Below are 288,358 nucleotides of genomic sequence, written 5' to 3' on the forward strand. Positions count from 1 at the left end.
TAGCACTGATATTCTTCCAGAACCTTCTTTTCCTTAGGAAAAAGAGTCTGGTTTCTTCCACTGACCCCTATATAATATGGATTCAACCCACTTTTCCTGGTTACTCTTCTCTGGAAACTCTCCAGCTCACCAATATCTTTCTTCAGCTTTGACACCCAGAACTGAACACTGCCCTCCAGATGTATTCTAACCAAGGCAGAATACAGTGGGACCGTTGCCTCTTTATTCTTGGAACTGATATCTCTATTAGTGTAATTCACGTCACATTCGATTTTTTGGTTGCCATATTGCACCACTGACACATTGAGTTTCCATTCCATTCCCCTTCTCCACCCAACCCCCTCAGCCCTAATAGAATATAAACTCCTTGAGGGCAAGGATGTAGTCATTCTTGTTTTTGTATTCCCTAGCACCTAGTATTTGGAACATCATAGGCACTTAATAAATGTTTGTGAAGTGAATGAATGAATGAATAACTGTTGAGTACCATGAATTAAAATGCTTTTAGACTATCCAAAATGGTCACCCTTCCCTTTTTATGTCACCTGGATGCTCTTTTTATGCCATCACTTCATAGATGTCTCCAGGGAGAAAAAAAGCATACACATGCACACTAAATGATGGGAAGGGGGAGTGGCACAGTCTCTATCTTCTGAGGATGTTACATAGTCCTCCATCTCTTCATCTTGGGTCACTTATCTCAATCTGTATCAGCAAAAAAAAAAAAACAGATTAAAGACTCACAGTTTTCTGCCATGCTCAAATTACAGAAAGATTGAGTCACATTACCCTTGATGGACTAGTGCGTGGTTAGGAAGTGGTGACAGACATAACGGTTGGTTGTTCACCTCTGTCATTTCTGGGAACTTTTCTCTTTATCTTTGTCCTAGCCCTATTCGTCATGGTCAGGTCAGAGATTAATGCTTGCTAGGGTGGGAGTGAGTGATAGTGGCTATTCAGACAGGCAAGAGAGACCAAGGGAGATACAAAGGGAGACAAAGACAGGTCAACAGGCTCATGGTCATTTAGATTGGTAGGTAGGCATACTGATGGATGAAGGCAAACATATAGGCAAGTGGGAAGACAGGAAGATAAACAACCGCATAGGTTAGCAGGGAAGCAGGAAGACAAAAAACATTCATCTGCTGCCCCGAGTGGGATTTGAATTCGAATGCAGGACAATGTGTTGTCACAAATAAACAAAACTTACATTTTAGGTAGTGTTAGGATGCTGGGGTTGGGTGGATCAGTACTGTGGTGTATTCTTGGAATTGCTTACCTTCACCCCAAACCAGCCCCTGCCCTAGTCCTAGGTAGCTAGGAGTCTGGGGCCCCAGAAAAGGCTGAATTTAGATGATAAATGGAGAGGACATTTCTTCGAGAGCACCTGGGAGAAAAGTTTTTTCTTTTTGATGAATTTTAGAAGTGAACATTTTCCTCATCTAAAATGAGGACAAAACTTGTATTTCCTCTTTCAGGGGTTTGTTGGGAGATCAAATGAGATCATGCACATTTAAAGAACTGCCCTAAGATTGATTTCAGAAAAACCTTGAAAGACTTATATGAACTGATGCACAATGAAGTGAGCAGAACCAGTAGAACATTTTACCCAACAGCAATACTGCACAGTGATTAACTGTGAATGACTTAGCTATTCTAAGTAACACAATGATACAAGACAGTTCCAGAGGACTCATGATGAAGAATGCTATCCTTCTTCTGAGAAAGAACTGATGGACCTCAAATGCAGATCGGAGCACACTCTTTTTCACTTTCCTTTGGGTCTGTGTCTTCTTTCACAACATGACTAATATGGTAATATAGTTTACATGACTGAACATGTGTAACTTATATAAAATTGATTACCATCTCAGGGAGGGGAGAGGTAAGTGAGGGAGAAAATTTGGAACTCAAAATTAAAAAAAAAGAATGTTAAAAATTGTCTTTGCATGTAATTGGGGAAAAATAAAAGATTTTTTAAAAAAAGAACTGACCTAAAAATCCATTTCTTGGAGTATGTGCAGATAGTCCTAGGAAGCTTTGCAGGGCTACTTCAGGCATGTGGTAACCCACTGCTGGATGTTTTAATATCATGTGACAGACCCTGAGTGGTTTCTTAGTCATCTGCTTGCCCCATGGGTAGGCAGGTATGCTTAATTTATTAAAAGAAAAGACAGTTTCTGGCTGGCATACTCAGTAACGTGGCTCTCTAGTAAGTAAGATGTGACTTGGTTAAGGGGTGGAGTTCAGGGCTCTTCTCTATTCTAATGTCATGATAATCCTCTCCATATGGCGGCTCATGCTGGAGGATTTCCATCAGGTGAACTTATACTAACGGGCCTTGCTTCCCTTTGTCTCCCTTTGTTTGGTTCTTCCCTGAGTCAGTGACCTTGTGAGTTCTAGAGGTCTGTGGGTTTAATGGCATGGCAGTGGTAGCAGCAATATCATTGATCGGAGTAGTCTGTTGGAATTGCAGAATTGGCAGGAGTGGACATGAGCTAGTTTCTGACCTGACCATGGCAGCTAGAACTGGGACAAAGATGAGAGAATTCAGTATCAATTTATAAATAGTCTCAACTACTCCAGGTCTCTTGGGGAGCGCATCCAGTACCAGAAAAGGGGATGCATCTGGCCTGTTTTACTGGCAGAATTGATTCCAGAGGTGGGGAACCTGTGGCTTTGAGGCCACATGTGGCCTTGAGGCTGCTGTGTTTTGACAAGACCTAAGCATCAGCCCACAAGTCTGTTGTAATTATGCTTAATAAATTAAGTTACTGAATTCTATTCTAATCACTCCACAATGTTGAGAGCACTTTTTTCCAAGTTTAATGTTTCTTTCTATGTACCTGATTCATATTTCATATTGAATACTTCTTTTATTTCCCAATTTTTGTGGAAAGCTTACACTTAACAGAATCGAGTGTGAGGAACCTAACCCCCCTAATTAGAGGTCAATGGCTGGCTGCAGGACAGGAAGCCATACAGAGCTCCAGCAGTGAAAGGCTAGATATGTAAAGCTCTTGGTAAACCATAAATCCCTATATAAATGGCAGCTATAGTGTTAACTCTAGTCTAGGGGAAGAAGTGAAGTGCTGACATATGAAAATTGTCACAATTGTCTGGTTCTGTCCCTTTCTCATTCCTTCTGCCCACAGATTTTCCTGCAAGGAATATGGAGAAAGATGAGGCTTCTTTCTATGCACAAGTCAAGCTACAAGCAAGGTTCTAGTATCTGGTGGTACTATGCAGACCCCCCAATCCCCATCAAGTACCAGATGCTGAGACCATTGCTTTGTGCCTTTTGACTTGGTTCTGGGTTATCTAAGAGCTCCATTAATCCAAATCAGAGGGAGACCTGTAAGCATGGGATTTGTCATTTTTATCTTATATGATTCTGGCATCACATGGTGATGCTTTGACTTGTATATGAATTGGATTTAAGTGAGGCAGAGTTGTACAGTCATCAGCCTCACTCTGTCTTCCAGAGTCATCAAAGTCCAGGGGCAAGACAAAAGTCAAGACAACTGGTGATGGCCCAGGATGTAGTGGATGACGTTGGTGTCTTCAATGTCTGGCCAAGCTCTAGGCACTCCACAGTGACTGCTTCAGCTACCTTCATGGCCATTGGAACAAATTGTTCTTATGTGCCCCTTCCAACAGAAGTCTTCACTTGTTTGAGGTAGACATCCTCCTAACACACACATATGTATATGTATGTATATATGTATCTACCTATATATATACACACATATATATGTAGTGTGTGTGTTTGTGTGTATTTGTTGTTAATTGTTTCAGTCGTTTCTGACAATTTGTGACCCCGTTTGGAGTTTTCTTGCCAAAGATACTGGAGTGGCTTGCCATTTTCTTCTCCAGCTCATTTTACAGATGAGTACACTGAGTCAAATAAGGGTAAGTGACTTTCCTAGGGTCTCACAGCTAATGAGAGTCTGAGGTCAGATTTGAACTCATGAAGAGGCATCTTCTTGACTTCAGGCTCAGTTCTCTATCCACTGTACTATGTAGCTGCCCATGAAGAAGAGTGATGTGAACTAAATCTAGAAAAATTGTCCAAAGGCAGATTATAAAGGCCTCTCAATTCCAATCTGAAGAGTTTATATATTATCTTAATAAAGGAGACGAGGCAGAAACACATGAGAAGTTAAATAACACTTAAAAAAGGACTTAAATAAATTCTTTGTCACAAAAGGTTGTATAAGCCCAGAGAGGGCATTCCCATTCCCATAGCAGGATCTCAGACTGCCCTCTGCCCACCTTCTTTAGGAATCATTCTGGGTTCGTGAGAATTTTGCTGAGTCATTGAAAGAAGAAGCCTTTTTGTGGGCAACATTTATGATGATGTAGTCATGTGGGTGCCCACCATAGCAATCAGCATGCTTCCTGATTGGCAGAAAGAACGCCTGGGATTGGAGAACCTGGCAATGAACTTATCTAGTGTGCTCAGCAGGGCAAATCTGCAGATAATCTTGGACATGGTCAGATTCCATTCTCCCCTTAGGGTCATGAAGAAATGAATGAAAATCATGATGGGCTAAGCCAGTTCTATGAGAGCTAGGTAGAATTGATCAGGACGTTTAAGGGCTACTTACTACCGATCAATCGTTCAACCCCCCCAAAAATTATGAAATGCTTACTATATATGAAGTGTTGTTAAGTACCGGGGCTATAAAGACAGAAATGACAGTCTCTGCATTCAAAGAGCTTGTATTCAAAAGTGGGAGACAAAATATATAACATATGTATGGAGATATACACATACATATATGCATATGTATTTGTGTATGCAAAAACCAATACAATATAATTTAGGAGCAGGCATTAGCAGTGCTAGTTACACTATTGCTTGTGTGACCTTGGGCAAAATCTATGGGCCTTGGTTTTTTGATCTATATGGAAAGTATTGACCCCTTCACATGTGGACACTTTGCTTGCTGAAAGAGGCAGAAAAGAGTATTAAAATTTTTTTCAGCCTTTTAAAAATTTAATAGTGTTTTATTTTTTCTAATTAAATGTAAGGGAAATTTTCAACATTTGTGTTTTTGGGAAAGATTTTAAGTTCCAAATTTTTCTCCCTCTCTCCCTTCTCCCCCCTCCCCAAAGATGGCAAGCAATCTGATATAAGTTATACATGTGAAATCATGTAAAACATATTTCCACATTAGTCATGTGAAAGAAACAGAACAAAGGGAAAAAACCCATAAAAACCCTGAAAAAGTGAAAATAGTATGCTTCAATTTGCACTTGAAGTCCATCAGTTCTTTCTCTGGAGATGGATAGCATTTTTCATCATGAGTCCTTTGGAATAGTCTTGAATCATTGTATTGCTGAAAATAGCTAAGTCATTCATAGTTAATTGTTGTACAGTATTGCTATTGTGTACAATCTTCTCTTGGTTCTGCTCACTTCACTCAGCATCAGTTCATGTAAGTGTTTCCAGGTTAGAAAAAGAATATTTTTGAGGGGAATACTGACAAAAAACAGTTTGAGGAGAAATATTGCCTCTCAAATAAAATGTTGTAGAGAGATGTAGACTGTTCGGAGGACCAGAGAGAAAACTGTCCTTAGGATCAATGTGCTGAGGGAATCTGTTTGAAGACAGAGTACTTACTGAATTTAGACAGTTCTAAGTAGTGTTGTCCCTCAGATCATTTGTGTATGATTGTTTCCAGTATTTTAAAGATAATAATTGAGATATTTTCCTTTATTTATTTATTTATTTATTTTTTAAGAAAAAAACAAACATAATTTATTTGTATAAAATTAACAAAAACCAGCTGGGCTGCATATAGAAAAAAACAAACATAATTTATTTGTATAAAATTAACAAAAACCAGCTGGGCTGCATATTACTTATTTTCCTGAATGGACATCTGGGCAACAGCCTTCTGTGCTTCATCTGCAGTGTCAGGGGAGGCGGGTGGATACCATCTGATGATACATTCAAGCAGTTCTTTTGCTCTAATTCTACAGTGGTTGCTTCTGAAAACTTGCACCTCTGCTTTTTCGGGCTTTTCACCGTCTTCCTCTTGGTTGAATAGATCTATTTTAATCTGAGCGCTGGAAAGGGTCTCCATGCTCTAATCCTCGATCCTTTCATCCCTATGAGGGCCCCCATGAGCTGAACCTCTACCAGGAACAGCAGAGGGCGCTTTTCTTGAGGCTTGGGTCTCGGTCTCCGAGGACGGGACTGGTTATAGTCTTCTCGAACAAGCTGGTTGCTCATGGTGGCCTCGGGACACAGGTGAAGCAAGCCAAGAGTGGAGGGAAGACTGCAATAGAGACATTTTAAGCCAAATAAGTGAGGACTATGAGAAGATTATGTAAGAACTAATAGACTCATGTCTGAGAAAGGCGGAATTTTTGAATTGTGTATCATAAGTTAGAGGTGGTTGCTTTACTGCTTTATGAGGGGGTCTTGATTTGAGGCATTTAGAAGAGAGAAGAAAGGTAGAAGCTGACTAGATGAAGATAGAAACTGGAGAGGAAGCTGAGGATAGGAGCAGTCAGGGATAGAAGGAATAGGAAATGGTAAAGGAACTGCTTACAGAAGGCAGAAGACAGGAGCTGATCAATGCTCACAGGTAGTATCTGCAACTATTTTTCTGGGAGTGGTACTGATTGGAAGAGAGGCATCACATTGCTAAGAGCTGATTGAATGAAAAGGGCAGGTTTGTCTTGTAAAGTCATCTATAGCCTGAGACAAGGGCAACCTGCCCGTATTGCTATTTACTGCTCTCTATGGCTTGTGAAAGAGAAACAGAATGGGAAAGACAAGCTTTTTTATCTGTTAGCTGTATTAATTAGAAAAGAGATATGACTTAATTAGGACCTGTGTGAAAAAAAAACCCACAGAATCCCTTGAAATTTGAGGTGTTGATTGGGGAAAGGTTGTGTGGTTCTACCACTATTTAGAGTTTAAGAGAAAAGAAATTCTTCAGAGCTCTAGAGCAGATCTGATGAGCTTGGCAGATCTTCAGCTAAAGGGAGCTTCTTATCACTGAAAAAGTGTAACCTTTTTTTTTCAAAGTACTTGCAAAACTTGTCTTTATCCTTCTGCTTTTCACTTTGAAACCAGAGATTTTGTGCAAATGGGAAACACATTGGAAGGAGCTGAAAAAATAGAGACATCACCTTGCCAACAAAGGTCCACATAGTCAAAGCCTATGGTGCAGGTAAGAATGGTGGTGACGGCAACAGCTAGTTGCTAGGAGATAGGACTCTGGGATTCTTCTTGAGTGGCAGTATGAAGTAGTGGAGAGAACGTTAAACCTGGAGTCATTAGGTCTGTAACCTCTTCTGATATTTATCAATAGTTATTTAACAGCTAAACAGTGCAGTGGATAGAGTGCCAGCCCTAGAGTTAGGAAGACTTGAGTTCAAAACCAGCCTCAGACACTTACTAATTGTGTGACCCTGGGCAAGTCACTTAACCCTGTTTGCCTCAGTTTCCTCATCTGTAAAAATGAGCTGGAAAAGAAATGGCAAATCCAATCTAGTATCTTTGCCAAGAAAACCCTAAATGGGTCCATGAAGAGTTGGTGTGACTAATCTATTAAACAACAACAACACTTAACCTGAGCTTCATCTGTGATATGAGTATATATAATATTGCCTATTGTATCAACCATTTTGCAGGCTTGCTGTTAGGATCAAATGAGGTAATGCATGGAAAGATCATTGCACACCTAAAAGTCCTGCAGAAATGTCAGCTATTATTATGGTTGTTGTCTCATTCCCGTATTTTTTCATCATAATTATTATTTATTAACTTGCTTTCATTTTTATGGAGTTTGGATATGTAGACAGAATAATTGCTTTTTATAGTGGAATAAAAGTAGAAGGATATAAGCTCCTTCTCTGTAGGTTCACTGCAAGCATGCTTGGTACAATTCCATTAGCAGATGGGATGACGGGGATGATAATTACCTCATCTAGTCACCATTATTACTCTTCATTTTAACTTCATTCTCATTTTTTTTTTGGTGTTCAGATAGAAACAGTCCTGAGACAAGTCATTACATCATGACTGCTATGATTAATATTATTAGAGGAGGTGATTACAAGGCTAAGACCTAGCCCAAAGCATAGAATCCCACGGACTGGGGATGGTCACTGAAGCTGTTTAAGATTCCAAGAAGAAAACTGGATGCCTGGGTTCTCCTTATTCAGAGAGAGCCCAGGTTGGCATCACTGGGGGCAAAGATGCCAATGTGAAAGAATTTATATGGTAGGTCAGCCTGAGGAAGTACTAGGGTTATTTCCTGAAGCACATCATGGTCACTCTTTCATCCACTACCAGTGAGTACTGACTGCTGGCCACTGCTTTGAAAGGTGAGTCACTTCCAGCTCACTCAGTTCAGTGGCCATGAATGAACTTGATGGTAGAAGGGAAGGGTAGTGGAGAAAGACACTGGCCTGGAGAGTCAGGACCCCCAGGTTTTGGATCCAAACTCTGTCACTAATTCGCTTTGGCCAAGTGCAAAGCTACAGAGGCGAGGAATGAAGGTTCATCTGTGAGGAACAGAGAGGGCAGTTTGTCTTGGCAGCAGTGTGCAAGAGAGATGAATTGGGGCAAGGTTGTAAAGGTCTTTAAAAGCTGGATAGAGGGGATTATACTTGATCCTAGGATTAACAGGAATATGGAGCTACTGGAATTTATTGAGTAAGGGAATGAAATCATCAGTCCTGTGGTTAAACAAAGTCACTTTGGTAACAATACAGATTATGGCCTGGAATGAGGAGACATTTGAGGCAGGGAGACCAGTTAGGAGGCTGTTTCAATGATCTGGGCAAGAGATGAAGAAAGCCTGAGTGAGGATGGTAGCTATGTGAGTGAAGAGCAAGGGCTGGATGAGAGAGCTGGAATCCTTAGTCCAGAAGGCCAGGTATCTGAGTTCCTCACATTTTCCCTAGGGTTCTGGGCCATAATTCACAATGGAGAATCCAACCCAAGACCTTGGGCCTCAATGAACTAGTCAGCTTTGGCAACAGGGTAAGGGGTTTTGCTTCGGATTGAGAGTTTTCATTTTTTACACCTTTCTAAGCCTTCTCTGTTCACTGAGTACTGACATAAGGCACCAAGTTGGGAAGAAGAACCAGGCTTTCTTGCTGTCCTTTTTTAATCTCAATTATGAGACTTTACATTTATCCTCTTTAAATTTCATCATATTAGATTTATCCCAATGTTCCAGCCTGTCAAGACCTTTTTGGAGCCTGTCCATCCACTGTGTTTATTGGGTTTGTGTGATGTGTTTCTCCTGGATCTCCTCCTATCTGTCTGACTACTCTTTCTCATTTACCCTTGCTGATTCTTGATCCTTGTCATGCCCATCAACCATGTATGTTCCCCAAAACATCATCCTTGGCTTTTTTCTTTTCCATCTCTAGGATCTCACTTGGTGAGCTCATCAACCCTTTGGGTTCAATGATCATCTCTATGCAGCTGATTCCTAGTTGTGTATCTAACCATAGTTTCTCTCCTGAGTCACCAACTGGTGGCACAGTGCATAGAGCACTGGGCTTAGAATCAAGAAGACTCATCTTCCTGAGTTCAGATCTGCCCTTCGACACTTACTAGGTGTGTGACCCTGGGTAGGTCACTTATCCCTGTTTGCTTCAGTCTCCTCAACTGTAAAATGAGCTGGAGAAGGAAAGGGCAAATTACTCCAGTATCTTTGCCAGGAAAACCCCAAATGGGGTCATAAAGAGTTGGACCCAACTGAAATGACTCAACAAAAACTGCTTTTTGGACACCTTGAACTTGATATCCTGTAGGCATTTCCAACTTTAAACATTCAAGATAGAACTCATTTCATTTTCTCCCAAACCCTGACCTCTTTTGAACTTCCTTATCACTGTTGAGGATTCTACCACCTTTCTAGTAACCGAAGCTCTCAATCTCTTAATTAGTCTGAATGTCTCACTCTCACTCGCCCCACATCTCCAATCCCTTGCCAAATCTGGTCATTTCTTTTTTTCACAGCCTTTCTTAGAATTCCCTCTTGTCTTTCTATTCACACCTAGTTTAGGCTCTCTTTACCCTACACCTGAACTATTGCAATTGCCTTTTAAAAATAATTTATTTTTAGTTTTCAACATTCACTTCCATAAGATTTTGAGTTTTAAATTTTCTCCCCTTCCCTCTCTCCCCCCCAAGATGGCATGCAATCTGATATAGGCTCTACTTATACATTCGTATTAAACACATTTTCACATTAGTCATAATAAAATGGGAGGAACCATGAGAATGAAGCAATAAAACAAAACAATAAAGGAAAACGAGAGCAAATAGTATGCTTCCGTCTTGCAATTGCCTTCTGATTGGTTTCTCTGCCTCTCCCTTTTCTAATACATCCTCTTCTTGGCTTCCAAGATGATTTTTCCTGAAGCATAAGCCTAACTATGCCCCCTGCTCGATTCAGTGACTATTTTTTCTAGTAGCTCCATAGTACTTCCAGAATCAGGCATGGCATCCTCTGCTTGCCATTTAAAACTCTTCAAGGGGCAGGTAGGTGGCACAATGGATAGAGCACCAGCCCTGGAGTCAAGAGGACCTGAGTTTAAATCTGGCCTCAGACCAAACACTTGACACTTACTAGCAGTGTGACCCTGAGCAAGTCACTTAACCCTAATTGCCTAAGGGAAAAAAGCTCTTCATAATGTTCTTGTTTCCTATCTTTCTAGTCTTCTAACATGTCTTCTTAACTCCCTTTCATGTTCTCTACGCTCTGGCTGTCTGGCTCACTTGCTGTTCCTTGCACAAGACGTTAAATCTCCTGTCTTTGGGTCTTTGTACTGTCTGTCCTCCAGGGCCTAGAACTCTCTCCCTCTTCACTTCCATCTCTTGGATCCCCTGGCTTCCTTCGGTACTCAGCTCACATGGCATCTTCTGCATTCAGGGGGCCTTCTCTAAAAGTTGCCAATGCTTTCCTCTCAAAAGTTGCTTTATATATGTGTGTATATATGTTTCATTGACAGAGGGCACAATACACATATATTTATATATGCATATATGATTGATGAAGGATATATTAGATATATATTTATATGTGTGATTGACAGAGGGTACAATATGTTTATATATATGTCTGATAGAGGGTGCAATGTATATATACATATATATATATATGTTTGATTGAAAGGGTGCAATATATAGATATATTTATGTGTGTGTGTGTGTGTGTGTGTGTGTATGTTTGATTGATGGAAACCTCAAAGGTTCCTTTTAGCTTCTTAGATGTGATGTTCTCTCTACTTGCATCTGCTAGAGGGCGAACAGATTCCATTGCAAAATTCACTCATTGTCCTTTGCTGAGAAACCCCTGGATTTAGACAAGTTTTCTATCTTCCTGGGCCACAAGACTCAGATGACTCTGCCATAAAACTGAAGAGATAGCAGAATGGATTAAAAACCATAATCCTACAATACATTGTTTACAGGAAACACATTTGAAATAGAGGGATGCACACAGGGTAAAGGTAAAAGGCTGGAGTAGAATATGTTATGCATCAGCTGAAGTAAAAAAAAAAAGCAGAGGTAGCAATCCTGATCTCAGAAAATGCAAAAGCAAAAATAGATATTATTAAAAGATCTAAGAAAGCAAACTACATCCTGCTGAAAGGCACCATAGACAATGAAGTAATATCATTACTAAGCATATATGCACCATATGATACAGCGTCCAAATTCTTAGAGGAGAAGTTCAGGGAGTTACAGGAAGAAATAGACAGGAAAGCTATACTAGTGGGGGACCTCAACCTGCCCCTCTCTGAACTAGATAAATCTAACCACAAAGTAAACAAGAAAGAAGTTAAGGAGGTGAATAGAATTTTAGAAAAGTTAGATATTGTAGACCTCTGGAGAAAATTGAATGAAGATAGAAAGGAATATACTTTTTTTTGGCAGTACATGGCACATACACAAAAACTGACCATGTACTAGGGCAGAAATCCAATCCAGAAAGGCAGAAATATTAAATGTATCCTTTTCAGATCATGACGCAATAAAAATTGTATGTAATAGAAGGCCATGGAATGATACACTGAAAACTAATTGGAAACTAAATAATCTAATCCTAAAGAATGAATGGGTCAAACAACAAATCATAGAAACAATCAATAATTTCATTCAAGAGAATGACAATAATGAGGCAACATACCAAAACTTATAGGATGCAGTGAAAGCAGTTCTCAGAGGAAGTTTTATAACTCTAAATGCTTACATGAATAAAATAGAGAAAGAAGAGATTAATAAATTGGGCATACAACTAAAAAAACTAGAAAAGAACAAATTAAAAATCCCCAATTAAATACCAAATTAGAAATACTGAAAACCAAAGGAGAGATTAATAAAATTGAAATTAAGAAAACTATTGAACTAATAAATAAAACTAAGAACTAGTTTTATGAAAAAAACCAACAAAATAGATAAACCTTTGGTTAATTTAATTAAAAAAAGAACAAAGGAAAACAAATTACCAGTAACAAAAACGAAAAGGGTGAATTCACCACTAATGAAGAGGAAATTAAAACAATAATTAGGAACTATTTTGCCCAATTGTATGCCAAAAAATTTCACAAGACTCAGATGAACCTTTCCTGGACCACTCCCATGACCTGGACATTCTTTATCTGCTCCAGTAATGCATTGGTCCCAATAGGTAGGAGGGATTCACCCAAGACACAAAGATGAGAATAAAGACAAAAAAAAAACCCCAACAAAAAAGACAAAGTAAACCAAGACACAAAGATGTTCTTCAGTAGGTGTGACCTTGTATGACAATTAGAGAGATAATGTTTATTCACACTCATCCTAGCATGCTATCATGAATACGTGCCATTTTCTTTTCCTTTGTGAATAATCCTTGGAAAAACCACAGCTGTATCTGAAACGTATGGGAACAATAGTACTTTATATAGTGCCTGCTATGTACCAAGTACTGTGCTAAGTACTTTACAAATATAACCTGATTTTATCCTTACTGTAACCATGGGAGGCAGATGCTATTATTAATCTTCATTTTACCATTGGGGAAACTGAGGCAACAGAGGTTAAGTGACTTGCCCAGGGTTACATAGCTAGTAAATATCAAAGGCTAGATTTGAGTTCAGGTCTTCCTGACTCCAGGGCAGCTAGGTGGCACAGTGGATAGAGTGCTGGGCCTGGAAGACTTATCTTCCAGACTTCAAATCTGGCCTCAGACACTTATTAGCTGTGTGACCCTGGGGCAAATCACTTAACGCTTTTTGCCTCAATTTCCTCATTTATAAAATGAGCTGGAGAAGGAAATGGCAAACCACTCCAGTATCTTTGCCAAGAAAGCCCCAAATAGGGTCACAAAGAGTCGGACATGACTGAAATGACCAAGCAAATAGCAACAGCAACCTTCCTGACTCCAGGCCCAGTGCTGTACCCATTGTGCCACCTAGCTGCCTACAATGAGGCAGAGGATAGAGTGGAAAGAGGGAAGTCATAAAACCACAGAATGTGAGAGTTGAAACAGACTCTGGCAATCATCAAGTCCAAACCACTCCCGAAAATATATCACCACGATCTAACAGCCCCGGAAGTGCTCATGCCAGCTGCTCTTGAAGACTTTCAAGGAAGGCAGACCTGCAAGCTCTCCTGGAATTAACTGTAAGAGAAGTTTTTATGGAATTATATAACAAGTAGCTGGGTTACACACTGTGTCCACAGACTCTGAGGTTAAGTGACCTGTAGTAGTGGTTGCTTGCTAAACTCCTGAACTCAAGCTACTGTAGCTTCATGCTGTACCTTGCCTATGAGTAGTCCCAGCATTAGAAAGCTAGTTTAGCACCTTTGCCTGGGAGAAACACCCCATCATTCTCTCTTAACTTCTTTTAGATCTCCCTTCTCCTGTCATGCAGCGGGATGGAGATGTGGCTGTGCCTCTGTTCCCAGGGAAGTGTCCCTCTAGCTCCTTAACACACTCACTCCATCCTTAAGGAGTCAGGGTCTCCTATATCTATCCCAGGGTATAAAAAATTAGATTTGCCTGTTAGTACCAGTAATCTTCATAGCACTTCAAGGGTTACAAAGCACTTTTCCCACAATAACCTTGTAAGGTCAGTTTTAGAGGTTAGGTCTACACGCACGGTTTAATAATTTTGGAGGCATAGTTTCAAATTGCTTTCTAGAATGGTTGGACCATGTCACAGCTCCATCAATAGTACATTCGCATGACTGTCCTTCCACTGCCCCTCCAACAAGAGCTTTAGGTAGCTAGCCTTGGCTTTGGAGTCGGGAATACCTGCGTTCATATCTAAGGGAATTGAGGGGATTGGAGCAGGAAGTGGTTAATTATGGGCATTAAGTAAACCACATTGACTCCATCTTGTGACTCAATTCTGGAGCTAGCTCAGTTCCCTTTCTATTCAATTATGGGTCTAGTCCAATTTCTATCTTGTGAGAAAACTATTCAATTGTGGAAATTGGGAGAAAACCTTACGGTATTGTTTGAACCTAGCCCTGTGTGGCTAGGGGATCACCTTCCCTGCTGCTTCGGTCCTTAACTAAGGACCTAGCTTATGCTGATCAGAAACTCATTCAGATCTGAAGAATAATGCAAGGAGTTTTCTCACAATTGTAAGTCTCAAGTAACCCATATGTCTTATCTGAAAATTGGCCCCATACTGATCAATCAGTTATTGTTTCCATGTTCCTTTGATTGCTTACAGACACTTGGGGAAGGGTGGGGAACACCCCCTTTCCTGATTTCAGGGAATTGCGTCTGTTCACTCTCTCCTTCCCAACTTGGAAAATCCCTAATCTTTCCTCCAATTAGAAATCAGATTACCTAATTTTGCATACTAGTTAATTTTTTTCTTTTAATTAATTGGTCTTATTTGATTGTTTTTTAATGTATATGAAGTCTGTCCCCCCCCCTCCCATATTTAGGGTCCAGTGCTAAAGCTGAGGGGGCCTGCTCATGGTTGGTTGAACAATTGACATACATTGCTTAATAAATTGTTATGCTTAGAAGCTCAAACTTTTGTTTTCTCAGTCCTTTCATCTTTCACCTACCACCTATCGGGGACACTGTGACCCTGGGCAAGTCACTTAACCTCTGTTTATCTTGTTTTCTTATCTGTAAAATGGGGACTGGTTCCTGGTACATAGTAAGCACTATACAAATGTTAGCTATGACTATTAAAATTATATAAAATTGGGCTTCATTTTCATATTCTTGTCATTTATATTACTGTAGTCATTGTTTATGTTGTTTTCTTGGTTTTGCTAGGTTTGTTCTACATAGGTCATATAATTCTCAAGTTGCTCTGAATTCCTTATTTTTTTATTTCTTAGGGTGCAATAATACTCCTTTGCATTCATATATATCACAGTTTGTTCACCTATTCCTAATATATGGGCAAGCATTTTGTTTCTAGTTTTCTTTGCTACCACAAAAATGCTGCTATAATTTTTTTTTAGTACATACGGGACTTTTTTTTGTTGTCGCTGTTGTTGACTTCAACCAGCAATGACCTGTCTTTGGTCAAAGGGTATGAACACTTTGTTGCCTTTTTACGCACAATTCCAAATTATTTTTCAGAATGATTGGAGCAATTTGAAGCTCAATCAATGGTGTATTGGTTAGCCTGTCATCTTGCCACCCCTCCAACATTGATTATCTCTATGTTTTTAACTTATTTTTTTTTCCAATTTGCTTGGTGTGAAGTATAAACTCAATTATTTTAATGTGCGTTTCTCTCATAATTAGTGATTTGGGGCAATCTTTCATATGATTGCTCATAATTTTCAATTCTTTTGATAATTGCTTGTCCTTTGACCACAGTCTTGAAGAACATTCCACATGCCTGTTGCCTGTATTATAATTTTGAATTACTTTCCTCGAATGTGCTGGAGCAAGTGAATCTTCCTGTTCTACAAGACCAGGTTCACTCTTAACTGATCAGGGAGGTTGTCATTTACATAGCAAGTTTGGGTTCATCTTGATCACATTCCTACCTAATCATTGGATTCTTAACTTTTCTTCTGGCCCACCCTAAGAGAGATAAGGAACTGAAAAAAGTGGTAAAGACAATGTTTTTGGTGCCTCAAAAATTAGGATCATTTAGCTTGACACACAGGTTATCATTAAAGTCACAAAAAGAAGCTTTTTCCTTTTAGCCTGAGGTCACTGTGTAGGCCCCTTCTGAACCGGCTTTCCACTGTCTCCTTTCCCCTCCCCCCAGGGCCCTTATGTCTGAACTGCTATCTGGTCATACCTCCCCCATCTTATACTGGATCTCTCCCAGCTTCCTGTCAACTGCAAATCTGATGATTAAGCCATCTATGTTTTCATCCAAATCAGTGATAATTTTTAAAGATAAGATGACTGTTGACATAAGGGAGGGGCTGTCTTGTTGTCAGCCTGGCATCTTTTTTGCAGCAGCTCGGACATTCCCCCCCTCCAGCCGACTTTCTCTCAGTGGGTTCTCTAGATATTGAGGGAGAGGCAATGGGAAGGTTGGAAGTTCCCCTCTCCACTTGGCTCATCATCAGCCCACAGATCCTTCAATCCAGTACCAGGTCTTAGGCAATAGAAGGGCCCTGACAGTTTATCTAGTTCCACTCCCTCATTTTACAGAAAGAATTCAATCCTGGAGAGGTTAAATGTTTTGCCATAGGGCACAAAGGCAGTAATTAACAGAGTTGGGCTTGGGCTCAGGTTTTTTGACTTAACATTTAATGCTATAACTGATATCCATTTTGTGCCCATTACTTTCTTCCTCTGCCTCCCCCCACTGCCCTTATTATTTGCCCCACAGCCCTAGGACCATAGTAGTTTGGGAACAGAAAGAGGAATAATAGAGAATTTGTAGTGAAGTCCATGTTTCTTCTCCCTTCACCAATGGGATTGTGTTAGCTAGGTGCTCAAAACAAGATGAGGTAACAGTATCATTTGGGAAAAAAATATAACTCATTGGGCCATTAGCCACTTAGGTCCCCTTGCCAGGCAGTTGGTCCAAATGTTCACCGAAGGCCTACCTACATTCTTTGGCCCCTGCCCGCCACTTCCGCCCTGTTGTCTCTCTCCAACTTTCCTTCCCTGTTCCTTTCTAGAGAGATCCTAAAAATTCTGTAGCTGAAAATTCTGCCTTCTAGTCCTGATCCAAACACAATCCTCTCTTCTCATGCTTAGAGAAATATAACTCCTGACTCCTTGCCAGGTCCCCTTGCCAGGCAGTCAGTCCAAACCTTGCAGGGAGTTGGTTAATGCTTAAAAAACAAAGAAACAAACAAACAAAAATCTATAGGAGGTAGAATCCTGGATTGGAAGCCAAGCTTTTCTTTCCTTCCCTGTTTTTTGCCTTTGAGATCCAAACTTCTCCTGCATAACCATCCAGGGAAATAAGTGACTTAGCAGCTACAGGTGTGGGCTCCTACTATTACTACAGCCTGTCCCAGAGTCTTGGGGCTTTTCCTCTAACCCAAGTTACCTCATGCAGCCTCTAACTCTATGTTCAAAGTTGAGCTGCCTTGGCATTCCCAGAGACTCTTCTGGGGACCAGAGAGTTTATGTGTCTCCTCAGAACTTCACATCTCCCTCTCTTCTGGAACTCAGCCTCTATCTGGGGCTACAGAAGAGCCAGATGCAGCAGCCTTACTGGCAGACACGATGGCTTGAATTTTCTTCTCAGTCGCAGGGATTTTCCTGTTTCTTGACCGTGTAATTGGGCATTCCTTTCTTAAAGGACTTCTCTCTACTGGACCAGGAGCTGCCATGGTAAATGGGGTGACAGATGACCAGACAGACAGAAAGACAGGCAGATAGGCAGGGAAGGTAATAAGAGAAAAGGCATTTCAAAGCACCTACTATGTGCTATGCACTCTGGTAAGAACTTTGCAGATAATATCTCATTTGATCTTTACAACAACACTGGGAGGCAGGTGCTATTATCATCCTCATTTTACAATGGAAGAAACTGAGGCAGACTGTGGTTAAGCGACTTGCCTAGAGTCGTGTGGCTAGTAAGTGTCTGGGGCTTACAGATAGACAGACAGTCAGAGAGGGGCAGATAGGCTGAAAGATTGACGGACAGATAGACTGGTAACAAGCTTGGAAGACAAAAAGCAGCCACTTATCAGTAGACAGGTAGAGGGATGTTCAGAGAGAGAGAGAAGCAGGAAGAAAGATAGGATAGAAGGCACACAGATACATAACCAGGAAGGCAGAAAGACAAGCTTTTAGGCAGGGAAGACATTAGGCAGAGAACGAGCATTTTTAAGTACCTACAATGTGTTAGGCACTGTGCTGAGCACTCTAAGAGAATATCTCATTTGATCCTCACAACAAACTTGGGAGCTAAGTGCTATTATCATCTTCATTTTACAATAAAGGAAACTAAGGCAATAAGTGACTTACCTAGGTAGGAAGACAGATGGAAAGCCTGGCAAACAGGTTGACAGAGAGATGCAGCAGGCAGATTGTTAGGTAGGCAAAGAGGAAGGCCGAGGCAGAGAGAAATCCAGGAAGACAGAGTTGGCAAACTGACTGCTAGGCAGGCAGGCAGATGGGTTACTAGGCAAGCAAACAGGTGGGCAAATTAAAAGGTGATATCTCAGCAGACAAGCAGGCGTACAAATAGGCAGACAGGCAAATTGGAAGACAGGTAGAGAAACTGAAAGGCAGATAACAGTCAGAGAGGGGATGACCACACCAGCTATTCATAGATGGGCAGGCAGGAAGGCAGAAGGATAGGGTGAGAGACACAGACAGGCAGACAAACTGTGGTAGGCAGACAGGCATTAGCCAGACAAATTGACTGGCAGACAATTAGACAGAAGGTAAACAGGTACTCAATCTAGAAGGCAGAGATGGATGCAGTGGGCTTGTACATACAGAAAAAGGGTGATAGGCAGTGAGCCAGGCATGGAGGCAGGTAGACCACCAGGCACTTAAATAGACAGACAGGCAAATAGACAGGCAGGCAGGCAAGCCGGCAGAGACCAATGTATATAGAAAAGCAGAGAGAAACAGGAGGCAAGCAGACAGGTAGGAAGCCAAATGGGAATTTCCATCAGGCATACATATACACAGACTACATCAAGGCAGTCTGGCCAATTGGCAATAGGCCTGACAGATAGGAAGATAAGCAAAAAGATAGGACAAGATGGGCAGGAAGGCAGACAGAGAGACAGGTTGACAAATAGACCTACAGGCAGGAAGATAGGGAGGTGTACACTTAAAAGATAGGCAGATGGATAGAAAGAATCGAAAAGATAGGTAGGCATATGCAGCTAACTGGATAACTGAAGCTGCCCCCTAGGGCAAAACCTGATTTAGGAATAGTGGAGAATTAAGATGTCCCTGTTTACAATGCCCTGTTAGTGAGATTGAGTAGGTTGTCCTATTGTCACGTTCATGGAGACATTCCCATTCTGAGGACATTAATGAGAGCTCTGTCTGATGTATAATGTCAGAATAGCATATTTTTGAGCCCCCAATAATCCACACAAGGGGAGGGTGAAGTGGTGGCAGTGGTACAGGAGATGCATTGCCAGAACATCAGAATGTGAATGTCATACATGGACAAGTGATAAGAAGACAGACAGGTAGTCAAGAAGGTAGACACATGAATGGTTGGGGGTCTGCTGCCTGTCCTAGGGTATTTTAGATGTGAACAGGAAACTATGCTTTTTCCAAAAGAATGAATCTTTCATTCAAATGGTGCAAATTACAGTGCTGTGGATTCCATTTTGAATGGGAAGTGGGCATTGTGATATCTTCCTATTGCTGGACACCTCACCCCTAAGAAGAGGTGTTTTCTATTTGTAAAGCTTTGTCTGAAGAACGTCCCTCTTCCCCAACCTCTGGGAAGCTTCAAAGCATCAGTGGGTCCAGTGAGAGTTGGATGGAATGTACCTATCCTTAAAGAGAGTACTTACTCAGCAGAGTCATAACATGAGGGAAGTTTGTATTTTGTAAAATTCTAGGATGACCAATTTCCCCATTTGTAAAATGGGCATAGTAATATCTTTACCACCTCCTTCATGGAGCTGTTGGGAGAGTCAAAAGAGATCATGTATTGAAAGTGCTTTGTAAGCTGTATTATACAATTATTAGCTATTACATTTTCTTCAGAGGCTTCATGTATCCTCTTTGATGAGAGTACTCTCTCCAAAGGTGCACATCACAGTCCACCTCTCATCCTCTAAAGTTTGTTTTCATGTGTCCCTGTAAACCTTCAATTGAGGCTCTAACCTACGCTCTGGGAGCCTTCCTCTAGTTTAAGTAACGATTTAGACTTGGCACTTTTGCTGTCCATCTGTTAATCTCTTGTTCTTACTGTATGATTGACCCACATCCTTTCCCAACTATGTTTCTCAGATGGTATCTCTTAGGCTACTTCCTAAAAACAAGTCTTTATTGATAATATGCTGCAGCCTTTATTCAGTGCTGACTGGGTGCCCCTCCATTGCCCAATTCTGATTGTTTGGGTGTTGCTCTTCTGGGATTTGCAGTCATGTAGCATCACCAGAAGACTCATGGTATGGAAAAGATGGGTTTTTGTGCCATCAAGTAGCTTGGGATCTGTGAAAATTCTGTCCACCTTCCCAAATGCAATCCAGCCCTCTATCTTCTTTCTGTTCATTTCTGGGCTCACTTGAGTAGTCAGCTTGGAATAGAAGCTTGGAATTGGTGGGTCCCTCAACAAGAAGAAGTTGGGATGAAGGGTAGGTGCAAGGGGGAAAGATAACAAGTTCAATTTGGGGCATATTGAATTTGAGATGTCTATAGGACATTCAGGTAGAGATGTGAGCTTGGGAGAGATAGTGGGTTGATTATATATATGTATTTGTGGATGATCTGCCTAGAGATGATCATTGAACCCATAGGAACTGAAAAGATCAACAAGAAAAAAAAAGCAAAGAAGGAAGCAAAGGGGTCTTGGGATAGAGAACTTAACCCATCTTCAGAGAATGGACATGAATGGAGATAGAGTGAAGGACCTAGTAGTCAGAAGTTTGAATCCCACCTCAGATACTTCATTGTTGTATAATGCTGGGCAAGTCACTTAAGCTCTGTCAGCTTCATTTTTCTCATCTGGAAAATGAGGATAACTAAAGCACCAACTTCATGTGTGAGATTCAAAGGAGAAAATATATGAAAGTGTCTATGTTAATGTCACCTACGAGTATTATTCTGCAAAGGAACCTGAGAAGCAGTGGTCAGACAGGTAGAAGGAGAAGCTGGAGAGATCAGTGTTATGAAAACTCAAGGAAGAGAGAGTAATCAGAGGGAGAGAGGGGTCAACAAGTCTAAAGCTGCAGTGATAAAGAAGGATTTCAGTTCAACAAAAGTGATTGGATTTAATCATCAGAACACTGGTAACTTTGGAGAGAGCGGTTTCTGTGGAATGGCCAGATCAGAAGCCAATTTGTAAGGGGCTGTTAAGAGTGGGAAATGCAGAGACAATAAGGGTAGGACTTTTTTTTCCCTTCCTTTTTCTATGAGTGAAACTATGGCAGGAAAAATGGTATAGGATGATAATTTGAGTGAATGGTGAGGGCAAGTGAAAGATTTTGAAGGCTGAGGGAGACTTGGAGGTGTTCATAGGTAGCGAAGGAGAGACTAGAAATCTCATTTATTCATTCATTCGTTCACTAACCTCATCAACAATGCCTTTGATTTTACACGAATGGGAAAGTAGGCATATATATTGCTAACTGAGAATATTTTCTTATGGCCATTTCGAGGGGGTCATAAAAAGAGAAAAGCAGCTAGGTTGCTCAGCGGATGGAGCTCTGAGCCTGGAGTCAGGAAGTTCTAAATTTGAATCTGGCCTCAGACACTTGCTAGCTGTGTGACCCTGGGTAAGTCATGTAACCTCTGTTTGCCTTAATCTATTAGGGAAGGAAATGGCAAACCACTCCAACATCTTTGCTAAGAAAACTATATATGGGATCACAAAGAGTCAGGCACAACTGAACAACAGAAAAAGAAAGGGAGAAGGAGAGAATAAGAGCAGAAGTAGAAGTGATCAGCTTTGATAACTCTTAGAAGCTGGGCAAAGGAGGAGATACTGGGGGAATAACAGAGATAACGAGAGGGTTTTGAGGTTTAAACTGTAGAAAAGAGGAAGTTACTAAGTATCTTCTCGGTAAAGTAAGTGTATCTTCTGAGGATAGTAAGGTGGGTGGAATAAGGAGGCTCATAGAAAATTGAATCACTCCTCTGAGGAGTTTTTTTTTCTCTTCCTGGGCTGATACAGTGACCTAATCTCACACTAGCTGCTCAGGAATATTTTCTGGGAGTGAGGAGGTGGGAAAGGGATGGTTATCACTATAGCCATGTGGCTACAATTAAAACTTCCCATCAAGATCCTAATGATAACCCTGATATGGGGGGGGATATGCTCCTACTACTCTAAATTATTTAATCTCCTGAGCTCTCATTAGTGTGCTTCTCATTTAGACAAATTCAATTACCATAACATTATTGATTTATATTAAATAATTACTAAATGATGAGGCAAAGACAAGAATATTCATAATATTTGCTTATTAGAAGGCAAAACAGAAATAATCATAACATTTATGCAGTAGAAGACGAAAGAAGGAAAACTCAAAATATAACAGCTCACTTGGGCAGGTAGGTGGCACAGTGGATGCAGACCTGGACCTGGAGTGAGGAAGACCTGAGTTCAAACCCAGCTTCAGACACTTATGTGACTCTGGGCAAGTCATTTAACCATGTTTGCCTCAGTTTTCTCATCTGTAAAATAATTTAGAAAAGGAAATGGCAAACCACTCCAGTATCTTTGCCAAGAAAATCCCCAATGGGGTCACAAAGAGTGGACATGACTGTGAATGACTGAACAACAACAGTTCACTCATAAATCTGGGTAACACTCTTCCATCACTTCACTCAGTGTCTATGGGGCATGTGTTTACAGAAACACAGCAAGACACATGAATAGGGAAACCCATGCGCCTAGGGCAACTCATGACTCTGGATGGCAGGCCTTAATGTCCTGGGTCTCTTTAGAGCACAGTTTGTATCACATGTTATGACTGGGCCAAGCCATTTCTCGGCTCTCTGGACTTTTCTGTTCCTGATAACTCCCTTCCTGGCCAAAGCTGCTACTCCCCTACCCTAGGGCTGATGAAGCAGTGATAATTTTTTTTTTTTTAAAGCACACAATCACTGTTGGCTGGGTGCTGAGAGAATGTTATTTTTTCAAATGAGAAGCAATTTAGTTAAGTCAGAGAACTGCCAAGCTCCTCAGATCTTCTCTGGGGCTCTGAGAAGCTGCTTCTTCTCAAATTATAGTTAGTGATAGAGCCATGAAGCCTTTCCCCAGCCAGATTTTCAAATACCATGGGATTCTGCTTTGTTCAGTCAGCTCTTGTGTGCTTTTTTCTCCTAGTTCTGTTCACTTCATTGTGTATTAATTCATGTAAGTCTTCAAGGAATTTGAATTTGTCCCTTTCCTCATTTCTTGTGCTACAATAATACTCCTTCACATTCACATAGCATAACTTATTTAGCATTTTCTCAATTAATGAGTACCCACTTTGATTCTGTTAGTGATTTCAAACATTAAAAAAAATCATGGCTGTTAGTAGCTTATATTTTTTTCTTTTGAAAATTACCTGTTCATATTATATGATCACTTATTTAATGGGCTATGGTTCATATTCTTCATAAAATTATTTTTTATGATTACTGCTTATGGTTTAAATACTTCATTCTTTTTTTTTTTTAAAAGGAGACTAGTTTATTTATCAGTTGAATGGGATATTTTCAAGCTTTCAATTTTGGTAATCTCTTCTTGATCTCAGAATTTTTATTTTTGTGTTTATTGTTTTTTTTTCTTTTGTGGCTTTTCTAATGTTTTGAATTGTATACCCAATTCACTGACACATTCAATCTCAATTTGTTTATGTAAGTGTCCAGAGATATAAAATTTCCCCTAATGACTGCTCTAGCTACGTCCAAAATACTTTGCTATGTTATAATGACATTTTAATTGTCTTTGATTAATTTATCTATGCTTCCTATGATTTATTCTTGACCCACCAAATCTTTAGGATTAAATTAGTCCCCACTTAAATGTGAGACCCTTTATTCAAGGCCTTTAACTGGTTATAATTTTTATTGCATTGTGGTCAGTAAAGGATATATTTAATATTTCTGTTTTTCTGCACTTGTTTATGAACATTCTGTCAAACTGCATTGGCTGTCTGGGCAGAAGTGACACCACATTAGTACCATAACATTGCAGGCACAGAATATTTCTCTAGAAAGCAGAAATCATGCCGGAGAAAATTAAGATGGTGAAAAAAGTTGGACTAGATCAAGTACATAATGGAGGTCTGTGGTGGAAGAAACTCAGTTTTGAGGCCAATTAGAAACTGATTCTCTAGGTATCTGAAGGAGATAAGGATAACAAGAGAATGGGAAATGAAAATGCATTTATTAAATACTCTGGAGTAAGCGCTGTACTAAGTGGTGGAGATACAAATAGAAAAGCAAAACAGCCCTTGTTCTCAAGAAGCAGGCAATAATTTGCAGGGAACAGGCAGACTTCGGAAGTGATATTCCATGGCTGTACACATCTTTACATGATCCCACTCTTCTTATTGTTTGTTGGCCATGAACAAAACCCATTCCATTTGGTAGGACACCATGACACCTGATTGGCTCTTTTCCAATAAGGTTTCTCTAGTGAAAAATCTTTATATGAGATTGCTTAAAGTATTTAACCAAAGATATCTTTGGTCACCCATTCTTTGATTATTAATAACAATTGGGACATAAATTGAGTTTTGTGCTTCAGCACATCATGGAGTAGATCCAGTGCAGAGACCAAGTCATCTATAGAGGGTGAGGTCTTCGAGATGCTGCAGATGCAGAAGGCATTGTGCTGATTGCTTCCAGTCCAGGACCACTGCAAAGGCCCCTAAAATGATTCAGAGTCATTATAAAGAGTTTGGCCTACTCATCCATTCAGGGCAAAATACATGCAAAAAAGTGGATCAAGAATGCCTTTTGTCCAGAGGGCATGATGTGCAGCTGGATGGACAGCCTTCAGAACTGATCTAGGACCCTTACTGAAAGTGGACTTACTGAAAGAATCTGAGAATTGAAAAGGAGACTAGGCTGGATGGCCTTTTGGGGTAGTGCAAATGACTTTGAATTATCCACCATCTTTCCCCAAAACAAAAACTCATCTTTTTAGTATTGTGTTGTTTAGGCACTATGGTATGAGTAGGAGTCATGAAACACCAGTGTCTGGAGAACTGAAGCTGAGATTCATCTATAGGGCAATGGAGAGGAAGGTGATGGGTGTAAGGAATGTCACTAAAGAAATGTATGGACTGGAAAAGGAGGTAGCTTGGCCATATGGTGACAGCAAGGAATAGCTGTTGGACAGACCCTGTGCTCCATTGGTTTCCTCTCACTGTCAAGAGGAAGCAAGGCAGCTTCTCAGTCAGTTGGAGAGACCCCTTGTAGTGAAGTCGTAAGAAGACATGGATAAGAACTGTCCAGTATAGGCAGGTGTGGATGGGCTGAAATGCATTGTTGGAGGACTAGCCACATGGATGAGATTCTAGATCAGGAGTGGGGAACCTGTGGCCTTGAGGCCATATGTGGCTCTCTAGGTCCTCAAGTGTGACCCTTTGAGTGAATCCAAACTTCACAGAAGAAATGCTTTTATTGTAATCCAGATCCTTCTGGAGTATTGCAGTGGTGAGAGTCCCCATTAGTCCACTGTAGAAATAAGAATAGTTTCTGAAAGGCAGAGAGTAAGTATGTATGGTGGACCTTGGGAGAAGGTCCTGGCTGGTGTTTTCTGGTGGGCAAATCCACAAATTCACGTGGAATTTGACTGAGTCCATTCTGTCTTTGGGATCAAGAAGGAGCAGATGAGAATCATGATGTGGCAAGGCAGGCTTGGAAGAGCTACATAGAAATGGCCAGAAAATTTAAGAACTACTTACCCTGTATGTGACCTTGGGCAAGTTATTTAACTTGACTTGGGCAAGGTCTCTGGACTTCATTTTTCTGATCCCTAATTGGAATTAGACTAGAAAGTCTCTGTGATCCACTCCAACTTTTATGTCTTTGATCTTAAGATCTTATTTGTCCATTCAATGTAAATTAAATATTTGGTATGGGAAGAGCAGTGAACTGGATATTGGGGGCTATTTAATTAAAGTTTAGACATTCAGGTTCTTAGAGTTTACAGTTTAGGAGAAGGAAAAGACAGAAATACAGATAATTAATACTACACAAAGTTACATGATAAAGTTTTTCAGAGGGTTCAAGGAAAGGGCTATGCTTCTGAGGGGAAAATGATTCCCTAACCCTGTTTGGGGTTAGAGTTCTCACAGACCTCTGATTTCCAGGATACCTAGAAATGGGGAGAGGTTAAAAGGATTAGATGGAGATAGAGGAGAAGAGGATGGGAGTATAGACATTTGACAAGTCATCAGCCAGACTTCTCAGCACACTTCCCACTTTATTTCCTCCACCTCTTTCACCACCCCCCTCCACTTTTGAGAAGGGGGCTGGGTTGCTACCATCCTGCCTCCCTCTCCTACTTCCCGTCCTTGGAGAATAAGTAGAGGGCTAACTCATGGGGAGGACACAACACAGGAATTTGGACACGGTAAGAATCCTAATCCCTACAACAACCTGATATCCAAAGCCAGGGCTCCCAGCCCCACACAGCAGAGGTGCTTTAACCCAGACTGTGGCATGCAGGGCTGCTCTTTGCTCGCTTCAGTCTGCTTCTCTCTCTCTTCCTCCAGATGTTATGCCTGCTCTTCCTGACCTTTCCCCTCCTGGGGAGTTCAATGCCTCTGATTCAAGGTGACTCTGCCTGCCTGATCTTCAAGTACTTAGCCTTGTGCTGCTCATATGAGGAGTGATATCTGGGAAGCATATGAGAATGCTTCAACTCTTACTCTGGGATGGAATGTGAGGTTCTTGAGGCAGTGGTAATTTCTGGGAAACAGGATGCCTGAGAACCCCCTGGTTAGCAGCATTTTATAGTGGAAGGAGGGCTAGAAATAGAATCAGAAATGCCCCCAGGTACCATTCCCAGCACTGACACTCATTAGCTGAGTGGCTCTGGGTACTCATCCTCTCCTTCTGTGTCAACTTCCATATTTGTCAAATTATAATTCCTTTAGTACCCATCTCCCAGGGCTGTTGATGAGATCAAATGAGACCCTATACGCAAAATGCATTGCAAAACTCACAGCGTTGTATGTTTCAGGTCCTTAACAAATTTTAGTTGATAATATCATTATCTTTATTATTATTGTTATAGTTATTGTTTTGGGAAGGAATAGGATCCCTCATCTGAGACCTAGCCCATGGCATATAATCTTGGAAGCAGAGGATTGTCATGGCAGATGTGTGAAGCCTACTTTTCTTTCTACTTAGACAGGGGGAAAGTTGGCATTGTTGGAGGCCAGGAGGCTCCGAAGGGGGAGTGGCTCTGGCAGGCCAGACTCAAGGTTCATGCCAAAGGATACTGGATGCACAAATGTGGTGGCTCCCTCATCCACCCCCAGTGGGTACTGACTGCTGCCCACTGCATTGGCATGTAAGTCTTCTCCTCCCCACTCAGCTGGATGGACATGAATGAACCTGGCATAGGGAGAGGAACAGAGTGGAGACAGGCCCAGGGACGGGAGTGAGGAAACCTGGATTTGATCTAGACTCTGTCATTGACTCACTATGTAGCTTTGGACAAGCTGTTTACCTATTTCTTTAGGCCAAAGTTTCTTCCTTTGTACAATAGGGAGAAGAGTCCCTGTCCTGGTTTCCTCAAAAATGAAAGTTGGAGGCTATGCATTTTTTACACCAAAGAGCATCATCTACATAGGTGGTAGCATCACTTTATTTCAATAGTAAACCCAGGAGAGCAAAGGCAAGGTGATAGGCAATGAGCTGGAGATTCTTACCATGTAGGAAGGTTGGGGGCAGCTAGGTGGCATGGTAGATAGAGCACTGGCCCTGGATTCAGGAGGACCTGAGTTCAAATCTGGCCTCAGACAAATAGCACTCACTAGCTATGTGCCTCTGGGGAAGTCACTTACTCCAATTGCCTCACACGAAAACAAACAAACAAGCAAAAAAAAAACCAAACCAAAAATACCCCCAAACAAACAAAACAAAACAACAAACCCAAATCAAAACAAAACAAAACAGTGTAGGAAGGTTGTGGGAGGCCAGGCCATGCTCAGTCTCCAAGTGTGCAGGAGTGAACTTCAGGTGATGGAGGAAGAGGATTGAGTCTTGGGGTTGTTGAACTCAACTGTGAACCTCCAACTCAGACCCAGGTGCCTTGAAGGAACGTTTCTTTCCCTCTTCTACCAGTCATCCGGTGGAGCCTTCATTTTTCAGGATCCAATTGAGACAACAGTACTTGTACTATGAGGAGAAGCTCTTGCCACTGACAAAGATTATTGTTTTTCCCAAGTACACTTCTGCTGAAAGTGGTGGGGATGTTGCTCTGCTGAAACTGAAGAGCCCTGTGGAGCTGTCCAGTCATATCAAGCTCATTAGCCTCCCAAATGCCACGGAGATCTTTCCCTTGGATTCAGAGTGCTGGGTGACTGGCTGGGGGGATCTTAGTTCTGGAGGTGAGCATTGAGAAGGAAATGGAGCATCATGGATCTTCTCAGATTCCCCAACACTGCAGCCAGGACCAGGGTCACAGCTAGGCATGCTAATACCTGGGGGGAGAAAGGGAGAAGAAGTTAGGGAACACACGTTTTCTCCCTTCTTTTAGCCATTCAAATTACTTAATAGGAATGCTGGGCCCTTAGCCCCATGAGCATAGATGTCTCAGTTCTTTGCTTCCACCCCAGATTCCTCACTGTCTGTGTCTAATAGCACCAGGCTGAATGGAGAGGGCATTGGATTTGTAGTCAAAAGCGCCTGAGTTCAAAACCCAACTCTGCTACTTTTTAGCCATATGAACTGTTGCTTCTCTTTTCTGAGACTCATTACCTTTCTTTGTAAAGTGAGGGTATTGAATGAGTGAATGCAAGAATGAGAAAGCATTTATTCAGCACTTACCAGGTGTTAGGCACTGTGCTAAGTTTTGGGGGTAAAATAAAGAAAGGGGAGACAGTTCCTGTCCTCAAGGAGATGACATTCTAATAGAAGGAAACAACACATTATTATCCTAGCATTTATATATCACTTTAAGCTTTGCAAAATGCTTCACAAATATTTTATTTTATACTCACAATGGAGGTAAGGGATATTATTATCTTCATTGTACAGATGAGGAAACTGAGTCAGAAGCTAAATAACTTGCTTAGGTTAAAGAGCTAGTGAATGTCTTAGGTGAGCTTTGGACTCAAGCCTTTCTAACTTTAGATCCCATTCACTGTCTTCTATCTACTGTGCCTCCAGGTATGTCTAGGCACAGATAGGGTCATGGTGGCTGGGGAAGGGAGCTGGGAGAGTTGCAGGGATAGTAAGCTGATCAATAGGATAGTTAATTGACTACTCTGTGGCTTCCTATGTGAACCGGACCATCAAACAGATCTGGTGATCTCTTGACCCAATTTCTCATTCCCCTCTTTCCAGAAGTCAGGGCAGTATTGATTCCTTTGCCTAGCTTCAAATGCTTTATTGCAGACCGTGGCATCTGGGTGCCAGTTCCCTCAGAGCAGAGACATTGTCCCATAAATATTGGCTCTGCCCAAGTCCCTATTGTGTAGGTCCCTACACCAGCTGCAAAAAGAAGATGGGCCTCAGGTTTGGGCTCCATCTCTGGTCTTGCTTGCCTGGTGCCTAGCACCCAAGGTGAGATGCTCCTAATGCCTGTGGCCTCTGATCCTTCCCAGGGCTTTGTGGGAGTCCCAGGACACCCCCTCTGTTTCCCTGGGCCAATGGCAATGCTCCTCTTCTCTTTCTTCTACAGAGCCCTTGCCCCCACCCTATACCCTGAGGCAGGTACAAGTCCCTCTGTGGGATACACGAAAATGTGATCAAAAGTATCGTGAGGCAGCATATACCAGCTCATCTGTGAAGATAATTACTGATGACATGCTATGTGCTGGCAAACACAATGTAGACTCCTGTGAGGTGAGAGCCCCCGGGTGACTCCTCCTCCTCCCCCAGCCTCTTCCTTCCCTTTCTCCCCCCACTCCTGACCCCATTGACCCTAGAGTCCACCTCTCCTGGAAACTCTGACCTTTAGATCAAGCTAACAGACTCTGTCCTGCCTTTTAGGGTGACTCCGGGGACCCCTGGTCTGCAAAGTTGGGAACTCCTGGAAGCAGGCCGGCATTGTGAGTTGGGGAATAGGCTGTGGCATTGACCACAGGCCTGGCATCTATACATGTGTCACGAGCTATGTGGATTGGATCAACAAGCATATTTCTCCAGGCTTCTCTGCAAACTCAGTTAATGCCTAAGCCTTCTGTGTCTACTAGAAAGTCCATCAAACCATCCCACTTCCTCTACTTGTCCATCTTTCTGTGTTTCTCTGAGCTCAGCCTTTTCCTCTCACAACCTCCTTCTTGGAATCATCCCCTCCTTTTTGGCTGCCCCAGAGACTGTCTAGTCATGGACTTAGTGTCCAGACACCTGGCTTCTAGTTTCCCACTCTTTCATTGATTCCCTCTGTCCCTTTTTGTGCCTTCAATTTCATCCTCTGCATGACCACTCTTCTGGCCCTGGAGTTCCATGCTCCTGCAAGTCTGTTCTGTGAGTTGTTTGCAAAGGCTGCTGGATGGGAAAGAAAGAAAAGGGAAATGGACTCATTTACATGGTATTGCTTATGTCTAGTTAAACTGTCTGCAAACTCACCTTGTTCTGGAAGCAGTGCTTTCTTTGGGCTGGCTCACCCTGTAGAGACTGTTTTTCCACTGTTATGGAGTCTCTCAAAGGAACTTAAGGCATATCAAGAAAGACGTTCCACAATAAAAAAAAATCTCATTACCTAAAAAAATAAAATACACAATTTGAAAGATCAATCTTTCCATCACATGCTGTTGTTAAGTCCTTTCATTCATGTGTGACTCTTATTGACCCCATTTGGGATTTTCTTGGCAAAAATGTTGGAGTGGTTTGCCAATGTAAAATGATCCAGCTCATTTTACAAATGAGGAAACTGAGGCAAAGAGGGTCAAATGACTTGCTTCTGGTCACACAGTTAGCAAGCTTCTGAAGTGAGATTTGAACTCAGAAAGAAGAGTCTTTGTGACTCTAGGCCAGGCACTCTAGCCACTGCATCACGTAGGTGCTTATGATTTAAATACTTCATTAGTCTTTTTTTAAAAGGAAACTAATTTTATTTATCAATTCAATTAAACTGTCAATTTTGTTAAACTCTCATTTTAGGAACTTTTATTTTTGTGTTGATTGTTTTTTTCTTTTGTAGCTTTTCTAATTTTTTGAGTTGTATGCCCCAGTCATTGACACATTCTATCTCTATTTGTTTATATAAGTGTCCAGAGATATAAAATTTCCCCTAATGACTGTTCTAGCTATTTCCAAAATGTTTTGTCATTTTATAATGCCATTTTAATTGACTTTGATTAATTTATTTATGCTTTCTATGATTTGTTCTTTGACCCACCAAATCTTTAGGATTAAATTAGTCCCCATTTAAGTTAAATATTGAGACCCTTTCTTCAAGGGCCTTTAATTGGTTATAATTTATATTGCATTGTGATCAGTAAAGGATATAGTTTAGATTTTTGACTCCTTAAATGGTCAGGAGAAAATATTCTCAGCTAGCAATACATATGACTACTTTCTGATTTGTATAACATCAAGGGCCTCCTTGATGTGGTTAATGAATGAAGAATGAAAATGCATTTATTACATGCTTACTCTGCACTAAACACTGTGCTAAGTGGTAGAGATACAAATAGAAAAGCAAGACAGTCCCTGTTCTCAAGAAGCTGGCAAAAATTTTCAGGGAACAAGCAGACTTTGGCAAGTGATATTCCATGGTAGTCCACATCTTTATATGATCTTACTGTGGTTATTGTTTGTTTGCCATGAACAAAACCCATTCCGTTGGGTAGGACACCATGACACCTGATTGGCTCTTTTCCAATAAATTTTGTTTGGTGAGAAATATTTTTTTTGGCGAGGCAATTTGAGTTAAGCGACTTGCCCAGAGTCATACATCTAGTTAAGTGTCAAGTGTCTGCTCTGAGACCAGATTCGGACTCAGGTACTTGTGATTCCAGGGGCTGTGTTCTATCCACTGCACTACCAAGCTGTCCCACTGGTGGGAAATCTTTATATGAGATTGCTTAAAGTATTTAACCAAAGACATTTTTGGTCACCCATTCTTTGATTATTAATAACAATTGGGACATAATTGAGTTTTGTGCTTCAGCACATCATGGAGTAGATCCAGTGCAGAGACCAAGTCATCTATAGAGGGTGAGGTCTTCGAGATGCTGCAGATGCAGAAGGCATTGTGCTGATTGCTTCCAGTCCAGGACCACTACAAAGGCCCCTAAAATGATTCAGAGTCATTATAAAGAGTTTGGCCTACTCATCCATTCAGGGCAAAATACATGCAAAAAAGTGGATCAAGAATGCCTTTTGTCCAGAGGGCATGATGTGCAGCTGGATGGACAGCCTTCAGAACTGATCTAGGACCCTTACTGAAAGTGGACTTACTGAAAGAATCTGAGAATTGAAAAGGAGACTAGGCTGGATGGCCTTTTGGGGTAGTGCAAATGACTTTGAATTATCCACCATCTTTCCCCAAAACAAAAACTCATCTTTTTAGTATTGTGTTGTTTAGGCACTATGGTATGAGTAGGAGTCATGAAACACCAGTGTCTGGAGAACTGAAGCTGAGATTCATCTATAGGGCAATGGAGAGGAAGGTGATGGGTGTAAGGAATGTCACTAAAGAAATGTATGGACTGGAAAAGGAGGTAGCTTGGCCATATGGTGACAGCAAGAATAGCTGTTGGACAGACCCTGTGCTCCATTGGTTTCCTCTCACTGTTCAAGAGGAAGCAAGGCAGCTTCTCAGTCAGTTGGAGAGACCCCTTGTAGTGAAGTCGTAAGGAGACATGGATAAGAACTGTCCAGTATAGGCAGGTGTGGATGGGCTGAAATGCATTGTTGGAGGACTAGCCACATGGATGAGATTCTAGATCAGGAGTGGGGAACCTGTGGCCTTGAGGCCATATGTGGCTCTCTAGGTCCTCAAGTGTGACCCTTTGAGTGAATCCAAACTTCACAGAAGAAATGCTTTTATTGTAATCCAGATCCTTCTGGAGTATTGCAGTGGTGAGAGTCCCCATTAGTCCACTGTAGAAATAAGAATAGTTTCTGAAAGGCAGAGAGTAAGTATGTATGGTGGACCTTGGGAGAAGGTCCTGGCTGGTGTTTTCTGGTGGGCAAATCCACAAATTCACGTGGAATTTGACTGAGTCCATTCTGTCTTTGGGATCAAGAAGGAGCAGATGAGAATCATGATGTGGCAAGGCAGGCTTGGAAGAGCTACATAGAAATGTCCAGAATTTTTTGTTTTTGTTTTTTGCTATTCTTTTTATTCTCAGCACTTAACATAGTGCTTGACACATACAATGCGCTTATTAACTCCTTGTTGATTGAGTTATTGATTATAATTAATATTCTTTCAGATTATTTGTTGTTAACATTAACTGCTGCTTTTAGTGTGCTTTGAGATTTAGAGTTTCTCCTTTATGTACATTCCTTTTTCTTTTTTTCAAATTTTTATCAATTTATTTTGATTTATCAATAATCACTTCCATATGCTTTTGAGTTTAAAATTTTTCTTCCCCTTCCTCCCTACCACCTTCCCCAAGATGGCTCACAGTCTGATACAGGCTATACATTTACATTCCCATTAAGCACGTTTTCACATTAGTGGTGTTATAAGTAAAAATTAAAACCAATAGGAGGAACCATCAGAAAGAGGAAACTAAACTCAACAGAGGAGAAAAAAATAACAATTCAACTTTCATAGCTCTTACTTTGGATGTGGATAGCATTTTCCATCATGAGGCCTCTGGACATGTCTTAGATCCTTGTATTGCTGGGAAGGGTTAAGTTTATCAATATTAGTCATCGAACAACGTGGCTGTTATTGCATACCATGTTCTCTTGGTTCTGCTCATTTCACTCAGCATCAGACCATACAAGTCTTTCCAGGTTTTTCTGAAGTCAGACTTTTCATCATTTCTTATAGCACAATAGTATTCCATTACATTCATATACCACAATTTGCTCAGCCATTCCCCAATTGATGCACATCCTCTCAATTTCCAATTCTTTGATGCCACAAAAAGAGATACTATAAATATTTTTGTACATGTGGGTCCTTTTCCCTTTTGTATGATCTCTTTGGGATACAGCCCTAGAAGTGCTATTGCTGGGACAAAGGGTATGCACATTTTTATAGCCCATTGGGCATAGTTCCAAATTGTTCTCCAAAATCATTTAGCAACTCCACCAACAATGCATTAATGTTCCAATTTTCCCACATCTTCTCTAACATTTATCATTTTCCTGTTTTGTCATGTTGGCCAGTCTGATAGGTGTGATGTTTTGATTCATTTCTCTAATTAATAATGATTTAGAGCATTTTTTCATATGACTATAGATGGCTTTAATTTCTTCATCTGAGAACTGTCTGTTCATATCCTTTGACAATTTACCAATTGGGGAATGGCTTGTATTCTTATAAATTTGACTGAATTCTCTATTATATTTTAGAAATGAGGCCCTTATTGGAGAGATTGGTTGTAAAAATTCTTTCCCAATTTTCTACCTTCCTTCTAATTTAAGGTGCATTGGTTTTGTTTGTGCAAAAACTTTTCAATTTAATGTAATCAAAATTATCCATTTTGCTTTTCCTAACCTTCTCTATCTCTTGTTTGGTCATGAATTCTTCTGTTCTCCATAGATCTGTTAGGTGTACTATTCCTTGCTCTCCCAGTTTGCTTATAGTGTCAGCCTTTATATCTAAATCATGAACTCATTTTGACTTTATTTTGATATATGGTGTGAGATTTTGGTCTATGCCTAGTTTTTGCCATACTCTTTTACAGTTTTCCCAGCAGTTTTTTTCAAAGAGTGGGTTCTTATCCCAGAAGCTGAGGTCTTTGGGTTTATCAAATAATAGATTACTATAGTCATTGACTACTGTGTCTTGCGTATTTAACCTATTGCAATGATCCATCACTGTATTTCTTAGCCAGTACCAAGCAGTTTTGATGATTGCTGCTTTATAATACAATTTAAGATCTGGAATTGCTAGGCCACCTTCCCCTGCATTTCTTTTCATTAGTTCCCTTGATATTCAGCCAGAAAATTTAAGAACTACTTACCGTCTATGAGACCTTGAGAAAGTTATTTAACTTGACTTGGGCAAGGTCTCTGGGCTTTGGTTTTCTGATCCCTAAATTGGATTGGACTAGAAATCTCTGAGGACCATTCCAACTTTCACATCTTTGATCTTAAGATCTTATTTATCCACTCAATGTAAATTAAATATTTGGTATGGGAAAAGCAGTGAACTGGGTACTGGGGGCTATTTAATTAAAGCTTAGACATTCAGATTCTTAGAGTTTACAGTCTAGAGGAGGAAAAGACAGAAATACTGATAATTAATACTACACAAAGTTACATGATAAATGTTTTTTAGAGGGTTCAAGGAAAGTGCTATGCTTCTGAGGGGAGAATACATGATTCCCTAACCCTGCTTGGGGTTAGAGTTCTCATAGGCCTCTGACTTCCAGGCCACCTGGAAATGGGGAGAGGTTAAGAGGATTAGAATTAAGGTGGAGATTGAGGAGAAGAGGATGGGAGCATAGGCATCTGACAGGTCATCAGCCAGAGTTCTCAGCACACTTCCCGCTTTATTTCCTCCACCTCCTTCACCACCCCCCTCCACTTTTGAGAAGAAGTCTGGGTTGGCCCCATCCTCCCTCCCTCCTCTACTTCCTGTCCTTGGAGGATAAGTAGAGGGCTAACTCATGGGGAGGACACAACACAGGAATTTGGACACGGTAAGAATCCTAATCCCCTACAACAACCTGATATCCAAAGCCAGGGCTCCCAGCCCCACACAGCAGAGGTGCTTTAACCCAGACTGTGGCATGCAGAGCTGCTCTTTGCTGGCTTCAGTCTGCTTCTCTCTCTTTTCCTCCAGATGTTATGCCTACTGTTCCTGACCTTTCCCCTCCTGGGGAGTTCAATGCCTCTGATTCAAGGTGACTCTGCCTGCCTGATCTTCAAGTACTTAGCCTTGTGCTGCTCATATGAGGAGTGATATCTGGGAGGCATATGAGAATGCTTCAACTCTTACTCTGGGATGGAATGTGAGGTTCTTGAGGCAGTGGTAATTTCTGGGAAACAGGATGCCTGAGTTCCCCCTGGTTAGCAGCATTTTATAGTGGAAGGAGGGCTAGAAATGGAATTAGAAAGGCACGGTGGGTGTATCCATGTCCCAAGGCTGTTGGTTGGATCAAATGAGACCATATAGGTAAGGTGCATTGTAAAGCTCACTTATTTCTACAAGCATCTGGTCCTTAATAAATTTTGGTCAATAATATCATTATCTTTATTGTTGTTGGTATAGTTATCATTATGGAAAGGAATGTCATCCCTCAGCTGAGACCCAGCTCATGGCATATAATCTTGGAAGCAGAGGATGGTCACTGCAGCTGTGTGAAGCCCTCAGAGGACAGCCTGATATCTGAATATATCCTGACAATCACTTCTCTCTCTACTTAGGTAGGGACCAAGTTGGAATTGTTGGAGGCCAGGAGGCTTGGAAGGAGGAGTGGCTCTGGCAGGTCAGCCTCAGGGTTCCTGCCAGAGGATACTGGAGGCACATATGTGGTGCCTCCCTCATCCACCCCCAATGGGTACTGACTGCTGCCCACTGCATTGGCATGTAAGTCTTCTCCTCCCCACTCAGCTGGATGGACATGAATGAACGTGGCATAGGGAGAGGAACTGAGTGAACATAGGCCCAGGGCTGGGAGTCAGGAAACCTGGATTTGATCTAGACTCTGTCATCGAGTCACTATGTAGCTTTGAAGTAGCTGTTTACTGATTTCTTTAGGCCTAAGTTTCTTCCTTTGTACAACAGGAATAACAGTTCCTGTCCTGCTTTTTCCAACGATGAAAGTTGGGGTCTATGCATTCTTAAACCAAAAAGTGTCCTATGCATGTGGGGTACCATCATCATTATTTAATTGGGAAACCCAGGAGAGAGAAGGCAAGGTGATAGGCAGTGAGCTGGAGATCCTTACAGTGTAGGAAGGTTGTGGGGGGCTCAGAGAGGCTCAGTCCCCAAGTCTGCAGGGGTAGAGTCCTGAGGACGTTAAACTCCACTGTGGTCTCCCAACCCAGACCCAGGTGCTTTGAATGAACATTTTTTTCCTTCTTACCCCAGTCTTCGACAGAATCCTTCATCATACATGATCCAACTGAGGGAACAGCACCTGTATTATGAGGACCAGCTCCTGCCACTGGCGAAGATTATTGTTTTTCCCAAGTACACTTCTGCTGAAAGTGGTGGGGATGTTGCTCTGCTGAAACTGAAGAGCCCTGTGGAGCTGTCCAGTCATATCAAGCTCATTAGCCTCCCAAATGCCACGGAGATCTTTCCCTTGGATTCAGAGTGCTGGGTGACTGGCTGGGGGGATCTTAGTTCTGGAGGTGAGCATTGAGAAGAAATGGAGCATCATGGATCTTCTCAGATTCCCCAACACTGCAGCCAGGACCAGGGTCACAGCTAGGCATGCTAATACCTGGGGGGAGAAAGGGAGAAGAAGTTAGGGAACACACGTTTTCTCCCTTCTTTTAGCCATTCAAATTACTTAATAGGAATGCTGGGCCCTTAGCCCCATGAGCATAGATGTCTCAGTTCTTTGCTTCCACCCCAGATTCCTCACTGTCTGTGTCTAATAGCACCAGGCTGAATGGAGAAGGCATTGGATTTGTAGTCAAAAGCGCCTGAGTTCAAAACCCAACTCTGCTACTTTTTAGCCATATGAACTGTTGCTTCTCTTTTCTGAGACTCATTACCTTTCTTTGTAAAGTGAGGGTATTGAATGAGTGAATGCAAGAATGAGAAAGCATTTATTCAGCACTTACCAGGTGTTAGGCACTGTGCTAAGTTTTGGGGGTAAAATAAAGAAAGGGGAGACAGTTCCTGTCCTCAAGGAGATGACATTCTAATAGAAGGAAACAACACATTATTATCCTAGCATTTATATATCACTTTAAGCTTTGCAAAATGCTTCACAAATATTTTATTTTATACTCACAATGGAGGTAAGGGATATTATTATCTTCATTGTACAGATGAGGAAACTGAGTCAGAAGCTAAATAACTTGCTTAGGTTAAAGAGCTAGTGAATGTCTTAGGTGAGCTTTGGACTCAAGCCTTTCTAACTTTAGATCCCATTCACTGTCTTCTATCTACTGTGCCTCCAGGTGTGTCTAGGCACAGATAGGGTCATGGTGGCTGGGGAAGGGAGCTGGGAGAGTTGCAAGGATAGTAAGCTGATCAATAGGATAGTTAATTGACTACTCTGTGGCTTCCTATGTGAACCGGACCATCAAACAGATCTGATGATCTCTTGACCCAATTTCTCATTCCCCTCTTTCCAGAAGTCAGGGCAGTATTGATTCCTTTGCCTAGCTTCAAATGCTTTATTGCAGACCGTGGCATCTGGGTGCCAGTTCCCTCAGAGCAGAGACATTGTCCCATAAATATTGGTTCTGCCCAAGTCCCTATTGTGTAGGTCCCTACACCAGCTGCAAGAAGAAGATGGGCCTCAGGTTTGGGCTCCATCTCTGGTCTTGCTTGCCTGGTGCCTAGCACCCAAGGTGAGATGCTCCTAATGCCTGTGGCCTCTGATCCTTCCCAGGGCTTTGTGGGAGTCCCAGGACACCCCCTCTGTTTCCCTGGGCCAATGGCAATGCTCCTCTTCTCTTTCTTCTACAGAGCCCTTGCCCCCACCCTATACCCTGAGGCAGGTACAAGTCCCTTTGTTGGATACACGAAGATGTGATCAAGAGTATCATGAGGGAGCATATACCAGCTCATCTGTGAAGATAATTACCGATGACATGCTATGTGCTGGCAAACACAATGTAGATTCCTGTCAGGTGAAAGCCCATGGGTGACTCCTCCTCCTCCCCCCAGCTTCTCCCCTCCCTTTCTCCCCCCACTCCTGACCCCATTGCACCCTAGAGTCAACCTCTCCTGAAAACTGTTACCTTTGGATCAGGCTAACAGACTCTGTCCTGCCTTTTAGGGTGACTCCGGGGGACCCCTGGTCTGCAAAGTTGGGAACTCCTGGAAGCAGGCCGGCATTGTGAGTTGGGGAATAGGCTGTGGCATTGACCTCAGGCCTGGTGTCTATACACGTGTCACGAGCTATGTGGATTGGATCAACAAGCATACATCCCCACGCTCTTCTACAAACTCAGTTAATGTCTAAGCCTTCTGTGTCTACTAGAAAGTCCATCAAACCATCCCACTTCCTCTACTTGTCCATCTTCCTGACCCTGTGTTTCTCTGAGCTCAGCTTTTTCCTCTCACAACCTCCTTCTTGGAATCATTCCCTCCTTTTTGGCTGCCCCAGAGACTGCCTAGTCGTGGGCTTAGAGTCCAGACACCTGGGTTCTAGTTTCCTGATCTTTCACTGAGTCCCTCTGCGACCTTGGACAAGTCCCTTCTTGTGCCTTCAATTTCATCCTCTGCATGACCACTCTTCTGGCCCTGGGGTTCCATGCTTCTGCAAGTCTGTCCTGTGAGTTGTTTTGCAAAGGGTGCTGGATGGACAAGAAAGAAAAGGGAAATGGGCTCATTTTCATGGTATTGCTTATGTCTCATTAAAGTCTCTGCAAACTCACCTTGTTCTGGAAGCAGTGCTTTCTTTGGGCTGGCTCACCCTGTACAGCCTGTTTTTCCACTGTTATGGGGTCTCTCAAAGGAGCTTAAGGGATATCAAGAAAGACATCCCACAATCAAAAATTATTTAATCACCTAAAAATACATTATAACACCATTTGAAAGATAAATCATTCCATCACATGCTGTTTTAAGTCTTTTCATTCATGTGTGACTCTTAGTGACCCCATTTGGGATTTTCTTGGCAAAGATCTTGGAGCGTTTTGTCATTTCCTTCTCTTGTTCATTTTACAGATGAGGAAACTGAGGCAAATAGGATTAAATGACTTGCCTAGGGTCACACAGCTAGTAAGTGTCTGAGGCCACATTTGAACTCAGAAAGAAGACTCTGATTCCAGGCCCAACACTGTATCCATTGTATCACCTAGCCATCTTCCTTACATGGTTATCCCAAATAACCCAAAGCCCAGGAAAATGCAATAGAGAGCCATTACAAAAAACAGAGCTTAGCCATAATAATTCAAAATATATTGATTATAGCCACTACCTTTTATCAGACTTACTAAAAGGTTCAAGCCTGCTAAGATGCCATTACCTAGGCACCTATTCCCTATCCCTACTCCTTGTAGCTCTGGCCTCTGACTATAAATTGAACTGTAGGTAAGCCCTGTAGCTAAAGCCTCAACTACCCTTAAATCTGGCTGAATCAGAAAAAAAATCTCCCAGATATAATACCTGCTGCCCCTAAACCCTGATGGTGACAGGTACAGCGACTAAACTCTTATTCTGATCAGAGATTCCACTAGTCTCTCCTCTTCAAAGTTCAAGTAGGACCAGGGCCAGAGTCAGGTCCAGAATCCTTACCCTGAAAAGCACTTCCTGTGTGGACTGCTGACTTATTTAGGAAGGAGTCCAAAATGTCAAGCTTCCCCATGAAACTCTTTTAAATCAAACTGTTTTTTAAAAACATACATTACTACACCTTCCATATTCTTCACCTTCCCCTTTAAAATTTTTTTAAAAAAATTTATTTTTAATTTATGGAATAAGACAAGCATCAGCATAATGCAATAAAAAGATGATCATACATGAAAATGCAAATCTACTATGCACAACTTACTATTCCTTTCAATTATACAACAAAATTGTCTTGTCAATTTTTAAATTCTTTTTCTTCCCTCCCCTACCCCTCCCTAGAGATGGCTACCATTAGACGCAAATAGGTAGATATATGTAAAATTATTCTATACAAACTTCTTTTTATCCCCTTTTTGTGCAAACCCTCCTCTTAATCTGTTCTCACTACAGTCTCTGAAAAACTCCAAATTCCCAGGTCCTTCTTTACATTCTTTAGGTCTGCTGAATAGAGGGTTGGAGGAGGGATAGTGGGTTGGGAGGACCATTTGGCCCGAGTTGGGGAGCACTGCATCAAAATCTCCCCAGTAGTGATCAGCTTGACAAGATATTTGAAATTCCATCCATTTTGAGAGAGCTTACTAATAACAATAGCTAACATTTATATAGCACCAGGCACTGTGCTAAGTGCTTCACAATTATTATTTCATTTGATACTCATTACAACCATAAGTGGCAGGTGTTATTATTATTTTCTAGATGAGGAAACTGAGGTTAAATGACTTGGCCAGGCTCATGCAGGTAATAAGTATATGAAGCCAGATTTGTACTCAGGTCTATCCTGACTTCAGGCCCAGTTATCTCAGTTATTCAGTTTAGGTATACCTCAGACTTAACTTAGCTTTTGACTCTCCCAAGGCTTAGAGCAGCCAGCTTACCATGTGGTCCCCTAAAGAAAGGTCTAACAATCACATGTAATGAATGTCTGCCTCTTTATCTACACCCCAGAATAACAAATCTCTGAAAGTACACAAGTATAGACCTGTCCATTGCAGAGTCACACAGTCCAGCCCTTAAGTCTAGTCTTCTTGCAATAGGAACTTGGAAAGAGGATAGCTGCACATAGGTCATAATACTCTTAGAAAGCTGCTTGGAGGAATAACTTTTGGAAGGCAAGTGGGTTTTAGGAAAATAGAAGACCTTCATTCTGGGAGAGGGCAGAATGCTTAATTAAAATGAGTTTAGATCAGATGACCTCTAAGGCCTTTTCAAGTGCTACTGTGACAGTGTTCTGGACTCACTCTCCCTGAGTGTCTCCTTGGACATTACCTTGGGTCCCCCACCTGCCCACCCAGAGTTCTAGGGGAACACCTGAGGGGTTGAGCTTGTCTTTGTCCAATGCTATCAGGCAAAGCTTCTGTTCCTGTGTTCCCTCACTGTTAACTTACAGTGATTGGTACCCTGCTTTCATTTTAACCAATTAACATAAATTAGCTTTCACAAAGGGATACTACTAGGTGTTGGGGATAGAAAAACACAAAGGAAGCAGTCCTTGCCCTCAAGAAGCTTACATTCTACCAGGAGATAAAACGTATACACTGAGAAGCAAATACAAGATAATTTGAGGAGGGAAGCAATGCTAAGAAGTAGAGAAATCAGGTGAAGTTTCCCTTAGGAGAGGGCACCTGAGATAAATCTGGAAGGAATCTAAGGATTGAACAAAGGACTTCCGACTAGATGATTTTGAAGGTCTCTTGCAGCGCCAGTCTGGCCAATTCTGGCTCTATGCTCAGGCGGTGAGCTGGAGAGATGGTGGTATCTACCTTTACTGCCTTGGAGTCTACAAGTGTACTTTGGCCAGGTTGGAATGGTGCTCCCTGGCTGCCTCCTTCTATTTCTCCTTCTCTTCCTCCTGATCACCAAATATTTCCAGGAGATTATCCTAAGTTCACCTGGGCTTTGAGAGATTCTTCTTCTTCTCCAGCAGGAGAGCCATCTAGGTGGTAATGGTAGATAGAGTGCTAGGCCTGGAGTCAGGAACAACTGAGTTCAACTAGCTATGTGGCCTGGGCAAGTCACTTAACCTCTGTCTGCCTCAATCTCCTCAACTGTAAAACAGGATTATTCCTAGGATCTATCCCAAAGGGTTGTTGTGAGAATCAAATGAGATATTTGTATATTGCTTAGTACAATATTTGGCACAGTAGGTGTTTTATAAATATTTGTTCATCCCTTTCCCTTTTCTGCTGTTCACTGTTTCCTAGAGGGGTCCATTCTCCCCCCTGAACATTCTGTTTTCCTGACCCCTGTTTCCAGGCAGGGTTTGGAGGGTGAGGCTGAAGGAGAGGGGGAAGGTAAGAGTGGGGAATTAAAAGGACCTTGTAGCTTCCTAGGACCCAAAGGAAGAAGAGAAGAGGGTTGGTATTATCCAAGAAGGAATCCAGTGCTGCTTTGGGGCTAGGGTCATTGAAAACCTAATATAAGCCATCCCTAGATTGGTGATAGGTCTTTCTCTGGTTCATTTGTAAGAGGTATTGATTAGTCACATATACTGAACAATCATGCTTGTCTTTTGTCCAGTTCAACCCAATCCAACCCAGTCTAAACATTTAAGCTCAGTAAATATTTGTTAAGGGCCAACTGTGGGCAAGGAGAGAGATGAGATGAGATACAGTTCTTACCTTACAGAAAACTTATTTAAAGGAACTTAAAGTCTGGTACAAAGGACACAAGAATCAGCATGATGTAGTGAGAAACCCTGGAGTTGGAGACATAGTTGGAGAGATTACAGATTTGGAAAAGAACTTAGAGACCACCTAGTCCAACCCTCTCATTTTACAGATAAGGAAACTGAGGCCCAGAGAGGTTAAGTGACTTGACCAAGGTCTCACATGTAATAAATAATAGTGGAATTTGAATCTGGATCCTCCCTGATTCCACAGTGCTCACTCTTCAGCATCATGCTGTCTCTCTGGACTAATTTGACTTTCATTCCAGCCCTAGCTCTGTTTCTTACTAGCTGTATGACCATGAGCAAGTCATTTCTCCATTGATCTAACAATATGGGCTTATAGGTGGAAGACTGATTGTTAAGAACTGGACTGTGTTTGAAGGTCTAGACCCATCCTTATTGATGCCTAAATAAGGTCAAAGATTTGGTCAATTATTGTTACTAAATGTTTCAACAATTTGATATTAAATGATGGTCTGATAATGTGGCTCTAAGAGATAAGAATCTCATGCAAGCATGCTGAAGGCTGGTAGAACTGACTCATATCCTGTTTCAAATAATTAGGGACTTATCTAACTTTCTTTTAGACCACCTAACCTACCCCTAGGAAGGTTATGGCATTATTAATGAAGATGTCTTGTCTTCTCTATTTGATATATGCCCCAGTAACCCCATAATTGTCATGAAGCTGTTCCATCCCATCCTATCAAGTCTATAACTAAGAAAAGGGCTGGGTCGCTCAATTTTAGTTTCTATTTCAAGCAATCTCTTGCGGAACAGATGCAGAGACATGGGTTGGAGTATTGTATGTGCAAGTAGATAGAAGAATTAATTTCTAAACAGGCCAAATGCCCATACTCAAAGAGTAGTTATTAATTGTTCTATGTCAGCTTGGAAGATCTCTAGTAAAGAGTCCTAGGGATCTGTGCTTCGCCCTGTGCCAGTCAGTAACTCAACAAGCATTTGTTAAGTACCTGCCACTGGGTGAAGTGCTAGAGATTCAAAGAAAGGCAAAACAGTTCCTGCCATCTGAGAGCTTACAATTCCAAAGGGTGAGAAAATAGGCAAACAGCTATAGGGAGTATATAGAAGTAGTCTGAGAAGTGAAGGCATTGGTGGTGGTGAGGGGGAGACAGTCAGTACAAGGCAAAGAGCTGGGAGAGGTAATGGTGTGCTTGAATAACTACAATTAGGCCAAGTTAGTTGGGTTGTAGAGCACATAGACGGGAGCAAAGTGTCAGAATATTGAAATGGCAGGAAGGGGCCAGGTTATGAAGAGTTTTGATTCCTACAGAAGAGAGGCTTATATTTGATTGTGGAGGTAATGGGGAGCCCCTGTGGCTCACTGAGCAGGGTTTCATGGTTCATGGTTCAACCTAGGGTTTAGGGAAGCAGCTGAGCGGAGGATGGATTGGAGTGGGGAGATGACTAGTTAGGAGGCTATTGCAATGATCCCAGCAAGAGCTGATGTGGGCCTGAAACTGGATGATGGCTGTGTGAGTGGCCAGAAGGGAATGTGTACAAGAGATGGTGTAAGGATAGAAACAACAGGTTGGATATGCGGGAGGAGTACCTTTCCCCTGAGACTGTCTCCAATTTATCTTGTATAGATCAAGTTTGTACACAGTTGTTTGCATGTTGTCTCCCTTATTAGACTATGAGCTCTTTGAGGACAGGGGCTGTTTTTGCCTTTCTTTGTAAAGCCAGTGCTTAGTACGTACCCATCACATAATAGGTGCTTAATAAATGTGTGTTGACTTGTTGAGTGAGTGAGGAGTTGAGAATGACATTGAAGTTGTGAGCTTGAGTGACTAGGAAGACAATAATGACCTTGACAGGAATAGGGAAGGTTTGTGGGGAAAGATAATGAGTTCTGTTTGGGACGTGTTGAATTTGAGATACTTATGGAACATCCAGTCTGAGGTGTCCAAAAGGGGGTGACTAAGGCTGTATATATACAACAGAGATTATAATTAAAACCATGGGAGTTGAAGCGAACACCAAGGGAGAGAATATAGAGGGAAAGGAAAAGAGGTCCCAGGACAGAGCCTTGGGAAACAGCCATGGTTAGTGGGCATGACTTGGGTGAAAGACCAGCAACGAAGACTGAGAAAGAGCAGTTAGATAGATAGGAGGAGAAGCAGCGCCACAAAGCTCAGAACGAAAGAGTAGCTATTAATGAATTAATTAAAATGTCAGAAAGCCTAGGAAGGAGAAAATATCCAGGAGGAGGACAGCAGTGTCAAATGCTATAGAGAGATCCAGAAGATCAGGACTGAGAAGATGCCTTAGATTAAGTGATCATTGGTGAATTAGGAAGCTAGAATTCAGACTGTTTAGAAGAGAAGCGTAGAGAAGTTGAGGCACCTAGTTGTAAATGGCATTTTCAAGTATTTGAAAATTTAGTCCCGAAGAGAAGAGATGTAGGATGATAGCTACCAGAGAGGTAGGAACAAGTGAGGAATTTTTTAAGGACTGGGAAGTCATGAGCATGTTTGTAGGTAACAGAGAAGTCAATAGAGAGGGAGAAACTGAAGATTAGAGAGAGACAGAATTACAGCAGGGACAATCTGGCAGAGAAGCAAGGAGGGGATGGCTACAAAGGTGCATATAAGAGGACTTGGCTGTGGTAAGGACAAGGGCCACTTTTTTCATCTGGGATGGGAATAAAGGAGTGGATAAAAGGAGGTGGTATCTGAATGATATGAGATAAAGAGAAGGGGAGAAAGGAGACTTCTCCATGAACAGTCCATGAAGGTCTCCATGAAGGGACCTTTGAAGCCATCCAGTCCAATCCCTTCATTTTACAGATGTGAAAAATGGGCCAGGATCACACAGATGAATAGCAGTCAGGATTGGAACCCAGATCCTCCGAGTGGGGACTGAAGATGCTACTATCACATCTCATAGACGGAATAAAATTCTTCCACAGTGCCATGTTTCCCAAATCCTGTTCCCAACATGTTTCTGGTCATTTGATCCAAAGGCCACAACTTCACTGATCTTTCTGGAACCCAAGCAGTGTGTGCATGTGTGTGTGTGTGTGTGTGTGTTGTGTGTGTGTGTGTGTGTGATAGTATGGTGATTCTATAGGAGAAAGGCTCTTCACTAAAACCTCTCCCTGGATGTATAGACTTAATGAGATGATTGAAATTCCACGATTAACATAACTCTTTTGAGGTAAGGGTATGCTGGTGCCATAGTACACAGAGCCCTGAGCCTGGAGTCAGGAAGACCCATCTTCCTGAGTTCATATCTGGCCTTGCATACTTATTAGCTGTGTGACCCTGGGCAAGTCACTTAATGTAATGGAAGGCAGCAGAGATACAGTAGGTATCAACATACCTTTAATGTATACCTCCAGAACAGCCCATGAGTGGGGTGGGGTACAACCAGTGATGATGCAGCCCTAGAATGGACTCTATTTGGAGAAGCTTGATGCAGCTAGGTAGTGCAATGGATACAGCACTGGGCTTGGAGTCAGGAAGACTCATCTTTCTGAGTTCAAATCTGACCTCAGACACTTACTAGCTGTGTAACCTTGGGTAAGTCACCTGACCCTGTTTGCCTCAGTTTCCTCATCCATAAAATGAACTGTAGAAGGAAATGGCAAACCACTCCAGTATCTTTGTCAAGAAAACCCCAAATGGGGTCACAAAGAGTTGGATAGGACTAACTCTGAAAAGTAAGACGTTATTCTCTGCTTAATGCCATTAGAAACTGGAAGCTGTTATGTCAATCATTCCAGGGTAGTTTAACTTCTGACTTGAGTGTGGGGTTTGGAGATAGAATCAAGATGAGAGAGAAGCTCTAAAAGATAAATGTTTTCCTGTCCCTAGTACTGTTACAGCTTCTTTGTCATAGGGTGGAGGGAAGAGACATGTTTGTAAGCAGCACAGAAGTCAGTAGATAGGAAAAAAATGGAAGTGGGGGGGAGTGGAGAGGAGGATGTGCTGATGATTTCCTTTGGGTCAGGAGCTAGAAGATGACTCAGCTTTTCTTTGGTTTGAGCAAATGGTGTTGAAGGGTCTCTAATCCATCTTCTCTAAACTGTTGAAGAGATAAGGAACTATGTGACAACACTTAAGATGGAATCTGAGAGATTAGGCCCAGAATTCTGCTTGGGAAGCTCTGGTGCCCAGGGGGATCCTTTTACCCTTCACGGACCTCAATCAGAAAAAGCGGCAATTTTCTAGGGAATAACTTTGAGGGAAGTTCCAGCAATGTTCTTTGGTCCATCCACTTGACATTTTGCCCATTTGCCAGCTTGTCCACCTGTATGTCTGCCCATTTGTCAACTGCCTGTTTCTCCACTGGCCAATGTTACCTTCTGACTGCAGGGAGGTCCAGAAGGATCAGGGCTGAGAAAATGCCTAAGATTTAGCAATTAAAAGATCATTGGAATTTGGGGAAGCCACTTTCTGTTGAGTGATGAGTTAGGAAGGCAGAATTCATAGTGTTTAGAAAAAAAAAATCAGAGGAGAGAAATTAGAGGCACTTGGTGTCTCAGTCTGTATGAAGAATCAGAAAATTATGAGTCTCCCACCCAGCATTGTCAGGGTCCTCAGAAATCACATAGTCCAATCCATTCCTGGAATAAAAGTCTGTCTGCAACATTTCCAACAAGTGGTCAACAGGAATACTGTAACTTCAATACAAGCAGATTATGAGAATGTTAAGATAGAGAAATATTGATTGCTGGGGAGACTCAGAGGGATGCTCCCCCTTTTGAATTAGTACTATTTTAAGCCTGTGGGCTTAAATGAAATGAAATGAATGAAAATAATTAAAAGAATGAAAAGAAATCATTTCTTCTCTCCATGTTTTCCTTCCATTTAGCAGTGAGTGCTATTCTAAATGAATGATTTTTATGCAAATCAGTGTCTACACTGAGAAAGGTTAAAGGGAGCTCATAACAAAACTTATGTTTGCTGAATGATCTTCTTTATAGGCAACTAAGGCATTAGGAGGCCTGGAGATGCAAATTTTGAGGTTCATGTGATGAGGCAGCTATCTGAGCTGTGAAGTATAGTACTAGCACAGCCTAGGGGATATTGAGCAAGCAAGCATCAATCAAAGATCATTTATGAAGCACCTACTGTGTGGTTGGTGCTGGGATGTAAGCAACCAACATGGTTTCCCAATTTTCCTTTTTTATATAGAAAAAGTCTTATCCCTGATGTAGGGTAGCTAGGTGGCACAGTGGATAGAGTGGTGGACTCGGAATAAAAAAGGCCTGACTTCAAATCCTGACTCAGATATTTACTAGCTGGGTGACTTAGGGCAAATCATTTAAGCTTTTTTTTTTTTTTGGCCTCAGTTAAATGGGGATATTATTAACACCTGGGGTTGTTGTAAGGATAAAATTAGATAATATTTGTAAAATGCTTTGCATATCTTAAAGCACTATATAAATACTAAGTATTGTTATTGTTGTCATTCAATTATTTTTAGTCAAGTCTGACTCTTCATGACCCTTTGTGGGATTTTCTTGACAAAGATACTGGAGTGGTTTGCCATTTCCTCCCCCAGTTCATTTTATAGATGAGAAAACTGAGGCCAACAGGGTTAAGTGACTTGCCTAGGGTCACACAGCTAGTAGGTGTCTTAGGCCAGATTTGAATGTAAGGAGATGAGTCTTCCTGACTTCAGGCCCTGCACTCTATTCACTGAGCCACCTAGCTGCAAATATAAACCTATACAAAATCCATAAATTAAAAAACAAACCCAGAAACTTAAAACCCGTGAATTGAGCCATACATCTTCCTTCTGCTTTGTTGTTATTGTTATTGTCATTGCCATTGTTTTTCTGTTCCAGCCTTCTGATTTCATCAGTGTGGAGAACTGCTAGTGAACCAACTCTCTCCATGAGTGCTGACTCATTTAGAACACAATCTGAGAGAGTTCCGTGGGGCCCTGAGAAAATAGATGATTTGCTCATGTTTGCGTAGCTGGTGCATGGCAGAGGTCAGGCTTGAATCCCTGTTTTCTTGACTCCAAGACTGTCTCTGTACTCACTACGCCACACATATCTACTCAAATGAATGCTTCTGACTCCCCTTCAAGTTCTCTCTTTAAATCTTTTTTCATGTACCTTGGCTACATGTGTCCTTACATGTGTTCCCCTCATCCCTGCCCCCCCTCCCCCCAGCCATTCATATTATCCAAGTGGGAGAGTAGGAGGCAGTACTTGTATTCTTGGGAGGAGTGTTCTACTGGTACTTTTCTTTTTCTTTCTTTCTTTTTTTTAACATTAGTTTTTTTCTCTTTCTTTTTTATTTATTCAGTATTTTGTTTTTCCACCAGTTACATATAAAAATAATTTAACATTCATTTTTAAAACTTTGAGTTCCAAATTCTCTCCCTTCCTCCCCCCCCACCACATTGAGAAGGCAAGCAATTTAAAGAGGTTGTACTTGTTTAGTTAAACAAAACAATTCCATAATAATTGTGTTGTGAAAGACTAACTGTATTTCCCTCTAGCCTATTCCCCACCCCCCGTTTATTCTATTCTCTCTCTCCTTTCACCCTGTTTCTCCTCAAAAGTGTTTTGCTTCTGACTACTCCCTCTCCCAATCTGCCCTTCCTTCGATCACCCCCCCCTTCTCTTATCCCCTTCCCTACTTTCCTGTAGGGTAAGATAGATTACTATATCCAATTGAGTGTGTATGTTATTCCGTCTTGGAGACAATTCTGACCAGAGTAAGGTTCATTCACTCCCCTCACCTCCCCACTCTTCCCCTTAATTGTAAAAGCTTTTTCTTGTCTCTATTATGAGAGATAATTTACCCCATTCTACCTCTTCTTTTCTTTTTCTCCCAGTACATTCCTCTCTCATCTCTTAATTCTATCTTTTAGATATCATCCCTTCATATTCAACTCACAGTTGTCCCCTCTGTCTATATATACTCTTTCTAACTACCCTAATAATGAGAAAGGTCTTATGAGTTACATATATTTTCCATGTAGGAATGTAAACAGCTTAACTTTAGTAAATCCCTTATGATTTCTCTTTCCTGTTTACCTTTTCATGCTTCTCTTGAGTCTTGTATTTGTAAGTCAAATTTTCTTTTTAGCTCTGGTCTTTTCTGAAGAATGCTTGAAATTCCTTATCTTGTTAAATATCCATTCCCCCCCACCCCCATTGATTATACTCAGTTTTGCTGGGTAGGTGATTCTTGGTTGTTATCCTAGGTCCTTTGTCCTAGGTCCTTTAATGTACAAGTTGCTAAATCTTGTGTTATCCTGATTGTGGCTCCATGATACCTGAATTATTTCTTTCTGGCTGCTTGTAATATTTTCTCCTTGACTCCCATGGGAACTCTAGAATTTGACTATAATATTCCTTGTTGGGATGTTGAGAAAATGTTTTCCTTATATATGTGATGAACAGTTTTCTTAAGCCAGAGAATTGCAATGTTGACAAGTCCAAACAACGCTTCACTCAACAAGGTTTTGGTTTGTCTAATTAGCTCCAAACTTCTTCTCATAGCAAACATTCAAGGCCTGTCTTTTCCCCTCTGTTTCTCCCTCTCAAATTAAAGAGGGCTATAGAGAACAATGCAGAACCACTGAGAGGTTTCCCCTCAAATTATAAACAGTGCTAGAGGGCAATAAGCTCAAATATCAGAAAGATTCCCCTCTTTTCCAATGAGCTTCCCAGCAATTATTACAGCTTTTTTTTTTAAAGCCAATCCACACACACACAAATATGCTTCTCTTCTGATCATCAAGCTCCCAGCACAGCAGTTGAATGTTTTCTGTCAGCCACCTGTTCTACTGTCTTCTTCACTTTTAGCTCCTTCACAGCTGGCTTTAAAAAATACTGCCAATCCTCAAATCAGAGCCTGCTGGCTGTCAATTACTTACCTTTCCCTCATGAGGCAAAACTCACAAAATCTACCTTTTTGTCAGGCACAACCCCAGCAGTCCTTATTCCATCTCCTGGTAGTCTCCAACGGGTATTTGTTGCACAATCTTATCAGTTATAATTTTACAAATTCTCAAACCAACACATGCAAATGAAGTGAGGGACCACAATGCCACGCAGATATTATTAATTACCTCAATCATTTCTCTTTCCTCAAACAGTGCATTCTTCTGAGGATAAGTTTTCTATGCAGTCTTTCTAACAGTCTGGGTAGCTTTTCTAAGGGTCTCCTGGTTGAGAAGGGAATGCCTTAACTGCTACACAATATAGAAAGCAATATTAAGATCAGGAAAATATATTAACAGAAAACATGCCCAAAGTAAAACCTTTCCACACGTGTCTACTGGATAAGTGTTGGTCTCCATTCAGCAGGGCAGGCTGAAAACATTCCCAGATGGGTGTCACAAGTAGCCTCGTATTTTCCCGTTGGCACAGTAGCCAGATGGAAAGGACATTTGGGCCAGCTTCAGACCACCACACTAGAGTGGTTTGCCATTTCCTTCTCCAGTTCATTTTATAGATGAGGAAACTAAGGCAAACAGGGTTAAGTTATAGGCTTATATAGCTAGTCAAATAGCTAGTAAGTGTTTAATGCCAGATTTGAACTCAGGAAGATGAGTCTTCCTGACTCCAGGTTTAGTGCTGTATCCACTACGCCACCTACCTACCCTTGCAGGCTTCAAGCCTCTCCAAATAGAGTCCATGATGGAGCTGCATCATTGCTGATTGTACTCATTGGCTGTTCTGGAAGCATCTACTAATGTCATGTTATACCTGCTGTATCTCTGCTGCCTTCCATTACATAGTTGATTAACATAATGATTAATTAGCGTCTAGTAGACAAAATGGGCCACTGTGGCTTAAGAAGAAGTGATATTAAACTAAATGTATTGCCTTTTGTTTTTTTGAAAAGGTCTCCAAACTGGTAGAAGAGGAAGATAGATAGCATTTAGATAGATAATAGATAGTTTAGATTAGAGTACAGATAGAATGTACCTAAATTTTAGCCAAGTATTTGACAAAGTCTCTTGTGCTCTTCTTGTGGAAAAGATGGAAAACTGTGGGATAATAATCATGTGATTAGGCAGATTCAGAGCCAGGGACTGGCTAGACCCCAAGAGTTCACTAATAATTTAGTATGAATTTGGAAGATCTGTCTCCAGTGGAGTGCCCTTGGTATCTCATCTTGGCCTTTAACCGTTTTATTTGTGATTTGGTCGATCGCATACACTTACTAAATTTGTAGATGAGAAATCAAATATAATACAGAATTAGGCTTTAAAAAGATCTTGAATCTAATAAGATAGAATTGAATAGGGATAAGCATAAAAGTCTTAGATTTGGGTTCAAAAATCAATTTTGCAAGTACAAGATGGAGTAGGGATGGCTCTTCAGCAGTACTTTTGTGTGTGTTTTTTTAATTTATACTGAACTTAACAAACACCATATAAAATGATCATTTCCATATACAGAGTAGAACGTAAAAAAGGAATTGCACATAAAACTCAGCAGTTCTTTGAACAAATCTGAGGATTTTACTGAGCAGGAAGCTCAATTTGTATTCCCTGTATATCATGGCACCCAAGGAACTTCAGGCAGTCTTAGGCTTTATTAAGAGTGGCATAGTAGGGGCAGAGCCAAGTTGGTGGAGTAAAAGCAGTGACTTGCTTGAGCTTTCCCCAAACCCCTCCAAATAACTGTAAAAATGACTCTATACCAATTCTAGAGCAGCAGAACCCACACAAAGACAGAGTGAAACAAATTTCCAGCCCAAGACAAACTAGATGGTTGATTGGAAAGATCTGTTGCACCAGGCTGGGAAAAGTGTGGGCCATGCAGGCAAAGACAGGGCCCCAGCAAACCCAGAGCAGACCTCAGGAGACTGAATCACAGGCATCTGCAGTGGTTTCCAGACTCCTTAACCCACAAACAACAAAGACAACTTAGAAGGTCAGTGAGAAAGGCCTGTCAGACCTGGATGAGAGAGGAGCATGGTCCAGCCCTGCCTCTAATGCAACCCCAGGGCAAAGGCCATAGTGGCAGAGGCTGCTTCTGAAGCTCTCGGCCCACATATGGTGGAGGGGATCGAGTGGCTGATCAGAAGGGGATTGTAGGGATCTTTTTGCTGACACTGAGGCAGGATTCTCTTGCTTTGCCCATGCTTGGATCTGGGTTGCAGTCCTGGGCTGCTGTCCTGGGAAGAGGAGGAGCACTGACTGGGGTGGCGGAGCTTGTGGCGGCAGTACAGAGGGAATCCTCCTCCTAGTTCCAAGGCAGAAAAGAGTGCTTGTGGTTGCTCACAGGATCAGAGCACAGGCCAGGAAAGAAGTAAACACCTCTCCTTTGATCATACCACCTTGAAAGAACTGAAAATTTATAGGCCCTTAGAAGTATCTCTGAAAACAGCTACATAAAACCCTTGAAACTTGGGACAGTACACTGTCCACACTGGAAGCAGAGACCTGCCTTAACAAAGAGTTAAGAAGTCAGATAATAGGCTGGGAACATGAGCAAACAGCACAAAAAACCCCTCAGACTATAGAATATTACTTTGGTGACAAAGAAGGTCAAAACATACAACCAGAAGAAGAACACAAAGTCAAAGCTCCTACATCCAAAGCCTCCAAGAAAAATATGAATTGGTTTCAGGGCATGGAAGAGCTCAAAAAAGGTTTTGAAAATCAAGTAAGAGAAGTAGAGGAAAAATTGGGAAGAAAAATGAGAGTGATGCAAGAAAATCATGAAAAACGAGTCAACAGCTTGCTAAAAGAGACCCCCAAAATACTGAAGAAAATAACATCTTAAAAATAGGCTAAGCTAAATGGCAAAAGAAGTCCAAAAAGCCAATGAGGAGAAGAATGCTTCAAAAAGCAGAACTGGCCAAATGAAAAGGAGGTTCAAAAGCTCACTGAACAAAATAATTCCTTAAAAATTAGAATGGAGCAAATGGAAGCTAATGACTTCATGAAAAACAAGAAATTATAAAACAAAACCAAAAGGATGAAAAAATAGAAAACAATGTGAAATATCTCATTGGAAAAACAACTGACCTGGAAAATAAATCCAGGAGAAGTAATTTAAAAATTATTGGACTTCCTGAAAAACATGATAAAAAAAAGAAACTAGACACCATCTTTCAAGAAATTATCAAGGAAAATTGCCCTGATATTCTAGAACCAGAAGAAAATAGAAAATAGAAATCCATCAATCACCTCTTGAAAGAGATCCCCAAAGGAAAACTAGGAATGTTATAGCCAAATCTCAGTTACTAGGTCAAGTAGAAAACATTACAAGCATCCAGAAAGAAACAATTCAAATATTGTGGATACACAATCAGGATAACACAAGATTTAGCAGCTTCTACATTAAGGAAACAGAGGGCTTGGAATGTGATATTCCAGAGGTCAAAGGAGCTAGGATTAAAACCGAGAATCACCTACCCAACAAAATGGAATATAATCCTTCAGGGCAAAAATGGATATTCAGTGAAATAGAGGACTTTCAAGCATTCTTGATGACAAGATTAGAGCTGAATAGAAAATTTGACTTTCAAATACAAGACTCAAGAGAATCATGAAAAGGTAAACAGAGAAGAGAAATTGTAAGGGACTTATTAAAGTTGAACTGTTTCCACTCCTACATGGGAAGATGGTATTTGTAACTCATGAGACCTTTCTCAGTATTAGGGTAGGTGGAGGGAATACACACACACACACACACACACACACACAGAGGGCACAAGGATGATATCTGAAAAATAAAATTAAGGGGTGAGAGAAGATTGTATTGGAAGAAGGAGAAGGGGAGAAGTAGAATGGGGTAAATTATCTCACATAAAAGAGGCAAGAAAAAGCTTTTATAGTGGAGGGGAAGAGGGGGGAGGTGAGAGGGAATGAGTGAATCTTACTCTCATTGGATTTGGCTTAAGGAATAAATAACGTACACATTCAATTGGCTATGGAAATTCCCTACAGGAAAATAGGGGAAAGGGGATGAGAGGGGAGGATGATAGAAGGGAGGGAAGATTGGGGGAGGGGGTAATCAGAAGCAAACACTTTTGAGGAAGGACAGGGTGAAAGGAGAGAATAGAAAAAATGGGAGGTGGGATAAGATGGAGGGAACTATAGTTAGTCTTTCACGATACAATTATTATGGAAGTGTCTTGCATGACTACACATGTATAACCTATATTGAATTGCTTGTCATCTCAATGAGGGTGGATGGGGAGAGAGGAAGGGAAGGAATTTTGAACTCAAAGTTTTAAAAATGAATCTTAAAAATTGTTTTTACATGCAACTGGGAAATAAGATATATAGGCAAAGGGGTATAGAAATCTATCCTGCCCTACAGGAAAATAGAAGAAAGGATAAGAGAGGAGGTATGTGAAAGAAGGGTATTCAGAATGCATGCTGTCTTGGGGTGGGGGAGAGGAAAGATAGGGAGACAATTTGGAACTCAAAATCTTGTGAAAGTGAATGTTGAAAACGAAAAATAAATAAATTAATAAAAAAGAAAGTGGAAAAAAAAAGTGGCATAGTGTTCAAAACTAGGGTGATAATCCATTTGAACTCTGCCTTGGTCCACACCTGTAGTATTGTATTTGATTCTGGGTTCCAAATTTTAGGAAGGATATTGATAATCTGAAGATTCACAAGAAGGAATACAGGATGATGGATAAAGGGGCTCAAGTTATGGCATATGAGGATCAGTTGAAGAAACTAAGAGTGTTTAGCCCAGAGAAGAGAAGACTTATTGAGGTGGTGATGACTGTTTTTAGATATTTGTAAGGCTGTCCCATGGAAGAGGGTTTAGATCTGTTTTGCTTAGTTAACCCTAGAAGGCAGAACTTTTGCACCTACATGGCACAGCGGATATAGTTCTGGGCCTGAGTTCATTCAAATCCGGCCTCAGACACTTATTAACTCCTGGGCAAGTCACTTAACCCTGTCTGCCTCAGTTTTCTCATCTGTAAAATGAGTTGGAGAAAAAAATGGCAAACCATTCTGGTATCTTTGCCAAGTAAACCCCCAAATGGGGTCACAGAGGGTCAAAAACAACTGAAGCAGTGTAACAACAACAGCAAAGATGGCAGCACCAGGAGCAGTGTGTGGAAGCTTCACAGTGCTGATTTAAGCTTGATGTAGAGTTTCCACAAATGGAATGGGCTGCCTTCAAAGGCAATGATTTCCCCTTCATTGAAGATCTTTGAGAAAGAGACTATCACTACTATCAGGTGTATAATATCAGTTTTTCATGTATGTAGGGAACCTGTGTGACCACTGCAAATGGGTAGCCAGACAAACTCCTATTACTAATATCGCATGCCTATTCTATTAATGTTCTGTGGTGATGTCACCATGGTGCTCTACTGGTCTCTTTTCTGTCAGATGTATTGTCTCTCTCGGATGCATCATTTCTATTGGGTATGCCATTTCTATACTTGGAGTAATGTCTCTGTTGGGTGTCCTATTGACCCTGCTGGTGTCTCTGTTGGTCTCATGCTAGCTTAGTTTCTCTCTGCTGCCAGCTTCATCTCTTCAGAACCACCTGACTGCAGGTGCAATGACTAGAAAGCCTCTCCCTGATAAGAGCAGACTGACAACTTTTTAGTAAAAGTTAAGCTTATGAGTCACCATATTCCATTAAGAGACAATCAAACCCAAACCGGAGTTTTGGGCAGAAGATTGTCAGAACGCTCCCAGTCAAGAGTTAAGTCTGTTTTTTGGACTTTCTGTGTCTAGTGCTAGATTGAAGTCTGATTGTTCTAGACAACTATATAATTTAGGATTGGCAATTTCTTATAACTCCAGTTTAACCTTTTGTGGTAATCCTGTGCCCTCAGAATTTATAGCAAGTGGCATTGTCAAAGGTATGTGTAAGATGGAACTACATAGCCTACTTCACTCCAAAAATACTCTTAGAGCTGACATGCAAAGAACCTTTACAAACACAAAAACTAAGCTAAGAGGGAAAGGTCATTCATTGTTCTTCACTATTCTGGTTCACACAACTTACTTCCACATGCAAATATGAAACAAAAGAGGAACAGGATATATGTAAGATTTTGAGAAAGGATTGGAAAAAGGGACAAAACCAGTGCCTAGAAAAACATAGTGTAGATGTGCAATGAAGGGAGAAAGATACATATCTTCTAGATTTTGAATCTCACATCTCAAAATGGGTATAACACCTGTACTATTTACTTTACAGAGTTTCTGGGATAGCAACATAGGTATTGTATGTAAAGGTCTTGGTGAATGGATAAATGCTATAGAAATATCAACTGTGCTTGTAATTATTATTATTATTATTGAATTATCCTGATTTTTGAGGCAATTGGAACCCTGAATTTATCTGTTGTTTTAAAATTTTTATTTAGTTTCAGGGAAAGTGTATGTTTCATTGGCTAAGTGATTATGTAGGCATTGCCATGTTTTCCCCCAAAGACCTAGAGCTCATGGGTCTTTCGTAGGTATGCCCAGACTGTGGACTGGATATATGAATACATAAGGCAGCTAGACGACTCGATGGATAGAGTTCTGGGCCTGGAGATAAGAAGACCTGAATTCAACTCCAACCTCAGACATTTACTAGCTGTGTGATCCTGGGCAAGTCATTCAACCTTTGTCTGCCTTAGTTTCTTCAGCTGTAGAGTGGGAATGATAACAATAGCACTTATTTTGCAGGGTTGTTGTGAGGGTCAACTGAGATATTTGTCAAAAGCACTTAGCACAGTGGCTGGCACATAGTAGGCATTATTCTGGCTCACACAACTTACTTCCACATGCAAATATGAAACAAAAGAGGAACATGATATATGTAAGATGTTTATTTCCTTCCTCCCTTCATTGCACACCTGCACTATCTTTCTCTCTTTCTTTCTTTTTTTAGGCAATTGGGGTTAAGTGACTTGCCCAGGGTCCTACAGCTAGTAAGTGTCAAGTGTTTGGTCTGAGGCCAGATTTGAACTCAGGTCCTCCTGACTTCAGGGTCAGTGCTCTATCCACTGCGCCACCTAGCTGCCCCTGCTATCTTTTTCTAGGTAGTGGTTTTGTCCCTTCTTCCAATCCTTTCTCAAAATCTTATATACATTATGTTATAAAATTATATACATCTATATATGCATATACACATATAGACATATAATGTATATACATTATATACATCTTATATATATGTTCCTCATTTGTTTCAGTAGGGCTTATAACATTAGTCAATATTTATTATCTCCCTACCCGTGACAACATAGATAGAAAGCCAAGAAAACTCCCATCTGAGTAGGAACTTACTCTATCCCATTACCTTTAGGTCTTTCCTGTAGTGATGGGGCTGCCTGGGATGGAGAGCTGCCCTGGTGTGGAGGTGATTGCCCCTGAGGCACCTCACAGGCATCTACAGAGTTAGAGGTCCCAAGTCTAAGAATAGACTCTCTGAAGAACTTCTCTGAACTTCTTTTCTCTAACTGCTTCAGACTGAAGACCACTGTATTGAGGTAGGGGACCTGGCTATAACCCTCCTATTCCCCCCATGCTCCTGTTGTTTGACGCTTGGCTTCCCGGCTTTGAGACTCCCTTGTGTGTATCAAAATGTAACATAATAAAAAGTGTAATATAATGAAGTGTCTCTGACTTTATACTTGACTGGTCTGATTCTTTTCTGAGCCCATTTTAAGTCCCTCCCTTGCTATTAAGGACTTGAGTAAACACCCACAAGCCCTCAGATGCATCCTGATTGACTGAGAGAAGGGCTAGGATTGCAGAATCTATAAACTAGCTTAAGCCAGGGCACCCTTGTGGGAAAATCCACAGATTGGCTTGGAGTGGGGCAGATGCAACTGTCCTGCCAGGGATATGCAGGAATGGATGAGGATCATGATGGGTAAAACTAGGACCAGAAGATAGATTTGCTTCAGACATTAAGGCTATTTAAAGATCCTGTGTGACCTTGGCAAGGCACTTAAACTCTCTGGGCCTCAGTTTCCTGATCTGTAAAATGTGAGGTTACACTAGCCAATCTCTAAAGTCCCTTATATCTCTAAATTATATAATTCTGTGATTCATGACCTCATTCATCCATTCAATATTTTAAAATACTATCTGTAGATAGAGACAGTGCTGTGGTAGGCATGGCCTAAATGGAGATTATACTCTGGTAGGGCACTAAGATACAAACTCTGCTAAAGGCCGACTCCCTATATAGGTGGAGAGATTGTCAAAGGCATTACAATATAATAAATAATAATAGTTAGTATATGTATATATTAGCTATTATTATATAGCACTGTTATATTTTAGCATTATAGTATACATGGTGCTCTATTATATAATAATAATTATATGTAACACTTCACAAATATTTCATTTTAACCTTAAGGTAGATGCTGTTATTATCATCTCCATTTTACAGATGAGAACACTGAGGCAAAGGGATGTCAAATGACTTGCCCAGGGTCACGCAGTTAGTAAGAGTCCAAGGCTGAATTTGAACTCCAGTCTTCCTAACTCTCGGTCCAGGACTTTATCCATTACACCATCTAAGCTGCCTCTTTTTGAGCCTTGCAAAACAAGAGCTCTGTGTCATTCCCAAATGTCCTTGTTCCTGTTATGATTAGTCATAGGTCCCTCCCTGCCTTTCAGAACTCAGGGAATGGGGGGAAAGACTTAACCTCTGAGCACACGTTCGTTAGTGGGCTGGTTACAGTCCTTTATTCCTGAAAAGAACTAAAGTGACATTATTATGTTAGAGTCAAGTTACAGTATGTCTGACTGTGGCTGATCAGACCACTCCAAGAATGCTCTACCACAGGTTTGGCACAGGTACTCTATGTGAACATTTGGGGTGGATTCTCTAAATCTGTGCATCTTGCATTTCTTTTGAGCTACCTCAATTCTGTTTTGCTCATAGAGCATAACACCTTCTCTGATGAAGGCGCACCATGCTGAGCAGTCCTGTGCCAGTGCCTCCCATGTCACGCAATCATTTCCAAAGTTCTTCAGAGAGACCTTGAGAATGTGCTTGTATCACTTCTTCTGACCACCACGTCAGTCCTCACCTTGTGTGAGTTCTCCATAAAATAGTCTTTTAGGCAAGTATACATTTGGCATTCCAGCAGTGTGACCAGGCCATCAGAGCTGAGCTCTCTGAAGTAGAGTTTGAACGCTTGGCAATTTAGTTCAAGAAAGGACCTCAGTGTCTGGTATCTTATCCTGCCAGGTGATCTTCAGAATCTTCCTAAAACAATTCAAATGGAAGCAATGCTTTACTGGCATGGTGCTGGTATACTGTCCAGGTTTCATAAGCATACCCCAATGAGGTCAGCACAATGGCTCTGTAGGTCTTCAGTTTGGTGGTCAGCTTAATCCCTCTTCTCTCCTATATTTCCTTCGGAGCCTCCCAAACACTTTTGGGAGCTTTGACAATGCATTCTCAACCTTATTATCAATGTGTACATCCCTAGAAAGTATACTGCCAAGGTGATAATGTATGTTTCCTCCTTCCTTCTTTCATTATCCCTGCCCCTAGAGGAGGGCTGGACTCCCTTCCTTTTTCTACTTCCTGATTTTGGAGGATAAGTAGGGTGGCTGACTAAGGGGGGAGAGAGAGCAGAAGAAACTGGCTATGGTAAGGACACTGCTCCCTTCCTAACCTCTGGCAGCCCGTAGCTCCCCTGCTATACCCAGAAAGGTGCCACACTGAAGGTCTCTGCTCCATTTATCATCCTGGAATCCAGATGCTCCTCTCTTCACCTTTTGCTGATTTCCATCCTCTCCTCTCTCTGTTCTCCCTCTAGGAGCTGTTTCTGTTGTTCATGACTCTTCCCCTTCTGGGGACTTCATTCCCTATGCCCCAAGGTGAGTCATTTACCCTTCTACCTACTCCCTGAAGTCCCTGTTTCTATCTCTTACTACCACATAGAATCATGATAGTAAGTAGCCCATGAGAGACGTTTGAGAATGGTACAGTTGAATTCTGGGGAGGGAGAAAGAGTTTAGTTGCTAGTAGACTGGACTTGCTGAGGTCCTCTTGGGTGGTAGCATGGGTAGCAGCCTCTGGTATTAGCTGTGTGGACCTAAGGACTTAATCTCTCTCAGCCTTGCTTACCTCATATACAAAATAGGGATAATAACAACCCTTGTCTCTCTGCTGTCAGGTGGGGCATTTGTGAACTTCACAGCAAGCCCTCAGAGTACTGTAGGATTAAGGTCATGGGAAAGAGCTGGAAGAGACAGACCTTAGAGGCCATTCCACCCAACCCTTCATTTTGTAAATAAAGAAACAGAGGCACACGGTTAAATGCCCAGGTTCACAAAGAGTGGTAGAGAGACCACCCAGCTTCCTTGACTCCAAAAGCCAGTCCTCTTTCCAATGTGCCACGTCACCTTATGGAAATGTCTAACATTAATATATGTCTGTTATTAGTGTTGAGTGGCTAGGTGATGCCATAGTGCACAGAGCACTGGGTCTGAAGTCAGGAATGCTCATCTTCCTGGTTCAAATCTGTCTTCAGACACCTACTAGCTATGTGCCCCAAATGAGCTGGAGAAGGGAATGGCAAACCACTGCAGTATCTTTGCCAAGAAAACCCCAAATGGGATCACAAAGATTCAGACACAACTGAGCAACAACACCAAATTATACTCGTTATTACTATTTATAATAAAAATCTGTCTGTGAGCTAGACCCCAGTATAAAATCTGAGGCTATGGAAGAGTGACTTGGGGAAAAAATGAAAGAGAGTGGTCACTGAACCTGATATTCAAAGTCCAAAGAAGAGAAATAAATGTTTGGGTCCACAGGAGTGCAGTATCTTTTTCCACCACCGTATGTCCCTTGGAGAGCAAGGGCTGGCATTGTTGGGGGTGAGGAAGCCCCCAAAAAGGAGTGGCCATGGCAGGTCAGCCTGAGGAAGCAGGAGGATGAGAGAGAAGATGCATTATGGATGCATATCTGTGGCGGCTCGCTCATCCATCCCGAGTGGATATTGACTGCAGCATCCTGCTTTCTTGAGTAAGTCAGTCATCTGCTTGTGGTTCATTGTTAATGGAAGCAGTGCAGGGTGGGCTGGGAGGTGAGAGAAGTGGAGCAAGATGGGATTTGGGAGACCTGGGTTTTGAGACCAGGCTCTTACTTACTCACTAAAAGCAAGGTCTTTCTACTCTCTGAGACTCAGTTACTTTCCTTGTAAAATGGGGATAATAATAATAAACTCTGTCCTGGGTTTTTCATTTGGGTGTTAGAAATGAAATCATTTAGAGTTCTATACTGCTGCATGGTACGGTTATTATTCAATAGGAACTACGTGTGTGTGTGTGTGTGTGTGTGTGTGTGTGTATGGAGATGGGAAGGAGGGAAAGAAAGAGAGAGGGAAAGAGAGAGAGACAGATAGTGAGAGAGAGAGATAGATAGATAGAGAGAGAGAGAGAGAGAGAGAGAGAGAGAGAGAGAGAGAGAGAAGCAGACATAGAAAGAGAGCCATGGAGTATTTTGCTTTTGTTGCAGAGGAGAGAGGAGGTAGGATAATGAGTAAATCCTAGAAGGCTCAAGTTCCCATGTCCATGTTTGGGAGCTACTGCAGGCTTTGGACCAAGTGCTAGGGTTGTGTCCTGAGGCTGCTGTACTCAGCCAGAGCCCTGCAACCTGAGCCCCAGGTTATCCCTATGGAATGTTCTTCTCCTGCTTCCCACAGTATGCGTGAGGAGCCTTCAAACTACAGGGTCCAGCTAAGGCAGCAACATCTGTACTATGAAGATGCCTTGCGTCCCCTCTCCAAGATTGTAGTCCACTCCAGCTTCACCTCTGAGACTAGAGGTGCTGATATCGCCCTCCTAAAGTTGAAGGAACCTGTCCAGATTTCCAGCCAAGTCCAGCCCATCCAGCTTCCTGCCACCTCACAGAACTTCTCCAACACCGAGTGCTGGGTGACTGGCTGGGGGGACATCTATTATCAAGGTGAACATTCTCTACGGGAGGGATGCTGCTTCCTATGGTTCTTGGATTTCCCTTTTCTGGGAGCTGGTCCAGGGCTAATATGGGGAATGCTAAGGCCAAGGAAGAAGGGAGCAGAAAAATTGGGGGAAAGACATTTCTTCCCCTTCTTTACCAAGATGATTTGCCTTGGGCCTTATGGCTTTAGGAGATTCTGGGATCCCCTGGTGCTGAACCTAAGTTTAGTGGGTTGGTTTTGGTCATCTGATATCCAAACAGTGGTATAAGCCTCTAGGAATACAAACCCTATGCAAGCCCATAGGAAAGGCACCAGGATTAGAAATCAACAAAAAATAATCAGGCAATCAATGGAACATTTGTCAAGTACTTACTATGTGCCAGGCACTGTGCTAAGCACTAGGGATACAACAAGAGGCAAAAACGAAAACAAAACCTATAGTCAGGGCCCTGAAGGAACTCCCATTCTAACAGGGGAGACAATGTGCAGAGTATTATTTCTATCAAAGATATATTCAGGGTACATGTGAGGTAATTTAGAGTGAAGGCACCAGTAGTGAGCATTTGGGAGGGAGGACATCTCTCTTTCTCTCTCTCTTTTTTTTTTTTTTAGGCAATTGGGGTTAAGTGACTTGCCCAGAGTCACACAGCTAGTAAGTGTCAAATGTTTGGTCTGAGGCCAGATTTGAACTCAGGTCCACCTGACTTCAGGGCCAGTGCTCTATTCCACTGTACCACCTAGCTGCCCCGAGGGAGGGCATCTCTTGCAGGCCTCTTGCATAACATAGGATTTGAGCTGAGTCTTGAAGGAAGCTAGGGCAGCCAGGAGGTAGAGCCAAGGAGGGAGAATGTTCTACCCGTGGGGGACAGTCCATGAAAAGGCACAGAGTCTGATGAGGTGCTCTCAAGAGCACCAAGGCATCCCGGGAGGTTTGAGTGGGATGGCTTTTTCCAAAGAATAGCGTCTCTGCTGACCCACCAACAGCAGCTACACTGGGGGAGAGCCAATTAATGGGGAGAGGCAATCTCTAATCAATCAATCAATCAATCAATCAATCACCCAATGTGAAGCCATTACTATGTGCAAGATACTGAGCTAAGCTTTGGAGAATACAAAGACTGAGTAAAAATTGTCCCTGCCTTCAAGAAGCTTACATTCTAGTGAGGGAGGGAACATGTATAGTAGATGCGTATATAATGGGGGAGACAACATGTATATTAAATGTACATTAAATATTTATATACATCTATACATACATACATATATACACATGTAAATACACAAGCTAATTTTTTTGGGGTGGTATTGTCATGGAGGGGGAATCAGATAGGATTTCTCAAGCTTCTTGAGGGTAGGGGCCATCTTGTTTTTGTCTCTGTCTCTGCAGCCTAGCAAAGGGTCTGACAGAAAGTAGAGATTAGTGAATGTGTCTTGTTATTATACTCTGTGTGTAGCCAACCACTGCCCAGTAGTGTGTGCATATGTGTGAATAGAACACTGTACTGGATGGGCTCCTGGGTTCAAATGCCAGTTCTGCTACTTCTTACCCGTGTCATCTGTGACAGATCACTTTCCTTCTCTGTGATTTACTCTCTTTCTTAGTAAAAAGAGAGTTGGACTAAAGTTAGCAGTTCTGACTTTTCAGTCTCAGGGTTCCTTCACACTCTTAAAAATTATTAAGGGCTCCACACAAATAGATTTTTAGAGGTTATGTCTTTTGATACTTACTATATTAGAAGTTAAAATGTCTTTGTAGTATTATGAAAATAGCTTTGACCTTGAGGATCTTCTGAAAGGGTCCCTGGACCATGCTCTGGGAACCCCTGGACTAGATGATCCCTAATGCTTATTTTAAGTAATAAGTCTATATTCCTATGAGCCTATGATTCCCTTTACAGAGAGTCTGCTCCCTCCATTCGCCTTGAGGCAAGTGCAGGTACCCGTTTGGGACAATCGTCACTGTGACCAGCTTTACCATGAGGTTTCTACAGTTGCTAAGTCTGTAAGAATAATTCCTGAGGACATGATATGTGCTGGCGATGGCGACAATGGTATCTGTGAGGTAAGTTCTTTCTCTGTTCTCACTGATTCCTCACAGGTCCCCAGATTGCATTCCAGAATTCCCCTCTCCTTGGGCATCTCCTGGTTTGTTTGTTTTTGTTTGTTTTTGTTTTTGGCCAAGCCAGAACCTTCTGTTCTGTCTTTCAGGGGGACTCCGGAGGACCTCTTGTGTGTAAGGTTGAAAACTCTTGGCTTCAGGCTGGGGTGGCAAGCTGGGTAGAGGAGTGTGGCAAAATTTCTACACACCCTGGAGTCTACACAAGTGTCTCAAAATATTTGGATTGGATCCAGAAGAACATTCAGTGATCTTTTGGCTCAATTTCTCTTCACTCCCTTCCTAGCCCCAGGCTCTGTATTTACTGTAAAGCCAATCAAAACCTCCTCTATCTTTTCCTATTCCTCCTGATCCATCCCAAACTCTTGGCTGGGAGTTAGGACACCTAGGTTCTAGTTCTCTGCCTTGCCACTGGTTCCATGTATGACCTCATGCAAATCCCTTCCTTGGTGTGGCCCCCAGCTTCCTCCTCTATAAACTAGGTTGTGGGGGTTTGGGCTCTGACATTATGTGGTTTGGTGGGCTCATTCAACTTGAACATAGGGGAAATTTTTTTTTTTTGCAGGGGAGTAATTTTTTGGGCAAGGAAGGAGAGGGGGAATTTGGTTGGTCTACATGATGTTATGCATATCTCATTAAACTATCTGCAAAATCTTCCTGCTCTGGAACCCATATATTTTCTTTGAATTGGCTCCCGCTTTGGCTAAGATAGCCACAAAGAGGCAAATGTTTAGGAAGTTACTGAGACTAATCAAGGCAACATTCAGAGAGGAATTTTTTTGCTTGATATAGCCTGACAGTTCATTAGTGGGAGAGACTTTTTGGGGAGGAGATGAGAGCCGTGAACATGGTCCTCCTGGCCATAGGGAACCCTTCTCCAGTCCAAAGAGGGGAAACTGCCCAAATCTGATCCAATTTCTCAGTGGCATGCCATGGAAAGACCCTTGGCCTGGGAGACAATATTCTTTGGTCCTAGTGCTAGCTATGCCCCTGTCTTTATCTGCAACCTGGCACAAGGATCGTCCATTCTCAGGGCCTCAATATCCTCCTCTGTAAAATTAGTGGATGAGACTGAAGAGGCTGTGGATCTCTGGGTACATTCTTGCTGTTCTGCTTGACTCCACCAGGAGGAGACTGCAGCCCGTGGTCAGATAGATGTCTTTTTTAAGAGAGAGACTCAGGGTGCTTTTCCAAATAGTTCTGTGGCTTCTTTAGTCCTGAGGCCTCTAAAATGGGATTGAGCTAAAAATTTCCTGACTCAGCCCCCATTTGCTCTAGGGTTAGAGGAGGTGGGATTTTTTTTTTTTTTGGGAGGACCATAGATCATAGGGTTCTTTTCTGGGAGGGATGAATTGGGAAGGGTTGGCTGAAAGTCAGGCAGCTAGACTAGATGATAGCTCCAGCCTCCAATACCAGCCAAAGACTGAGGGAATAATTGTGGATTATTCAGGCCTTTTACTTAAGGACCTCCTGACCCCCTCCTCCAGGAAGCCTTCCCTTAGCATGCCAGCCCACAGTGAGCTTTTATTCTTCTAGTGCCATGCACTGTGTTCTTCCAGCAATGGGTGAGTGAGCGCATGTGTTTCTAAGCAAAGATCCACGGTGCATTTCTAGCTTTGTGGGAGGTGCCCCTTTATGGCAAAAGTCAAAGCCCCATTATCTCGTCAAATGAATTAGGGGAACTCATCAAACTGAGCAGCTCCATTTGAATCCCAGTGGCCTTCATCAAAGCCTGGTTTTCCAATGCTGCATTTCAAGAAATCATAAATGAAACTACACAGGGCAAAGAAGTTAATTATCCAACTTTTAAAAAAATGATAAAATAAAAAAGTAGGGAAGAGAAAAAGGAAAAAAAAGAAATCTATCCCCTAAATCCCAAAATATTTTGTGACGTTTCAGTGATCAAAACTTATATTCCTTTGGGCAGAGCACCCACAGGAAAGGGTATGATTCCTTATGTGGACAAAGGGAGAGGAGGGAGAGGAAGGAAGGAAGGAAGGAAGGAAGGAAGGAAGGAAGAAGTAACATTGCTCAACTGGAATTGGTCAGTTGGGTCCCCACTGGGGCAGATACTACTGCTCACATATTGTTGTTTGTCCTTTTTTTTTTTTGCGGGGTTAAGTGACTTGTCCAGGTCACACAGCTGGTAAGTGTCAAGTGTTTGGTCTGAGGCCGGATTTGAACTCAAGTCCTCCTGACTTCAGGGCCGGTGCTCTATCCACCTAGCTGCCCCCTCGTCCTTCGTTCTTGAAGAAGACCAATGACATTAGGAAGGTGATGTCTTGACTTTCAAGTGAATTGCATTAAAGTGAGACAGGGCTGTGCAAAATCGCCAGTCTCACTCTCTCCTTGGGAGCCATTTGGGTCCAGTGGCAAGATATAGATGAGGACATCAGAGATAGAGAACTTGGGGGTCAGTGGGACTTGGTTGGACTTCTGCTTCAGGCAGCGACTACCTGTGTGGCCAAGTGTCTTTAGCTGTCTGGCCTTTACTTTTCTCATCCATAAAACGAGGGAGTTTGAAATCCTCTTGAGGTCCACTAAGGTCCCTTCCAAAATCTATGACCAAAGGCTTGCACCTCACACTCTATCTCCTTGCTATGGACTGTATTGGACCGAGCACTTTGTAATGCTTGTTAATTTTTAAAAACCAAAGCAAATTAGGATATCAGAGCTGGAAGAGAACCTAGAAATCGCCTAATTCAATCTCTTCATTTTACAGAAGGAAAAACTGATGGACAGAGGGCTAACCTTCCTTAGCCAAGGCCACCCAGTGGGATTTATAGGAGGGCCAGGACTTGAACTTGGCCCACCCCTCTCCTTTTTCAGTCTCTTTTTTTTCTGCAGTACTGCACTGTTTTCTGCTATGTTATGGCAGATGTTGGCAGAGACACAGGGAGCCTGAGGGATGGAGTTTCTGAACCCCTCCTCTTAAAGATGCCTCAATAATGGTAGTGTGTCCTTGGCTGTAAGCAGCTGCAAACCCTAGGTCCATTCCTTCTCAGTCTTTCCCTAGACTGTGAGACCCCTGAGGATTGTGCATGATCCCTCCAGAGTAGAGCTGGGGTTTACACCTTCTCTATCATGTAGATAATCACTGAGTTGGAAGGGAGAAAGGACCTTAGAGGTTACCTAATTCAACCTGTTCTTGAGCCTTTCTGTATCATTAGAAGCCTCTCTATATCACTGTAACACAACTGACAAGTGAAAGGAAGGAAGGAAACAAATGCCTTCTATGTGCTCGGTATTTTACAGGCATTATCTTATTTAGTCCTCACAACAACCAATGGAGGCGGGTGCTATTATTATTCCCATTTTACAGTTGAGAAAACTGAGGAAGATGAAGGTTTAAAGTGACTTGCTCAAGGACTCACAGCTAGTGTCTGAGGCTAGATTTGAACTCAGGGCCTGGAGTCCAGAAGACTTGAGTTCAAATCTGGCCTCAGACACTTACTAGCTGTGTGGCCTTGGGCAAGTCACTTTACTTCTGTCTGCCTCAGTTTTCTCAACTGCAAAATTAGGATAATAATAGCAGTTGCCTCACAGGGATGTTGTACGGATCAAATAAAATATTCATAAATGTGTGTGGTGCCTAGCATGTAGTAGGCACTATATAAAGGCTTATTTCCTTCCACCCCTCCCCACCAGAGTTTATTGAGCAGAGTGGTCAGATGGTCAGATCTATGCTTAAGGAAGATCACTGCACTCAATTCAGGAGGACCTGAGTTCAAATCCGGCCTCAGACACATAACACTTACTAGCTGTGTGACCCTGGGCAAGTCACTTAACCCCATTGCCTAACCAAAAAAAAAAAAAAAGGAAATCACTTTGGCAGCTCTGTAGAGAATGTATTGGAGTGAACAGGGAGACCAATTCAGAAACTATTACAATATCTTCTTAAAAATCAGTTCCCAAAGGCAAGATAAAGAAGGCATGGTTAGACAGATGTTAATTTGACTAATTGATTAATTTTGAAAAGATCTGGGAGTTTTAGAGGACTGTAAAATCAATTTGAGTCAATTGCTGGATAGGGCAGCTGAAAAACTTAATGTAAATTGAAGACAAGCATGACATCTAAGACCTGGGAGGTGATATTCTGGTGCTATTGCAATGGTTTTTTTTTTTTTTGCAAGGCAATTGGGGTTAAATGACTTACCCAGAGTCATATAGCTAGTAAGTATTATGTGGCTGAATTTGAACTCAGGTCCTCCTGACTCCAGGGCCAGTGCTCTATTTACTGTGCCACCTAGCTGCCCCTGCAATAGGTTCTTAATGGTAAGGCAAGAGGTAATGAGGTCCTGCACTAGAGGGATGGCTATTGTGGGTAGAAAGAAAAGGACAGATGTGAATGATGTTTGTTGCAGAGGTAGAAATGGCAAAGTTGAACACATGAATAGATATATGGAGTGAGTAAGTGTGAGGTGATGTAGATGACACTAAAGCTTTGAAACTGGGAGACTGCAAAGATGATGGCGGTGCTCTAGATGGTAGTAGGGAAGTTCTGAAGAGGGGTGTGTTTGGGAAGAAAGACAATGAGTTCCATTTTGGAAAAGCTGAATTTGAAATACTTATGAAATATCTGATTTGAAATGTGATATGGGATAAGAACACAGTAGAAACCAGGGCTTGATGCATAGAGCTGTATAGAGATGGAAGGAATGAAAGAGTCTCTCTTCCAATCACCACCCTTCAAATTCTTGAAGATAGAAAGGAAGGAAACATGCATTTATTAAGTGTCTACTATGTGCCAGGCACTGTGCTAAGTGCATTACAAATATTACATCATTTAATTTTCATAATGGCCCTGGGAAGTAGGTTCTATTATTATCCCCACTTTTTAATAGTTGAGGAAACAGAGGTTAAGTGATTTATTTGCTCAAGGTCACACAGCTAGTGTATAAGCTGGATTTGGTCTTCCTGACTTCTGGCCAAGAGCTCTATCCATTGTAGTATCCAGTTTCCTCTTGTTCTCTCTAAATCTTCTTTTCTCAATGTTAAACATCTTTAGCTCCTTCACCTTATCCTCATATGCCCTGATCTTGAGGCCCTTCATCTTCCTTGTTGCTTCCCTCAACTTGTCTTCAATTTGTTAAGGTCCTCCTGAAATCTGGCCCCCTACATTGAGCAGGCCAGTATATGGCAGTACCATCACTGACCCGGTCTTGGATATCCTGCTTCTCTCCATTCTGCTTCAATTTGTATTAACTTTTTCAGCTGCCATAGCCAATAGTTGACTTATATTGAGCTTGCGGCCCTCTGAAATCCCCAGATTTTTTCAAGACTAATCAATCAATCGGTCAAATCAACTTCTGTCTAAGCATGCCTTCCTCATCTTGCCTTTGGGAACTAATTTTTTGAATTCACATGAGACTTCACAATGATCCCAATTAAATTACTTTTTGATTTGATGGTCAAGATCATTTGGGACCCTGACTGTCATTCACATTGCTGGCTCTCCCTCCCAGCTTTGTGTCATCTGCAAAATTGCTGAGAATGCCACTCTGCCTTTATCCAAATCGTTGCTAAAGGCATTAAGTGGCACAGAGTAAACACAGATTTTCTGGGGTGTCTACGGGAGATGTTTTTGATGTTGAGCCATTCATGTCTTCTCTTTGCAGCTTGTCATTCAACCAATTTTGAAGCAACCTAATTGTACCATCATATAGCCCATGGACATGTTCACCCTGTCAACAAGCTTTGTCAAATGCTTTGATAAGATCTAGGTAGATTATTTCTACAGTATTTCTCTAGTCTACCAACCAGTCTAGTAACTCTACCAAAAAAAGAGAATAAATTGATCTGTTCTTGATGAAACAATGCTGGCTATTTGTGATTCCTGCTACCTTTCTGAGATGTTCTCTAATGACACCTTTAGCACTTCATTCCTTCTAAAAATTATTATTAATTCTTTTTTGGGATTGGATCTCCCTATCTTGTCCAGGCTAGAAGTACAGTGGCTGCTTGTAGGCCCAGTCCCTTTACTGATCAGTGTAGGAGCTTTGACCTGTTCCACTTCTGAAGGGGGCTATCTTGCCCCATTTAGGCAGCCTATTGCCCCCTTGATCCTGAAGGCTCACCATATTGGTGCCTGACTTATTGTGGACACCCAAGTAGCTTAGCCCACTGCAGGTCAAGACTTCTGAGCTTTAGTGATCCACAAGCCTCTGCTCCCTTTGTTGCAGGGATTACAGCTGTGCTCTATCATGCCCATCAGCTTCAACACTACATAAAAAAACCTCATTGGGAATCAAAAGCAAGATTTGTTGGCCTGTAGCTTTCAAATGACACACTCTTAAAAAAAAAGATAGCTATATTTTTTTAGTCCTGTAACATCTCTTCAATCCTCAAACATAGAGAGCTGACAGGAGCTTGGTAATCACATCCACTAGTCCTTTCAATACCCTGGGATGTAGTTTATCTGGGCTGGATGATTTATCTGGGCCTGATGGGGCAGCCCCCATGTTCGATCTGCTACCAAGTCTGTCCATCTTATGTACCTCCTTCCTCTTTCTGAACTCTGACACCACCACCGCCCTGATGTAGACCCTCATCACCTCACATCTAGACTATTGCACTAGCCTTCCAGTTGGCCTCTCTGCTTTGACTCTTTCCCCATTCCATTCCATCCTCCACCAAGCTATTAAAATGATCTTCCTAAATCACAGGTCTGACCATGTCACTGCCCTAGTCATTAAACTCCATAGGTTCCCTATTGCCTCCAGGATCAAATGTAAAATTGTCTGCTTGACTTTTAAACTTTTTATAACCTGGCCCTTCTTACCTGTGTTTTTGGTCTTTCCACTTCCATTATAATAGTCATTGTATATATTGTTTTCCTGGGTTTGCTGATTTCATTTTGCGTGAGTTCACACATGAGAGCTACTTGACTTTTCTAGGTCATGGACCCTTTTGACAGTCTGGTGAAACCTATGGATCCTTTCTCAGAATAATGTTTTTAAATGCATAAAATAAAATAGATAGATAGACTCTTCCTACTAACCACATTGAGAAAATGTTAGAATGTATATTGGTGAGGAGTGTAGAGTCCATGAAAGCTGAGAAGAGGTTTCAGGCTCCTTCTGTTACAGGAGAAGGAGTGGAATTCATAGCTCTGGTTGGTTTTACCTGCACTGTGCCCTCCCCCCCCCCTTACAACCAGTGTCAGGGACAGAGCTAGCCTTATCTTAGGTTTTAGAGAGGGTCCAAGGTGGTTCTTTCACCTTCTTTCCAGCCATATTATAAGTTCCCCAAGGGAAGGGCCCAGGTTTATTCCTCTAGTTTTGCTCTCCTAGACTCTTTGTTCTAATTAGCTCCCCATCAATAAGGTGCAAGTTGGAGAAAGACCTGCTATTGAATAAGAAATGGTTAGGAGCTAGACCTTCTTGAGACAGACCAGAGGAGAGTCTTCCATGAACGGGATTGTAACATACATTGGAACATGTGTATTATGTGTATGACTAAAATATACATATCCTTTGACCCAAAGATAACACTGCCAGGTATGTACTTCAAGGCGGACATTGATAAAAAAGATAGGGCCCGTGTCCACCAAAATATTTATAGTTGTACTTTTTGTGGTGCAAAGAATTAGAAGCAAAACACTGAGCCAGGTGGCTCAGTGGATAGAGAACCATGCATGGAGTCAGGAAGAACTGAATTCAGATCTGGCCTCAGACACTTACTAGCTGAGAGAGCCTGGGCAAGTCAGTTACCCCTGTTTGCTTCAGTTTTCTCCTTTGTAAAATGAGCTGGAGAAGGAAATGGCGAACCACTCCAGTATCTTTGCTGAGAAAACCCCAAATGAGGTTAGTCTCATGACTGGAACGACCGAACAACAACAAATTCCCTTAGATTACAGAATGACCGTGTAGTAAATTAATGTAAAGCGTGATGAAAATGGAGAATTGGTGCCTGAATGGAAAGCTATATAAACTAATGCAAAGTGAAGTAAGTAGAGCCAGGAAAAAATCTGCTCACCAGACACAAATGGAAAGAACAACCAGCACAAAGGAACCAAAACTGAATGTTGACATAATAAAGACCAATCTTGGCTCCCCAAAAGAGACAAGAAGACAAAGGAGTAGAGGTCCATGGTGTGGTAATTTTTTTGGTGCATTGATTTATTTCATTGAATTTTTTTCCTCTTCCTCTTAGGGAAAAAAAATTATTATAAAGCATGATTCTCTGGGAAGGAGCAGAGGGAGGGATACAGGGGAAATGTAGAAATTTAGGCAATATAAAAATATGTCAATAAAGATCACTTTTCAAAAGAAACTCCAACTTGTGTGTTATTTCTAACCATTCTCCTGGCCTTTGGGCATAATGATGCAGATGTGGTCTCATCAGGGCAGAGCACAATGGGACTATGGCCTCTTTCTTTCTACATGCTATATACCAGTGAGTGTCATCTAAGTTTCCATTAGGTTTTTTTGGCTGCCACATCACACTGCTAACTCACATTTTGCCCATCAACTGCTAAAGTACCTAGGTCTTTTTCACATGAACTTTTGTCAGTTCACATCTTTCCCATCTGTACAAAGTACAATTGATTTTTTTGAATCCAACTATAGGCCTTAACATTTACCCCTATTACATTTTACCTTATTAGATTTGGTCCTATATTCTAACCAATTAAAATTTGAATCTTGATTCTGTCATGCAATACAATATTTCTGCTTCTCCAGGATTAGCTCTGCCTCCCAGTTTCTTATCATTTGATAAGCATGCCATCTCTGTCTCCAAGTCATTGACAATCCCTCTGGAGATTCTACTAGAATCTAGATTCTTTCCTATTCTTTGGCATCAATTTCCACTCTGGAGTATTTATGATGGCTTAGTGGCTTTGTTGGCCTAATGGGGCACTACCTGCATTAGATGGAACCATCCTAAGCATCCCTTGGACATTGCCTGCTACCATATATGATACCAGAAACATACTTGTTAAGCTCCACACTTCTCATGTAAAGCCATTACTTACCTCCCCACTTGCTAAGAAAATGCTCACTTTCTGAATCTTTGAAATTTGATGACTGGTGAATGAAGCCATCTAGGGCCAGTCTGAGAGACAAGGCATCTTTGTAATAGCTCAATGTTTCCTCTGAGACTGACCCTGGGTGACTCCTTTCCCCAGAGAGGTTAGGTGATTGGTTTTGAGACTTTAGTGTCCAAGCTTCTTAAGAGGAGCAGAAGAGGAAAGAGGCCTTATAACATAGACTTAAGAATTAGAAGATGTGGGCTCCATTTTGTTTGTCACTTACTAACTGTGACTTTCGAGTTAATCTCTGGACCTCAATTTCCTTTGTAAAAACAAGAGGTTGGTCTATGTAACCCTGATAGTTTTTTGTAGCTCTAACCTTCTGTGATTCCACTTGATAGTAATAGGTCTGACCTTGAAGAGCAGATAGAAGAGGCAGAAACCTGCTGCTCACTTATTAAGGGTCTATCAGAGATGTGGAAATTGGTATTTGGGCAAGTTCTTAGTAAGAGACATAGACATAGACACAAAGGAAAAGGGAAAAGGACCAGTTGGTTGCATGTGCTAGAAACCAGAGCTTGGTAGGAAGAAAGTACAAGGAAGGAGAATGGACAGAGGCAGGTTGGCCTGGTGCTTTTCTTGCTTGGGGTGCAGGCAGTCCTTGTTCTGGTCTCACCTCTTGCTATTTTGCTGGGGTTCTGGGAACTTCTCATTCTTTTCTTTATCTGTATTTTTTTTCCTCCAGAGAAGAAGGAGTTAATGTGTGGTTATGGTCAATATCTAGTTCATGGAAAAAATAGAATGTCTATAACTACATAACCTTCTGCAAGTCATATCATTTAATTCTAGATCTTAATTTTATCATCGTAAAGCAAGAGAATACTAGCCCCACTGACCTCACATGTGTATTGTGAAGATTTCAGAGAAGACCTCAGAAGTGTTGTCTAACTTCTACGTGAGAGATGAATCTGCTCTACATACCACAGGCAGATGGTCAAGTCTCTGCTTGAATACTCCTAAGGATGGGGAACTGCCTACTTCTAAAATAATCCATTCCATTGTTGGATAGTTCTAATTGTTAGGAAAGTGTTCATTAGGTTAAATCTAAATATGATTCCTGTAGCCTCCACTCATAGTCTTAGGTTTCTCTTTAATGCCAAGTAAACAAGTCTGCTTCCCCTTCCATAGTCCTTTAAATATTTGCAATCTGATGACATTCTTCCTAAGCATTCTTTTTCAGGCTAAAGATCCCCAGCTTCTTCAAATTATTCTTTTATGACAGTTTTGAGTTCTCTTACCATCCTCATTGCCCTCCTCTGGATACATGCCACCTTGTCAAAGACCCTCCTAAAATGAGAAGCCCCAAATTGAACACGATAAATATGTCAGATACAGTTTTACCAGGGCAAAAGAGAGTGGAGCTCTCACCTTCCCACCTTGGAACATTAGATCTTATTTGATGTGGTCCAAGACCAGTTGAGCTTTCTTAGCTATTATGTCACACTGTTGAATCACATTTAACTTTTGGCTAATAAAAATCCCAGGCTTTTCATGTGTGAATTGTGATCTAGTCCTATCTCTCCCATTCTGTGCTTGAATAAGTAGCAGTTTACATTTATGAGATAATGGATATCAAAATTCTTTACCAATGTAAGGGGCTGAATTCAATTAAATTCAACAAACATTTATTGCACACCTACTTTGAGCAATGTTCTGTACTCTGCATTGATAGAAAGGTAGATATAACATCTTTTGTGTAAGGAACTTATAATCTAAACTAAGGAAGGAAATCTAAAGAAGGAAAATCTGAGGAATCTGAGGAAGGAAAAAATATATACAAGTACATATGTGTATATACATACATACTCTATCAATCTATCATCTAATGATCTACATAAAGAACTAGATTTAAGAGAGAATAAGATAAATGCAAGGGAGATGTCAGGCAAAGTGGTATGAGAGTGAGCTGCTGGAAGTGCCAGGATACTAGTTCTGGGAGATTCAAGTTTCAACACCCCATCCAATTCTTTTTCTACTTCACTCATGCTTTCGAGTATACATGGTGCCCCTGGATATTTATTTTTCCTGTTTCCTATCATGGGCACTTCCCCTTCTGCCATCTGAGCCCCAAAATTAGCAAAGGCTATTGAGGAACTACAAACTGGCTGAACATTTTATCCCTTTTAGTGGACTTGAGTCTTGGTTGTGAAAATGGCTAGCTGCTGTCAGGCCCAAGTCTCATCACTGCTCAGACGCTTTGTCTGGCCTGCCTTTCAAAAGCCACATCTTATGGGAGAAGCCAGAGACAAGAGTGAGAACTCCAAGGACACACCAGGTAAAGCTCAGAAGTCTGAGGAGGGTCTTTCCCTTACCAAGTAAGCTATTCCTCTTTCTGTCATCCCTTTCTACCTCCTAAAATTGGACTAAGGTTTATGCTTTGGGGATAGGGGGGTACAGTGTGGAAGGGACCACAGGATCATAGATTCAGAACTCAAAGGAACCTTAGAGGTCATTTAATCCAACTTTATTTTACAAATGAGGAAACCAAGGCCCAGAGAAGTGACATTCAAAGTCATACAGATAGTGAGTGGAAGAGTTAGGATCTGAACTTAGGTCATCTGATTCTAAATTCATGGACTGCCTTTTGCTTTGATATCCCGAGCACATAGTAGGTGCTTAATAAATGTCTGTTGGCTAACTTTCCACTCTACAATGTTGCCATTTTTCCTTATGGGACTCTATACGTGTTTGCTGATTGAATGAACCCATGAATGAATGAATGAAAAATTCTACTTTTCTTAGATTCGACATTTAGGTTGGGGGCAAAGCAAAGGGATGGAATCACCATTTTAAGCCGAGCTCCCAGGTCTGGGGGTGAACACAGGACATCCCACCCTCTCAACTTAGAAATTCAGTCCACACTTCCAGTTTATATAGTTTAATACATGTGAAACAAGATACATTTTTCTTGTTTTGCATAATGAACGCATCAATAACAGACGGTACAAGGTGAATGCATGAATATGAGGCATCTGGGGATTATTGGCAGCTGATGGCTAATTGCAGAGTACCATAATGCCAGGTGTATTATCATTGTGTTTGTCATCATTATGATTAGGTTCTTTTTCTTTTTTTTTTCTTCTTCATAGAACAACAACTTTCTATTGGTGGAACCATTATATGGAGAGGGCTAGAATGGGAAGTAAGAAATTTCTCCAAGTGGTGGAGACACAGCAGGACTAGGGCACATAAGAGCTAATGTCAACTAGAAGCTTTATAGAGGCCCTATGCTACTCACCAATGCACATATGCATACACACCTGTGGTCTTTCTTGGGTATCACCCTCCTCCCCACCCTCCAATACTGAAGAGGGGAAATGAGGTAGGGAGGAGAGACTGTGTTGGGGATGGGGGTGGCGAGAGTAGAGGAGAATCAGCAATAGAATTACCCTTACCCTCCCCTGGTGGTTGAAGAGAACAGTATCAGCTTAAATGCTGACCAAGAATGGGGCCAAGGACAAATGTGTTCAACCTTTCCATCTGGTGCCAATCACTTACTATGACTGCAGCAAACAAAATATATTTCTTCAATAATTTAACATTTATTCATTTGGATTCCTCCTTGCCCTGCCTCCCCCACCCCACACCCACACCCTCCCTTTCTCCCTCCACCTTCTCCAAGGCCTTTGGGCCCAAGAAGCTAAACATTGAGTACATCTTTTCAGATTATTGCGACATTTAACCTGAATTGGTAGGAAGAGAAAATGTCAAATAAAACACCAAAAAGTCACACATACTATGGGAAGATTGCTTGGGAGTGGGGAAGGGACGAGAGGAGTGAAGGATGAAGAAGGGAAAGGATGATGCTATATTATTGCCCTAGTCAGTAGTGGTTTGGCTCTCCCCAGAGGGAGAACATGATGCTTCTTGAAACGAAGAGAGGGAGACACCCAGAAATGTCCCCTGCAAAGTGATGTTGAGAAGATGACAAGAAGGAGATGAGAAGGGGAAAGGAAGGAAGAGAAAATGAAAAAGAAATTCACTCCCACATTAAACACAAGGAAACACCTCTTAGCTGTGGAAGGAGGTTAATGGCCAACATTTTGGATTATTCTCTATAAAAATATGTGCATTATGAAGACAGATTTTTTTTTGTCATTTTCTTTTTTTATCTCACAAATACATTATTTCTATTTATAGAACTGCTGATATACAGACACTGTACAGCTCACGTCGCCCGGGCACTTTCAAGTACTGTGTCATTTCTACACAATAAGGTGCCGTTTAGAGGCGGGGAAAAAAAAAAAGAACCCAAACCTGAATCAATGTGATTGAGGCTTATGGGGGGCAAAAAAGCGACTTCCCTGTACTGTTTCCAAAAGAAAAATATGTTTGCATTGCCCTCCCTGCCCCCTGGCTGGGATCGGCTCCAATGGTAGGCCCCACTGCCTGGCCCTCCTGCAAACCTACGGGGTCACAGCCCCGACCTGGGCCCGGGCCCTGGGCAATCCCAGCTCAGCCCAGCTCTGCCAGAGTGGGGCTGCATTCTTGCCATCCCCTTCTGTCCCCCTCCCCTGCTGGGCATGGACCTAAATCTGAGCATCAAAGCCCTTAGTGACACCCATCCCCAAAGCTATACTGGCTCATCTATTCGATCATCTGTAGTGGGTGTTGTGGGGGCTGGTCCTGACTTCTTCTGGGGGCTTTGGGGAACAGTGAGGAGGAGTTCCTGGCCTTTCTCAGGGGGGTCTCCAGAAGATTTGAAATGCTCTGTTTTTTGGAGTTCCATGGCAGTTGTTGTCCCAATGGGGGAATCTCCCACATCTGGCCGGGAGATGGCAGGCATGGCCTGGCCACTGTCCAAAAAGTGACTACTACTTGGAGAGCCCGTATCTGGTGGCTCAAAGGAGAAGTTGGGAACCATTAGGAGCTCTGCCCGGCACTGGCCCGGGACTCGCCACTCCCCTTTGGGGGGCATATCAGCCCCACTTGCTGCACTCTCTCCCTGCTCCAGGGAGTCCCTATGGGAGGCTATGGGGGTTGGGGTAGCCTCACAAGATGGCGTCCTCCTCCTCAGAGTGGTCGCACTGCTCTCAGACACTGGGGGGCGAGGAGCTGCGGTGCCTTCATCCTCTGTGGGAGGATCGATGGAAATACAAGGGGGACTCATCTTCTTCTTTCTTCGTATCCCTGGGGCAGGCTCAGCCTCAGTTGGGCCAGATGGCCTGGCCTTTTTCTCCCCAGACTCCTCATAGATGCTATCCCCGTCACTGATGGATGAGCAGACCTCTACCGAGTGGCGCCGCTGGTCATCGGCCCAGTTGGGTTTGTCCAAGAAGCCCTGGGCATCAACACTGTAGAACTTCTTCAGGTCTTTGTCCTGCCCACTGCTCCCCACATGGCCCTCACTAGGGGAAGCAGAGGGCTTTCGGGCTGGGGAAGTGAAGGTGGAAGCTGAGTGGCTGCGAGCCTCCGTCTGGGGCCTCCATGCCCGGGCTGAGCTGTTGATGTGACTCACCTCCTCGTCAGCCGGGTCTGAGGTCTCAGGGTCTGTGGTGGGGTCTCCGCTCTGCCCAGTGGGCCTCTTGGGAATACTTCGTTGGCCAAAGGTGTGCTTACGGGTGCGGACGCTGGCAGGGCGGGAGTGTGGGGATGAGGCTGGAGAGCGAGGTGGTGTGCCTGGCAGGGAGAGAGGGCTGAGGCACATCAGGGAGGCACCCAGGCTGCCCGCTGGGCCCCGCTTTGGCTGGCTTTTCTCACTGGGCTCTCCTGTAAGGTTGTCCCTAGAATCTGCAATTTGACCTTCAAGAGAATCAGTCCGCAAGGCTTCCTGTAAGTCAAACACAAGACGATGGGGCAGGTTAGGGGACATCTTCCTGGAGGTATTTGGAGGAATCAAGGGGAACCACACTTACCCAAGCTGCTCCCTTCAGTTGGTCCTGGGAGCAGTTGCTCCATCTCCAGGGTCAACTACCACTGGGGTCTCCCTAGGCTGGGCATATCCTGCTCTGTGGCTAAAGGCTGCCTGCCTCAGCCTCTGACTTAGAATGTGGGATTCAACCTTGTAGGTGCACAGAGCCCCCAAGAGAAAGCTAAAGGTCTGGGCAGATGCAGGAATGAGTAGCATGCTCTGAAGATCATGAACAACATGGTCTAGGGACAGATTCCCTTAAGGTCTGGGAGATTTAGAATCTAGAAAAGCAAATAACTCTGGATTGAGGGGTGAGGCAGGGGAGTATCAGAAAACCTGGGTTCTAGCCCCATCTCTGCCCCTAATTCACTACTGTAGAAGTGTGCAAATCATAAAATCAAAAGACCTTGGAGACAAAAGAGACTTAAACTATTAAACCTCCAGGGGACCAAGTTTCCTCGTCTGTCAAATGGGGATAATTCTTTGTCTACCTCTTTCCTCCTTCCTTCCCTCCCAGACCTATTGTAGAGATCAGGTGAGATACTTTATAGAGTATTGGACCCATAGAAGGAATGTGGATAATTATATATCTTTTTCCTGCAGGAAGAAGGCAAAAATAAAACAAAACAACTCAACAATTCAATAACCTTAGGTCAGGTGGCTGGAAGATGGGGAATCATAGCTATTGGCTTCCTACCTGTCTACAGAGCAGCCTACTCAGGCTTGGTGACCTCGGAGTGCTTTGTGAGGACCTTGGAACCTCAGCACGGGCAGAAAGGGAAGACCCAGATGCGGCTGGGAGTGAGGCATTTTCCACCGGGACTTGCAGGGCTGAACAGGATTCCACAGGTTGGGAGTGAACAGAGGTGACTGAGCCTAGAAATGGAGGAGAAAAAAAACCCCCAAAACAATGCCAAAAGCCACCTTACACACACAGCAGCAAGGAAGGGTCTTGGAGATGAAAAATAGAAGTTAGTATGGATCCAGGGGTAGGGCTGAAACTGGAGCTGGTTAGTGAGTTAGACTGGGGTTGGATTAGGGCTCAGTTTGGAAATAGGATCAGGGTTTGGAGTTAGGGTTCAGCCTGGGGTTGAGGTTAGGTGGGGAATAAGGATGTGGCTGGGTGTCTGAGCCAGGGTTGAGGGGGATCAATTAATCAGAGCCAGAGGGCGATAGCAGTCTGAGCCTCTGAACACGTGCTCAGTGCCCTGGCATTAAGGGACTTGCCATTACCCTTTCCCAGAATGTAATTCAGTCAGCTGAAACTAAGAAAATGTACCTACCATCTCTGCCAGCCTGGACAGATTTCTTTCTCTATTGCACTCATCAGATTTTGCTTACAATCAGAACCACTCTTTGTGACCTCTAAATCATATTTTAAAATCTCACATGTGTATCTTCTTTCCTAGACTACTGTGAGCCCCTCTGGGGGCCCAGATCTCCTTATTTGTCACTTCCTGGCTTGTGAGCTATCCAGGTGCAGGGTCCAGAGCTGCTCTTTTCCTCTTTCCTCAATGGGGAACTCTTCAAATTTAGGGCCCAGATTTGTTCCTTCTGTCTCTCCCTGACCATGAACTTCTCAAGTCTGAGCATTGCGTCTGTTTCTCCTTTTTCTGTTTCTCTCCAATATGAGCTGCCTGAAGGTAGGATCTAGATTTCCTCTCTCTTTGCCTCCCAAAGACAGTAAGCTTTCCATAGCTAGGATTTGGGTCTACATCTTCTCTGTCTTTTCCATTGCATAGCTGAACACAAAGATGGGCACATGGGGATAGGGGTTAAGAAAACACTTTGTGAGAGATTAATAAACTGGGTAGCCACCCAGTTTATGACACAGAAATTTCTTTCTATGCACTTTCAGTTACTTGTATCTTTTTATGTCTCAATTAATATTTTTTCTTTGTGAATAAAGCTAGAATTAGCACACCGATTTGTGTGTGTGTGTGTGTGTGTGTGTGTGTGAGAGAGAGAGAGAGAGAGAGAGAGAGAGAGAGAGAGGGATAGACAGAAAGAGAGAGACAGAGAGACAGAAAGAGACAGAGATACAGAGACAGAGAGACTCACACAAACCCGGAGGAAAGAGAGACAGAGAGATAGAGATAAGGAACAGGTACTGGATTAAAGATTACCTGAGTTACTAGATTAATTGCAATTGGACATGGTGGCAATATGAAGGTAAAATGGTGGCAGGGAATGAGGAATCAGGGTATGATAGATCTTTGAACCCATTGACCCTGGCTAGCTTGGTGAATAGATGACCAGAAGGCTCAGTTGACCTTGAGTCAAGATTTTTTTAGAGATTTTTATTTTTGTCCTAGAAACTCCCTTTACCCATAAAGATCAGCAATCATCAGCAGGAATAGCTTTAGAGAGTTGCCTGAGGGCACTGATGAGTTAAGTGACTTTTTGTAAGTAATTTGACTAGTATGCGTTAGGGGCAGGATTTGAACGCTGGTGCTCCTGACTCCAAGGCTAGCCCTCTAGATTTAAAAATTAGACTACAGAGGAATTTAAAGATCAAAGAACAGGGTTCTCTGAGGACAGTTTCAGGAAAATGTTAATGAAAAATCTGAGGAAAAAGAAATCACTTTCACGTTGAAGAGAAAGGGTATTCAATGAAAACTTCATGGAGGAGATAGCCCATGAGTTGGGCCTTGAAGAAAGACAGTGACTTTAATGGAAGGAGACGGGGGGTGGTGGGGAATGGTGAGGCCAGTCCCAGGCACTGAAGACAGATGAGAGATGAGAAGATTCAGAGATGGGAAAACAAGGAGGAGAACGGGGCCTGTGGTCTTCCAGTTTGGCTAGAACGTAAAGGATGGGATGGGTAGAAGCATGAGCTAAGGTTGGAAAAGTGGGTTATAGACAGGTTACAGAAGGCCTTCAATGCCAGGATCAAGAGTTTATACTTTATTTGGTAGGCAATGAAGATTTCAGAGAAACCAGAAGGTTGCAATAGAAAGATTACTCATATAGAGTTATGGAAGGTAGATTAGACAACGGAAGCAGGAAAAAGCAGTTTTGATGAGAAATGTTGAGGCTGCAATAGAAGTGGAAAGGAGGGATTACATGAAAGATGTTGAGGTGACTGATAAGCTCCCTGTTGGGTCACATTGATTTCTTTGAAGATACCTCTTTTCTTACTCTTTGGGTTCATTTGCAATTACCTGATCAGAATGTCTCTTTTTGAGCATCTCATCTCTCTTGAGTCAGCTTTCCTCTTCATAATTTTAGGATAGGATCCTATCAATCCCTTCTATGAAGTTTTTGAATTCTGTTCTCCTAAAGACTAACGTTCATGTTCAACTATGCCTAGTGTTCTTACTATCAGGAATGACAAGATGTCATGGTCACTGTGTCCCAAGGGTTTTGTTATTTTTACTTCCCCACTTAAGTCCTTCCTTATTGGTCAGAATCAGGTCCAGAATAGCAGTTCCCCTCATCATATCCTCCATCTTCTGGAAGATAAAGGTATCAGCAAGTAAAGTCAAAGATGTCTCAGCTGTTCTGATAGTGGCAAAAAGGGATCTAAAACAGATTTCTCAGACTGTTAAAATTCTTTATCAAAAACTCTATCTTGCCTCTGTTCCAGTTTGTTATCTGCATCAAAAACTCATTATCCATTTCCTCCATCTGGACTGACTGTACATTTCCACTGTCATGGCAAATTCATCTTTCTTCCCCAGAGGCTCTTCAGCATGCACCCCATGAAACTTCAGATTCATGGATTACCATATTGTTATATTGTTTTTCTCCACTAATATCCAACCCATTCCTCTGTAGACTGTGCTTCTGACTCTCCTGGAATATGCTCATACCTGTGAAACATCACTTTGCCATGCCAGACCCTTTCTCCCATTGATGAATCAATCTAGAGGCTTTCATTTTGGGGACCACTCCAGGCCAGCTATGCTTCATTCCCTTCTTGGATATACTTCTGACTCTTCTGGACTTTCCCACCATGCTCCCACAACGGTACATTCCCCCTCTATCCTGTCCCCTGCCTTGTTTCCCCCCACTAGACTGTAAGCTCCTCGAGGGCAGGAACTGTCTTTCTTTTTGCTTGCATTTGTACCATCAGTGTTTGCCACAATGCCTGGCACATAGTAAGTGCTTAATAAATGACTGTTGTCTCACTGCTTTACTGTGTATATGCCTTACTGTGTATTCAGATGCCTTTCCATGTTATGGAAATGGCCTTGGATTCTTGAAGTGTTTGTCAGTGGAATAAAAAAATCTGGCAAGTCTTATGTCAAGCTGAAAATATGGGCCCAGATATGGAGAGTATGCCTGTTTCCTGAGGAGCAGCCTAGCTAAATTCAGAGAGGTTCATCACCAGATGGATGACTTCCAGGTGATGGAGTTTTCTGGCCACAGCAACGCATGAAAGGCAAAGGGGTAGATACGTGGATGAATCCCAGATCCTTGCTTAAAGGACCAAAACTGGAAGGGACCTTAGAAATCAAGTACAACCCCTTAATTTTTACAGATGAGGAAACTGAGGCCCAGAAATATAGTGACTTGCCCAAGGTACAGAATACTAGTCTGCTGCCCTTATTGCCTAATCCGCTTCTTTTGCACAAGGCATACCAGTATATTACCCTATTATTTCACAAGTCCCATATCAAATGTCTGTGATACCTATGAGTTAATTTTTATTTCAGATCTTTAGTTTACTTTTTTTCCCTAACTCACATTGGATAGTATTGTATAAGCATTTGAACCTCTGGGAATCGTTTCTGTCTTTGTTCCTTAATACTGTTTCCTATGCAGCTGTGGTTGTTGAGTTGTTTCGGTCATGTCTGACTCTGTGACCCCATTTGGGGTTTTCTTGGTTAAGACAGTAGAGTGGTTTGCCATCTCCTTCTCCAGCTCATTTTATAGATGAGAAACTGAGGCAAACAGGGTTAGGTGACTTGCCTATAGTAATACAGCTGGTATGTATCTGAGGCTGAATTTGAACTCAGGTCCTCCTAACTCTAGCCCTGGCACTCTATCCACTGTGCCACCTACCTGCCCTCATTCCTGGGCAGCTACATTGCTATTTTCCTTCTTATGAGAACAAGTGTGGTAAGGTGGAATAATAATAATAATAGCTAGCATTTATATAGTGCTTTACAAATATTATCTCATTTTATCCTCACAACAACCCTGAGAGGTAGGTGCTATATATTATCTGTATAATTATATTATTAGTATACAGATAAGGAAACTGAGGCAGGCAGCAGTTGAGTGACTTGCCCAGGGTCACAGCTAGTAAGTACCTGAAGCTGGATTTCAACTCAGTTATTCCTGACTATAGGTCCAGAGCCCTAATCATTATGCTACCTAGTTGCTGCAAGCACTGGACCTAGAGCAGGAGACCTTGGTTCAAGTTCCTGCTCTAACATTTACTAACTGTGTAATCATGAGTGGACTATCTTCTCTGAGCTTTGGTTTCCTCACCTGGAGGATGGACCTCATAACCCTAACATATGATCTACTACAAGTAAGTATTTTGCAGCCTTTACAAGGTTATAGAAATGTGAGTTGGACTTACTATCTACCTCACAATGCTGTGAGCTTACAAAATGCTCTGCAAACCTACACGTCCTTTGAAGTTGACCATTTGAGTTAGAATTAAAATCGGCTTCAGAGGGCTGCTCTAAAGAGATGATATGGGTAAAACACTTTGTAAACCTTTTTTTAACATCAGATTTAAACATCAAATAGTAGGACTTCAAAGGCCATCTTATCTAACCCTGAAATGAACCAGAAATTCTCCCCCAACGTCCTCAACAACTGTTCAGCTTGTTTTTGCTAGGAAGTCTCCCAGTAGAGTAGGAATCTCATTACCTCACAGCCTTGTCCTACCAGACCCCAGTCTTTGACTACTCCCACTACTGGCTGCTTTCTCTCCTGTTCATGTGGTACTGACTGAGGCTGGGAAACACCACAAAACCATGCTGATTGGGTCCACTACAAATGGATGTTATGTAATCTCACGTGGACCCTTGCTGCAGCAATGCAAGCCTTTAATGCAAGCCTTTAACACCTCCCTGACTCACTAGCCCACTTCACCACAGACGGTTTTTTCCAAACCCAATCTTCCTTCCTCAATCTCCTATGGTCCCCCCCTCACATCACATTCTCAGCTCAGAACCTTGCCTCATATTTCACTGGAAAAATTGTGACCATTTGTGGATAGCTTCTGCTTCTCCTTTCATCCTCACTTCACCTCATTCAGATGCCACTACCATCTGCTACTATCTCCTTCTTCACCCTGTCTCACATGAAGAGCGGCCCTTCTTGTCATGGCAAACTCCACTACATGAACAAGAGATTTAGTTCTATCTTGTATTTCCCAGCAGACTGCTCCTTTGATTATTCCCCCCCCCACTTATCTTCAATTCTCCCTGTCTATTGGCTTCTTCCCTACTGCTTACAAACATGCCCATATCTTCCCCATCCTCAAAGGTCTCGTCGGATCCATCGCTGCTAAATCAGCGTGAGAGCAGCATGAGAGGTTCTGCCAAATGCTTTATGGAAAGCGAGCTAAACTCTGTTTATGGCCCTACCCTGATCTGCCAATCAAGTAACCCTGACTCCCAATACATCCCTCCCTACAAAACAAAACAAACCAAACCAAACCTCCAGAAATCATGTGATTCTATTGTGACCTAGTCTTGCCGTGATAGCTTTTGTGATCATCCTTCCTTTTTTTTTTCTTTTAAGGTAGTTAGAAGCCATCACTTTATTAATGTGTTCTGGAATCTGGCCAGGAATTGAAGTCAAACTCAGTGATCTAGAGATGGTAGACTTGATTGTCCTTCCTTTGAAAATCAGGACATTTGTTCTTCTCCAGTCTTGTGGCATCTCTTCTACTCTTGTGATCTTTCAAACATCAGACAGGGGCTTGTTAAAGCATAGCCACCAGTACTTTTAATATCCTGGGATGGAGTTCAACTGGACTCAGTGACTTGGTCAATGGCAGTTCAGCTCTCTTACTATCTCTCTAATTACCTGTGCTTTCCAGTTTCCTTGGCAAATTAAAGAGAAGCAACAGAGCAGTTCTGCTTTCTTTCAAGTCTTTCATCATACCAGCAACCTCGATCAGCACTATTGTCTCTGTTTTAACCTTCTTTTCTGTGTGATAACTAAAGAAACAAACTGATCTTTCCCCAACCTTTTTGGCTTTGGGGGACAGATTTTTTTTTATAACTATATGAGTTCAAATTTGCTTTCTTGCATTAGGATTTCTACTTTACCCAATCTGTTACTTATATTTTGTGCATTTGGATATGGACATCTAAGGCCATAGATTTTAGCACTGGTTTCTTTTTTGGATTGTGTGTTGGTTATGAACTTCTGGGGTTTTCTTACTGTTCACTTCCTTTCCTTATAGCAAAACTCTATGATATGTAGCTTGACAGATCTTCATATATGTCTATGTGTCTTTATATATAGATAACTTAAATATGTCTATATAAATATACATGTTTGCGTAGACAGCTTAAATATGGATACACATACACACATTCTCATTCTTATGTGTGTGTGTGTGTGTGTGTGTGTGTGTGTGTGTGTATATGAGATAGAGAGAGAGAGAGAAGGAGAATTTTCTCTTTTAATCTTTCCTTTTCATTTTAAAGCCCTTTTGATTAGATTTATAGAACTTAGGGTGAATACTTCTTTTAAACCAACTCTTATTATGTGTACTCCATTCTTGGTCAAAAGCCTCTCATGTCTGTATTTTAATCCACAGTTCAGAGAATGAAATCCCATTCTCGGGTATCATCTTCTTAACCAATTCTTCACCTTCTCTTTTGAAGCTCTTGTTTTCAATTAGCAACAGTGATGAACATAGCACCTGTGCCCCGAAGGTCTTCAGTTTCTTACATAAGACTTCATAACCAGCAGCAATGCTTCTTTGATTGCCTCTATGTCTAAGTGGATAACAATCACCCGAAGTGGGTAGCAGTCATTAGATCTAAAAGTCAGAGGTGAGGGGGGTGTCTTTCTCTGTTGTGTCTTAAATATCTACTCCAGGAGACAGCAGACTTCTCTGTTGCTACCGTTAGGTGGACAAATAGCTGCCTTGCTGCTGCTCATCCGGAAGTCTACAACCAATCCATCACTTCTCTCTTCTTCTTCTGACCTTCACTGATGTTTTCCTACTTGATCATCAGCACTCAGGGAGCCATATGGTCATCCCTTGGAGGAAAAGCATCTGCTTCCTCCTCAGAGGGTTCAGTTTCCTGCAGTTTGTATCATACCCTTTATTTTTATTGTTGCTGTTCGGTTGTTTCAGTCACGTCTGACTCTTTGTCACCCCATTTGGGTTTTTCTGGCAAAGATACTGGAATGGTTTGCCATTTCCTTTTCCAGCTCATTTTACAGATAAGGAAACTGAGACAAACAGAGTTAAGTGACTTGCACAGGGTCACACGGTTACTTAAGTGTCTGAAGCAAGATTTGAACTCAGGAAGATGAGTTTTCCTGACTCCAGGGTCATCATGCAATCCACTGCATTACCTAGCTACCCAAAATAAAAAGAATAATTACCATTGCTGAATTTGTGATGAGGTTTGAGATTTGCAGAGCATCTTCCTTATAGTATGCCTGTGAAGTAAGTGTGTGTGTGTGTGTGTGTGTTTAAGTTGTGTCCAACTCTCTGTCACCCCATTTGGGGTTTTCTTGGCAAAGATACTGGAGTGATTGCCATTTCCTTCTCCATTTCATTTTATAAATGAGGAAACTGATGCAAACAGGGCTAAGTGAATTGCTTGGGGTCACATAGCTGGTAAGTGACTGAGGCTGGATTTGAACTCATGAAGATGAGGCACTCTTCACAGCTGTCAAGTTAGGTCAGCACCATCCCTGCAACTTATAGTTTTAGAGAATTGCCTAGAGCACTTAGAGGTTAAGTGATCTGCACAGGATCACACAGCCTGTATTTATGAGAGGCAGGACTTGAACCCATGTCTTCCTGTTCTTTTGTTTTTTAAATAAAAAGATGAAATTTAATAGGAATAAATATAATGCCATGCATGTGAAATTAAAAAAAAATCCCAGTTTCCCAAGTATAAGAAGGAGGAGGCATGGCTGCATAGCAGTTAATTCTCCTTGGCAAATTGAAGTGGAGCAATAAAGCAGTTCTGCTTTCTTTTTTTTTTTAATTTTTAATTTTTTGGCAATTAGGGTCAAGTGACTTGCCCAGGATCACACAGCTAGTAAGTGCCAAGTGTTTGGTCTGAGGTCAGATTTGAACTCAGGTCCTCCTGATTTCAGGGCCAGTGCTCTATCCACTGCACCACCTAGCTGCCCCAGATTTGCTATCTTTTGAGTCTATCACCACACCATCGATCCTGATCAGCACTACTATTTCTTGACCCTCTTTTCCCCGTTATAACCAAAGAAGTAAACTCCCCTTTCTAGCTGAAGGTCTAGCTCAGTTCCCATGTTCTTTTCTTCAGCTGTCTGCAGTGATGAAAATACCACTTTTGCTTCTGCCCAGGACACCATAAACCCAGAGGTGCTTTCACGCCTCGACCTGGAAGCATTTGTCATTCCCACATGAAGCACCCTAACTGGATAGTGGCCTTTAGGGTTGTAAGTCATGCCCTGGAATCATGCTTTGAGAAGGACATTGAACTTCTGCATTGGTCTTTTGCAAGTCAACATTTGGTTCCCCTCCCAGCAGCAAATCATCTCTGCTTCCTGGGGCCAGGCCTGCATGTTCCTGGTATTAGGGGTACCTCCTAAAAATTCTGTGGGACCTCAGAAGAAGCTTTCTCCTTGGAGGGTCCAGAACCACTTAATGAGGAAAGCCTCAAACCTGCTACGTTGCTCCAGCTCTTCAGAGGTGCTTTTGTCCTCCCTACTTCAAAGCACCTTCTACTCACCAGTCTCTTGACACTACAAAACATAACTGCATGACTGGGAGGAAACAAAAGGGAACACTGGAGGAATGTGACTCTTTTGGGTGACTAGGGAATTAACTGTCTTTGTTAAGGGGCTTCTTCCCAGTGGGACTGCCAGGTGCCCAAAATGCTTTGAAAGCAAGGAGATTTTCTTATTGGAGGAAGTATACTGAATGGCCTGTTCCAAGAGGCTGTGCATGGGTGGGCACTCTGAGACAAGAGGTTAAAAAGAAATGCTAGGAAAGTAAGAAGGGAGGGAGGGTGAAAGATAGACACAGAGAAGAGAGAAGAGGGAGAGAGAGGGGAGTAAGGGAGGGGAAGGGAGGAAAGGAGAGAAGAAAGAGAGAGACACACACACAAAATGAGAGACAGAGACAGAAGGACAGAGACAGAGAGACAGAGACACACACACACAAAATAAGAGAGAGAGACAGAGAGAGACAGAGCACAGCAGTATTTCAATAAGGATGAAGGCACAATTGCACCAGAGAGAACATAAGGCATAATGGAGGAAAGGCTGGTGAGTGCCTTGTGAGCCAGAGGTATCAAACACATAGCTCATGAGCCAGATTAAAATATAATTGGGAAATATATAACAAAATAATAAAAAATACAATAGAACATACATAATATTATTGTGTGGTTTTCTAAGTCGATGTGCAGCAGCAGGTCCTTATGTCCCCTTGAGAGGCCCTGTTTCTACTGGAGTTCAACACCCCTTTTTGTAGGGTCCGTACCTCAAACAGCCTCACGGAGAGCTTCCATCAGCAGTCAGTCAGACAGAGCGCTGCCAGCAACTGCATGGGCTGGACTGAGCGGTGTCTCTCTCTTGGTGAGACATACAGCCAAAAGCCCTGCCAACCCCTCAGCCAATCAGGAATGGCCATGAGTCCAGGTGTTCTCACACACTCGCACAACTGTACAGTCATTCAGTGATGAAGTCACGACTGCCCCTCTCATTTAGGGGGCTATCGAATGACAGAGCACAACTTATTCACATACAGCTGTCAGGAGGCTTTTCCAGGAGAACAGCCAGATTCTCATGGTGCTTTGGAACCAGAGAGAGAGAGAGAGAGTTCGGGGGTAAGCATCTCTGAAGGGTATGTACCTGTGTCCTCTGCCTGCTAGGCTGAGGATGTAAGCTAGGGCTTGTGTGTTTGACTTTGTAACTGAATGACTGTGCCATTGGGGGAGTGTGTGAGCAGAACACCTGGCCTCATGGCCATTCCTGATTGGCCGAGGGCATGGCAGAACTTTTTCAATAGAACAGTGGGCTCAGCCCCAGAGCACAGGACCCTGGCCTCCCTGATCTCTCCTGCTCTGCCCTGGCCTTTCTGGTCTTGTGGATGCCAAGCACAGATAGCCTGGGTATCTAGTTGAGGTTTAGCTGGAGTCTGGAAGTGGCCCTGTATGATGCAGGAAGCTGTTGGAGAAAGCACCTGAATACCTTGGCCTGGACATTGGCCTTCCCTTTAGCATCGCCTTCTCTTCATTCCCATCCTTCTCCCAACTCTTGACAGGGGACAATGTGGGATTATGTTTTGGGAATCAGCAAACACCCATATTTCAATGCCAAGGTATAGGATTCTGAGCTTGGGACCCTTCACATGTGCCCTCCAGAGTGTTATATCCTCCTGGTGACAGCAGGTCCGTCTCAGCATTGGCACAGCAGGGAAATGGTGTCCCATGTTCCTCATCACTTGGGGGCGTGCCATTCCCCCATGTGATAACCTTTACGGGCATGGTAGAAAGGGCCCTGGGCCCCTGAGAGTTAAGAGAGCTGGGATTCAGCTCTGCCACCAATTCCTTGTGTGACTTGGGTAGGCAACTTTCAATAGGCCTCAGTTTCTCCTATAAAATGAGGACAATAACCCCTACCTTGTTTGTCTCCTTTCCAAGACTATTAAGAAAAGATATGAAGATGCTTTATAAACTGGAAAGCCTTGTGACTGGAGAATAAACTTGTGCCTATAATTTAGAGTAGGAGGAACCTTAAAGATGATCTAATCCCCTTTCCTCATTTTTTACAAAGGGGAAACTAAAATCCAATGAAAGGATGCGACTTGACTTGTCTCACAGTTAGCAGAGCAGGGATTAGACCTTCTCATGTCAAATGCAGTTCTCTCGCCATCATTCCTCTCCCTTTTTCCTTTTTCTGCTGATTTGACAGACTTTGGGTCTATCCCTTCAGGGACTCCTGCCCCAATAAGGCCAATGACTGGCCTAACTGATCAGGCCCGTCTTGATCTACTGGGGGATGGTGGTACTGCTGCTAGTGGGGTGAGAGACATGGATGAGGCATTGGGCTCAGCTCCCTCCCCCATACCTGTTGGGGCTTTTGCTGGGTATGTCTCCATCTCCACCTCCTGTAGGGTATTTGGGGCTGTGGCTGGCACCACAGGCCGGAACATGTAGCTGTCATTGGGTAGGGAGTGCATCCTGGACACAGCAACCTTGTGCACCACAAGGAGGTTTCGGGACTCCCTGGAAGAGCCAGTCCCTTCCTGTAGAGACACAAGATAGCGGGCCCCTGAATCATCTCAGGCCTACGTCCTGAGCTTCTCATCTCTAGATCTAAACTCTGCATCTGGGCATGTAGAGTCCCATGAAGCCCCATGGCATCTTCCAAATGTCCTGAGTCACATGGAACTGGACCTCACCAGAATCAGACCTAGCTCAGAGGCTATAGCAGGAGATCTTAACTTTTTTGTGTGTTCCAGACCTCTCTGGCAGGAAGCCAATGGATTAATTAAAATTCTGAAAATTCTGAAAATTAAAATTTTCGGAACAATGTTTTTAAATGCATAAACTAAAACATGTAAGGATTACAAAGGAAACCAATTATATTGAAATAAAGAAATAATTTTTTCCCTCATCCAAGTGTATAGACCCCAGGTTAAGAACATGTGGTCTACAGGGTTCAATATGAGGTTGCGGTCTGGCTCTGCTGATCTGAGGAGTCAGGGAGGTGGCCCAGAGGTGACCAGGTGTGCTTACCCGGGCTTGCTGCTTTGTGGACAGAGTGGACTCAGGGCTCCCAGCCTGGTGGCTGCACATGGGGGGCCGGCTGTCCGGGCCAGGTGGGGGCCCCAGGCCTCGGGCCACGGCGGGAGCCGTGCTACTTTGGGCCATCTCCATCTCAATCTCAGCATCCATCTCTGCATCCTCTCGGGCCTCCTTGTTGCTTTCCTCCAGGTGCTTCATCAGCACGGCCACCACCACGTTGACCAGCACGAACTGGGCAACCAGGACAAAGGTGACGAAGTAGACGGGTGAGATGACAGGCAGGTAAGTCAGGCAGTGTTTGTCCTCACGGGCGCACTCCCGTAGCGTGTCCTGACCACAGAGACAAGCCTGGCTTGGTACCAGGCTACCCTTCCCCTGCCCTGCAGGCCTGCTCTGCCGGGTCAGGCTGGGCTGATTAGAGGCAGGGACAGCGCGGCTTCCATGGGCCCTACATACCCATTTATCTTAGCAGTTAATCAAGGATTCTAGGGAGCTGGGGCATTAGGAGTAAACCAGAAATCTTGCCTCAGACTCACCTGGAAACCCTTCATTCTCTGCTCTCCAAACAGCTATCCAAACATACTATTCCCTCCTCCCTAAGACCCAACCACTGTCCTGTCCTCCCCACTGTCCCCATGCTCATTCCCCTCTCCTTCACTCATGCTACTCCCCATTCCTGGAATATCCTCATTACTGTCTCTTCAAAGGCTACCCAAACTTATTAAAAGCGAACATTTCTATAGCACCTTAAGGTTGCAAAGTACTTTACACATGCTATTTCATTTGATGGTCATACTGACTTGAAGAAGTAGAAGTTATTATTATCCCCATTTTACAGATAAGAAAACTGAGGGTGAGAGTGACTTACCCAGTATCACACAGCTAGTCCTATCAGAGGCAGGATTCAAACTTGGATCTTCCTGACCCCAAAACCAGTGTTTCATCCATTACATCCCCTAACTGCCTTAGGAAGCCTTCTCTGACTACTTGACCCTTCTCTGAAGTCCTCTACATCTGAATCAAATACAGACTTTCATGTAAAACTTGTCTTGCCTTACTCGCTTTCTACTGTGAGCACTCAGAAGGCAGGGCTTGGGTCTGAGTCCATCTCCCTCCAGACTGTGAGCTTTCTGAGTGTAGGGCAGGGCCCGAGTCTCTGCCTCCTGCCTTCTTCCCCATGGAAGACTGGGGGGGGGGATGGGGAGGGAGCAGGGGTTGAGGGAAGCATTGGGAGTTGGTCAGTATTGCTTTGGAGTGTTGGTTGTGGGTACTTAGGTCACCAGGGAGATACCTTCATGATTCCATTCCAGTTGTCCCCCGTGGACACCCTGAAGAGGGTGAGGAAGGCCATGCCAAAGTTGGTGAAGGTAGCGTGTCTGCTCAGGCCCTCACATGGGTTATCTTCACTGCAATCTAGGAAGGAAGAAGAGACCCACCAGCCTGGTCAGGCAGCCCAGGGCTCCTCTAGGAAGACCATTCTGACCACATCACGCCCGGCCTTTCTTTCCTGGGAGAAAGGAAGAACCCTCCCAAGAAATTTCTTGCCTGACCAATGAGTATACACCATTGTGTTGAATGAACAAACAAGTGATGGTATGGTGGAATTAAAGTCTGGACAACTGGGTTCAAATCTTGACTCTTACTGTAACTATGAACAAGTTACTTAATGGTTTTAGCCTGTTTCCTTATCTATAAAATGGGATGATAACATTTAGGAGCACAGTATCATAGAGTTAGGATGTCAAGGAAGGGAGCATATGTAGGACCATAGATCTAGAGGTGGAAGGAGCCTCAGAGGTCATCAAGTTTAACTCTTTCATTTTTCAGATGAGGAAACTGAGGTGTAGAGACTTGCCTAGCTTTGCACAGCTTGTAAGTTTCTGAGGTGGGATTTGAATCCAGGTGTTCTTTCATTTGCACCGTGTATCTCACAAAATTTTTGAGAGGAAAACGTTTCATAAACCTTGGTAAATCAAAAAAATGCTAGAGAAATGGGTTATTGCTCTGTAGAGCCAAATCTGCTATTTGCCTAGCAGGACAGCCTCATACGACAAGGACATAGCACCTAAACCTTATGCACTCTGTGGCTGAGCGCACAAGACTTGTCTAATAAATGAATGAATGAATTTGTCAGGTGACTTTGCACAGGAAAGGGAGACCAAAGACCTTGACAAGGTAATCTGAGCCCTTGGATGCCTGGCCCGGGCATCTGGCTATTGGCAGCTCTTGATACAATGAATCTTGTCCCAACACACCACCCCTGAACTTTGTATGGGGGATGGGATGCGAGTAGGGGGCTTTGTGACCAATGACAACCCTTGGAGCCCCAAACCCAAGGAGAGCTCAATAGCCCAGTGCTGCTTCTCCAGGGACCCCTGGGTACCTAAACCTGAGCCTCAAAAACGGGCTCAGGCTTTACAGCTCCCCTCCCACTCTGGTAGCCTGAGGATCAGTTTAGGGGAAGTGGGTGCCCTCATATGAATCTCACAGGTCCAAGATAGGCTCTAACCATTTCTAGTTTCCTAATAACAGACTGGGGACCTGACTCCCAGAAATTTCCCTACATCCATCGTGGTTCTTTTTCATGTCTCCAGCCTCTCTTGGTTCACTAAGTTTTCTCCCTTCCCTGTAAAATCAGACATGCTGTGGGTCGTCCAAATCTTCTTTCTTGAGTTCCCACAGTTTATCCTACTTCCTGCCCCAGTCTGTACCCAGTTTGGCACCCCTCAAGGCTCTTTCCACCATATCATCTAATGAGATCCTCACAAAAGTCCCATGAGGGAAGCAGGGCAGGGCAAGGATTGATATCTCCATTTTGCAGATGAGAACACTGAGGCCAAGATAAGTGATGTGACTTTTAAGGTCTGGCAGTGAGTTCCCAGTCCAGGGCTCTCTCTTATACACTTCACTGCTGCATGTAAAATGTAAATTAACACTGGGTGGATTGATCTGTTCACCAAAAATATATCATAGGATTTAGAGCTGGAAGAGAGAGTGTGGCTTATTGGATTCAACCTGCCTCTTCATTCTGTAGGGTCCAGAGAAGGCAAGAGATTTGCCGAGGTCACATAGCTCCTGAGCAGCTTACAGGGTTCAAACCAAGGTCCTCTAATCCCAAATTCAGTGCTTTTCCCATTAAACCTTATGAATAGAGGGCCACCTGTAACAGGCAGCTGGATTTGAATCCATTTTCTGGTCATGGAGTCGGTTCTGCTTTATGTAATTGGGGAGGAAGCATATCAGGTGTGCTTCTTCAGGGCATGTGGATCTGGGCAGGATAAGATGAAGACACCTGGTTGACACAAAGTCTGCTCACTTTTTAGACAAGACATTTCAAAGGCTGTTTGAAATTATGCTGATGGACGTTGAGGATCATGTAAAAGAAAGCACTTTTGATTTGGCATTTGAAGACTTGGGCTTAACAGCTAGCCATCGTCCTTATTCAACATTTCCATGAGCATATAGACAGTTTCCCTGTCTAGGAAATGAAGGTACTAATACTCATATTCTTTGTAAGCCATATAGTGCTGTAGAGAAGTATGACGATCACGGGCCCTCACAGGAGGATGCTTTGAGCGTTCATGATCAGCATTATGGAACCAATCTAGCCAGTTCTCAATTATCCAGAGCACTGACACAGATAATCCGAAACCCTGGATAAGCCAAAAACAATGATCTATTTAAGTTAAGATACGATTCCTTTCCCAGCTATTTTTGCCTCAGGCTTTTATAATGATGTGTTTGCCTTTACTAGTCCCATACCGGTGGAGATGGGGACAGAGGGCTCTGGTCATTCTAGAGAATCCTCCCAGAAGCTGGAGACTTCTCCCTTTGATAGTATGGGCGGTGGTGGTGGTGGTTCCCCCAGCCCCTACTAGCAAGAAGTGTGCTTTCATTAGAAGAGCCCCTGTCCTGAGTCCTAGGCCTGGCTTAGCCACTATGTGGCTGTGTGACCTTGAGAAAATCACTCTCTGCTAACCTCAGTTTCTCCATCTATATGATAAGGATTATCCCTCATGTCCAGGGCTGCTCAGATAAGGTGCTGGATGGGAAGGAGCTCTGAGAGGCATAAAGAAAAAGCATGATGACCCTTGCAATGAACTTTGGATGCCACATCCTGGTGGCCCAACTGAAGGGACCTTGTCTGAGGGGCAGAAAGATCAGGGCTTCTCTTTCCTAATCTGGTAGATAGCCAGATAATGATGTGTGGCCAGGAAACTCCCCGAGACCAAGAGAGGGAGGGAGGAAGTCAGCTGCTGATGGATAGGGCCAGAGGATGTAGGGAGGAAAGCCAGCTTCTGCCTAAGCCCATGCTACTGGGGACGTGCCTGGAGATTTTAAGGATTAACTTAATGGTGGAATTCCCTGGACGACTATGCAGATGCATGTGCATGCAGCAGTATATGTACAGGAGCATCTGCACATACATGTGCTTGTGTATACACATGTCTGTGAGCACATGTGTTCATGTATATGGGTGCTTGCACCACGTATACTCCTGCCAATTGAAGCTACATGTGCGTGCATGTGCATATGTACCTGCAGGTAAACACATATTCACTCATATCCATCTGTATGCAGCCAAGCACCCTATTTGTATATTGACACTGAGGTAGGATAGGGTGATGAAAAGAGCCCTGGGTTTGGCATCAGAGAATCAGAATTCATATCCCAGCTGTGCCACTTAAAACCCATATGACCTTGGTGATGCAGTGGGTAGACTGTTGGGACTCAAGACTCAGAAAGACCTGAGTCTCAAGCTTTCCTCAGATGCTTACTTGCTGTGTGCCCTTGGGTGGCCTCAGTTTTGTCATCTGCAAAATGGGGACAATAACAGCCTCTCCCTCACAGTGTAAGGATCAAGTGAGATAACATCTGTGAAGCTCTTTACAAGCTATGAGACACTATAGAGACACTAGCTGTGCCTCAGTTTCCTCATCTGTAAAATTAGAGTGGTGGATCACTAGATGGCCTCTGCTATGTTCTTCAAAGATGAAAGATGAACAACCATGACAGTTATAAGAGCCAGATGGGAAACCCAAGTCTTCTCCTCATTCCCTGTGTGATTCTGGGAAAGTCCCTTCATCTTTCTGGGCCTCAGTATCCCCATGAGTAAAATAAAGGAGGTTAAATTAGATTATAGTAAAAAAAAATTAGATTATAGTGTCACAGACACACAAATTTAAGGTTATGGATCTTTGATGATCATTAAGTTCCCAAACCAGGTGAGTTAGTCTAATGTGTATATGTGTGCATATGTGTTCATACATGTGGTGCCAGAGATAGTGGGCATGAGAAGGGAAGAAGATTAGAAGTAAGGAGCAAGGCCATAGCGCAGGAGTGGGGAACCTGCATCTTCTGAGCCCAAATGTCCTCCTTTACTCATAGTAAATAAAAGGTGTGGGGGAGGAACTCTGGGCCCTGGGGGTGGGGGGGTGGGATCTAATCACAAAGAGAGGAGGTAGATTGCTGGCTTTAGGAGACAATGACCCTTGGCTGCTACTTACCCAGCTTTCCAAACAACTCCACTCCCAGGGCAGCATAGATAAAAAACAGGAGCATGAAAAGCAGGCCAAGGTTCCCTACCTACATGAGAAGAAAGTAGAACAGGGGTCAGGCAGGCCGGCATCATGCCCGGGTGTCACCCATGCTCAGCCTCGCCACACGCCACACCACGCTTCCGATGTGCACCACAGCCCACCTGCAGGCTCAGAAAGGCAGAAATCACCCACGGGGGTTGTCCGCACACAGACTGGCCTTATCCCACATGCCATCTGCTTCCTACCCTTAGGCACGCACCACAGACCAGAGGCCCACAGTGGCAACGCAGCCTGTGTAATGCCTGGGCCTCCTCCCTCCACAGGCTTCACCACATACCATATGCCATGCATATTTCACAGAGCCAGGACCTGCAGCATCAGATGTGCTGGCATCGCCCATGGCCGTCACCCATGCACAGGCTCGTCACATACCAAGCTCGAAGGTAACCTTCAAGGCTCAGCTCCTCTTGGAAGCCTCTACAGAGCCCCTTCGTTCCTACATTCTCCCTCCATGAATTAGCCTGTTTTTATTTATGGTTCCATGTTGAGTCCCTCAGTAAATTGTGAGTTCCTTGAGGTCTAGACTATTTTTGTCTTTACTTCTGGGCCTAGCATAGTGACTTGCATGGAATACACACTGAGTAATGTTTGTTAAATTGAATTGAATCCATGGGTATATCCTTAACTAGCTTATCCATGACAGATCCGCTCAGAAAGGTTCTAGTTGCATTCCATCAATGCATTTGAAAAAGGCTTCCTTTGCTTTCCCCTATATAACACTGGGCTACCTCTAGCTTCTGTGGGCACTCAGGGGTAGTCTGCAGTTTTGGGTAGGACTGGTTTTTCCAGACACTATCACCCGTGTTGCTTAGTTTCCTGGAGGCCAGAATGGGCAGCTGAGAAATTGATGAGAGTCCTTGTATGCTTTTTTTGTCCATGTGTACACACCATCAGCGGTTTCTATGTTGTGGGATTTAAGGAGTGCAGAGCTATATTTATGTTACTTGAAATCTAGAACTGGACTAACTCACCTGGGTTCTGCGGGAAGGAAGCCACTCCTGGCTACCCTCTAGGCTTACTTTGTGTCTTCTGATTTCTTCATGCTGGAGTTTCTTTTTTTTCAACTTCTCAGTTCCTCATTTTCCTAATATCCCCAATGGCCAGAGCTGATCTCTCTAGGCTTGCCTCCAATGGCCGCTGCTGGGTCCTGGGGTTAATGGGGAAGGGGTGGTGGTGGTATGCTAGACTGAATTGTTAGAAATTATTGGATATTCTGGGAACATCCATGGCCCATTTGTTGGGCTGGGGTCATCCCTGGGTGGATAATGTGGGGAGCAGTGAGTATAGCTCAGGGAAGTTATGCCATATGTCTTTCCATAGCTTTATTTCACTGATGTTTGGCTGAGAAACTGCCAACCAAACAAGCTTAACCCAGGGATCATTAACCTTTTTTGCATCCTAGATCCCTTTGGCAGCCTGGTGAAAACTTATGAACTCCTTCTCAGAACAATTCTTTGTTTTGTTTTTCCACTTAAATTCTTAGTTGAAGGGAATGCTAAATTTATGCTAGAGTTGTTAAACACAAAGATGTAATTTTTTTCTCACTGCATTCATGAACCCCTGATATCTGTCCATGGAGAAGCCTCAGCTTAAGAGCACTTTCAGCACCAGCTGGTAGAGCTATCTCCTTTTGCTTTCCACTCCCATCACTGCCTAGTGCCCACAGATGGGCAGGGAGACCACATGAATGTGGGACCATGGGCCAGTACCTTCATGATTGTGTCTAAAGCCCATGCATAGACAAGTATGGGCATTTGATAGTAAAATTCTGATAGAGAATGCCATAGAATCCCATGGCTTAAGAGTCAGAAAAGACTTTGGAGGCATCTTATCCAACCCCTACCCAAACAAGAATATTCTACTGCACAATCATAAGGCCATAGACTGAGAATTGAAAGGGACCTTATAGATCAGGAATTATCAACCTGGGCTCTGTGAAGGGATTTTTAGGAGATCCATGAATTTGAATGGGAAAAATTGCATCTTTATTTTCACTAACCTTTAATTGAAATTTAGCATTTCCTTAAATTATGAATTAAAAAAATTATGAGAAGAGGTCTATTGGTAAAGGAACACAAAAAGTCAAGAAACCCTAGATTCTAACCCCTCCAATTGTGGTTTGCCCTTCATTCTTGAAGAGGACCATGACATCAGGAAGATGACATGACTTGCCTTTGAAGTGGATTTGAGTGAGGGAGGGCTATGCAAAGTCACCAGCCTCACTTTCTCCTTGGGAACCATCTGGGTTCAGTGCTCAGATACAGATCAGGATGACTACAGATGGCCCAGGATGCAGTGGGAGATTTTGGCCCTTTTAAGCTGAGATCTTTTCAGGTTCTCACTTTGAGTGAGGTAACACCCATTCAATGAATAGGCCCCTTTAATAAATAAATAAATAAAGATATATTTTTATATATAGCCCCAGATTTATAGCCCCAAATAACCATTAAGTGGTGCTGGGATGCCCCTCCATTAATCCTTTATTGACCTCCCTTAATTCCTCTGTACTACAGATCTTACTGTCTCTACTGCACATTTCTTAGCTCTTAGCCTGAAGTCTTAGGGCACTGTTAATTGTTCTATGCAAATCTCGCTTCTGAAATCAGAATGTGATTTCCTGAGTGACCCCAAATCGTGAGCTCCTCAATCTAAGGCAGTGACCATGTCAACTCTTCCCAGGGAGGCAGAAAGAGTTAAAAGACTTGAATTCAAATCTTAGTTCTTTGCTAATTATGTCACATGGTCAAGTCCCTTAACATTATTGAGCCTTTGTTTCTTCATCTGTAAAATGACGAGGTTGGTCTAGATAAGAGCTTCTTAACTTTTTGCGTCACAGAACTCTTTGAAGTCTGGTGGAGCCTACAGACTCATTAGCATAATTAAAAATAATTGAAGGAAATGCTAAACTTCAGTTAGAAATGAATGAAAATAAAGATGTAATTTTTTCCTACCTAAGTTCACAGAATCCCTAAAATCCATCCACAGACCCCTTGGTTATAGTGGACCCCAGGTAAGAAGGCCCTTCCAACTTTAAGTTCTGAGTTTTTAGCTTAGTTCCTGAGAATTCCAGTCTATCTTTCACACAGCAAAACCAGCACTAGTAATTCTTGTTGAATGACAAATGGATGATCTTAGTATGTGGCTCAGGAAAAGTTGCCAGGGAACAGGGAGACTGGAGCTTCTGAATGGCATCTGGGGTCAGAGGAGCATATCCTAGATCCTGAAGACTGGAAAGAGACTTGAGAAAATCTATCTATCTTCAACAGATGGGACCCTCCTCTAGCTCTAGAGGTCTCCCTCAGTCACCCATTCCAGTGTTATGGCATTTCTTCTGTGACTCTAACCCAAATCTGGGATGTTCAGTGTAGGTTGGCTCCCTTAGGACCATGGTCTGTGGAGGCCAACATCTCTACCTCTGTCAGAGACAGGAGACCACGAGGCAGCTGTCCTTGACCTTCTTATCTCTCCAACCCATCACCCCTTCACAACTTTTCCCACAGCCCCAGGTTATAGCCAGGTCCCTGGCCTCGGGGAATAGAGTTGACAAGGGCATAGGGACAGAGTCCTAGGACCTACCTGGGGCAATGCCTGAACCACGGTGTCCAGAAGGGCCCGCATCCCAGTGGCCATTTTCAGTAGCTTCAGTACTAGGAGGTAAAGCAGAAGTAGAGCATAGATTTACAGAGTAGGAAGTTAGTCATCCCTGGGGAAATCTGGGCCAGGTCAGGGTCTGAAAGAAGGGGAGGCTAAAGAGGGGAGGCAGGATGGTGGGCTGGGAAGAACGTTGAGTTCTGTCAGGAGCCCTGGGTTTTAGTCCTGGTTCTGTTGCTAATTCACTGTGCGGATTTCTTAAGCTCTTTAGGCCTCAGTTTCTCCATCGGCATCATGGGGATGATTAAACCTGCCTACATAATTGATGGAGTTGTTGGCAGTGGGAGAAAGAAACAAGACAACTGGGGCCTAAAGAAAAGAGCCTCGTCCTAGGAGTCCAGAGTCCTGGGTTTTAATCTCAGCTCTAATACTGATTTGGTTTGTGACCTTGAGTATGTCATTTTTTTAGTCTCAGTTTCCTCATTTATAAAATGGGAAAAAATGATGTTCGATGATTCTACGATAATAATTGTCACAGTCCTTCACATCTGTACCCTCCGGGGCTGTGTGTTATCTACACCTTGCATCTTCCCCAAGGTCTAACAAACAGGTGCTTTATAAGTGTTGAATGAATGAATGAATCCAACTATTCTCTCATTTGATCCTAACAGTACAATACTCTCCAATCAAATAGCGGAAACCGGGACCCTGAGAGGGGAAGGGACCCAAGGTCACACAGTGAGTGAGTAAGCAAAGTATTAATTCAGTTCAAGAATTTAGGTCTCACAGGCACCTGTCTAAGGAATCTCCTGAACAGTCTGCCTTTGCTAACCTAGAATGGGCTTGTTAAGACAACTCTTCTCTCTCCTCCACCAACCTTGGCACGGCACCTTTCCCCGACTCCACCCCCTCTCCCACCTCCCAGTAGATGCCAGCTCAGTTATAGTGGGCTGCCTTGTGGCAGACAACATTCTGGGCCCCGGGCATAGCCTACCTCGAGCAATGCGGAGCACGCGCATGATTCGGATGATGGTGGGGTTAATGGGCAAGGCTGCATTCATCTCGATTTCCTCCAGGGTGATGCCCATGATGGAGAGAAGCACTATGGCCAAGTCTAACTGATTCCACCTGAGAGAAGGAGTAGCTGGAGTTCATTGAGGCCCCTAACCCTCCCTTCTTCTCCCAATTTATCTCTTTCCTTTTCCCAAAGGAAATTAGGTTCTAGGCACCCTTAACCATGGTGTTGGCAACTTCCTGACTTCATCTCATATCCCCCAAACCCTTTTGGTAGCGTGTGGAGAGAAGCTGAAACTTTTAGAGCTAAAAAGACCTTAGTCTTCTAGAGGTGGAAACTGAGACCCAGGGAAGAAAAATGACTTTCCCAAGGTCATTCAGGGATTTGGGGTAGAGATGGATTACAAATCTGGTTTCTAGACTCTCAGGCCAGGGTTCTTTCCACTATATCACAGCATAGAATTCTCGCCTACCAGGACAATCAAATACAGTGAAGTCACTGGCTCTCATAATTTTTATCTCATCATTTCCTGCCCAAGGACCCACTGCCTATAGAATAAAGTCCATACCCCTCCCCTTTTATACTTTAAACTGGCCTTTTCATTATTCTACCACCTCCTCTCCTTTTCTCCACCCCTATCCTTGTCTCCTTCCTCTGCCCAGCCCCCCATACAAACAGGTACTGACCCAGTCTCATTTCCACTTCTGAGCCTTCCTTCAGCTGTTACTCCACTTGGAATGCCTTCCATTCTTCTTTTACCCTATCAAAGTCCTACCTTTCATGTAGAGACCAGCTCCTCTGGGAAGCTATCTCTGACCACCAGAGGTCACAGTGATATCTCTAGCCTCAGATGTCCTGCTAACACTTATAATTACTGACTGTGGACCACCCTGTCCTGTTCAGCTGAGGTTTTCTGGATATAAGCCTTGTCTTCCCTTAGTCTGTGGCTTTACTCTCAGCAGTTGTGGCCCCGACCCTTCTCTGTCTTTCACCAGAAGTCTGTGGTTCCCTGAAGCCAAGCCCTGGGTCTGTTTCTCCTCTGTTTCCCCCATTGTTCATCTGGACTGATCAATCAATCAAACAATAAGCATTTCTTAAGCATTTGCTGTACATGAGGCACTGTGCTAAGCCCTGGAATATGAAGAAAGGCAAAAATAATCTCTGTCTTCAAGGGCAGCATGGTGAAGTGGATGGAGCATTGCACTTAGTCAGGAAGACCTGAGTTTGAATTCCGTCTCAGATACTTGCTCACTTTTTGGCCTTGGATAAGACAGTCTTGTATTGGACAAGGACTCTAAAGCCTCAGTTTCCTTGTCTATAAAATGAGGAGGTTGGACTTTATCTCTAAGATTCCTTCCAACCCCAAATCTATGATTCTCAGAACTTATGTTCTAACAGGGAGAGACAACTTGTAAATGAATAAGTAGATATAAGGTACACATAGGGTAATGGGCTAGTAACCTTAGAGGGGGAGGCTCTAGATGCTGAGGGGACCAGAAAGACTTAGTGATCCATTAATTACCCAATTCCCTACATGGGCTCTGTTTAGAGAAGGCAGAGTAATGACTCTATTCCAGAGTTCATTTTCCCAGAATTGCAGTTATGAAAAAGTTTGTATTTAACCTTGTCTCCTTTCTTCCCTATCCAATCCCCACTTTGGGCAATTGTCCTCTCTCTTTCTTCTTCAGTCTGGGCTCCCTTCATCCCCACCCTCTTCCCCTTCACCACACACCTGTCCTTGAAGAATCGACGGAACCCAAAGGCCACCAGTTTCAACATAGCCTCAAAGACGAAGACGATGGTGAAGACATAGTTGCAGTACTTCAGGGCCTCATCTAGGGACTGAAAAGAAGCCCAGTGGTTAGTTCAACTCCCTTGACCAAATGAGACACCAGAGATACTTAGAGGTCATCTCAGGCCTATTCTGGCATTCGCTTGTCAGGGCTGTACAGAGGGGATTTCTGTTCACTAGAAGGTTGGACTAGATGAGCTCTGAAAGCCCTTCTTAGGGATCTGAGACACCAATTCTGTGATTTAGTCCAACTCATTTATTGAAGAGGAAACTCATTCCCAGAGAAATGATTTGACCAATGTCCCATAGTGAGTGGGGGAGAGGCAGAGCAGGGGCTAGGGCTAGACCCTAATACACTTTGTTTTACTGTACATGGCTCTTATAAGGTCATAAGACCCCATAGCCCTCTCCTTCTTTGGCCAGATGTCATTATAGGTACAAAGTGGGACTTTTCTTTTTATGGAAAATTTTTGTTTTGACACACAAAATACACTCCTGAAAATGTAAGCAATGTAACACAGAAGGCAGTTTTTTCAAAACTAGGGATGAACTCAATGGAGGGGGGAGGGAGTGAACTTAACCTTGGAGGCCCCTTCCAGCTCTTGATTCGTGATCTTATGGTCCTTTATCACTTCACACAAGTAGCCCTATATTTCAGCCCCATGTGCTGAAAGAAGGCTGCGCACACTTTAACAAGACAGTACCAAGTTATCGATCACATTTAACCATTACATTGTAAAAATGTCCTCTTTAATAGTTGCAGTCAATGTGTATATCGTTCTTCTGGTTCTGCTTTCTTCCCTTTGAATCACTTCATACATATCTTCTCATACATCCTTGGATCCTTCTTACTTTTCATTCTTGTGGGGAAATAACATACCACTACCTTCTCATTCCACATTCCTATTCACTTATTTCCTTATCCTAGGCATAGTCTGTTTCCAACCTTTGCTACTACATATAGTGCTACTCTAAATATTGTTTGTATTGGTGGGTCTTTTCTTCCTGTTCATAGCTTCCTTGAGGTACACACCTAGTAGTTACATCATTGGGTCACACAGTAGGAATAATTTTGTTATCTTTATTTTATAATTCTATATTGGTTTCCATAAGAGTGGGAACAGTTCATGGTTCTATCAATAGTGAATTAGCATTCCTTTTACCCCTACAACTTCACCAATACTGAAAATTTTCATCTCAGCATCTTTACCAATTTGCCAAGTATAAAGTGACAACTCAGAGTTGTTTTAATTTGCATTTCCATGCATATTAATAATTTTGAATAATTTCCCAGATGGTTGATTATGTTTCTTCTTTTGAAAATTGCTTATTTATGCCCACTTATATATTGAAGGATGGTTCTTAATCTTAAAGATTTGTATAAACTCCCTGTAGATTATAGATGTCAGACTTAGTTTGTTGATAGCTTATTTTCACTTTGCTTCCATTTCCCAATATATCACTTTTTTCCTAGGCACACACCCCTTGACACAAGGAATGGAAAAGCGAGATACAAAAATAGTTCAGTAAAACTGAGCACCGTATCAGCCAAGTTGAATGTTCTATGCTAGGTTCTATATTTACATTCTTCCAACTTCTGCAAAGGAAGAAGGGAGGTAGATTCTTATCTCTCTTCTTTGTGGCCTAGCTTAGTCATTCAAAATTTTCACTATTCAATTTTGATTTCCATTTATACTGTTGTAGTCATTGTATCTATTGTTTCCCTGGTTGTTGCACTTTGTGTCAGTTCATATAAATCTTCCCATGCTTCTTGATATTTATCATATTCACTATTTCTTATGCCATAGTAATATTCTATTACATTCACATACCACAATTTGTTTAGCTATTTCCCCAATTAATAAGTGTCTACTTTGTTTCCAGTTATTTACAGTACAAAAAAGTGTGTTAGATTTTTTTTAATCAAATATAATATAATACCATGATTTCCCACATCCAATATTTTTTCTTCTGGCAACAATGTTTAATTTGTGAAAATTTTATTTTAAATGTTTTTATATGATAAAAACATATATAAATCAATCATCAAACATTTATTAAACACTTACTACATGCCAGACTCTGAACTATGTGTTGGGTATACAAAGAAAGGCAAGAGCAGTCCTTGCCTTGAAGGAGCTTACAAATGGGAGAGACATGTAAAGGAATAGGTACATATGAGATATATACAGAAGAGGTAAAAGACAATCTTAGCAGGGAATTATTTTGTCTTTTATAATTTCTTTTCTATTTGGCTGATCAAGAACTTTTCAGTTTCCTCATTTTTAAAGTGGGGATAATAATAGTGCCTATCTTGTAGGGTTGGTGTGAGAATCAATTGAGTTATTTGTAGAAAGGGCTTAGCACAGTGCCTGGAATATAGTAGGCATTACGTAATTCTTATTCCCTTCCCTTCCTTTCCCCTTAAATGATTTCACAGCTTCAGCTAGGGTCTTACAAGTTTTCAGTGTTCCCAAAGTGCTGTGATCCAGGAGTAGGTCTGTTCACTGCCTTTCTGGTCTACAAGTTCCTGACCCAGGTTTGGGTCTAGTTGGGAGTTTCAGTAGACAACTGCTGGACTCAGCCACTATTAGCCCACTGGGATGCTCTGTAGGTTCATAATAATTGAATTGATGTCTCCCTTTTGGTCTCAGATGCTGAGCTCTGCTCCTGGATCAGAGCCAAACAACTATCATTTACTTTTTGAGCTTATTCCTTGCTCAATACACCACTAGAATCAAAGCTTGTGACTGCTCCTCTCTGCCCTGGATCTGTGACATAGAACTGGGTAGTGAGTGACAGAGCTGCCAGATGGCATCCATTCCTGCACCCAATGCTTGTTCAGAGAATCCCCTGGGATCTCTTTCTGTTATAATGCTTCCTGCCCCATGCCCAGTCTCAATCATCTCTCAGTCCCTGGGTGCAATGCCATACAAAATCTTCTAAGACTTCTTCCTCATTGTCTGTACATCCCTCTGTCTGTCTTCCTAAGCTGCCCTGGGCTGGAAAAATGACTCACTGTAATTTTTTATTGACTTTCTTGATCAGAATTGTTTCAGTGTCCTCCCTCCTTTCCTTTCCCCCCCATCTTTCCCTTCTTCCTTCTTCCCTTTTCCCCCCTCTCTCCTTCCTTCCTCCTTTTCCCTATCCTCTTCTTCATTTCTCCCTGTTCCCTCCCTCTCTCCCTTCATCCTCCCTCTTATTTTCAGTTTTTTTTTTTTGTAATTGGGGTTAAGTGACTTGCTCAGGGTCACTTGCTAGTAAGTGTCAAGTGTTTAGTCTGAGGCCAAATTTGAACTCAGGTCCTCCTGACTTCAGGGCTGGTACTGTATCCAGTGGGCCACCTAGCTGCCCCTTATTTTCAGTTCTTTATTATCTCCCTTCCTCTTTTCTCCACCACCCCCCATCCATTAAGAAGTCAAGAAAAATTAAACCCATTACAAATATGTATAGTCTAAATCTTTGTTGATGAGGAGTGGCAGGCAAGCTGCACTTTAATGCTTTCTCTCACTCTGCCATCTTGACTCTGCCCCCAAAGGAGGTGATTCTGGACAGAGACTCAGTTCTTTACTGAAATCTTTAGCTCTAAGTATGAGTGAAATCCCAGTGTAGCGAGTCTTTGCCCTTGGCTTCCTCTTAAAACCATGCTCATATGAAGGAACTTGAGTCCCAGATAAAGTCAGGGGGAAGAGCAATGAAAATGTATCCATTCAAAATGTGTTAGAAATTGTTTTCCATTCCCTTTTGCTTATTTCCGTTCAGATTAAATCTTCTACTGTTATTCGTTGCCTAGGTCTTTTAGCATGAAAAGCCACTGAATGCCTCACTTTGAATTAATTTAGGAAGTTTCTAGTTTTTGTCCTGGAGAGAGGAGACTGAGCCAAGGCAGATAAATTACCATTCTACATCCTCACTACTTGAACTCGAGTCTGCAGAGGATCTGTAGAGTATAGGTACCTAATGAGCTATGCTTTATTTTGAACAAGCAGGCTTTTTTTTCTTTTGGCAAACTCCCTTCTTTGTTATTGAAAATGATTTAGGTATTAATGGAGATTATTTTTTAAAATAACAAATATAATTGATTTATAATTCCCCCTGGTTCTGCACATTTTTCCCCATTGAATTTTATTTATAGCTTGCTCATTTTCTCTTTTTGAGATATAGAGATTTCAGTTCTCAATTTCTCTTTCATTAATCTGGATATTTTATATTATAGGTATTCATCCATGTCATTAAAATGCTCAGTTCTGTTTTAATGGAATTGTTGTTGTATCTCCATTTGTTATGATATTCTGCCTTATTTTAAAAAATTTGGTCTTCCTTTCTCTTTTTTACTTAAGGGACATCAGATTAGCTAACAATTTCTCAGTTTTATTGGTATTAAAACATATGCTTCTTTGGTTTGTTAAAATCAGTTTAATTTCCATTTTTCATTCTATTTGAGCTTTAATTCTCAAAATTTCCTTCTTCATGTTTTTTTGGGGGGATTATTAATTTGTTGGGCTTCTAATAAACAAATTCTCAGTTCATTAGTTCTCTCTTTTGTTAATGTAAGTGTTCAGGGATAAAAATTGCCTCTAATGACTACTTTAGCTGCATCCCAGAAACAATGGTATGTTATTACTGTTATCACTCACTTTGATGTAATATTTATTGTTTTTCACACTTATTGATTTACCCAATATTTAGAATATGGTTTTTTAGTCTCTGTATCTTTAGGTCTGTATCTTTCATTCATGTTTCTTTTATTGCTTACTATTTTTACTGGCAGTCTGTAAGAGGTTTAAAGTTTCTGCCTTTATTCACTTAATTTCATTTTTTTGGTTTGTTTATTTAGGAGGGCCTTAGAACATGATGATTTTTTTTTTTTGGTGAAAGTAGCAAGATTGCTCCCCAAATGAGCACACTAAAAGTCATATTCAATGATTTCCATATAGGCCTTTCAATTCAGTTTTTCTAACATTCTCCCCAATTCTGTTTTTTTTTAACTTTGTTAGATTTATTAAGTTCTGAAACTGTTAACATTTTTATGTTAATTGTGTTCATTATTTTCACATTTACCACTAATGCCTTACTATCTGCATCTTTTGCATTTCAGTTAGGTTTTCCTTTAAATACTTAGTTGCTATGTCATCCAGTGCAAACATATTTATTATTGTTATCAACAATAACATTTGCATACTTCATTAAGGTTTACAAAACACTTTACATTTTACATTATCTCATTTGATCCTCACAACATTGTGATGTAGGTGGTATTTTTAGGGCAGATAGGTGGCGCAGTAGATAGAGCACCAGCCCTGGAATTAGGAGGACCTGAGTTCAAATCCAGCCTTAGACACATAATACTCACTAGCTGTGTGACTCTGGGCAAGTCACTTAATCCCAATTGCCTTCACCAAAAAATAAAAAAAAGAAGTAGGTGGTATTTTTAGCTTGCCTTCCAGAGGAGGCAGCTGAGGCTTAGAGAGGATAAGTGACTTGTCAAAAGTCACATAATAAATATATGGGGCAAGATTTGAACTCAAGTCTTCCTAACTCCAAGTCCAGAACTCTACCTGATATGCCAACTAGCCATATTGGTATTATTTTATAGTATGTTGTGACTTCAAGCATAATGTGGTTTTCCTGCTTGTTTCCTTTGAAGTTATCCATTTTAGCTTTGTTTTTTTTTCCCTGAAATTATAGCAGCAGCTCCTCTTTTTTTATTCAATGGATCTCTATATATTTTATTTAAGAAACCCACTGTAAGTCTATAGACAGCCTTATGTCTTTGGTGTGCAATGTATTATTGAGCTGTGTTTTCAAATCTAGTCTTCAACTCTTTCTTTTCATGGGCAAACTAAATCCATTTACATTAAAGTTCATGATTAGTGAGTTTTCTCTCCATAATATCCTGATACAGTGCATTTAATGTTGTTCTCTCCAAATCTCCTCTTTCTAAGCAGACAGTGATAATTCTCCTAAGTGACCTAGCCAAATGATAGGGTGACTACTACGGAATAGGATCCAACCCTAATATGAAAGGAAATGTTTCTGTGCTAGATAAGCCCTGTGCCAGAGATCAAAGTAGAATATGGCTTGCTTTATGAATACTATTTAATTAAACACTAGCCCTGACATGTTCAAACACACATACACACACACATACACACACACATTCTCCTTCCACACCAAGTACAACTCCCAGAATTCTGTTTTGACTGATTAAAAAAAAGAACCCAGCAAAAAAAAAAGAACCAAAAAAACTTTTCATCTACCTCCTCATCTGAAACAGGACTCTGATTTATTAATCACCTTTCCCTTACACTATCTTTTACATCTTCATTGGTTTGTTCTTCAACTGTGGTATCAAACCATAACTACCAAAATGTGAATAGAACTTTGTCCTAGAGTGCCAACCTCTGAGAGGTTTCATCTTATTATTCTAATGTGTTGAAATCTTTTCAGATCTTTACTTTGCCCTACAATGTGTTAGTTTCATGCCATCTTAAAATCTGACAAACATGCTGCCTATGCCTTCATCCAAGTCATTGATAAGACTACTGAGTAGTTAAGAGCTAAAGCCAGACAAGGGAATACAAATCCTTATTACAGCAACCACTGTCCCTGTGGTCCTCTGCCAGCCTGTGCACCATGCTGCCCTTCTCTGGGCCTCCATTTTTTCATTTATAAAATGAGCAAGTTGACCTAGGTGATCCATCTCTCCCCCCTCTCCCCTACAATGGAGCATCTTGTATACCTCACTTTGGAGATTAATTCATTAGGCAATGAAGATGAGTGATTAACAAATCGCAGTCATAGAACATCAGGGCTGGAGAGGAACTTAGAATATTGAACCTAGAATGTCCCTACCATAGTTTCTTCCACATAGTAGATTCTAAATAAATGTTTGCTAACTGGAATTCATTTGGACAGAAGCCTTAGGGTCGAGATCATAGAATGTTAGACCTAGAAGGGACCTTAGAACAAATAGAGCATGTAGAACGTTTGAACTAGCAGGTAGCTCAGTAACCATTTATTCCAGCCCTTTTATCTTAAAGATGGGAAGACAGGCCTGGAGAGGGGAAGGGACTCATTTAAGGGTTCTCTAAAGGAAAACTAGGGCCCAGGTCTTCTGACTCTCACTATACCAGTTTCTTCCTGAACTGTACCAAGTTCTATGAGGGAGTAAATGAGCCACCTTAAGACCTAGGATCAGGTGCTCTAGGCCTGAGAACAAACAAGGCTAGCTGCCTGGCAATGAAAGGAGAAATGTGCCGTTGATGAAAGCTTTTTACTCATGAGCTCCAAATGTTCTGATGGGGTTCATGTCTCCTTGAAGCAGAGAATGCCCCCTACCTCTCCTCTCTTTGGTAGGGCTTCATTGGGCATATCTGGAAAGCCTTTGGTAGCCAGGATGGGAAGGGCTCCAGGGGATAGCTTGTGACCAGGGGGATGCTATTGAACCAGACAGGCACTAGGGTCCAAATGGAACTTAGGCCAACTTTGGTACATTCTAGGATTCTGTACATATCCTAGACCCTCCTTCTACACACAACAAAATGAGTTGACAGCTTCCATGACCACTCTGGCCTATGATGATCTCCTTTTTGTGATGTCCTACAGTCTTCCTACAATCTGCACCACATGCTGGTACATTCACTATATTGGCCCATTTTTAGTCACGTTTGGGTCCTGACTCCCCAGTCAGACCACGGCCTACCTGAGCACAGGGCCCAGGTGCGTTCCTCATCAGGTTGGCTCTAGATTGTGGGTGGGGCCCAGGTCTACTCCTTCTCATCTCCCCCAGCACAGCCAAACAACAGCTGAGGACAAAGGGGTCAGGGGAGGTTAATAAAATCTGCTGCAATAAGATGGAAATGGAGGCAATCTTGGCAGGCAGCAGAGGCCCTCCACGTCACCATCCTGCTGCTCTCAGACAAGGAGAGTTAAGTCCTGATCCTTACCTTGGGCTGGTTATAGTGTTCCATAGACATGGTGATCACATTGATTCCGATGATGAAGGTAATGAACAGGTCCAAGTAATGGCTAGTGCACAGGCTGTGGATGGACCTCCGGGTGGGCGAGTAGTCAGCGTAGTATGGCCTACGCTGGGCCTCTATGGAGAGAGAAGTGAACGCACAGGGGCTGGTGAGTGTTCTGGACACCAGCCACAGCAGGGCAAGGATGGGGTATAGCCACTGACGTTTCCTTCCTGCCCTTTTCCCATGGCTCCCGATTGGGGAATCAGGGCCTGGTATCTATCTTCCAGGAGGCAGATCGGGAACTTTTGAGCGTCCTGGACTGGGTCACCCTCCATGCAATGCTTGCCCGTCCAGCACCACCAGCTCCCAGACTTCCCATCCCAACTCTCAGAAGTGCCCGATCTCTGTGCCCAGGAAACTTTTGTGAACACATTTCCCGATAGAGTGACTAGAGGATCCTGATTCCTGTGAAGACAGCCTTTTTCCTGGGGATTTCTGAGCCGTCCGGGGCCCGGCCTGAATTGAAAAGTGCAGAAATATAAGGAAAAGGACCAGAGGAAAGAACCGAAGGGCGAGTGTGGGGATGAGAGGATTGAAGAACCAAATGTTTCCACACCTTTGGCCTGCTTGGGGTAGCACAAGAGGAGGACGAAGGGTGCATTTGGGTCAAATGTGTCTGCCAATAGTGCCTTTGAAAAATGCTGAGGTCTTTTGCCCTTTTTTTTTTTTAACTATGTATCCTTATACTCTTTGTGACCCCATTTGGAATTTTCCTGGCAAAGATACTCCAGTGGTTTGCCATTTCCTTCTCCAGCTCATTTTACAGATGAGGAAACTGAGGCAAACAGGGTTAAGTGACTTGCCCAAGGTGACACAGCTAACAAGTGTTTGAGGCTGGATTTGAACTCAGGAAGATGAATCTTCCTGACTTCAGGCCCTGCACTCTATCCTCCGTGCCACCCAGCTGCCCCTGCTAGCTCGGTAATGGTTTCTGAAGCCCCTTCCTACTCTAAATCAATGATCCTATAAACAACAGCTGTAGTAGATCAAAGAAGCCGTCTCTCAATTATCCACATTAAGGAGAGGTACAAACAGCACAGGAGGTCATCGAAATTTGATCTATTTGACCTAGACTTTCAACTTTTGACTGGCTCTAATTTACTCCTTCTTCCCCTGGGACTAAGCTTCCCTCTTTTTTTTTTTTTTGCAAGACAGTTGGAGTTAAGTGACTTGCCCAGAGTCACACAGCTAGTGAGTGTTATGTGTCTGAGGCCAGATTTGAACTCAGGTCCTCCTGAATCCAGGACTGGTGCTCTATCTACTACACCACCTAGCTGCCCCCTCCAAGCTTCCCTCTTGAGGAGGAAAAGAATTGTTGGGTCTGGATAATCCCCATGGAGGAGCATTAGGCCCTGGATAACTGACAGCTGACTGTTCAGAGGGCTGGTTGCCCTAATAGATATCAGTCAGTATATGAGGATATTATATACTATGCTAGGTGGCACAGTGGGTAGAGTACTGGGCCTGGAAGCAGGAAGACCCACGTTCAAATCCAGCCTTACACACTTACTAACTATGTGGCTGTAGGCAAGTCACTCAACCCTGTTTGCCTCAGTTTCCTCATCTGTAAAATGAGCTGGAGAAGGAAATGGCAAACTGCTCCAGTATCTTTGCCAAAAAAACCCCAAGTGGGGTCACAAAAAATCAGATATGACTGAAAACAGCTAAAGAGCAACAATAACCCAGCTAGTAAGTGACAGAATCATAAGAGCTGAGACTTCAATGTACGTATCCCCCTCATTTTACAGATGAGGAAATGGAAACCTATGATGGTTAAACGATTTACCCAGGGTTACATATGTAGTCAGCCCTTCACAGAAGTGGGATTTGAACCCAGGAACCCTGAGAAGATCCAATGTTCTTTCTCCACTGTCTCGCTCTCTGTAGTCTATAGTTGGTACCAATAGACCTGGGTGTTGTTTGGGTGTGCCCAGAGAAAGGGCCTGTGGGGACAGTTGGGGCCAGTGCCTGCTGACCCAAAAGGCCAGAAGTACAATCCTAGCTCTGGGCCCTGAACAGCCATTTTGATGACAATAAATGAGCCTTCAAAGTTGAGAGTCAGGGAAGTGGTTTATCATGTAGGTGGCCTTACAGAAAGAGGGCTGGACCATATAAGTCAGGAAGACCTGAGATTGAATCCTTCCTCAGATACTTACTAGCAAGTCACTTAACTTCTCTTTGCCTCAGTTACCTCATCTGTAAAATGGGGGCCAATAAAGGCACCTATCTTATAGGGAAAGTACTTTGCAAATGTTAAAGCAGTATATAAATATTTCATTGTGAAAATCAGGGGGACATGGGGATTGGGTTGAATTATCATGGTATTAGAGCAGAGATTCTTAACCTGGGACCCATGGCAGATTTCAGGGGATCAAGGAACTTGGATGGGGAAAATATTACATCTGAATCTTTGCTAACTTCTAAATGAAACTGAGCATTTCCTCAATTACCAATGTAGGAACAAAACATTCTTTTGAGAAGGGAGGGGTCCATAGGCATCACCAGACTGCCAAAAGGGGTCTCTGATACAAAAAGGTCAAGACCACTTGTATTAGAGGTGAGGGATGGGATAGGAGATAGGAGAGTTCTGTCTTCTTCCTGGCCATGGGTGGAGGTAAGGCAGAACTTGCTAAGTAGCTGAGTAGCCACTATAAAAACACAGAATGGGCACCTACAAACCAGTCACTCTTTTCAGACTTAAGGTGAGCCTAGAATTGCAGAACTGGCAAAACCCAGTAGCTTTAAGGTTTGCAAAGCATTTTACAAATATTCTTACAATGAATGAGCACAATAACCCTCTGAGGGAGAGGGGATTTTGTTTTTTTTAATTCTCCATTTTATGGATAAGGAAACTGATTGTTAGTGAGGTCATGTGACTTGCCCAGGGTAACACAGATAGTAAGAATCTGACATAGGATCCTAAGTCCAACACTCTTTCCACCATAGCATGCTTCCTCTCTGAGAAATGACTTGCCCAGAGTCACAAAGCCAGTAAATGTGATAGCCAAGCCTTGAATTCCAGGTGGTGTCACTCAAGGAGGTCTGGAAGGAGAGAGAACATCAATATAGCCTGCTGGGGCATTGCTGAGCTGGTCAATATATGGTAAAGAAACTTCAATTTGGAAACTCCAAGAAAGCCAGAGGGAAACATTTGATGGTCACAAGGCACTTATGTACTATGGTCATACAGGGCATCACCACAAACACGCAGCATGCACAGGCAGGGGCTGAATGGGAAGAGAGGAGAGCTTATGCAGAGGTTATGGTAGGAAGGAAGGATTGGTGGTTTGGGGCCATGATCCATCAGGTTTTCTGATCCATGCAACAGCCAATTGCTATTGATAAAAAGCCCATGTCCTTAATCCAAGGACATCTGGGACAGCAAAAGGGCTTAGTGTAGGAGAGATAGCAGAGAACAGGAGCCCCGAGGCTCCACACTGCACCAATACAAGAGATCCCCTCTTGCATGGCCTCTAAGGCTAAGAAAGGCACCTGGTGCTCAGTGCTGCAAGGGGCTACACATGCTCCTTGGGACCCTGCTGAGCATGCTAAGGGGCCCCAGTAGCTGAGGAGAGGGTGAGATACAGGAGGTCTAAGGCTGGAGAGCATTCTGGAGCAGAGTAGGGGTGAATCCAGGGGAGCAGGCAGTGGGAAGTGATCAAGCCCATCCTCAGTGATGCTAGGAGGCCAAGAACTGAAGGCAGGGGCAGCCTCTTCTTATCTCTGCCCTGACCTTCACACCAAGGGTCAATATCACTACAAAACTCATTTCTCTGTCTTCACCCAGGCCTGAGTAGAATGGAAGCTCCTCCCCAGCTCAAGGCCCAGTTCATAGTAGGTACTTCAAAAATGCCTGTTGACAGTCCATTGACTGAGCTCTCAGCTGCAGATAAGGCTGGGCCAAGGTGGACAAGGCTGGGGACAGGACAGGGAGGAGAAGCTAGTGGACTCCTCCCCTACATCTTCCTTGGGTTTGTTTCCCTTCCACATTTTAATCCTTTTCTGACAGCCCTGGAGGGCGGCTCCCCTGGGAGCCTCCCTTCTCCAAAGGTTCCTTTCTCCTGCCTTACTTTGGATGAAGAAGGGTCAGGGAAGCTCTTGGCTTCCTCTCAGAAACACTCTCCCCTCTGGCCTAATAGCACCGGCTGAGCTGCTCCGATATTTGCCTCATTAGGAAATGCTAGAAAGCAAAGGAGGTGGAAAGGTGAGTGCCCTAGGAGACCACAGAAATACCTGTGTTAGGGAGGATGCCTGGAAAGCAAGGGAAATGGTTTTTAGCTTTTGAAAGGGCAATACATATGTTCTAGAAATTCTCTCTCTCATTTTCTCTCTCTCTCTCTCTCTCTCTCTCTCTCTCTCTCTCTCTCTCTCTCTCTCTCTCTCTCTCTCTCTCTCTCTCTTTCTTTCTCTCTCTCTCCATTGAGAAACCAAGGGAATCTTCCTGCTCCCTTTCCATTCCCCAAAGCTTCCAGCACCCACCTCTTCTCAGAAGCCTTCCTAGACTATCCTCACCCACACTAAGCTCTTGTTCCCTTGACTTCCCACAACATTATTATTCTCTATCACATATTTGACACTTACTGTATACTGTCCTATATCATCCTGTAAATCACCAATCCCCCCAACTGAGATGTTCTCAAGGCCAGGCCATGGGTCTATTCCCACTCAGTCCTCTCCTCCTCTTCCCCCTGGCCCCTATCTGTGGAATCCCTGAGGACAAGGCCTTGATCTTCCCTTCTCTCTCTTCCCCAGAGTATAAGCTCCCTAAGGGCAATGCCCTGGGTCTTTTACTTCTCTCCCTAGTCCAGACTGAGAGCTTTCTTAGAGCAGGGCGTGGGACCCTTTGGTTTCCCTCAAAGGGTAAGCTTCTGGAGAATGGGCCTGGATCTCCTTCCTTACCTCTTCAGAACCAGCATGTCATTAGAAGTCTGCAGCCTCTCTGCTCACTCCCTTTGTCCTTTCCAGCTCACTCTGGTCTGCCCCACCTACACACCTGCTGCCTCACCTCCTCTGGGGCCCAACTAGATGACCAGTGAGTCCTTCCCTGTCTTGCTGGCTCACTGCCTGGTCTGTCCACCCTACACACTGCCCATGCTCCTCCTCTCCCCTCTCCCACTTTCAACCTCCTCTTTATGTATATTGCCTTCCCCCATTAGAATGTAAGTTCCTTGAAAGTAGAGACCTTATTTTCTCACTTTTATATCCCCAGAATTTAGCAAATTTCCTGGAACATAGTCAGTCTTAATAAATGCTTTATCTGTTGATTTAATTATCTGTCCCAAAGTGAGAGCCCCCTAAATGGAAGGTCTATATCTTCTCTGCCTCCCCAGACAGAGCTCCCTGAGGGCAGCACCTTAGGCCTCCCCTTTCCCTTGTCTCCTTGACGATATCATCTGTGAGCTGACAAAGGGCTGGACATACCAGACAGATTGTGTGAAGACTTATTTATTGATTAACTCTGAGACATCCCAGAGGTAAACAGTTGGTCACAGATTTTCAGAATTGGAGGGTACCTCAGAGATCAGAGTCTAGTGACTCAGGAGTGGGGAACCTGCAGCCTCGAGGCCACATGTGGCCCTCTAGGTCCTCAAGTGCAGCCCTTTGACTGAATCCAAACTATATTGTTCTGTGAAGTTTGGATTCAGTCAAAGGGTCACACTTGAGGACCTAGAGGGCCACAGGTTCCCCACCCCTTGTTCTAGTCCAATGGAGTCCTCTCTACAACAAGGGATCATCTGACTTCTGCTTAAACACTTTCAGTGACAGGGAGCTCACTATCTTATGAGGCTGCCCATTCTATTTTAGGGCAAATATAATGATGAGAAAGTTTGTCTCTCTCTCTCTTTTTTTTTAAAGACCCAATTTGTGATTCTGTCTATGTAGGGAGTTCCTGGTGAAGAACTTCTACTGGCCTGTAGATCTGCACCTTCTTGGCAATTTCCTGTCTTGAAGATTTGCCTGGGGGCACTAAGTTAAGTGACTTGCCCAGAGTCAAAGAGCCGATATGTGTCAGGTGTGGGATTTGAACTGAGGTCCTCCTGATTCCAAGGCTTCATCTACTGAACCACGCTGCCTTTAAGTTTTTCTTTATTTTAAGCCAAATTTTACTATCTTCGACTTTCACTGTAGTTCTGCCTTCTAGCACTGAGCAGGACGAGTTTCCTGTGTCAGCCTTTCAAATACTTTATGACAGTTATATAATCCCCCACCCTCCCAATTCTTCTCACCTCTAGGCTAAACATGCACACGATCTCCCCTTATGACATGATTTGTGTCCCTTCACCTTTCTGTCCACCCTCTTCTGGACGCTCTTTCAGCTGTCAATATCTTTCTTAATCCTTGGCCTCTAGAACTGAACTTCAGATACAGTCTGACCAGGACAATGGGATGCTCTTCTTTCTCATCCTGGACACTCGACCTTTCAATGTAGTCCAAAACATAGGTCTTCTTTTTGGCTGCCTCTTTATGCCATTGACTCCTATTAAGCTTGTAATCCATTAAAACTTTCAGATCTTTTCTTCATGGTCTAGCCAGACTACCCCCATTCCATATTTGAGTAACTAAATTTTTGAATGCAGTACTTTACAATTACCCCTATTACATTCATTTTATTGGCGTCATTTTGTTCTAGACTGCCAAAAATCTTTTCCAATCCTATTCCACATCCAATGTGTTAGCCATCTCACCCAGCTTTGTGTTATATGCAGAGCTGACAACCCTGTTGACTATACTGTTTCTGAGATGTGGAGCAGAACAGGGCCAAAGCTTCAGGGAATAGAATATTTTGGCATAAAATTTCTCACTTAGCCTCTTTATATGTTTGAGCAGATAGGGCTTCTCTTAGGAAGTCTTCAAGGAAGTTCTCTTTATTCCAGCCTGAAGAAGAAGATGTTCTCCACAATTTAGCTGGTACTTCTCATCAACGAGTGAGATTTTATTTACTTAAAGGCACAAGGAATCAACCTTAACAATAGATATACCCACAATGCTGGAAGTTGCTGATGTTGTTCCTTGCTATAGCTAATAGCCAGGGTTCTCTAGTCTATATTATAATAGGAAATGCTTCTGTCTTCAGGGCTTTGCCTGTATGTCTGTCTTACCTCCCTGTTTTTTCCTATGCAGAGCTCTACTCTTCATTACCAGTTCCCTCTTGTTCACATCTTAGTTTTCATGCTTAGGTAAGTAAGCTGGTAAAGCTCAATGCATTTGTAAAGGTAGTGCCAATGACTATCTTCTCTTTCTCCTCTGAAATAAAAGGACTTTGATTCTAGTGATTTTTCCTTACCTTCTGGAGAAGGTGCAAATCAATTAATAGGAGGAAGAGAGAGGATAGGAAAAGAAGAAAGAAGATCACAGGGCTAGAAGGGACCTTAGAGATCATCTATGCCAAGTCTCTCATTTTTATAGAGGAGTAAAGTGGGTCCAGGAAACTAGAATGATTTGCCCAACGTCACAGGGAGGAAGGAGCAGGGCAGGATTCCAACCTAGGTTCTCGATTTTCAATCAAGTTCTTTCCCCACCCTGCCACATTGAAGCAGAAGAAAGGAAGTAGGAAGAGGGGGATGATTACAACAAGGAGAAAAAGAAGTAGGAGGAAGAAGAAAAAAAGAAGAGAAGGAGGAAGGAGAGGAAGAAGAGGAGAGAAATAGAAAGGAGTATAGGAGGAAAAAGGAGCCTAGGAACAGGAAGAGGCCGTCTTTTTCAACCCCCTCATTTTACAGATAAAGAAAGTGAGGCCCAGGGAGCTCATACAAGGTCATACAAGTAGGGAGGAAGAAGAAGAGAAAGGGAAGAGAAAGATGAGGAAGAGGAGGAATAGTGTAGTTGGAGTAGGAAGAAAAGGAGCAGAGCAGGAGGAATAAAAGGATCAGGAAGAAGAGTAGGAAGAAGAGAAGAATGAGCAAGAAAAGAAAAGGAGAAAGAAGAAAAAAATGACAAATGTGCTTTGTCTGAGGGGACTTGAAACTGCTTTCTGTGAGAATCACTTGAAGAAATTGAGGATGTTTACCACAGAGAAGAGAAGATGGAGAAAGTCCACAATCACTTTCTTTGGATGGGTAAAGGGTCTCAGAAGGCAGAGCTAGTAGTAACGGGTGGAAGTTATAAGGAAGCAAATTCTGGCTCAATATAATGAATATAACTAGGACTATTCCTCCAGTGGGATGATTTCCCTTGTTGGATAGGAAGGTCCCTGACACTAGAAGGTATTCAAGCAGAGAGTGGGTTACTGGGTCAGAGAGGATGTAGAGAGGATTCTGACACTGGGTGGTAGGTTTGACTAGCTGACCTCTGAGGTCTCTTCCAGGTCCAAGATTCTATGATTATTTATATGAAGTCTATCAAGGACTCCTATTCCTCAGGCATAGGAACTCCTCCAGCCAGTCCTCTCTTCTTTACCCCACCACTGTCCAGGGCACCATGGGTCAGAGGATCAGCATCTCTTCTAGTGGCTATTCTGTGGACAGCCTTATCTTGAAAGTTACCCCTTTCCCACCCCGAGGTATTGGGGGGCATGCAAGGTCATGCATCAACGCTCAGAACCTGAAACACATTGCAACTGGTTGGGAGAAGGAAGAAGGCAAACACGACCAAACCAGAAACGGGAGAGAGAAAACGCAGGCCACTCTAAGTCCCAGGGCACAGAGGTCCCCCTGGTTATCCTCCAGGGAGGGAGGGAATCCTGATGCTTTCTGAGGCTGACCTGGTCCCATCTTAGGCTTTGAGGGTTCAAATACCATACATATGTATTTGCTAGCATACAAGACACCTCTTTCCACGGCCAGAAGCTGACTCAGACAGCACCTTACGTGGGGGACTCCCATCAGGTTCGATGAGGTTAGTGTAGGCTTGGAGAAAAAAAAATCCAGGCTTTCCAACTGTGGGTGTGCTAGGTATGCCAAAAAACAGGGCTTGTGGGGGGTGGGAATCATTCCATAGGTTGTCCTACAGGCCACATGTGGACATGGCTGGAGTCTCAGCAACACTCGTCCAGGGAATGATCCAGTGGCCTGTGACTTAGAGCCCTACCTCCCCCAAGTCCACAAACCAAGACAAGGTGTTTTTTTTTCTCAACAGGCAGGGCTCAGAATGAGTCTACTTGGTAACACAATCTACCGACCGGACACGTATATCGCCTTACTCCTACGCTTCTTCTCCAGCCTGCGAAGTCTCTTCTCCTCTCTCCGCCGCGCCTCCTCCGCCTCCTGGTGCTGCCGGCACTTATGGAAGTTCTCCACCACCACACCCACAAACATGTTCAGGACAAAGAAGCTGACGATGAGCAGGAAGGAGATGAAGTAGAGCAGCATCCAGGGATTGTGGTTCTGGATGGGCTGAGGGCCCGCGGGGTGGGCGGGAGGGGAAGGAAGGGAAAGGCCGGGTGGGTCACGGTCTGAGCCAGGGGCGGAGCAGCGCCCGGTGCCCAGAGCCGTCTACCTGGGTCCCAGCAAAGTCTGCGTTCCTTTCTTCCCCCCCCCCCCCACGCCTTCTCTTTCAGGGCTTATTTTTTGGTACTGCCTCACCTCCCCCATCCAGCCTATCTTCTGTTTTCTTCCCCAGGGGCCTGACTCTGGGCTTGCTAAGGGGTTGATGGCTTATAAAGTGGCTTAGGGAATGACCTTGGCCAAGGGCATCTGAATTTTTATAGTGGACTCAAAGGAAGGAAATTGGAATTCCAGGAGAGATATTTTGGGGCTGGGGGCCTTCCTAAGTGCTGCATGCACTGAACAGGTGTCTGCCTTGGGGAGGTTGGCTCCACTTCCTAGATGGCAGCAATGACTACCATTGTGTGTGTGTGTATGAATGTGTGTGTGTGTGTTTGTGTGTATGAGTGTGTGTGTGTGTGTGTGTGTGTACTTCAGGATTTCACTGGCATAGTCTTGTTTTGGAAGCCCCAAGTCTGGTAGAAAAAGTGGAGGTGGGACATTTGGGGGAGCAATAAGAGTGAGGAAGACCTTACTTTTCTGAAAATGCACTGGGATTCATGCTGTCCCATGGGAAAACGCTGCCATCTCTGACCCCTTAGGTACCTGTTGGTTGATGCCCACGGCATCCAGGCCGTCATACATGATGTTCACCCAGCCGTCCTTGGACGAGAGCACAAAAAGGGACATAAGAGCCTGGCCCAGGAAAGACAGGGAGAAGTGGAGTCATGACCTGCAAATGGCCAGTCCTGCAGCCAACCGCCCGGGCACCTCCCCCTCTTATCTTCACTAACTCAGGGGAGGAGAGATACGGATAACTGAAAGCAGGCTAAGAACTCCAGCTTATTGTGTTTGAAGTTCCAACAGCCTATAAAAAGAGATCATAGACAGGAAAGAACCTTGCTGACGTAAAAACAAAAAAATCCTTGGGGTTGGAGTCAGGATGCCTGGTTTTACAGGTCCAGCTCTCCCACCCACTTGCAATGCAATTTTGAGTACATTGCTTACCCTCTCTGGGCCTCAGTTTGCCCCTTTGTAAAATGGAAGCATTGTGTGGGATGGTCTCTACGGCTCTTCTCTGCTCTGACAGTCATTTTGCTAGCACTATGGCTCTTGTATGCCCTCTGGACAATTTGTGAACTTGCTCTTTTCTCGGTGAATAAACAGACCTGCTTAAAACTCAGGACCTTCCATGTTTGTAAAGGGAAAGAGAGGCAGGGATATCAGAACTCAAAGCATCTGGTCAGTGTCAGTGTCAGGGAGGAGACAATTAGGGAGCCTAGAGAGTGGGTGAAATGTTTAGCAGGGGGCAGTTCTAATTTAATTTCACCAAATATTTAGTAATGTAACATAGCAGCAGATCATGGCTTCACAGCTGGAAGGGACTTCAGAAGTCACCTTAGCCCAAACCCTTCATTTTCCAGGTAAGGGGAACAGAGACCTAGGGGAGTGGATTGTCTGGCTCAAGGTCACAAAAGGAGTAGTGAGTGATGAAACTGGTATTCAAATGGAGGTCTTCTGACACTAAATCCAGCACTCTCGGGATTACAGGCTCAGAGATTCAGAGCTGAAAGGATGTTAGAGATTCTCTAATCTAACTCCCTGGTTTCCCTCATGAGGAAATTGATAGGTATTAAGTGGCTGTGTTAGGATTTGAACTCAGGTCCTAGGAGTCCAAATATCAGTACACCTTCCACTGTTTCTCAGAAAGTGCCTATTCTGTGCAAGCGTATGGCTGAACACCCGAGGGAGCCAGACAGATGACACAGGCCCTTCTCTCAAATTCAATGGGAAGAAGAAAACATGCAGAGATGGCACAAAGATGAATGAGATTACTGTGAAAGAGAGGTCTAGGCAAAGTGCTAGGAGAAATTTGAGGAGGAGGAGATCATTTTCACTTGGGGAAACGAGAGGTGAGAGAGTTTGAAAAAGGGAGAACTTAGATCAGGTCTTGAAGGAAATGGGGAGCATCTATAGATGGAGATTATTATTGTGGCAGGGGTGCAGAGAATACATTTGGGTCATGGCATGGACAAAGGTGTAGAGGTGGGAGGGTACTTTACAGGGAGAGGCTAGGAAATAGGACAATAGCTGACTGCAAGACAATGAGTCTGGCCCCAGATGTGGTTAGTGATCTGGCGTGTTCTAGCATCTTAGAGAAACATAGCTGGGATCTCAACCAGGGCTCTGTCCTTTCATCTATTTGGATAATCCAATAAGCATTTATTAAGCACTTGCACTGTGCTAAGTGCTGGGGATACAATTAATTAAAAGAAAGCCAGTCCCTGCCCTCAGCGAGTTTATAATCTGAAGCCTTACATGGCCAAGAATGGCAGATTATAAGCTTCTCGGGAGTCTGGTTCAACCCTGGGTGTGTTTGATGGTATTGTAGCCCCAGCTTCTTCCAGCCTTACAGAGAATTTGACTGTTGATACTATCACCACTGCTGATAATAGTTATGTAGCACTTCAAAAATGCTGTATAATCCATATGTTACATAGATTATTCCATTTGATCATCACAGTAACTCTTTGAAGTAGCTGATATTATTATTCCCATTTTGCAGATAAGGATATGGCGCCTGAGAGAGGTTAAGTGACTTGCCCTGGGTTACACGGACAATATGTGTCTGAGGAAGGATTTGAACTTAGGTCTTCTCGATTCCAAGTCCAACATTCAGCCTATCCACTATACCACCAAGCTGCTGCTGAGTCAACTGTGTCTAACCTATATTCCCTAGATGGACTAAGAAACCACCCTAAGGAGGGGCTGAGTGCCTGGATCCCTTTTTCATCTGGCTCTGGCTGTGGCAGAAATGTTTCCTCAGGGGGTCTTCATAGATATAGTATTCTACGTGTGGGAAGAGCCAGACCCAGATGGACCAGGAAGTAGCCATCAGGCACGCCTGATCCCAGCCTATCATCTGTGGACCTGGCCTCGACCCCAGGCCGGTCTCCTGCGGCTCTCACCTGACCCAGGTTATCGAAGTTGTACTTGCGCCGGATCCAGCGGTAATGGGCTGCACAGCAGTCGTCTTTGGTGGTGATGTTTCGAGTGTCTGGCCCGTCACAGTAATAAAACTTACCCTTGAAGAGCTGGAGTGAAGAGACAATAGCTCATCTCAACCAATGTTCATGAATGAGAAACACTCACGAAAGGCCCATTACACATTGGATGTTGGGGGATCCAGAGATGGATATGACAGATCTTATTCTCAAGGGAGCTTACAATATAATTGGGAGGTAGAGGAGAGAAGGGACATGTCTACAAAGACCCATGCTACAAGGGTGAGTGAAATGCATGCAAAGGAAAGGGCACAGGAAAAGTGCTAGGATAAATTGTTTTTTGGAAGTGGGGTGGTCAGTGAGGCCTTCATAAAAGAGTTAGGCTTTGATGGAAAGAAGGAATTAAAAAATAGTTGGGGTATGTGAAAGGAATTTCTTCCAGGAATGGGGGATGGGGGGCAGGAAGAGCACAGGCAAAGGTTTAGAGATGCGAAAATATAACCTATCCAGAGCCCTTCTAGGCCTCAGTTTTCTCATCCCTCAAATGGGAATTCATGATATTAAGCCTATTTTTTCCCCAGAAATAGAATCACAGAATGCTGCATCTGGGAGGGGGCCTTAGAGACATTTTAGTGCAGGGGTTCTTAACTTTTTTAATGTCATGGACCTCTTTGACAGTCTGATGAGGTATATGAACCCCTTCTCAGAATAATGTTTTAGATCCATAAATTAAAGTACATGGGAATATAAATGAAACAAAATTATATTGCAATAAAGATGCCTCCCCCCATCCAAGTTCATGAACCCCTGAAATCTAACAACAGACCAGGTTAAGAATACCTATTCTAATCCAACATCTTCAGGATCTTAGATTTAGGGATAGGAGGGATCTGTGAGCCTATCTAGCTCAGCCCCCTCATTTTATAAATGAAGAAAGTCAAGGCCCAAGGAAATTTAATGACTTTTTTCTTTTTTTAAAAATAACGTTTTACTTTTTCCCCTAGTTACAAGTAAAGACAATTTTAACATTCACTTTTTTGACAATTGAAAAAAGTAATTAAAACCAAAACACAATAAAGCGAAAATTAAACCAGCACATACTTTATGCTCTGTGATTTCAGTGCAAAAGCATAGAGGAGGCTGGTGGGAAATATATTTAAATATATGGCCCATGCTCAAGAAATTATAGTGGTCAGAGACTTGTAGACTAAAAAAAATAACTTCATGCCTATCTACTTAACATAACATTCATTTAAAAAAAATTTGCATTCCAAATTTCCTCTCTCCTTTACCCTCCCTCCTTCCTGAGACAGTATTAAGGAAATTTTGTGACTTTTCAATTGTCACACAGGTATTAAGTGTGAGATTAGCTGAAGCTTAGGGAGGATAATGGCTGTGATGAAGAGTTTGTGGCACAGCTGACTGGAAGCTGTGTCTCCTAGGTCCCTTAATAGCACTCACAACCTGACACTATGCCAGCAAATGCAAAGAATACTCTTACCTGGACCCCAAGAATACCAAAGATGATAAAGAAGGCACAACAGATGAGGACAATATTTCCAATGGGTCTGAGAGATGATATCAAGGTTTCCACCACCAACTTGAGGCCTGGGGCTCGGCTGATCACCCTGGACCAACATATTATAACAAATAAATTTAAGAACAAATTTTGAACATTAGTATCCCTCTCTGGCATCCTTGTTAGAGTGCAGTTTCCAACCTGATGGCAACATGGTAGCCCGAGGAATTGCAGTCTTCAAGTGCCTGAGCTAGTAGGGCCCTTAGACATGAATAAATGAATGAATGAAACCACATTTATTAAGTACTATGTGTAAGCACTTTGTTAAGTAGTAGAGCCTTTTCGTTGTTAAGTTGTTTTTGGTTTTATTCTCAGTCGTTTTTTTTTTCTCCACGATGCCATTTGGGGTTTTCTTGGCAAAGATACTGGAGCAGTTTGCCATTTCCTTCTCCAGATCATTTTACAGATGAGGAAACTGAGGTCAACAGGGTCAAGTGATTGCCCAGGGTCACACAGCCAGTAAGTGAATGAGGCTGGATTTGAGCTCAGGAAGATGAATCTTCTTGATTCCAAGCCCAGTTTTCTATCCACTGTACCACCTACCTGTCCCAAGGTAGGACATTCAGATAACTTTTAATATGCTCCCTCCTTTTTTTTTTCTTTCAGATATGGGCCAGGAAGGAAGAAAAACTTGTTCCAAGGTCATCCATTGACAAAACTACAACTTGACCTTGGGTTTCCTGATACCTGACCCAGCATCTGGAGATAAGGCGACATTCACAGTAAGCTGGCCATGATCTACCCTTGTCATCATGAAGGAAAGCCAGGAATCAGACTTATGACTTCATCTTACCATGGCAAATTGTAGTATCTGCTGTCAGTTTATACGGATAGAACTACTTTTTGTTGTGGTTATTGAGTCATTTCAGTTGTATCTGACTCTTCATGACCCATTTGGGGTTTTCTTGGAAAAGATGTTGGAATGGTTTGCCATTTCCTTCTCTAGTTCATTTTACAGATGAGGAAACTGAGGCCAACAGGGTTTGCTAACCTTGCCGAGGGGTCACAGAACTAGTAAGTGTCCAAGACCAATTTTGAACTCAAGAATATGAGTCTTCCTGACTCCAGGCCTGGCACTCTATCCACTGCATCACCCAGTCACCCCACACACAGCTCTTTCTAGATCTCAAGGCCCACATGTCTGGGCATTATGGGAGCTGCCTCGAGATGATGCTGTTGCTCATTTTGGTAACTCTAGTTCAGCAACTCCACTTCTCTGATACACTGTTTGGGGAATAAATTACACATTGCCTTTCACAATCAGTCTTCAGTGGGATTATGCAAAGTCGTTGCCACAACCGTGTATATCATCAATCAATAAACCAACAAGCATTTATTAAGCACTTACTGTGTGTTGGGCTCTGTGCTAAGTACTGGGGATACAAAAGCATAAACAGTCTCTGTCCTCAAAGACCATTGTTTGAATGGGAGAGACAACATACATGTAATTCAGTACATATAAGATATATATGAAGTATATGGAAGGTCATCTTATAGAGGAAGGCATTTGCAGCTGGTAGAGCTGGGTTAGGCTTCCTAGGGGAAGTGGGGCATGAGTTGAACCTAAAAGGGAGCTGAAGCGAGGAAAGGATTATAGGCATGGGGTACGGCCAATGCAAAGGCATAGATTTGGAAATGGAGGAACAGCAAACAGGTTAGTGATAGAGCTACTGTATTTATGATTAAAATTAACTGTACAGAGCAGAGGTTGGTCATATAACTGGCCTATGAATTGCCTCAAAAGGCACCAAATCTCTCCTGGTTTGATTACTTTCTATGTGGCGGACTCGTAGCCAGGAGCGTGTTGGAGTTAGCCCCTACTGGTTCATGTTAGCTGATTGTTAAATTTTCAGTGTGAGCATTTACATCTTGGAATTTGGCAAACGCTACAAATCAAGGCTTGATTTATTGTTGTCTAGACCTAAGGAAGGATGCTGATTAAACTTAAAAGTATGTTCTGTGTTTTCAGAGAGCTGGTTGTTAAATATTTATCAATACACCCTTGCCCCTACCACATGTCTTAAGCTTTGCTTTTATACTTAGGTTTCCATTTTCCAGGAACTGGGATCATCTATCTCTTACCTCACTCCTTGTGTGAGATAACAGGAGCACACACAGCTCCCTCCCCCATTTCCCTGTGCCTCTTCTGTCACTCCCTTTTAGAGAGTCCTTGCAAAGCCAGCTCCATGGGAGCCAGTCACACAATCATCGTGGTGACAGATTTATTGGCCCCCCATGCTCACCCTTGAATTTATCAATGAGCCCCTGTTGGGGATGATAGATGGTGTGATTATATATATAACGTTTCTTTCTTTCTTTCTCTGGCACAACTCACATGCTCTTAATTAGTAATAGCAGCATTTGCTTCTTCACTTTACCAATCTAAAGGTGTAAATTGTTGATTTATGCACCCATCTGACTGCCCAGTATAAAGTGGAACAGTTCACTTTTCATTGACCTAGAGATTCATGTACATGCTGAACACAGGCCTAAGATGGAATCAACCTGGGGCTTTTTAAGAGACTGCCCAGTCACCACCATAACAAGTGATTTGGATCAGCTGATACTGCTCTTGGAGATTATTATCCTTACACTGAGACTATAAGAAGGGAGGCCAACAAATGGAAATAGGACATTTTGGCAAAGGGCAGTACCCCATGGATATCTGACGTCCATGGAGATCACTAATACTTCAGAGTGTAGTAAATGGAAGTCTAAGCTTGACTATGAGGAATGTAGCTGCCTCTTTGGAACTAGTAGGACTGGATCCTGAGGCTACTGACTTCCCATCTGGCCCTATTTATCTTTCAATAAACACTTCTAGCCTTATAATACTCTTTTTCCTCTAGTCATTGTTTTTTGTTGTCAAGTCATTTTAGTCATGTCCAACTCTTCATGACCCCATTTGGGGTTTTCTTGGCAAAGATACTGGAGTGGTTTGCCATTTCCTTCTCCAGCTCATTTTACTGATGAGGAAACTGAGGCAACTTGCCCAGGGTCAGACAGCAAGTAAGTGTCTGAGGCTGCATTTGAACTCGGGTCTTCCTGACTCCAGTCCCAGCACTCTATCCATTGGGCCATCCAGCTATCTAGTCCTTGCTATTGTCTTACAATTCAGACCTGAGCACTGATCGGCTGTCCTGTTGGGCTAAAACATTAACTACAAAAGAAAATTCCCTTTTGGAGCAAGACACAAAGGACAAAATACCTAGGTACTTCTTATACCTCTTAACTGACACTATCTCCTCTTTCCTATTTAAAATTTTTGAATTAAATACTAGTTTTTGCTGGTTCCCCCATAGCTCATCAGGCCTTTTCCTAAGGATTCAAAAGTACAGAACAAGGAGTTTCCCCTATAAAATGAGGATATTAGATGAGATCTCTAAAGTCTTTGTAAGGTCTGCCATTCTATTATTCTGGACTACTAACAGATGTTATTTGTATCATCACTGGCCATTAGGCAAGTGTGTGCTGGTAAATATTTAATAACCAGCTTTCCAAAACAAAAAATATGCATGATGCATGTTGAAGTTTAACTTGCATTATTAACATTTTCTTTATCACTAGCTTGTCTAGACAATCAACAAAATAATTAAACCCTGATCTGTAGCATTTGCTGATTTTCGAGGTATAAATGTTCACACTGAAAATTTAACAATTGGCTCTTACAAGTTGGTACAGGCTGGCTCCATCACATCCCTGGAATTAGATAGGGCCAGACTTTTCTGGGGTCACTGACCTCTTAAAAATCAGCTTAAGAAGGCTGCTCTCTAGAACTCAGGGCTTGTAAGGGTCCTTTGGAGATGGATTAAGTCTTCTAAGATGGCCACAGGGACTGAGCATAGAACGTGAGGCATCCATCCCACTTTCCACAATGACCATCCAATGTTGTTGTGCTTACCTGGTTACCCACTAATCCCTGCTACAATGTGAGCTAATAAAGGCTCAGTGGACTCCCTCATCAGGTGCAACTACATGCCCACATAGGGTCTATTAGAGGAGAAAAAGGATGACTTTTTAACAGTAGAATGTCAGTCCAGTTGGGGAGATATTTGTAGGAAAGAAGGAGGCACGCCTAGTATTCCTCATATCACTGCCTTATTCTATTTGCATGTAAGGCTGACCCTTATCTCAATTTCTTGGTCTTAGTCATCAGGCAGTTAATTGACCAACAAACATTTATTAAGCACTTATTATATACCAGGTACTGTGCTGGGGATACATAGAAAGGCAAAAACACATGTCTCTGCTCTCAAAGAGTCCACATTCCAGTGGGGCATACAACATATATACAACAAGTAGGTATGTATGAGCTATATACAGTACAGATAGAAGGAAACTTTCGTGAGGATGATTCTAGCAACTGGGGAGACTGGGAAAGGCCTTCTGTAAAGGCAGCATTTGAGTTGGTTTTTGAAGGAAACTAGGGATGCTAAGAGGTAGAGGTGAGGAAGGAGAGAAGTTCTTTGGTCAGCCCTGCCAATGAGGAGTGACTAGCAGCAGCTAGGTCACAAAGTGGATAGAATACAAGACTTGAAGTCCAGAAAGACCAGAGTTCAAATCTTGCCTCAGATATTTACTAGCTCTGTGACTCAGGACAATTCATTTAAATCTTAGCCTCAGTTTTCTTTTCTATAAAATGGGGATAATAATAGCACCTATTACACTGAGTTGTTGTGAGTTAATGTATATAAAACATTTTGCAAACTTTCAAGCATTATATAAATGCTAGCTATTTTAGTGATAGTTCTATCTCAACTCACTTTATTTCAGGCAAATGAACATGTGCCTGACCCTTTTTCCTTTTATTTCTGTTTTTGTTTGTTTTTGTTTTTGCTAGGCAATGGGGTTAAGTGACTTGCCCAGGGTCACACAGCTAGTGAGTGTTTTGTCTGAAGCCAGATTTGAACTCAGGTCCTCCTGAGTCCAGGGCCGGTGCTCTATCCACTTTTCCTTTTATTTCTTCTGGTTGCCCTTAAGGGCTCTGGGTTGACCAGGAGACAAGAAGGAGAAGGTGGAGACAGAGTGAAAAGGCTAGGATAAGCTATGTCCTGTAAGGCTATGTACCCTTAGATAATTGAGAGCTGACTGTAGGAAGGACCTTCTTAGGGTGCCATTCCCAGTGGTACAACTTTATCCTGTATCCAGTCCTATCCAGTGGGGACAGATTCCGGAGCCCAGTACATACCGAAGTGGCCTCAGCGTCCTCAGCAACCGCAGGACCCGGAGGATGCCCAGGATCTTAGCCCCACCAGCTGAGGCCATGGAGACAATGATGTCGATGATGGAGACAAAGACCAGGAGCCCATCGAGCACATTCCAGCTGCTCTGCAGATAACTGTTCTCCCCAGAGAAAAAGCCCAGGGCCACCACCTGGGAATGGAGCCACAGATATTGTCAACTCAAGAATGTCATTGAGGGCACACAGCCTTGTGGGAAACACTTATTGTTAGCTGAATACACAACCCTTATTTATCTCTGACTTATCTTTGTGTCTCCCCTAGGGCCTAGTTTGGGTCCTTATACACAGTGAGACAAAAAGAGATGGTCAGAAGAGCTCTGGACTGGGAGACAAGAGGCCTGATCCAAAACTTATGACTTGGATGGCCTTGGACCAGCTATTCCACTTTTCTCAGCTTCAGTTGATTCATCTGCAAATTGGGGATGTGGATACTTGCACTGTCTCCCTCACAGAATTATTGAATGGAATGTGCTTTTTACATCTACAGAAGAGTAAGCTCTTAACTAGGTGCTTAATAGATGTTTGTTGAATGAATAGATGGATGAATGGATGGATGGCACCCTGTAGTGGACATGTGGGGTATACCATGATGAATTATTCATCTTTGGCTCCTACCCTTAGGAATCTCATAATCTAGTAGTGGACACGAGACATCAATAACTAGCATTCAAGACCATGGGGAGGCATTTCAGGGAGACTTCAGTGGAAGGAGAGACACCTTCTGGTGAGGGGGAATCAGGGAAGCTTTCACAGAGATGATGGTGCTTGAGCTGGGTCTTGAAGAACAAATAGTATTTTAGTAGGTGAGATATTCCATGGGGAAGAAATTTCAGGGCAATGAGTGGTGGACCTAGAGACAGTTGGACATTTACATGGAGGCTTTGGGTTTTCTTGTGGGCAACTAGACTCTTTTGAAACCATAGGTCACTGAGCAAAAGCCATGCTGAATCCCTCATACCCCCGGCCCCCCTCCCCTCCCCTTCCCCACCTCCTACCCTCTTCCTTCCCTGTGCCTTCATCCAATCAAAAAGAAAACTTTGGTGCCAGATACCTTCACCATCATTTCAGCCACAAAGATCGCTGTGAAGATGTAATTGGAAACACTCAGGAAGACCCGCTCCTGTAAGGAAGGGACATGACATGAGGATTGCTGACAGCGGCGACCCAGAGGAAAAGCAGGCTGGATCTACACTGACCCTCGGTAAATGGGGAATTGGGAACATTTATGGTTTACACTTCTATGGGCAGAATGTCACCAAGGGGGAGGGTGTAATTGAAAAAATCATAGACTTTGAGCTGGGAGATTTAAATTAATTCTGGTTCTTCCACTGACTTGATTTGGGGCAATCTCTACCCCCCGCCCCCCGCCAGATGTCAGCACGTTTGTAAAATGAGTTTGGATGTGTTACACTAGAGCATATTTAAGGTCCCTGCCGCTCTGACGTTCTCACGATGAATCTGACCACTTTCACCCCCCCACCCCTCCCACCTTAAAGTCACATCATTCTCCACAAATCATAGGAGGGATACCAGAAGGCCCTAATACCACCCCCAAAATTCTCCGCATCCACCATCACCGACCTGTGCCTGAAATCCAACCACATTCTTTACCTTCGTCCTTTACTAGACCTTATTATCACCTTAAGTAATCATCCTATATGCTTCCCTTTCTCAGCCAACCCGCGTGAAGAAGATACCTACTTTCACTGCCTCTACTTCCTCTCCTCTCACTCCTCAATAGGTTATAATTTGGCTTTCAACCTGACCACTCAACTGCAGCTGCTCCCTCTGAAGTTACCAGTGAGCTCTTAATTGCCGAATCTGATGGGTTTTTTTTCTCAGTCCTAAAACTTCTTCATCTATTTCCTTCATTTGACACCGATGATTAGCCTCACTTCCTGGATCCCCTCTCCTCTCTCTGTGTGTGTGTGTGTGTGTGTGTGTGTGTGTGTGTGTGTGTGTGTGTGTGACACTGCTCTTGGTTTTCCTCCCATTTTCCTGGCTGTGAATTTTAAGACTCTCTGATCACGTGAGCTGCCCTGTCGGTGACTCTCAGTAAAGCCACCAGCTGCAGGGTCATCTCTGTAGGGTGACAGAGACCTATAGTCAGTGGGGACAGGCAGTGCTGACAAATCTGTCTGGGTCATTCAGGAGTAATGTTTCTGCTGGATAATTTAACCACACCTGAACCATTTGCCTGGATAGTTCAGACAAGCCAAAACCTGTAATGAGGGAAGGTCTCTCTGTGTGTGTATGTGTGTTTTTGAAGGGAAAGGAAAGAGAAACCATCCTACTCTCTGTAGGAAAATCAATCAATCCACAAGGATCCATTAAGTGCCTACTGTGTGCCAAACACACAGGGTCTGGTGATACAAAGACAAAAATCAAATAGTGCCTGCCCTTAAGGAATTTATGTTCTACTCCCTAGATCTTTCTCCCTTCCCAAGACAAAGAACTGTTGCCCCTCAGGAAGCCAGGCTTGTGGCTATTCCCAAGGTTACTTTAAGATGGGTTACAAATTGAGCCCAGAGCTGAAAGCCAGTAAAAGAGGGGGCCTCTTGGCCTTTGGGGTGGAATGGGGGTACTTACTGTGCTGTTAGGATCAATGTCAGGTCGTTCCAGGGCTATTGTGATGCAGTTGAGAAAGATGAACACCAGGACCACATGGTCAAACATCTTGTGGGCAATGACCTTCTGACATGTGACCCGGGCTCTGGGTGGAGCAAAAAAAAAAATAGATTCAGGAATCAAGGACTCAAACCCGATATTTCATGCAAATGAGTGCTCTAATGGAAACAGCTCTGAGTTGGGGATTACCGGAGCTGTGTGTTAGTCCTGGTTTGTTGCTAACTCTGTGTAACTTGGTGTGAATTTCTCCCCTTGCCTGAGCCTAAATGAAGTTCATCCATCTGTACAAGAAGGATGAGTAAACCATGTCCTGCCTCCCACTCAAGTTGGTGCCAGTGAGATAATGGCTCTGGAAAATGTAAAGCATGGTCCCTCAGGAGGGAAGGGGTATAGGCAGGCTTTGAACCCAAGTGTTCTGGCTCTAAGGCTAGTGTTCTCTCTATGATGACATGCTAATGTCATGCCGGTGGTTGGATTTCAGGCACGGGTCAGTGATGGTGGATGCAGAGAATTTTGGGGGTGGTATTAGGGCCTCCTGGTATCCCTCCTATGGATTTGTGGAGAATGATGTGACTTTAAGGTGGGAGGGGTGGGGGGTGAAAGTGGTCAGATTCATTGTGAGAACTAGTATAGCTCTGCTACTAGGGAGGAAAGGAAAAGGAAAGGAATAAATATTTATATAGCACCTACTATGTGTCAGGCCCTGTGCTAAGCATTTTACAAATATCATCTCATTTGATTCTCACAACAACCCTGGGAGATAGGTGCTGTTATTATCCTCATTTTAAAGTTGAGAAACTGAGGCAAACAGAGGCAAAGTGTCTGAACTATTAAGTGTCTGAGGCTGAATTTGAACTCAGGTCTTCCTGACTCCAGGCCCAGTGCTCTATCCACTGCACCACCTAGCTACCTCACCAAACACTAACTTGTGGTGTGACCCTGGGGAATTTCTTTCCCCTATCTAGTGCTACATGTAGTTATTGCTATTTCAGTTGTGTCTGACTCTTTGTGATGCCATTTGGGGTTTTCTTGGAAAAGATAACTAGAGTGGTTTGCCATTTACTTTTACAGCTTATTTTATAGATGAGGAAACTGTGACAAACACGGTTAAATGACTTGCCCGTGGTCACACAGCAAGTAAGTGTCTGAGGCCAGACTTGAACTCAGGTCTATCTGACTCCAGGCTCAGAGCTTTATTCACTGTGCCACCTAGCTGCCCCTAGTACTATGTGTCCTTGCCCCCAATATAAAAAGGCTGGACTCAGCAATCTCAAGGTCCCTTCCCATTCTGAGAGCTTATGTTCCTTACGATCTTAGTTTCTTCCAGCTTAGACATTCTATGTTCTAGGGTCCTTCCTGCCTCTAACCTTCTTTGATCTGTGACCTGAGTTCCCTTTCAGCTCTGACATTCAATGTTCTCTGTTCTGAGATTCTTCTGAGCTCTTATACTTTGTGTTCTGAGGTTACTTTAAGTTCTGACATTCTTTGTTCTATGATCTGAATTCCCTTCTAACATTCTACATTCTATGTTCTGAGGTTCCTTCCGTCTTTAAAACCATCTTGTGTTCTACATTCTAAGTTCCCTTTGAATTGTGACATTCTACATTCTATGTTCTAAGGTTCCTTCCGTCTTTAAAACCATCTTGTGTTCTACATTCTAAGTTCCCTTTGAATTGTGACATTCTACATTCTATGTTCTGAGTTCCTTCCGTCTTTAAAACCATCTTGTGTTCTACATTCTAAATTCCCTTTGAACTGTGATATTCTACATTCTATTTTCTGAGTTTCCTTTTAGTTCTGATAGTCTATGTCCAATATTTTGAGGTCCAGTCCAGCACTATCATCCTGTGTTCCAAGCTCTTCGTTCCTTTTCATTCTTGACATTCTATGCCTGATGTTTTGGCATTTCTTTTAGCCATAATGATCTACAATATATATGGTCCTTTGTATTGTTGTTATTATTATAAATAAACATCTAGATATTTTGGTGGTATTGATATAGGAAGATGCTTGGGTGTAGTATTAATTAGTTCTCTGAACTATAGAAAGAAGAATCAAGCAGGACCAGGCTTCCTTCTCTCCCCTGTTCACCTTTGACTAAAGATGGGAGTACAGTATCATAGGAGGTGGAAGGGAACTTGTGGAAGCTGGCAGTGTCCTATGTGGGGCAGTGGTACAGGGGGTGATCCTGGGGATGGGGTTTGGCCAATGCCATTTGTGAGATTCTGGAGGGCTGGGGCCTTGCCTGCTTCTTGAACCCCACAGGGCTACCTTGGAAGGCTGACATTTCTGTGTCCAGAGGAAAGCTCAGTCACCACCATCTGCAGCTGATGGCGGTGGCTTCTTACCGGTTCTGAGGTGAAAACATGTAGAAGGACCAGTCTTCATGGGTCTTACACCATTCTGGCTTGTAGGGCTCCAACATTTTTTTCAGTCGGAAGCAGTAGCTCTGGAAGAGAAAGAATATTGAAGGATTATGAGATTTAGAGCTAGAGAGGATTTAATGGCTATCTACCCCAAATCCCTTATTTGCTGGAGTGGTCCATTGCTAGGCATCCTGACCTATGTCTTCCCATTAGACTCCAGTGACTCTGGAGGAGAGAGTGGGGCTGATGAACTTGCCCAGCCCTGCCTCACTTGAATCCAATTCACTTGCAGGTCAAGACACCACCCTCCCTGATGTCATTGGTCCTCTGTAAGAATGAAGGATGAACAACAATTTGTCAGATGAGACCCAAGAGAGCACAAGCAACTTACCCAAAGTTCCACAATAAGTAGCAAAGATAGTATTTGAACCCAAGTCTTTCAGATTTCAAATCTAGTAGCATTTCCATCATACCATGCTCCCTTTCATAAGACCATTTGCTAGTGGAGATGAGAGGAAACGGGGGTCCTTTCTCTGCTCATGGATCACTACACCTGCCCTGCCCAATATATAGCCTTGGTACCTTCTCTTGTGGAGTCCTGTAAGCTAGATCATCTTCTTCTGAGTCCTTGGGAGGGGTTATGGAGGTAGGACAAATGAGGAGGTTCCTATTTGACTAGTAAGAGGCAGCATGGTGTGGTAGAGAGAGCACAAGCCTGGGAGCTAGAAGACCCAGCTCTACCAGCTTTGCCACAGATTTTGTGTGTGACCTTGAGAAAGTCCCTTCCCCTCTGTGGCCTCATCTGCAAAGTGAGGAGGTGATTACAGATGATCTCTGATGTTCCTTTAACTCATACCAGCCTTCACTTTCATTCAGGTGCTTGTGCCTCTCTCCTAGACTGCAAAAGTTCCCTAATTGGCCTCTTCATAGCAACCTCTCCCTTCTCTAGTCTGTGATAACATTAATAATAATAATGATAATAACTAGCATTTATATAGCACTTTAATGTTTGCAAAGCACTTTACAAATATTAACTTGTTTCATCCCTTAATTGGGAGGTAGGTGCTATTTATTATCCTCATTTTACAGATGGGGAAATTGAGGCAGATGGGGTGGGGGTAGTGACTTGCCCAGAGTCACATAGCTAGTAAGTGTATATGGCTGGGGTTTTCCTACTCCAGGTCCAGCACTTGATTGGGCCACACAGCTGCCCATCTTCCACATGGTTGTCAAAATCATTCTTCTTAAGAGCAGATCTTCTTAAAAGCCTGCCTTACTCAATAAACTCCAGTGACTCTCTTTTTTTTTTCTAGGATAAAATGTAAACTCTGCTTGGCTTTTAAAAGCTTTTCACAACCTTGTTCCATTGTTTTTTTTAGCCTCAATTTACATTACTCCCAATCTCGTAGTCTGTAATCCAGCGAAACTGGCTTTCTCTTTGCATCCAGCATGGCATTTCATTTTTGTACTCTACATCTTTACACAAGTCATTCCTTCATCTCCCCCACTCCCCGAGCCTGGAATACAGTCCCTATTTTCATCCTCCTCATAGAAGCCCTTTCTTCCTTCATGCCTGACTCAAGAACTATCTTGTATGTGAAGCTTCTTTTGATCACCTCAATTGGAGAGCCTTCCCTTTGAAATGACTGTGTTGAGCTGTCTTTTATTTATTTGTACTTCTTCTCTTTATATTAATTTGCAATATAGTTACATCCCAAATAGTATGACTAATGAATCCCTTGAAGTGGTTGTATGTCTTCAAATTCACATTATTCAAAGTTATAATTAAGTAAAATGGTAATCAGTTCCAGCCCATTGGAAATATTGAGTGCTAAACCGAACAATGGGATGGCTAGGTGGCACAGTGGATATAACACTGGGTTTGGAACTGGAAAGACTCATCTTTGTGAGTTCAAATCCAGCCTCAGACACTTACTAGCTGTGTGGCCCTGAGCAAGTCACTTAACCCTATTTGCCTCAGTTTCCTCATCTGTAAAATGAGCTGGAGAAGGAAATGGCAAACCACTCCAGTATCTTTGCCAAGAAAACCCCAAATGGGGTCACAAAGAGTTGGACATGACTGAACAACAGCCATGATCTGAATAGTGAGACTAATTTAGGGGGGGTTATTATTATTATTATTATTTTTTTAAATATAAATTTATTTATTTTTAGTTTTCAATATTCACTTCCACAAGTTTTTGAGTTCCAAATTTCTCACCCCTTCCCCCACCCCAAGATGGCATGCATTCTGAATACTCCTTTCCCTGGTCTGCCTTCTCTTCTATCTCTCCCCCCTCCCTTCTCTTATCCACTTCCCCTTCTATTTTCCTGTAGAGCAGGATAGACTTCTGTACCCCATTTCCTGTATTTCTTATTTCTAGGGGATTTATTATTGGCACTCATTGGGATGTAGCCATTGACTTACATCTGTACTTTCTGTCTCTCTGCTAGAATGTAAGGTCTTTGAGAGAAGGCATTGCTTCCATCCTTGTACTTGTGTTCTCTGTGCCTTGCAGAGTGCCTGGCACATAGTAGGCACTTAACAAATGCCTGATTGATTTGACTTTTAACATTCTGGGGTTCTAAATGAGACAAGGGAGGGTAAAGTGTTCTATAGACAATGACTGTTATGATTGTCAAAGCTAGTGTGGGACAACAGAAAAAGCACTGGGCTTGGAGTAAAGAGGCTTCAGTTCCGGTTCTGAGATTTACTAGTTGTGGGACTTTAAGCCAGTCACTTAAACTCTCTGAGCCTCAGTTTTTTAATCCATAAAATGGAAAAAAATAATAGTTGCACAAATGTCTCAATGGATGGTTTTGAGAAAAGTGCTCTGCAAATTGTAAAGTGCTGTGGAAATGTGAATTACTACTATTCTTATCATCAACATCGGCATCAACAGCATCAGCATTAGCATCATCCCTTCACTTCTCTAAGAGATCCAGAGACTTCAGGAGTGAAGGAGACACTCTCCCCCCACCCCACATCCAAGTGACCTGATGAGTGACCCAACTCACATCGTCCATGTCATCATCATAGTCTGAAGGGTCCTCCTTGTGGCTGTCGATGTGGAGGAAGAACTCACTGGGCACGTGCACCATCTGTCCGTTGCAGTCCTGGTACTCCAAGGGCAGCAGAGCAGTTGGGCGCGGGGGCAGCCGTTGCAGCCCCTCTCGCAGGTCCAACGTACTTCGGTAGTCCAGGGACTCGGCTCGGCGCAGTTGGGATGCCCGGCCTGCTGAGCCCGGTTTGGCATCATCCGACTCATCATCTGTGCTGCCTTTGCCCTCCCCAGAGAGGAGGGACTCGCGTTCCCCACATTGGCTCTTCTTCTTTAAGCTGGGCGCCCGGCCCAGGCTGTTCCAGCTGGAGCGCCTGCTGCCCCATGTACTATTGGGGCCCCAGTTGGCACAGGGAGAGCTGCGGAGGCTGGACTGAGAGACAGTCAGGGAAGGACATGATATGAGGGAAAACAATAATGAGAAATCAATGACATAGGAAGTCCTTTGTAGTTTCAGAGTGATTTAGAGATTATAAATCTGTTCACAATTTACAAAGCGCCTTGCTATGTTCGAAAGGTTTAGAAACATAAGATCATAGGATTTAGGAGTAGAAGGAAGCCAAGAGATCATTTAGTCCAGGGGTTCTTCACTCTTTTTGTGCCCTCAACCCCTGTGGCAGTCTGGTGAAGCCTATGGACCCATTTTCAGAATTATGTTTTTAAATTCATAAAATAAAGTACATAGAATTATAATGAAACAAATTATATTAAAATAGTTCTCTCTGTCTCTCTTTTAAAAACAAGGTCACGGGCCCCAGATTAAGAACCCCTGATCTAGTCTAATTTATTTTATAGACAGGGAAACTGAGTCCATGGAGGGAAGGTGAGTTGCCCAAAGCACTATGTAGTAAATAGTGGAACTGCAATCTAACTCAAGTTTTCTTAAAATGAATTCATCGCTCTTTTAGCTATACTACAACTTGTTGCTTCCTTCATAGTTGATAAAATTCTTTATAATTTATAAAATGTTTTCATATCCACTGTCTCATTAAATTCTCACAACAGGGTTTGAATCCAGGTCTTTTGAGAGAAGCAGAACAGGGAATATCTTTTCTACTCATCTCAAGAGGGAAAGCTCAAGGTCACATCATGAATTAATGACAGGGTTGGGTTTAGAACCCAGGGCAGATCTCCCAGTCTAAGCTACCTTGAATATAAGAACATAAGAACATGTGACCCTCTGAGGTCAGGCATGACTTAGGATCTCAAGTCAGACAAGGACCCTAAAGAGTAGTTTAGGGGAGGACATGTGGGAAAAAATGGAAATAGAACAGGATTATAGCTCCTGGGATGATTTGAGAAATTTAAGGAGGAGGAGAAATAGGAGAAGGATTTTACCTAATGGAAGAGAAAGACTAGAGCTGAACAAGAATATGAAGGAAAGGAGGAAGATATAAATTCTAGGGCAAGGACAAGGGAGAAGAGAAGAACAGGAGGAGAAGAAAGAATAGAAGGACAATAAAAGGGCTCTAGCTATAAGAATCAGGAGGAGACATGATGTGGAGAGAGAGGACTCAAACAGAAGGAAGTTGGTTTAGACACAATAAGACAAGTTGGTAAGAGACCACTAGGTGGATATGGTTGATAGACTGCTCGATCCAAAGTCCGGAATACCTGAATTACAATCTGACCTCTGATAACTTACTAGCCATGTAACCTTGGATAAGTCACCTAACCTTTGTCTGCCTTGGTTTCCTCTCCTGTAAAATGGAGTTAATAAAAATGCCTACCCTCTTCCACCCTGGTTGCTGTAAAGATAAAATAAATTACTATATTAAAGCACTTTGTATATACTAATTATTTTTGGCAGCAGTAGTAGTAAGAGAAGGGAAGGGAAAATGAATATGACTGTTAAGGTGCTAACAATGGTAAAGAGCTAAAAAAGGAGAGAAGGGAAAGTGACATCTTTGGGTTGAAGACCCTCCCTGGCATCTCACATAGATTTAGAGATGGAAGGTATCCTAGAAGCCATCTGGTCCAGCTCCCTCTCTCATTTTCAACATGAGGACACTGAGGTCCAGAGAGATTAAGGAAATGACTCATGGTCACATGGTTAGTGTCAGAGCTGGGATTGGAGCCCAGTTCCTCAGACCCACCATGCCATGCAGTCCATCCTGTTTGTCCCATCAATCTTCCATGAGAGCAGTTAGCAAGAACCACAAAGGACTTAGGATCTCCTTTTCAGTTAGTATGGAAAGCAGGGTGAATTTTGCAGTGATCTGCAAAGAATGCGCAATGCTTTTATTTCTGCCATGATCAAATGACTCTTATCTTTGCTAAAAGCATGGGCTGTTCTTCATGGAAAAGAAGGTTAAAAAATAGATAAAGGGACTTTAGGCACATTTCTCTATTCTCCAGGCTATCAAGGAGAATGGGATATTCTTTAAAAACAAAACAAATAAAAAAAACAAATTAGAAGAAAAGCTTCTGTGTGAAAACAAAAGAAAAACAAAGGATCTTAAAAGGCTGAGGGGAATCCTAATACATGTCTGGAGTATGGAGTCACAATGATAGAATATGATACAGAGAAGAGAGAGAAGAAAGAATATTGAATCCATGTGGTTGGGCAATACATACGAGTCTCTTCTTGAAGAGGAGGGAATTATACCCTTTAAAGAGGAAAGAATTTCTTGTTATTTAAGGAATGACATATATCCACAGCATGAGCAATCATCCAGTGAGGGTCAGAAGAGGAAGAGATGAGTAGAAGCAGTTGGTGACTCTTTGATGAGGGGTGATGAGACAGATATTTGTCAGCTTGACAATAATAATAAAGAGATTTCTCTCTACATCATATATATCTTGAGTATTATGGGGAATTTCCTAAGCCTCATCATACCTGGTGACTGCTACCTAAATCCAATGACTCACCTAGGCACAAATTTACAGAATAAATCTGGAGAACACTGTTGAAGATTATAAAGTCTCAAGCAAGAAGCCATACACAGCTTGAAATGATACCATTAACACTTTCAGGAAAATGGCTAGGAGAAAGGCCTGAGAGATACCTGGAGAAAATCAGTTGAAAGCATTTACTATGAAGTCACGCATGGAGGTTCAAAGAAAGTCAAATTAACAAACATTAATTAAGGGCCTAGTATGTGCCAGGCACTCCATTGTCAATCCCTGGAAAAAAGGGCAAAAACATTCCCTGCCCTCAAGGATCTCACATTCTAGAGGGAGAGACAACATGCCCAAAATTGTACGTGCAAGAGAGATACAATGCAAATGCAAAATAATCTCAGGTAGTGTTTTAATCACTACTTCCAAATGGAGACAGGCTTCAGAAGAAAAAGGTGTTTTGGGATCGAACATTTGGATGTGAATAGCTGGTTAAAAGAATGGTCTTTAAGAATGGGATTTGAAAACAAAAAAGAATGGGATTTGTACTCAGGGAACTATTTAAACTATTTAAGAATGACAGGCTGATTGGCAGGAATCAGGTTCATCTAATTGGGGCTTATATATAAGAATGGCTTTGCTTAACTATTTCTTCTTTCACAACATGGCTAATATTGGAAATAGGTTTTACATAATTGCACATATATAACCTATATCAAATTGCTTACTGTCTTAGGGGGGAGGGAGAAAATTTGGAACTCAAAATTTTATTTAAAAAATGAATGTTAAAAATTGTCTCTGCATGTAATTGGAAAAAATAAAATACTATGAAAAAAAGAATGGCTTTGCTTGAAGATTTGCAAATTTGATCAGAAGGCTTTAAACTAAAAAAAAGAGGAGGGAGAAAATTGCCTATACTATAGATCCTCTAACCTAAATACGGTAGGGAGTAGTTACAATGGAGGAATAGCAAAGACAAGCCAGGAAATTCACAAGAGACAAAATTCAAAATAGGAGTCAACAACAGTAAAACCCATGACATCATCTCTGTCTATACCTGGAGTAAGGTAACAAGCAAGACGATCTGGAGTCCTGGTGCAACAAGGCAAATTTGATCTCACCACTGAGACCTGATGGGGCTAGAGTATAGCTTGGAAGAGGTTTACTTCATTCAAAAGGAGCAGGATAGGTAAAAGCAGGGGGGAAGTAGGATTGTGAGTGCCTGGCACATGTGGATGGGGGACTCCAGCTATCTGGATACCTACTGCAACTTTCTCTATGCCCAATTGCAACAGCTAACAGTGTCCTGACTTGCTTTAATGGAACCAGTGAGGAAAACTTTCATTCTAGATCTGATTTTCACCAGCAAGGAAGAACTGGTTGCTACAGTGGAGATGATGGGAACCTTTGGGGAAAATAACCATGATATCTTAGACTCTGTGACAGAAAAGGAGGAAAAAGTTAGGCATAATCTGACTTGCCTCCTAGGTTTGGGGAGGGAGGCAGGAGCAGATTTCAAAGGATTCAGAGAAAGGAAAGGTAAGATGCTACGGCCAACAATTTTACAGGGGAAACCAAGTCCAGAGGATATGGGTGACTTTTGAAAATGAAATTCTGAAGACACAAAGAAAAACAATTGCTTTGAGGAAGAAAACAAGGTGTTATCTAGAGAGACTGATGTAGATACAAAGGGATCTCCTCTACCAACATAAATTAGAAAAAAAATACGTGCAGAAGTAAAGGGAGATAACAGAATGAATACAAAAGTGACGCAGTTCTGTAAGGGTAGTGATAAGTGAGAAGGATAGTACTGAAACTCAAAATGAGCTAAGGTTAGCAAGGGAAGTTAATGACGACAAGAAATGTTTAAAAACTATACTGGGTGAGGAGGAGCAGCTAGGTGGCACAGTGGATAGAACACTAGCCCTGGAGTCAGGAGGACCTGAGTTCAAATCCAGCCTCAGACATCTACTAACTGTGTGACCCTGGGCAAGTCACTCTTAAAAAAAGAAGAAAAAGAGGAACATCAAAGAATGGACAGAGTACTGGGCGTGGATTTAGGAAGACTCATCTTCCAGAGTTCAAATCTGGCCTAACTGTGCGCCCTCCTTCCTCTTCCCGCTCAGTGGCCCTCTATCCTTGTAAAGCACAGCTAGGTGTCTAGCATCTGCCTACTATATCACTGTGAGAACTGGGAATGGCTAGGGCCTAGGAGGGAGGCGAAAACTCTATCCCTCATTGATGAACTTATCACCCATTCGTAATGTGTGACTAAGCAGACTACAGGGGGGCGGGGTGGGGCTGGACTATCTTTACCTTCCATGAGCACACCTTGTCTTCAGAGTGCAAGCTAACAATAGGGCTACAGGTAGGGGGAGTTATTGAGGTCTTAGGCTGTGAACTGGTTTAGAGTTAAGGTCAGGCTGGGTTAGGGCTCAGTCCAAGGGCAAGTTTAGGATTTTAGTCCCATTGAAAGGAGTAAGGTCTGGGCCAAGGTTAGGGCAACATTAGGGACAAGGCTAAGGTTAAGAGTTCAGGTTTGCCAGAAATGATCTTTTTCACTTAAAGCAGTGGTTCTCAAAGCATGGTCTGGGGGTTCCTGGGGGTTCTTGAGACCCTTTCAAGGTATCCATGAGGTTAAAACTATTTTCATAATAATATGATGATGTTTTAGTATCTAAAATGGTAAATATTAATATATAAAACTCACATAAAAGCTCTTTGGAGGATACTCAATAATTGTTAAGAGTGCAAAAGAGTTCTGAGATCAAAAATTTTGGAGCTCCCCCCCGTCATGTTTTCAACTTTCTCCCAGCATTCTGTGCAGACGGTGTGTGCAATCCCATACGATATTCTCTCTTTGGTTTTCCAATGATTATTGGCACATGTGGGCTGCACATGTCCTCTCTTCCTCTTGTGCAGTTCAGGCTGATGTGTAAGTGGTTTTGTCTGCCCTTAGCTTAGACCCACTGAAGGTAGTTAAAGCAGACTGGGACAAGTTGTCCTAGGATCTGTGATTTCTCACAGAAAATGAACAGTGGATAAACCAAGTATTTTGCAAGTGAAGCAGTTCTGGGTAAAGGCTTTATCAGAAGCCCAACATTGGCACTGGGCCTATAGGCAGGAGAGTAGAGAGCAATGGGTATGTAGGCAGGAGAGAAGAGAGTGACCTACCATTGACTTCTGGTCATAGTGCTGGGGGTCCACAGAGACACTGCTGCCTCTGCGTGAGTCCAGGAGGTTGGGGACGGAATCCACATTGGGGGAGCTCTTGGGTGTCAGCATGGGTGTAGCTGCAGTACGCATGATAAGAGGTGGAGGCAGGCTGCCACGGCCCTCCAGATGCCCATTGGGTGTCATTGCCAGTGAATACATCTTCATCTCTGTAGGTGAGAAGGATGGTGAGAATGAGGGCTATAAGCGCTTCAGGGATTAAGCATCAATAGGGCCCCAGAAAGAGTGATGAGACAGTTAATGAAAACATAGAGGAAGGGAACCATGCCCACTCCCTATTTCTTCTGAGTCACAGGCTGGCTCAATTGGTAATGACAATGCAGTGTAGTAGAAAGAGTAGTGGTCTCAGGGTTATATGGACATTACCAGCTTTGAGTACTGACTCTGATGCTTTTCAGCATTCTACAGGGGTGGCCACAGGTACTTAGATTTAGTCGTTTCATTCATGTCTCACTCTTTGTGATCCATTTTTTTTGGGGGGTGCTTTTCTTGGCAGAGATACCAGAGTGCTTTGCCATTTCCTTCTCCAGCTCATTTTATAAATGAGGAAACTGAGGTAAATAGGGTTAAGTGATTTGCCCAGGTTCATACAGCTAGTAAGTATCTGAGTCTACATTTGAACTCAGGTCTTCCTGACTCCTGGCCTGGTGTTCTATCCACTGTACCACCTAGCTGAGGTTTTAAAGAAACTAGAACCTCTGAGAGTTGACGGTGAGGCCAGAGTACATCACAGGCATGGAGAAAGGGCCTGGAGGGTTGTGTATAAGGGACAGAATGAAGGCCAGTTGGCCCAGAGGAGTGAAGAGGAGTGTATAAAATAACAGGTGTACTAAGTTTGGAAAGGTAGATTGGGGCCAGGTTGTGTCCCATTGTGGCTTGTCTAGGTATTGCATGACAGCTTGATCAGCCAATGCCAGAGAATGTGGCAGTACTGGACACATGCTAGACACATACTGCTCTTCCTCCCTGTTGCTGATTCCACACAAGATAATCCAGCATAGAGTATACATATCTGTGTAAGGAAATGTGCTGGAAATACCAGGCACCTCATAATTCTGTTTAGTGTCTCCTTGAGCACACTGTAACTAATTTGGGAGAGGCATCCAGCTGGGATCAGTGAAGAAATGCCCTTTTCCTGTCAATTGGCAAGAATTGTAGGTGGATAAGCCTATATTTGACTGCAGGAGGGGTATTGCAAACTAGAAGGACCTCTGGGTGAACAATTTTTATAGTTGGGGGAAGGGGAAGGAATCATTCTGGTCCTAAGGATGGGAGTAGAGCCTTGTACTTGGGTTAAGATGATGGTGCTTGAAGGCGTGTCAGAAGGGCCACTATTTGCCACTGAACATTAACTATGGAGATGGGTTTGGACCAGACACTACCAAATTTTTCATTAATGGATCACACAACCTACCTATGAATAGTGTCATGTGAATTTAATTATATAATTAAGAATAGGAATAGGCACTATCCTTTTGCAATTTCTTTGATATAATGAACTCCAAGATGAGAAAACTTTCTCTGCAAGTTAAAGCTTCAGAGAGCTTCCTAGAACACTGAGTGGCCAAGTGACTTGTACAGGGACACCAGTAGGTGTCAGTGGTAGGACTGAAGTCCAAGTCTTCCTGAATCCAACACCAGTTCTCCATCCATTTTATCTCCTTGCCTTGCTATAATTAATCATAGGTAATAGGAGATAGGGATTGGGCCTGGAATTTCATTAGTCCATGGGATGCTTGGGTAAGGAAACTCCTACCAACATCAGCCAGTACCTTCTTTGCAACTCATAGCTAAGGGCAAACATTAGGGTAGCCCAGCATCTCACAGGCAGTCTGTGTCAGAAGCAGATTTGAGCTCAGGTTTTTCTATCTTTGAGAATGCCTCTAGTGTGGCATTATGCGATACTACCTCTCAATTAGTCATATTCACTTTTAATTAACGGTGTAGAAGAAATAGCCCTGTTTTTGGGCCCCAAAGACCTCCTGGATTTGAGTTTTGGCTTTGGCCCTTATACTATCTGTGTGCTAATTAATTGGGTCTCTGGTCATCATTCCCATCTCCCCACCTCCAGAACCTTGAGCAACACCCCTGGGACCTAAGACACTGACAGATGAACTTTAGTCTTCTCTTGTCCAAAATGAAATGTTTCTACTACTTCCTAGCCTTCTGCATACCATACCCCTAGGCAAGTGCCCCCTTTTTTATTCCTCCTGTTTTCTACCTTTCCCCTAATGTGGTCTCCTCATCTAATAGAATATAAGCTCTTTGGAAGCCACTCTTGTTCTTGCCTCTGTTTGTAACCCCAGCATTTAGCATGGCTCTTGGTACATAATAAGCTCTTAATAAATACTCTGTCTGCTTATCTACCCATCTATAAAAAAAAATCTCAGTTGGGCTGCACTCGGAGGTCAGGCAGACTTGCATTTGACCCATGGATAACATGTTAGATGCCCTTAGTTTAGATAAAGCTAGGAAGAGGATGTAGCAGGTCATTCTTCCAAGGCATTCTAGCAGTGATGGCTGTTTGGTGAGGTTTGGTCTAAAGGTGAGAGGTCAATGGGAGTAGCCTAGAAATTCAGGACTTCTTAAACTGTGGGGACTGTGGGTGGGGACCCACAGTTTAAGTGCAGAAGGGATTGTGAATGGAAAAAGTTTAAGAAGCCTTGGACTAGATGACTTGATCAGCACCACTGTAATGAGATCTCACTGGAAGCAATCTTGGAGATGAGGAAAGCCCACATGTGGGTGCTCTGTCCAAAGGAATATAAATTTTTATTGCTTATATTTTGCAAGATATCTGGAGGTTTGGGGGCTATATTTTCCCCCTACTTTCCTACTTATTTATTCTATCATCCCCCCCCCCCCGACTGGGTCAATTAACCTATTTGTCTCATGTAGTTTTCATTTACGATTTCTTGAAATTTAGCTCTGAAAAACCAGGCTTTGATAAAGCCCATTGGGATTCAAATGGAGCTTCTTGACCATGCCTTAAACCCAAATCACTCTGGTTCTCACTGATTGGCCAATAATAGGTCCCATCTTAGCCTCACTTGCTCATTGTTTGCTTTTGATGGCTCAGAGTGACGGTAAAGAGCAATTTTTTCTGTTCTGACCAGAAACTGTGAGGGTCTCCCCCTCCCAGATTGATTTCTTTTGAGAAGGCAAACTAGGCCATCTTTTGCCTCAATTCTTACCTGTCCTTAATCACTGAATGGGTGTTGCCTCAGACAAACTTAGACTTGGGAAAGACCCTAGCTTAAAAAGGCCAAGGTCGCCCACTGTCTCAGGGTCATTGCCAGTCATCCTGACCCGTGTCTTGCTGCTGGACTTTGATGACTCCGGAGGAGAGAATGAGGCTGATGACTTTGCCCAGCCCTGCCTCACTTAAACCCAATTCACTTGCAAGTCAAGACATCACCCTCCTGGTGTCATTGGTCCTCTTGGAGAATGAAGGGTGAATGACAACAATAACAGCAGCCAACTGATCTGCCTTTCCCAATAAGGATAAAAGCTCTGGGGAGAAGTCGGGAAGTCCTAGTGGCTATCCATTGCCAAGGACTTCCTGGACCAGGATTTACTTTTGTCTCATGGATGACAGAAGATGTAGACAGTATGATGTAGTGGATAGAATGTCAGATTTAGAGTCAGGAGGACCTGGGCTCAGATCCTGCCTCAGCCACTAGCTGTGTGACTTGAGGCAGATCCCTTAACCTCTTAATCTCAGTTTTCTCATTTGTAAAATGATGGTGTTGGATCTGATGACCTCTAAGGTCCTTTTCAACTCTACATCTATGATTCCATAATCCTATGACTGCAAGACTTCTCTCTGCTTGGTGTTTCAATGATCTAGATTTGACACTAGTTATAAAAGAGGTTTCTGGCACCAGTGGAGAGTCCTGTCTTACAAAGAATCTCAGACAGGTCAAGTAAGCAGCCAAGGTCACAAGCCACGTCAGTGTCTGATTTCAGAAAATATTCAGATGCAGACTCTCCCAGATTTTCATTTAGCCCCACAAGACCAATGAGAAACTACTGTCCCTAGAATGTTTTATATTTGAGTTTTAGCTCTGTTACTAATTTGTAATGTGACCCTGGGTAAGTCCCTTCCTTAGTCTTCAGTTTCTCTTTCTGTAAAATAAGGTGATTGAGCCATTTGGTGTCTAGTGTGTCTTCTAGATCTGAAATTCCATGTTCTGTGTTCTAAGGCCTATCTCAGCTCTGATTGACCATGTTCTATGTTTTAAAACCCTTTCGCAGCTTTGCTATTCATGAGTTTATGAACTGACTTTGCTTTCACTGCCATCAGCCCTTTTTATCAGAAGCTAACTTTGCCTAGAACCATGCTGGCCACTGCAATGGAGACATGATGGAGACAGGGCCCTTTTTAATTTTTCGGAGTCTCTCACCTGTAACTTCCCATGCCTCTGTCCACATCTCATCAACCCCTAAAGAAACATACCTGTGGCTCGTAGGTCTCTCAGTTTTTCAAAATCTTCCTCGAAGTTGGCTGATGTCTTGTCCTCATCTGTGTCTGATCTATTAGCATCCCCCTGCCAACCAAGAAAAGCAGGAGTTATTAACTTCATGCTTTCTTTGGGATGTCAAGGAGCAGGAGAATGGGAATGGTTGTGCAGATAAAATGATTTTGAATGCAGCGAGTGTCTTCTAAGCACCCATGGATAATTGGGTTGAGAGAAGATCAGATTTGGTCCTTGCCCTCAAGTGGTTTACATTTTTGGCGGACAGATAAGGTCAACCAACATAGCTATAGAACAATGTATCCATTAGGAGGTGGTACAAAGAGGGGAGGAGGACCAGGAGTTATGTTATCTTATGTTATACTGGTAGGGTGGGGAGATGGGAGAGATTGACTGGGGAAGCTACCTGGGGGAGGTATAAATCCTTGCCATAGCTCCAGACTGAACCCCAACTTCAGCCCCAGTCAGGGTCTAGTCCATTGGCTATAAGGGTTCCCACATGCAGATCCATAACCTTGTATCGATATCTGTTTAGAGATACATGTAGATACGAGGCTCTAGTATGGGACTTGTTTGCCTGTCCCCATTCCCTGCTCCTCACCTCTGCCTGGAAGCCCTCCACCAGAATGGCCACTAGTAAGTTGAACAGCACGTAGTTGCCGAAAGTCATCAGGGCCACAAAGTAGAGAGCAGCCCAAGAGGAGGTGGAGGCCATGCCATTATAAAGCACAACATTCCAGTCTTCTTGGGTGAGAATCTGTGAGGAGACAGAGAGTGACTTCCCATGTTGCCTTCCTCTTTCCCCATTTCCCTTCCCCCACAGAACCAATGGATCACTTTTTGCACAGGTAGCATTTGAACCATCCTAATGAATTGACTTTGAACCCAACAAAAATTTTCTGAGGCCCCACAGAAACCTTCCTAAATATGGGATGACATTGCTTTAGCTACTGCCTCACCCTTTAAACTAAAGAATATCACCCATCCACACCCACACTCTTATCAAAGGCTACTGTGGATTTCCTATTTAAAGCAGAGTTAATAGAGTTAAAGAGAAGCTAAAGAGTTAATAACAATAGTTAATCAACTGATTCCATTTCATTCCATTCAACAAAAATGTATATATCCCTACTATGTCTAAGGCATTGTTCTAAATGTTGGGATTGTAAAGAAAAAAATGAAACAATCCTTGCCCACAAGGAGCTTATATTCCTCTGGGAAGATAAATACACATTTTTTTGGGGTGGGAAAGAATTTAGGGTCAAAAATTTGGGGGCAGGGAAGATTAGGAAAGGCTTCACATAGGCAGTATCTAAAGTGAACCTTAAATATCCTTAAAAGAAAGGTAAGAATTTGGAGAAGGGAAGGTGAGAAGACAGTATGTACCAGGCAAGGGGGAGAGAGAACCTGTGTGAAGATATGGAGATGGGAGATGGAGTGCCAAGTTCAGGGAATGGCTGGTAGTTTAATTTGGCTGAAATGAAGAGAGCATGAAGGGAAGCAATGGCCTGGAAACTTAGAGGGCTTTAATTGCCAGTCAGAAGAGTTTGTATTTTATGCATGAGGGGAAAAGGAGTTACTGAAGGTTTTTTGAGCATGGAATGGTGTGGTCACATCTGGGCCCAAGGGAAATTATTTTGGCCCCTGTGTGGAGATGAGATAGTAAAATGGAGATGAGTGGAGATGGACTGGGCTATTGCAACAGTGCCAGAAAAAGGTAATGAGGACATAAGCCAAGTGAGCAGCAATGGGAATGGGGAAGAAAAGACATGGAGGCCAAAGAGATAAGACTTGGCAGCTGAAGGGAAATAGAGGGTGAAGGAGAAGAAAGAGTGGTGCCATGAACAGGAAGAGGGAAGTTAGGAGGAGAAGTGGATTTAAGAGACAAGAGAAGGAGTTCCATTTTGGACATATTGAATCCAAATAATTAGCTAGAACTGAAAAGGATAATGGTAACATTATGGAGCCCACAGACCAGATAAATAAAAGCACATAAATAAATAATTTCTTTACACTTTATATGGCCCCATACTGAGGCCTTTCTCCCTGCAATTCTAAATCCTTTTTCTCCCTACCCCTTCCTCTCTATTTTCTCTTTATCTCTTCTTTTGTGTGACTCATTTTCTCTTTGTGTCTTTTCCCCCTTCTATATAGCTATCTGTTTCTGTCCGTCTCTCTGTTCCTCATTTTATATTCTACTGGCCTCCTCTGTGATGGAAAGAAGACTAGGACTCAGGGAAATCTGTCCTCAACTTCCTATGTTACTTTGGTCAAGTCGCTTAAATTCCCTGGGTCTCAGTGTTCCCATCTATAATATGTGGTGAGAAAGAAACTAGGTGATCATTAAGGTCCCTTCCAGCTCTGATATTCTATGATTCTTTGTCTACTGATAGTGTCAGAGATGACATCTTCTTTCTCCCATGGTACCTAACAGAGTTGAAGGTAGGAATATCTTGTTAATGAGTTAATAATATTCCTTATGTCTGAACAGGGCTTTAGTTTACAAAGCTATTCACAGTAAATAAAACACTTTATAGTTTATAATTCAAATTTGACAAACACTAAGTACCTATTATAAGCTAAGCAGAGAAAATATGAAGATTTTTAAGATGACAGTTCCTGCCCCCAAGAAACTTATATTTTATAGGAGAACATGATATGTTCACAGGTAAGTATAACGTATCACTGGGAGTGAATGGGTTGAAGGAAAGATCTAGGCAAAGTATCCTTGGAAGAGCTGAGGCTTGGGAGAACAGATTTCTATGGGTAGTCATGGGAAGCTTTGGAAAGGATCTATCACCTGATGAACTATAAAGAAAGAGCTGCAAAGGTAGTTAGTTATAAGGAGGGAATGAGTTCTAGGGGAGAAGCATACTTTCTATTTAAAAAAACTTTTCATGTATTCTCTTACAACATTCCTGAAAGGTAGGCTATACATTGAAAACTTACATTTTGGAACTGAGGAAACTAAAGCCCATGTGGTGAGTTCGAGGAAGAGGCAAGACCCCATCATTGTCTGCAATTTCTTTCTACTATGCTACATCACCACCCGCACCTTCATCTCATGCCCTTGCAGCGGTGAATGGTGTTGGCTAGGGTGGGGAAACATAAATCACCTCTCTGGGCTCCTAGAAATGTGACTAAAGTATGGTCCTCAGTTGCTGATTGGTGGTCCCAATTCCACTGAGAGTCCAACTTGCTTGGAAGGTGCCCTAGGGGGTGCACAAAAGCATAGAATCCCAGAGATGGAAGGGATCTTAGAGGTCATCATCCTGCTTTCTCCCAAGACAAACAGAAATCTCCATTCCTATGTTTAAGAGCTGGACAACAACTTGTCAGGGATGCTTTAGAGGAAGTTCTTGACTAGGTATCATTTGGATTAGATGATCTTTGATATTCCTCTCAGCTCTGATTCTGATACTGCAATTCTGCAGTACCCATGATAAATATTCATTCAGATTCTGCTCGAATGCTTCCAGACAGGGAATTTACTATTTCATGAGATCATTTGTTCTATCATTACATTGTTCTCATTATTAGAAAGTTCCTCTTTATTCTGAGCCAAAATTTGCCTCTTTGTGATCTCCCCTCACTCCACACTGGTCATAATTCTACTCTTTGGGATTAAACATAACACAACTGTTCCTTTCCCTCCATGATAGCTCTTTTGATATTTAAGGATTAAACATGTCTTCCCTAAGTCTTTCCTTCTCAAAGATAAATATTCCCAGTTCCTTCAATTATTTTTACATCACATGGTTTCCCTCCCTCTCACTGTGACCATCTCTAGCTTGTCAAAGTCCTTCTTAAAATATGGAACCCCAAATCAGACACGATAATGGTGAATTGCCCTAACCAGGACAAGAAGCAAGGGAAAGGGAAAAGATGTCATTCTTCCTTAATACAGTGACTGGCACAGAGTCAATACTGTTTCACTCATTCATTCATTCTTAAACCTCTCATCCTTAGCAGCTTCTATCTTCAGCCCAACCTCATATGGTACCTAAAAGGCAATGGTGCTATGGCATAGCATGGTAGAAACCACCCTAAATTTAGAGTCAGGAGACTTCGGTTTGAATACTTGATCCCATATATAAGAGCTATCTAATTGTGAGCATGTCACTTGCCCTATCTGAGACTCAGTTTCTTTATGTGTAAAATGGTAATAATAATTGTACTACCTAACCCATAGATTGGTTGTGCAAAAACAATGCTCCAATAACAACCTTATGTAAGCTGGTCTCTAGCTGGTTTTACTGTTGTTATTTGGCATTATAGCTTGGTTACCTCCTCCATGACTAGTCGGTGCATTTAGAGATCCTGGTTCCTTATATAAAAAGCTTGGTATGTGGCTGATGGAAATTTTACACTATTGTAAATTTGACCTGGGAGAACATATTTTCTATTGACAGCTGCTGAACCAGTCTCCCCACTCCTGTACTCCCCCAATCAATAGAAGGTCTCACTCAAATTTGTATTTTATGTTTTTCTATGTCTCTAGAAAGTTCGTTTCACCCACATTTTAAAAAGATATGTAGGAATATAAAACTTTAATCAGTAATTACAACAAATTTGAACAAATATATTTTCATTCAGCTTATGGTTGATTAACTCAAAAAGTGAATGGATGGGAAAGAACAGGGAAAAAGAGAGAAACAAGGGTGTAGAGAGAATAAAAAAGAACAAGGAGGGGGAAGGAGTAGAGAAGGGAGTGAAGAATGAGAGAAAGAGGCAGAGGAGGGAAAGATATGGAGGCAAATAGAAAGACTGAGAGAGATAGGGTGAGGGGCATTGGCATAGACAGCTTTTTTTTTTCTCCCACAGGCATCTTCTTATTTGAGCTGCAAGTGCCAGAGTGGGTTATCACTGATCATCAATGCCCCATTGAAATACAATATTACTAATTACCTATTGTTCCTAGCTCTTCAGCAGTTATAATTCTTAAGGCTAGGGGTACCCTTCTGAGCAGCCAGTATAAATGGGGATTTTGCTCTGGACTAGAGCTGTGATGGTCTGGGAAGGAACACCCTTGAGGGACAAAGGAAATCAATCTGAGGGCTGCATGTGGGGCTGGCTGTAACAGCCCTAGCCCTGCTAAGGTTCTGGACTTTACCTGGAATACAGTGACAATGGCCCACAGCAAGGAGTCAAAGTTCTTCCTGTCTGGGACAGTGTCTCCAGTGTCAGTTTTCAAGCTGAATTTGCACCCGAAGAGATGCATGCCCAGGATGCTGTGGGTGAATGGAGTAGAGAAAGGCCAGAGCCATGAGTCAGTGTGGGAGGGGGGAATACTTCCCAGCCAGTACACTAGGCCGTGAAAAACCCCTGAAGAATGGGCCACCCCTCTCAATCCTTGGCTCTTTCCCCCTTTTAACATTTAGTCCAGGGCTTGACACAGAATAGGATTTCAATAGAAATCACCTGGTTATCTCACTATTTGTATTTGAGTCTCCTCTCCCCCAACCTCCCAAGAAAGAGCTCCCGTATGGACTTGATATTCCTTCTGCTTTCCCTGTGTCTACTCAGCACCATGGACAGTGGGACTCCCCCAGTTGGCGCCTGCTGAGCTTGGTGGGGGGGAGCTGTGTGCAGGGCTCAGGTCAAGCTCTGGGGAGAGGTTACCTAAAGATAAATATGAACAGCATCAGCAGCATACAGAAGGTGGCCACGTTATCCATGGTCTTCATTAACACCACCAGCTGTCGTCGAAGGGCTGGCATGAACCGTACCAGCTTCAGCACCCGAAGGAGCCTGAAGGTCCGGAGTACCGACAGTCCCCCATCTGACTGCCCGATAATTTCCCAGACACTTTTGGCACAAGGCACAGAGAGGAGCATGTCAGAAAATTAGGTCCCCTTTCATCCATCCATCCATCCATCTGTCTGTCTGTCTGTCCCTATATATCTACCCTTCATGTTATGGTTTGAGTCTCTCCCCCTCCAAGTAGCCTTTCCTCTGTCTCCAGCTTTTCATCCCAGGGCATCTTCACAATATGGGAATGGCATATTTCTGTGTATTCCATGAGTGTCAAGGGAGAGATTTTCCCAAGATCTTAGGGGAAATTAATGGCAGGGACTAGAACTCAGATTTCCTGACCTTGAATCCATTATTCTTATTGCTGTGCTAAGCTGCCATTCCTATCATTAGATGGTAAATTCCTTGAGGGCAGGGAATGGGCTACTTTCTAGTTTTGTTCTCCCAGAACCTAAGACATGCATGCACAGCTTCACACAGCAAGTGTTTAATAAGTTTTTGTTGAACTGAATTGGATTGTTCATCCCCTGATAGCCAACAAGATAAAAGCCTACCCCTCTGGGGTGGAGAGGTTTTGATTAACTAAGAATACTTTGTTTAAGCAAAGAATGAATATCTTTCCTGCCTTGCAAAGATTACCCTGAGGCTCTTGGGAAATACTCAGGTTTAGCCAGCACAGTACTTTCTTTAAAAAAAAAAATCCCAGTTTCACAGAATCACAGAATGTTAGAGTTAGAATGGACACTTGGGGATCCTTTAGTACAACTGCTTTATTTTTCAGTGAAGGATACTAAGTTAGAAATAAATTAAGTGATTTGCCCAATGCCACACAGCTAGTAGGTGTGAAAGCCAGAGTTTGAACCCAGATCTCTTGATTCCAAGTCCACGACTATCACAGCTTATTCTGTGTAAATTACTTTTTTTTTCTATTTACTTAGCTGCAAAAATTGGGGATAGGATAACGTCTCTTTTAGCTCTAAGTCCTGTGAGCCCATGGCCAAACTTTCTGGATTGCTACTCCAGCTGGGTTTGGGAAATGCTTAAAGTTTCTCACAGATTTCTGGAGCCCTGTGCTTCCTTATCCTAGGGTGAATACTTGAAAGGAAATTGTATCTGTTCATCTCTGCTGATTCTGTTTAAGTAAAAGTCTTCAGAGTCAATGTTTTTCATCTGGGCCTACCTGTTTCAAAGGGAGTGGAAGGTCTAGTGACCAGAACAAGGTTTTATACTGAGGATTGGGGGATATCAGAGACTTCCCTGAAAACCACTCTAAGCACTTAGAGCAGGATTTCTCGGGGTCCAAAGAGGCCCCATTGGATTCAATCTCCTTGCTGGCTCCTGGGATCTTCCCTTCTTTTGTGCCCCACCCCTTACCTCTCATCCCCCCAACCATATCCATAACCCCCCAGTCACCTGATCACAACGATGATGCCGTCAAAGATATTGTAAGGATTCCTGATGTAGCCCAGAAGCCCAAAGGCCAACAGCTTCAGCAGCATCTCCAGGGCAAACATGCTGGTGAAGACGATGTTGCTGATCTCCAAGGCGTTGGTCAGCTCTTCAGGCTGGGGAGTACAAAAACAGTAGGTCCCATTGTTGCCCTGAGAGCAACAAGGATCAGAAGGGCCAGTAGGGCAGGTCTCCACTTTGGACCAAATGAGATAATATTTATAAAGTGCTTAATTCAGTGCCTGGCACATAGTAGGTGTTTTAAAATTTCCTTCCTTCCCTCCTTCCTTCCCTCCTTCCCTTCCCTCCCTCCCTCCCTCCCTCCTTCCTTCCTTCCTTCCTTCCTTCCTTCCTTCCTTCCTTCCTTCCTTCCTTCCTTCCTTCCTTCCTTCCTTCCTTCCACAAATGACCGACTGGATGAAAAAGCACCAAAGTGTTCCTTATGTGCCAGGTACTGTGCTAAGCTGAGGGTAAAAATACAAGCAAGTCAAACAGTCCCTTCAACCATTGCTTCTGATAGTTACCACCTAGGGGGTGATTAAAAGGTCCCTGAGAGGCCTTCTATTCTCTCTCCTGCCAGTACTTCCCCCAAACCATGACTAAGGCAAGACCTTCTACCACTAAAGCACCATTCCTGCAGCAGAAGGTTTTAATCCCTTTCAAAATGCCAATCCTCCTCCAGATAGAACTATGTCCTTAAACTACTCTCAGTCATTGAAACTTCAGAGTGAGAACAGGGAGATTAGGGGGTGTGTGTGTGTGTGTGTGTGTGTGTGTGTGTGTGTGTATGTAGTATGATGCTTAGGGAGGAGAGGGAGAAAGGGGCAGGGAACAGGGGTTAAGGCACTGATAAGGATAAGGAATGGACCTGTGATTTATTTGTTGCAAGAAATTCCCAGATGAGGAAACTCCCTTTATGTTGTAGAGGGGTAATATATTTGTAAGGCACTTGCATAGTGGTAGGCACATAGTAGGTGCTTAATAAATTCATGTTCTTTCCCTTCTCCTTCTTCAAAACCTGTAGTCTCAGAAAGTTGCCTGAAACATTGGGAGGTAAGTGACTTGCTCAGAGTCACACAGCTGGGATGTGTCAAAGGAGGGACTAGAACTTAGGACTTCCTGGACTACCTAGTAACTACTATACCATGCTGCCTTTCAAGGCACTGATACCTTCTATAATTCTGCCAAAGAATGTGTCAAAGATTCCCACTCGTACTCAACATGTACTGAAGATTCTAACACTCTCATGGAATCTCAGGCTTTGCTTCTTCCCTGGATTATTGCAAGGGCTTCCAAAGGGGCATCTCTTCCTCAAGTCCATTCTAGACATGCTCCCAGATGAATCTTCCTGATTTACAGATCTGGCCATGTCCTCCTACCCTTGACAACCCTCCCCCCACCTTTGCTCAAGTGGATCCTGCTGCCCTCAAGGTAAAGTCAAAGCTCCTCTACTTGGCATCCAAGGTCAGCCACAATCTAGCAGCCTTCCCAGTTTATTTCCCAAAACTCCTCAACACATCTGCTTTGGTCACTAGGATCCTCATGCCTTTGCCCTCCCTTTGCAATACTCTTCTTTCTCCCCACTTATCTGTGCCTTCCCCTCCTTCTACCCTCAGTCCAGTGCAATCTCCTCTTACTGGAGCAGCCCAGGAAACATTGGACAACCTTTACTATAGCATCTGATGGCCCCTATCATCTGCACCACACAAGCCTTCCTCTACTTAAGCAGCCTCATGCTGTCCTCTGATTGTTTCTCCTGTGTGAGCACGTCTCCTGAGATAGAGAACAGTTCCCTGAAGGCAGGTGCTGGCTCTTCTTATCCTCCTGCCCACCCCATCCTGTAGCCAAGCTCAGCCCTGGGAAGGAACCTACTTCTCAAGAATAAAGGCACAAACTGCTGATGTAGACGGGTACCTCAGTGGACAGTTTTACTGAACTGTTTCTTTTTCACTTTTTTATTCTTCATCATAAAGAACGGCTCGCTGGACCAGGCAGGATCTCTTAGATCACAGGGAAGGGAATAAACATTTTTAGAGCAACTTCTTTGTGTTAGGCACTATGCTAAGTGATTTTTATTTGTTTTTGCTAGGCAATAGGGTTAAGTGACTTGCTCAGGGTCACACAGCCAGTAAGTATCTGAGGCTGGATTTGAACTCAGGTCCTCCTGACTCCAGGGCCGGTTCTCTATCCACTTGGCCACCTAGCTGCCCCTTAAGTGCTTTTTTTAAAAAAACAAATATTATCTCATTTCATTAGAGGATCTTAGATCTTGAGCTGGAAAGGATTTCAGAGGCCAGCTGCCTAGTCCAACCCCCTCACCTTGCAGAGGAGGAAATCAAGTCCTAGGGAATTGAAGGGACTTGCCCCAGGGTCACATAGTAAGTATAAGACACAGGATTCGGATCCATTTCTTGCTACTCCAGTTAGTGGCTTTTTCACTGTCTCATACTATCTTTAGTAAGTACTTGATAAATAGTTATTGAATAAATGAATGAATGAATGAATGAATGAATAAGTGAATGGAGACCAGGTTTAGCCTGCTTACCCCATCCAAAATTTTTAGCAAAAACTTTTTAATTAATTAAATAGCACACAAAAACAAGGAGGCTGATGCTAAGTGTTGTGAGTTATTATTGGATTAATTGCTAATAAGAATTGAAGCTGAGTGCAATTAATTATGTAATTAAATTCATGCGGCCTTCCCACATGGCTTTTTGGCCATATGACCCATTATTGAAAATCTTAGCAGTTCAATCTCCTTATTTTCTGTAGGGGAAAATTCAGACTCAGAGCAGAGAAGTGACTTGTCCACAGTCACATAGTGAATTAATGCTAGAGCTAGACCAAGCAGCCAGGTATTTCAATGGTCCTCATCACAAACCTGTGCTCTGGCAGCACAGACTTCAAAACATCCCGAACACAGTATCTGGGAAAAAGGTGTGGGTGAGCTATGTTTTGTAAGTTCTAAGAACCCCTAGCCATTGACTAGGTGGGGGATGATCCACAATGAGCCATCAGTGGTTAGGACCATAGACTCAGAGCTAAAATGATCTAGGAGGTCTATCTCCACCCATTTTACTGTTAAGGAAGCTGAGACCTAGAAAGGTTAAGTGACATGTCCAAAGCGATACAGACAGGAAGTAGCAGAGTTGATATTCAAACCCAATTTTTTTTTTATTGCATCCAACATTTAACTGAGTTGAACCTTCTCCCAGTAAGAGGAATCATTCTAGCTCTGATGGCCTGGGATGCTCCAATGTTGATCCCAAAGGAGTTCAACCCAATGTTATTCAAAGACAGAGGGCAATGACATTGAGCCCAGTGATGAGTGAGATGGCAAAAGCTTTTTGGTAAGTCATTTCACTCTTTTCTTTAATTTCTTCCTTTGTAAAACCAGGCATTGGATGATTAGATGAACTAAAAGGTCTCTTCTAGCTCTGTGTTCTATGGCCCTATGATGGGGGCGGGGCAACAGCAACTCCACTAAAGGTACTCAGTTGGTTGGGGGAAAGGAGTAAAGTTTGTCTGGTGATCCCAGAAGACTCTTGTTCTGTGGATGAACACTAATGGTGTTTGCATTCACTGGCACCAGGAGTTGTTTTCACTGGTGTATGGATGTCCTAGATCCCTAAGCAAGCTCTCTATCCTTTAGGGCATGGGATGTGAGTATACAAAGGTGGCCAGAAGTGGGATGAACTCAGGATAGAGGTCAGGCTTCTCTCTTCTCCTCAAACTGCAGCAATCCACCAGGCTATTCTGAGTAATTATGAGGATTTCATTATTTATGTCCTATTCTTGAGCTGGGATCTCTTCCAAACCAGCTCTGTTTATCCAGAACTCTCAGGAATGGAAATCAAGCTGGAAAGCACGTGGAAATAGATTTATTCAGAGAGATTTCATAAATCTGACCCCAAGTGTTCTCTAATCATGGAAAGCTAAGGCCTGGAGAGGATCCTGTCCGAACCTGCATTTAAAAGAGGTTGGGAAACTTGGGAATCTAGAGTGGCAAACAATAGATATAGGTAAAGGAGAGCCCCTGAGTATCTTTGAGCAGGGGAGTGCCATAGTTTAGATCTGTGTAATGGGAATACTAATCAGTGTGTTAAGGCTGGATTGGTGAGAGGAGGGGCAGAACACTGGAAACAGTGAGGCCAGTTAGGAGCTTATTACAGGTATGAGAAGGTGAGGGCCTGAATAGAGTGGGGCCCATCAGGGTGGAGAGGAGAGGATGGGTAACAGAGGTGAATTAAAGATAAAAATGACAGAACTTTGTAAATCTTCTACCCTTGGAAATGGGGCATAAGGAAGAGGTCATAGACCACTGAGGCTTTTAGTCTAGGTGCCTGGGAGTATGGTGATGCATGATGCTGCCTCTTTAAGACCTTTCCCAAAGTTCTCAGTTTTGGGGTCTCCCCTGCTTCTTAGAAAACTCACTTCCTGAGACCACCACAGACATGCATGGTGGGTGATGGCTCAGATATTTTGTGCTTTCTCTGCTGGAAGGCGTCTGAGTTTCATACACACTCACAGAGTCTGGGAACTAAGGGGAGGTGGAGGGGGTGGTGTTGCTAACCCAGCTCATCCTACACAGTAGCTTGAGTTGTTTCTCCCGGGTGTGTAAAGACTCTGTTTTCATTTTCCTGAGCCGAAGAGGCAAGGAAGCCCTGCCTCCAGGAAGGGGCAGACATGGAGTGCAGCTGGCTTCAGCTATAAGGATGAAATGAGAGTTGAAGTTTTCCTCAATTGCCTTCCAAGTGGAAGAAAATCTCCCAGGAGGCCTTTGAAACACTAGTTAAGCTGGAGGCAGAGGAATCAATACTCTTGTTAAAAGCAAGTTTAGGATCCATAGGTCAGGGAGTCCATCTTTGCTAATGTAGTGAGTGAGTGATAGCTTTCTCCAGTTTCCACCAGACAGAGTATGGAAGCAGCTAAAACCTGGACATGCTAGACCATCACTTCCGTGTCCTGCCCAAGGTCCAGACCCAGACTAGCCTGGCTTGTCTATCTCTTGGCAAGACCATCTCATTCCTGATTTCTAACTTGGGTTTCTCTTTGTTTCTAAGGGATAAGAATGTCTCCATGGATCCGATCCCTCCCCTCTCCTCCATATCTTCCCTCCCCTGAAATCCCAACAGCTGGAAAAACTGGACTTTTTAGTATCATAAAAAGAATATTGAACTAGGAGCTAGCAGTGCAGGGATCACGAATTTGGAGTCTAATTCAAGCTCCAACAGCAGCTCATTGTGTGATCTGGGGCAAGTGACTTCCCTTCTCACATGTATGCAGATTTCAAGGTGTAAGGGGCCTGACCTGAAAGGTCATCTTGTCCACCCCTCCTCCCCGAGTAACAGATGAGAAGGTTGAAGTCCAGAGATGGGCAGAGACCAGCCCATGGGAGTTAAATGGCAGAGTCATGTTCTGGGTCCAGGTTCCCTGACCCCAAATCTGCACTTCTCAGAGTCTTGATTTTCCCTTTGGCAAAATGCAGAAATTCGATGAGCTGATATCAAGGATCTCTCCTGGCTTTGACGTTCTCTGTTTCTGTGTACATTATCGACACTAGCCTCACATGCAGATAGACTCCAGGCTGATTTTAGCTTCAGAAACTCTGTGAGTTATTTGACTTACAAGGTCCCTCCAGGCTCTCTGATACCGAGCATCATCTATTACCAGAACGGGAACATTCCTGGAAGCCTTTAAAACTGAAATCTTAATAGAACAGGGTTTTATAAGAGCACTTTTTATAGTCAAGGAAGAATTAGGATGGAGTTATGTCTACCTTCAGAGCTTTGACGATGCAGGGCACAATGGCTGGGAAAGGAATGAATGTCCTTATTGTTAAAGGCTCTTTAGCCAAGATTATTTGCCCCCTCCTCCAAACAAAATGACATTTTTAAAGATAAGAGACTCATAGAATCTTAGAATGTCAGAACATAAAGGGACCTTAAAGGTCACCTAATTTTACAGAGGGGAAAATGGGGCCCAGGGACAGATAATGACTTCCTTGAAGTCATCTGCAAAGTTAGTGACAGCTAACACCAGCATACTTACTCCCACACAATGCCTTCAAGTTGGATTTGGGGCTGATTCTGACAAATATGAGGTGGTGCAGTGGATAGAATTCTAGGCTGGTGACAGGAAGACTCTTCCAGAGTTCAAATTTAGCCTCAGACACTCACTAACTGTGTGACCCTGGGCAAGTCATCTGACCCTGTTTGCCTCAATTTCCTCATCTGTAAAATAAGCTGAAGAAGGAAATGGCAAACCACTCCAGTAAGAAAGGGAAAAAAAACCTTAAATGGTGTCACAAGGAGTGGGAGAGAACTGAAAAACGGCTGAACAACAAACACCGTGTCCTGATGTCAAGTAGGGATCCTTGAATCTAGTTTAATGAAAGACGCTTCTAGGCTATGACCTGTTGTGTCTTGTGCCTTCTTGAAATTCCTTTCCCTCTCCACCACCAAATTTCTAATTATTTGGATCTCCCACCTCACTCCCCTCACAGAGCCTAAGCAGCCACTCAGTCAGACCAGGACTAGGCAACACTAGGATGGCCCATTAGAAAGTAGGTCAGCAAAATAATTTGTTACTTGACCCATCCCGATAGCTTTCAGAGTAGGACCTTCCATACTTTGTATGTGTGGGGAAATCTGTTAGTTTTGGGGGTGGCCTGCAGATTGCTTTCCTGCTACCAACATCTTCCACTTGTGCGTCGAGCATTCCACTCTGGAGCTGCTTCCGCCTCTTTGGCCCTCTCCTCTAATGGGTGAGTCCCTGGCTGAGAACACTATTTCCTAAAGTGCTCAGGCTATCTGTGTTCATTTCTCTCCTGGCTCCATTCCTGAGTCTTTGGAATTTTTTACCTACTGACTAGCATCCTTAGCCCCTCTCATTTCACCCCTCCCCCTTTATCCTTTTTTGTGTATTCTCACTGGGGGAAGGGACTATCTTTTTTACTTGCATTTATGTTGCCACTGCTTAAAATACATAGAACATGTTGAATAAACACTCTACCTGTCTGTCTCTCTCTATCTTTCCATCACTGAATCAGTCCCCTAGCCATCTGGAAATCACCTGCCCAGAAACTTCAGCGTCTATAGTTCAGTTACTTAGAAATTAACAAACACTCTCACCATCAGAAGTTCATTTATGCAGAAACCGAAAAGACGCCTCCCCTCTTCTTCCCTTAAAAAGTGCCTCTGAGCATTAACATCAGGGTCAGAATGTCTATGCATTAAAGCTGACCTACTTTATTCTTAAGACTCTCCCTCAGTCCTATTAATACGTATTTTATGTAAAATCCTAACCAGTTTGAACATCTAGTTTTCTAATCCACTGCAAATTAGAAAGCCAGCAGCAGAGCTGCTAGAGGCAGATACAGTGAAAATGAGAGGTGACTTTTGATAGCCTGGAAATGAGGATAGAAAAAGATATTAAAAAGCAGACCCAAGAACTCAGAAAACACAACCATTACTGAAGGTTACAAATAGCCCTGTACACTTTAGTAGCCCCTGGTGATATTACTGTTTTACAGCACAGGACGGTGTCTAGTGTTCATAACAAGGACGCTGGGTTTCTACAGCGTTTTATGATATATCAAGCACTCTCTTTTGCTGGTCCTCAAACAAGACACTCCATCTCCTAATTCTGGGCATAGTCACTGGCTGTCCCCAGTGCCTGGAATTCTCTGTCTTTGCATCTCCAATCCTGGCTTCAGTTTAAAATCCCACCTTCCCAATCCCCCTTAATCTTTAGTGTCTGGCATCTGAGATGAATTCCAATGTATTCCATCTACTTCTTCTTTGTACATAGCTGTTGCATGTTGTCTCACTCATTAGAGTGGGAGCTCCTTGAGGGCAGGGATTGTCTTTTACCATTTTTTTCATATCCCTAGCACTTAGCCCAGTACCTGGCTCATGGTAAGTACTTACTAAAAAGCTTGTTGACTTGACTTTCCTTACAACAACTTTGTCAGGTAGGTAAGGGCAAATGTTAGTATCCCCATTTTGCAGATGAGGAAACTGTGTCTCAGAAAGATGAAGTGACTTGACCATAGTCACCCAGGAAGTAATAATAACAGCTAATGTTTAAATAGTGGCTGTTAGGTGCCAGGCACGGTGCCAAGCACTTTATAATATTATCTCATTTGGTCCTTACAACAACCCTGAGAGGTAGGTGCTTCTATTCTCCCCATTTTACAGCTGAGGAAACTGAGGCAAACAGAGACTTGCCCAAGGTCACACAGCTAGTTAAGTGTCCTTCCTTGGGATGCTGTGAGGCTCAAATGAGGTACTGGATGGGGGACGCGCTTTGGAAAGCCTGAAACCATATTCACATGTAAGTAGTGATTATTTTAGCAACCAAATGGACTTAAAAAATGACAAGAGTGACCTGATGACTTGGAACCATTAAGGGACAAAGTCACAAGTCTTCAGATCCTGGCACAGATTTATGTTTTCATCTCCTCCTCTGTCCGGCTCCCCCCCCCCCCCAAGTGGCTTGCTGCCTGATTTTGTATTGAATCCAGGCATGAAGGATACAACTTATTATCCTGGCTGCTTAAGTCCATACCCCTGTTCTTTCTCTCATCTTCCTTCTCCCAGGCTTCCTGGGGAACAAGGCCTGGGAATGGGCCATGCCCTCTGTCCTGCAGACCTGCAGTGACTCAGTTGCTCTGGAAACAATCACCATATGGGGCCTGTTGGCCACACAAAAGAACCATTCACAGGCCTCCTGCCCAGGGGCCGGACACACAGAACAGTTGTCAGCTGTGAAAAATGTCCAACCGAGAGCCTCCAATTTAGGGCTGTTTGCTGGGAATAATACATTTCAGGATCACCATTGCCTGTGTGTTTCCTTTGCCTTCCCCGATCAGGTCGGAGTCAAGCAGAGAACAGAAATCAGAGTCTGCTCCCGACAACGTAGCCAATTTACCTTTGAAACGAACGCCCTGGCTCCTTGAACGAACAATGGCCCACAACCTCCTAATTAGCATTCTTTCCCGATACAGTGGGACGACAGAACTGGGCCATTCAGACCCATATGTCTGCCCTGGGAGTACATTTGACTCAGAAGATGGCCTCAGATTCTATAGAAACTCTATTCCCTTTATTGGCAAGCAGTCTGGGCTCTGGTTCAGATCTGGCTCCATCCCAAAGGGTTTGGGGCTGCCATTGCCCCAACTATATGGCCTAACAGCTCAGGATGGCCAGATCCTGGTCCAGTAGGCCATCCTGAGGGAGCAGGTCTACCCCACGGGGAATGCTGACCTCTCCGGCTCAATGCCAGATTACCTGGCAGTCACAAGAGGCACATACCTGGGAGCTCCCAAGAGTTTAAACCAAACTCACTTCCACTCACTGGAGACTATGTTATGGAACACATATCAGACCATGGTGCAGTCATCTTGGCCTTTCTGCCCATCACTGTTGCTACAACTTTGAGGCCCTGGTCTTGATGTTCCGACCTAGTGTTGCATGTAGTAATATGCTATGGGTAGGATGGTAAGTTTTCTTGGTAGCCATGGTCTCTAAGATCTTCTGGCTGTTAATAATCCTGAACTATGGGTCTGGTCCACCTCTGTAAGCTGGGCCCTTAGATGGGAATACAAGACACAGTTATTATTATTCTCATATTACTTGGGGGCTGGAATACATAATTTTACCAGGGTTTTAAGTGTTCTTTGAATAACTTTTAGCTTTTCTCAAATTCATTTTCAGAGCGTCATGGGATTTACAGTCAAGAGTGATCTTGAGGATCCTGCAATCTCCTAAGCCTACAGAGGAAGAGACTGAGACTGAGAAGGGAAGAGACTTGCCCAAGGTCATACATTTTTATTTTATGTTCATTATAATTTCATTCAATTTATAATCAACATAACTTCATGAATTCACCTTTCTTTTACAACTCTGAGTTATAAAAGTCCTTCCCTCTCTTCCTCCCTCCCTCCTTCCTTCCTTCCTTCTTTCCTTCCTCCTTCATTCTTTCCTCCCTCCTTCCTTCCTTCCTTCCTTCCTTCCTTCCTTCCTTCCTTCCTTCCTTCCTTCCTTCCCTTCCCTCCTTCTTCCTTCCTTCTTCCTTCTTCCTTCCTTCCTTCCTTCCTTCCTTCCTTCCTTCCTTCCTTCCTTCCTTCCTTCCTTCCTTCCTTCCTTCCTTCCTTCCTTTCTTCCTTCCTTCCTTCCTTCTTCTTTCCTTCCTTTTCCCCCTTCATTCCTCCCAGGATTATACATGGATAGGTTGAGGGCAAAGAAGAAAGTACTATTCTTGACCATAGGGAAGGGAAGATGAGGATCTCCATGTAAGTGAACAAAAAATGAACAACCCATGAATTAAAGCAAGAGTTGTCACAAAGCAGCACAATTAACTATCAAATGGGCATTCTGGATTCATGCAATCAGTTCCAAGAAGGAAGGGATCAGGGAGAGAGATTTGTGAGTGGAAGGGTGGTATGGTGCTGGCCTCGGGATCAGGAAGATCTGAGTTCAAATTCTGCCTTGGACATTTACTAGATGTATGACCTTGGGCAAATCACCAACCTTTCTGGGACTCAGTTTCCTTCTTTGTAAAATGAGTGAGTTGGCCTGGATGACCGCTAATGTTCCTTCCAGCTCTAAATGGGAATGCTTCATGGGAATTTAAGCTCAGGCAGAGAGGATAGATGGTGCATGGTTAGAGACAGAGTGGTGGAGTAGATAGAAGGCTCTTTGGAGGCAATGAAGATCTGAGTGTGAGTCTGGTCTCTAATACTTAGTGGCTATGTGACCACAGGCACTTAACCTCTTGGTGACACCGGGCATCTCTCTAAGACTAAATTACACACAAGTGGTCCACCTGTATTGCTGAAGGGAGTTTCCATACCAGGAGCCCCCCCAATACCACTGAAATCACAAGTAGGCAACAAAATGACAAAATTAGGGTTGTGGGGTGAGGGTGGGGGAAAAGTATATGGGGAAGCTTACAGAAGAGTAATGAAATTAAACTGCTACGACCCAAATATAGAGATGGTTGTTATCTGGGTAAAGTAAGGGCTAGGAGCTAATGTCAATTATTGTATGAAAGCCTAAGTGGTAATATAATGGGTTTGCTTAAAGCTAGGTGGCAGTGTTAGGCCTAGAGTCAGGAAAACTTGAGTTCAAGTCTGGCCTGAAACACTTACTTGTTAGCTTTGTGACCCTGGACAAGTCACTTAACCTCTGTTTGCCTCATCTATAAAATGGGGAGAATAAGAACACCTACCTTTGTGTTGTGACGTTGTTAGGTTGGGTTGTGAGGTCAAATGTGATAATAATTATAAAGTGCTTAGCACAGTGCCTGACATATAGTAAACACTACATAAATGTTAGCTACTAGTTATTGTTAAAGCGGAATTATACAAGAATTACACAATACAGGATTCATAGTATCACAGATTTAGAGTTGGAGAGAACCTTAGAGGTCATCTAGCTAATCACTTTACAGATGAGGAAACTGAGGCCTCCAATTGGCTGAGTTAACTTGTCTAAGGTCGCAAATAGTAATTAGCCTTATAAGATAACAGATTTAGTGGTGGAGTGAACCTTAGTCATCTGATTAATGACACACAGATAGTAAATTACAGGGCTGGATTGGAACCTATATCCTTTGTCTCCAGATTCTGCCATTTCCCCCCCTAAGGTATCACACTAATTCCCTACTTTAATAAGTTGATGGGTTAAGGGAAAGGCTGGGAATGGGTATGTGGGCATGTATGGTAACTCAGATTCTGCCAGAGTCTCAGGTACTACCCACTGAGAGGCAGGGTAGGATGCTGTGGTGTGGTGTGGTAAGACCCCTGGTCTGGGAGTCCTGGGACATGGGTTCTAGTTCTGGCTGTAAATCTAACTTGATTTGTGAGTTTGGGCAAGTCACTACATCTCTGTTGGACTCAGTTTGCTACTCTCTGAAATGTGGATGATGGTCTGTGCTTTATTTCCTTTACAAGGCTTTAATGAACAAATGTTAAGGTCTGTAAGTTGTCTGGTGGTATACTGATCAAAGCCAGGCTACTTTGGGAAGCTGCGCTAACTCCATTTAACCACAAGGGGGCATATTAGTACAGTTAAATGAGTTAATTCCTTGCCCTGCAAGAACAAGACTTTTAGTCTAGGCTGCATCTGGGTAGGTTCTCTGCAAGACTGAGGGCTGTTAGTCTGGGGTGCTGCTAGAAAGGAGGACTGAATTACTTTCTTCCTATACAAAATACCTTGGGGTGAGCTTAGGTATTTTCATTTTTTCCCATTCCAAGCCTCCTTTATTTGGCATGGCTGAGATATGGACCTGCTCAAAGTTAGGGGATGATCTAGCTGACTTTCCCAGAACCTCCTCCTTACTCCAGGACAGGGCATGATTTATAGACATCCCACGTCATGAGCTTGTTTTGACCTGGCCTTAGAGGAATGATGCAATAGAAAAGGTCCCAAAATAAGTCTGGGTTCTAGAAATGACCTTGCCACTAACTCCTTGGGTAAATCATGCCCCTTCTCTGAACCTCATTTTCTCATCCCCAAAATAAGGGAGGGATTAGATTAACTGAGCTTTACAAGTCTGTGTCAACTCTATTGTGAGCCTATAATTTTATAGTCATTCTCTTTCAAAACATTTGCCCAGGACATATTTATAGAGCATGATGGACATCTGGGATGTTTGCCACTCGGGTCCAGGAATCTTTGCACAGTGGGTGGGTGGGGCTGCCAAAATAGAAAGGACTCCAATCAAACCCAACTCCTGTCATTCCTAGAGTGTTTTCTTCCTTTTCTTTTTTCTTCTTCTTCTTTGTCCTCCTCCTCCTCCTTCTTCTCCTTCTTCCTTCTTCCTTTTCTTATTCTTTCTCCTCTTCCTTCTCTTCTTCCTCCTCCTCCTCCTCCTCCTCCTTCTCCTTCTCCTTCTCCTTCTCCTTCTCCTCCTCCTCCTCCTTCTTCTTCTCCTGTTCTTCTTCCTCCTTCTTCCTTCTTCCTTCTCTTCTTCTTCCTCCTTCCTTCTCTTCTTCTTCTTTCTCCTCTTCCTTCTCTTCTTCCTCCTCTTCCTCCTCCTCCTCCTCCTTCTTCCTTCTCCTCCTCCTCCTTCTCCTTCTCCTTCTCCTTCTCCTTCTCCTTCTCCTTCTCCTTCTCCTTCTCCTTCTCCTTCTCCTTCTCCTTCTCCTCTCCTTCTCCTCCTCCTCCTCCTCCTCCTCCTCCTCCTCCTCCTCCTCCTCCTCCTCCTTCTCTTCTTTCACAGCACTTTCCTCAACATCCCACCTTTTCTTTACTCTTTTATTATTTACCCTCAGCACCAGAAAATCAGGAGGTAGACTTTATGGAGTCAAACAGTGAGCTTCCCAAAGTCAGGATTTATGTCTCCTCTTTCTTTATCTCTTTATAGACCATGTATTCCTCAGGGTCACTGCTTGGGTCTGCTCCTCCTCTTGTCTGCCTTCTAGTATAGCCTTATAAGGCCAGGGGATCTTGTACAAGGGAAGGGGTGGGCATGGTGTGTGGGGGTCATCTCCATGAAGACTGATTGACTTTTATCCTTTATGAATCCTAAATGAATGTTAATAAATCCCATTTTAAAATCCTAGTTGAAAATAAATAAATCCTATTAACCTAAATAATCTGTGAGAGAAGAACTGTTAATCCCTTTTACAGAGAGGGAAACTGAGGCAAAGAAGAAATGAAATGATTTATCCAAGATCACATATCAAGTTATTGGCAGTGCTGAGGCTAGAACCCAGGTGTCCTGCTTCCTAGTCCTGGGATCTTTTCTCCAGAACATGATCCCTTCTTTCTGGTCATGTTGCTCAGAACTGAGCTGTTTGGGGTGGAACATTCCCTCCTTTGGCTCAGCCTTCAGTTGCATCCCCGCTCGCCCCACCTCAACGTACACAGATTTAAAGTAACCATTCCTCAGTCTGTTGGGAAGAGAGCTTCTTTAGAGGGGAGGACATAATTTGCAGGGGAAGCAAGTCCAGAACTTTGTGGGGAAATGAATGAGTGAATATCCTGCTGAATAAGGAGCTTCCAATACAATGGCCAGCTGAGAGGTTTGGGGGTGACTCATCACTCCATCCTCCCTTTATTCAGCCCACTATGCTCTGAGAGCCAATCAGCCAATTCGGGGAACGTTCTGTCCTCAACTTGAGGACTCTTGTCTGATTGTTTCCCAGGATTGATCTGAATGGTAGGCCTTGCTCTCCAGCTCCCCTCTCCCTCGAGGCCTCTCCCCACAACCTTTCCTTTGTGTACCATTGAAGGGTTCCGGTTAGGTCTCCAGCATCTGATATGGTGGCAGACAACTCTGAGATCATGAAGGCTGCGCGGGGCAAGAGTCAATCCCACAGAATTTTAGGGTTGGAAGGGACGTCAATGACCATGTAGTCCTACCCAGACCCCAAAGGAAGCTCCACTACAACCCACCCAGTAAGTGGTCATTCAGCTTCTGACTGAAGAACTCCAATGGAAGGGAAACCACTACTTCCCCAGGAAATCCACCCAACTTTTGGTCAGCTCTAATCCATGGTAATAGTAATAATCATAATAATAATTATCCATGATAATCCAGCGGGCTGCTAGCGGCTTCCTAGTGCACAGAGCACCGGGCCTGGAGTCAGGAAGACTCATTTTCCTGAGTTCAAATCTGGCCTCAGACATTTACTAGCTGTATGACCCTGGGCAAGTCACTTAACTCATTTTGCCTCAGTTTCCTTATCTGTAAAATGAGCTGGAGAAGGAAATAGCGAACCACTCTGATATCTTTGCCAAGAAAACCCAAATGGGGTCATGAAGAGTCAGAAACCACTGGACAAAATTCATGGTAAAATTTTCTCAATAGCTTTTTGGATTGCTACATCACACTGAAGGAGGGGAAAGGGAATAAGCATTTATATAGCAACTACTACGTGCCAGGCACTGCTAAGAGCTGTACAAATGTTATCTCATTTGATCCTCACAACAGCCCTGTGAGGTAGGTGCTGTTATTATTTCCATTTTACGGATGAGGCAACTGAGTCAGGCAGAGGTGAAATGGCTTTCCCAGGGTCACACAGCTAGTAAATGTCTGAGGTGGGATATGAACTCAGGTCCTCCTGATTCCAGGCCTGGTGCTCTATCCACTGTCCCACCTAGCTGCCTCATACTGAGCTGCTTATTCATACGGAGCTTGCAGTCCACTAAAACCCTGAGATCTTTTTCTAATCATGTCTCCTTCTCACCCCCACCCCCAATCTTATACTTGTGAAGCAGATATAAGATTCTCTCAAAGAACCATAGATTTAGAACTGGGACTTCAGAAATGATTCTGTCCATCCCTCTCGTTGTACAGGGGAGGAACAGGGAGGGGAATTACCAAGGTCATACACAGTGGATCGGGGCAGATCAGGGTTAGAACTCTGGGATCCTGATTCAGGCCCAGAGCTCTGTTCCTATGACAGGCTGGTTCTCTGGATTCGAGGCCCATTTTCTTAGCTACAGTCAAACCCTCCTAGGACTAGAAGTCTAGGCTACGGAAACTTTCCCAGGAAGGCAGAGAAACATTATGCAGAATATTCAGGGGAAAGGGCTCAAGAATCACAGATGCTCAGATCTGGACCTTAGAGGTAGAGTGTGTATTCAGGTATCCCCTTTACACCACTGGTGACAAATGGTCCTCTGACCTTCACTCAAGCTGTCTCCAGTGATGGGAAATTCATTATTTCCTGAGTAAACCTGTTTCCCAGTTGGATTGCTCTGACTGTTAATAAGCTCTTCTTTACATTGAGCTGAAATCTGCTTCCACATAACTTCTATCTTCTGGTCCCAGTTTTGTCCTCTGGGGCCACAGAAAACAAAGCTAAATCCCTTTCCATGTGACAACCTTTTAGACATCTGAAAACAGGGAGCAAGCCCTTTCTCCATTTCCTGTCTTTTCCAGGCTTCAAGTCACTAATTCCCTTAACCGATGTTGGTATGGTGGGATTGAATCCCTTCTGGATACAGCCATTTTTCAATTCTGACATTTCCAAGGCCTCATTACTTTTTGTCTCAGCCTGGACTCTCAGGGGACCTGCCCCTAGTGCCAAGAGCTGTTATGTTTCATCTCCAGAGACATCCAAGGTGGAGTCAGTGAATAATGGAAGCCCACAGCCCAGACAAGTAGCAGTCCCAAGTGCATGATGCAATCAAGGGACCTGGGGTTCCTCCCTGTCTTGTCCCACATCCCCAAGATCAACCTCCTGAAAAACAAAGCCTGAGGGACACTCCCACCGATTTTTCCCGAGCACAGTGTTTGCCTTGAGCCCTTGTATTTTTCATGGGTGGGGAAAGGGGACAAGACAAGTGAAGAAGGAAAGACAGAGGTTCTTGGCACCCAGAATCCATAGGCAGGCTTGGTTCCCAACTCTTTTATTCCTGTAGGGGGATTATCTAAGGTCTTTTGGCTCCCAGAGTCAAAAATGCTTCTGGTCTAAAGGCTTCATCCTCATTCCATCTCTAATCACTAGGCTCAAGTAGCCATGGGAGCCCAAAGATATTTGAGAGTCAGAGAGACCAGGTTGAAAAAGCTGTGTGATTATAGACAAGTCTCTTTCCCTCTCTGAGCCTCAGTTTCCCCATCTGTAAGATGAAGGATACTAATATTTGTCCTGCTTATCTCATAGGAGTATTAAGGGAAAATGCTTTGTAAATTTAAAGGACCACAAACTGAAGACTTATTATTGGTCCTCCATATTCCTTTTCTAAGATGGTTTTCTACTTGGGATAGGAGATGGAGTAAGGGAAAGATACAGGATCTCTGAAGAGTTGTTGAACTGATTTTCAATTGCCAGCCCCAGGATCCCTGAGCAATGGACACCCCAGGCCTTGCCTGTAGGGCCAGATATAGCTGGTGCTAGACATACCTGCTCATGGTGTTCTATGCCCATGCTAAGAGTGTTTATCAGGATAGCGATCATGATGCCCCGGTTGAAGTACTTGCTGTCCACAATTCGCTTGAGTTTGTTCCCGAAGGCTGCCCAGAGACAGGCCACCCCACTGCGATCTCTGGCCACCTTCTTCCTGTGGGCCCCTCCCCGCCGCCTGGACCCGCTCTGGGGCGGGGTCTGCTGTGGCTGCTGGATGGGGTCTCGGTGGTCACCATGCCGCAGGTCTTGTGTGAACTCATAAACACCGTTGGTGTCTGAGTCGTAGCTCTCCAACTCGCTCAACTCAAACTCGGGATCCTCCAAGATGTTGGCACAGTACGGACAATTCTGCAGTTCGCATGTCAACATAGCTGCTTGGGGGCTGGGCAGGGAACAGGGCACATTCAGGCCTGACAGCCGGCTGGGAGCCCTGCAGAGGCCTGCAGAGAGAAAATCATGGCTGGGGTCAGCACTTTGCAAGGACACATGTACAGATGTATACAGGCACTCATACACCTGGAATTGGGTTTGGTAACCATGGAGGTTCAGGAAGCATCATCCCGTCCCACAGCTCATACGCTGGCTAGAAAGTGTCATCCTGCAGTAGATATTAGGGGCATAGGATCATGAGGTTTAGAGCTGGAAGCAGCCTTGGAAATCATCTGATCCAGTGGTATCAAACTCAGATAGAAACTGCTGCATGTTGACTTAGAAAAGCCACAGATTAACATTATCTGTGCTGTATTATGTTTTTATTCATTTTGTTAAACATTTCTCAATGACATTTTAATCTAGTTTGGGCAGCATCTGGGAGTTTTGCAGAGAGTTTGACTCCTCTGAGCCAGTCTAGCATCTTCCTCTTCAAGATGAGGAAAGTGAGGCCTAGAAGGGGGAAGTGATTTATCTAAGGACAAAGGTAGATTCAAACCCAGGTAATTGAATCCCCAAGTCTGGGACATTTCCACTGGGCCACACTGTTGAGGCAAAAACTGAGGAGTCCTTAAGCCCCAACAATGGGCAGAATCCTTAAGTCCTATTCCTGCGCACCCCAAAGGGCCTTCCCAATCATTCTGTCAAACGGAGAATAGGAACAGCTCTGAGAGACATGTAGGGCGGGAGTAATTAGCCCCACTGGACAAAGGAAGAAACTGTGTTCCTGACCAGGGACATGACCTCAGGCAACTCGCTTATAAAATGAAGCAGATATTAATTTCTAAAAAGGCTTTTGTGTGGGCCTGAGAGTCTGAATAATGGTTTGCCCAATTGGTTGAAGATGTGACTGTGTTTCAAGGAGGCTACATCTCGTTGTGAGAAGAAACAAGATGGTGGGGGTTTTAGTGCTGCCCTGGCCACTGACTTTCTGTGTGACCTTGAACAATTCAATTCTCCACAAGCCTCAGAGTTTCCAAACTGTGCAATGGAGGGGCAGGGGAGCTGGAAGAGATGGTCTCGAAGGTTCCTTTTTCACTCTAGGATTTTTTGATTGAGAGATTCTAATCCGATTCAATTCAACCAAAGTCTCTGGAGGCTTTGCTACGTGCTGGGTACTATTCCTTAGTGACTCTCCACTCTGACCTTGCTTTCTTTCCCTCCATCTGCTACCAGCTCAACAGAAAACAAACACCTGGTTCGGCTGTCCCTGAGCCCGGCCCTCTGGCCTTGGGAACATTGTGTTCTTGTTTGTTTCTGTTCCGTTTCCTGGCTGGAGGACTCCTCTCCCTCTCTGGCAGCCTCCTCCTCCTCCCCTGGGTCCCTCTTGCTTTCAGTGGTTTCTCACCCTTTTCTCCTAGTCCTGACGAGGGGGTTCTGGAGGCCTATCATCTCTCAGGGGCGGATCTGGGGATGGACCAAATGTGTACCCGACACCTCTTTGGTATCCCCCCGATCCCAAAGCCTTTCGATCCTTCACTTTCCTCTTGGAAAAGGAGCCTTTATCAGTATTTACACCCTAATGTGAATACAGGTCACATACTCATTGAGTGGTAGCTGGGGCATAGTGGAAAGAACACTGAATTAGAAGCCTGAGGACTCATGTGTAAAATCCAATACTGTTACTTTTTTAGGTATAGGAATTTGGGCTGACTTGACCCATCAGGTGTTCAATTTTCTTATCTCTGAAATAACTCAATTGGACTCAATGATCTCCAAAGTCAGTCTAAGACTTACGATCTCTATGAGAAGTTGGCCCTGTAAACCTGGGAAAAGTGTTTGATACATCCCCTATTTACGAAAATTATGGTCATTGGCCTAACTCTTAGGCAAATTACGTATTCTTAGAATCATATAATTCTTTTTTTAAAAAAACTTCATTTATTTATTCATTCACTTATTTATTTATTTATTTATTTATTTATTTATTTTTGAATCATATAATTCTTAAAGACGGATGGGACCTTGGTCATCATTGGTTCTTAATAGATGGGGAAATTGAGACCCAGAAAGGGTTCATAGGCCAAGGTCTTATAGAAAATAAATGGCAGAGCCTGATTCTCAGACATGGAATGACATTAAAATTAATTTATAATCTTCCCATAGGAAATGACCTTGAAAGGTCATCAAACCTAATCCCCTGCCTCTGAGCAGGATGGGATCAAATGACCCCAAATTTACCTAAGGATGTTAGAATATACAGAATCACAGCTAAAGAAACCCTTAGAGCCCATCAAATCTAATCACATCATTTTATGGCTGAGGAAACTGAGGCACAGAATGCAGTTACTTGTCCAAGGTTACCTGGAAAATCAGTGGCAAAGTTGGGGCCATATCTAGATTTCCTGCCTCCCTACCCAATATTCTATTCAGTGATCTTGTTTTATAAACATTATTAAGCATCTCCTTTACAGAAACCCCCCTGTCAAGTATGGAAGAAATTGAAATGCACAAATATGGCATCATCACTGCAGGCAGGCCACTCTCCCTTAGTCCTAATAAAGGACTCATGCTCTTCTTCTAGGGAGAGTATAGATTGTAGGATCATTGGTTCACAGACTTTACCAGCCAGAAGGGACCTTAGAGAGTCTGCCCGGAATGTAGCAAAGTAAGCACATAATAAATGCTTATTGACTGCCTGATGTTTAGACCAATCTCTTCATTGTACAGGTGAAACCTGCCATATCTCACATCCCTGAGAGGCTGAGGTCAGGTGTACATCAAAGAGACACCTGCATATAACTCTATGAAGCATCTCTCAAGGAGAGGGAGAGAAAAAAGAGCCTTTGTAAAGATGGGGCAGGTAGGTGATGCCATAGTGCACAGAGTACCTGGCCTGGAGTCAGGAAGACTCATCTTCTGGAGTTCAAATCTGGCCTCCGACACTTAATAGTTGTGTGACCTTGGGCAAGTCACTTAACCCTATTTGCCTCAGTTTCCTCATCTGTAAAATGAGCTGGAGAAGGAAATGGCAAACCACTCCAGTGTCTCTGCCAAGAAAACCCCAAAGGGGGTCATGAAGAGTCAGACACAACTGAAATGACTCAGCAGACAAGAAGGATGGAGGCCTGGCTACCTAAGACTGGAGGGGTGAAGGCTATCTGTTACTTCTCTTCTTGGTCCATCTCATCTCTCATTGCAATAACTCATTGAGATAGGGCAGGGTTTCTCATCCTCCCTCCTTCCCATTCCCCTCCCTTTCCCCTCATCCCCTTTATCTAGCTGTCAGTTCTCACTCCCTCTTCAGTTTTCCTTGTATCCTACTGGAGCTAGAAAGGGACCTTAAAGGACTTTCAATTCAACCCCTTCTTTTGACACATGAGAAAAACCAAATCCCAGAGAAGCAAAGCGGTTTGGTCCAAGATCTGGCAGCTAGCAACGGGCACAGCCAGAATCTGAACACTCTTATCTGAGCCTCCCTCCCACCACAGCCCTCTTTAGAATGTCAGCTCCTTGAGGGCAGGAGCCATTAAGTTTTTCCCTTTGTATCTCTAGTTCCTAGCATGGCTCTGTGCACACAGCAGACTTAATAAATGTTTGTTGACTTGCTGAATAACCCCCACTTGACAGGTGAGAAAACTGAGGCCCAGAGAGGGGAAAATGACTTAGGTACATAGTGATTGAGAAGCAGAGCTGGGACTACAACCCAGCTCCCTCAGTTCATTGTTGGGAAGACAGTACTGGGAAAGTGTGGCACAGTAGAAAGACTGCTGAAATGTTAGTAAGAGGATCTTTGTTTGAATCTGATCTCTGCCACCCACTGCCAGACACTATACAGCCTCGGTTTCCTCATCTGCAAAACGAGAGGGCTGGATTTGATGATTGCCAAGGTCCCTTCCAGCTCTAAATGTATGAGCCTATGATCCTATAATCTCCCTGCTCTGGGCTCTCCCTCACATGCCACGAATTCCCAGAGCTGAAGGCATCCCCCCTTTCCTTACCATGTTCCCCAACCAAGTGTTGCAGCTTCCCATAGGCGTCAGCACTGAAACTCACAGGGCTGTTGTTCACTACGGGGACAGGCGGCCCACTGCCCTTCTTCCCCACAGGACCCAGAGCCAAACTACCCTTGCCCCCTGAAGGTGAAGGCAGGATGGTGGGGTAGTTCATGCCACCAAGTCCGGTGGCCAGTTTGAGCCCTGCAGCAGCCCGGGACACTCGGCTGCCCTGATCTTGGGGGGCTTCCACGTGGCAATCAGCATGGTAGATGCTGTGAACTGACTCAGCATCATGAGGTGGGGATGGGAGTCCCTGTGGGCCAGGGGATGGGGGAGGCGGCAGCATGAGCCGGGTGCCGGGCTTCCCCGCTCTAGGCTCCACGTCCCCGCGGACCTCAGGGCTACCGCAGGGACCCCTAGGACTCCCGTTGCTGATGTGGTAGTGATGATGGTGGTGGTGGTGATGGTGGTGAATCAGGTGGTGGATGGAGGGGACCCGTTTGCGACCACGGCGCCCGACCCCCTGTCCGTGGAGGGCGCCGTTGGGGTTGACCTTCTCCCGGCGCTTTTTCTGCCAAGTGGCGTATAGCCTGAGGGTCCGCCGCTTCACTTTGCGGAAGATGTGGCCGATGTATTTGAGGAGCTCCTCATAACAGCTGCCTGGCTCCGAGAAGCTGGCAATGGTGCTGTCGTTGGACAGGTAGCGGGCTCGCTGCTCCTGCATCAGCTGGTTCTCACGCTGCTTCGTTTCTGAAAACTGCGTGGCGATTACCACGAGGCACAGATTTATCATGAAGAAAGAGCCCACCTGCCCAAGAAAGGACAAGAGAAAGAGGGGGGTCAGTCTGACAGGGAGGTGAGCGCAATGCACACTAGAGCCTAAACGCCTCATTGTACCGAAGAGGAAATGGACCCATTGAGGGAACGGAGGCGGGGCTTCTGAGTCAGACCTTCTGACTCCAATGCTCTATTACACTACACTCTTTGGGGGCCTCAGTATCCTCAGTTGTAAAGTGAAAGAGTGGACTTAGGTGACCTCTGATGTCCCTTCTAGCACCAAATCTATGGTCCTATAGAATTGGGGCTGCACTTCAAGGTCCATCACAAATGCCGTCTCTTCCAGGAAGCCTGAAAATTCATCCTACAAAGGAATGATCTCTCCTTTCTTGGACCTTCCATAGCACTGTTGTACTTCTTTTGTACTGTGGTGATACGTAAAGATGTCTTCTCTTCCACCTCCGACCCCAAACCCATTCCCCATTAGACTGTGGATCCATCAAGGACAAGGGCTATATCCTATCTTTACTGTTTCTTTGCACTGAGTACAATCCTTAGCACAACAGGACTATTATTAATATTAACAAATATTTGTAAATTGAAATCTCCCCATGTTGAAAGCCCTGCACTGCTCTCTGCTTAGTGTCATTGCTGGGGAGACAAGAAGAGACTACATTCTCACAATTGTGTCCACTAAGAGGTAGGTGCTATTACTATTCCCATTTAACAGATAAAGAAACTGAGGCAGTTTAAATGAGTTGCCCTCAGTCACAAAGTTAAGTGTCTGAGGCTGGATGTGAACCCAGGTCTGCCTGACTCCAAATCTAGCACTTTATCCATTAAGTATATGAAGAGGAAAGAGGCCAGTGATGCTCCCTGAACGACAACCCTTAGGGAGATGGTCCAGGTGAACCAGTTTCACTATCTAAGATCCCTTCTGAAGATAACATTCTTGGAGTCTAGAGTAGTGTGGCTACTATGGAAAGAGCACTAAATTTGGAGTCAGAACTCCAACTCAACTACTTACTACCCTTGTAATCCTGGGCAAGTAACTTCCCCTTTCTTTGCCTCAGTTTCCCCATCTGTAAAGTGAGAGATTGGACCAGGTGACCTCCAAAGTCCCATCCAGCTCTAACATTCTTTGTTCTAAGGTCTCTTCCAAGCTCTCCATCCAATCAATGTGAGTTATTACTATTATGATATCATAAGTTTCAAGCAAATGGCCTGGGCCAGTGGTGTCAAACTCAAATAGAAACAGATCCTTGTGGCAGCATGTTGACTTAGAAAACCACAAATTAACATTATCTAAATTGTATAGCATTTTTATTTATTTTGCTAGACATTTCCCAATTACATTTCAATCTGGTTCAGACTACAAGTTTGATAACTCTGGCCTGGATGCCAAGTACTATGGGAGTTTAGAGGAGGAGAAGGTCAAAAATAGGCTAGAAAAGTTGGGGAAGATTTTCTGAAGGAGGGGGTTAGCAGCTTCCCAAGGCACAGCAATGATATGAAGCATCCTCTTCCCCAGGGCCAAAGGGTCTGCCTATCCAGGTCCTAGTGATTTATTATAATGTCCAGTCCATGTACCATTGAGGTAAGCATTTCTATTCTTTCTTGGACTTACTACCTCTGGACTTTTTCTCTAGTTTCCTCCAGGTTATCTTCCAAACTTTACCAAAGCCTAACTTCTATGGGAGGCATTCCTGACTACTCAATACCTCACAACCCTTTCTTCCTCTGGGCTCCAATAGCGTTGGAAGCTGAATTGTACCATTCAGCACTTAACTGTTGACTGTTGGCTCGCCATCTAGTGTGTGAGTGCTGGCTCCCCTCCACGTATGAGCTCCCAGAGATCAGAGCCCAGATCAATTCCTTCTCTGTCTCCCTATCCCAAGTGTTTAACCTCCCTAGGGTCAGGGTCTTGATCTGTATCCTCATCTATTTCCCCCAGACAATGAGATTCCCAGGGTAGGGGCTGGCTGGGAACATAGGAGTAGAGGTGATTTGGCGGGGAGAGGAGAGAGCTCAGTAAATGCTTGTTCAATTAAATTGAAATTCACAGAAGCTCCAAGTTGGAAACGGATGTCAACCACCATTGAGTATGACCCATACCTAAACAAAAATCCACTCTGAAGCATAATTGACAAATGATCATCCGGCCTTTGAAGAACACATCAATGAAGTGGAACCCATTACCTTCCAATGAGTCCCAACTCACTTTTAGATAACTTTAATTTCTAGGGAGGTTTTTTTTTTTTTATTACATCAAGTAATATGCCTTTTGGCAACTTAGACAAGTTACCCTTTTGAAAAATGAGGACTACTTCCCCACTGGGGGAAAATCAGTCAAGAGTCAAGTGCAAGTTAAAAAAAAAGCTACTAAATTTATATTTTGTTTTCAAGAAGAAAGACATATACAAGATTTCATTTGATTTTTAAATTAAGAACTAGAATGTGGGTGTTTATTCCCCAAATGAAACTGACATCATGAGCCCCTCCCAATTCCATTCTATGTTGTATAACAAGGAGGTAGATGAGGAACAGATATGGAGAGAGAACAGAGAGAAGGTGGATAAACAGAGAAATAGCCACAGAAAGGGCAAAGGATGTACTTAAATGGAGAAAGAGACAGAAACACTCAGCATGTTCTGGGACACTAGGGACCTTCCCTTGTCAATACCCTGTTGTTTACTTCAATGTTATCACTTGCTATGGCCACCATTTGAAATGTTAACTGCTGCTTCTAGCTCTTCAACTTCCCTTTATCCTTAGGACAGATGTTCTATTTTTGTGTGAGAAAGTCACAATACGCTGAAGAGAGCAAATAAAGGGGTGGTTCTGTCATTTTCCAGGCTGAAGTGGTCACAGCATTATCACTGTAGGTTAAATAAAATCAAGACAGGGGAGAGCTGAATCTATCTGACATTGGACAGAGTTTTTCTACCTCCACTTTACCAGGTAATGCCTTGGTCTTTATGGGGAACCAGGTCCCTGTTGCTTCTAGTGGGTTCTTGGAATAAATCCAAGTCTTGGCCCAATGGGAGTCATGGTTTTAATCCCTGAACTTGCCACTGGGCTGGGGTGGTGGTGGTTAGAATAGCATGTTTGATATCAGGGCACATAACCACAACTCATACTTACGATTATTAGTAATATAAAATATATAAAATTATAAAAAGAATGAGCATCCATGACATAATACATGATGTCAACCCAGCCTTCCAGGGTTATAACCTAAGGGAGAGAGAGGAGAGAAGTGATAGTTACCCAGAGAGCAAATCTGGCCAAGAGAATATAGAGCTTGTCTGACCCTTGGCCTCCCCTTCTCCCATCCAGCCCCATCCTCCCACAACTCTCACATATCTCCATAGCTTCTTTAATTTGGATTTTCCCTTTCCTTATTTGGCCCAACATTGTAGTCAGATATGGCCCTGAAAGAATAGTGGTCCATCTACAGCCAACTACAATGACTCTAGGAAGTATGGGGCCCCGAGCTGCTCCTGAGCTTACGGCACTGGAGTGGTCCCTAGGTGGGAATGGGGTCTGGGGAACTATACTATACACTATATTACACTTATATTGAACTTTTCATCTAGTACCTACTTCTCCCCACCTCCCTACCTTCAGGGGTCTTTTTCACACAAACTGATGTTAAACCATCTCTTCCCAATCTTGTAACTGATTTTTTGGATTCAAGGGTAGAAATTCACATTGATTCTTCTGAAATTCACCTTGTTGGTTTCAGCTCATCCTCAAAGTCTGAAAAGGTCTTTCTAGGTTCTGATGAGAACTCTATTCCCTTAATAAGCCAAAGGGCAGGGAACAACCTGGGTGAAGGAGAAGTAGGGAGAGGAGATCCTGGATCCTGCCTTGATATTACCTCAGTTATTGATCCAAAGCTCCCCTGGATATGGGGACATGGTTACTTTAGGAAATGTAGCCTCAGCTAATTCTGCTGTTTTACCCATGAGGCTTTTTTGAGATCAGGAAAATCACAGAGTGGGAAGAAATCTTGGAGGCCCTATAATCCAATCCCTTTTACCTAGACAGGAAAACCCCTCTCTAGTACCCTGGGTCATCCAATCCCTGCTTGGACTGTTCCAGTGCTAGACCCCTCAAGGTAGCCTCTTCTATTTGCAGAGTCAGCCTAGAAAGCAGAAAGAGCAATGCATTTGGATTCCAGAAACTTTGGCTCAAATCTCAGCTCTGTAGCTGTAAGCTACAGTAAGTAAGTAAGCTACTGTAAGCAGTAAGTAGCTTAAGCAAGTCATTCCTTTCTGAACCTCAGTTTTCTTAACTGTACAATAGGAATAATCATACTTGTACTATTTGCTTCAGAGGGCTATGAAGAATGTATTTTTGTAAAGCATAATAGAAATAGAAGCTGCCTTTTTTTAACCACTTAGATTTTTAGGAAGTCCTTTTTTTGTTTGAATCAGATTCTATTTCCTTCTACCCTGGTCCCATCTGGGCTACCAGAATTGGAGGCTACATCACTGCCCAGTGCTCACAGCCAACCAAGATAGAGTTTTGAGAAAGTGAGCCAAAACGCCCACACTGAGCCTTTCTCTACAAACCCTTTCTCAAAAATTATTCTCATGAAAATCTGAATTTCCCTTATCACAGCTAAGTTATTTGAGGCAGAAAGGATAAATTACTTTGACTTAAGGATGAGATTATTATTATTATTATTGTTAATAATCTTATTGATAATATTATCTGTAATCCTGTGAACGGGTGGCCAGGTGACATTTCTTGATAGACACTGAGAACGTTAGAGCCAGACGTGTATTAATCCAATGCTTTCCTTCTATAGGTGAGCATCCTAAGGTCTGGAGAGGCCAAGAGATTTGCCGAATGCCACATAGTTTGTAGGTAGCTCAGGTTTTCTGTCTCTAAGCCTAGTGTTCTTACCACTACATCACACTGCCTCAGAATTTCTGTAAACTTCAATGTCGATCACAGGACCAGAGATGAAGAGCTGGAAAGGATTTTCAAGACCATTTGGGTCCAATTTCCCTCATTTCACAGATGAAGAAACTGAGAGGTTAAGTTTGCCAGGATCATACTACTATTAAGTATTTAAGGTGGGATTTTAACTTGGGCCTGACTCCAAGCCAATTGATATGGACTCCATAGATAAAGTTACAATGTGTGAGTTCTCCCTAGACTCCCTGAGCAGCAGCTAAGAAAGTGAAGCTTCTTTGGCCTTTATGAGGCTCCCAGGAAAGCTTCCCCAGGAACAATACAAATCTATGGGCATCCATGTGAACTGGTATGGACACAGCCTATGCCCAACTCAGCCACCTGGAAGAGACACCCTTCTGCTGCTCACCACATCACAGTCCCTTTCCTTTCTCCTCTCCAGGCCCCAGCATGAGTATTTTTGTTTTTGGATCACACAGGCAGCTGCTCTGTGGTCTTTGGGAAACTTGGAATCCCATATCAATTCAGGGATGGTTTGGAGGACAAGTCCTCTAATCACTGCTGTGCCAAATGGCCTCAGAATTCACATGTGATAAAAGGCGAGACACCCCTTCCCAAACCTCCCAATTAATTTCTTGGCTTCTTTCTACATCTGTCCACATAAGCTAATGAGTATGCACCATTTGCTATGGGGTAAGATGGAGCTGGCAGCAGAGACGTGCCCTTGTCTGCTGCCCAAGAAGTACACTATATTCAATGCCACCTTCAAAGTGCCTGGTGACTCACTCCTTCCCTGTCACAGCTATACTTTGTAAGTGGCTCAGTATAGGAGGCATAATGATGTGGTGGGAAGGACATGGTGGATCTGGGCTTAGAAAATCTGGATTCCAACTGTGACTGCCATTAATTAGCTATGTGATCTGGGCTAAGTCCCTTCCTTTCTCTGGTTCCTCAGTTTCCTCCTCTATAAAAAAGTAGGATTGGGTAAAATGATTTCTAAGATTCCCTTTCTAGTTCTAAAATCTCATTTTCTTTTGAACTCTTAGCAGCTTATCCAGCTATTTCCGAAACTGCAGGACCCCTCCCCCAATTTCTTGGGTGAAACACCAGGAGTGGCTCAAGCAATATTCCCCCTGGGGTGTGAGATAAATAGTTTGGAGACAGATTGTGGAGGGTTGTCAATATGCCTACATCCTTCCAGGACTTAGAGGTCACCAGCCGTCACCAGCATCTGCTCTAATTTCTAGCCTCTGTTGACACCGATGCCCAGAAAACCTGAATATGTGCTAAGGAAGATGCATCAGCACACATCCTGTACTCCATTCATTGCCAGAATCAAGTCCTTAGAGAGCATTTAGCCCAACACCTCATTTTAAAGATGAACTGTCTCGTCTCTCTGGCTCCACAGCCCAGAACCTCTTGAACATCTTCATCTTTTCTCTCATTTACTCTGGTCTGCAAGGAGGAGGAGGAAGATGAGGAAGTCTTTCTCTTTGCCAAGATTAGTTCTTTTACTTGTGCCCTTGATCCTATCCTCTTCCATATCCTCTAGGAATTTGCTCCATTTTATTTTTCTTTGTTTCTTCCTTCCTTCCTTTTTCTTTTTCTTTTTCTCTTTCTTTCTTTCTTTCTTTCTTTCTTCCTTTCTTTCTTTCTTTCTTTCTTTCTTTTTCTTTCTTCCTTCCTTCCTTTCTTTCTTTCTTTCTTTCTTTCTTTCTTTCTTTCTTTCTTTCTTTCTTTCTTTCTTTCTTTCTTTCTTTCTTTTCTTCTCTTTCTTTCCCCCTCCCTTCTTCCTTTTTTCTTTTTTTCTCTCTCCTCTTCCCCTTCTTTCATTTTTTTCTTTTTTCTCTCCCTTTCTTTATCCTTCCCCCTTCTCTCCCTCCCATTCCTCATCCCTTTAATAATTTCTTCTATATTGGCTCCTTCTCTGATGCCTGCAAACATACTCAGGTCTTCCCTTTAAAACAATCACAACAAATTGAAGCTACCATCCCTTACAGCTATTTTCTGATATTTTTCTTGCCTTTCATTGCCAAACTTGGAGAGAGAGAGAGAAGGAAGGAAGAGAGAAAGACAGGGAGAGAGAGAGAGAGAGAGAGAGAGAGAGAGAGAGAGAGAGAGAGAGAGAGAGAGAGGGGTGCATTTAGTGGTTTCACTTCCACATTTCTCTCTTCCTTTCTTCTTCTTCTCTTCCTTCCCTCCTTCCTTCCTTCCTTCCTTTCTTTCTTTCTTTCTTTCTTTCTTTCTTTCTTTCTTTCTTTCTTTCTTTCTTTCTTTCTTTCTTTCTTTCTTTCTTTCTTTCCTTCCTTCCTTCCTTTCCTTCCTTCCTTCCTTCCTTCCTTCCTTCCTTCCTTTCTTCCTTCTTTCTTTCTTTCTTTTTCTTTCTTTCTTTCTTCTTTCTTTCTTTCTTTCTTTCTTTCTTTCTTTCTTTCTTTTCTTTCTTTCTTCTTTCTTTCTTCTTTCTTTTTTCTTTCTTCCTTCCTCCTTCCTTCCTTCCTTCCTTCCTTCTTTCTTTCTTTCTTTCTTTCTTTCTTTCTTTCTTTCTTTCTTTCTTTCTTTCTTTCTTTCTTTCTTTCTTTCTTTCTTTCTTTCTTTCTTTCTTTCCTTCTTCCCTCCCTCCCTGCTTCTTTTTTATTATATTACATTTTGATATACTGGGCTGAGACAGAAGAATAAGAAAACATTCCTGCCTTAAAAAAATCTCTTTATCTGATAGGGGAAATTGTACAGTAATCCCAAACAATTAGAGCGCCAGGATCATGTGATAACTTCTTTGAGAAGAGCAAACACGGTGATATTGAAATCTGAAGAGGGAGAGATCAATTCAGGCTGCCTGAGAGTGGGGAAAAAGGATGAGGGAGGGTGGAAAAGGAGTAAAGACAGATTTTAGGGAAAGGGTGCTCCAGCCATAAGGTCCTGTGTGAGAAAGGCCCGCGTGGGGGTGTGACAGTGTGGGGGATGTACTGGGGAAGGTACAGTGGTCTGCTTGAGTCAGAAGGCACTAGAGAGAGAGAAGGCTGGCATCAGATTGTGAAGGCCCTTGGACTCCAGGCTGAGTAGTTTGGACTTTATCCTGTGACAGTCATGGTGATAATGACAACCACCATCAAGTCAAACAGCAATGATACTAGGACCTATGATTTCACTGATAATGGGAACACCCAGATAGGGAGACTTCTCCTACAAAGGCAAGTCTTCTCACACTTCTTCCCCTCCCTTCAATGTACTCTGTGATCCAGGTATACATTGGCCTCCGTGTTCTTCACACGCAGCCTCCTGAATCCATGTCTGGGAAGCTTTCTTCCTCCTCACCTCAGACTTGGAGCTCCCCTTGGTCCCTTCAAAGCTTAGATCCAACCCTGCCTTCTGCAGGATACCTTCCCTCTTACATCTGTCTCTTCAACCCCCACACCACTCTGCTAGTCCCTTCTCTATGATTTCCTTCCATGTTCACTGTATATATTATTGTAATATAATTATTTATATATTATTTCTCATTAAAATGAGAGTTCTTTGAGGGCAGGAACTTTTCCCTCCCTTTTATTGTATCCCTCGTGCTTAGCACAGTGCCTGGAACATGGTAAGCACTTAATAAATGTTTGCTGACTGATTGACAGAAGGAGAAAAGAGCATTCTGTTTTTCAGAAATCTCCCTGTCTTAAGCTTCAAAGGGGCCCCCTCATTTCAGCAGTGAGATTTTGGGGAATCTGTTTTATAGAAAGTCCAGATTCTTCAACATATCATTCACAGCCTTTTACTATCTGGTTCCAAATTATATATTTTGACATATCATCTTTCCCATGTGTACATTTTGTGATTTTAAAGCAGGATTGCATGGTGGAAGGCTCACTGAGTTCAAGTCCCAGGTGTGGCCCTATTTAACTAGCTTTACCTGCTATCTACTTTTCCACTGTCTTAGATGCTGCCTGTGCACATGCATGTATACACAGTGGTTTTGACAAAAGATGGACTGGTCTGACTGGTGTACACTGACAATGGGGGTAGTGTAAGACCAAATTAAATACTGTGAGGAGGTTTGTATTAGATGATACCTTAAGATCTCTTCTAGCACTAAATCTACAATACTACTCTTTCCCAAAACTAGGTATGGTTGGAGCCCCAGAGATAGCATGGTATAGGAAAAAGAGAGCAGAATTTGGAGTCAAAAACCTGGATTCCAATCTTAGTCCTGCTATGTATGAGTTGTATGATGTGGGGCAAATTATTGAGTCTGTCCTTGCCTCAGTTTCTTTAGCTGTAAAATGAAAAGTTTGGGCTAAGTGATCTCTAAGGCCCCTTCTAGTTGTAATACTTTGATTCCTATATTTATTCTCTAGTACGCAGCCTCAGATGTATTTGTCCATTCCTACATCTGTTGCTGACATCCTTCCTCATACTGAGGACTCCTCATCCCCTCAGTCTGTCCTCATATTTCTTCTCACATCACTACAATGATTCCCTCTTTCAAGTTATTGGTCTTCTGAGTGACCCCACATGGAAGGGAGTTGGGGAGTCACACCTGGAAGATAGCGATCCAGGCGTAGCCAATGTTGTCGAAGTTAATGGCTCCATTGTGCGGGTTGAAGTCACCTGTCCTGCACACGTTGTAGTATTGGTTCCAGTTGATGCAGGAGTTTCGGCCACCGCCATCGGGGCTCTCCAAAGAGCGGCTGTAAGCCTCCAGGCCTAGTGTACACTCTACCCGCAACTCCCGGCGGATGGGGATGTGTGAACACTTCTGCATGCCATTGTCGCGGTGTGAAGAGCAAATGAAAGGGTTCTCCTCACCTTCATCTGTCTGGTAATAGGGGTTCAGGAAGGTCAGGTTGTTATTTCTGTGGTCAGAGAAAATAAGGTTGGGGGGAATCGTTAGAAGGTATACAATGACTTCAGTAATGAAAATTAGAATGAGAAAAATGGTAGCTCAGACTGTAGAGAGCGCACAATAATCCTGTGATTTGGGTAGTGATGGTATGTGGGGCTAATCAGGCGATTATGCATTATTAGTAACAATAGCGAATGTTCATACAAGTCATTTAAGTTTACAAAGCATTTTATATATGCATATGCTATATTATATTATGCTATGCTATATCATATTATACTATATTATATGACATATCATACTATATTATATGACATATCATAGATAATATTATATATTATTATATATAACAATACTATGTTATATCATATATTATACTATATGTATTATATGCATAAACATTAGATATGTGCTTATACGTATATATTCTCCTTTGAGCCTCCCACAACTCCGTAAGGTAGTACAACCATCATCATTTTACAGATAAGGAAACTGAGGCTCATAAAAAGGAAATGACTTGCCCAAGCTCACCAAGCTAATAAGAATATGGAGCAGTTTGCAAACCTTAAATGTGAACAACTGCTATTATTAAAGTAATTATGAAGAAAATGATAAACCAATCGATACACATTTATCAAGCACCCATTATGTACCAGATGCTATGGTTACAAAGACAAAAGGTATAACAGTTTCTGTTCTCAAAGAACTTACCTTCTACTGGTGGAGACAACATGTACACATGTACATATGTAGGTAGGGATAAATGTATACCAAAAAGGCACAAGGTGATTGGGGCGTGCGGGGAAGGGCAGGGCCCTAACCACTGAGGGTATCAGGAAAGGCTCCATATAGAAGGTGGTGCTCGAGTAGAATTTCAAAAGAAACCAAAGATTTGAAGAGGCAGAGGTAAGGGGAGGAAGATGAGGATGATGATGATGACTCTGAGTCCCTTTACCTGCTGCACAGTGCTAACCACAGTATGATACTTTCAACACGTGTTACTCATCCCTGTCTTTTGCCCCTTATCCCTTCACTTGCCAATGCCTACGTTGTTGGCCATCCTGAATGCCCCACTTCCTTCCCCACCTCTTCAAATTTTGTCACGCTGAAAACTCCAACTGGGTGTGAGTCTGGAAGAACTGGAAGAAAAGCAACATCGAACAATAGGAGTTGCAGAAAATCTTAACTCATCCTAAAGGTGAGGCTTGGAGAAGCTGGGACAGGCTTTCCTAGAAGGGGATTGTCAGGTTAGTGGTCCAGGAAAAAGTTAGGCCAAGGTCTGAGACAAGGTATTAGAGTTGCCTCTCCCTGGAATCATGGACCAAGATTCAGGAGCTGGAGACAGATCTGGGGCAGGGACAGACTAGACAGGCTGGATTCCATGGCCTTCTGGGCAATGGACCTCCATTTCTGCTTCCTGGTGACCATCCAGAGCTCAGGGCATGGGCTGGCACAAGTATCCATGGTGGCCCTGATCTTGCCTCCTGTCTGCTGCCTAAGGTCAAGAATCACCAAGGTCATCATTAATGAGCATTTATTAATCGCTTACTATGTTCCAGATACTAGGTGAAGTGTTGGGGTTACAAAGAAAGGCAAAAACATAGTCAACCTAGAAGCGAACCTTAGAAGTCCTTTCTTAGGCAAGGTCCATGAACTTCAGATGGCAGAATTCTGTCCTTCTAGGAAACAGAGAAATCTCAGGGAAGCAAGAGGGAAGGATACACCAAGCTCTAGATCCCTCCCCAGTGGGGTCCCCATTCACTTGGAAGAGCCCTTTTGCAGAGAAATCTCATTAACTTGCATCTAAAACCTCTCCAGCTATTGCAAAAAATCAGATTAAGGGTTATGTTTCAGCATTGTCCCTATATCCTGGCATTACCAAGTGACTATGCTTGTTCAAAGCTTTAACACACACACACACACACACACACACACACACACACACACACACATCATTAAACATCTTCCAGGGCCAGATGAGGAGAATACGTTACTAGGTTACGGCTTCCGAGTGGCAGCCCACCAGCCTCCCCCACAGCCTTCAGGTGACCTATATTCCTTCCCTGGAGATGGATGGAAGAGCTGAGCAGAGATGGGGCTGGCCATCCATTTTGCTTCCAGCCATTACATTCACAACTACTTAGCAAAACACATAGAAGTGCTTCAGATGTACCCCTCCCCCCAACACCATCTATACACCTCAACACAGACACAGGGTGGGGCTGTAAGTTTAAATTTGGAGCCCTTAGTCACTAGAGAGCAGCTGTGATCACTGTTGGGCTGCTGAGGGTAAGAACGTGGGTGGACGTACCTGGGTCAATCACACTGGGAGCCAGGGCTTGGACAGGAGGAAGCACCCTAGGGACAGTGGGGCACATAGGGCTCCTAGATCTTCTCCTTTTAGGGTTCTGTTTCCTGGCTCTACCTGTTTTAGCCTATGAAGCCATGGCAGGGCCTCCCCCTGTATTGCCTGACTCAGAGCTGACTGCTTGTGGCTTGGTCACTAAGTTCTGTGCTCCTGACTTTGCCTCTTGACTGTGAACTTTCTGCCCCTGAGATCCTGATCTGAAGTCTCTGAGGATAGCCTGGTGACCTGACCCTAACTCCTTCCACTCCTTTTCTTAAGTGATTTGGTATTGATATTTATGATCGTGGACTGTCCTGGAGTGGATTTATAGAAAGGGTCTAAATCCCTGCCCCTGAAAAGTAATAATGACAACAGTGCACATTTATATAGTGCTTGATGGTTTGCAGAGAACTTTCCTCAAGACTACCCTATGATATAGGTAATTCTGCTATCATTGCTCCCATTTTACACATGAGGAAACTGAGCCTGAGAGACTTTAAATGATCCTGTAGTTAGGTTTTGGATCCAGGGTTCCTGGTTTAAGTCTAGTGTTCCATACTTTGCTGCCTCTTTTAGTTCGCCTAGTAGAATTATATTCCTTGTGGGAAATTCCCTTGTCTTCAAATATAAAGATCCAAGGATACATGATAGGACAGGAGTCAGAAGGTAATGTCAAGGATGAAACTGTCAATGGGTTTGTGCCACCCAGCCATCATTCAAAAATCCTCCAGCCTTCTCTGTGCCCATGATATTGCCATCTCACAGCCTGATGCCCAAGAGTTTTCCGAGGATATACATCACAAAGAGGAGCCCAGGTCCGCACAGGGAAAGCCCCTCAGGAACCTCAGGTCTCCTTAGCTGTGTGGTTCTGTCATTAAAAGGTATTGATGGATTCTTTCTTTTCCTTCTTTCCACACTAGTTCAGAGATTCTGGTCCCCTCCTGGAATGATATTTTTGTGATGATAAATTGGGCCATCTTTTGTCTCAATTCTTACCTAGTCCTTAGTCATTGAATGGGCAATGCCTCAGAGAAACTGAGACCTGGGAAAGACCTTAATTTAGAAAGGCCAGGGTCACCTACTGCATCCTGGCCATCTCTGTGGTCATCTTGACTTTTGCCTTGCCACTGGACTAAGATGCCTCTGGAGGACAGAGTGAGTCTAACGACTTTGCACATCTTTGCCTCACTTAAATCCGATTCATGCACAAGTCAAGACATCACTCTATGATGTCATTGGCCTTCTTTGAAAATGAAAGTCAAACAACATCAAGAGGTTCTGGCTCTCCCCAGCCCTCTTACCCTTCTGCAGACACCTTCACAGTGACCCTCCTTAAGGCTGTGACCCATACATGCTGCTCACCCGTCCCAGAACTTAGTTGCTCTGGATTCCTTAAGATGACAGCAAGTGATATGATGGTGGCATGATGGACTTGAGTTTGAGTTCTCCTCCAGTCCTTTAACCAACTACATTCAGTAGATGCTACTGAATTCAGAGGCACAGAGCCTGAATTTGCATCCCAGCTTTATCACTTACTACCTATGGGACCTCAGTGAAGTCACTCAGCTGTTCTGGACTTGGTGCCTCATCTGTTAAATGAAGGGGTTGTAATATGGACTCTACAATCCTTTCTGGTTTTTGGTCTGTGTATAGCTCTATGATACTTGTTCAAGAGAGAAGATTTCAGAATTCCTTTGATTAATGTTAGTATCAGCAGATGTTTAGCTTTTTCAGTTTATGTTACCATTGATGATTTGTTTGAGGATATTAACCTGGTCATCTTTTTATCCATTGCAACCTACAGAATGTGAAAATTATTATGATCAATAATTAATATTCAATAGAATTGAATGGTAAACAATATAGTAAAACATAACATATTAAAGAGTATATCATAATAAATTGATAATATTATACTAGTACTTTATATCTGTAATGCCTTACAGATTCTAAAGCACTTTATACGCATATCTCTTTGGCTTTCCAAACACATCACCATGAAAATGCAAGTGAAGTATTACTACTCCTTTTTTTGTTGTCTAGTTGTTTGCAGTCATATCTGACTCTTCATAGCCCTATTTGGGGCTTTCTTGGCAAAGATATTGGAGTGGTTTGCCATTTCCTTCTCCAGCTCATTTTACAGATGAGGAAACTGAGGCAAACAGTGTTAAATGACTTGTTCAGAGTCACATAACTAGTAAGTATCTGAGACTGGATTTGAACTCATGAACATGTGTGTTCCTGACTCCAGGTCCCAGAGTAAGGGCTTACCTGCCCATTAGCCATTTATTCAAAAAGTCACATCCCTGCTTTTAGACTCTATTTCCTCCTCTGTAAAAGGAGGCTAACGATACTTGATGTACCTTTTTCATAAGGTTGTTTTGAAGATCCAAAGAGATAATGTATGTAAAGTGCTTTGGAAACTGTAAAGCACTGCACAGATAAAAGTTATTATTATTACCATGATCAATTTGTTATAGGACATTATTTAATATATTATCATGTTTTATCACATTGATTAATATTTTATTATATTAAATATTAATTTATAATAACTTTCATATTCCATAGGTTGTAAGATACAAAAAATTATCCAGCTAATGACCTCAATCAGATCATCAATGATATATATGCTGAAAAAGCCCTCTGAACACAAGGCACATGATTGATAACAACATTAGCTAAAGAAACTGTAATTGGCCTGCTGGAGCAAGTATCTAAAGATCATAGCTCTAGATCTAGGAAAGACGATACAGGTCATCTATTCTAACCCCTTCATTCAACAGATAAGGAAAGAAACTGAGGTCCATAGAAAGTGAGTGACTTCCTCAAGGCCACACAGCTGGTAAGCGGCAGAGCTGGGGTTGAAGGCCCTGCGCCTCCACATTTTACTGGATGTAGCTGATTTACGGTTTGGAGCAGAATGCTGAGGCCATCATGGCACCACCACATCGGGTATTACTAGTAAACGGAGACCCAGATTAGGAGGTATATGTACACATGTGTATATATACATACATGTGCTTGTATGTGTATATGCACGCATACATGCATGTGTGTATAGGGTCCAGGTGAAAGTTATAGTGCAGGCAGTAAGTGGTAGAGGAGGTGGGATTCAACCTGAGCTACTGTGACTCTGAGGTTATCCTTGAGTGGTCAGTATCATGCAGTTTGGTTGGAGTTTGGACCAAATGTCCCAAGCAGAACTTAGTGTCTTATCTTCCCTACCTGAACTGGTCCTTCTTCCGACCTTCCCTATTTTGTTTGAAGTGTTATTTATTCACTTTCTTAGTCAGCTACACTTGTAACTTGGAGTTGTCTTGGACTATTCCCTCTCACTTACACACACATGCACGCACATGTGTATGTATGAATGTTTGCACATGTTTGTCTATGCACATATGTATATACCTACACATGTGTACGTGTGAACACATATGTATGTAAAAATATATATTTTTGTTGCTCAGACAATTAGTCACGTCTGACTTTCGTGACCCCATTTGGGGTTTTCGTGTCAAAGATACTGGTGTGTGCTTTACGATTTCCTTCTCCAGCTCATTTTACAGAGGGGGAAACTGAGGCAAACAAGTTAAGTGATTTGCCCAGGGTCATACAGCTAGTAAGTGTCTGAGGTTGGATTTAAATTCAGGTCCTCTTGACTCCAGGCCTGGAACTCTATTCACTGTGCCAACTAGCTGCCTTGATAATTGTACATATGTAGATGTATATTGTTCTTCAGTCTTTTAAGTTGTGTCTGATTCTTTGTGACCTCCTTGGTGTTTTCTTGGCAACTGGAGTGGTTTACCATTTCCTTCCCCAGCTCATTTTACAGATGAGGAAACTGAGGCAAACAGGGTTAAGTGACTTGCTCAGGGTCATATAGCTAGTAAGTATCTTAGGTTGGATTTAAATTCAGGTTCTCCTGACTCCAGGCCTAGAGCTCTATCCACTAAGCCACCTAGCTGCCGTGTGTGTGTGTGTGTGTGTGTGTGTGTGTGTGTGTGTGTGTGTGTGTATACACACACACATATTTAGAGAGACAGACAGAGGTAAGGGATAGTATCTAGACCAGTGATTGAATGGGTATAAAGAACAAACTCTGGATGTAAAAATCCCTCCCAGAGACAAAGATCAATGACTTCTTTGCAAACTTTGCTCTCACTGAGATGCTTGGCGGCCCTGAGAGTTTAAGTGACTCACCCATCGTCTCCCAGCTAGTCTGAGGCAATGGCTTCAGCAACAGAACCTAGGTCTTCCTGACTCCTAGGCCTCAATATCACCTCTCAGTTTTACCATCATTTCTCAAACTGGTTTCTCCTTGTTTCCTGCATGTGAGTGCTGTTTCCTCTAGGCCACGAGCCCCCCAAGACATGGCCTACATTTATGCCTCTTATCTCTTCTTCCCTCTTCATGGGACTGGGCACACAGGGGGACACAGGAAATGCCTGTTTGCTTGACAAAGCTGAGGATAGTCAGGGGGATGAGTAGAACACTTGAAGTCAAAGTCTGGAAAGCTCAGAGGATGATGAAATGGTTTTCCATTATAATCTGTGTTACAGCTTTGACCATGAAACCCAATCATCTAGCACTTATTAAGCACCTACTATGTGCCAGGCACTATGCTAGGTGCTTAAGACAGGAAGAAAGGCAAAAATACAGTTCCTGTTCTCAAGACCCTTGCAATTTAATGGGAGAGACAAAATACAAACAAAAAATTTGTAAGAAAAGTGGGGAGGGGGATAATCTCAGAGGGAAGGCATGAAAATTAAGGAGGATTAGGAAAGAATTTTTGCAGGTAGTGGGGCTTTAACTGAGACTTGATGGAAGACAGGGAGACCAGGAGGAGATAAGGAGGGAGAGAGCTCCAGGAGAAAGGACAGCCAGTGAAATTGCTCAGGGTCAAAAGATGGTGTGTCTTGTGAAAACAACAGCAAGGAAGCCATTGTCACTAGAACACAGAATATTTGGAGAAGCATTAGGTATAAGAAAACTATGAAGAGGTCAGGTTATGAAGGGCATTAAAAGTCAAGCAAAGGATTTTATATTTGATCCTGGTGGTAATGGGGAGCCACTGGAGTTGACTATATAGTAGGGGGAGGGGGTGACATGGTCAGACCTGGACTTTAAGAAGATCAATTTAACACCTATATATGCTGAAGTCCCCTCAGATGAGGGCACGAGTTGGGGAGGAGAAAAAGACTGTGAGAAAAAGATCTGAACTCATGAGGAAGGATGGAGAGTGTTCTGGAGGTCTGTAGATGACAGCCACCAGAATTTTGATTGGGTAATAAATATAGATTGAATCAACCTCCAAGGAGGGGAGGTTACTGAGGGATGTTGATAGAGAGAGAGCCTACAAGTGGCAATGGGAAACTTCCAACTTCCCCATCCATGACCAATGAGTTGGGGGTGGCGGTGATATAATTGAAAGGGCAGCCAGTTCTGGAAAGGGTGGCTAAGGAAGCTGTGTCATCAGGAAGAAGCCAGGTCTCAGTGAGTGCAAGAAGATAGAGGGAACAAGAAAGTAAATGGTTTAAGATGGAAGCAAGTTTGTTACCTATAGAGCAGGCATTGAAGAGAACACAGTGGAAGGTCACTAATGGAAAGGGCATCTTAACTATGTATTAGGATTATCTGAGCATTGGCTAAGGTTAATCCTTCCCTCATTTGCATGCCTTCCCTTTGAGATTATCTGCCCCCTCCCCCCCAATTTATCTTACAAATTTCTTGTTTGCATGTTGTCTCTTCCATTAGACTTCAGCATCTTGAGAACAGGAACTGTATTTGTGCCCTTTTTCCTAAGCAAGGCTAAGACATTTTGAGTTGTATATCATCCTGGAATGTTAGCTCTGGAATGGACGTATCTAAGAGGTCATCCCATCCAAACCCCTCATTTAATGGATGGGAAAACTGAGGCTCAGAGAGGGCAAGGGGCCCAGAATGAATCAGTAGCACAGCTGAGATCTCAGTGAAGTGATTTATCAAGGGGATCCCAGCTTCAGAGAAAACCTCCCTCGATCTGACTAGAAAGAAGAAGCGAGCAGTGCAGGGTGGGCAATCTGCATTTAAATAACACATTTTCGTTTTTCACAGTGGTGACCTTTTGAATGAAAAACATGGGATTTTGATAGCTAGCTAGAGACGTCCAGAAATTGCTTCTCTTTTCTGGCATGTGCCGGGTGGTGGGGGTGGGGGTAGTCAAATGGCAAACAGACTAGAGAGGCAGCTAAACCTTGTTCAAAGGTTTGAAGGTTTAATGCCTTGAGGGTGGGGGGCAGGGGATTTGGCAGGGAGAGGTCTCAAGGGTGCGACCTATCCCAGGCTTGGCGCTGAGAGAGGAGGAGCTCACTTTTTAAGGAACCGAAGTATAGGAGGAAGAACTCCCAGGTCTGACAGTGATTTTTTTTTTAAAGTGATCTTGGATAAATCAGTTTCTTTTTCTAGGTATTGGTGTCTTCATCTGTAAAATGCAGACCATAGCAGCCCTGTGAATTGTTCTTGTCTGGGTGGTTTTGATGCAGCAAAGAGAGCAAAAGCCATGGTCATCAGAGCTGAGACTTGAGATATGGGATAAGAGTGTGCTTGGTAAAGCTGATAGCACAGTATTGATGTGTCCTATAAACCAGCCACTGCTAATTCATGATAGGTTCCTCTGTCCTTCTCTGGACTTTGCTTTCTATGTTCACGACACTGTAATTCTTGTCCTACCTTTCTAACCACCTCCCTTAAAATTCCTTTGCTGGTTTATCATCCAATTCATGCTCCCTTAGTATAGATGTCCTTCAAAGCTCTTAATATGGTTTCACCTCTTCTCTTCTCTCTCTCTCTCTCTTCTCTCCTTCCTTCTCTCTCTCTCTCCTCTTCCTCCCTCTCCTCTCCTCTCTCTCCTCTCCTCTCCTCCTCTCCTCTCCTCCTCTCCTCTCCTCTCCTCTCCTCTCCTCTCCTCTCCTCTCCTCTCCTCTCCTCTCCTCTCCTCTCCTCTCCTCTCCTCTCCTCTCCTCTCCTCCTCTCCTTCTCTCCTCCTCTCCTCTCCTCTCCTCTCCTCTCCTCTCCTCTCCTCTCCTCTCCTCTCCTCTCCTCTCCTCTCCTCTCCTCTCCTCTCCCCTCTCCTCTCTCTCTCTCTCCTCTCTCTCTTCTCTTCTCTCTCCTCTCCCTCTCTTCTCTCTCCACTTTCCCCTTGGTGATTTCTCTAGTTCCCATTGACTCAACTATCTCTAAGCAGATGACTCTCAAATCTACATATCAAGCAATCAATAAACAAGCATTCAATAATCACCTTCTATGTGCCAGTCACTGTACTGGATGCTGAAGATAAAAAGACAAAAATGAAACAATTCCTGCTTTCAAGGACTTTATATTCAGTCCCAATTTCCTTGCTACACACCAGGTTAGAGCATTCTCAATTGGCTGGTGGACATCTCTGGCTGGATTTCTATAGGTATTTCAAATTAAAAATATCCAAAACCAGAACTATCTTCTCCTCTTCCTCCCCTTCACACTTTCCTATTTCTGACAGGGGTACATCCATCTTCCCAGTTATCTAAGTTATCTAAGTTTGTATATTTGGGAGTCATCTTTCACTCCTTCTTCTCCCTCATTTCTCACATTTAATTGACTGCAAAAATCTTAAAGTTAAAATGTCTCATCTCTCTTCTCTTCTCTCCACTCACATGGTCATTACCCCTTGCCTGAACCATACTAGCCTCCCAATTGGCCTTTCCATTTCTAATCTCTCCCTTTTCTAATCCATTTGATGCAATTACTGTGGCACAGGCCTGACCACATCACTATTCTACTCAATAACCTTCTATGGTTCTCTGTCACCCTTAGGATAAAGTAGAAATTCCTAAGCCTAGTATTTAAGGGCCTCCACAATCTGGCTCCAACCTGAACTAGGTGCCAGGCTGCTGATTTGCCTAGCATTTATGGTATAGAGACAGCAGATTGTTATGAGTCAAATGGAGAAGAAAGTATTCTCCACCTTGTACATTACTGGTTTGTCATACTAGAAGGCGGGTTTTGAAACTGTAACCTTGAGTTAAGAACTAATTGGAGAAAAGGAAATGTTCAAGGAAAGGTCCTGGGGAAAGATCATCTGGAAACTAAAAGCAGTGTGGAGCTGGTGGAAAGAACTCTGGCCCCTTTTGAAGTCAGAAGGTCTGGATTCAGGTTCCTGCAATGGCTCTAACTAGCCATTTAATCATGCTCAAATCATTTTATTTCTACTAGAATATGGAGAGAATAATCTCTGTTCTGTCTCCCTCCTTTTCTTTCTCCCAAGCTTATTGTGAAGATTAGATTAGATAAGAGATGGGAAAATATTTTCTAAACCCTACATCACTGTACAAATGTAAGATCTCTGCCTCAACTTCCCCATTCTGTCTTTCTTCCACCTTTGTTTCCCTCTGCCTCCAAACTCTAAAAATCAAAAACAAAACAAAACTATTCCTGGCATTGATGTCCTTGGGAAAGTATGGTCTGGGAGCAACCAGTCTGATCTGTGGGCTTAGAGAGGAGACCAAGGTCCACGTTTTCTTTCTCTCACTCCCTCCCAGTCCAACCATGGCCAATCCTATGGCCTGCTCAGTCCTCTCCACCCTGTGTGCCTTGTGGGGCCCAGCCTGTGGGAACAGGGAGAATCATCCCTCTGGGAGAAAGTGCCCAAATAAGTGACAGGCTCTCCAAATGCTATACACTCATCTCTGCCAAGATTACAGCCCACTCAGAATTCAGGGCTCTGGCATTTCAGCTGAGCAGAAAACTTCCAACCCTCTTGTTATTATTTTCTTTAATCATGGGCCAAGCACAACGTTCACACTTTAAGAAAAGAAATGCAAACATATCAAGGACGATCAGAGACAAGTTTTACCAAACACCACTTAAAAAAAGGGACTTATGTGAAAATTAAATCCCACAGTGTCTGGGCTCTATTTCCCCTTAAACTTCTCCTTCTGTGAAAGCAAATGTGTACAAGAAAGCAACTTATTTGGGGGTTTTCCTGAGCTTCCAACTGTCTGAGAACAATTTTGTGTGACAAGCTTAGGGGTGACCTTGGATTACCAGCCTAGGAGGGGAAGACTGCCTATTGGCAAGATGGTAAAGGAATGACAGAACTTTACAACTGGAAGGAGCTTAGTTCAATCCCTAGCATCTATGGATTGACAAACTGAGGTCCTAAGAGAAGAAGTGAATTTTCCAAGTTCATCCGGCAAAGTAGCAGCAAAGTGAGGACTAGAATCCACGTATCTGGGTTCCTGGTTCATGATTCTTCCTGTTGCATGGCTAAAAATGTCTCGCTGTTGCTGTTTCTTTTCCACCTTGCCCTCCCCTCTTCCTCCAACTTGGTTCTCATGGAACAGGTTCAAAATGTTGCCCCAGTTAATTTTCTTGAACTCTTGGACCACAGGGAAGAAGAGGAGGAAGAGGAAGAGCTTGGTCTTTGAGATTCATGCTAGGTGACACTAAGGAAGAGGCATTTAGGACGACCTTTCCATATGACTTAGGACTGGCCAGTTTATTTATGTGAGTGCCTTGACAGCTAGGGCTATCTGGCTTTTCTATTTATATCTCCAGTGCTTAGCATATAGTAAAAACTTAATAAGTGCTTTCTTTCTTTGTGTCTTACTTTCTTTCCTTCCTCCCTCTTTCCTTCTGTCCTTCCTCACCCCTTTCTTTTCCTTTTCCTTTCTTTTCCTTTCCTTTCCTTTCCTTTCCTTTCCTTTCCTTTCCTTTCCTTTCCTTTCCTTTCCTTTCCTTTCCTTTCCTTTCCTTTCCTTTCCTTTCCTTTCCTTTCCTTTCCTTTCCTTTCCTTTCCTTTCCTTTCCTTTCCTTTCCTTTCCTTTCCTTTCCTTTCCTTTCCTTTCCTTTCCTCTCTTCCTTCCTTCCTTCCTTCCTTCCTTCCTTCCTTCCTTCCTTCCTTCCTTCCTACATAGCATTGGCCTTACCTGAAATTCCCATTCCTACTCCTTGTCATCAATCTAGATCTTCTTCCTTCAAAATACCACATGGAACTTATGTGCTCCACAAAACCATCCCAGAGAGAGATAGTAGCATAGCAGATAGAATGCCAGACCTGGAGTAAAATCTGGTTTCAGGCACTTGCTAGTTATATGACCTTGGGCAAGTCATCTAACTAGTGTCTGCCTCAGTTTCTTCATCTATAAAATGGTGATAATCATAGTGCCTACCTTCCAGGGCTGTTGTGAGGATCAATTAAGATAATGTTTGTAAGGCACATTCTAAACCTTAAGGCATTACATAAATACTAGCTGTTGTTGTTGTTGTTATTATTATTATTTTTAACCCAATCTTGTCTGGTTACTATATGACTTTATTCCCTTAGAATTTTATGTGCTAATTTGCTTTATATTCACACTCACTGATTTATATACTTCTTTGAAAGTGTTATGCTTTTTTTCCCCATGTGTTTTGGTAGAATACAAGTCGAATTATAGCTTTGCTAATGCTTACTACGTGACCTTGGGTGAATCACTTAACTGAGCTTGGATTCACTTTTCTCATCAGCAAAATGAAAAAAAAATAGTTGCCTTAGTTACCTCAAAGGCTTGTGGACAAGGCCAAACAGAATAATGGATTTAAAGTGCTTTGTCAACTCTTAAGTATTATATAAGGAGCTATGACAGTAATGAATGACAGCACTAATAATCCCAGCACTTTCACTCGATTACAAACAGTAAATAATTTGTTCCACCTGAGCAATAGTTTGCTGAACACTAAACATAAAGGAATCATCGAAGGAGAGTATCTTTTATGGGCACTGCTTCTAGATGGTTCCGTCCAACACGAAGCAGAGAAGAATGAAATGAGAATGGTAAACGCTAAGGAAGTGCAGCGCCTGCTGGGTACTGTAGGGAAGAGAGGATCTCTGCCCTCAGGGAGCTCCTAGTCTAATGACGTCATGGCCCTCTTTGAGAATGAAGGACAAACAACAACAACCTGGAGACACTTGTACATGTGTGGGTAGTCTATGTGATAAGTCAGTAGAGAATCAAGTGTTAGACTGTGTGGCTCAAATGATAAGGGCAACAGGATCTCAGAGGAAGGTCTGCTAAAGTGGGATCAAGGAAGGCTGCCTGGAGAAGGATCCCTCATTTGACAGATGAGGATGCTGAGGCTCAGGGACATTAGGTGACTTGTCCAGGGTCATGTAGCTGGCCATTAAGTATCTGAGGCAAGACCCGAATCCAAATCTTTCTGGCTCCAACTCCATCATTCTCTCTACTTTGTGGCTCATTGCCTTATGGGAGATGGGGCTGGAGCTAGGGTTCGAAGGTTTGCGAAGAAGTGCTCCAGAAGGAAAAGATGGACAGAGAGGTGGGAGTGGACTCACCCCTCATGGTCATCCAGGAAGCATGCTTTCATCCGTTTTTAATACAGGCAAGTGAAGAAAGAAAACCAGTCATTTTTTGAAAAGAGAGAAAACTTGTATCAGCCTTCCTTTAATAACAGCAGTGAGAGATCCTTGGGCCATGAAGAGGGGAAGGGATATGCAGGAGAAAGAGAATTTCATCTCCGTCACATTCTCCTCAAAGACCACTGCATCTGAACACGGAGATTGATTTTCACTGAAGAACGTGCCTGAAAATACGAAGTCTGTTCCCAGCACGTTCTTCTCTGTATTTTCAGGTTTCTTGCTTACACTGAGGCTCTAAGCCTTCCTATATCAAGGGACTACCATTTTACAGCATGACAGATCTTGGAGTACCTCAGTGATGCCAGGGACTGAGGTGTATAATACCCCACATGGGGCAAGGCTCACAGAAAAAGAAGTATCTAACAAAATATAAACTCTTCGAAAGCAGGGAATATATAATTTTGGTTTTTCTATCTCTAGTACCTAGAATAGGGCCAGGCATACAGTAGGTGCTTAATAAATGTTTGTTGATTATCTGATTGATTCTAGCCCAATGATGGGGCTAGCTAGGTAGCTCCGTGGATACAGTGCCGGCCCTGGAGCCAGGAAGACTCACCTTCCCGAATTAAAATTTGGCCCCAGCCATTTATTAGCTGTGTGACCCTGGTCAAGTCACTTAATCTTGTTTTCTTCAGTTCCTCATCTACAAAATGAGCTGTTCAGTGTTTGTGCCAAGAAAACCCCAAACGGGGTCACGAAGGGTTGGGCGTGAAACAACTGAACAACAATAGTAAAGCCCAAAGCAGGGATTGATAAAAGCAGAGAATATGAAGGATAGGCTAAAATATCTATGGTACCAAAATGGCCCTTTGGGAAACAACTCTAAGCATGCAAAGCCGCTGAAGAAATCACCCTTGTGAGTTGGACTTGGGCCACCTTGAATGTAGAGGTCCAAATCAGGAACTTGTTAGGAGTACCAACAGCTTACATTGCTATAATTCTATGAAGCACACAAAAAATCTTCCCAATGATCCTATAAGGTAGGTGGGGCGAGCACGCTTTAAAAAAATACCCATTTTACAGATGAGAAAACTAAGGCAAAGTGATTTGTCCATGATTACTCAGCTGGTTAGTGTCAGAGCTGGCATCTTACCCTGGGTCTTTCCTTTTCCCACCGTGTTGTCTCTCTAAAGAGGGCAGCTTTTCCCCAAAGGCCAATGCCAACCTGAATTCTCAGAAGGGGTCACGGCTGCTCCTATTCTCAGTGTCCCTTGGTGACGTGACCAGTTGGTAACTGCCAGAGAGGGCAGCCCGAGGTCCCAGTCAGGACATTTTTAGCTTTAGCTTTAGTTTTTGCTAAACAGACACTGTCCCAAGCTTCCTCCCAAGCCCTTCTTGACTGCCGGGCCTGCTAACATGGCCCAGTCATAAAAACCAAGCTTGTGGATATAATAACAGCTGATATTTATTTTGTACTTTAAGATCTGCAAAATGCTTCTCCATGTACTATCTCATTGAAGCCTTACAGAAACCCAATGAGGTAGGTACTATTATTACCCCATTTTATAGATGGAAAAAAAAACTGAGGCTGAGAGAATTTAAGTGAGCAGATCAGGTCACACATCTAGGAGTAAGTAATTGAGGCATGATTGAAACCCAGGACTTCCTGACTCCAAGTCCAGCACTCCATCCATTATGTCACATGGTCTCTCATAATAGCTGGAATGGACGTGCTTGCAGAGCTCTTTACATTTATTGCCTAATTGGATCTTCATAGTATCCCTGGGAAGTATGTGCCATTATTATCCCCATTTTATAGGTAAGGAAACTGAGGCTCAAAGCGCTTAAGGTCGCATAGTCATAAAGTCTCTCAAGCCAGTGGGTTGGCTTCCTCCTCAGACTGGTGGCCACCTGAGCCGATGGCCACAGCATTCCTCCTTGGTCCTTCTAGCATTACCCAGTCCCCAGGCCCTTTCAGGACAGATGGGAAAGCGCTCTGGGCTCTAATCCCTGTCCCGACTCTTAGTAGGTGCTGCTTTGGGCAAGTTCATAGGTTATTAGTACTGGAAGGGACTTCAGTCCTATCCTCTCAATTTACAACAGAAAAAAACCCAAAGCCTAGTACTGTTAAATAATTTGCCCCAGGTCACATAGCTACTGGGGCAGCTAGGTGGCTCAGTGGATACAGCGGCAGGAAGACCTGAGTTCAAATGAGGCCTGAACCATTTACTAGCTGTGTGACCCTGGGCAAATCATTGGACCCTGTTTGCCTCAGTTTCCTCATCTGTAAAATGAGCTGGAGAAGGAAATGGCAAATTATTCCAGTATCTTCTCCAAGAAAAAACCCAAAATAGGATCGTGAAGAGTTGGATACGATTGAAACAACTGAACAACAACAAAAACACACAGTTACAACACATAGTAATAAACACCAGAATAAAACCTTTGGCCCTTGAGGTAGCATAGTAGAGTTAAGAGAACATGGGCTCTAGAGTCAGAGGGTGTGGGTTCACAGCCCACCTTTGGTGGGTGTTTACTACCTGTGTGACCTTGGGCTTGTCCCTTAACTTGCCTGGATCTTAATCGTAAAATCAGCTTTTGCAAAATGAGCCCTTCCATCTCTAGACATGGGTTGTTTCCAATGATTTAGTAACAGAGTGGAGTCCAGAATACCTGGGTTCAAATTTCAGCTCTAACACTAACAAGGTGAATTCTATGTGCCTCAGTCTGCTCATCTGTAAAATAGGGACAATAATATCTGTGGTACCAACCTCAGGGGATTGTTATGAGGCTCAAGTGCCATAATACATGTAAAATACTCTGCCAACTTAATAAATAAACCACATGGTTTATTTATACCACATTTTCTTCCCTGTGAGCTTCAATTCTCTCATCTGTAAAATGGGGATGATAACAGCATTTGCATGAGACCATGGAGATGAATGCATGGTCTGACCTGCAGGGCCTCCTGGCAGCCTATTCTGACTGAAGCTATCCTTGTTGCAGTTTGTAGAATCCTCACTCTATGCTCTAACCCTAAGCGTAAGGCCAATCCTATCTATACCCAATTGCTTGGCACCCACCTGGCAAAGTTGTTGTCCAGGAAGCATCTGTTCCTCAGAAGTCCAGCCCAGAGCTGCACGCCCACAATGCCAAAGATGAAGAACACAAAGAAACAGAGGAGCAGGACGTTGCCCAGCATGGGCAGCGTGTCCAGCAGCAATGTCACCAGTATCCTCATGCCTGAGCAGGAGACAAGAAGACGGAGCACGTGTTACTGCCCATTGGGAGGCGGGATAGTGTGTATGTTGGGAGGAATGATGGGTGTGGAGTCAGAGGACCTAGCATTGAATCCCAGCTCTCCAGCTTACTGGCTGCACAGCCCGGGGCCAGGTCACTTTATACCATTCTTGGACTCGGTTCCTCATCTGTAAAATGAAGGAATTGAACCAGATGGTCACTAAAGGTCCCCTCCAATTCTTAAACTATGATCCCATGACCATAAATGGCCACATTGACCCCTGGATATGGTGGCAAGAGAACATGGCAAATTTGCCTCCCAAACAGGAGGCTGTGGCACCTGGGACACTTGTCAGAGGTGCTCTGGTTAGTTGGGCACTTGGGATGTTGGCTTTGGGACCAATCACAGCTTTGGTTATTGGAGGCATGAGAAAAATAACAAACCATCAGGGGCTCTCAGTTCTCTCTGATGCTAACCTTCAACCCTGTCCATGACCTGTCTCCAACCTACCAATCACCAACGATTGGAGATTACTCTTTTTTCCAGCCTGTCTTGCCTGTCCTGGATAAACAGCACTATCAGATGGTCCCTGATTTCATTCTTTTCTCCTGCAGGCTGTTCCTTGTGTCTGGAATGCACTCATTTCTCATGACTACCTCTTTGAAGCTTTCCTTTGACTACACCCCACGCATTGCACGGATCACATCCTCCTTGCTATCATTCTTATTTGGGTAGATGTCATATCATGTCCTCCCAACTTTCCCCAACCTTCCCCTTTAGGCTACAGGCTCCTTGAGAAGAGAGACTCTCATTTGTCATGTTTGCACCTTCCCCCGGTGTGATGTCACAGAACAGATGCTCTAGTCAATGTTGGCTGAGTTTGTGGAGCTGATCAGCTCTGTTATCCACTGGCTCTGTGACTTTAAGCAAATCACTTTACCATTCTGGGCCTCAGTTTCCTCATCTGCCAAATGGAAAAAATATATCTTCTTTCACTCTCAGGGCTATTGCTGGGAGTCAATAAAAGAATAGACTTGGGGTGGGCAGCTAGGTGGAGCAGTGGATAGAGCACCGGCTTTGAATTCAGGAGGACCTGAGTTCAAATCTGGCCTCAGACCCATAACACTTACTAGTTGTGTGACCCTGGGCAAGTCACTTAACCCCATTGTCTACCCCCTCCCCAAAAGAAAAAAAATAGATTTAAATGTCTTTTGAAAAGTATAACTATTTTATCCGGATTTCTAAGCTTCGATTTTTTTTTTCCTATGGAGTTTCCTTGGGATTTTCTACATTCCATGAATTGTGGTATAAAGCCCAGTAGAGATCAGCATTGGCTCACAAGCTTGGTGACTCCAGGGTCCTATGCTTATGTTTAAGGTAGGTGGCCAAGGGTGATTATTAACCAATTTTACAGATGAAGGAAGTAAGTCCCAGAGAAGTGAAATGACTTGAACCAAATCATATATAGCTTTCCCTCTGGGGTTCTGGTCCAGGGCTAACTCAGTAAAAGGCTATCATGAAATGTAGAAAGTCCTTAAAAGAAATCACCCTTCTTTTTCCTTGCCTTTGGTTCCACCTATCTGGGGCATATGCATGGGCACAGCCTAATCACCAGGATGTCCAGTGGGGTTCTTGAAAGGTGTTCCTGGGATGCAAGGCAGGAATCAGGTCATGCTTCTGTAGTGCTTGAAGGTGTAGAAAACTCTTTAATCCTGCCAGATAACCATAATTACCCTCACGATAACCCTGCCAGCTTGGTAGGAAGGAAGGAATCCCCTAATGGGGATTATTGTCTATATTTTACAGATGAAGAAACTAAGGCTTATAAAGGTTAAGTGGCTTTGTTCAGGGTCATACAGCTAATGAGTAATGATGCCTTATCCCCAAATCCAAGCCTTGTGAAAGTCCAGCGCTCTTTTGGCAATACCAAACTGCTTCTCAGAACATCAGTCCATCCATCAACCAGCAAGCACTCAAGCCGCAATTCTGTGGTGGGCACCGTGCCAATTGCAGGGGATACAAAAGACAAAAGTGAAGCAATCTTTTCTCCTCAAGGAGCTTATATTCTAATGGGGGAGACATAGATAAATATGCATGGAATAGACACAAAATGAATATGAGGGATCAAGAAAGACTTCATGGAGAAGATGGTGCTTGAGCTGAGTTTGAAAGGAAACCAGAGGTTTCAGGAGGTGGGGAGGTGAGAAGGGGAAGCATTCCAGGTATGGAGGCCAGACAGCCCAATGAGGAGGCCACTGCAATAGTCCAGGTGAGAGTGGAAGAGGCCCTGAACTAAGGTGGTGGCTGACCAGAAAGAAGAGGAAGTACGGGAGACACTTTGTGGAGCTAGAAGTGACAAGTGTGACAGCTTATAGAAATCTGGGCCTTTCTTGTCACTCTTAGCAGGAGAGACAACTGGGAGCCCAGGACCACCCAGGACTTCAGGAAGCGTAGGAATAGGGAGGGAGGGGGGCGGTGGCACAGAGCGACAATAAAAATTCAGTGCTTCCAATCTAATGGCTGTCATGGTAGACTTGATAAGTTCATCTTTACGTCACCCAGGCCCCAAATCTCAGTCATCTTTGATTTTTCCTTCTGCCTTTTATCTCAGTCGCTTCCATAAAATAAATAGCCCTGTCTATTCTATTTGTTTTTGCTTTTTAAAAAAAAATCTTATATCAGCCCCCTCCTCTGTTACTGCCACTGTCACCACCCTGGTTATGGCTTGTCACCTTTCACCCAAACTCTTCGAGTTCTCTTCTATCTGTGTTCTGCCTTTCAATCCATCCTGCATATACTGCCAGATTAATCATAAGACAATTTTGATCGTGTGTGACCTCGGGCACTTTCTGGGCCTCCCTTGTCAAATAGGAAAGACAGATGTGGTCATTGCTAAGGTCTCTCCCAAATCAGAAATTCTTTGGTTCTAGGGCATTCCTCTAGTGTGGAGCCTACAATACGTTCCTACTGCTATCCAATTAGAGTCAAAGGTTCTGTAGTATAATAGGCTTCAGAAGCAGATGGAACCTTTCTTTTCCTTCCTTCCTTCTTCCCTCCCTCCCTCTCTCTCTTCTTCCTTCCTTCTTTCATTTCTTCCTCCTTCCTTCCTTCCTTCCTTCCTTCCTTCCTTCCTTCCTTCCTTCCTTCCTTCCTTCCTTCCTTCCTTCCTTCCTTCCTTCCTTCCTTCCTTTCTTTTTCTTTTTCTTTCTTTCTTTCCATTCCAATAATGATCATTATGAACCTATTACCTGCTCCCTTTCTCTGACCTGGGCCTATCTGCCTCTCCATAGGCAGCCCAGTGGCTGTGCATTCAACTGGGGGCTTATCCCATTAGCACTGGTCTTGGTGCAGATGCCTGACTAGCCTTATTCTGACTGAAGCTATGAACTCTCAAACTCAAGGGATCCATTAGCCTCAGACTCCTCTAGAAGCAAGGAAAACAGACATGTGTCACCACACCCAGTCTACTTCTTTGACAAAAATCATGATTTCTGTAGATAACTGCATTTGCAGTTAAGCAAAATTAAAAGAACAAACGAGTTAAGCAAAATCAAGTGATACTGGAAGTGAAGTGAGTAGAACCAAGAGAACACTGTACATAGTAACAGCCACACCACAGTTTTTCTTTTTAAATTTCCCCAAAGGATGCCCACTTTGTTTTGAGTGCTTTGTGACCAACAAAGGCGTTACTATGAATATATTGGTATATATAGGGCTTTTCTTTCAGCCTTTGACCTCCTTAGGAGTATATACCTAGAAGAAGTGTTACTGGGTCAAAGGATATGAACATATTAGTGGCTTTTCTACATAAATAAAAAACACCTCCCAGAGTGGTAGGTTCCATTCACAGCTCAATAGACAGCGTACTGTTGTGCCCATCCTCCCATAACTCCCTTAAAATTGGCTCTTTCTGTCTTACATCATTCTCACACTTTTGATGACTGTGAGCCGAAACCTCAAAGTTGTTGTAATTAATATTTCTCTTATTGTTGGTGATTCGGATAATTTTTCAGATGATCATTGGCATTCTTTATTTCTTCTTTTGAGAATTGTTTGTCTATGTCCTTTGACCATGTATCTATAATGGAATGGCTATTGGTCTTAAATTGATGTCAATTCCCTATATAATTAAGCTATCAGAACTCTATCAGAAATTTGATGCAAAGTTTTTTCCTCCTAAATGACAGTTTCTTTTCTTATCCTAGCTACATTGATTTTGCCTTGAAAAAATTTTAATGTTATGTATTTGAAGCTACTTATTTTACCTTTTATAAAAACCTCTATCCTTTGCTTCAATGATGGTTGCGCAGCAGTGGAAGGAGATAGAGCTTAAGAATCATGCAATTTTTATAATGCCCACGAACATAAAGTTAACTATAAATATTCTAAATTGTTAATTTGTTGTCCAAGAACTACTGGATTGACATACTATTGGATGAAACAACCACATAAATACAGACTTGAACCAATGGGCAACAAGGAGTGTTTGAAAGTTGCTGAGTTGGGAAATGATATGACAAACGCAATATATTACATCCTGTGTGAAGAATGAAAAAGACTTTAGGAAGCTCTACTAGGGTTGGGGAACCTGTGGCCTCAAGGCCACATGTGGCCCTCTAGGTCCTCAGGTGAGTACCTTTGACTGAATCCAAACTTCACAGAACAAATCCTCTTAATGAAAGTGTTTATTCTGTAAAGCTTGGACTCAGTCAAAAGGCCCCACCCAAGGACCTAGAGGGCTGTGTGTGGCCTTCAGGCCACAGGTTCTCCACCCCTGTGTCTAGGCCTATAATCAGGGGCTACATGAGTGATACTGACAATAGATAACATTTACATAGAGCTTTAAGGTTTGCAAAACCCTCTATATATACACATATATACCTATATACATATGTACATGTCTCTCTGTGTGTATGTATGCATTTGCTCCTCATAGCAACCTTGTGAGACAAGTACTATTATTAGCCCCATTTTACAGATGAGGAAACTGAGGCTGACAGAGGCGATGTGATTAGGCCAGGGTCACGTGGTTAGTAAGTATCCAAGGCAGGATTTGAATTCAGACTGGGAGTCAGACCTCCTTGATTCTAAAACCAGCATTCTATCCACTACACCATCCTGCTACCTTCGCTTAGACAGACAAGAATGGTTATTTCTGTTGAATGACCCTCCTCTTAGTTCTTCTCGCTGATACCTTTTGGTTCATGGTCCTACTGGCTTCTTCAAAAATCTAAAATCTCATTATTTTTATGTTAAAGTACAAGGTCAAAATGAGTTTCAACTTCATCAGGAGAAACTTGGACTCTGACTTGAGACTCTGATTTGACATTTACTCCCGGTATAACCCTGGGCTATTAATTCTAGTCTATTAAGTGATTCTATTAGCCCTTTAACCATTTTGGATCTCAGTTTCTTTTCTTTTCTTTTTTTTTTTTTAGGCAATTGGGGTTAAGTGACTTGCCCAGGGTCACACAGCTAGTAAGTGTCAAGTATTTGGTCTGAGGCCGGATTTGAACTCAGGTCCTCCTGACTTCAGGGCCGGTGCTCTATCCACTGCGCCACCTAGCTGCCCCCTCAGTTTCTTCTTATATAAAATTAGGGGGTTTGGGTGAGATGAAGGTCTATTCAAATTTGAAATCTATTATCCTATGACATCATTGAGGATAAACAAAATGAGGAGGCAAAGAAGAGTTCATTTAAACAGAAGGATGTCTCATGAGGTCTTGGAGAAGCAAGCATCTGACAGAGTTTGTTTCATTATGCATCTAGAAGCAGTGAGAAACCTCATTCCGTGGGGTACTGGATCACCTCATCCTGGAGTGCTCACAATGAGCATAAGCAAAAACAATCAATCAAACAAACAAACTCACAAAGGCAATTACAGATCTATGTTTGTATACCCCCATTGAGGGAATTTGTTTCACTTGACTATGCGTATTTGTTATAAGATATTTGTTTTTCTTTTCTTTCCTTTCTTTTTTTTATAGGGTAGAAATAGGAAGGAGAGAAGATAGATTGCTATCAATTTTCAAAATTAGAGAGGTAAGGGGATTATAGATGTGAAATAATGCATGCATTTTTGGTTTGAATATATTATTAGTTTTATTAGTATTATACTATAGGTTTAGTTTTACTTAACTGTTTTACTTTGTTATAAGAGACCTATCATAGAGTGGGAATAATCTGTAAAATATTTGTAATGTAAAAGCAAAACACATCAATGAGATAAAAAAAAGACAATTACAGCTTCTGTGCCAATATCTATTGTAGAAAATGAAAAGGCAGAGAAATCTCACAAAGTACCTGATCTTCTAAACCTAATCACCACATACTTTGTCATTGTGACTTCAGGGTACAAGTGGTACAGGGAGATGATTAAAAAGTATGTTGGGAAAGACATCTCAGGTTTGAGAAACAAAAGAAGCCAAAGGATTGTTGAGTATTCAGAAGCCTCAACCTTGTACATTATGTATACTTCTTGAAGTGAGTTAGAAGACGCTGGACATGGCCAACAATAAAAACTGCACAAAAAATGAAACTGACTGACTCTTAGATAGAAAATGACTGGTAGGTGTCACATTGAAATCAGCTGTTTGTGTCCAAGTAGATCATTGATCACTCAGAGCAAACTTCCAAAACAGTATTAGATTAGAAAAAATAATAAAGATGAGGAGATACGGTCAATGTTGAATTAGAAGAAAGGATAGAGCTGAAGGAATACTGCTAACAATTATAGCAATGTTAACCTGATCCATGGGCTGAGGATGTTGAAAGATGGGAAATGGGAAAAGCCTAAGGATTAGGCTTTCATTATCACCACTTCTTATAACAGATAAATTGATAATTAAAACGTTCTCACAAGGAGGAGGCCCAAAGAGCCAGAAACCACCTTAGCCAACCAATAGTTTAGCACCTATCAGACAAAGGCACCCGGAAGCCCAGGGCAACGTTGATTTAGAATACAGATTCATTTATAAACTCTTACAAAGGAGGATGGCGGAAGCCTATGAACAGCAATACTTCATAAAACATTGGAAAGAAGCGGAAGCAATAAGTCTTCAAAAAAGCTTGGCACAAGACCCAGCTGGGCCACATCATACTGAGATTATTCACAGATGAAACAAATAGACAGAAAATGGAACAAATTTGACTATGTTTCTAAAAAGAAATCTATTTTTATCATCGGTGATAGTGGAACCACCAGATTTGGAGTCTAACTCCTATGTTCTCAATGTGCTTGCTATATGAGATTGAATTGGCACTTAAGAAAATGAAATCAGGAATAGTGACTAGATCAGATCAAGTACACACTGAAGAAATCTGTTCTGGCCATGACAAAATATTGAAAGCATTGAGAGGTCATTTTATATGAAGTCTTAAGGAAATAAAGACACCTGAAGAATAGAAAAGATCTTGGCTATATTATTACCCTAAAAGGTGATCCAGAAAATATGAATACCTACTGATCAATAGGGCAGCTAGGTGGCACAGTAAATAAAGTGCATGGCCTGAAGTCAGGAAGACTGCTCCTTAGTTCAAATACAGCCTCAGGCATTTACTAGCTGTGTGACTCTGGGAAAGTCATTTAACCCTATTTACCTCAGTTTCTTCATCTGTAAAATGAGCTGGAGAAAGAAATGGCAAACCACTCCAGTCTATCTTTGCTAAGAAAACCCCAAATGGGGTCGCGAAGAGTTAGACACAACTGAAAATCAACAAACTCTCAGGACAGCCAGTCTTTTCTTTCTCTGGCATAGTCACCTTTCTCCACCAACCTTAATCTTCAAACAGCTTGTTGGAGGGGAAGTTCCATCCTCTCATTAGGAGCTCCAACCCCCATTACACACTGGAGGCCTGACCAACAGAACAGGATGTGGATGGATTATTTATCTCAGTAGGGTGACAGTACACAAGCAGATGAGATCAGAGATCCAAGCAAATAATAAGGAAGTTTTATTGTCTATTTTTTATCTTTCTGGCATGTTTTGAATTCCCTCCCAGTTTTGATCAGTCACTCTCCTATGAGTAGGATATAGTAGAGAGAGCCTTGGATTTCTAATGCATAAAACTGAGTTCAAATCCCAGCTCTGTTACTTACTTGATCCTTGTTATGATTCGTATTTTCCCTGGACCCCAATTTCTTTATCTTTTATTGGTTTTTTTTTTGATGAGGTAATTGGGGTTAAGTGACATGCCCAGAGTCACACAGCTAGTGAGTGTTATGTATCTGAGGAGGGATTTGAATTCAGGTCCTCCTGACTCCAGAGCCAGTGCTCTATTCACTGTGCCACCTAGCTGTCCCCCTTTATCTTTTAATTGAAGAGGTTGGCAGTGATGATTTCTAGGACAAAATCTAACTTGAATCCTCTTAACCCCTGACCCTATATCTGTTCCCTCTCTTTCCTCAATAACTGACCCTGGCATCCAAAATACTTTGAATCAAAGCTGCACACATTTATTGAGCTGAGCCCCTTTCACTTGGTCCTTCTCTTAGGAATGTTAAAATCACTGTCCCTAGCAGAACAGATAGGGAGGCAGGGTAGGGAGCCTGGGACAATTTGCATTCTGTTCTGCCCATTTTGATTAGGTCTTCATTCTTGTGAATGGCCAATCCATCCACCAGATTAACAAAAAATAACGAAGCTGATAAAACTGTCATTGCTCTTAGAAATGATGACTTCGAAATTGCCGTTTAAAAATCCATCTGATTTATTGCTTTGGCAGAGAAGGCATGGCTTTCTGTATGGGCTGCCTTTTCCCTGATCCAGCTCAGTGCTCTTTGTCAGCGCGATTTAAACTGGGCCCTGCACACACTGGAAGCAAAGAAAAATTATACTCCTCATTTTCCATCTAAGTGGCACTAATAATCTTCTCCCTGGGACACTTGACATTTTCTGGAGTGTCGTCCGGAGTGCTCAGAGAAGATGGCTAACAGATGGGGTCTGTCATTGGCACTGTGGTACTAGGCAACCCCAAATGCCAAAGGGAATGGGAAGGGAAAGTTGTCTGGCAAAGGAAGATAACAGTCCTGAATAGGGGAAAAAAATGCCCCCTGCCTACTGGGAATCATGGTTAGCTGTTTGTTTTTCTAAGGTGAGAGCTGTGCCTTGAATAACATGCTATGCACATAGGATTCCAGAGGGGAAGGTACATCATATTTATTGACAACATATAGTATGAATCAGCAGTCAGCCTTCAATTTTTATTTGGGCTCTATTCCCCAACTCAGACAAAATTGCCTCTCAGATTGTCTTATGAGAATCCTTGGTTATCTTGTTGTTTGGGGACATGTGACCTGATTTTCAAATGCTTTTTTCAAATGATAAAAATTAGGGATAGCGAGCAGAGTTTAGTTCACATTATAGTTGAAAAAGAAGTAGATCTCATACCTTGAGATAAGAGCTTTAGAGCCAGGAGGAACCTCAGAATCATCAAATCAGAAATCCTGATTTGAAATCGAATCTTGGATCTTTTAGTATGTGACTTTGGGCTAGTCACGTTCCTTTTTGGGTGGGCCTCAGTCTCCTCCTCGGGAAAATGAGGGATTTAGACTGAATGACCTCTAAGCTACGTGTCTGCTCTAAATCCTATACTCTTTCTAAAATATTTATTGATACATCCAAAGATCCCCCTTTGGAGAAATCTGTTCTTTTATCATGGTTTGTGACTTGTTTACTTACATTTAATTTGTATTGGTTAGGGTTCAAACTGGTAGAAGCCCTTTAAAAAAGCCAGCCATGCAGAGTCACACCCCCAGAGACTACCTGGGAGGAAGAAGGTTAATTAGAAACAGCTGAGTCAGAGCAGCAGCTCCAAAGACCTCCAGTGTGTAATGGGGGTTGGAGCTCCTAATGAGAGGATGGAACTTCCCCTCCAACAAGCTGTTTGAAGATTAAGGTTGGTGGAGAAAGGTGACTATGTCAGAGAAAGAAAAGACTGGCTGTCCTGAGAGTTTGTTGATTTTCAGTTGTGTATAACTCTTTGCGACCCCATTTGGGGTTTTCTTAGCAAAGATAGACTGGAGTGGTTTGCCATTTCCTTCTCCAGTTCATTTCACAGATGAGAAAACTGAGGCAAAAAGGGTTAAGTGACTTGCCCAAGGTCACACAGCTAGGAAGTGTCTGAGGCCAGATTTGATCTCAGATCTTCCTGACTCCAGGGCCAGCACTCCATTCACTGTGTACCACATAGCTTACCTCTGTATCCTAGCTCTTCTTCACAGGGTTTTGAGGAAAAGGCTTTGCAAACACTAAAGTAATAGAAAAAAATGCCAACTGTTCTATTAAAAGAAGGAATGTTATTTATTTCTGGTAGAATACCTAGAGATGAATTGTTGTTCAGTCATTTCGGTCACGTCTGATTCTTTGTGACTCCATTTGGAGTCTTCTTGGCAGAGACACTGGAATGGTTTGCCATTTGCTTCTCAAGCTCATTTTGCAGATGAGGAAACTGAGGCAAAAAAGGTTAAGTGACTTTTCCAAGGTCACACAGCTAGTACACGTCTGAGGCAGGATCTGAAGTCAGGTCTTCCTGACTCCTGACCCAGCTTTCTGCTTACTGTACCACCTAGCTGCCCAGTGTCCTGAGAGTAAAGGAAAGCAAAACCTGGGGGATGTAGCACATCACGGCTCCTAGGAAACCATTAAGTATCAATGAGTTGTGAGTGACATCAATCCCAGAACAAGATTCCTGCCAAGGACAGGATGAGAGAAGTTATTACAAGTACCATACAGGAAAAAGTAGACTTCTTGTACTTAATGGTTTTCTTTTCCTTTGAGAACTGTTTGACCTCTATTTGCCTGGAAAGGTTAATACTTTGCTATAAGTAATAATGCACATGTTGTGACCTTCTACTGGATAATAGAGTCAGAGAAGAGCATTGGGAAAGATCCTGATGTTGGGAAAAGGTTTAAGGCAAAAGGAAAAGGGGACAGCAGAGGATGAGATGGATAGATAATGTCATGGAAACAATGAACTTCGACAGATTTTAGAAGATAATGGAGGATAGAAGGGCTTGGCATGCTATGGTCCATGGGGTCACAAAAGTCAACAGCAACAATAACAAACCAAGAGGATAGATGGTGTCTAATTCCACCTTCCTGTCTTTCCTACCATCTAGGGTGTGTAATAAATATTTATTATATGGAATTGAGTGTGTGAATGGAATTGAAAATGTGAATTGTGATATTGTTAAACATGTGTACACACAGGTGAATGAGTGCTGACGTGTCTCCTTGTCATTTCAGCTGTCCATGTCTAAATACCTATTATGGCTACCATTCCCTCTGTGGCATCAGATAGGGAGAATTGGTCCTAAGGATGATTTCCTAAGATCCATTAGGATTTTTTTCAGTCCTCAGACACCAGTGGAATCTTATCCATCCCCGCCACAAATATAAAACTAAGCAAAGGGAGATTAAAGATAGAAAAAAAGAAAGTTTCATTCCCCAGCATTTATTGAGTGCCAACAGCCTTCTCAATCCTGTGCAGATATAAGATGAGGAGACACCCCTTGGCCCAGTAAGTTTCCATTTTGTTTGGGAGACAATACTCATATACCTGAAAGAGTAATTAACATTATATGGAATGTAATGGTTAGATTGTGTGGTGCAGACAATAAGGACTATAGAAAGTTAGTTCAGGGTGAACTGGAGTAGATGTAGAAGGCTTTCTGGAAGACACAGGGCTTGAGGTGGGCCTTGAAGTTCAGATAGGATTTGGCTAGTCAATTTTTCCCACATGATACCAGGCCCAATTTCTTTGAGGACTTGGGTACTAGGCCAGCATGCATGTCAGTAGTTCTGTTAGGCATGAATATAACCCACATATAAATCTCAGCCAGTGGGAAGGGAACCAGGGAAAGTCCCTTATCATTTATAGTCTGGTAAGGTGGTCATCCTGGTTCCCTAGATGAAATAATAATCATAATAACAAAAGCAAACATTTATTTAGTGCTCTAAGGTTTGCAATGTGCTTCATACACGTTAAATCATTTGATCCTTACAACAATCTGGGAAGTAGTTGCCATTATGATCCCCATTTTACAGATGAGGAAACTGAGGTAGGCAGTGTCTGAGGCTGCATTTGAACTCCTCTTCCTCTTCCCTTCCTCACCTTTCTTCCAGGTCTGGCCTTTTATCCAATGAGTCACCTAACTATCTCCCTATAAATACAAAAGTGAAATAGATTCATAGAATGTCAGACATGGAAGGAACCTCAAGACAATGTAATCAGAGGATCACAGGATCTTAGCTTTATAGCTGAAAAGGATCTCAAGGCCATCCAGTCCAATTCCCTCATTTTATAAAAGGAAACTCAGGCCTACAGAGGTTAAATGATTTGTCCAAGTGGACAAAGGTAGTGGCGGAAGCAGGTATGGGGGCAGCTAGGCGGCGCAGTGGATAGAGCACTGGCCCTGAAGTCAGGAGAACCTGAGCTCAAATCTGGCCTCAGACCAAACACTTGACACTTACTAGCTGTGTGACCCTGGACCTTAACCCCAATTTCTTAAAAAAAAAAAAAAAAATAAAAAGTAGGTGTGGATGCTAGGTCCTTTGACTCCCAAACCAGGGATATTGCCATTTTATCATAATGCCTCTTATCCCTTCAATTGGCATATGGAACAACTGAAATCCAGATAGGGAAGAAAACTGCCCAACATTATACAGTGAATTAGTGACAGAGTCAGGGATAGAACCCAGGACTCCTGACTTCATGCCCAGTAATTCCTCTACTGAGATGTTCTAGAGTATTTAAACAAATGAAAAGCCAATAACAAACTTATAAGCCTGTGATGAAAGACTTTATTGCCTCATTAGGTCCCAGTTGGTGGGAAGTAGGTTTAAAGGGAGATCGTTTGAATTGGGATTTTCTCTAAAAAGGGCAAAAAAATGAGTAAGGAGTTCCTTACACCAGGGAGCAAAGAGAAGATAAGGGGCCTTATTCTCAGCCCAAATCCCATGTCTTACAGGAATCCTATCCTGCCCAAAGTGATCTCTCTTGTTTCTGAAGTCCTGTAACATTTGGTGTCTATAGTATACAATGTACCCCTGAGTCACACACCCACAAACACACAGACACAAACACAGACATAGACACACAGACACACATACTGCTAGTCTGTGATCCTCACTTTTTCATGTATGTGAAGCTGGTCTCCCCACTAGAGGGTAAACTTCCTGAAGGCAAGATTCATTGAGACTGTCACTTCTCTGTGTCCCCCATGTGAAGGGGGCATGACTTCTGTTTTCTTCTCTTTAATATCCCCCTGGCTATAAGCTCTCTAAAGATGGAGTCTGGGTCTCCTTTTTGTTTTTGTTTTTGTCCCACCTTATTTTATTATAGACCAGCTGAACATAGAATTGAGCAAAGAGCAGGGCTTGGTAAACACCTGATGGACGGATGGGTGGAAGGACAGACAGTTGGATGGAATTATGGACTAACAGATGGATGGATGATTTCTTCCCTGCAGCCATCCAGGTTGTTATATTTCCCATTGCCATATAGTTCCTGCTGGCCCTCAGGTTGACTATATGACCAGATGCCTTCCTCTGGGAACCTCAGAAGAGCCGAGGTCTTCCTCCACAGGGTGTATGTCCAAGGCCCAAAGTCTTGAGTCAGCACACATTGTAGTGGAGATAGTATTCTCTGTCAGTCATGCAATTGTCAGGACTGAGAAGATGTGTCAGCTGACAAATCAGCAGCAACTATTTTTTTCTGGAACATCTGGAATTCTCTGCTGTGTGGGGGCACTTTGAAAGGAAGCAGTTCTTGGAACGTTAGCTCCCACTTTCTTATCTCATGTTCATGCCTAGACTTCTAATCTTGAAAATGGGAAGGGCAGTGCCAGGCATATGTTGTTGTTCAGTTACATTCAACTCTTTGGGACCCCAAAGAATGAAGCTTTCTTGGCAAAGATACTGGAATGGTTTGCTATTTCCTTCTCCAGTGGATTAAGGTGAAAAGAGGTTAAGTGACTTGCCCAGGGCCACACAGATACTGAGTGTCTGAGGTGGCATTTAAACTCAGGTCTTTCTGACTTCAGACCCAGCACTCTATCCACTGAGCCTAAGCACCTAATATATGCTTATAGATTGACTGAATGACTTTTCCTGGGATGAAGAGGGAATCTGTTGATCCATCTTTTAAAATGTATTTAAGGAAAAAATTGGAATGGCTCATCATACACATTCAGAGTTAAATAAAATCATTCATGGCACTAGATATTTTGGGGGAAAAGCCATTGAATTCAGGACAAAGGACTAGATTTAAAATTGTATATATATCTTCTCCAAATAACCAGTTGTATAAACTCTGCTGTCTTTTTCTTTTTCTTTTAGACTGGTTTGCCCGTGAGGAAGTCCTAACATTTACAAAAATAGGAATTTAACCTCAAGCTTCAGGAAGTTATAGAAAATGTGCCTTCTAGTTCCACTCCATTCAGCTCAATTACTGTGTCCTGAGGGCCTGCTGGGGTTTTCCCAGCCCTGAAAAAAAAACCTTGTTTCAGATTCTAAGCCATTCAATGAATGTTGTCTTGACTGTTACTGAAGCACAGATTATTCTATATTTTGAATGCTGTTCCCTGCCTTGCACTGCCCCTCAGCCCCCATCTTGACTGATGCAGAACTCTGTGTCAGAGCTTTGGTTTTCTTAGACGTATCCCAGAATCTAAATTTAGAGCTCATTTCCCACAACCCTTTCATTTGATAGAAGAGGCACAGAGGCACAGAGAGGTTGAGGAATTTGTCCCAGATATCACAGGTAGAAATGGTAGATCTGGTATTCTAACGCACGTGCTCCAACTCCATAGCCAGGGCTAATTCCACTGCATATCACATTTAAAGCAGAAGAAAGCACCCCTGACTTCTCAAAGATTGAAAGCTCTCCATTGTCTGTTTCACTATGATGTAGACTGTCTATACTTGTTCTACCACCTTCATCCAGAAATGAGTTCGACGATCTTCTTGACAACACCTGGGGTTCCAGTCTCAGGTGAATCACTTAGTAGCTGTGTGAACCTAGGAGAATTATTGCCCCTAACTGTTTTCAAGTGTATGGTGTGGAGGCTGCAGGAGACAACCCCAAAGGTCTCCTCAGGTTCTGAAATTCTTTGGTCCCATATTGCAGCAGACAGGTTTCAGCCAAAGCTTCTTAGATGATGCTGTCTGGGCCCCTCCACAGAGTGGCTACAGTGAGGATGGAAGGAGCCTTGGGCCAGTGTTTCCCAATCCAGAGTCTACTGTATTCATTGGGATTATTGGTTGGGATAATTAAAAAGCCTGCAAAAGGTAACATGAAGCAAGAGGTTGCTGAGTCTCAGAAAGAAAACTCTAGTTCATGAGGGGTTAGTCTGGTGTGGTATGCTGGGAAGGAGACTGGATTTGGCTTCAGAGGTGTTCAAATCCAACTCCCACAGAGTTCTATATGTCAAGAGAGGAGGGAGTGAGGCAGAGAACAGCATTGAAAATATAGAAAGATCTGTGGTGCAATAGCCAAGATGCTCTTCATTGAATGGATCAGAATCTCCAACAAGTTTTTATAGGAGAGGGAAAAACCCAGCAGGTCTTCAGGATACAGTAACTCAGCTGGATAGAATGGAATTGGAAGACTACCTATAACCTCTGTGACCTTGAAAAATTTGCATAAATGCCTTGGGCTTCAATTTTCCCCCTGTGTAAAATGACAGGGTTGGATTAGATAGTCTCTAATGACCCTCCTAGGACTAAATGATAGAAACATTTTCCCAGTCTTTTTCTATGACATGAAAGATATAGCCTCAAAGGATAGTCTTTGGCTTTCTCATGCCTGAGCCTTTGCCGGTACTATTCCTCAGACCTGGATAGAAGACATGCATAGAAGTCCTACCCCTCCTTCACTCCCACTTTGGGTAAGCCATGCCTCCTTTGTTCATAGGAGACAAGTGGATTTTATGAATGTGAAGAGAATAAAATCATGGAAAAAAGAGGGAACTTGGTCTGTGAGGACAAGACACTAATGTAGAAGCTAAAGGCCTCCATTGGTGACCACAGAGACATAAGGAATACAGCCAGCAGGAAAGAATGTACGGTGGGGATTTTATTTCAGGATTGGTAAGGGTGGAGATTTTAGCATGGGACTAGTAAGGTTCTTTGACCTTGGAACTTGCAGAAGACAGACTCACAAGAAAGAGGCAGCATAGTGTAGTGAAAAGAGCAATGCATTCAGAGTTGGAAAGCCTGAGTTCTGATGGGTCAGGTCTATACCTCAGTTTCCTTCTCTGCAATATGCAGTAGACAGACAAGATGAAGTCTAAAGTCTTTCTAGCTCTAAAATCCTGTGACAGTTTTTCTCGAGCCTAAGTGGACTCCTGTGATCGGTTAGACCCTGGCTCGTTGTGATAAAAGCCAGCAGGGTCCCATGTGGGGTTTTTTACCCTTACAGAGAGAGGCTGGCATTTGCTCAGCTATGAAATGTAGGCAAACATGTAGCTGCCTCAGGACGCTCTCCACGGAGTTGAATCTGCTTGACTTTCTTGAGTTTAAAGGCCATCTTTGACAAGGCCTTTATTTATTCTGCAGATAGAACCAGAGGGCTCTGGAAGGGGCTCTCTCATACACACTTGAAAGTTAATTTCTAGATGTTTAAGGCATAATCTTTATGACATGAAATAGTTGCAGTGTGGTGTACTGGAATGAGCCTTGGGCTTGGAGGCAGGAGGGCTCTGGGCGTGACTCCTGGATCCTACACTGACCAGCTCTTGACTCAGGCTAAGTCATTTCATCTCCGCGAGACTCAGTTTCCTTATCTGTCAAATGGAGATAATAATAATTGCATTATCTATAGTTGCAGGGGTTTTGTGTGAAAATCATTTTGTCAATCTTAAAATGCTACAGAAATGTAGCTATTTTTTATGTGGTAGTATAGGAAAAAGGGGATATTAGTATAGGACTTGAAGCACTTTGGGATACAGAGTTAGAATGGATAGAGAGTTGGCCTAGGAGTCAAGAAAAGATCTAGGTTCAAGCGCTGCCTTTGGCGACATTGGCTCATATGTCGACAGCACACTGAGGCTAACAAGGCAAATGAGGAACTTTTTCTGATTTGCTTCTCAAAATAATTCTACAAGACAGGTATAGTTATCTCCATTTTTCAGAAGAGGAAATTGAAAGGCTAAGTGACTGGCTCTGTGTCACAAAACTAATGAGTTTTGGAGGTGGTGTTTGACTCCAGGTTTCTTCTGATTTTGGGAGTAGCATTCTTTCCTCATCTGTGTACCATGCCTCACAGGAAAGCTGTTTCTTGTCCCCAGTCGATCCTCTCTCCATTTCTCTTTCTTTCTTTCTTTCTTTCTTTCTTTCTTTCTTTCTTTCTTTCTTTCTTTCTTTCTTTCTTTCTTTCTTTCTTTCTTTCTTTCTTTCTTTCTTTCTTTCTTTCTCTCTCTCTCTCTCTCTCTTTCTCTCATCTTTTTCTTCTCTCTCTCCTTTCCTTTCTTTCTCTCTCATTCCCTCTCAATCTTTCTCTATCCCTCCCTCCCTCTCTTCTCTTGTTCTGTCTCACTTCCTCTATCTTTCTCTCCCCACCTCTTTCTCTGTCTTCTTTTCTCATTCTCTTTTCTTTCTTTCTCCCTCTCATTCTGTCTCCTCTCTCTCTGTTATTTCTCTCTTCTCTCTCATTCACTCTTTCATTCACTCTCCATCTCTCTTTCTGTCTCCCTTCCTCCTTCCTTCTCTCCTTGCCACCCCTCCCTCCCTCTTTCTCTGCTGTTTCCTCCTACTTTCTCTCCCCACCTCTTTCTTCTCTGTCCTCTATCTCCTCTACCTATCTCTCTGCTTCTGTGACTGTGTCTCTTTCTGTCTCTGTCCCTTTTTGTCTCTCTGTCTCTCTCCCCATCTCCATCTTTTTGTCTTATTCTTATGCTCTTTTCCCAGAGCACCCCAAGTTCTAACTGATGGTCAACTCTCTTTCCATTCTAACTCTCTGTCTCAAACTGCTTCAAGTACTATATGAACATCAGCTATTCCTCTATTACCACATAAGAACAGCTCCGGCTCTATGACCCCATGTTCCTGTAAGTTACTTATTGCGTGTGCCTCATAGTTTCCCCATTTTACAAATGAGGAGGTGGGTTTGATGGCCTCTGAGGCCCCTTCCAGATGCAAACCTATGACCCTATGAGCCCAGGACTTGGCTATCATTGAACAGTCTGCTCCAAGAGTGGAAGTAAGAAGAACGAGGAAATGAATATACATAATGACTACAACAATGCAAATGAAAAGAACAAGAGAATAAACTTATCTTGTATCATTATAATAATATTACATTATATTGTAATATATTTTGCATTTGTAATAGTATATTACATATTATATTGTATTATAATAATATAATATAATAATTATAATAATATTAGCCCTGCAGAAGAGTTGAGAAACTGAACCTTACTTTCATCTTTGCAGAGGTGGGGGAACATGGGTGTGGAATACTGCATGCGCTGTCAGACTACTTTTAATGTATTGCTGGGGTTTTTCCCCCCTCTGAATTCTTTTCCTTTCTTTTAAAATCTTTGTTATAGGAGAAAGAGAGGCAGCATAATGTGGTGGATACAAAGCTGGCCTTGGAGCTAGGAAGTCCAAAGTGAAAGTCCAATTTCTAATACCATAGGCAAATCGAGTGACCTCTCAATGCTCTGGGTAACTCTCTATGACTAAGAGGTACTGAGAAATTTCTCTCTTGTATTGGTAAGGAGCTTCCTCATCTGGGAGTTCCCTATGACCACTGAAATCATGATTGCTGCCCCTGTTACAGGAGATGGTTCACTGGGAAGGGCAGGGAAGAGGGATAGATTCAGAAATGAAGAGGATGTGAAAACATACAAAAAATAAATTTTTAGAATCAGAATTAATAATAATAATATAATATGTAATATAAATAATAATAAGTAGAATTTAAAATAATATTTTTTTTTAAAAAGAAAAATCGGTTCCACTTACTAGGCTGCCTGGCAAGCAGAGACCTAGGTCCAGATGGGAAAAGACTAGCTGTGGAGAGCCTGTCTCCTTTGAAAACCATGACCCACATGGCACCAGGCCCTCTTTTTCCTCTATCTCCAGCTGCTCCATCGTTCTATCATAATTTAGAGCCTGGGTCACAACAGGAATGCTCTACGAACCTATTGCGAAAGTAAATTTTCTCTCTCTTTTTTTAATTGCAAAAGCCATAAATAAGTGTCTCTACTCCCTGACATTGATAATATGATATAGAGGGGATGGAGGAAGAGTTAGGGAATTGCAAGACTAAAAGATGAGCTGGTAGGGCTCCTGGGACAGAAGCTTTGCACCCCTGTGTACTGTTTTAAAGCTGCTATGGGGCTGAGCTTTGTCAGCCTTGGCTCTGGCAGCTGAGCTGCCCAGTTCTCTAGCCTGGGCTGTGGAAAGACATGGCGGACTTACTTGGCACCCTGTTGATGGCTCTGAGCGGCCGGAGAACGCGGACGGTCCGGATGGCAGAAAGGCTGACGTTGTGTCCATCCAGTGAATACTCCATCATGCTGGAGGGAAAGAGACAAAGAGAAATCGGCTCACACTAGAAGGCATGGGCAGAAGTCACAGAATCTCGGAGTGGAGGCAGCCCCCAGAGCACCAGCTTACACAGCAAATCAGTGCTGGGGAGTGGTGTAGGGTAAGGTTGGAAAGGGGGATGGCCCGAGTGTTTAGGGCCTTAAATGGGAGGCGGGGCACTATGAACATTATTCTACAGCCAATGGGGAGCCAGCGTAGGTACTTGGGGATGGGACTGAAATGATGAAAGTGGTGCTTTGAATAATAATCTCATATTACATGCTAAGTGTAGGATGAATTACGTGGGGAAGAGAATGGAGACAGGATGACCAGTTAGGAGGCAACTGCAATTATTCAGGCAGTGGGAGGAGGGCGAAATGAGAGCAGGGCAATGGGAACAGTAAGGAAGGAAAAGCCTTATTTATCTCAGTTAAGGTTCAGGAAAGAGTATTTGCCATTTTGGCTACCAATAAAGAGATTTAGGGAAAAACCTAATCAAGGCCTATTATGCTCCAGAGCTTCTCAATATTTTTGAGCTTTTCAGGAGATGCAGTAGGGTATAGGGCAGCTAAGTGGCTCAGAGGATAGAGCTCCGGTCAGGAAGACCTGAGTTTAAATCCAGCCTCAGACACTTACTAGCTGAATGACCCTGGGCAAGTCACTTAACCTATTTGCCTCGGTTTCATCATCTATAAAATGAATCGGAGAAGGGAATAGCAAACCACTCTAGTATCTTTGCTGAGAAAACCCCCAAAAGAGGTTATGAAGAGTTGGATACAACCAAAAGATCACTAAACAGCAACAAACGTGTGGTACAGTGAAGGAGTACACTGAATCTAGGGTCAGAGGACCCACCCTCCAATCCTAACTCTTCCATTTATTACCTGTGTGACCTTGGGCAAGTTATGGAAGCTCTTTGGGCCTCAGTTTCCTCATCTGTAAAAGCAGGGGGTTGAACTATATGGCCTCTAAGATCTCTTCTAATTCTGTATCTATGATCTTATGATGGTGACCTTGATTTTCTACCCCTGCTCATGGAACAGGGAGAGAGGTGTAACCTCCTTTTGGAAAGCAGGGAATGCTAAATTCTCTGTGGTTATATCTCTAGTACTAAGCATGGTGCTAGGTACTCAGCAGATGTTTAATAAACACTTGCTGATGGACCAATTGATCCAGGAATATGAACAATTGCTTGGCCCTCTGGGGAAGGAATAAGGCTGTAGCCCAACAGAGAGACCAGCAATATGGATGAACCCACAGCTGTATCAAGGTGATGTCATCAGGAAGGTTGGTGGAAGTTACTCATGACCATGAGCATGACCATGCTGGCCTAACAATACTACCAAAGGTGGGGGAGAAAGACAAATAGCTACAATAGAAACACCACCACCACCACCACCACAAAACAAAAACCAAAGCTATGTGGCTAGAAACAAACCACTTGAATTTTGGCCTCCTGATCTAGTATGAACATCATTGACTCTACCATTATTCCTGCTATGGCAATGACCTGCTTCCCTTTTGTCTTGGCCCTTTGGATATTGCTTTATGTCCCATTGTCTTCCAACATGGAATTAAGTGGTACTTCCATGTTCCACGTCTCTCACTGACCTCCATCCCTGTACTTATTTAGGAATTCCTTTAGTCACTGGAATACAGAGACCCTGCTCCAAGTTCTCCAAATGAATGGTTGTAATTCACAGAATTCCAGATCATCTGATCCAACCCTCTCATATTGTAAAGGAGGAAACTGAAGCCCAGACAGGGAATGCAACTTGCTGAAGGTCACACAGCTCACTGAAGCTAATACCAAGGTTTTTTGTTATTCCCCACCCCCACAAGCTTGGGCTCTTCCCACTACAATACATTGCCTAGAGAAGGGATCATTGGGCAGCTAAGGAGAAACCCATTGGTAGACTTCAGAAAAGTATGTTCTTTTCCTGTCTTTCTCCCTCTCTGGTTATCCAGCTATGCCTGGCCCCTGTCTTTTGCCTTTGTACCTAGACCAAGGGCAGATATTCTGAGCCTCTGTCCAAACCCAGGGGCCATCTGAGGGCTGCTCGTGCCAGACGTATAGTTCTCAGCCTGGCTTCCACTTCTGAGCCCTGGTGAGTGGAGGAGCCCAAGAGGTTCCTGAACTTACTGTATGTGGTCTGGCAGTGCCTGATGACTGGTCTCAGAGCCCCCCTTTCTGAGTATGGTCTTAACTTTAGGATGGCACCCTCTGGCCCATGACCTCAGTCTCCTCAGTCACTGCTCCTGTTCTTCCTTTTGGCTCCTCCTAATTGAACTCTGGCAGATGATCCTGGAGAATTTTATGGTCCTGACAGTGGGACATAGGGACAATGGTTCTATGCATAACTATGTTCCAAGTACATGGTCAGCAGAGTCCAATGAGAAAGTCATCAAGCGCATCCAGGATCTAGACTTCCTTCCCTTTTATTGGCACTGGAGGGACCTTTTCTGGTCCCCAGTCACCTGGGAGAGAGATCAGACTTATTCTGCCTCGCCTCAGAGGGTAGAACAAGGAGCAGAGATAGAAATGTCTGGTGAAGCAACCTTCTAGGGGACCTGGACTAACCCTCAGCCTCCTCTGACACTCTGGGGCTGGCTTAGGAGGGCACAGCATCATGACATCTCAAAACCCAAAGGATGAATCATGCTCAGAGACTCTTTAAGGAAAAAGAACTCCCAGCTGGCCTATTCCAATCTGCAGAGACACCCAACTGCAGTCCTGGCATCCTTAACGGATACATCTCATAAGACATAGAAATGTGCCAAGTGAGTAAATGTTCCCATTTTGGGAAGCTTCGAAGGTGTGTGGTACGGGGAGAGATTCCCTCTAATTGGATGGATTTATTGGAGCCAGCCCAGAGCACAGCACTAAAGCCTTCTTCTCTTCTGAGGATGACATCGCTAGGTTTGAGGCTGCCAGCACGGAACACTGAGCCCATGCATAGAAAATAATGACCGAGAGGCCTAGATAGAGCTGAAACCCTTACCAAGGGACCCACATTAATTATGGTAAAGAGTCATAGACCAAAGGCCTTAGCTGTCAGGGGGCCACCCTGGGGACCGGGACCGGGCTGGGGCTGCCCATGCTTTCTGCAGTGGCCCCTGCAGTCCTGCCTTCAGATGATGGAACATAAAATGTTAGAACTGGAAGGTCCCTTAGAACAGAGAACACTGATTGGCAGAGCTACAGGGGCCTTCGGAACATAGGGCAGAGAATGTCAGAACCCCGCAGTGTCCTTAGAACAGCATGGCAGAACTAGAAAGGCCCTTAGAAAATAGAACACAAGATATTAGCACTGGAAGAGACCTTAGAACACAGAACAGAGAATGTCAGAACTAGAAGGAATATTAGAGATCAGATAGTCCAAAATTTCTATTTTGTGTCCCATTAGAGGCTGCTGCTACCTGGCATAGTGGTTGGAATGCTGGACTAGGAGTCAGGAAGACCTGAATTTTGAATCCTGCCTTAGAAACCAACTGTATGGCCTTGGGCAAGTCACTTAACCTCTGACAGCCTCCGTTTCCTCATCTGTAAAATGGGGACAACACCTGAACCTAACACGTGGATTCTTGTGAGTACTAATGACATAATATATATGAAATAATTTTTAAAAAAACTTAAAGGATTATTGTTTGTGGCTATTAGTAATGAAAAGAGCTAACATTTACAGAGCGCTTACTATGTGCCAGGCACTCTGCTGAGCACTTTATAATTGTTATCTCATTTGACCCTCACAACAACCCTGGGAGGTAGATACTGTTATTATCCCCATTTTATAGGTCTGGAAACTGAGGCAAACAGGGGTTAGGTCACTTGCCCAGGGTCACACATCTAGTAAGAGTCTGAGGCCAGATTTGAACTCCAGTCTTCCTGACTCTAGGCCCAGGGCTCTATCGACCACACCACCTGATTGCCCCTGTACCACCTAGCTTCAGGCAAGGGCTAGGTATTATTTATCTCTCTTTCCTCCCACGGTGCAGCCCCAAATTTGCCTGTATTCATTCATGCTCCTTGTGTGATAGCCAGTTCTTTAGCATCCTAGATTCTCAGAGATGGGAGGGACCTTTGGCATCACCTTGGTCTAACTCTCCCATTTTGCGAATCAGTTACTTTGAAAATGTCCCTGAGAGCCGATCATGCATCCTTGGCTTGAATCCTTCTGGTGGCAGTGATCTCTCTACACCCCAAAGCATCCTCCTCTATCCCTGGTGAGCACTCCTTGTTAGGCATGCCTTCCTCAGCCAAAGTCAGCATCCCTGTCACTTCTGCCCACTGCTTCTACTTCTCTTCTCTGGGGTCAAGCAGAACGAATCTAATCCTTGTCTATAGAGGGTAGTTTTCCATATGCCTGCAGAGAGCTATCATAATCCCCTTACATCTTTTCTCCCTAGGCTAAAAAACCCTTGTTTCTTCACTGATCCTTTTATGATTTGCTTTCCATTCCCTTCCTAATCCTTGTCTTTCTCTAGGCCTCAGTTTCCTTACCTCTGAGTGGAGATCACATAAGAGCACTTCTTTAAATAGTTTGACACAGTATTATTCCTGAGCACCTAGGTGGCATAGATAAAGTGCCTGGCCTAGAGTCAAGAAGACTCAACTTCCCAAGTTCAAATCCAGCCTCAGACACTTACTAGCTGTGTGACCTTGGGCAAGTCACCTAACCTTGTTTGCCTCAGTTTCTCCTCTGTAAAATGAGCTAGAGAAGGTAATGGCAAATCACCCCAGTATCTTTGCCAAGAAAAAAACAAATGGGGAAGCTAGGTGGGGCAGTGGATAGAGCACTGTCTTGAAGTCAGGAGGATCTGAGTTCAAATCTAGTTTTAGACATTTACTAGCTGTGTGACCCTGGACAAGTCACTTAACCCCTAGTGTCTCAAAAAAAAATAGAAAAGAAAAAAATAAAAGAAAACCCTAAATGGGGTCACAAAAAGTCAGACATGACTGAAAAATGGCTGAACAACAACAAACAGTATTCCTATGACCATGAAGATGCTACTTAAGAGGGAACCACTGTACATTGGGGGTGCTGTGTAGGCTCTTGAGCTCAGAACAAAACAGTTTATAAACCACTTCCACGTGGACAGAGCCAACTGGTCCTAGGGCAATCTCACAGTCTCCCCCATACACAGTCTGGGATATTGACCCAGCCAGGGTCCCCGGGGCAGAGGATGAGGCTCACGTCTGTGCTGTGGATTTGCTGGGACACCATTTCCTCCTCTTCTTTGAGTTCCTGGTGGACATGGGCCATGGATTAAGATTTCTGCTGTTCAGGCAGAAGCAATTTGCTGCAAGAAAATCCCATGACCATCTGTTGCAGCAGCTCCGAGTTGTAGCTTGGTTTGCTGTTTCCCTGCTTATCGCTCCCTCCATAGCTCTGTTATTAGTGTAATCAACTCACTTAGGGAGGCTGGGCTGGGGCTGGACAGCGTGCATTTAGTCCTCATTCTGTGGCTTATTGGAGTGCCCAGAATAATTCCAATTTATCTCCAGCCCCGGGACTGAGGAGAAAGAGACTACACTGGGCCTTGAGCTATTGTGACTTCCGCTATCCCAGAAAGCTTAGAAATACTTTCCCAAAGTCTTTTGGTAAAGAAGTCATCTCATGGTACTCTGACTGTCCAAAGAAAAGAGAAGATAGACCCAGGGAGACAACAAGGATCCTGGAACCCAAGCTGATAGGGAAGGTGGAGAATGGGGGTGCCCACCAGGCACCTAGTGGGGCATTGTTAACCCAGTCCTAATGATTGAAATAATAAATCCTTATATTCCAATTTATCTTCCTAGGATCACAGGTCTAGAGCTAAAAAGTACCTTAGAGGCTAGAAAGTTCAACCCTCTCATTTTACGCAACCGAGGTCTAGAGAAGTTAAGTTGTTTCCCCAAAGGCACACTAGTATTCCTGTGGCAGAGCTGGGATTCAAAGACAGGTCTTCCGACTCCGAAATCCAGTAGGTTTTTCATTGCTACGTGCTGCAAATGAACTTATATGCAAGGCACTGAGCATACAAAAACAAATAAAACTTTGCCTGCCCTCAAGGTACTTACATTCTACTAGTGGTGGCCACAGATACATGATAATTTTTTTTTTTTTAGTGAGGCAATTGGGGTTAAGTGACTTGCCCAGAGTCACACAGCTAGTAAGTGTTATGTGTCTGAGACCTGATTGAACTCACGTTGTCCTGATTCCAGGGCTGATGCTTTATCCACTGCACTACCTACCTGTCCCATGTACATGATTAATTTGAGGAAAGAATAAAACCCTAAAAACCAGGGAGATCAAGAAAGGATTGTCATCAGAGGCATCACAGGAGCTGAAACTTGAAGGAAGTTAGAGATTCTAAAGGGAGGAGGTAAGGGGGGGGAGGTACTGATTCTAGGTACTGGATAATTTTCCTAAGCACTTGCACCCACAGAGCCCCAGAATGTCAGAGCTGGAAAGCAATTTAGGAGAGAGAACAAAAGGGTTGGAAGGGACATTTGAGCAGTAAAAATACCATGAGATTGATAGGAAGGACTCTAGAGATTAGCTGGTCTCACCCCTTTGTTTTGTGTCCCTGTCTTATCTTCTATTAGGTTAAGCTACTTGAGTGGCCAGCAAAGGCTAGATACTGCTTATCTGGCTCCCAGACTGTTGGGGCCAGCACGGGGACCCATACACAGCTGGTGCTCATGGAATTAAAAAAAACAAGAGGAGAGGAGCTCTCTCCCTCCCTTTGGCTCAGTGTTTCTCTTCTCTGTTTTGCAGAAACTTTTACACAGATGAGGAGCAACTTAAATGACGTGAGTTTTTTTGACCAGATCTCTCTCAGGCTGGTGATTGTTGTTGTAGAGTCATTTTTCAGCCGTGTACGACTCTTTATGACCCCTTTTGGGGTTTCCTTGGCAAAGACACTAGAGTAGTTTGCCATTTCTTTCTCCAGTTCATTTTACAGATGAGGAAACTGAGGCAAACAAGGTTAAGTGACTTACCCAGGGTCACACAGCTAGTAAATGTCTGAGGCTGGATTTGAATTCAGGACGATGTCTTCCTGACTCCGGGCCAGGCACTCTATCCTCTGTGCCATCTAGCTGTCCCTGACACCTATTGGCTTCCAGGAAAACCTGCCAAATATGATTATAGATGGATGGCAGGTTCATGACTCAGTTGCCCTACTGTGTGTGCATCTATATATGGTTATGGTAATGTGTGCGCTTGCATATCTGGGAATGGGTGTTTATATATGTGCACAGGTGAGAGGATGTGAGTGTATATGGGTGGATGTATGTTTATACATGAGTTTATGGCAGTATAAGCTCCTCGAGAGTAGAGATCATTTCATTTTTTTGTCTTTCTGTCCCTTCCACCTATCACAGTTCCTGGCACATAGTGGGCACTTAATAAATGCTTATTGATGGGTGGATTTACTCCAGCTTCATGAGGTCTGTGAGTCATGGTTACTGACCCAGCCATGACGATGAAGAAATCTAGACGGTTCCATGTGTCTCCCAGGTAACATTTTTGGCCGAAGATCCCCAGGGCAACCATCTTGATGACCATTTCCACCGCAAAGAAGGCAAAGATGAAGTCATCAAATGCCTAAATTGTGAAGGAAAAAAGAAAACAATGAGAATAGTCTCTTCTCGCTACTGTGACAGGGGAGTAGATGACCAGGCCCTACACAGTCATTTTGTCTTTGGACCAAGGTTAAGGGACCATCTATGGAAAATTCTGTCTGACTCTATTATGAGACCCTTTCTCCCTCTCCCCACATGCACCGTACCTCATATTCTGGGTCTACTCAAAAGATGCCAACTAATCCTACTATTTATTAAACATATGCATGATCCTTGTGCTAATTTATTAAAACTGATACACAGGATCAACAAAGAAAAGTCACATTGGGACCCAGTAGCCATATCCCAGTGTCTTTTGTATAATCTCAGTGTGAATAACCAAGAGCAGACTGTATTTATCTCTCAGTTTATAAGTATTTCAGATAAGGATGGGAATTGCTTTTAAAAGCTCAACTAACCATATTCCATCACTGGGGTAGGAGGCTCTCTTAGAGAGTTCTTTGGAATCTGAGATCATAGGATTTGGATTTGGAATTGAAAGGGACCTTATTCACCATTTAGTATCACCTCTTCATCATATAGATGAGGAAAATGAGACCACAGAAGGGAGTGATTTACCCAAGGTTACCTCCTTAGTGACTGGCAAAGTCTGGAATTTGAATCTGGGTCCCCTGAACCCCATTCTAACTCTTTTCATTAGACCCCCATCCTACCTCCAGGATATTGCAGCGCTCTGACTGGCATTCCACATCCTCACAGGGCTGGAACATGCCCAAGGTCACGCAGTTCAGAAGGATGACCAGCATGCTAACATGCTCGAACCAGGTACAGGTCAAAGTTAAGGAGAGTAATAGTTGGAAACAGACTGAGGCAGTCATGAAATTCTGCACCACAGCCCAGATGAAAACAAGGAAGAAAAGATGTAGGAAATGTTTGAACCCAGGGTCGGCCCGAGATCTACACAATGAATGTGGCTGTTTATATTGCAGCAAGATATGGAAAGACATCCCTGCCTGTCAATAAGTTGACATCATCATCATCATCATCATCATCATCATCATCATCATCATCGTCATCATTGTCATCGTTATCATCACCATCATCATCATCAACACCAAGCACTTTAAATATATTAGTAATAACAACAATAGTGGGCACTTATGTGGTACCTATTATGTGCAAGGCCCTATGATAAGCATTTTACAATTATCTTGTTTGATCCTCACAATAACCCAGAGAGGTAGGTGCTATTATTCTCCCCATTTTACAGTTGAGGAAATTGAGGCAAACAAAAGTTAGGTGACTTACCCAGAGTTATATAGTGTAGTAAGTGACTAAAGTCAGATTTGAACTCAGGTCTTCCTGACTCTATCCACTGTGTTACTTCCTACCAATCTTCAAAATCTGGTGTGAAGGATGTCTTTCCTGACTTACCCCCCATCAGAAGTGATCTTTCTCTCACTCTTTTCTCATGTTTCATTCCATCTCCCTTTCTCTGGAATATACAATCCACCTTTTAGCATCATTAGTTTCCTTCAAAACATAATTTAGGCACCATCTTCTACATTAAGCTTTTCCTGATCCCCACCAATCCCTACACACAATCCCTTGTATTTATTATACATATATATGTATGTATGTGTATATATATATATATATATATATATATATATATATATATATATATATAATATGTGTGTGTGTGTGCGTGTGTGTGTGCGTATACAAACAAGTTGCCTCCTTTGATAGAATGTAAGCTCCTGGAGGGCAGGGACTATTTCTTTTCCATTTTTGTATCTCCTATATCTTGCCTGTCACAGAATAAGACTGCCTGATCCCATAGTTCAAGGGATCATGTTCTGACTTGTATGACTATGATAACAATTCATGTTTCCATAGAACATTATGGCTTTAAAACAAGTCAATTTCTCCCACAATTATCCTCTAGGGAACACAGTGCAAAGATTATTATCCCTGTTTTACAGATGATTAAACTGAGGCTCAGACATTCTAAAGGACTGATCTCTAGTCACACAGGTTGTTAGAACTGGTATTTGAATGCAGGTTTCCAGCCTTCAATTCAGGATCTCCATTCCTTGTAGTACCTTTACTCCCTTCTTAGTGAATTTTATTTCTCACTGTCTCACACTGTGTCTGAGTGTGTCTCACTTTCCCCGTTGGATTATAAGATCCCTTATGGCAGAGATCACACTTCCTATTTATCTCTGCATTACCCTCCTTGACTCCAACTCCTTGCCCCCTACATTACAACCTGATTCCTGGCCTATCTACCCAGAGAATCCAAAGAATATCAAAGCTGGAAGGGACCTAGTTGAACTAAACTCCAAAGAGGTTGTCCAAGGTCACATGGCAAATCAATGGCAGAATTGGGTTGGGAACTCAGGTCTTCCGATTGCTTCTGACTGCTACTTAAATTTTTTTTTTATTAATTTATTTTGATTTATCAATAATCACTTCCATGTGCTTTTGAGTTTACAATTTTTCTCCCCCTTCCTCCCCACCACCCTCCCCAAGATGGCACACAATCTGATATAGGCTATACATTTACATTCCTATTAAACATATTTTTACATTACTGGTGTTGTAAGTAAAAATTAAAACCAATAGGAGGAACCATCAGAAAGAGGAAACAAAACTCAACAGAAGAGAAAAAAATAGCAATTCAACTTTCATAGTTCTTTCTTTGGATGTGGATAGCATTTTCCATCATGAGGCCTCTGGAGATGTCTTAGATCCTTGTATTGCTGGGAAGGGTTAAGTTTATCAATGTTAGTCATCACACAACATGGCTGTTATTGTGTACAACATTCTCTTGGTTCTGCTCATTTCACTCAGCATCAGACCATACAAGTCTTTCCAGGTTTTTCTGAAGTCAGCCTGTTCATCATTTCTTATAGCACAATAGTATTCCATTACATTCATATACCACAACTTGCTCAGCCATTCCCCAATTGATGGGCATCCTCTCAATTTCCAATTCTTTGCCACCACAAAAAGAGCTGCTATGAATGTTTTTGTACGTGTGGGTCCTCTTCCCATTTGTATGATCTCTTTGGGACATATTGCTATTGCTGGGTCAAAGGGTATGCACATTTTTATAGCCCTTTGGGCATAGTTCCAAATTGTTCTCCAAAATGGTTGGATCATTTCACAACTCCACCAACAATACATTAGTGTTCCAATTTTCCCACATCTTCTCCAACATTTATCATTTTCCTGTTTTGTCATGTTGGCCAATCTGATAGGTGTGATGCGTTACCTCAGAGTTGTTTTGATTTGCATTTCTCTAATCAATAATGATTTAGAGCATTTTTTCATATGACTATAGATGGCTTTAATTTCTTCATCTGAGAACTGTCTGTTCATATCCTTTGACCATTTATCAATTGGGGAATGGCTTGTATTCTTATAAATTTGTCTTAATTCTCTATATATTTTAGAAATGAGGCCTTATCAGAGAGACTGGTTGTAAAAATTCTTTCCCAATTTTCTACCTTCCTTCTAATTTAGCATTGGCTTTGTTTGTGCAAAAACTTTTCAATTTAATGTAATCAAAATTATCCATTTTGCTTTTCATAATGTTCTCTATCTCCTGTTTGGTCATGAATTCTTCTGTTCTCCATAGATCTGATAGGCAAACTATTCCTTGTCTCCCAGTTTGCTTATAGTATCAGCCTTTATATCTAATCATGAACCCATTTTGACTTTATTTTGGTATATGGTGTGAGATTTGGGTCTATGCCTAGTTTCTGCCATACTCTTTTCCAGTTTTCCCAGCAGTTTTTTTCAAAGAGTGTTCTTATCCCAGAAGCTGGGGTCTTTGGGTTTATCAAATGATAGATTACTATAGTCATTGAGTACTGTGTCTTGCATATTTAATATATTCCACTGATCCACCTCCCTATTTCTTAGCCAGTACCAAGCAGTTTTGATGATTGCTGCTTTATAATACAATTGAAGATCTGGAATTGCTAGGCCACCTTCCCCTGCATTTCTTTTCATTAGTTCTCTTGATATTCTGGACCTTTTGTTCTTCCAAATGAATCTTGTTATTACTTTTTCTAACTCTATAAAATAATTTTTTTGGTAGTTTGATTGGTATGGCACAGAATAAGTAAATTAGCTTAGGTAGGATTGTCATTTTTATTATATTAGCTCGGCCTACCCATGAGCAACTGATGTTTTTCAAATTATTTAGATCTGATTTTATTTGTGTGAAAAGTGTTTTGTAATTGTGTTCATAGAGTTCCTGGGTTTGTTTTGGGAGGTAGACTCCCAAATATTTTATAATGTCTACAGTAAGTTTACATGGAATTTCTCTTTCTATCTCTTGCTGTTGGGCTTTGTTGGTAATATATAGAAATGCCGATGATTTATGTGGGTTTATTTTATAGCCTGCAACTTTGCTAAAGTTGTTTATTATTTCAAGTAGTTTTTTACTTGATTCTCTAGGATTCTCTAAGTATATCATCATGTCATCTGCAAGAGTGATAGCTGTGTTTCTTCTTTGGTCTGACTGCTACTTTCCACAATGCAACACTACCTTTTTTTCCTCCAGCAAATTTTAAAACAGGTCCCTGTGGACAAAAGTACTCTCCAAAACATGGAGCTCTGTTTTTGTTGTTCAGTCATTTCAGTCACATCTGACTCTTTGTGGCCCCATTTGGGGTTTTCTTGGCAAAGATATCGGAGTGATTTGCCATTTCCTTCTCCAGCTCATTTTACAGATGAGAAAACTGAGGCAATCAGGGTTAAATGACTTACCCAGGGTCACACACCTAGTAAGTGTCTGAGACCAGATTTGAACTCAGAAAGAGGAGTCTTCCTAATTCCAAGCCCAGTGCTCTGTGCGCTATGGTGCCACCTAGCTGCTCTGAACTGGTAGACTCATTGATGAGCTAATGCTAGTCCTTTGTCCTCAAGTCCATCAGGACCAGGAGATGGCCATGAGCTTGGGACCTTGTAGCCCTGGACCTCTTCAGTCTGGGCTCTCTGAGGAAGAGAGGCCAATGTGCTGTGTATGCTCATCCATAGTTAGACCTAGAAGCTTGCTCAGAGCCACTTCCCCTTGCGTTACTTCCTGGGGACTCCTAGCAGGGGCCTCTCATTTATCCCCATATCCACCCACATAATTCTACAATATCAGACCTGGAAGGAACTTTGGAGAGACCACCTTATCAGATTGTTCCATTATACAGATAGAGAAACTGAGGGAGAAGAAGAGACTTACCCAATGTCTCAATTGTTTAACTTAATGGCACTGGATGAGGACTAGAATTTCATGTTTCCAAGTGCACAGTTCAGGTCTGTGTTGCTTCCCTTCACTCTAGGTCAGAGGCATCTGTTCCTTGGCACCTATCCCCATATTTATGAACTCCCTCTGGTGTACAGTTTATCACCAGCCTGAAGAAAATATCACAGGGAAAAAATGTTTGGTGACTGAGTCCACAACAAAGTGCCTGGTAGAGTACAAAGCTAGAGATGGGTGTGTGTGTTTTTAATGGTTTATTATTAGTAATATTAAACTATTGGGGATATGGAAAAATAGAAACACTAGGCTTGGAGTCAGGAGGGTGAGTTCAAATCTGGCTTCAGGTACTTCTAGCTGTGTGACCCTGGGCAATCACTTAACTTTTATTTGCCTCAGTTCCTCATCTGTAAAATGGGGCACACTGGAGAAGGAAATGGCAAACCACTCCAGTATCTTTGCCAAAAAAACTCCATGGAAAAAAATCCTTGGGGTCATCTAGAGTTGGACATGATTGAATGACTGACCAACAATGCATTGTTGGTGGAGTTGTAAACTGGTCCAACTCTCTTGGAGAACAACTTGGAACTAGGCCTAAAGGGCTGTAATACTATGCATACCCATTGATCTGCAAAACCACTATTAGATGTGTACCCCAAAGAGATCAAAGAAAAAGGAGAAAGACCTATATGTTACAAAAATATCTATAGCAGCTCTTTTTGTGGGAGGAAAAAATTGGAAATTGAAGGGATGCCCATCAATTAGGAGATGGCTAAACAAGTTGTGGTATATGATTGTGATGGAATACTAATGTGCCATAAGAAATGACATGGGGGATCGTTTCAGAAAATCCTAGGAAGACCTATTTGAACTGATGTAGAGTGAAGTGAGCAGAACCAGAGGAACACTATATATAGTAATAACAATACTATAATCATGATCAACCGTGAAAGACTTAGTTACTTAGATCAATACAATGATCTGTCCTGAAGGACCCATGATGAAAAATGCTCTCCACTGCCGGAGAGAGAACTGATGGAATCAGAGTGCAAATTGATGTATAATTTTTCACTCTATTTTTCTTGCTCTTTTGCAACACAGCTAATATGGAAATATGTTTTGCATGACTTCACATGTATAATCGATATATTGTTTGCCTCCGCAATAGATGGAGGAGAGGCTGCAGGGAGGAAAAGGATTTCAAACTCAAAGTTGAAAAAATTAAAAATAAACAAGTAATAATTTTGAAAAAGAAAAAAAAGATTAAGCATCAGTACACCTAGCAAAATGCGCTTTTCCAGCATTTAAATGAAGCCCATAAAATGCTAGATGCCTCTGAAAAACATACTGACTGGGCTGTGTGACCCTGGGCAAGTCACCTAACCTCTTAATGCTCTTAGTTCTCTAAGATGTTAAGTTGAAAAGTTAAAAGGTGCCATTGCACTGGTAGAAGGAAGTTCTTTATCTGGCAATCCCCTATACTAATGAAATCATAGATTTGGCCACTCTCTCTGGCCTTCTCCCACAAAATGTCATATTAACTTCTCAGTTACTCTCTCCAAGTTTCACTTCAGAATGTTTGCATATCCATTCACCTTTATTCACTTTGGCTCTTATAAGGTCACTTAGCATGTACTCTTCTCTTACATTCTTTTTTCCTCCTTTTTTTATTTCATCAAAGTCTTTCCAGATTTCTTTATATTAATTACACTTGTCTTTCTTAATTGCATCATACTATTCCATTCCATTAATGCACTGCAGTATGATTTATTTATATATTCTCTTATTGTTGGACATTTAGGTTGTTTTCAGTGCTTTTTTTCTTTCTTTTTTGCAATTACTAATAATGTTGCTATAAAAATCTATGAATAGATAGCATTTTTTGCTTGTTTGTTTTTGATAACACTTGAAAGGGTATATTCCCAACAATGGGATTATTGTGTCAAAGGGTATGATTATATTTGTAACTTTTACTTCATGCTGCCAGATTGCTCTCCAAACAAAGTCTACAAGGTTTTTTGTGGGTTATGTTTTTGAGATCATTCATTGCTTTATAATTATTCATGCTGGCTCTCTTTCCTTCCCCACCCCCATTCTTTCCCACAATTTAGTTGTAGGGGGTTTGCTACAGCAGGGATCGTTTCATTCTTTGTCTTCGCATCCCTAATATCTAGCACAGTGTTTGACACATAGTGGATGTTTAATAAATGATTGTTGGCTGATTGACAAATTAATCAAGACTGGGAGGGAATGTAGATACCAAGTAATCTGACTCCTTCATTTTATAGATCACATAATCAATCAATCAATCAGCAAGCATTTACTAAGCATCTCTCATGTGTCAGGCACTGTTCTAGCTGCTGGGGTTACAAAGGCAGAAAAATTAGGAAGAACATGAAGCTCTAAAAAGAGAAATGACTCGCCCATGGTCTGGAAGGATGACTAGGAGCCAGGTTTTTAAATGAACTATCAGATAAAGGATACCCTGGGAGCTGTGGATAGATGTGCAGTTCTGCACCAGCCTAGGCCCTCTGCAGCACAGACTAGAAAATATACCTGCCTCTTCAATTATCTGTGTAACCATGGCAACTGAGGAACAAATAAGGTATGCTTTCCCTGTAAGCTAATTAAACCCCAATTGATTATGTAAAACATGACTCAGTTGCTATTTATCATCTAGCAAAATCTCAGCCTATATTTTCAATCACATAACAGCTAATCAACCAATGTTTAATATGGTGTGGAGTCCAACCTCTTATTCTCCCTGAGGACCTTGTCCAAAGAGAACATCTCTAAGTCCTTAGCTCTGTGCCCTGGGTGTCCTTTGGTGACCTGACACCCCCTAGTAGGGCAAGGGCAGAACTAGGTTGATAGCTTAGGAAGAAGAATTTTATCCAGGGCTTCTCTTAGGTTAATTGGGTGCCTAACATCCCCATGTAAGGTCATCTCTGGGACACAGGTGCACTCTAATAATACTGAGCAGAGACAGCTCTAGTTGAAACTCAGAGATTGTCACACATTCCTCACATTTGCTGAGCCTAGACACATGGAAACCTAGGCTCCCCTTGTATGGAATAATAGAAGGAGCCCTGGGCTGGCATATTAGGATGACTGGGTTACAGTTCTGATTCTGCAACTAACTCCTTGAGTGACCCTGGGTAATTCACTGTACTTCTGATGCTTTGTTTTATCTCTAAATAGGCAGCTAGGTGGCACAGTAGATAGAATGCTGGACCTGGAGTCAGGAAGACCTGAGTTCAAAGCTGGCCTCAGATATTTATTAGCTGTGAGAGCCTGGGCAAAGAGCTTCATCTCTGCCTGCTTCAGTTTCCTCATCTATAAAATGGGGACAATAACAGTACCTACTTCCTAGGGTTGTTCTGAAGATCAAATGAGACATTTGTAACATGCTTAGCAAACCTCAAATAGGGATAGAAACTGAACCTGTGATGTCATTGGTATAGAGAACTCCAGGTGGAATACATTCTCTTGACCATGTTGGCACCTTCTCTTCAATTTGTATTCTTACAGAGTTGCCTAGAGCACTGACGATAAGTGACTTGATCAGGGTCACACAGCCAATAAATGTCAGAGTCAGGACTTGAACACAGGTCCTCCTAGTTTTGAGGCTAACTTTCTTTCTACTGCATCATACTACTTAGCTGTGTTTTGCTCACAGGCGTGTTTTGAGGATCAAGTGAGATCATGAATGTAAAATCGGTTTTTACATTATAAAGCATGGAATATATGAGATATCATTAGATATATTTACACTCATGAGAGTGAGGGACATAGGACAGACTCTGCTGTCTTTGGTGATGATATTTGAATACGCTTCACAATGGAGATGTTGCTCATTGAAATCTCTCTTCTTTTCTTTTTCTCCATTTGAATTTCTCACTTTGCCTCTCCTGGCTTCTGCCTCTATGTCTCTGTGTTCTGGTTTGTCTTCCACTTTGTGCCTCTGTCTTTCTGTTTAGCTGCCTTTTCCCTCTGTTTTTTTTCTCTTTTCCCTTCTTCCTTTCCCTTCTCTTTCCATCTCTGTCCCTTAACTGACCACAGACTAGGCTGAAATCAACTTGTATAAAAAACATTTTTACATATGAGATATTTGGAAGGTTCTTTTGAACCCAGAGTTGTTGGGTAGAAAGGAAATTTGGAGTGTTGTCCTATGAAGCTTTGTACAGAAGCTTTACTTGTAGGGAGGCTTCTCTAGGTTAGGATTTCTCTACCAGTACATGTGATCATTAGCAGTATTAAAGAGGTGGTCAGCACCATTGTCTGAGGTTATGGGAAGGCTTTGAGGAGCTGGCTGATTCAGCACTGGGGCACTGGATAGCAGTAAAGCCACAGCAGATGTATGTTGCACTCGGGTAGGATCATGTTATGGGAATAGTTAAAGAGGAAATGAGGGTTACTGATATGGAGTGATTAAATAAGTCTGGCTGACTTTGGTACCTTAAGGTAGTTTGGATTTTTAGAGAGAAAAAGTGTGATCCAGATGAGTCTTTGGGGTATGGAAGGGTAACACAGATACAGCTTTTTGGGTTTCCTTGAGAAAATTTCCTGACATATCTAAACTCCTCTGTCTGTCTCACATGATGCTCCATGTCTCTTCTCCAGTGTTCTAACTGGAAGGGAAGTAGCCAGGGGAGACTGTTCTTGTCTGAAAATCACTTCCCTAAATATCCAGATCTCACGGCAATGCTTGGTACCATTCCCATATGACTGGGAAATCAGCCCTCCTGGAAAGGGCTGAGTTTATGATGAAGAGACATTTCAGTGACAACTTGAACTACATTTTTGATATGGCAGTTGTTTTGAGACTCTGCCCTCTTACCCTACAGGTGTATTTTGAGAGCCCAGACATCCTTGTCTGAGGAATGCACTGAGCTCTGCAGATGGAGCTCCAATGATTCATGACCCAGGTGGCAAATCACATTCAGCAGGTATTTTGGTTAAGCAGGCTCTCAAGTGGCCCATGCTGATAAACCCCCAAAGTCAGTGCTCATTAGGAGAAGTAATGAACTTGGCTAGTGATGGATAAGGGAAGCTTTATCAGGTGGTACCCAGTGACAGCAGCTGAGAGCAGGACTATTCCTGACTATATAGAGCTGGGAGGTTGCTGGAACAAATGGGTCTGGCTGATAGAATGGCCTTTGAATTACCCAAGCTGGGGCCACTTAATTCTCCCTTTCAGGCAGTGTTCTGTGCCAAGCAGGCAAGATAGAAGAACCCTGGGACACAAAGACCAAACACCCCATCACCAAGTCTATTTTGCTCCTCTTTAGACCTGATCTAGAAGGTCATTCATGATCATAATCATGATCATTCCTAGCAGGATAAGAACTCACATTTATATCATGGAAGTTTTAAAATGCCCATTTTAGAGATGAGAAAACTGAGGCTTTGGGAGATGAAATGCCTTATCTAGGAACACACAGCTAATAGCCTGCTGGTTTGTCCATAATTGTTTGCATGTTGTCTCTCCCATTAGACTGGGATCTCCTTGAGAGCAGGGACTGTTTGTTTTTTGCCTTTCTCTGTATCTCCAGACCTTAACACAGTGTTTGGTACATAGTAATAAGTGCTTGTTGATTTGTCTTAATCTGTAGAAGGAAAGAGGATTATTTAAAGACATAGGTAGATAGGAAGGAAACAAGCATTTATTAAGTTCCTACTATGTGCCAGGTACTGTGCTAAGTACTTTATGAATATTATCTCATTTGATCTTCAAAATAGCCCCAGGAGGTAGGTGCTGTTATTATTCCAATTTTACAGTTCAGGAAACTGAGGCAGAAAAATGTTAAGTAACTTAACCAGGGTCATATAGCTAGTAAGTATCTGAGGCTGAATTTGAACTCGGGTCTTCCTGACTCCAGGGCCAGTGCTCTGTCTACCACCCATGATCCCCCTGAAATCTATGAATGAATAAATAAGTGAAAAAGCAAATTATTAAGTATTTACTATGTGCAGAGTACGGTACTAAGCACTGGGAATACAAAGAGCTCATGTTCTAATAGGGAGAGATAGCACATATAAGAGGTTTTACCTTCAGGGCAAATGGAAAGTCCTAGTGGTTCTTGGTGAGACTATGGCAAGGCAGATGGTCATCTATCTTCTTTACCATCATTTCCACTAATAAGATCATACCGGTTTCTGATGCTGAACAATTTGACAGTGCTTTGTTCCCACTGCCAAAATAGTAATGTAATCCAACACCAGCCTCCCACCCCTTGCATTCTCCAGGAACTCAGATACTTTGCAGATGCCTTAAATCACAAAGAAGGGGTAATAGGTCACCAGGAGGGTCTTCTGCTTAAAAGTATCTCCCCCATCACTACCTGCCCAGATGCCTGGAATTTTACATTAGAATGATAGCTAGCTAGCATTTACAATATACCTCCAGGGAGCTATCATTAGGACTCCCTTCCTTTGGGAGGAAGCTCTGTCCTTTTTAGGACATCTTTTGAGAATGAAAACATCCTGTAGGGCAGCACATTCAGGACCCAATATCTCAGAGTGACTGAGTGTAGCAGCAGCTTCTCCCTCTTAAGAAGGTCAAAAGCAGTATCAGGGCCATGGAACCTAAGGAAGAAGGTAGAGTAAGGACACAGAAATGAGAAGATGGAAATTGACCAGTGCCACTCTCTCAAGAGGGAGAGTTGGGTGCTATTTCCATCTCTGTGACTGACCTGCTGCTGATCTGGAACCATACCCCTCTTTGGTTGGTTTCAATGTCTTTTTCTATAAAATGGGGAGAATAATCCCATTCCTGTCTCCTTTGGCAGGGCAGTTGTGAAAGTCAAGTCAGGTAATGGATAGAAAATACTTTGAAAGTTCTAAAAGGAATGTGTGATAATGATATAGACTACCTCTGCAAATGGCCTCCCTATTCACTCATCCACTATCCTCTAGGCATCATCATCCCATTCCAAGCATAGAGGAGGTCCCCTGTTCTCTAAGGCCTTTTGAGTGAAGGCTGGGTGAAGTCCTCCCCTAGTCCAGAGACAAACTGCCCTTCCAGCAAGGACTACTGTGAATCTTTGCCTCAAGATGGTGTGTTCTGGTCTGTTCAAATCATGGTGTAACATCAACTGCCCAGATTTTGGAGTTAGAGGAGCTGGGTTTGAATTCTGGCTATGCTATTGACTCATTGTGTGACCTTCACCAAGTCACCTAATTTCTTTGCGCCTCAGTTTCCTCATCGGCAAAAAGGGCTTGGATTAAATAATTTCTAAGGTTCCTTTTACCTCTAAATCCTATGAAATCTCTTTAATCAGATACCTTATAACAAGTCTGGCCAGAAACTCCACTCTTTGATTCTACTGCCTCCAGAGGACTCCCTGGATTTGCTATTATAAGGATATTATTGTGACTGTGTTGCTCAGATTTAAAGAAAAAAAATCATGCAATTATAGAAACATAACCACCGATTAATTAGGAAGGGCCCTCAAGGTCCTTGCTAGGATGCCACAGGCATTACCATTAAGACCCATTCCCAAATCCCTGAAGGGGCCTCTGTAGTCATGCTCCTGCTGGGACTAAAGGCTAAGTCTCCTGGGCATCAAGGATAGAATGGGGAGAAAGGGATGCTATTGCTGTATTTGTGTGGGGATTTATAGGAGAGGCTGGGATTGAGATATTGAGTCACAGACCTGGTGGTTGTTCTTCAGGTAACACAGAAAGGGAGAGTTCTGTGTAGGAAAGAGGGAGAGAGAGAGAGAGAGAGAGAGAGAGAGAGAGAGAGAGAGAGAGAGAGAGAGAGAGAGAGAGAGAGAGAGAGAGAGAGAGAGAGAAAAGAGGGGATGGACAGACAGACAGAAAGAAAGGGAGGAGAAACAAAGAAACAAAAAGAGAAATAAGAGAGAGGAGCGACAGAGACTGAGAGAGAAGAGACAGACAGAGAAATAGAAGGAGGGAGGGAGAAGAGAGGGGAGAGGGAGAGAGAGAGAGAAAGAGAAACACCCACACATAAACTAAAGCCTGGCTCCAACACACCCCATCCCCCCGCTGCTTGAATGGAGCTAAAAGCCAGAGAAGAAATCCAGTTAATGCTGAAAGTGGGACAGTAGAGGTCAGGGTCCACTGTGCTTTGGGTTATGGTCCTTGACTTTTAGAGATGCTATGAGGAGTGAAACACAGAAAATTAAATCTTGAAGGGACCTCAGAAATGACCTACTCCAGCTCACTTATCTCACAAATAAAGAAACTGAGTAATAGAGAGGGAAGGTGATTTGCCTATGATTAGAGGTGGTGATGAACTGCCTTTGCCTTGTGGAGACAGTGTAGGAGGAGATGAAGCCTTTGGGAATCTACCCTAGAAACATCTGCTGAGGTGGTATTGGACACTGCAGAAGCCTAATTAGGGCAAGGTGATTGGAGCTTTTCCTCAGGAATCCAATGTTGGAGCAGTGCTTCCTCTATGCCTTACTGCAGCCGTCTGCTGGATCCATGCACTGTGATGCCGTAAAGGCTCACCACTCTCCTAGGTCTTACCCTTTGCCAAATGGGTCCTACCCTTCCACCACATCTGCCACTTTCTACTGTCCTCTCCAACTGATTCCTGAAAGTTGCCTGGTGTTATTGTATCTGACTGGACAGATGTCCTCTGTGTACCCCCTCTCAACTGAATTTTCCCAGGGTATCAGAATTCCTAGTTATGGTCCTGCCTCACTGGGTCTCAGTTTCCCCATCAGTAAACTAGAGATGGGGGTGTGTGTGATTGGGTAGATGATCTAGAAAGCTCCTTCCAGATTTGACATTCTGTGTTTATATGTAAAACAGTGCTGGAGGAGGCTAGAGAGATACATGGGGCCAGTGATTTGGGGGTGTCCAAAGCCAGGCTGAGGGGTTAAAAGTTAAATTGATGAGGTTTGCAAGGCCTGGTGGTGCAATCAGGGGAACCCTGCTATTTACTCTAAGGCATATGTTCCTGAGACTTCCTCTTCTTCCCCCCACTTCTTTCAAATGATTCATAAAAATGTCTCCCAAATTCATCACCTACCATGTTGTGTATTCTATATGGGCTGGGGGCCAAAAACAACACCCGCTCTTACTTTCGATTTTGTAAAAACACTTCATCAATAATGCAAGAGCTGCTGTTCTTAGGATGAGCGGTGGGGGTGGAGAAGAGGGTACACTGCCCATACTGAGCTGGCATGTGGGCATCTCATTTGCAGTCTGTCCCCCACCCCCACTTTGGCAGCATCTGCTGAAATAGTATCACACAACTGAAAGTACATTTGACTGGGCGTCAGGAGACTTGGGTTCCAGGCCCAGCTCTGCTGACCTGTTCTGTGTTTTTATGCAAATCTCTTCTCCTCTCTGGGCCCTAATTTCTTCCTTTGTAAAATGGGTAGAAAAGAATCCTGGATTTGAAATAAGGTCTTCTGGCTCAGGGCTTCCAATCTTGGCTCTATGCAATCTTGAATGGGTCACTTAGGATCTAACTAGTTTCTGGGTCTCCCGGCTCCCAATTCTAGCGTTCCGTCTATTATAACCTGAATATATTGATCTAGGTACCTTCACTTTAGCAGCTTCATACTCCCCAGGCCTTTGTCTGAGGCCTCACCCATTCTAGCCAGACCTCAGTCCCTATAATGTGCCAGGAGCAGATCTCCCTAAGAGCGTATAACTTTTTTTTTTTTTTAAAACTCTCAAACCTTGTGCTCTGTATGGTTTCTGGGCATTGCTAGAGGTTGGGTGGTGGAGGTTTGTGTATGCACGTGTGTGATAAGCATCACATTTTCTTAAATGTTCTTCCCTTCCCACGGATCCCACTTCTAAATATAGGAATTCATTTAATGAGGATGGTCACCAATTCAAATGAATTCAATTCAGCACCTATTTATGGAGTGCTTACTGTAACACAAGACTGTATGCTAAATTTGGGGACAATACAAATAGATATACACAAAGTAGATCCATTGCAGGGACTATACTTTAAGCCTTTCTGTCTTGGCAAGATCAGCTAAAGCTTGGCCTCTGCTGGCACGGACTTTGCCAACTTGGAGTCACCTCCAGACCATGATGACGCAGCATAGAGTTGTTTGGCTAAATCTTAAATATGGATTAAATATATAGAATATAAGCCCCACAGGGACTGGAGCTATCTTGTTTAGTCTTTTTGTCTTCAGCAGCTAGCGTAGTATATGACACATAGTATCTACTTAATAAAATCTTACCGAACTTAATTGAGCTGTGTTGTATTGGATTGAATCTTTGTGTAGCATCTATCATGTGCCTAGCCTCATTCTAGTGGCTGAGAAGAGAGGGGTTTTCTCATCTGAGGCCTCTGTCCAGCCTTCCAAAGCCTTAGGGACATCAAGCTGGGCATGGGGCATGGGAAGGGAAGGAGCTGAAAAGCAGGCACACGGATGTGTGAGGACGTGAGTCTCAGAAACTCCATCCAAGGTCAACACTTACAGCTGTTTGTTGTGTCTTCCATCTGCAGAGGAGGAAGTACAGGTCCAGCCCAGTGGCTTTGGAGCTGGAGCCTGAATGAAGGGACAGGCTAACTGCATAGGGGGCTGGCCACAAGGGCTGCTGGGGAGAAGGGGTTGGGATAAAATAGTTCCCCAGCTCCCTCCTGGTCTGACAGTCTATACAACTAATTCTGACACTTCCCTTTTCACTCTATCAGGAACTTAATGTGAGTCAAGGCTGCTGAGTACTCCAGGGGGTTTCAGCTTTCTTTCTGCCTCCCCCTTTGGGTTCCTTTCTTTCTACTCTAGGTCTGAGATCTTTTATCTCTCCCTGTAACTCCATCCCCTTGAGCGATTTAACAGTGAAAACCCTCAGCATATTGAATGATTCAACAAAGCATGTCACAGCTTGAAAGGGTCCTTAGAAAGTACAATCCAGAATGTCAGAGCTACAAGGAGAATTAGAACATAGAATGTAAGGGCTATTTTGCCGATGTAGAAAGCAAAGTCCAGAGAAGGGGAGGAACTAGCCCAAGATCAGGCAGCGAGTAGGTGATAGAATCAGGACTCCTGACTCCCTGGCTGAACATCTTTCCATTATATCATGCCGCCTCCTGTTGGTCAGCAGGCTACCACAACCTCTGAATGTCAAAGCTGTTATACCAAACGGAGTGGGCTTTGGCCAGGCCCTTCTGTGACCCCGACTAAGTCATGGTTGTTTACTAGAATTAGGATTAAGAAGTACCCTTAGGGCAATAGCATAGTAGAAAATTATGTGAAAAAACAAAACTATAAAATAAGGAAGGGAAAAGAATCCAGACACATGTAGTCTCAAGTTGCCACAAGTCACATAGACCCTGTTTTGACTCCTGGACCAACTTGGCATCCCGAAGTTTTGTGGATAAAAGCCATCCCTGGGAAGGGGTCATCACTCTTCTGACTTGGCAAGGCTTCATCCTTTTGAAGGATGATGCTTCTCCTGAGATTGAGGACATTTCTCTGTGACAAACAAGAGAGGCTGAAGATCCCATTTAGCAGTAAGCCCACCCTAATTTTCACCATACACCCTTAATTGCTAATGTTCCTATATCCTTTTAAATTTTAATAAAAATATAATTAACACTTTTTTAGTTTGAGTGCTCATTCCAACCACATTTGAAATCTGAGGCCCTCACTGTAACATTGACAAACTACTATAGAATCTATCCTCCTCCAGGGTGCTTTCTTGGTTAACAACACTGAAATGACCAAGAGAGAAGGCATAAAAGCAAGTTTACATACTCTGATCCATAACTGTATATACTCAAGAAGTTAATAAGTGAAAGCCTCTGATCTTCTAATACTTCCTGTTTAATATCAGGGAGGTGATGAACATGTGAATACTTAATCTTATCTGCCTTCATAAAGATCATTCATTTTATGGAAAATACTATTGTGCTATAAGATATGACAAGCAGGATGCTTTCAGAAAAATCTGGAAAAGCTTAGATGAACTGATGCGAAATGAAGTGAGCAGAACTAGGAGGACAATGTACATAGTAAAGGCAATACTGTACGATGATCAACTGTGAATGACAGCTACTCTCAGCAATACAATGATCTAAGACAATTTCTATGATAAAAAATGCTATGTACCTCCAGAGAAAGAACGGATGGAGTCTGAATGCAGATTGAAGTATACTTTTTTTAACTTTATTTTTCTTGGGTCTGTGTTTTCTTTCACACTATGACTAATATGGAAATATACTTCGCATGACTGCTCATGTATAACTTATGCCAAATTATTTGTCTTGTCAATGAGTGGAGAGAGGAGGGAGGGAAAGAGTTTGGAATTCAACATTTTTAAAAAAAAGTGTTAAAAATGGTTTTTACATGGTATTGGAAAAAATGTTTTTTAAAAGATCATTCACTCCATGCAGCATGTCCAAAATGGAACTTATCTTCTCATCCAAATCTTCCCTTTCCTCTGGATTCTTTTTGGTTGATGGGATCACCATCTCCCTGTTACCTAAGCCCAAACTCTAGGGATCATCTTTGACTCACAAGCTCATGGGCTCATAGGTTTATAGCTGGAAAGGATATCAGAAGTTATCTTGTCCAATCCCCTCATTTTAAAGATCAGGAAACTGAGCCCCCGAGGTTAAGTGACTCACCCACACAGATAGTAAGTGGCAGAACTTATGTCAACTAATTCCAAATCCATTATTCTATCTCCAAGAACTCTTTCTGTCCTGAGCTAGAGCCAGTCTTGGAAATGTGGGAAGATAGATCTTCAAAGAATTCTGGAATCTCAGAGCTGGAAGTGATCTCAGAGGTCACCTCTCACTTAGCCAGAATCTCCTTTATAAACAACCCTTAGCACAGACTCCCTGGCATTGATCTTTAAGTGTCTGGCTTATGAGAATGTATGCTATCTCCCATGGGAGACACACTGAGAGCTTCTTCGGTGCAGGGAATTTCATTGCAGACTTCTTTGTGTCCACCATTGTGCTCCCTGAAGGGGTGGGCATGTAATAGTGAATATACATAGGGAATGAAACAGGACAAAACAAATAAAACAGAGTAGAATAAGAAGATCAGTTGGAAGGAATTAGGGATGCTTAGAGAAGAGAGAAGATGTTGAAGAAGATAAAACAGGGGGCTGTGCATCATCACTGTCCTAAAATATCTGAGGGGGCCATCATATGAAATGGAGATTAGATTGTACTTGGTCTAGGAGGAGAAAACTAGAGTGGGACCAAGGAGGGAAATTTCCAGAGTCAGACTTAGGCTCAATATAATGAAGAGATGCCTAATAATAAGAGCTATTCAAAGACAGAATAGGTTGCTTTAGGATGGGAGTTCCCCATCCCTAGATATTATTAATTAGCAGCTGGCTGACCACTTGTAAAGATGCTATGGAAGGGAGTCATGCTCTAGGTATGGGTTAGATGATGGGTTAGAGATGACCTCTGAGTTCTCCGCACCCTTATAGGTCTGTTTCCATTATTCCTAGTCACCTTGACCTCCCAGTCCAAGGAGGACAAGGCAAACCCTGGAAAGAAATGAGTGGGATAGACTCCTATCTGGCTATTCCCACTCCTCTCCCTACATTAAGGCAGGGGATTAGCAGTCTTTCAGAGGTTAGGCAGCTAGTACCTAATTTTCAAGGCAAGCCTTTCCTGACTCCATTCTATCACATCCTGCCACTTGGAGATTCATAGAAACATAGACTACCCAAATTAGATGTGACTGTGAGAGCCCATAGCACAGCTTCCTTAGAGAAGGAATATGAGAACCAGAAAAAGGAAGTGACTTATACAAGGACACACCTTGAGTTAGTGGCAGAGGAAGGACCTGAAGCCAGGTTGCCTAACTTCTAGAATCACTGAATTTCAGAGCTGAATGGGGCTTTTGTCATCACCTTGACCATTTCCTATCAGAAAACATGAGTCCTTTCCATAGTACCCTGGACAAATAGTCTTCCAGCCTTTGTCTGTAGTCTTCCAGTGATGGAGAACTCACTACCTACCTACATTCCATTGTTGAATCTCTTTCTCTACCACATTATGGTTTATTTGGCTCAATGTTGTTATTGTTGAATCATTTCCAACTCTTTGTGACCTATTTAGGTTTTTCTTGGCAAAGGTACTAGAATAGTTTTCCATTTCCTTCTCCGGCTCATTTTACAGATAAGGAAACTGAGGCAAACAAGGTAAAGTGACTTGCCTAGGGTCACAGCTAGAAAGGGTCTGAGGTCAGATTTGAACTCAGGAAGATAGGTCTTCCTGACTTCAGGCTGGATGTTCTATCTACTGAAATTGAGGGTCAGAGAAGAAGTGACTGGCCTAAGGTCACAACAGTAAGTGGTAGAGCCAGGATTTGAACCTGGATCATTTGATGTCAAATCCTGTTGCCTTATGGAAGAAATTATAATCTTCAGGGCTACATTGACAATATTGCATGAAAGCTTCTATCATCCACTGTTCAAAGGGTTAATCAACAAAACCTATTATGGTAGGGACTGGTTGGCAACCTCTTTCCACCCCTTCCAAATGGGGTGGTTCCATAGGCTCACTGATATAGAGCTGGGAGGGACTTGATAAACCACCTAGTACAACTATATCATTTTACAGATGTAAGAAATTGAGGCCCAGAGAGGTTAATTGACTTGCCCAAGGTCACACAGACAGTAAGTATCTGAAGTAGGATTTGAACCCATATTCTTCTGACTCCTACCCAATACATCATATTGGCTCTCGCTCCTGGTTCTAATTAAGGTACCTAGTAAAGATTACAACAGAGAGAAAGAAAGGAAAGAGGCAGGCAGTAAAAATCCCACTAGATTTCCAACACAGTCCTTAGCAGCCCAGGGACTCAGCTTAAGGAATCCTAGATTGGAGTCAAAAGACTTGGTTTCTGATCCCAGCACCAGTTTGCCAATAACTCTCTGACTGGCCATGGTAAAGTCACCCTCAACCTCTATGCCTCAATTTCTTCCTTTGTTAAATGGGGATAATAATCCATATTCTGCCATCTCTGAAACTCAGAAAACAGAAGTCACAAAGCTGGATGATATGGTGGTACCAGGACCAGAACCCAGATCTCTTGACTCCCAGTCTAAGATAATTTCATCTGGTATGGCCTAGTGGCTATTGATCAATGGAATCTCTTGAGATTGGGTTCAGGTGGATGCATCAGCTCTCCCTAGAGCAATAATAAACGGCTCAATTAAAGCAGTGACAAAAATGAAGAAATTGGCAAGGATTGAAACCAGTTTGCAGCTGTTGACAGCAGGTAATCAACAAGCATTTATTAAGTGGCAGAACCAGGAATTGAACCTGGATCATCCGATGTCAAATCCTGTGCTTTCTACACTATGGCACACTGTCCTGAATCCATAAGAGTACTGAGAAGAGAGCATCTAAGTAGGAATTTTCACAGATGAGGAAATTGAATCTCATTGAGGTTGCATCAGGTGTCTGTAGCAGAAAAAGGGTGGGAGTAGAATGCAGTTTATTCAACCCCTGTGCTCTCTGTCAGCCAGGATGAGGATGTTTAGTATGAAAAGAACAACAACCAGGTTTTGATAGGAAGCACACGCATTTCTTAATCACAACTGCCTCTGAGTTATCTGCTCTCTTTACAATCACATCTCCCATCCTCCCTACACCCATCTCCACTGCTCTAGATAGGCCAAACCCCTTGCTAGGCAGGAATGAGCTACTTACTATTCCTGATTCTGGATTTTTGGTCTTAATGCTGCCACATTAGGAATACTTTCCCTTTTCCTTTCCTCAACCTACCTAGATTTTCATTATCCTTCAAGATCCAACCCAAGCCTTCCCTCTTCTAGAAAGCTTTCCCCAGAAATTCTGGCTAATTCAGACTTTGTTTCCACTCCCACTGCTGCCAGCCCAGCTCGGACTCTGATCACATCTAGCTAAGTCTGTTGTCAGAATCTGCTTTCTGGTCTCCAGGCCTCCCAGTCTCTCCCCATTTAATCCCACCTGCATGCTGTCAAATTAAGCTTTCTAATTCACCACCATCTGATTTGCTCATCCCTTGGGTTAGAAACTTTCAATAGCTTTCTACTGTCAACAAGATAAAGGAACTTGTGACTAAAGGTCTTCTATAATCCATCTCCTATTGACCTTTTTAAAATAGTACCTCCCTTTTAGGCATTTCAACCAAAGTGGACTAATTCCCATTTCTTCTTTTCATCTCCCCTTTGATCAGGCCAGGTGTGGGTTCCCCTGACCCATCTCTGCCTATTGAAAAATCTTTGCTTTCCTCAGGACCCAGATCAGGTGCTAGGTCCATGAAGCCTGTCTTTACTCACCTTCTCTCCCTACCCCCACCCCGGTTGGAAGGGACATGTCCTTATTTAGATTTCTAATTCCTTTTTGTTTGCCTTTCCAAATACACTTGGATATCACATTCTAAAATGCATTATAGTTATTCAAGCATATGTTTCATAGTCCTACTGGACTGTAAGGTACCTGAGGTCCAGGCCTGTGTCTTGCACCTAGGAATGGTGCCTTGCACATTGTAAGAACTTAAGGAATATTTGTTTGGCTGAATTAGCACTTACAGTCTGAGGTACAGGCACAGTCTGGGTCAGGAACACCCAAGATAACAAATCCTGGACCCAAGAGCACAGGCTTATATCTCAGTGCCAAGCTTTGTACAGGGCCCTCTTGAGATACCTGACTCCTTGTGGGTCTCACAGCTTGGGTGGTGGCTACATTCATGTTCTCCCAGGATAGCTCAGCCTAGCTCTGGCTGTTGATGTTGAAGATGTCTGGCCCTTTCCTTCAGTGAGGGATGATGGAAGAAAGTTTATATTCTTAGCATTCTACATCCTGGATTCCTTCACTTGTAGCCAGGGCCCCCACAAACATTGTCAAAGGAGTCAGGTTCCTGGTTTCTTATTATTTTTTTTTCAAAGGACAGAATGAATTTCTTAGCAACAGGTGTGTCTGGAAAACCTTATCTCCCTTCCTGCAGGGGAGACATCATTTGTCCTTCTATGGAAACCTTTTGCTTTAATCCCAAAGAAGGATGCAATGCTATCTGTTAGCCCCATGAAACAGGATGAGATTGACCTGGGAAGGCCGCTTCAAAAAAGTGATCTGAAAAAAATCAGAATCTTAAGATCAGAGAAGGAGGAAGCAGTTCCTCCTCCTCGACTCCCTTCTCCTTCCCCATTACTTTGCATTCTTTTGTGTATATTTTGCATTTAGCTGTGTATATGTTGTTTTTCCCCCAGTAAAACATAAACTCCTTTTGTTTATCCTTGTATCTCTAGCACCTAGCAAAATGTGTGGCAGACAGAGGCACTTAATAAATGCTTATTAAATTGAACTCAATTGAGGTTTGAAAGGACAGGAAAGGGGCAGCTAGGTGGCACAGTGAATAGAGCACTGGCCCTGAAGCCAGGAGGACCTGAGTTCAAATCCTGTCTCAGGCCAAACACTTGACACTAGCTGTGTGACCCTAGGCAAGTCACTTAACCCCAATTGCCTAAAAAAAAAAAAAAAAGAAAGGACAGGAAAACATTCCAGATTCATCCATTCAGACATGTGCTGTGCATTCACTATGTATTCTATTTACATGTGATCATTCTTATCTCTCTTACTTGACTTTGAGTTTCTTGAGGTCAGGAATGCTTGTCTAATTTATTATATATTTCTTCCCAGCTTGGAGAGCACAGCATTCTGCACAGAGTACTTATCTGTTTCCTGAATGAATGAACCAATGAAGGTCTTATCTTCCCTACTAGCCAGTCCATGTTGGAGGAGCCAAAGGTAATTAAGATTGATCCCTCCTTTAGGAAGATTATAGTCCAGATAACCTTGTAGATGAAATCAAATAAAGGGAGATAAAACAAGGATATTAATAACTGTAACACAGAGAAGAAAGTTATATGGGCAGACAAGTAGTGCAATGGATAGAGCAATGGGCTTGGAATTAGGAAGACTCATCTTTATGTGTTCAAATCTGGCCTCAGATACTTACTAGCTGTGTGACCCTAGGCAAGTCACTTAATCTTATTTGCTTCAGTTTCCTCATCTGTAAAATGAGCTGAAGGAAATGGCCAACCAATCCTTTATCTTTGCTAAGAAAACCCAAATGGGGTCATGGAGAGTTGGACATGAGTGAAAACAACCGTTGAACAAAAACAGAATGTTATAAGGGCTATAAGAGAGGTACAAATATCCATGAAGGCAGAGGAGAGATTAATCTCTTCTAGCCTGGGGTTGTTTGAGGAAAGTTACATTTCACAGATGGGGAAACTGAATGGAGAATATCTGAGCTGGACCTTGAAGAATAGGAGATGGCATTCTACTTCAGAGGGAATATTCCGAGTAAATTTAGATGGAACAAAGATAGAGAACAGTTTAGTTTGGTTGGAGTATGGAGGATGTTAGGGAGAACAGTGAGAGATACAACTATAAAGATAGTGAGATGCCAGTTATGGAAAACCTTGAATGATATCTTAAGGATTATGAACTTTATCTGTAAAAAAATGAGGTGGCTCTGAGAAGTCTGGGTAAGAAAAGTCTTGATAAGACCTTATGGGGAATGGAAGGGGAGCTGGTTTTGGTGTCAAGAAGCATTAGATTTAAGACACACTTCTGACATATGATGGCTGTGAGGGCACCCCTTAGGGCCTCCAAGCAACTCTTATTTGCAGAGGAGTTGCTGCTCTTCATGACTGAGGGAGTTTCCTTACCGGGGAGTTCCTTGGGAGGATAAAATCACAGGCTCAGGACAACAACAACCAAAGGATTTCTTTTCTATGTTACAAGATCACAGGAATTAGAGTTATAAAGTTTCATAGAAATCATCCAGTCCAATGTGGCTCAAGAATCAGGAGACCTGAATTCTAGTCCCACCCTTGATACCACTTACTTCATGATTTTAAGCAAATTCATTTCCCCACTCTGGGTTTCAGTTTCTGTGTTTCTATACATAACTTCCCACATTTTGCAAAACTTCTTATTTGAAAGGCCAGGGAGCAGGACTAGACTGAGATTGAGACCAGGAAGGGACTTCAGAGATCACAATCCAATCCCCTCATATATAGAGGAGGAAACTTACAGCCAGACAGGTTAAGTGATTTGACCACGATCATTCTGGTAAGTATTATATTCAAACCCATGTCTCTCACATAATCATGGAGCTCTTTGAAAGCAAGGACCATCTTTTGCCTTTTTTTGTATCCCCAGAGTTTAGCATAGAGTCTGGCACACAGTAGGTGTTTCATAAAGGTTTCCTAATTTTAAATCTAGTGTGCAATCTGCTACACCACAAACATCTCTCTAGTAAAACTGGTCCCTGAAACCCTTTCATGCACTAATATTTTGCGAATCTTTCAATGCCCCAAGACTGGAAGGGGGTGACATAAACCAGGCTGGAATGAAAGTCCATACTTTTAGGCTGAAGGGCCTACTCTGAAGTAGGGGAAATTGTGCTTTTTTAACTGAAGAAGCCATCTGCTCTTGGCACAGCAGTAAGTGGTAGGCCTGCATTATGTCTATGCATGAATCAAAATGATTATTCTGTGGGTTGTGTTAGCCCAGGAATAACCTATTTCACAAGTTTTCAATTAAAAGTTATTAATAATGCCTTGTAGACTCTTGCGTCATGGGACCAAAAGGATGGCTGACTAGACACTTTTCCCAGTCACCGCTAACTTTCAACTCCCCCCACCCTGATGGAGAATTATTCACCAGATGTAGAATGGTAATAGATGAATCCACAAAACAAAAAAAGAGAAACCTAATAAGTTTAAATAGTTATTAATTAATCAATTGGAGAATGGCTGAATATATGATTGTGATGGAATATTTCTGTGCTATAAGAAATGATGAGCAGGGTAATTCCAGAAAAACCTGGAAAGACTTACATGAACTGATGTAAAGTGAAGTAATCAGAACCAGGAGAGCATTGTATATAGTAATGGCAATATTATATGATGAAGAACTGTGAATGACAGCTATTTTCAGCAATACAATAATCTAAGACAATCCCAAAGGACTTATGATTAAGTATGCTATCTGCCTCCAGAGAAAGAACAGATATTGACTGAATATAGACTGAAGTGTGCTCAATGTTTTCTTTCTTTCTTTCTTTCTTTCTTTCTTTCTTTCTTTCTTTCTTTCTTTCTTTCTTTCTTTCTTTCTTTCTTTCTTTCTTTTTCTCTTCTTTCTCTTTCTCTCTTTCTCTCTTTCTCTCTTTCTCTCTTTCTCTCTTTCTCTCTTTCTCTCTCTTTCTCTCTTTCTCTCTTTCTCTCTTCCTCTCTTCCTCTCTTCCTCTCTTCTCTCTTCTCTTCCTCTCTCTCTCTCTCTCTCTCTCTCTCTCTCTCTCTCTCTCTCTCTCCCTCCCTCCCTCCCTCCCTCCCTCCTTCCTTCCTTCGTTCCTTCCTTCGTTCCTTCCTTCGTTCCTTCCTTCCATCCTTCCTTCCTTCCTTCCTTCCTTCCTTCCTTCCTTCCTTCCTTCCTTTCTTCCTTCCTTCCTTCCTTCCTTCTTCTTTTCCTTTCTTATTTGAGTCTTGTTGTACAAAATGACTAATATGAAAATGTTTTACATGATTGCACATGTATAACCTATATCAGATTGCTTAACATCTTGGGGAGGGAGCGATAGAATTTGGAGCTTAAAAAACCAATGTTTTAAAAAAACCAAATGTTAAAAATTGTTTTAACATGTAATTAGGGGAAAATGAAATATGATAAAAACAAAACACCAAATTAGACTCACTCAGCATCTCTCTTCCACTGCTCTTTAGGCTCTGGAACCAAAATGCAAACCAACCCATGACCTTATGCCTGGGGTCAATAGTGAGGTTCTTTCCTTTTCTTTCTTTTAGGCAATTGGGGTTAAGTGACTTGCCCAGGGTCACACAGTTAGTAAGTGTCAAGTGTTTGGTTTGAGGCCGGATTTGACCTCAGGTCCTCCTGACTTCAGGGCCAGTGCTCTATCCACTGCACCACCTAGCTGTCTCCTTCCCTTTTCTTTTGCAGACACTTCACTGGTACAGTTCATCCCCTTCCTGCTCCCCACCAAATAACAAGTAGCAAACATTGATTCAATGGGCAACATGTGCTTACTTCTCTCTGGAGTAGCTCCTAGGTTAGGGACCCTTGGGGTCTCAGAGACTCTGTCCTGAACACCATCCTATCCTACCTTACTACTCTGGAAAAATTCAGTAGTTAGAAAGAGAAAGGAGATTCAAAGAAGGAACTGGAGTGGGGGGGGGTCCAGAATTCAGCTGTACAAAGAGCAACGGAGCCCAATTGAGGCCACTTCTGACTCTTGAGAGGCTACTTAAGGCAAGGATTTAGGTAAGAATGGTGGAACATAATCCTTCACCTTGAGAGGAAGCTAAGAAAGCCTTGCCTTCTAGATCTGTGTGTGTACTCTCCAGCAAAGGAGGAAACAAAAAGTGATCCATGGGGTAAATAAGGGAAGAAAGGCTGAAATAGCAAAGATCTCAAAAAGAGGAAAATTCAGTAAAAATCCAGAGCACATAGATCTAAACCAACTGAGAAGATCCTAAAATTGAAGAAAAAATAGATACTAAAACTTCAAACAAATTACTAAAATCTCTTCACAAATATTACAAGATGAAAGAAAGTGAACCAATGCCTAATGAAACACAGAATCCAGTGGAATCTCACGAAAATATGGAAAAATACATTGCAGAATGGTTTGAAAAAGAAATTAAACTCATAAAAAGAGAAATTAAGAATGAATATATATCAGAAAAAAAACCACTTCAGTTAGCAGATTGGAAACAAAAATGAATGCACAGTGGAAGGTTTCTTCAAAGAAGCAAAAGAAAGTTTTAACAAATTTGGAATACAAAATTACTCAAGTAGACAAAATCTACCAGAAGAGAAACATAAGGCAACAATGTTAAGGGTGTGCATGATCTCAACAGAAGACAAAGCCACTAACACAGAAGACAAGAGTCACAAAGATGACTTAAAGATCACGGGTCTCTACTTCCCTCCACCATAACAAATAAAAAACCTGAACACAACAATGCTAGGATAATTCAAGGAAACTTCCCAGAACTTCTGAATGTAGAAAAGAAAAATCAGTAACAAGTAAAACTGTCAAAGTAAACAAAAGGTTGACAAATGGGATTTTGGGTTAATCAAAACAGTTTAAGCAAAACTAATTATAGGGAGAAAAGAGGAAGAAGATTAAAACAAAATGGAAGACACAAACGTAGTAAAACTCAAGCCTAACTCTCATAACTTTAAATATTAATATACAATCCAATAAAATGAAAGAGAGATGAAGAATTGATAGGAAAACAAAACCTCATAATCTGCTCTTCACAAAAAATACACTTAAAAAGCAAAGATATAAATAGGATCAAAATGAGAATCTGGAATAAAAATTACTCTACAGCAGGTGAATCCAAAAAGGCAGGAGTGGTAATCAAATTATCAGACAAAGCAAAGATAAAAATTCACAATGCCAACCTAGACGAATAAGGAATTATGTTTTAAGTAATAGTAGACACTGAACCAATATCAATCTTTTACATATCCATGACAAATAATATACCAAATATATGCATCTAACTTCATACAGGAAAAATTAAGTGAATTGCAAAAAGACATAGGTCCAAATACAATAATATTTGGAAACTTCAGTGTGCCTTTATCAAAGATAAACAGATTTTTGTAAAAGCATAATAAACAAGAGGGAAAATATTGGGCTGAACAAATTGTTGGAAGAGTTAGAGCTAAAAGATTTGTGGCACTTTCTCAATGAGACCACTAAAGAATATGCTTACTTTTCAGTACCATTTTTACAAAAACAGACCATATATTAAGGCACTGAGAAATTATAAACAAATGTAGGAAAACAAATACTAAGTATATCTTTTTTAGATCAAATAAAAAGTCATCAATTCAGGAAGCAGAAGCAAAAGACAGAGACCTAACTGGAGACTTAATGAAATCCTAAACAATGAGTGTGTCAAAGAAGAAATCATAGAAAGAATTTATATGTGAAAGACAATAACAATAAGAAGACAACATACAAAAATATCTGGTTTGTAGCTAATGCAGTCCTTAGAGGAAAAAAAATATATCTCTAAAAACATGAATTTAAAACATAGAAAAGTGGACATATATTGAATTAAAAATTAGAAAGCCAACAAATAAACACCAAATAAGCAAAACACGAACTCTTGAAAAGTAGAGGAGAAATGAATTGGAAACGAAAATGACTTTAAAACTGATAAAACTAAAAGCTGGTTCCTTGTAAAGACAAAAAGATTGTTAACATTTAGCCAACTTGATTAAACAAAGCAAAAAACCAAATCAATAATTTAAAAAATAAACAAAACAAAATCACAACAAATCCATAAGAAATAAAAAGAACTGTAAGAGCCTACTATCATTTATATGCCAGCAAAACTGAGAATTTAAAACAAATAGAGGAAAATCTATTTTATATATGTCTATACATATTTGTAATATATATATTTGTATCTATTTGTGTGTGTGTATATGCATACATATACATATACACATAGAACAGAACATGAAATAGGAATTTTAAATAATCCAATATCAGAAAAGGGGAACCTTGTGTGTTTGTGGAATCTTGGTCCAGATAGATTTACTGGAAAATTTTATCCACCTTTTAAAGACAAGTGAATACTTAAACCACACAAAATATCAAAATCAAGAAAGAGGGCACCCTACCAAATTCTTTTTGTGGGATATAATCTTAACGCTTAAACTATTAAGCATAAAACAAAGAGAACTATAAACCAATATCGTTAATGGATAAAAATCTTAAATAAAATCCTTAGGAAAAGATTGCAATTGATTTATCCAAAAATCCTTCAGTATATTCAGCGTGGATTTGTTTCACAGATACAAGGATGTTTCAACAAAAGGAAAACAATATGATCATATTAAAAACTAAAATATCCCAAACCACATCATTATATTAAGATACAGAACAGCTACAAAAAAGCACATTTCTCATTTAGCCTAAAAACTCTACAATGTATAGGCACAGAAGGATTTTTTATATGACCAAAAAGTATCCATCTAAAATCAAAACCTAGCATTATATTTAATGGGGGAAACATGAGAAAGTTTGTGAAGCAAAGATACTCTTTTCCTTGGCAGTTATTTGAAATGGTTCCAGAAATGGTAGCAACAGAAATAAGACAAGAAAAAAGAAATTCAGGGCATAAATATAGGCAAAGAGGATATAAAAGTATCTCTATTTGATGATGACATGAGGATTTACTCAGAAAATTCTAGGGAATCCACCAAGAAACTAATTGAGACAAAAGCTTCAATGAAGTTGTAGGCTACAAAGTAGCTCTCCCACCCCCAAATCAATAGCATTTTTGTTTCAAAATAACAGGGCAAAAATAGAAAGTGAAGTCCCATCACAACAATAATAACTATAAAATGTCTGGTCAACCTACCAAAGTTCCTTTAATATTTGTATAGTAAAAATTACAAAGCATGCCTTAAAAAAATAAAGAATACTTACATAACTGTACAGATATTCAATATTCATGGCTGGACCATGCCAATCTAATAAAAACAGCAATAATACCTAACTTCATCTACAGCTTCAGTGCTATACTAATCAAACTACTAAAAGAATACTTTTCAGTTAGACAATATTCTTTTGGATCAATCAATTAATAAACATATATTAAGCACCTACTATATGCCAGACACTGTGCTAACAAGTACTGATGATACAAAAAGAGGCAAAAGACTGGTCCTCAAGGGACCTAACGGGGGAGACAACACTTAAACAAATATATATAAAGCAAGCTATATACAGGATAAATAGGAAATAACAGATGGAAGGCACTGGGATTAAGAAGGGTTGGGGAAGGCTTCCTGTATAAGGTGGGATTTTATTTTGGATTTAAAGAAAGCCAGGTAGGTCAGTAGTCAGACAAGAGGAGGGGGAATTTTCTAGGAATGGGGGATAGTCAGAGAAAATCCCTGGAGCTGAAAGATGAGTGTCTTGTTCATGGAACAACCAGGAGGTCAGTGTTAGTAGATCAAAGAGTACATGTCTGAGAGTAAGACAGAGGACTGAAAAGGTAGGAGGAGGGCCAGGTTATGAAGGGCTTTGAATGCCAAACAGAGCATTTTGTATTTGATCCAGGAGGCAATAGGGAGTCAGTGGAGTTTCCTGAGTAAAAGGGTAACTTCATTGGACCTGTAGTTTAGGAAAATCACTTTAGTGGCTGAATGGAGGATGGATAGGGGAGGGGAGGAGGGAAACTTGAGGCAGCAGGGGACCCACCAGCAGGCTATTAAATAGTCCAGGCATGCCTTTTGGAGGAAGAAAAGATCTAGAGAAGAGAAATATAGACAAAAAATAGGAATGAAGGGGAAATAGCACTTTCATACCTCAAATTATTTTATAAAAGAGTAATCATAACAAAAATTAGCACTTGTTAAAAAAAATAGAAAAGTAGGTCTATGGAACAGACCAGACAAGAAAAAATACTAACTAATTGAACTCAAATAATCGAATTTAGTGTTTTATAAATCTGAAAACATAAATTACCTAGGAAAGAACTCCCTATTAGAGAAGAATTGCTGGGAAAGCTGGAAAGCAGTCTGACAGAAATTAGGTTTACACTAACATCTTACACCATACTCCACAATAAACTGAATATGGACATGTGAACTGAATATGAAAGATTATGCCATAAAAATATTAGAAGAAAAGCAGATCACAGACTTTTCCAAACTATGGATAGGAGATAAATTCTTAACTAGACAAGAGATAAATGTGATTACAAAAGATAAAACATATGATTTCAATTACTTTAAAATGAAAATAATTTTACATGGGTAAAATTAATACAACTTATATGAGAAGGGAGGGGCTTGAAAGGGGAAAACCTTTGTATCAAATATCTTGGATAAGCATTGGATAGCCAAGATATATGGACAACTAATAGAAATATATAACTAAAAGGAATTCTCCAATAAATATAATTGATCAGCTTATATATACAAGTGGTTCTCAAAATAAGAATTGTGAACTATTAACAAGCATATGAAAAAATTCTCCAAATCATTAATAATCAAAATCAAAATAACCTTTAGGTGTCACCTCACATTCAGCAATTTGGCAAAATTGATTGAAGATGGAAATAATGTTGAGTGGAAGTCTAGTCCAGACCTCTTATAGGCATTGTGAAATGTTGAATACACTAATATATTATGAATGTAGCGTTTTGGAATTATGTGAAAATAGTGACTAACTTTGATTCAGAGATTTCATTGTCTGGCACACATTCCAAGGCAGTAAGTGATAAAAAGACGGGCTCTAGGTACACCAATATATTTATAGCAGCACCTTTTGTGCTAACAAAGAATTGGAAACAAAGCAGAGGCCCATCAACTAGGAAATGGCTAAACAAATGAATGTAATGGAATGATACTGTGCTATGAGAGATGGCGAACACATGGAAATGTTTACATGAACTGATACAAAAATGGAATAAGCAGAACCAGGAAAACAGTTTGCACAGTGACTACAACAATGTAAAGACAGCAAAATAAATGAAACTGAATGCTGTGAAATTATGATCACCAAGAAGAGATATAAGAATACATATCCCCTATTTCAATGTGGAGTACAGAACATTGCATATAACATCAGATTTTTTGATACCTTGGAATGTGATGATATTTTTTTTTCTTACTGTCTTGCTTATTTTTCAATAAGGGATAATTCTTTGGAAGAGGACAAGAAAGGGGTAGAGTGGGAAATGTAGGTCATATAAAACAATAGATATCAATTAAATTATTTTTTTAAATGTCTTAAATTTTAGAAGCGTTTTCTAATGTGTTACTGTGGAAAAAAATTCTAGATTTGGGATCAGAGGCCATTTACCACTTACTAAAGAGGTGATGGGCAACTTATTTGCTCTCTGGGACTCAGTTTCTTCATTTGTAAAATTAGGAGGTTGGATTAGAAAACTTCTAAGGTCCCATTCAGTTCCAAACCTATGATCTTCCAAATCATTGCCATTCACAATTACTATTGTAATCAACTTTAGATGCATTCCCCATAGTTACAAGCAGGGATAGAGATAGGTCTAGAATCCATGTAGACTGACTCCAAGGTGCTACCTACCATACTCTACTATTTAAGCAAAAGTCTGATAAGCCATCTCATATTGAAATGCAGTCACAATAAGAAAGAACATGGGAGACTTGAGTTCTGGTCCCAATCCTTAACTTCTTGTTTAACTTGGGCAAGTGGCTTCCACTTTCAAGGCTTCCCTTTTCTCCTCTACTCTTTATGTGCTGCATGGCAGTATAAGTTCATTGTATGAGTACTGTATGAGTTTCCTGTGTAAGTGTTGTGCAAGTTAGATTTGTGTGTTTCAGACTTCCTTAAACTGTGGAGCACCCATGTGTCTAATCCTTTGGTGAGCCATTTAGTAAAGTGAACAATTACAGGCTCGTTGAGGAAGGCAGGGGCTATGAGGAAAAGGGCTGAGGACTAGAAATCAAGAAACTTGGATGCTCACAATGGCTCCATTTGATCCTGGAGAAGTCCTTTTGCCTCAGTTTCCTCATCTCTTACCTCTCAATATGGTGGTCTTTCTAACTACTAACCCTAGAAGTTAAAATCTAATAAAAGCCTTTCCCTTTCTAGGCAAGAAATGATTCTTGCCATTAACATTGGCCCTCTCCCCGAACCTTCATCTTTATCTCCTGCCTAGGTGGTGGAAGGAGACTATGCGTTACTGAAAAAATAGAGAGAGTATAGAAGAGAGGCTCCCTCAATTAAAGTGGCTCCCCATTACACTCTGTCCAGCCCTGACCTGTTCTTGGAAGGGTCTAATAGTTTGACCAAAGACACGGAAGCTAGGACTTACCTACAAGCCTGTACCATCTTTCTGTTTTGATGTCTGTTAGACTTCATATTTAAACTTCAGTGTAAATCTAATACTTCACCCTGGAATCTGCTCCCTTCCTCCTCATGGCTGCTGGATCCCTGGAGCAGTGGATAATGAGGGCTAAGTGAACAGCCAGTGTTCTGTTTGCTCAAACAGTAATTAGTATTAGGATTCCATTAGTGCCTGAGACTGTATGGAAAATGGTACAGAAGGAATACAAATGAACTTCTCAGCGCTTGAAGGGCCCCCACAGCCTCAAGTTGTCACAGAATCCAGACAGTCCCTCTCTTCAAGGGATCATGGTGCTGTTCTGAATGGAGGATCTGGGTGATGAAGGGAATTCAGTGAATGGATAACACCACCTGGGAACTGTGCCATTCCATGACCTCTTTTAGCCTAACCTTCAACGTGAGAGTTTGAACCTGGATGTCCCTCTCACGGAATCACTCAACCTGCATGCCTCCAACCCGGAAACCCCATCCCCTTCAACCTGGAATGTCCCTCACCCGGAGTCCCTGTCCCAACTTGACTGCTTTATCTGGAACTCCTCCAATCCAGAGACCCCAGTCCTGAGCTACCTAACCTAATGTCCTTCTCCTCCAAATTAACCCAAGATGCTGCCAACCTGGGGACAACCCAACCATGGGCCCCATCCTAATCAGCACCTCCACTGTCCTTCCCCCACATAGGAAATTCTTAAACCCAGTGCCTCCTCAATAACACTAGAAACTCTCTCCCAACACAGACATTCTCTTTAACAGGACCCCTCCCCTAAGCCAGGGCCTCTCCAAACCAAGACCTTCCTCCAACTTGGAATCCCTTATCCCAAGAATCTCCCAATCAACTGACCTGAGAATTTCCTAGTACAGCACCACTTCAACTTAGAAATCTCCGAACCTGTGGACTACCCAACCTGGAATCCCTCTCCTTCAGGGGTTTTCTCCTTAACATAGGAACCCCTCTCTTCAGTTAGGATGATTATCATCCATAGCTCCTAACTTAGGACCTCTCTAATGAAGGAAACTCCCCCTACCCAAACCTGGAGTAATTGATCCCAGGAACCCTACAATAGGCTCGGCTCTCCCAAGATGCCTGGCTAACTTAGAAACATCCCCTAACCACTTAAATCATAATATTCCTGAACTAAGATCCTTTTAATTTGGGACCTCTATAATTTAGGACTGCCTCCAATATAGGAACTCTCTCTAACCTAAGACCTTCTCAACCCAACATTCTTCCCAATATAGGAAGCTATCCCCTAAAATGGAACTTCAAATCCTCAAAGACCCTAAGTGAAGACACCCTCAACCCATGACCTTCCTGCTCCAAAAGTGTATCGTACATAGGTCATAAGAATATACATGGGGGCAGCTAGGTGGCGCAGTAGATAGAGCACCGGCCCTGGATTCAGGAGGACCTGAGTTCAAATCTGACCTCAGACACATAACACTTACAAGCTGTGTGAGTCACTTAACCCCATTGCCTAACCAAAACAAAAAAGAAGAATATAGATGTCTATCTATAGATGTATATGTGTGTATGTATATATACACCTGTATATATGTATATGTGTGCACACATGCATATACATAACATACAATGCACACATACATAATACACATATACATACACACACATACACATACTCCTTGCTTAGGCAAAAATCCAATTCCGCCTTCTTCTACTGCTACCTTAAAATGTGACCTTTGGTAAGTCCTTTCTGTCTCTGGATTTCAGTTTCCCCATTTCTATGAGGGGCTTGAACTAGAATGATCTCTGCAGGCTAATCCAGGTTTAACATTCTGTGGGTGGGTCTCTCCGAGGTGAGGTTACAAAGTTTAAAATGTATGCTCCCTGAGATCAGGATGAATGCATTCATTTTGTATCTCTATCCCCAGCACCTAGCAGAGTGCCTGGCACATACTAAGCACTTAATAAATGCTTATTTACTTCTGCTGTACCTTTATATATTATAGTAGAGGCAATTGGGAGCCATTGGAGTTTTCTAAATAGAGGAATAACATGGTGAGATTTATCTTAAGGAAAATAGCTTTTTCATCTGTGAAGCATGGACCAGAGTGGGGAGGGACTTGAGAAGGAGGAACAGTTAGGAGGCCATTGTAATATTCTGGGCAAGAAGTGATGGGGGTAAATGAAAGTGGTGGCTGTGAATATATAGAGAGGGGTTCAGGGGTGCTAGATGGTGTGGAGAAAAAAATGATGAGATGTTGCATATCACTAGATAACTGGAGGGAGAGAGAATGAGGAAGTGAGGATGACAAAGAGATGATGAATTTGGGAGCCCAGAAGAATGGTAGTGACTTCAACAGAAATAGGGACATAAGGAAGTGGAGTGAATTGTAATGAAAGGAGAAAAAGATAATGAAGTCTATTTTGGATATCTGTAACTCAAGGTGGGTTTCTATAATTGAAACCCATTGTGATCACTGATCACAGAACACTAAATTTAGAGCTGAAAGGGTCCTTAGAGGTGGATCACAATAATAATGAAGTACCACATTTATGTAGTGTTATAATTTATAAATCCTTCCTTCCCATCCACTCTTTGAGGGAGTCAGAATAGGAGTCCTCCATGTTATAAAAGAGAGAACAGTGACTCAAAAGTGATGTGACCTTGATGTGTTCAGCAAGTGGCTGAGTGGAGACTTTGAACTCAGATCTCCTGGCTCTGTATCCAATGAGCTAGTATTGAATACACCACATCACTTCTATAAATACACAGCAGACTAGAAAGCTCCTATCCTTGACATTGTGGGGCTGGTTTTTCTGCCCAATTTTTGTCAATGAGATCAATTCTATTAATGATAGTTCACTTCTCTATCAAAATACTAAAATTTACAAGGTACTTTCTTCTCAATTACTCTATGAGGCAAAAGCGAAGCAATAATTATTATCTGTTTTATAGATAGAGACATTGAAGGTCAGATTAGTGAAGTGACTTCCCCAAGGCCACAGATACAAGTAAGTATTAGAGCTAAGGGGTGACACCAAGTATGTTGACTCCAAGTCCAGTATTCTCTGTCTACCATCTACCATAACATGCTGCCTTTGGTACTTTCAGAAGGAGCAGGTGCATAAATTGACTGCAATAATTTTCTTACAATTTTTTTCATCATCTTATTATAGTTTCTCCTATCTGTGCAAATGCACTTTAAATATAAATAATTACAAGCAGATATTACAATTTTATTTTGAAATGAAAATTTTCATCCTACCCTCTCTAGTACATGCACATGTGCCACATCAATTGGTGCAGCTGGGTTTTTCGATGCTTTCTGAAATTCCAGTCCTTCTAGTAAGTTGAAATGGCTCCACCAAATTTCTAAGCCTTTTTCCAGATGTGGCCATGAAATCCACAGATTTTAGTGCAGTTTTCTGTCTTCTTCCAAGCTTTTGATATCCTAGGGTTCCTAGATAAGTGAGGATGAAAAAGAGAGGGCCTAGAGGTGGATTGACTTGGCCGAGCAGGTCAGTGCCAGGAACCCTGTCAGCAGGCCTGGCTTTTTGCTACCTTGGCTCCTATTCGCACCGTGGCATCGTTAGGGCCGTGGGCTGTTGTATGCATCTGCAAACCACTCACCAAGGAGGATTCATTATTTCCTGACTCTCCAGTGTGGTATAATGGATAAAGCATAAATCCTGAGCTTAAAAATTTCTGTTTAAACCCTGGCTATAACACTAATATCACTTTTCGTGTGACTCTGAACGTTTAAACTTCCCTTATGTAAAAGAATTCATGATCTTTTCCAGCATTGAATCCTATGATCCTTGGCAAGGTTGGCAGCCCAGCCAGAGCAAACCAGGAAAATTTCAAGTTCATAACATGAAACGAGTAATTCCTGGAGGGGACTGTTTACTCCTAGAAATGACAACCTGTTGAAACTGGCCATTTGCAGGGCTAGAATCTACCAACCACTGGCCTCTTTCCCTGGCTGAGTCAGAGCAGCATTCCATAAGTTGCAAGTCACAGTCAAGGAAAAAGGAGGGAACACACGAGGAGAAACATTTCTTCCCCATCATTATGCCACTCTTCTCAGCCTGGGACACAAGGAGCTAGCTGGTGCCCAGAGTGCCTCGCCTCACCCCCACATGGGAATGCCAGAAGTTACTTAACAAATGCCATGTAATCACATGCTAATTACATGTTCCTGGAGGCTTCCTAATAATTACACTTAATAGGTTCAGTAGTAACAAGTGCAGATGCTGTAATTTGGGTGAGAAAACTAGAAATCATCATCTTTGTACGTTCGCCTGTGCCCAACGGTTCTGTTCTTTCACATATAATGTCTCTTAGTTCCCATGCCAGCCCTAGGGAGTGGGTTCCCTGGTACTAGCACCATAGTGTGTGGCCATAGTACAGCAGGTTCCCAGTTTTCTGTGTCATGAGACTCAGCTCACCCCAATTCCAGCTTCAACTTACTTCCTGGGCCATGGTTTCTATGAGCATAAGGGATACTTGGGTCCGTGATACTTTCTTTGAGAAGCAAGGGCTAAGGGGGCCTTCTTGAGTAAAGGGGCAATAGGGAGGGCCTTGCACACTGTGGGTGCTTGATCAGTGACTTTCCTTGCCTAGTATTTGGAATCTTCCACAAACTGGCACAGACCTGTCTGTTAACATTTACTTCCTACTACATACTCCCTTTACATTTCAACCAAAGGAGACTGCTTGCCACCCCTATTCTTATTCTACCTTCTCTCAGCCCCATGTCTCCGCTCCAGTCAGCCCCCATGCCTGAAACAGTTCCATTTTAACCCCTTCACTGATTGTGCCTTCCTTTGTGTCTTCAGAACTAGGTACAGTGATTGATACATGAAAGATATTAAGTACTCGTTGACTGACTCCCCTTCCTTCCAGGTCTAATTCAGGTTTCAAATATCTTTCTTTTCTCATGGCTTCCCCTTCCTTCCAAAAGTGATCCCTTCTTTCTTAAAACAGAACCTGTCCTTTGTACTCATCTCATTCTTCATCAGAGTTACTTGAATATTTGACTATATACTCCCTGAAATCAGAGTTTCCATCCTCTAGTACCCAGTGCTAGATTGTCCAGATCTGGATGAGAAATAAGCAAAACCTCTTTTATTCCTTTCCTCAGTCAATCAGGATATTTCTCCCCATCTGCCCTGCTGGCCTTTTGGTACCCATGTCCAGATCTGAGGGGAAAAGGCAAGATATATCAGAATGGCATGATGGGAGAAGTCCTAAAGAGAGAACGAGGAGATTTGTGTTTGAATTTAAGGTCACTGTGTGACCTTGAGAATGTCCCATCTCATCTCAGGGCCTTTGTTCTCTAAAATATCCACAGGTTGGACTAAGACCTCATGCAGCTCTAAAGTTACAGGATCCTCCAGTTCTAACTCATCTGGTGCATCTAGCACCAGACCTGGCACTACCCTATTATCGTGTGTTCTCTAGGAGCTCATCCTGTCTACTCACCCTGCTCTTGTATTTGTCTAGTACCCAGCTAGTCTCCCTCCCTCCCTCTCTCAGGGATCTTCTCCCAGCCCCTTTCTCTTGTGGCCAAGCCACATCTTTAGCCTGCCTATGCTAAGACCATATGCCAACACCACAGAGTTGGGGGAATGTTGGCCTTCAGCCTGCTCCTTCTGTCCAGGGGAGAGGGAGCCTTTGTCTCCTCAACTATTGCAAATGGCCCCTTTCATTATGATGAAGGGAGATGCTGATGGGATCCTCTTTGTAATCCTCTCCAAGGACTATAATTTCCAGGCATGTTTATTGCTTTTCCTGGTTAAGCAGAGCATTTCTGCAGGAGATATAACACAAAAGCTTGTCGTGAGAGAAAATGCGGAATTCAGAAAGGAAACATGAAATAACCCACCTCCCCACACTCTCCTTACCCACAGTAATAAGGAAGAAAATGTCAATCTCTTCTCCAAACACAAAAATGTGTAGGTTTTAAAAGTCAACAACCAGTGGTCTACCCTCAGAAGGGCAGAGGACTTCAGAAGAAGCTCAAGGTCAGGGTTCCAGAGGCTTCAGTCCCGTCCAAACTCCTGCTGACATTTGGCTCCCTGTCCTAATTCTTTTGGCCCTGAGATGACTTCTGGGTAAAGACAGGACAAGTCACGTATTGCTTGTGCCCCTAGGCACAGAGTCCAGTGGTATGCACGGTGAGGGGGGAGGATGGGAGGAAGAAGGGAGGACAGAGATTAAATTGGGTAGGCTCCCTGCCCTCAAGGAGTTCACTTTCTAGTCATAATAATGCTCACTGTCATTGATAAGGCATTTTACATGTATTCTTTCAGATGATCCTCTCTATGCCTGTTGAGGTAAGTATTATCCTCATTTTCCCTCCGAGATTACCCCCCATTTATATCTGATACGTACATAGTTGTTTGCATGTTATCTTCCCCATTTGACTATAAGCTCCCTGAGGACAGGGATTGTTTTTTGTCTTCTTTTGTCTCTCCAGTGCTTAGGATGCTTCACATGCTACTTGTTTCTTAGTAAGTGTTTACTAAATGCCTACTGGATTGATTCTAGATGAGGGAATGGGTTCAGAGAAGTTTCCAGATTTGTCTGAAGTTTTAGGATCACTGAGACACTTTGATGAAGTGGATAGAGTGCTAGGCTTTGTTGGGGTCAGAAAGACCTGGGTTCCAGTATTGCTTCTGATACTAGCTGTGTGGCCCTGGGCAAACATGCCTCCGTGTTCCTCAAACAACTCCCAAAAATATATCTACTCAGTCACAGAAAGGATGCGGTTTCTCTAGGGGGAAGGAATTTTCATACTGTGGACTCCTCAATACTGATAGAATAACAAATCATTTGCTTATCCATGTAAAGAATCATAGGATTTATGGATAGAAGGAATCTTAGCGATCAACCTCATTTCCCAAATAAAGATAATGAAGTTTAGAGATTAGTATATGTTGCAAACAACAAATAAGTTGGAATTTGCCCACAATTTTTTTTAAGTTGAAGGCTCTGTTTTTTTTTTTTACTATAACTATTAGATATTTATTCACTTATCACCCATTTTTAAAATGCCTACCATTTGCCAAGCATTGTGCTTGGACCTGAGGGAACTACAAAGATAAATAATACCAAATACATCCTCTCAAGGAACTTTTCATCTAGTAGGAAAGATAGGATCCATGCAGATAAACATAATGCAGGTTAGAAGAAGATAAAAAGGATCACATAGTGTGATGGGAACAGATGAGGTAATGGTGGTGTCAAACAAATAGAATCAGATCTCTGCAGGCTGTACATTAACTTAGAAAACCAGAAATGAACATTATCTATGTTCTATTGATTTTATTAAACCTTTTGTAATTACGTGCATTTAGGAGGTTTTTTTGGAGGTAGGTGTGGGAGAAGGGCAGCTAGTTGGACACTTCCAGAGATTCCTTCTAGGTGGGGCAGATCAATGAAGCACCATAGAGGAGGAAGTATTTTGAACTGGGCCTTGAAAAAGGGTAGAATTTTGACTTCTGGAGATGAGTTGAGGTATGGCTCTCTGAAGGGAAAAGGTACTCATGCCACACTTTTGAGTTTACAGCTGCTTATTGGCTTAGTAAACCACATATTAACACTATTTTTTATTTATCTCCTTAAATATTTCCCAATTACATTTGGATCTGCTTCTGGACACACTGGGGAGTATTACTAGGCTCCAGTGTAGGCAGTGGGCAGAAGGTTTGACACCTCTGGTCTAGACTTAGGAAAGTAATAGAGAAAAAGTTAATAATGGAAATGAAACTTAAAAGTGTATCGTGAGTATCTTTTCCTCTGGAAGAGCCAGTTGCTAAATATTTTGGAAGGGACCTCAGGGGACCTTCAATCCAACCCGTACCTGCACAAAATTCCCTTTATGACACACCCTGTCAAAGGAGTGGTTCAGCCTTTACCAGAAGAATTCTAATGAGAGGGAGCCCCCTATTATCTCTCCCCCACCCAAGGGAACCCATTCCTCTTTGGGAAAGATGTTTTCATTGAAACCACTGAATACTCTATCCACTCAATGAATGCTTACTTTGACTACCTTGAAAACTCTAACATGAGAATCAAATATCTGGGACTGGATTTGAACTCAGGAAGAAGAGACTTCCCGACTCCAGGCCTGGCACACTATCCATTGTACCACCTAGCTTCCCCTCTACTATAATAGCTTCCTTGTTTAGGCCTTTATACAACATACTTTCCCAATTTTAGCAATAAAGTAGATGTTGCAGTGGAAAGTGAATTTGACTTTCCACTTCTGGAATCAGATGGGCTATGACAGGGGTGAGGAACAGGCCACAGGTCCTCAAGTGTGGCCTTTTGCCTGAATCTCAACTTCATAGAACAAACCCCTTTGATAAAAGGATTTGTTCTGTAAAATTTGGACTCAGTCAGAAGGCTGCTCCTGAGGACCTAGATGGCCACATGTAGACTCAAGGCTGCAGGTTCCTTACTCTGAGCTATGAGATACAAGCCGTAGCCCTAACACTTACCAGTTAGGTGACATTGGACAAGTCACTTTCCCTTTGTGAGCAATAATGCCAGAATTAGAATATAATGATGTTGGGGCAGTCAGGTGATGCAGTGGATGGAGCACTGGCCCTGGAGTCAGGAGAACCTGAATCCAAATCTGACCTCAGACATTTACTAATTATGTGACCCTGGGCAAGTCACTTAACTCTGATTGCCTCCAAAAAAAAAAAAAAGAATGTAATGATGCCGCGAAGAAAGCAATTTGTAAACTATGAAGTGCTACAGAAATGTGAGCTTTTAAAAATTGTGCTCTTGGCTTGTGAAAGGTGAGCCTGACTCCCAGAATGAAAGGATGTTAGAGCTTGAAGGCTCATTAAAGAATACAACCCCCTTATTTGGAAGATGTGGAAGCTGAGGCTCAGAGAGGGAAAGGGAATGGCCTGAGGTCACAGGACGACCCTTCTAGACATTCCTCTTTGGGCAAGCAGGATGAAAGGCAAGAACACTGACTTTTCTTTATGCTAAGTTTGAGAAAATGCTTCATTCTCTACAGAAGTAACTGCCTTGCTGGGCCCTGGCCATAAAAGGGTAGAGAAGAGTGGGGAAGATGGCTTCCTGGATTTATTGATAAGCTGCCCAATTAGGAAAACATTAAGAATAGACTCTTACTTTCCTCTAGGGACCCAAGGAGGAGGGCGGTTGCTTGGCAGCATTGGTCCTGGCTGAGTCATGAAGAAGAAGGACAGAGTAAGCAGGTATAGCTAAGAGCCCAACCTCAGGGTCTCTGGCTCATTCATTCATTCATTCATTCATTCATTCATTCATTCATTCTCTGTTTGTCTGTCTCTCTCCCTCCATCCCTCCCTTTCCTTTTCTTTCTCTGCCTAGAAAAATAACTAATGATAATTTTTGTTGTTGTTGTTGTCCTGTTGTTTCAGTCATGTCACCCATTTGTGACCCCATTTGGGGTTTTCTTGGCAGAGATACTGGAGTGGTTTGTCATTTCCTTTTCCAGCTCATTTTACAGATGAGGAAACTGGGGCAAACATGGTTAAGTGACTGCCCAGGGTCACACAGCTAGTAAGTGTCTGAGGCTAGATTTAAACTCAGGAAGATGAGTCTTCTAGACTCCAGGCCTGGTACTCTATTCGCTACACCACCTAACTAATGATAATAGCTACCATTTATACAGCACTTTAAGATTTGCAAAGTGCTATACAAATAAAATCTCATCTTATCCTCACAACCATCCTGGGAGGTAGGTTGCTATTATATTCCCATTTTACAGGAAGTTGAGGCAAACAGAGGCTAAGTGACTTTTCCAAGTCATGGAGTCAGCAATATCTGAGGACGGATTTGAATTTGGGTCCTTCTTACTTCAGGTCTGGTGCTCTATCCTCTGTATCACCCAGATACCTCTAATTCTGCTAGAACTATGGTCCCTCTGCCTGTCAGATATGGATATCACACATTTCTAGATTTCGCCTCCAATGTAACACTGCTGCATATTAATGCCAACCCACTCCCCCCTTCTATTCTTCCTCACTGCTATGGAATAAAGTCTAAACACCTCAGACTCATTCCATAAAGGTGGTGCAACAGCTGGTCTCAATCCACTCTTCCTAGGCTTCCCTCCTCACTCTTCCATTCTGGGTACCTTATACTCTGGCCAAATTTCACTGCTTGCTATCTCACTACGTCTCTACCTTGAAGCCTTTGCTCCCAACATTTTCTAAGCCTGCAATCCCTGCTCCAGAGCTACCTGTCTACTTTCTCCCAACCTTTAAGGCTTGTTCCAGATGCCACCTGAATCCTTCCCCTTCCCTTTCTCCCAAGCTATAGGTGATCTCTCTCCCTTCTGGAGTATTTTGTACTTTCTCCTAAACACTTATGAGACGTGGTGCACAGTTGATCAAATGTTGGACCTAGATTCAAGAGAATTGGGTTTCTACTTCAGATGTTTACTAGCTGCGTAACCTTGAGCAAGTCACTGAACCTTAGCCTCAGTTTTCTTATCTGTAAAATGGGGATCATCAGCATCTACCTCACAGGGTTGTTGTAAAGATCAAATGAGATAACATAGGAAAGGGTCATACACTATAAAGCACTATATAAATGCTAGCAACTATCATTGGACCATGAGCATCTTAAGGACAGAGGCAGTCTCCTTTATCTTTGCATAATTCTAAGTGATAAGCATAGGACTTCTGTCCAGATCTCTAAGATTCGGGGATAAGGAGGCCACAGAATCTATATACAGTCCCAAGCCAACATTGGCCACCAGAGTAAGAAGCAAGATGGGCTGATGAGACTTTATGGCTACGTTTTAATCACAGAGCCTTGTTGTTACCAAGCACATTCCATCAAAGGGTGAGGTGAAGGACCCCAGTGGAAGGGGTGGGAGTTTGAGCATCAATCAATGTGACAGAAGACATACTCCCTTTACCCTGCTTTTTCTTCAGGTTCCTATTGCATATCATCCAACTCTAAAATATTAATTTTTTGGAATTGATTGCATGACATGGGAGATACTGGTAAAGGGCCATCCAATATGGCATGTCCTCGTCAAAGAAGGTTCTGTGCTCTACGAGCAAAACAGAATTGAAGTAGCTCAAAAGAAATGCAAGATGTGCAAATTTAGAGAATCCACCCCAAATGTTTACATGAATTATTTGTGCCTGACCTGTGGTAGAGCATTCTGAGCTAATATTGGTTTGATCAGCTACAGTTGGACACGCTGTAACTTGACTCTAACATAGTGATGTCATTTTGGTCCTCTTTGAGATCAAAAGACAACCATCAACCAACCAAGGTACTATGCCATTCTTATCTCCACACCTTCCCTTTCCCAGCAAACTCTGGGCTGTTCAGATTCCATCTAAGCTGGCTGGGAGAGAAAAGGGCAACATGGCTGTTTGTATCACTTGGATGGGTTGGGTGTCACCAACTACCAGCATTCTGGGGAAATGGAGGACCACCAGTCCTTACTATCTATCCTGAAAGTACATCCTAAAGTCTTCCAAACCTTACTATCTACCTTGATGCTATGGCCTCTAGGTCCCTGAGCGCTGTTATCTGACCTGTTTGTGCAACCCAAAGACCCTTGGGTCTTCCCATCTAGGAGCAATTAAGCCCTTGGGATATCTGGGGCTTTCCATCTGCCCTTTAGCTGAGCCCTTTTGCATGTATTTTCTCATCCAATTAAAGTATAAGCACATCATAGCAAGGACTGTTTCCTCAAAGCTTAGCACAAAGAAAGTGCTTAGTAAATCCTTTTCAATTCATTCATCAACTAAGTATTATTGATTCGTATCTTTTCCTCTCTGTCAACCCAAATGGCTCATCTTATAAGGTCCACTTCCACTTCCATGAAGCTTTCTATATCCAGTCCAGCCATGACGACCTCCCTGTTCTCCAACTGCTTTTGTGTGACTTGTGTATCAACCCCACAATTCAATTCAACAAGAATTTATTAAGCACCTACTATGTGCAAGACCTGGTACACTAGGCATACAAAAAGTAAGTAAATATATATATATATATATGTATATATATATATATGTATATATATATATATATACACACACACATACATATATACATGTATGTATACATATGTATGTATATGTGTATGTGTGTGTGTGTGTGTGTATACGCTATGCTGCATCTCCTCACCTCCTTTCCATCAAATAGTAGCTAGCTTACAAAATTTAATTGGCACTGACCACTTACCAACTCCAACTTCAAGCCCAATTCTAACTACTCCTGTCTTCCCTAGTCCTTAACTATAGATTAAACACCAAGTTCTCTTCTAGACACCAAGTTACTTCAAATCGTAACCAAAAGAAAATGGAAAAAAGAAGCAGAATATGTCTTATCCCTCTAAGACCCACTTTGTTGTTGGGTTGTTTCGGTTGTGTCCAGCTCTTTTTTACTTTATTTTGGGGTTTTCTTGGCAAAAAAACTGGAGTGATTTACCATTTCCTTCTCTAGCTCAGATGAGGAACTGAGGCAAACAGATTTAAGTGACTTGCCCAGAGTCACAAAGCTACTGTCTGAGGATAGATTTGAACTCATAAAGATGAGTCTTTCTGATTCTAAGTCCAGTGCTCTTCCACTGTGCCACCTAGATGCCTTTAAGAACCACTATCTGAGGCCTAAAGGCAAAGAATAAGTCCCTGGACCGCATGAAACCTCTGGGGAGGGCATTCAGGGAATCTCTTCCTGGTGCTTTGGAAGAGAAGGAAAGAGTCACAGTGAATCCTAGCCCAGCACCTACTGAAACCAGTGGTAAAAATGCTCAAAGACAAGATGCCACTGGTACATACTTAATGAACATTTATTGGATGCTACATCATTGCCATGACCCTACTGTCAATCTCAGGATAATCAACGCTGGCTATAAATTCTGTACTTATTTTGTCCTTATTAATTTGTCTCCTCACATAGTTATAACAAAGCAAACAAACAAAAACTCCCAACCAAACAGGGTATTATTGCAGTTTTGAAGTCAGGACAATTTAGCCGTGGGAGCAGGAAGGCAGCATCTGTTGCTAATAGGCCAGTGAAAGCAACAATCTTTTTGTCACTCTAGTATTGTCTGTAGACAACATATAAAGCAAGGAGAGTCCTAATATAGGTGTAGGTGTCAACCAGAAGAGTAAGAGAAACCGGGGTGAAGTAGGACAGTTTGGGGGGCAATCTGCTTACATAGGTCATTTTCACTTTGGGTCTGTATTCCCATTGTAGGTGTCCTCAAAAAAGCCTTATGCATTGGGTTGTACAGTTAGCTGCCTGAGGTCTTAAGCACAGAGGACACCAAAGGACTAGGTGATGACTTCATGCTACAAGGTTATAAATGACTATATTGTTGAGAAAACTTTTTGAGTCCTTCCCTATTCTCTCAGGGAATCTGTGTCAGAAGTCCTGGGACTCTTGCAATCAGAGATCATGGATGACCCTGACACAGGGGACAGTCATTGACAGATGTTGTCTTGACCGACAAAGGTCAGTTTAATTGGAGAAATGATAAGTGAACATTGGATTTTAGAATTTTGGAGCACTAGCAGGGTTGCTAGAGATCTTCTGATCTGACTCTCATTTTATAGAGGGGAAATTCGGGCCTGAGATCACAAAGTGGCAGACATATTCTAAGTACAAATCAAACAGGGTTCACAGCAACATTCTGTTTGTGTTATTTCTCAATTAAAACACAACACACCCAAAACAAGTCCTCCTTTGAACTGAAAGGTTCCATGTCTGGCCTCTGTGCTGCATTGTAAAACTATTTGGAGAAAAAAAAAATGAGGACTCTCAGCTCAGAGTCACAGATTCAGGAAGTTTAATTGTTGTGGAAAATTTCTTCTGGACTTTTTGTAAATGACGGGGAGCCAAGCTAGTTGATTATTCCCTCTCTCAACAAAACAGACAAGCCCTCTTCCATACAAAAGTAGCACTGTATTTGAAAGCAGAGGATCTAAATTTAAATCTTGACTCAAATACTTGGTACCTTTAGCAAGACCTTGGAGAAAGTATTTTGCATTTCTGGGCCTCAGTTTCTCCATTTGTAAAATTAAGCGTTGGAGTATGTGGTTTTTAGGGTCTCTTCCAGCTCCAAATCCTGTGAAATACCCCTTTGAATAATTTCTTTAGGCTAAACATCTCTACTTCCTTCAATTGATTTTTATAGAACAAGGTTACTAGGTCACTCATCATTCTTAACACGGACCTTGGGGCAGCTAGGTGGTGCAGTGGATAGAGCACCGGTCCTAGATTCAGGAAGACCTGAGTTCAAATCCGGCCTCAGACACATAACGCTTACTAGCTGTGTGACCCTGGGCAAGTCACTTAACCCATTGCCTAAAACAAAACAAAACAAAATTTTACTAGCTGTGTGACCCTGGGCAAGTCACTTAATCCCATTGCCTAGCCTTAAAAAAAAAACATGGACCTTAACATATTACAATAAGGATTCTATTCAACGAGCTTCAAGACAACTAAGTGCACTAATTAAGGGGCATGTAGGTGGCACAGGGAATAAAGTGCCGGGCCTGGAGTCAGAAAGATTCATCTTAGCAGGTTCAAATCTAGCTTAAGACACCTCCTAGCCATGTGACCCTGAGCAAGTCACTTAACCCTGTTTGCCTCAGTTTCCTAATTTGCCAAATGAACTGGAGAAGGAAATGGCAAACCACTCTAGTATCTTTGCCAAGAAAACCCCAAATGGGGTCATGAAGAGTCAGGCATGACTGAAATGACTGAGCAACAACACTAAATAAGCCCTCACATACATACACACACAAGATCTAAACCAAAATAAAACATGAGGAGTATGTTGGGGTATGTAGATCCATGGGGAGAATGAGGGGATGTGCACAGGAGGCAAGGATCATTTCTGTATTGTAAGATCAGGGAAGGCTTCACTGGCAAGGAGAGTCCCTCTGTGAATATAGGCCTACCTTTTATTCTGTGACCTTGTGTTCTGTAACTTCTTCAGAGAGGATCTGTCCAATAAACTAAGAGCTGTGTGTGTGTGTGTGTGTGTGTGTGTGTGTGTGTGTGTGTTTTAAATATTTCCTGAGTACCAATGTAGCCCTGGACTATGAATCTATTATTCCTCACATTCTCTCCATCACTGAACTAGCTACTTTTCTGGTCATAAATGTCCTAGTTATATCTTTTCTCCATCACTGCAAGTCATCACTGGTAATGGGGACAGCTCACGTAAGTCTACCAGGTAGCCCTCCAATGTCCTTGCGGTCACCCCAAATTTTGATTCTTTAGAGACTGTGGTTCGCCGTCATTTGCAGTCATTTAGCATCCCCGGGAGAAGGTGAGTGTGAAAATGACAGGCTTCTGAGAGAGGGCATACTTCAGGATCACTGAAAATGTTGTACAATTTTCCTACATACCATTCGACCTGTTTTCCTTCTTGTAGTCAGTTCTGGGATTAGCTCCTTATCCAGAGCCTGTCCAAGACATATGTACTGACAGATTAACTCAATGGCCTGCCCATCTTAATGCATCTCATCAACTGGACAAGAGGCATATGTCCTGTTATATAATAAGGGGGGGGGAGGGTTAACATAATGATAGCTTGTATTTATATAGCTCTTAACTTTATCCCACTTTCATATCCACAATCTCATTCATTATCTCATTTGATCCACAATAGTCCCACGAGAGAAGCTGAGCAGAGATTTCTGTTATACAGAGGAGGAACAAAACTGCTTAAGAGTTAGAAGGATGAAGTGATTGGCCCCAAGTCACATAGGAATTAGCTGCAGAGCTGAAGACAGGATGGTATCTAAGTCTCTTGGCTTCCACGGGCTACCTCTTCCTCCTGCCCAGACTGTTCCAAAGAGAGTTACTAATGGGGGTACCTGTGGGATGGGGCTCCCCCTCCACAAGTCCTGTGAGAAAGCGCCAGGAATACTGGTCAGGAAGCCCCGTGGGCTGGAGGCACTGATTGTTGTCTCAGAGACACATAACCAAGGCTCCCTTCATTCATTCCCCTCAAGAGGGTCTGTAACTAAACATGTGTAATGGAAAGACTGGGAAGGGTTGGATCCACTTTTAATCTAATTGCTGCAACATTGCCTGTCTCTCCCAATTGTGTTTTCCCTAACTCTACTCAGCAGCCAGGCTGTTCTGGTATCTTGGGTGAGAACAGCGTCACGTGTCATCATCCAGATAGCCTTGAACATCACTCTGCTAATTGGACCGTGATTTACTCACTTTCCCAGGATCTCTGATGTTCCCAGAGCCTTCATTTCAGAAATGCTAGTTCACCTGAGGTCGGTGTCAATGGCCTACAGCAGAGGTGTCAAACTCGTGAGGAATGGCACTTGTGCCCCCCACCCCCAATACTCCTGAGTGTGGCCAAACAGATCAAAACATAATAGGGAAATATTTAACAAAATAAATAAAAATATAATAAAACAGATAATGTTACATTTACAGACTGAGTCACTATGCGGCCCATGGGTATTCTTATGTATTGTTTGGTGAGTGGTCCTTGTTTCTATTAGAAGGGGCTGCTATGACCCGCCCACAGCTTTCAACCCTTAGTCCCATGCTCCAATTTTGCCTTTCTTCACAAAAATAGCCTCTCCGTGGAGGGGCTGGATGCTTCCTGGGCAAAAGGGTATATGGGATTTCCAAGTCACAGGATATTTATTGTGCCTATAGTCTATATTTCTTATCTGTTATATTGCACCCTCAGGAGAACAGGAGCTCCTTGAGAGCAGTGGCCATTACACTTTTATATCCCCAGTGCCTAGCACATTACCTGGCATACAATAGGCACCTAATAAATGCTTGTTGATTGACTGACTCATCCAGGGGAAGGGATGGAAAGGAAGTAGTTTGGCATTATCAAAAAGAAATGTGACTTGGGATGTAGGGGCCCTGGGCTGTAATCTCAGTTCTGTCTTTACTGTATTATCTCAATTAGTCAAATCTGTTGCCTCCTCCTTTGGTGTCAAGTTTCCTTCCTTGTAAAATAAGATTATACCAGATGCCCTTTGGAGTTCCATCCAGTGCTGCCATCCTGCATGCTAAGGACCCGTTCCTACATTCGGTGTTCTGTGATCTTCAGCCCCATTCTGTTCTGCCTTTCCGTGATTCACCAGGCAATTCTTATTAGCCAGAAGGAAGGCTGGTCTAGAGGTGAGGAGGAGGATCATAGTCATAGTAATTCATGAGGTAGGGAGCCTCGGGAAGAGATGGACTGAATGCCTGAACAGACAATTGTGTTCTGGGTGCAGCACACTTCCTCACTCCTCACTCCCCCAAGGAAGATTGGGTGAAATCCCATCAGCAGTAAGTGGCAGGTTCTGTCCAGGGTGGCGGGGGAGGGAGGGGAAAGCTGGGAAGCCCACTGAGCTGTGGGTGGATGTGGCTGCCACACAGAGGGAAGTTTCCATACAGGTGGCCTCATCAGGGGGCTTTCATGGGATAAAGCACAGTGCCTCAATGTGCAATTGAGTGCATTGAATGTGCTACGGTGCAGGGATGGGCTGACTGCCTCTGAAACTAGGCTGAATTGGATTCTGATTATCCTACAGGAATCAAAAGGGAGGAGAAGCAATTGAAGCAGCACCTGTGACTGGAACCCCACCGAGCTGGCAGGGAGGATGGACCCACTGCCCCCCTAGCCCCCACTCGCCAGGGTGTGGGCTTAGTGGTCTTGCAGGGTCTGACTGGAGAAGCAAAGGAGAGCACCCGCCTCCAAAGGCCTGGATGAGGGCCAGAAAGGCACCAGAGTCTGCCTACTTAAAGCAAGTTTTTGCCACTGGGAATCTGGCTACTAGTTTGCACAGTGGTTAGAGTGCTGGGTCTAGAGTCATGAAGACCTGAGTTCCAGTCCAGCCTCATGCACTTACCAGCTGTGTAACCTTGGGCAAGTCACTTAACCTCTGTTTGCCTCAGTTTTCTTACCTGCAAAATGGGGATAATAATAAGCATCTACCTCTCAGGGTTATTTTGAGGTTCATTTGTGATAATATTTGTAAAGCACTTAGTTCTAGAGCAATCCAGTGGCCAAGTCTAGGGGCAGATCCACAGATGACATGTTCCCTGAGGGAACCTCAGGCTGTCTTGGGGCCTTGACTTGGGAAGTTTTAATGACAATGATAGTGAATGATTAGGGCTTTCATTTATATTTGTGCGTTATAGACTAAAAAGGGCCATAGACATCTTATCTCCACCTGCAGTCAATTCTAGCCTGACCAGTCTTTATTCTGAAGACCTACTACATGCAGCCCATTCCCATACCCCCAACCTGTCACCACCAAGATACTACCCCCAAATTCTGGACAATTACTACTGATTCCGATTCCTAAACACCAAGAGTTTCACTAGCGATTTTATTTTACACTGGGAAAGCATGTTATCTATTTGCAGTGTCCCAAAAGTGCAGCCTTAGTTTAAGACAGAACAGACTATGTGAACTATAGAATGGTCTAACCAAAGACAGAGATAAGATATCTGGAATACTTCTTAATCTACAAAGTACACGTGTGAATGTAGCCCTCATCACTGTCACTATCATCATGATGAAAACTTCCAGGGTTTAATAAAGCTTGAAATGGCACTAAGACTTTTGGGACGCCCAACACATCCGTCTAAGAATTTTCATTGTGTCCAACTTAGACAAACTACCATGGCCCCCCTCCTCTGCATTCCTTTACAGTAATGTTGATTTTACGGGAGAAGATCTCACAGGTCACCCTAACCAATCAGTTTAGCCTTGGTTCTTCTCTGATCAAGAAGTATCAATGGATTGGAAAATACAAACTCTTCATCTGGTCATTTAGAGCCTTTTGTAATCTAGCCTCAGGCTACATATCCAGCGTTACTGTAAATTATGCCTATTCACATGATCTATGTTTCAGTCCGGTTAGTCTGCTTGCCTCTATACCCTTGCACAAGGTTTCTCCTATGTCAGGAATACATGTCCCCTCTCCCCCAACCCCTTAGTGTTTCTATGCAACCTCCCAGGAAAAGCCTTTGCTGATCCTTATTATCAATGCTCTCTCTCTCTCTCTCTGACCTCAAATGGTCACGTAGACACTTCTCTGCTTACGTGTTGTATTCCCACTGGTTAAAATGTATGCTCCTTGTGGGAAGGTACTTTTTTTCCCCTTTTTGTCTTTAGATTCCTAGAGCCTGGCACAATGCCTTGCATACAGCAGGTGATTAATAAATGCTTGTTGGATTAGTTCACACTGGAGCCTAAATCTGCCTGCCTGCAATTTCTGTCTAGGCTCAAAAAATATCTAAAACCTGTTCCCCAGGGCAACTTTTCAAATACTTGAAAATAGTTATCTGTCTTTCCTAAGGTTTTTCTTCTCCTGGCTCATCATCCTCAGCTTCTTCAGCTGATTCTCATGTGACAAAGTTATAGTCCCTTCACCATCCCAGTGACTCTCTTCTGGACTTGAACAATCCAGGCTGTCAATGTCTTTCTTAAAATAGTAGCCTGAACTCTCACAATGGAGCTGAAGATCCCTTTTAGGAGAGAAAGATAAACCAGGCAATGACGTTCCCAGGTTTTCTCTGGATTGAATCAAGTTCCTAGAACTGAACACACCCCTCCAGCTATGCTCTGTGAAGAGCACATGACAATTATACCACCGCCTCCTTCATTCTGGTCGTTGTACCTCTATTAATTAGACCTAGAATTCTCTCTCTCTCTCTCTCTCTCTCTCTCTCTCTCTCTCTCTCTCTCTCTCACGTTGCACTCTCAACTCATATTAAGCTTGTAGAGAACTGAAACCCATTGATCTTTTTCACATGAGGCCCTCTTGCCTAAGGAGAGGACAGAGCCAAGAGCTCAGCACAGAGAGCGCCTGCCCTGGACACAGGCCATGGAGCTCAATCTCATTCAGAGGGTAGCTGTGGCCTGTTAGATCAACCCCAGCCAGGAAAGGGTAGTGGGAAGGCCAGTGGAGTGAGGAGTGAGAGTCACAGAGAAAGACAGGCTCACTGATGTGTACCTGAGGCCAGGGTTGGCCTCCCAAAGCTTTTAGCAGAAATGGCAAAAGAAATATTTTCTCAAGAGATGTTAAAGATAAAAAGGCTAGAGGTCTCACTTTGCCGTATCTGGGCCTTTCTTGCAGATCAAAGTCTCTCTTTAGGAATCTGGGTAGGACCAGAGCTGTACTAAATGATTGAGGAAAAGACATGTGGAAAGGAGATCCAGAACCTGCAGACAAATTACAAGACCTTGGAGGTGATGCTGAGAAGGCCTGCAGAAGTTCCCACCTAACCCTCCCCAAACTGTCTTTTTTATCTTCTCAAGTTCTCCAAGGACCCCACCTGTCTGTGTGAGAGGGTCCAAGGTAAGAGGCTCCCTGGTGGAAAAGAGGTATCTGACTGGGAGGATAATGGAGCTAGAGTCCCAGGACCTTGGTTCAAATCTCCTCCCCGACATTTAACTACCTTGTGACTTTGACTGAGTCATTCAACCTCTATCCTCTAAGGTCCCTGGGCCTTAGTTCCTTGTCTATGATGTGAAGGGGCTAGACTAGTTTATATCTGAAGTCCTTTTTCCAGCTCTAAATCTATAATCCTGGGGTCCTCAAGACAAGAGACAGACTACTACAGCCCAAAGAGACCTTCAGATAAGTTGCTTAAAAAGGTATCACTCTATAATTCAGAAGGTGTTGTTTTTTTTGTTGTTGTTGTTCAATCATTTCAGACTCTTGGCAACCCCATTTGGGGTTTTCTGGGCAAAGAAACTGGAGTGGTTTGCCATTTCCTTCTTCAGCTCATTTTACAGATGAGGTAACTGAGGCAAACAGGGTTAAGTGACTTGTCCAGGGTCATACAGCTAGGAAGTGTCTGAGGCTGGATTGGAACTCAGTAAGATGAGTCTTCCTGACTCCAGGCTTGGCATTCTATCCACACCACCACCTAGCTGCTGCTTAGCTTTCCCCTCTTCCTGTATCATCCTTAAAGCTTCTTTAGTCCTTATCCCAGCCATGCTACCCAGCTGAACTGCCCATGCTGAAACTCCTCTGAATATTAATAATTCTTCACATTAGGACAGCAGTTTTTAGATGACA

At 42.7% G+C, this 288,358-nt stretch overlaps 4 protein-coding genes across 5 annotated transcripts; 3 read left to right on the forward strand and 1 right to left on the reverse strand.

Annotated features, from left to right (window-relative positions):
* The first annotated feature begins 26,634 nt into the window (after positions 1 to 26,634).
* LOC110221839 (tryptase alpha/beta-1-like) lies at positions 26,635 to 30,445 on the forward strand. Its single transcript, XM_078151707.1, is given in 7 exon segments — positions 26,635 to 26,667; positions 26,810 to 26,870; positions 27,450 to 27,612; positions 28,389 to 28,654; positions 29,950 to 30,113; positions 30,261 to 30,267; positions 30,270 to 30,445. Coding segments are annotated over 7 exon segments (870 nt in total).
* Positions 30,446 to 35,998: 5,553 nt separating this feature from the next.
* LOC110221995 (tryptase beta-2-like) lies at positions 35,999 to 39,913 on the forward strand. Its single transcript, XM_021006789.2, has 6 exons — positions 35,999 to 36,046; positions 36,190 to 36,250; positions 36,774 to 36,936; positions 37,441 to 37,706; positions 39,001 to 39,164; positions 39,314 to 39,913. The coding sequence occupies exons 1-6, from the start codon at positions 36,014 to 36,016 to the stop codon at positions 39,497 to 39,499; spliced, it is 873 nt and encodes a 290-aa protein (XP_020862448.1). The 5' UTR covers positions 35,999 to 36,013; the 3' UTR covers positions 39,500 to 39,913.
* A 21,095-nt stretch (positions 39,914 to 61,008) lies between these two features.
* LOC110221996 (tryptase-2-like) lies at positions 61,009 to 66,142 on the forward strand. Its single transcript, XM_021006790.2, has 6 exons — positions 61,009 to 61,049; positions 61,219 to 61,279; positions 62,225 to 62,435; positions 63,115 to 63,377; positions 65,271 to 65,434; positions 65,581 to 66,142. The coding sequence occupies exons 1-6, from the start codon at positions 61,047 to 61,049 to the stop codon at positions 65,737 to 65,739; spliced, it is 861 nt and encodes a 286-aa protein (XP_020862449.1). The 5' UTR covers positions 61,009 to 61,046; the 3' UTR covers positions 65,740 to 66,142.
* An 11,242-nt stretch (positions 66,143 to 77,384) lies between these two features.
* On the reverse strand, positions 77,385 to 235,021 carry CACNA1H (calcium voltage-gated channel subunit alpha1 H). Of its 2 annotated transcripts, none has more exons than XM_078152594.1 (33): positions 234,915 to 235,021; positions 234,090 to 234,223; positions 226,524 to 226,621; positions 206,936 to 207,095; positions 189,823 to 190,138; positions 183,519 to 183,611; positions 179,601 to 180,405; positions 175,228 to 175,670; positions 158,328 to 158,479; positions 156,783 to 156,968; positions 156,274 to 156,391; positions 151,762 to 151,917; positions 151,142 to 151,232; positions 146,623 to 146,831; positions 140,564 to 140,980; positions 137,528 to 137,628; positions 135,141 to 135,264; positions 133,603 to 133,671; positions 132,498 to 132,682; positions 127,232 to 127,358; positions 125,695 to 125,820; positions 123,332 to 123,421; positions 122,443 to 122,635; positions 113,226 to 113,377; positions 105,217 to 105,326; positions 103,464 to 103,597; positions 102,451 to 102,525; positions 98,786 to 98,860; positions 94,570 to 94,691; positions 93,270 to 93,608; positions 92,599 to 92,776; positions 81,071 to 81,249; positions 77,385 to 80,292 (listed from the first exon to the last, which is right to left on the reverse strand). In XM_078152594.1, the coding sequence occupies exons 1-33, from the start codon at positions 235,005 to 235,007 to the stop codon at positions 79,096 to 79,098; spliced, it is 7,047 nt and encodes a 2,348-aa protein (XP_078008720.1). In that variant the 5' UTR covers positions 235,008 to 235,021; the 3' UTR covers positions 77,385 to 79,095. The 2 variants fall into 2 exon arrangements, with proteins under 2 accessions (XP_078008720.1, XP_078008719.1); XM_078152593.1 differs by having other exon boundaries at positions 122,422 to 122,635.
* Between the last annotated feature and the right edge of the window lie 53,337 nt (positions 235,022 to 288,358).

The sequence above is a fragment of the Phascolarctos cinereus genome, unplaced genomic scaffold, assembly GCF_003287225.1.
Source record: "Phascolarctos cinereus isolate Bilbo 61053 unplaced genomic scaffold, phaCin_HiC Scaffold_4;HRSCAF=312, whole genome shotgun sequence".
NCBI lineage: Eukaryota > Metazoa > Chordata > Mammalia > Diprotodontia > Phascolarctidae > Phascolarctos > Phascolarctos cinereus.

Excerpts from the sequence above, each read along its gene's own strand:
- LOC110221995 (XM_021006789.2), top strand. The coding sequence starts at position 36,014 with ATGGGGAGGACACAACACAGGAATTTGGACACG. Across the intron at positions 36,047-36,189 it reads AACACAGGAATTTGGACACG|ATGTTATGCCTACTGTTCCT; the intron begins GTAAGAATCCTA and ends CTTTTCCTCCAG. Across the intron at positions 39,165-39,313 it reads ACAATGTAGATTCCTGTCAG|GGTGACTCCGGGGGACCCCT; the intron begins GTGAAAGCCCAT and ends CCTGCCTTTTAG.
- LOC110221996 (XM_021006790.2), top strand. Across the intron at positions 63,378-65,270 it reads GGGGGACATCTATTATCAAG|AGAGTCTGCTCCCTCCATTC; the intron begins GTGAACATTCTC and ends TTCCCTTTACAG. Across the intron at positions 65,435-65,580 it reads GCGACAATGGTATCTGTGAG|GGGGACTCCGGAGGACCTCT; the intron begins GTAAGTTCTTTC and ends TCTGTCTTTCAG.
- CACNA1H (XM_078152593.1), bottom strand. The coding sequence starts at position 235,007 with ATGCTGGTCATCCTTCTGAACTGCGTGACCTTGGGCATGTTCCAGCCC. Across the intron at positions 175,671-179,600 it reads ACACTTGGTTGGGGAACATG|GCCTCTGCAGGGCTCCCAGC; the intron begins GTAAGGAAAGGG and ends TTCTCTCTGCAG. Across the intron at positions 132,683-133,602 it reads TGGCTGAAATGATGGTGAAG|GTGGTGGCCCTGGGCTTTTT; the intron begins GTATCTGGCACC and ends CTCCATTCCCAG.